The sequence below is a fragment of the Schistocerca gregaria genome, chromosome 6, assembly GCF_023897955.1.
Source record: "Schistocerca gregaria isolate iqSchGreg1 chromosome 6, iqSchGreg1.2, whole genome shotgun sequence".
Lineage (NCBI taxonomy): Eukaryota > Metazoa > Arthropoda > Insecta > Orthoptera > Acrididae > Schistocerca > Schistocerca gregaria.
In genome coordinates this window covers 546530261-546818618 of record NC_064925.1, presented here as the reverse complement: position 1 = coordinate 546818618, position 288358 = coordinate 546530261, and the positions used below count along the sequence as shown (strand labels likewise).

At 42.2% G+C, this 288358-nt stretch overlaps 1 protein-coding gene and 1 non-coding gene across 2 annotated transcripts; one reads left to right on the top strand and one right to left on the bottom strand.

Moving 5' to 3' along the window:
* Positions 1 to 131676: 131676 nt before the first annotated feature.
* On the top strand, positions 131677 to 285106 carry LOC126278935 (putative neural-cadherin 2). Its single transcript, XM_049979213.1, has 14 exons — positions 131677 to 131710; positions 133426 to 133541; positions 176222 to 176392; positions 181467 to 181604; positions 204599 to 204785; positions 218784 to 219017; positions 228012 to 228184; positions 228279 to 228428; positions 228571 to 228762; positions 228957 to 229230; positions 230228 to 230436; positions 254283 to 254446; positions 265347 to 265515; positions 284807 to 285106. Exons 1-14 carry the CDS (start codon positions 131677 to 131679, stop codon positions 285104 to 285106), a joined length of 2511 nt encoding a protein of 836 aa, XP_049835170.1.
* Positions 203998 to 204072, bottom strand: Trnas-cga (transfer RNA serine (anticodon CGA)). The gene has a single exon. It is a non-coding gene; the product is annotated as a tRNA-Ser (tRNA).
* Positions 285107 to 288358: the final 3252 nt, after the last annotated feature.

Below are 288358 nucleotides of genomic sequence, written 5' to 3'. Positions count from 1 at the left end.
TGGTACGAGGCCTTTGAGATCCAGCACGGGGTTCTGTACTACCCTCCTGATCACACCAATCCCATATTCTGCTAACAGTTATTGGATCTCGACCAACGCGAGCACCAATGACGCCATACGATAAACCGCAATCGCGATAGGCTACATCCGATCTTTATCAAAGTCGGAAACATGATGTTACGCATTTCTCCTTCTTGCACGAGGCATGACAACAACGTTTCACCAGGCAACGCCGGTCAACTGCTTTTTGTGTATGAGAAATCGGTTGGACACTTTCCTCATGTCAGCACGTTGTAGGTGTCGTCACCGGCGCCAACCTTGTGTGAATGCCCTGGAAAGCTAATCATTTGCATATCACAGCATCTTCTTCCTGTCGGTTAAATTTTGCGTCTGTTGCCCGTCATCTTAGTGATGTAGCAATTTTAATGGCCAGTAGTGTATTGTACGACACTGGAGATAAGAGCACGATGATCCTGATGCCAGTGAATTCCTGGCCAGAATGCCCAGTTACACACTACTTAAGATGAGAGAGATCACGGCTGCAGAGGCACAAAGACAGTAACTTATCCTTCGCTCAGTATGCGAGCAGAACGGGACAGAAAAGCTAGCATTTTGTGAAGAACTCTTCATCATGTAGATTATAGCGGGTTATGAAGTACACACGAAGTCGATCACGAAGTGTACTTAAATTTGTAGTTGTGAAAGAAACAAATCCATCCTCCTGTAGACATAATAGCTGCTCCATATAAGAAGGCAGCCACATTCGAGGCCAGACCAAATATAGTTGAGTTCCTCTTCCCTGCTCTTATTTCAGCGTAATGGACGCTTGTCTGTGGGCCCCAGCACAGCTTTCTGAACCAAAGAGCTGACACAATTATGGCCAGAGAACGCTCCCCCGCCTCCACTGTCAGAGTAGCTCCATCTCCCCTTTCCACTTCGAAGCGACCTCATCTAAGTGGTCCTCTCAGACTTTCTGCGGAAAGCCGCTGAATTCCCCGGTCAAGCAGCCAATTTATCGAGTTATAAGGAAAAGAAAGCACCGTCTTCTGTAAGAGTCACTTCTTTCCATCCGGGGTATTCCATAATTACCTGTTTCAGACCTCCCTTCCAAATCATTCTCCACCACTTCATCAGTTTATCGTTCGGAAATCCCGACACCATCAGTCCGTAATAACTGACGCAGTATTTCCGACTTCTTCGACGCATCCTTCCAGGGGGATACATGTTAGGAATCCGTTCTCAAAACTACAGCAGCAGATAGTAGTAAACTACCTCATTACATTTTTTTTGAGTCTATTTATCTCTGCCAGTGGAATGAAATTTGTGGCCTATATCCATCTCCAAACTGTGTGTACAAATGTTCTTCGCATCTTAGTGATGAAAAGTATGGTGCAGTCACTTATGAAGACTATTTTTTTCATACTCTACCTGATTAACAATGCCGGATACCTATTATTGGATATTAATGTGGGGTGTGTTCAAGTTGGCTTGGACTTTGCAGTGAACCCTGCCTGACATTCAGGTGTCTGAATGTACGTGGAAAACTCGCAGCCTGTTCTTACTCAAAAGTCGAAACCCGGCAAGGTAATGAGATTTGGTCGCTGATGTTTTCCGTGAAATCGACGTTCTAACTCATTCCAAATGTGTTCTATTGTGTTCAGGTCTGGACTGTAGTCAGGTCAGTCTATTTCACGAATGTAATTGCGCAACAAAGTTTGCCTAACAGCTGCTGCTTGGTGAAAGGTTGCACTATCGTTGTGATACAATCATCGTCTCCTGATTGGTTCTCTATTGATGCAGTACACAAAGCTGTAAAATGGTCTCATATCCTTCCACATTTAGTGTTTTAATGAGAGCAATAAGGGGACCACATCATAACCGTGAAAGTCGCCTTTTTTTACCGTAATATCAGCCCCTCCCTATTTCTTGTTGGCACTACACACGATAACAGGTAGTAGTCTGTCAGCTTATGTTACATATACGTCCAATAACGCCCGTATCCTGACACCCTACATTCACTTGGATATATGATCATTGAAATAAATTCAAAACGCGTCAAGTGAGCGATTTGGCTAATAAAGTCATTTTCACCTGTTGTATTACTTTTGTGAAGCACCTTGTTCAGCTCCATTACGATATTACAATATAATATAACGATGGTCGCCTGCCACGTACGAGACTTCGTGTCTCCACTATGCCGCAGGCAACTTTGTCCGAGCATTCGCCAAAGCCGAACCCTTCCATCGGTCTGCCACAGGATATAGCGAGATTCACCTTTCCAAGTCACCCGTTTCCAGTCATTCAGCGTCCAGCAGCGTCCTTCTGAACACCGCCTCGAACGTCGCTTAGCATTCACTGCACAAATATGTGGCTTATGAGGACCTGCTGGACTAATGGTGATTTCAAGCTATTTTTTACAATCAGCCACCGCAGTGCTCGAACATCCCTATCCATCAGTACACGGAAATCTGTCTGATCTTGCTTTTAGCTGTGGTTGTTCTTTCGCGTTTCCACTTCAGAATCATATCACAAACAATCGACTTGGACAGCTGTACAAGGGTTGATAAACCCATGATGGATTTGTTACTAGGTGACATACAACTGACCAGTCAACGTTAGAAGCCACTGAGCTTTCCTGACCAATCTACTCTGCTACTCCTGCTTGTCCACTGACAAAACAATGTTCTCCGCCTCATGTTGTAGTGCCGGGTCCGCTCCTCGTGACACCTGCTGGTCAATTCCGCAGTACATAGCGGTGTCCGGACACTTCTCTTCAGGTGTTGTAAGTCTCCTTGTGCGAGTCTATGAGATCCTAAAACCGTTATTCATTGAGTATCGGCAGGAAAGGTGAGGTAATGAGGTAATTGTTTATGTAAATTATTCAGTATGTGAACAATTTAATTTAACTAAGCCATTAGCCGTTACGTATTCACCACTCAGTACAACATGAAAAAAAACCGCCAGGACCAGCACCAGACATGTACACATCTGAACCCCGCCATCCCTGTCAAGTCCTCCAAGTACTGGTCAGCCTTCCACTGCCTTACTGGTAGCCACCCCACCCCACATTACCCTCCTCTCCACGACAACCGCCCCTTCCCTGACAACCTCAGTAAGGCTTACCATTTTGCATCCCACCTCTCCGAGGTCTTCTCCATTCCTGACGATCCCCATTTTGATTAATTTCTCTTCCCCACTGTCCTTTAATGCACTGATACATCTGCCCCATCACTCGCCCCTAGATTCCAGTACTTAGATCAGTTACCCCCGTGAGACATAAACACTCCCATTGCTGCACACGACATCAAACTTGTCTTCCACTCCAAACGCAACACCGGCCCTGGTCACGACGGTGTCATCTACCGCCACCTCAAGGAATCCTCCCCCCTCCTTCCTGGCTCCCCTTGATACCCTGTACAACATCCTCCTCTCCACCAGCTTTTACCCTGACCTGTAGAAGATTACCCATGTCCTGCTGTTCCCTAAACCCAACAAACCCTCATTTGTCACCTCTTCCTATCATCCCATCTGCCTTACCTCGAAGTTTAGTAAGGTCTTAAAGTCCTTCCTCTACTGACGTTTTCATCACCACACTAACCAGCACCACCTCCTTCCCCTTACCCAGTGTGCCTACCACACATCCATACCAATCTTCTTTCCTTCCAACTTGACTCCCGTCACTATCTCCATTTCCCTCAACCTCCAGAACGCCTACCTCTGTGTCTGGCGTCCTGGGCTCCTCTTTAAACTCCAGACCTACGCTACACCCATCAATTTCGTCTGTCTCATTGCTTCCCTCCTCTCACGTCGTCCCTCCTATGTCACTATCCACAATGCCAACTCCGTACTTTCTATCCGTGTGCCCAGTGTGCCCTAAGGTTCCATCCATTCCCCTCTCCTCTATCTCCTGTAGACTGCAGTTATGCCCAAACCTCTCCTGCCTCACCTCCTCCCATTTGCTGATGACACCGCCATCCTGGCTCTTTATCCTACCACTGAACAGTCCCAATGAACCCTTCAAACACACCTGGTGCAACCAGTAGCTCCTTTGCATCAACCATTCCACGACCCAGGCAATCATCATAGGTTGTACCACCTGCTCCTTCCAGATCCATGATTTTTACACCATTTATGGTTGCCCTATCTACCTCACTTCTACCCTGAAATACCTTCGCCTCACCCTCGACCCTCACCTCACCTAGACTCCTCATCTCCTTAACACATCCGCAGCAGCCTGTAGATTGCCTGTCAACTCGATCCCCCCATTCCCTGGTGTATTCTATCCTCTCTGGCCCAGCCTGTTGCCACATCTTTACTATTGTGTCCTGGCCCCTCTCCATCTCAGCACCCTCCATCACCTTTCCCAGTGCAACTTCCAGAACCTACCCCTCCCAGTTGATGAGCTTCACCCTGATCTCTACCCATCCTACCAACTCTAACCTCCCCCTTCCACTCTCCAACTTCTCAGGGCTCCATCTCCACTCCTCTTCCCTTCCTCTAGCAGTTGTCCTCCCTCCTATACTGCCACCCTTTCCTGTGCCCCCCTTCTATGTCTCTGCACTCCCTCCTGACTTGCCTTCCCTCTCCATCTCCCACCCCGCCCACCTCCTGCCACTTGATGTGCCCCTCAGTCCCCCTTTTTCTTTTCCTCCCACCCCATCCAGCCCCCCCTCCCCCACTGCACCTTCCTCTCCCACCTTTTTTCCCTCCTCTCACTATGCAGGTTTTTATTTCTTTGTCGTTTGTGCCCCATCTCTTACAGTGGTTTTAAACTGTATTTGTTCTGGAGTGTTTTAATTCTGTGGCCAACTTTTAACTTGCACATGTGACTTCAGTGTTTTTTTTTATGTGTTATGCTCTTCACCCACATTGTTTTTAACTTGTGTACCTTTTATAACTGTCCCACATAACAGTCGCTGTGTACGTGAATATTTTAACCCCCAATGTCTACCCTTACTATGTTCTCTTGTCCTAATTTATCACCTTTCATGTCTTGTGTTACCTCTCTTTTATCAATTGTATCTGTCGGTTGAAGAGCTGCGGATTGTGCTGCTACCAGCCTTCCCCTTCCCATATGGGGCAGGGGAGTGAAATGACAATAAAGGAAAAAACACTGAGTGCCATGTACACTCCATTTAATTTTTCCCTAACCACAACCTACAGCTATCTGCACCTGCATGGTGGCTTATCGTGTCTGGCTGGTGAAGAGAGCAAAGGACACTGGTATCATTACCCTCCCCCATACTCACATCCTCTGGAGATGGTATGAGGGAAGGAATCGGTACCATTCTACACAGGGTGTCACAGGAGGAAAGGTCAGTATTCAGGCATGTGACAGGAACGATCAATCGAAGCAAAAATATGTGCAGTAAAAAAATTGAGTGTTTATGCATACTTCAACAAGTGCTAGTACTTATTCATCTTCGATACTATGAAGCGAATCTCTTCCACTGCCAGCTCTTTGCTAGTTTTAATTGGAATGATTTTTGGAACTATGCCTTTTCCTCAAGAGGCTTCCAGTAGTACTTGTTCATTGTTATGCCCAGGCCAGGAGTCACAGAGCACAAGTGACTTCGCCAGAAAATGTGGATTCAAATCTGACAGAAATAACGTCTTATATGTTCTTACTTCATCTTCCCGCTCACATGTGCATGTACGAACACACCTGGCGGGCACCGTTTTCCTCACACGGACCCAAACTTTCCGTTTTGTTCTTAAAAGAATGGATAGAGTTTGTCTGGCAATCGTCAGTGCCTTGATGTAGCAAGATCGAACGTGTAGCTGTGTGTTGCAGTACTAACTAATAGCAACGTCAAGACAGTGTTTCTCTCCCCTTTCATGGATAGTATTCTTTCCGACGAAAGCTCATAATTGGATCCTGGTCATAGTGCCATACACCCTTTCATGGACAGGATTCTTTCCGAGGAAAGCTCATAATTGGACCCTGATCATAGTTCCATACAGGACATCTTTGGATGTGGTGACATGCGCATTGACTTAAGCTGCAAATGTTTGAACTGTTTCAATCTCTCTTCTTTGTCGTCCTTATCATTTCGTGTTTGGAACATAGTTATACTGCTTGATGTTATCCTAAATTCATTTTTCTAATTAGTAAATAATTCCAATGACGCTGTGAAGTCTGTTCACCCGAGATTTCTAGCTGCGTCAAAGCCTGATGTTGTAAATGCCAATAGTCAATGTAAGAACCGCATTTACATCTACATCTACATCTACCTGACTACTCTACAATTCACATTTAAGTGCTTGGCTGAGGGTTCATCGAACCACAATCATACTATCTCTCTACCATTCCACTCCCTAACAGCGAGCGGGAAAAACGAACACCTAAACATTTCTGTTCGAGCTCTGAATTCTCTTATTTTATTTTGATGATCATTCCTACCTATGTAGGTTGGGCTCAACGAAATATTTTCGCATTCGGAAGAGAAAGTTGGTGACTGAAATTTCGTAAAAAGATCTCGCCGCGACGAAAAACGTCTTTGCTGTAATGACTTCCATCCCAATTCGCGTATCATATCTGCCACACTCTCTCCCCTATTACGGGATAATACAAAACGAGCTGCCATTTTTTGCACCCTTTCGATGTCCTCCGTCAATCCCACACCGCGCAGCAATATTCTAACAGAGGACGAACGAGTGTAGTGTAAGATGTCTCTTTAGTGGACTTGTTGCATCTTCTAAGTGTCCTGCCAATGAAACGCAACCTTTGGCTCACCTTCCCCACAATATTATCTATGTGGTCTTTCTCGAGCTTCATCTAAATTTGCCAACACACGCTGTTTGATGACATTGAACTGCACCGTTTTCCTTTGAAAACTGTACTGCGTTTCCTTTTCCTTGTCACATAGTCCAATAATGTTGCTTTTAGCCTTCATTTTACGATATCTTCTCGGGGTCTTGTCATATGCGTTGAAAACATTGACGTGATAATGTATGATAATGTTCTCAAGCATGTTGTTATCAAACTCCGTGATGACACGACTTTAAACTTTCTATCAGGAGAAGATTGGAATTCACCTTCACTGCTTCCATCGCCTCTTCTCGAACTTGCCGTATCACTAACGCTTGCAGCATTGTGTTCGTCATTGTCATCACTAGAATCATAATTATGTGTTAGTGTTACAACAGTATGCGTTTCTAACGGGGGATAATACTTTTGAACAATAATATGTACCAGAAAACACGCGAATAATTCATCTACTACAGCAATACCAACTTTACGAAGAAGCGTTCGCCCTAACATCGTCTCAACCAACTGCCATACATAAGCAAGTATGATTACCAGTCTCCGAATCACACGAAGCTTCACTAAACAAATAAGTTCAAAATGCAACTTCGCAAAATGTAGCTTCAGATATACAATGCACTGTCTCCACTGGTCTCTAATGAGCCAACGGCATGCAGAGGTCGAATTCGTCACAGCATACTCAGTGGTCTCTGATGGACGACTGTAATGGTTTTCAGATAAAGGAATATCAGCGGTGCAGTGGTGGACAACTCCTGTAGAACTAGTATGTGCAGCGGGAAATTGTGGATTTCTTCCCTCGTGAGGACATCGATTTTTACCGAACGGATGACTTCAACCTAGTGCGTCGGTGTAGTGATTGCCTCAGTGCTCAAGATGATTTTGCCTGATTGACATACTGATTCTGGACTGTACGGCCTTTGAATGGAAACTTTTGATCGTCCCTTATAGTTCTTATTACCCTGTTCAGTTTACCAATAGCACTCGAGGGCATTTTCTTACTCTGCGGCTTGTGTGGTCTCCTGTCGGTCATCCTCTACTGCTCTACATATTTAAATTCAACATATATTTCCACGACTTCGTTAACAGTTGTGCTATTTACTTTTCGAGATGTTGGTTGTAGATTATTTCATTCTTACTCCAATTTATTACCAAGTCTATTTCCAAAATTTCTCACTCAAGTTCTTCCTTTCTTATTACGTTTCTCTGCACTAAAGGCAAATAGCACAATGTCATTATCAGATGCAATGTGGTATAAATATGTTCCATTTACACGTATTTCTTCCCAGTGTAGGGTATAAGTCTTCCCCTGTTGCTACTGATAATAGTCTAAGTTACGTGGAATCTCTTCCCTGACTCCTCTTTCAACGCTGAACGTTTCAAAGAAGTGTAATGGAAATCGTAGATTCTTCGGTACACCAATATAGGTTGAGTCAGTGCCTTACTTCTTAAAAGATATTAGTAAGCACTGTGTTTGAACTGAAGCAAAACATTTCTCCGAATCTGTTAATCCCGAGAAAAACGTAAATTCACCCTCCACGCTGTGTTCTAAAATTTCGGTCACCACGCTATACAGGGTGTTACAAAAAGGTACGGCCAAACTTTCATGAAACATTCCTCACACACGAAGAAAGAAAATATGTTATGTGGACATGTGTCCGGAAACGCTTACTTTCCATGTTAGAGCTCATTTTATTACTTCTCTTCAAATCACATTAATCATGGGATGGAAACACACAGCAACAGAACGTACCAGCGTGACTTCAAACACTTTGTTACAGGAAATGCTCAAAATGTCCTCCGTTAGCGAGGATACATGCATCCACCCTCCGTAGCATGGAATTCCTGATGCTCTGATGCAGCCCTGTAGAATTGCGTATTGTATCACAGCAGTCCACAATACGAGCACGAAGAGTCTCTACATTTGGTACCGGGGTTGCGTAGACAAAAGCTTTCAAATGCCCCCATAAATGAAAGTCAAGAGGGTTGAGGTCAGGAGAGCGTGGAGGCCATGGAATTGGTGCGCCTCTACCAATCCATCGGTCACCGAATCTGTTTGTTGAGAAGCGTACGAACACTTCGACTGAACTGTGCAGGAGCTCCATCGTGCATGAACCGCATGTTCTGTCGTACTTGTAAAGGCACATGTTCTAGCAGCACAGGTAGAGTATCCTGTATGAAATTATGATTACGTGCTCCATTGATCGTAGGTGGAAGAACATGGGGCCCAATCCAGACATCACCAAAAATGCCTGCCCAAACGTTCACACATAATATGTGTTGATGGCGTGATTGCACAATTGCGTGCGGATTCTCGTCAGGCCACACATGTTGATTGTGAAAATTTACAATTTGATCACGTTGGAATGAAGCCTCATCCGTAAAGAGAACATTTGCACTGAAATGAGGATTGACACATTGTTGAATGAACCATTCGCAGAAGTGTACACGTGGAGGCCAATCAGCTGCTGATAGTGCCTGCACACGCTGTACACGGTACCGAAACAACTGGTTCTCCCGTAGCACTCTCCATACAGTGACGTGGTCAACGTTACCTTGTACAGCAGCAACTTCTCTTACGCTGACATTAGGGATACCGTCAACTGCACGAAGAATTGCCTCGTCCGTTGCAGGTGTCCTCGTCGTTCTAGGTCTTCCCCAGTCGCGAATCATAGGCTGAAATATTCCGTGCTCCCTAAGACGCCGATCAATTGTTTCGAACGTCTTCCTGTCGGGACACCTTCGTTCTGGAAATTTGTCTCGGTACAAACGTATCGCGCCACGGATATTGCCCCGTCCTAATCCATACATCAAATGGGCATCTGCCAACTCCGCATTTGTAAACATTGCACTGACTGCAAAACCACGTTCGTGATGAACACTAAACGTAATGATGTGCTTGATACTAGTACTGTAGAGCAATGAGTAGCATGTCGACACAAGCACCGAAGTCAATATTACCTTCCTTCAATTGGGCCAACTGGCGGTGAATCGAGGAAGTACAGTACATACTGACGAAACTAAAATGAGCTCTAACATGGAAATTAAGAGTTTCCGGACACATGTCCACATAACAGCTTTTCTTTATTGGTGTGTAAGAAATGTTTCCTGAAAGTTTGGCCGTGCCTTTTTGTAACACCCTGTATATTGGCGGCTAATTCTCGTTGAATACAAGATGTATAAACGTGCTAGGGGAACATTTGGCTCTGCCTCAGCGGAGCTCATTGATTCGGATTTTATGTTGGGTCGTTTGCAAACAATCATTTCAGGTCGTCGATATGAAGTGCTGGTGGGCCACACCGAGTTTGGACACCGGCCAAGCTGCAGCCGCTCCGGCAAGCACCCAGCTAGTCGCCCGTAGCGACGCAGTTGTTTTGCTCCCGCAGAAAAGACTGTCCCGCAAATAAGCAATAAGCGCCATGTTTAGCCAGGGATCATTCTTTCCATAACGTCCAGAGACCGAAACTTTCTGGAAATATTGCCATTTAGAACGTTACATCTTTTTATTTTTTCTAAGATGGTCGTTGTCGAGACGTAATGCTATATTCATTCGAATAACTGAAGCCCCGAGCAACCTGGTGCATTAGTTATACAAATCAAAAAGACTTGCGTTCGGGAGGACTATGTTCGTATCCGTATTTGGTCATTCAGATTTAAGTTTCCTGGTCATTTCTTCAATCGCATAAAGTAAATGCCAAGGTTCTTCCTATTCCACCCTCATGTATTATGACTTGCCCCACCGTCCATGATGGTGTAATTACCAATGGTATGATAAACCTAAGTAATCGTTTTCGATTTTCACCACGTGAACAGAATGAGTAGTACACCTACACTAGCTAAAAATGTGATTCATCTCCCATGCCATTATTATATAATAAGGACATGTAGCTTAATCCACTATTATAAACTGTGAACCGTTAATTGCCGGCCGCAGTGGTCTAGCGGTTCTAGGCGCTCAGTCCGGAAGTGCGCGACTGCTACGGTCGCAGGTTCGAATCCTGCCTCGGGCATGATGTGTGTGATGACCTTAGGTTAGTTACGTTTAAGTAGTTCTAAGTTCTAGTGGACTGATGACCATATATGTTAAGTCCCATAGTGTTTAGAGCCATTTGAACCATTTGAATAGAAAAGGTTTCATCATCACTGTATGTCATCTTAACAATAAATTTTTTGTACTGTTAATTGTTTACAAACATGCAGTCTTCATTCGACCAAATGAATTTGCTACCAGTGCTGTTCTTACAGCACTTAGTCCAGTTGTTCTCAACAATTATGAAATTTAGTATGTATCTTCTGACAATTAGTCCAGCTTTCGAGCATCCTAGGATGGTTCTCTTGAATTACGTTCACTGAAATGAAATGAATGCAAAAAATGGGTATCACTTCTCTGAACATGCTAAGACTTGATATTATAGCAATTAAAATCGTTCATAAATGTAATTAACATATCCGTGGCAAATAAAACTTTGAGCCATACCGAAATTGTATCGAGGACAGACATCAACTACCAGGCTGATATACAGGGTAAATATCGTTGACAGTCAAATTCTGAGTGGAGCTCGCAGATGTTTTCACATAGCGTGATGCTCAAGGTGACTCTTTGCGAAAAGTGGAAAATACGATTTCTATTCCCAGGTTGGCACAGTTTTCATTTGTTCTGAGATAATGAAAGAAGATTAAATTTATTCATGTTATATAGAATATTTTGTTTGCTGCGGCTTTGAAATCATTTCTACTGTTTCAGTCACTTATTTATTGATTGGCGACTCCATGCAGTGTCGTGTGCACCACGAGAAGATAATGGATATACTTGGAAGGAGACACAGCGTTGGTCGTATTTTGTTGTTTTATTAACCGCAAAATCGATTTTCGGTCACTTAGCGACCATCCTCAGTGCTGTAATATACACTTTACATTGGTAGGCACTGCTGTCAACAAGCTTAGAGCGTGTTGACAGCAGTGCCTACCAATGTAAACAATTATAATACGAGTACATTAGCAATAGCCACAGCCATAAAGGACACTGGTCACCCTTTCCATAATATTGTGCATTATCTTCAAATATTAAATGAAATTGACATCGAAAGGACTTTGAAGAAGAATTAGAAGTTTTTATTCATTCCACAGTGCATGATAACACATTACTAAACTATAAGCTAGAAAGTAGGAATAGTAATTCCTTCAAAAAGTCTTCAATGTCCAGAGCTTATGTCAATGGAAGTATTGGCTTTAACAACAACAAATTGTATTTACCGAGTTATCATATTATCTCATTTGGTCATTATATAAATACATTTGAATAGAAAGCCAGCCAGAGTGGCCGAGCGGTTCTAGGCGCTACAGTCTGGAACCGCGCGACCGCTCCGGTCGCAGGTTCGAATCCTGCTTTGGGCATGGATGTGTGTGAGGTCCTTAGGTTAGTTAGGTTTAAGTAGTTCTAAGTTCTAGGGGACTGATGACCTCAGATGTTAAGTCCCATAGTGCTCAGAGCCACTTGAACCATTTGAATAGAAAAGGTTTCATCGTCACTGTATGTTAACAATAGAAGCTAGTTTATCTCAGCAGTTATGTCTTCGAAATTTTGTAAAAATCTGTACGTGGAAGTGTTAAGCGGTGACGTTTTTGTCATTTTGCTCTGTCTACCAGACAACAAAATTACTAACAAAAATATAAGTAAATGAACTAACGAAATTATATAAACATTCAAATTACTTAATATACACTCTAAAATATCTTTTCGTACAGAGTTCTATTTCAACACATAACCTTACTGCCGAAAAGCAGTATGGGAACTAAATTAGTAAAACAGTGACAGAAGCTGTAGAAATTATTTCATAAATTGTCTAAGACTGTTCCTTCGAAAAGATGTTTCTTCGTTTGTTGAGTCTTCCATGTCCTGTCGGAGCTTTTCGTACGCCTGCAGTGAGGTTTTCTATGAGATTCAGAATCTCCCTTACTTCTTCCATTAGCTGAAGGCTGGCGTTACAATTCACTGTTTCTGTATTGTATAACGTGATATGGATTTGTACATTGTTATTCATCATGTATTACACTTTAATTTGCACGCCTTCCTTACACATTTTTTTGGACGCGAAAAGGAGAGAAAGCAATACATGTGCAGTTTCCATTACGGGCTTCAGAAAGTAAGTTATATATTATCATGTAACTTTTATTTAATGCTGCACTATGCTTCAAAATGACCAGACACATGACACTGTTTTTCAACATAGTCACCAAATCTCTGTAAACAATTAATGGAACGTCCCACGAATTAAAGACTGGGACTGTATGACGGATAAGTTTAACCCACATCCGTGCCGCCTTGGTGAAATTGTTGGCACCGTTTCGCTACAACTGGAAGCGTCAGTGTATTAGGTCTATATATGTAACTCTTCAGGCTTTCCCGGCGATCTAATGACATCTTGGGTTGGCGGGTGTTCTGCCAGATATCAGCGTCGTACTTGCACGATATTTCGTTCACGTAGCTCGTTACCTTCATCAGGTGCGATCTGAGACTGCTCCTCGAGTGGACCTGGTCCAGCATTTATGCCTGTGGCCTTCCCCCTCCACCAAAGGCTGCAGGCGCTTCCTCTGTGGTCCACGCCCATTCCCTGCGACCTGCTGGAGCGTTGCTGCTCCGTTTTCCGTCCGCTGCGGTTCTAGGTGTTCCCTCTGCGGTCCGCGCCCACCAAACCCGCTCCTGGGGGTTTCATCTAGGGTCTGGGGTACGAAGCGTTCCCCCTGCGGTCCGTGCCCGCTCACCACGACCTGTTGGAGCGTTGTCGCTCCGTTTTTCGTCAGCTGCGGCTCTGGATGTTCCCTCCGCGGTCCGCGCCCACCAGTCCCACTTCTGGGTGTTCCATCTTCGGTCTGGTGCGCCTGGCGGTCCGTCAAGGGCTCGTTTTCCATCTCCATGTCTCTGTTTCTTCTGTTTGTGTAGTGTTGCAGCTGGCCCCGTTGCTCCTTTAACAATTCCAGAGCCGGATCCCAGGCTCTGCTTAGCTGGTAACCTGTGTCACGGTTCATAAGATCGTCAGCTATTTTTATTTCTATCGATTCTCTTATAACACTGTCCCAAAATCTAGGTGTTTCTGCTAGAATCTTGGTATCCTCATACTTCATGGCATATTCTAGTACTAGACAGTGTTCAGCAATGGCTGACGTAGTCACCTGTCTTAATCTAGCGTGCCTCTGATGTTCTTTGCACCTGATCTCCACAGTTCTTGTCGTCTGGCCAATGTAGGACATGCCACATTGACAAGGTATATTGTAAACAGGTCTGGTGAGCGGGCACGGACCGCAGGGGGAACGCTTGATACCCCAGACCGTAGATGAAACCCCCAGGAGTGGGTTTGGTGGGCGCGGACCGCAGAGGGAACATCTAGAACCGCAGCGGACGGAAAACGGAGCAGCAACGCTCCATCAGGTCGCAGGGAATGGGCGCGGACCACAGAGGAAGCGCCTGCAGCCGTTGGTGGAGGGGAAGGCCAGAGGCATAAATACTGGACCAGGTCCACCCGAGGAGCAGTCTCAGGTCGCACCTGATGAATGTAACGAGCTACGTGACCGAAATATCGTGCAAGTACGACGCTGATATCCGGCAGAACACCCGACAACCCAAGATGTCAGGTCTATATATATTGTCAGAATCCATATGTCGGTGAATCTGTGTGCTGTTTAAACATTTTGCCCACAGTTTCTCCAGCGTACTTCAGGTTTGGAGGATCTTCACAGTTGTCGCGTGACTGTGATGCACCCATACCGTAGAAGGTCTCTGGAGAAAGCCCAGAACATGTTCTCTCTTCTGACAATGTCCCATTCTTGTTGCATAATTGTCTTAGCAGGGCATCACAAGTGTAACTTACTTTCTGAAGTCCTTTCTACGTATTATAAATGTACGAAATAGTCATACTGCATAAGCGATCGAATTTGTTGTTGTGGCACGATCGAAACTATTGCAGTGAAAAGAAAGAAATATCACACAAGCTTTAGAGAAGATGCTGCTGCAGCAAGACAAAAAGCAATCATCGGCCCTACTAGGTGGTCAAACTCAACCTGCTACTCGCCAATAAATGCTGGGAGGGAAATAGGGTAGCCTGGTAGCTGCCCTGGGCAAAATCCACTTGAAGTTGTGTATTCTTGTTAATTCACTCAGACCCGTTATAGACGATAGTGGTAAGTTCTAGTGATGCTACGGATGAAGTTGAAGAGACCCAAGAAAATTTTCGACAGACTCAGAAGTAATCGAGGTGGCCCCAAGATAACGAAATAGGACCACTAATTTTCTCAGTGTGTATAAACGATTTATGACATCGTGCATCAGTAATCACTGTGATGAAACTCACCAGCACCTTAAGCAAATTCAAGGAAAACCAGGATGGAAGCATTGGGTTCCATGTTCATCTTTATTTGCAACAGCATTCAAGGTTTTCAGTTTCTCAAATCAATTAATTTAGTAAAACAATCTTGAGACTTAAACAACCACAGATGTATAAATTAGGCCGGTTAACATAACACCAAGAACTCTCTGAAATGGGAATTTACGCAGCAAGAAGTTCTTTAAGTGATTCAAAATTTGTTGAATCCAATTTTACAAATTTCTAAAATCATAAATAATCAGCCCAAGTAAAACTCAAACTGTTTAAAGAATAAAATTTTTTTTAAGTTCAATTTTACTAGCAATTTTAAACTTATGTGTAATCAGCCCGATTACTATTAAGTTGTAAGAATTGACAGGATGAGCATTTAATTTAAATTTTCAAAAATATACATCTAGAGTTTACAACATTTTCAGACCTGAGTAATCAAGCGCCTGGGATCAACCCTGAACTGAGAATATCCTCTATATAAAATGGGGACTCCATTGAAATCATATAAATAAAGTTAAACTCAGACCCCTGAAGCGAGACAACTCTAAAACATAAATAACGTTTAGTTACTGCACCCAAGTGCCGAGAATGGTCTCAACAAGCAAAAGACTAATTAGGCTCTAATTTTAAGAAAACAGGCAATATGTTTTACTGTAATAAATGTAGCTTAAGGAACACAAGATGAGTTAGGTACAAACGCGGCGAGCAGGAAAGGGAAGCGTAATGGGGAAAAGCCTAACGTGCCATGCACCACGCCCCCTAGGCTGGACTGCCAAGCCGAAACCGCACAGGCCAAATACGGGCCAAGGGCCGTTCAGACGACTCAGAACGTACTTAGCACTGGACAAACTAAGGTAAGCACCTGCAACCTGCCCTTGGTACCGGCTGTTACAACAGTCCTTAAAAACTGAGGTAGGAGACAGCTGAAATTCTAGTCATTACAACAGTATCTAGACACCGGCAAGGTCACAGCTAATAATGACAACTAAGGTGACCAAGATGCCTTGGAAAATGACGCTTAAGTACAAGAAAATAAGAATGAAACAAGATAAGGATCTGCTAAGGCCAAGGACGCAGATCACCAAATATTGTACAGTTTTAAACATGATAGTGTCTCAATAAACTTATACAATTTTCAAACATAGGAAATATACAACCAACCGGTTACAAATAATTGTTTGGTACAGCTGACCTAGGTTTCGACACTTGCTAAGGGTGTCTTCATCAGAATGAAATTTTGAGAAATCGTAAAATTACACTGCAGCTATGCTCAAGTCAAAAATAAAATTAAGAGCGTTCCAGCCTTGTCACGCATGCCTAGCTAGATGAAGACATACTTCGTAGGTGTCAAAACCTAGCTCAGTTGTACGAAACAGTTGTTCTAAACTGTTTGGCTGTAAAATTTCTATGTTTGAAGACCAAAAATTTTAGTCGCTACTTGTAGATTGCCATGCATGAACAGATTGTTATTCCCAACTCGCATGTGCCACGCCCATTATACAGGCCGGCTGTATCCCACATCTGAAGTCACACTATCCTTCTATGAGACCAAGGCTTGGTAATGACAAAAATAGTTTAAAACAAGACGTTACACAAGGTACAACAACACACCTCAAAATTTTTTTTGTAATTACGCTCATGGATTTTTCTTAATTAAATTCAGGGTTTGATTAATATTAAACGCAATTGTGATGTACAGACGGTAGCAGAGCCAGGATGGGGAAGGTGTAGGCACATATATTTGGTTCAAGCCTTGTTGACAGAAATTTATTATTGACAATAATTAGTTATACCTCCAGTTAATACAATTTACAGTTTAAAAGGAAATTTTAGCAATAAAATTTCTGTTTAAAACATTCTCTAGAAGAACATTCAGCCCCACTATGAAACATTACATAAAGGTACTGTTAGTATAGGGTATATTATATCGTACAGTTGTGCAACATATACAAATATTAACAATTACACCAGAAAATATTCAACTTGTGATTTGTACTACATGTAAATCAAACCTTAAAAAATCCAATTTGGCAGGAGTGATACAAATTCCCTGCTGCCTGCTTAAAAAAAGATGGCAATGATAATCAGTTTTTTTTCCTCCTGATTTCACTAAAGCTTACGTAAACCCTACACAAATGTCACTTATCTTTCTCTCATGTGACATCAGTTCAGCTTTCGTGACAAATACACAAAATTTCTAAATTATTTTATATCATTAAGTAAGCTACAAGACAGAAATAATATTAACGACTGGTGACATGAGTAACCACTGTCAAGTTTTCAATTTCACTAGGATTGTGTTATGTAGCAAATTTTTATTGTGTTCCAAAATCAATTCAGTCAGTCTCGAGAAGAGACACAACTTAATACACAAATATGGCAATATCAAGAAATAGATGGGTTTATCCCGAGCAATATTAGTAGAAACAAGAAATTTGCAATTTAAACGCACCAATTTTAACAAAGTCTAATGTAATAATAATTTGGACAGAACTTTCATAAAATGATCGATGATAGTGGATACTGTGCCATACACTATGAAAAAAATTAAGAATTATTCACAGTAGACACCTTGCACATGATGATGATCTCTGAAGTATTTCAAATCACAAAATTTTGGCTACAAGTACCAACCCAATAATAAAGTAACGATCATGAAATATAATAAAAGTATATGAAAATTTCGGCTTTATCCAGGTGACGAGAACGACACCAATGCAGTTTCCTGTTACACTCGAGTGCTAAACCCAACAAACAACAGCTGGTCATGGAGAACCACGCTAAGCAAGCAAGCATTCCGTTCTCCCCACATTCTCGCATATAGCCAGACTCATCGCAGTCCTTAATCGGTAGGCACCAGTTGCCTCCTCGCCGCTTCCGTCCTGTCGCGATATACAGACCGAGCCGTCCTCCCAAACTGTTGCTTCGGTCACCAGCGCCAACATCGCTCAGCGATCACGCCCCCTATCGCTGCGGCGAAAACAAGTGAAATAATCTCGCGGGTAAATCAAATGAGCTGAGCCGTGACACGGCTCAGTACGGTTTAAAATCTTATTTGCCAAACTAAATTTGGGGTCTAGTTTAGCAGGGGATACAACCCGTCAGCTTTGACCAATGACGTCAGAATTGGCCAGAGAGCATGTATTACAAAGATTAAAGAGCTGATAAGAATGTTCAGAAACAAAGGAATGCAAGAGATAAAAACTGTACTTCACATATAGGGCCCCGAAGTATTTTCTCGTTAACGATATCGCGTGTTTGTGTCTCAGTATTTCTCCGCAAAATACAATGGAAAGAAATGAATGAAATATATTACTAGCAAAGAACACGTAACGTTACATGTATGTCAGTTGTATCTCGAAACTCTTTAGAACTGTATTGCTTAAGTGCAGTACGGGATACAAGTTCAGCGTACATCGATTTCTTAGTTTCAACTAGCATTGCTGTCCTGTTGTTCACATGAACTATGTATCCCCTGCTTCACTAAACCGTAAATGAAACACCGGATACAAATTAAAAGCTCACTCTAAGTGTATTGCTTAAGTACAGTACGGAATACGAGTTTGTCGTAAGTCGATTTCTTCATTTTCAATAGCATGACTGTCCTGTTCTTCACTTGAACGATGTATCCTCCGCTTCAGTAAACCATAAGTGGAACACGGGATACAAATTGTAGATGTGTTGTTTATTTCGTTCCCGCTATTACTAACAATGGTCGAAGTAGAGAGGATATAAAATGTAGACTGGCAATGGCAAGGGAAGCTTTTCTGAAGAAGAGAAATTTGTTAACATCGAGCATAGATTAAAGTGTCAGGAAGTCGTTTCTGAAAGTATTTGTATGGAGTGTAGCCATGTATGGAAGTGAAACATGGACGATAAATAGTTTGGACAAAAAGAGAATAGAAGCTTTCGAAATGTGGTGCTACAGAAGAATGCTGATGGGTAGATCACATAACTAATGAGGAGGTATTGAATAGAATTGCGGAGAAGAGGAGTTTGTGGCACAAATTGGGTAGAAGAAGGGACCGGTTGGTAGGACATGTTCTGAGGCATCAAGGGATCACAAATTTAGTATTGGAGGGCAGCGTGGAGGGTAAAAATCGTAGAGGGAGACCAAGAGATGAATACATTAAGCAGATTCAGAAGGATGTAGGTTGCAGTAAGTACTGGGAGATGAAGAAGCTTGCACAGGATAGAGTAGCACGGAGAGCTGCATCACACCAGTCTCATGACTGAAGACAACAACAACAACAATAACAACAACAACATTACTGACAGTCCTTTCTTAAGTACAAATCAGTACTACTCATGGCAGAAGGACCTACGTATGTAGTATATGTATACCAGACTTCCGTTGACCTCTTTATATGTACACTGGCAACGAAAAGGTTGAAATAGACGTAAGTTACATTTGCAACCTGTACCACACCGAGCGACGTGGCGCTGTGTTAGCACACTGGACTCGCATTCGGGAGAACGACGGTTCAATCCCGTCTCCGGCCATCCTGATTTAGGTTTTCCGTGATTTCCCTAAATCGTTTCAGGCAAATGCCGGGATGGTTCGTTTCAAAGGGCACGGCCGATTTCCTTCCCAATCCTTCCCTAACCCGAGCTTGCGCTCCGTCTCTAATGACCTCATTGTCGACGAGACGTTAAACACTAACCACCACCACCACCTGTACCACAACTGAACTACAAGGAGACAAGAAGACGACACATGTAGAATTAGTGTCCCATATTTCACTATGAGGTACAGTTTCCTTGTTGACTTGGACGCTAATAGTATCCCATTCGTTACTTGAGCTATATAGCTATACGCAACATTTGTATCTTGCTCGCCAATTGACATATATAGTGTCGGTGTTAAGGCGAAGTGAAGGAGGGGATACAAATTTTAGATATGTCAGGGGTTTCGTCTGTGATATAGCAAGTACACATTCGAAAATGTCGTACTGATACTAATGCTGGGAAACTAAAGAAGATCGACAGCCGAGAAATTTCTATTACGTACTTCACAACACAAAAATACACATATTGGTGGAATAAAGTGAAATATGTCAAAATAGTGAAATACAGTGAAAAAAGCAAATGAAAAAGTAAACTGACCACACGGAATTATCGAGGAATAACCAAAGCTCGCCTAGACAGGCAGTAACGAAAATTACATACCCACAAACAGACAAATCCATTCCTATAAACGAAAATAAGACAGTATAAATTGTTCTACAATAACAAACTAATACTTCAAATTATCTCTATCATTGCGAATAATTATTTAAATGTACAATGATAGAACTTATCCGGAACACAGAACTGTTTTATTATCTATGCCTCGAAGTACAGACATTACTGTCTATGACTAATGTATGACGTAATTGGTCAAAGCCGACGGGTTGTATCCCCTGCTTCACTAGACCCTCATTTGCCAAACGAAATTTGTAAATGTCTTGCCCACATTTGCTTGAACGCACCACACGGCAACTCTACTCTTAACCCTTTAACTGCTCTGGACGTGTTAACTCGCGTGCCTTTTTACCTGTCCCTGTGTGTACTGAACGTGTCTACGCGCCAACACATTCACAGCACACACGTCCAGAGCAGTTAAAGGGTTAATTCTGCTGACTCTTACGTTAAAAGACCATTCAGAAGTCCATTGCAACTTGGCAGACAAACACTCATGTTCATTAAACGACACGAAAGGAAGCCTCCACTTTTGAGCCTTGAGCCTCATTTCCCCCCCCCCCCCCCTCCCCAACAAAGGCGACGTGAAGAATGAATTTCCCGCCATCAGTGAGGCCCTGCACCGCCGCTTCTCAGCCACGGCCGCATTCCACGAAGACAACAACAACAACAGAAGCTGCCGCACACGCCCAAGCGACCAATCACTTGCCGAGCAACCACACAATAGCTCGCCTTTCACTGAGCCGCACGCCTCTCTGCGTACCCCACAGGAACACCCTCTCGCCGTAGGCGCCACCTGCCCGCCGGACACTGAAAGTGGGCAAAGATAAAACTTTGCGGTCAACGATCGACCGTATCGAGACGCCGTGGCTCACACTGACTATTCTGATGGTGTCAACAGAAAACTACCGAACTACTGAAGCCACAACTGCCACTGACATATTATAAAGAATTGTTGTCTGGAATAACTCATTATAAAATTTCACATTATGAAGTATCCTATACCGCGGGACCAGCATAAAAGAAAACTTCAAAATTTTAATTTCATGTTTATCCACAGCATCAACAAGTTTTGAGAATGAAAACATAGTCCAGGGCGACTGTATTCTTTTTATTATCTATGCGATTGACCAGTTTCAACCTTTGATCATTTTCAAGCGCGTACCTTAAGCTTCCAGCTTCATTTTACATTTTACACTACTGGCCATTAAAATTGCTATACCAAGGAGAGATGCAGACGACAAACAGGTATTCATTGGATAAATATATTACACTGGAACTGACATGTGATTACATTTTCACGCAATTTGGGTGCATAGATCCTGAGAAATCAGTACCCAGAACACCACCTCTGGCCATAAAAACTGCCTTGATACGCCTGGGGATTGAATCAAACAGAGCATGGATGGCGTGTACAGGTACAGCTACCCATGCAGCTTCAACACGATACCACAGAGAGTAGTGACTGGTGTATTGTGACGAGCCAGTTGCTCGGTCACCATTGACCAGACGATTTCAGTTGGTGAGAGATCTGGAGAATGTGCTGGCCAGGGCAGCAGTCGAACATTTTCTGTATCCAGAGAGGCCCATCAAGGGCCTGCAACTTGCGGTCGTGCGTTATCCTGCTGAAATGCAAGGTTTCTCAGGGATCGAATGAGGGGTAGAGCCACAGGTCGTAACACATCAGAAATGTTACGTCCACTGTTCAAAGTACCGTCAGTGCGAACAAGAGGTGACCGAGACGTGTAACCAATGGCACCCCATACCATCACGCCGGGTGATACGCCAGTGTGGCGATGACGAATACACGCTTCCAATGTGCGTTCAACGCGATATCGGCAAACACGGATGCGACCATCATGATGCTGTAAACAGAACTTGGATTCATCCGAAAAAATGACGTTTTGCCATTCGTGCACCCAGGTTCGTCGTTGAGTACACCATCGCGGGCGCTCCTGTCTGTGATGCAGCGTCAAGAGTAACCGCAACCATGGTCTCTGAGTTGATAGTCCATGCTGCTACAAACGTCGTCTAACTGTTCGTGCAGATGGTTGTTGTCTTGTAAACGTCACCATCTGTTGACTCAGGGATTGAGACGTGGCTGCACGATACGTTACAGACATGCGGATAAGATGCCTTTCATCTCGACTGCTAGTAATACGAGGTCGTTGGGATCCAGCACGGCGTTCAGTATTACCCCCCTGAACCCACCGATTCCGTATTCTGCTAACAGTCACTGGATGTCGACCAACGCGAGCAGCAATGTCGCGATACGATAAACCGAAATTGCGATTAGTTGCAATTCGTCCTTTATCAAAGTCGGAAACGTGTTGGTGCGCATTTCACCCTCTTACACGAGGCATCACAACAACGTTTCAGCAGACTTCGCCGCTCAACTGCGGTTTGTGTATGAGAAATTGGTTGGAAACTTTCCTCATGTCAGCACGTTGTAGGTGTCGCCACCGGCGTCAACCTTGTGTGAATGGTGTGAAAAGCTAAACATTTGCATATAACAGCTTCTTCTTCCTGTCGGTTAAATTTAGCGTCTGTAGCACGTCATCTTCATGGTGTAGCAATTTTAATGGCCAGTAGTGTAATATATGGTGTCCACATGTACCAGCGATATATTATAATGTAAAGTAAAGGTGTTAGCATATGACACGTGGTTGAAATTGATCAGGGGTTCAAATTGGCCAATCGCATAGATGATGAAAAGAATACAACCTACTTGGACCATGTTTTCATTCTCGAAAAGAAAATATTTTCTTTTAAGTTATATGTTGTAAGGGCCTTATCGACCATACGCCTACTCTACGAGCCTCTTACATTTGTTTCTGACTAGTGTACTGCTTTTCTACTTGTGTTTAGTTTCATCCCAGCTGTGTCCTCTCGAATGTTACCTCACCTCCTAATTTTCGGTCTTCCTCTTGTTCTCGTTCCAGATATTGCCCTCCCTAATGCTGTCTACTCTCCGACAATCTTGCTGCATGGCCTGCCCAGTTGAAACTTCTTTTCTTCTCTTAATTCTTCATCTTTTTCTTATCCTCCTCTGTGCGTTACTTTTTTCACACATAGCTCCCAAAATTTTCCTTAGTATTTTTCATCCAAATATTACCCGTTTTCCTTCATCTATCTTTCTAAGTATTAACGCTTCACATCCGTATACATTACCTGTATAACAATCGACTGATATTTGTGCATTTTGAAGTCGGTATTTATCTATTCTTTAGAATTTTGATGTACCTGAAAACTGTTTTGTTCGTTGTTGTCAGCAGATATCTATTTCTACATCCATTCTGTTATTGTTATTAGAAAGACTCCCTATGTACTTGAAGCGGTCAACAGTCTCGAATGTGTGTCCATTACCAACCAAAGGTGGATCACTTTTGATTTTCTTACTTATGAACAGATATTCTGTCTTTGTTTCATTAACAAGTAAATCAGTGTACTCAGCGATTTTGCAGTAATTTTTCATCATTCTGATCAGTTCTTTTCTGGAACCACCGGTGAAATGCAGTCCACTTGTCTCGGTCCAGTATACGAGTACACCTTCAAGTTTTCAATTCCTTAAGCGGGTGTCTTTATATGGTATAAAGTTTCGTTTATAAACATTTCAACTAATCTGATTAACTTTGATGGTATTTCAAATTCCTTCATTATGCAGAATGTTACGGGTGTAAGGGCAAATATTTCTAATGGTATCTGAGGCTGGTGTACTAAATAACACTGAATCAGTATTTAAGTCATTTGCAGACTCATAATTACAGCTATTTTAAGTTGTATGTTTTCAGATTGAATAGAATCTCCAAGCACATGTGGCGTTAATCCTTATTTTCCACTGGTCAACAGGTCATGTGTTGAATTATGAAAGCAAGGACGCAAAATGGTTAGTCTATATTCCAACATAGTCCACTTAATGACCAGTTATGATAGTGCAATAAACAGCAGGTAGTAAATTTTGTAACGTGTTTGTGGGAGAAACAACTAACACACTGAAGTGGTTACATATTGAGGTACCCATATAAAAATATATGCCCTTGTACTCTTTACACCCTGTATTTAGAAGTATCTGTCGTGTATTGTATCACAGGGCTCAACGACATCTCTGGATAAAAAACAGATAATGCCCGTGACAAAGAGACAGAACCCGCCAGAACACGATTACAGAATTGTTGGTCTTATGAAGCCGTCAAATGATTTACAATTCTAGAGTTAATACTATGAGGTGATACGGCATCACGGCATGGAACGAACACGTTAAGCCAGTACGTTAATTGGGAAGTAACATGTGCTGGTGCTGGGGGAGGGGGAGGCTGGAGGCAATCATTCTGGAACAGTTCAGTACTCTCTAAAAGAGATCCCATAAAAGCAGCTGGTACGAGTAACTCTACAGTACTGCTACATTGTTTGGAATCTGCATTGCACAGACTTCAAACGACTTCAGAAACGCTCGGCGGGTGTGGCCTATAGGTAAATGTAAAAAGAAGTTCAGCAAAATTACTTTGCAATAACCAGAAGCAAGAATTCGACGTCCTCTCGAAGTGCTAATCGAAATTTATAGAACCGCTACAGAACTAAAAGAACAATAGAGATTGTTGGTTGGAGATTCCGAGGCGTAGTTAAGCGGCCTAACAGGAAAGAGCTAGGAACACAATGGCTCGTTTCGATGCAGTGTACCATTGGGCCTTGCGAGACCTGTTCGGACGGAATTCTGTTTGGCCCTTGTGGACAGTGTGTTGTCACATTTGTATTGTGGAAGGACGGAAGTGAGAGGATGAATCCCGGTGCCGGCTTACAGCCTACTCCTTCCAAAAGAGGCCGTCGGATTTAGGCTGTTGTCACAGTGGCACCGAGATCGGCTGATTCCTCCGACGGCACACACCGGCGAAAGACGACAGATCTTTTCAAATCTGAAGACCACTACTCTCGCGGCCACAACGCAGCCGATCTCGTCACTCGAACGTAAAGAATTCGGACGACAATAAGTGGAATTCAATTCAGTTTGTTTTCTTCGGTCGTATCGGCCAACAGACACTGATACGAAAAGTACAAGATAGGAGTTTGTGGCATCCTGAAAATAAATAGTATCATACCCATCATGTAGCTCGGAATCTATGGTCTGTAATCGCAGCTCTATTGGAAACCAAAAGTATGTAAAATTTTAGGCATACATTATAACCTCAAAAAACAATTTGTTCAAATGAGAAGAGTGTCCTACTGTATGCTTCGTATTACTGTGGCGAACTACACTATTGGCCATTAAAATTGCTACACCACGAATATGACGTGCTACAGACGCGAAATTTAACTGACAGGAAGAAGATCCTGTGATGTGCAAATTATTAGCTTTGACGAGCATTCACACAAGGTTGGCGCCAGTGGCGACACCTACAACGTGCTGACGTGAGAAAAGTTCCAACCGATTTCTCATCCACAAACAGCAGTTCAGCGGCGTTGCCTGCTGAAACGTTGTTGTGACGCCTCGTGTAAGGAGGCGAAATGCGTACCATCACGTTTCCGACTTTGATAAAGGTCGGATTGTAGACTATCGCGATTGCGGTTTATCGTATCGTGACATTGCTGTTCTCGCTGGTCGAGTTCCAATGACTGTTACCAGAATGTGGAATCGGTGGGTTCAGGAGGGTAATACGGAATGCCATTCTGGATCCCAACAGCCTCGTATCATTAGCAGTCGAGATGACAGACATCTTATCCACATGGCTGTAACGGATCGTGCAGCCACGTCTCGATCCTTGAGTCAACAGGTGGGGACGTTTGCAAGGTACCAACCATCTACACGAACAGTTTGACGACGTTTGCAGCAGCATGGACTATCAGCTCGGAGACCATGGCTGCGGTTACCCTTGTCGCTGCACCACAGACAGGAGCGCCTGCGATGGCGTACTCAACGACGAACCTGGATGCACGAATGGCAAAATATCTTTTTTCGGATGAATCCAGGTTCTGTTTACACCATCATGATGGTCGCATCCGTGTTTGGCGACATCGCGGTGAACGCATATTGGAAGCGTGTATTCGTTATCGCCACACTAGCGTATCACCCGGCGTGATGGTATGGGGTGCTATTGGTTACACGTCTCGGTCACCTCTTGATCCCACTGACAGCACTTCGAACAGTGGACGTTTGATTTCAGATGTGTTACGACCCGTGGCTCTACCCTTCATTTGATCCCTGCGAAACCCTACATTTCAGCAGGACAATGCACGACCGCATGTTGCAGGTCCTGTACGAGCCTTTCTGGATACAGAAAATGGTCGACTGCTGCCCTGGCCAACACCTTCTCCAGATCTCTCACCAATTGAAAACATCTGGTCAATGGTGGCCGAGCAACTGGCTCGTCACAATGCGCCCGTCACTACTCTTGATGAACTGTGGTATCATATTGAAGCTGCATGGGCAGCTGTACCTGTACACGCCATCCAAGCTCTGTTTGACTCAATGCCCAGGCGTATGAGGGCCGTTATTACGGCCAGAGGTGGTATTCTGGGCACTGATCTCTCAGGATCTATGCACCCAAATTGCGTGAAAATGTAATCACATGTCAGTTCTAGCATAATATATTTGTCCAATGAATACCCGTTTATCATATGCATTTCTTCTTGGTGTAGCAGTTTTAATGACCAGTAGTGTATTTCTCATTGGTGGGAATTACTACCTACAAATTGTTAGTGCTTTCTGGCGTTTTTCTGCCAGTACACTGCTGATCATGGTATATGAGGTGGTTTGCAAATACGGTTGTTTCCACTTTTCAGCGCTTTATGTATTCGCAGTACATTATTCCGAAATTTATGTTGTCTGTCACACGTGCGCAGACGACATTCATTGAAGATTAATTTAAATATATCTGTTTTGCTGAAATTGTTTGAATTTTTGCAGAGTTTTTGTAGTTTTTGCTTTTCAATGTTATCACGAATCATCTATCGTATGTAACAGAACGTTTCTCTCTTCATCTCACAGTCGTAAGATCTGTCTGGTTAGTCCAATAACTCAGGAAAGTGTGCACAGTACTCGCTACTTTGTTAGATATAGCTCTCCCACATGCATTAAGCGTCTTTTTAGTAGGAGAAGCCGCAATGTAGCACTCGTCTCTATGCATAGAGGCGTCGTTCCATCCATCCAGGCCACGGAATTCAAAATAGATTCTAACCTCCTTGATACAACAGATTTTAACCTAAGCTAACTTAACGTAACCTCCTTGATCCCTCCAAAACTGACGAAGGAGAGAGGACGCACAGTGGCCAAACTGTCGGCCGATATTATCGGGCGACCTCTGGTGACGGCGTCTAGCGATTGTTTTAGGTAGCACTGTGAACGCAGCCGTAGCGTTACCTTCTGACGACCGGATCACCATAACAGCATCACCAGCTATCCTTTCACCAGACACTGCACAGTGGTTTGGAATTTAATCTAGGGCACTGGTTCGTTATCTGGTGATCAGCAACTTTACGCCACCACCCATCGTCTCCTTTCCAGACAGTTACTGGTAGTTGAAAATTATTCCACCCACAGGATTCGAACCAGCTACCACAGAGAACAAGACTACAACAGCGATCACAGCTACGGAGGCTGCTAGAAAAGCGTTATCCGAGTTCATCTATGAAAAACATTCCACATCTTCCATCGTACATTTCGCGTACAGCAATAATGGTAATATTGTAGAAGAGAGGTTAAGGCCGTATGGAGCTTACAGCTTTTTATCTGCCGCTTAATACGCTTTCGGAACAGAAATGGGAAGTTCTCACATACCCTTGAAGCTATCCTCCATTATACAGCATACTAAGGCTTGCACAGTATACGGAGTGTGACAGGTGTAAGTGCAACTGTGGAAGGTGTACTGAACAACATTACATCAGTGTTTACGACATTTGGAGACTAATAATTATAGCTATTGCCAGACGTTTGTTTTTAAGTTGGTTAGTACTCCATGAGTACACCGTTAATGCTAATATTCCCATGGCCAGCGCGTCAGTTGTTGAAGCATGCACGAATGGAGGCTAAATGATAAGTCTTTACGGACGGGTTCAAATGGTTCAAATGGCTCTGAGCACTATGGGACTCAACTGCTGTGGTCATTAGTCCCCTAGAACTTAGAACTACTTAAACCTAACTAACCTAAGCACATCACACACATCCATGCCCGAGGCAGGATTCGAACCTGCGACCGTAGCAGTCGCACGGTTCCGGACTGCGCGCCTAGAACAGCGAGACCACCGCGGCCGGCTTTTCGGACGGGTGTAGTCCACTTAGTGGTGTAGTTACGACCAAGCGTAAAACATCAGGTTGTAAAGTTTGTGATGTGTTTGTAGAAGATTTTTAGAAACAGAGAGAAAAACAATCGGCGCATGTTGTCTGTTCATATACAAATATCTGCACTTTTTCCCCTTACGCTCTGTGTAAAAGGTCGTAATGATTTCTCGAACAAATAATACTTAATTTCTATCCCTGATTGAACTGGAGACGCAGCTTTGACGAAAAGTTACTATACTGCCTTCGTTTTCTCCCGCTTTTGCGATACTGAAAATTTTCTCTCCCCTCAGGATTCGGACATAGCGTGTGTCCGTACTCTCACCTCCTGACAATAGTGTAATTCTTTCACCCATATCGAAATTCCATAAACGTCGTACTAGGGACTCAGTGTTGATTTTTCCAGAACAGGAGACATTGTTTTTAGTAGGATAAGGAAATTTTTCTTTGTAAAATAAAATACGGACCTGGCCTTGGATAGCCTCTCAGGGCTGTTTCCACACTTCCCGCAACCGCTGTATAAAGGAAGATTTCGTTTCCATATGCGCTGCGTTCGCAGGCAGAAAGAAGCGAGCAAATAAAATCTGCTCCAGTCCCCTGTTGCCTACATTACAGCAGTGGGGCTCTTGCAGTACATAAACAGCCAACATGTTTTTCTTTCGTCGTCTCATCGCTGGAAGAAGTAGCTACAGTCGTTTCATTTTTGTGAAACACTCGCGTAGGTGACTGCATAAATACTCCAGTTACGGAACTCTCCCTGTAACGCTTTCTTACGTCGAGAACATTCTACAGGTTTTACGCCGATTCCCTTGCTGCAAGGATTTTGTTCCGTTAAAACATTTCCAGAATGTAAAATAAAATCAATACTAATACATACAAATGACGTAAAATTACTTCAGGAGTCCGCAACCATTATCACTGGTCAATGTAACTGTCTGTCTTGATCGGTATTACACCTTTATTTTTTTTTAATACGCCTTAACGCGTTTCAGTCACAGCCATCGTCAGAATTAAATAAACAGAACAATTTCTGCAATAATTACAATAAGATATGGTATAGAAACCGAATGAACCAATAACATATTTTAAAAATCCTCGATACACTGTATCTCGTCAGTTCACACGTACACTTGTTCCATCATTATTGACATTCAGTGAAGCACCTGTCTTAAATGACACTCAATGGCCATTAGCTGTCATTAAAAGCAATACGACTTGTTAATGTTAAATTCTAGTTAACATCTACAAAAAAGCATTTCATAAAAGTAATTAAAGATAACTAACTGAAATTCTCACGCTAAAATTCTACAAATGGAGCATAGAGTCATTTCATAAAAAATGATCTATGAAAATAATGAATAGCTCTTGTCATGTTAAAAACTCAAGTTTACATCACATTAAGCACGCTGTCGTATCATAAAAAGTAACCTGTAAAAATTAAAACCTAGAATTGTGTCTGTACAACATTGTAACTTCGGGTGTATAACAATAAACAAGGCAGAGCTAAAAGTAACTTTACCCCTACTATAAGGTAGGTAAAGCTACATTGCAACATCTTTTTACTGTCGTAAGTTGAGGATATTAAACGTAATAACTTTATATTAAAACACAAAGCAAGGCATTAACCTATGAACATAGAAGAAATTGTTCTGGGTGGTTGTAATTAAAGTGCAACTATTTTAGCTCCAGTGTGGGCTGTAATTATGGTATAGCAGCGAAATTTGGTAAAGACGCCAATGCGTTAATCCGGGACACATTTACACTGGTTAAAATTTATTCAGATATTCCAATGTGTGTGAAATCTTATGGGACTGAACTACTAAGGTCATCAGTCCCTAAGATTACACAATACTTAACCTAAATTATGCTAAGGACAATCCCCCCCTCCCCCTCTCCCCCCCCCCCCCCCCTCCCCATGCCCGAGGACTCGAACCTCCGCCGGGACCAGAAAAATTAATTCCAATTTTGATCAACAAGTGCAAATCTGACGCTGTACACTGTCTGTACGACGCTGTGACATTCATCCTGTCATTTGGCAAGCCATAACGTGAGTGAGCTGTATGGCTACCGAGAAGAAAGAACGCGTGCTTAAGTGATTTTATTTGAACGGCAGCAATTACAGTGTTGCATTGCAAGGATGTCGCCGACTGAAATGTCTCTGAAGAGGCCCAGTGTCATTAAATGGTTTAAAGAAGATGACAATGGAATGGATTTCGAAACCACGGGTGAGATTGGTGTGGCACCTGGAAGAGGAAGGCGTCCTATCCGGTGGAAGTTAATCACGAGGTTGCTGTTACTGCAACTGATCGTGCAGCATTTTGTGATCGTGGTAGTGCTAGTGCACTGTCACGATAATTGTGCATCCCATGATCAACAGTACCCGGCAGTAGACAACATTCCATCAGAACTACTGATAGCCTTGCGAGAGCCAACCCTGACGAAACTCTACCATCTGGTGAGCAAGATATATCAGGCAGGCGAAATACCCTCAGACTTCAAGAAGAATGTAATAATTCCAATCCCAAAGAAAGCAGGTGTTGACACATGTGAAAATTACCAAACTATCAGTTTAATAAGCTACGGCTGCTAAATAATAACACGAATTCTTTACAGACGAATGGAAAAACTGGTAGAAGCGACCTTGGGGAAGATCAGTTTGGATTCCTTAGAAATGTTGGAACACGTGAGGCAATACTGACCCTACGACTTATCTTAGAAAATAGATTAAAGAAAGGCAAACCTACATTTCTAGTGTTGGTAGACTTAGAGAAAGCTTTTGAGAATGGTGAATGGAATACTCTCTTTCAAATTCTGAAGGTGGCACGGCTCAAATATAGAGAGTGAAATGTTATCTACAATTTATATAGAATCTAGATGGTAGTTATAAGAGTCGAGGGGCATGAAACGGAAGCAGTGGTTCAGAGGGAAGTGAGATACAGTTGAAATCTATCCCTGATGTTATTCGATCTGTATATTGAGCACGCGGTAAAGGAAACAAAAGAAAAATACGGAATAAGAATTAAAATCCATGGAGAAGAAATAAAAACTTTGAGGTTCACTGATGACATTGTAATTCTGTCAGAGACACCAAATGACCTGGAAGAGCAGTTGAACGGAATGGACAGTGTCTTGAAAGGAGGATATAAGATGAACGTCAACAAAAGCAAAACGAAGATAATGGAATGTAGTCGAATTAAATTGGGTGATGCTGAGGGTATTAGATTAGGAAATCAGACGCTTAAATTAGTAAATGAATTTTGCTATTTGGGACCCAAAATAACTGATGATGGTCGAAGTAGAGAGGATATAAAATGTAGACTGGCAATGGCAAGGAAAGCGTTTCTGAAGAAGAGGAAATTGTTAACATCAAGTATATATTTAAGGGTCAGGAAGTCGTTTTTGAAAGTATTTGTATGGAGTGTGGCCATGTATGGAAGCGAAACATGGACGATAAATAGTTTGGACAAGAAGAGAATAGAAGCTTTCGAAATGTGGTGCTACAGAAGAATGCTGAATATTAGATGGGTAGATCACATAATTAATGGGGAGGTGTTGAATAAAATTAGGGAGAAGATAAATTTGTGGCACACCTTGATTAGAAGAAGGGACCGGTTAGTACGACATGTTCTGAGGCATCAAGGTATCACAAATTTAGTATTGGAGGGCAGCATGGAGGGTAAAAATCGTACAGGGAGACCAAGAGATGAATACACTACGCAGATTCAGAAGGATGTAGGTTGCAGTAGCTACTGGGAGATGAAGAAGCTTGCACAGTATAGAGTAGCATGGAGAGCTACATCAAACCAGTCTCTGCACTGAAGACCACAGCAACAACAACGATCGATAGTACGAAAAGTTTTGCGGTTTATTTTGCACTGGTACTAGTAGAAGATCTAGATGGTGCGACTTCTGAAACCTCGGGATCTGCAGCAATGTTCTGAATTTTCGATTTCTGCCACAGATCGAAGTTGATGACATATGGCCAGGCAGTATTCTATGGAGTGACGAGGCACTTTTGACACAGGGTGCAGTGAATACACAGATCTGCCTAATTTTGGGTACTGCCAGACAGCGTATTGTGCACGAAGAGGAATTCGACTCATCATATGTGACTGTGTGCTGTGGATACAAAAGCACATTTTTCTCGGTCCGTTTCTCTTTGAAGAGCATACACCCGGAGGGCGTGTCAGATCTACCGTGACATCTGGACCTTATCGAGGCGCAGGCCGCTGTGGCTGAGCGGTTCTAGGCGTTTAAGTCTGGAACTACATGACCACTATGGGCGCAGGTTCGAATCCTGCCTCGTGCATGGATGTGTGTGATGTCCTTAGGGTAGTTAGGTTCACCTCTTACTTTAGCAACAGGCAGCAAAAGGTCATTATTCACAATGTTGATAACGGCTCGTGATGTGGGATCTGAGTGGGGTACTGTCAAGTGGGGGTGCCCCAGGGATCAGTGTTGGGGCCGCTCCTGTTCCTTATTTATATAAATGATATGCCCTCTAGTATTATGGGTAACTCTAAAATCTTTCTGTTAGCTGATGACACTAGCTTGGTAGTAAAGGATGTTGTGTGCAACATTGATTCAGTTTCAATTAGTGCAGTACATGAGCTCAGTTCATGGCTTGTAGAAAATAAACTAACGTTAAATCACAGTAAGACTCAGTTTTTACAGTTTCTAACAGAGAATTCAACAAAAACTGACGTTTTAATCTCACAGAACAGGCATATGATTAGTGAAACTGAACAGTTCAAATTCCTAGTTGTTCAGATAGATAGTAAGCTGTCGTGGAAAGCCCACTTTCAGGATCTTGTTCAAAGACTTAATACTGCCATTTTCACTATTCGAACGGTATCGAAAGTGGGTGATACTGCGGCAGGTAAATTAGTCTACTTTGCTTATTTTCATTCACTTATGTCGTATGGTATTATGTTTTGGGGTAACTCTTCCCATTCTAGAAGGATATTTTTGGCTCAGAAACGGGCGTTTCGGGCAATAAGTGGTGTGAGTTCACGAACCTCTTGTCGATCTCTGTTCACGAGTCTGGATATTTTGACATTGGCCTCTCAATATGTATATTCCTTATTGTCGTTTTTTGTTACCAATATTAGTTTATTTCCAACAATAAGCAGCTTTCACTCGGTTAATACTCGGCGGAAATCAAACCTCCATTTGGATCGGACTTCCTTAACTCTTGTGCAAAAAAGGTGTGCAGTATTCTGCTGCATCCATTTTCAGTAAGCTGCCACTCGAATTCAAAAATCTTAGCAGTAATCCCCGCGCTGTTGAAATCGAAACTGAAGAGTTTCCTCTTGGGTCACTCCTTCTATTCTGTTGAGGAGTTCCTTGAAAAATTAAGCTGATTCTCATTGTATTGCTGCTAGCGTTTGCTTAAACTTATGGACTGATTTTCTTTCACGTTCATGAACATTTATTTTTATTTTGCAAAAACAGACATAATGTCTTATGGGATAACAGCAATCAGTGATTTTATAATGTTACTTAAAAACCGTCTTGATGTGACGTAGCATTTGAAAATTGCTGGATTTGGACGGGTTACTCCTGTAACTGAAATAGCAGATCTGAAGATGGTTCTGAATGAACCGAAACCGGTCATATGAATAAAAAATTTGCAATCAAGACGGTTTTTAAGTAATATTATTTATTTTTATGTTGTAAGTTCATGTACTGACACGTTCCATGACCTCGGATATTTGCTCCTCAATTTGGTCTTACGGAACTTGACATGTAAATAAAAAAATAAAAAAATAAGTAGTTTTAAGTTCTAGGGGACTGATGACCTCAGATGTTAAGTCCCATAGTTCTCAGAGCCATTTGAACCATTTAGTTATCGAGGCCCCCTTGTACAGAATGTAATTCTTGCTCTGAAAGAGCATAGCAGTATGGAAACCACTCTTTTCACGCACCTGCAAGATCACCTGAATTCATGTCACATTTGGATCTGGGGATATCTGAAAGAATACGTTTATCAGGCACACATGCGCTCTCTGCCCCATCTGAAGACCAGTATACATGAACACGTTGCAAAGGCCACATCGGAGCTCCTGCGAGCAACTGTTCATACAGTTCAAATGGCTCTGAGCACTATGGGACTTAACAGGTATAGTCATCAGTTCCTTAGAACTTAGAGCTACTTAGACCCAACTAACCTAAGGACATCACAGAACACCCAGTCATCACGAGGCAGAGAAAATCCCTGACCCCGCCTGTAACTGAACCCGGGAACCCGGGCGCGGGAGCAACTGTTGATCACGTCATTTCACTGATGCAGCATCTCGTCGGCGTCGCCGGTATTCATACCGGACAAACTGTGACCTTTACTAACAGAAACACTGTGTCTTCCTCTCTTGACCTTCCCATTTCTAAACCACTACATGTGGAAACATTTCTATGTCTGTCTTGCACTTACAGCGCCAGCTTTGCACCTGGTGACCAAAGTTGGAACTATTTTTTCAGCGTAAATCTGTTCCTCGTTAACGCATTGGAGTATCTACAAAGTTTCGCTGCCATATGATAATTGCAGCCACGTTGGACCTCCATGGGTAGCTGCACTTCAACAATAAACACCTGCTACTATCGCTGTCAAGGGGCTGTTGTGTTTACTTCTGGCGTAGACGCTGCAGGCGTGCCCATATCTGCCGCGACACACAGCAGACGCACAAGCGATGTGCGACAGGCGAGCGTCCTGCAGCCCGCACGGCGTACCCGTTCCACTCGCCGCAGTGCTACACAAGCAAGTCTTGGAAATTTTCAATTTACCGATTCAAACAATGGATATTCCAGGTTGGAATATCAACGATATTAGGAAAAGGATAGATCGCTACTCGCCGTAAAGATGACCCGTTGAGTTACACACACGCACAACGAAAAGGCATTGCGGTCGCAGCTGCGATTGCGGTCTTGTGTACGTGGGGTCTGCTTGCTTGTGTTAATGTAGATGTATTTTCTTTGCCGAAGAAGGCTCTGGTTGAAGGCTACGATGTGCAACGGTCTTTTCGTCGTGCCTGCCTGGAGCTCAATGGATCATCTTTACGGTCAGTAGCAATCTGTCCTTTTCTTGTTGTTGTTGTTGTCTTCAGTCCTGAGACTGGTTTGATGCAGCTCTCCATGCTACTCTATCCTGTGCAAGCTGCTTCATCTCCCAGTACCTACTGCAACCTACATCCTTCTGAATCTGCTTAGTGTACTCATCTCTCGGTCTCCCTCTACGATTTTTACCCTCCACGCTGCCCTCCAATGCTAAATTTGTGATCCGTTGATGCCTCAAAACATGTCCTACCAACCGATCCCTTCTTCTAGTCAAGTTGTGCCACAAACTTCTCCCCAATCCTATTCAATACCTCCTCATTAGTTACGTGATCTATCCACCTTATCTTCAGTATTCTTCTGTAGCACCACATTTCGAAAGCTTCTATTCTCTTCTTGTCCAAACTAGTTATCGTCCATGTTTCACTTCCATACATGGCTACACTCCAAACAAATACTTTCAGAAACGACTTCCTGATACATAAATCTATATTCGATGTTAACAAATTTCTCTTCTTCAGAAACGCTTTCCTTGCTATTGCCAGTCTACATTTTATATCCTCTCTACTTCGACCATCATCAGTTATTTTACTTCCTAAATAGCAAAACTCCTTTACTACTTTAAGTGTCTCATTTCCTAATCTAATTCCCTCAGCATCACCCGATTTAATTTGACTACATTCCATTATCCTCGTTTTGCTTTTGTTAATGTTCAACTTATATCCTCCTTTCAAGACACTGTCCATTCCGTTCAACTGCTCTTCCAAGTCCTTTGCTGTCTCTGACAGAATTACAATGTCATCGGCGAACCTCAAAGTTTTTATTTCGTCTCCATGAATTTTAATACCTACTCCAAATTTTTCTTTTGTTTCCTTTACTGCTTGCTCAATATACAGATTGAATAACATCGGGGAGAGGCAACAACCCTGTCTCACTCCTTTCCCAACCACTGCTTCCCTTTCATGCCCCTCGACTCTTATGACTGCCATCTGGTTTCTGTACAAATTATAAATAGCCTTTCGCTCCCTGTATTTTACCCCTGCCACCTTTAGAATTTGAAAAAGGGTATTCCAGTCAACATTGTCAAAAGCTTTCTCTAAGTCTACAAATGCTAGAAACGTAGGTTTGCCTTTTCTTAATCTTTCTTCTAAGATAAGTCGTAAGGTCAGTATTGCCTCACGTGTTCCAACATTTCGACGGAATCCAAACTGATCCTCCCCGAGGTCTGCATCTACCAGTTTCTCCATTCGTCTGTAAAGAATTCGCGTTAGTATTTTGCAGCCGTGGCTTATTAAACTGATAGTTCGGTAATTTTCACATCTGTCAGCACCTGCTTTCTTTGGGATTGGAATTATTATATTCTTCTTGAAGTCTGAGGGTATTTCGCCTGTCTCATACATCTTTCTCACCAGCTGGTAGAGTTTTGTCAGGACTGGTTCTCCCAAGGCCGTCAGTAGTTCTAATGGAATGTTGTCTACTCCGGGGGCCTTGTTTCGACTGAGGTCTTTCAGTGCTCTGTCAAACTCTTCATGCAGTATCGTATCTCCCATTTCGTCTTCATCTACATCCTCTTCCATTTCCATAATATTGTCCTCAAGTTCATCGCCCTTGTATAAACCTTCTATATACTCCTTCCACCTTTCTGCCTTCCCTTCTTTGCTTAGAACTGGGCTGCCATCTGAGCTCTTGATATTCATACACGTGGTTGTCTTCTCTCCAAAGGTTAAAATACTAAGTTCGTTAAGCAGGCCTTGAGCTTCGCTTTTGCCCTGATCAGGAATCCTGAAAAGGGTGACCTACTCAACATCAACCAGCATGTATTTCGAAGACTCGCACTTTTCTCACATGACATACTGAAAGCTGTGGATCAAGGCTAAAAGATAGATGCTGTATTTCTTGATTTCCGAAAATCATTTGACCCAGTACCACAAATACGCTTATTGTCAAAAGTACGATCATATGGGGTATCAAGTGCAATTTGTGACTGGGTTGATGACTTTTTGGTAGAGAGGATACAGCATACTGTCTTGGGTGGAGAGCCATCACCAGAGGTAGAAGTAACTTCGGGAGTGCCCAAGGGAAGGGTGGTGGGACCCGTGCTGTTCTTGTTGTATATTAATGACCTTGCGGACAATATAAATAAGAAAATCAGGCTTTTTCCAGATGACGCCGTTGTCTATAATGACGTACTATTCCAAAAAGCTGCATAAATACTCAGTCAGACATTGATAAAGTTTCATCATTGGCAACTTCTTCTGAATGTTCAGAAATGTAAAATTTTGCACTTTACAAAACGAAAAAATGTAGTATCCTATGACTATAACATTCTTGAATCACTGTTAGAATCGGTCAATTCATACAAATACCTGGGCGTATGAAGTGGAATGATCACACAAATTCGTCGTGGATAAAGCAGGTGGTAAACTTTGATTTATCGGTAGAATACTGGAGTATTGGAATCAATCTAAGGAGGAGATTTCTAACAAACCGCTCGTGCGACCGGTTCTGGAATATTGTCCGAGTATGTGGGACCCGTACCAGATGTGAATAACAGGAGATAATGAACGTACACAGAGAAGGGCAGAGTGAAGGGTCACAGATTTGTTTCATCCGTGAGACAGTGTCACAGGGATACTGAAGGAAGTGAGCTGGAAGACTGTTGAAGATAGACGTAAACTATCTCGAAAAAGTCTGTTAACAAAGTTTCAAGACCGGTTTTAAATGATTACTCTACGAATACACTACAACTACCTACGTATGGTTCAGATACGGATCGTGAATAGAATAATTACAGCACGCAAAGAGGTATTCAAACAATAACTCTTCCCGCATTGTATACGTTAATGGAACAGGAAGAAACGCTGATAATTGGTACAATGGGACGTGCCCTCAGCCATGCACCTTACGATCGTTTGCATAGTATGGTTGTGGACGTAGATCAAAGATCCCTATATCTCCCAGTATGTCGAGGGTGTAGCTTTTAGGTGCCTTGTGCAAAATTTCTAAGTTATCTTGCATGTGACCTTTTTATCATTATCGGTCTTCAAAAGGGTACACAGGGCACTTCCGTTTTTATCATATGTATGCTCTTTAGATATAACAGCAAAGTTCCTGCCAGTTTAACGAACAGAAAATTTATTACAGTATTGGCAGTTCATTTTGAAAACACCAGGATCCGTGAATTTATGACCTTTTTTCGCAAATTCTATTGCGTAGCCTTGCTTCCAATACCTCTCTGGTGACAAAGCCAACATTCAACTTTTTTTCTTTTTTTTACACTACGCGATTAGTTCGGAGAGTGCACCGCCCTATGTCACTGCTACAAGCTTTTTGTTGCGAAAATCCTTCTCTCAGTCATTAGTTTACTTTCGTTCCTTCAACTTAAAAGCTTCTTAGATATTTAAACTCGTGTTCGTAAGTGTCAAGCTGGTTTCTGAGAAATGTGTAAAACTTATTTTTGAAATCGAAATATCTCGGTCCAGTTCAACATTGGAAGAATGGAGCCTCACCAGCCCTGTACTCTCCGACGATGTTCACCCAGATTAGTGGTGAACTTCCATTCATCGCTGAACACAATGCGACGCCATCCACCAGCTGCCCAGGCTTCCCCAAAGCACATTATATGTTCTCGGACGACAGTGACAAATGTGTAGGAGTCGCGATCTGCTTGGTGCACAATAAACAAATCATCCCTTGTGGTGGTAAAAAGTGCTCGACCGGGACTTTACGAATATATCTGTCGTCAACTCCTCATCCAATCCAACACAGGACCATATTCATATTCGAATCTTCCTTAAATATGGACCCTGCCACAATTGGACACCTATTAAATCCTGCCATGTGCTGTCTCACACGATATTGATCTCAGTGGCCAATACCAGTTTCTTACAGCACTATAACAACAACAAAAAACTAATTCGTAGAGGGAGGCCAAGAGATGTGTACACTAAGTAGATACAGAATAATGTGGGATGCAATGGCTGCTTGGATGTGAAGCAGATCGCACAGGATATAGGAACATGAAGAGCTGCATCAAACCAGTCTCTGGACTGAAGTCCACAACAACAACGTCCATGAACATAAATTTAAAGTTGACAGACGTTCAAAATGCCTTATTGTGAAATAAAAATGCTGTGTTGTTGTGGTCTTCAACCACGAGAGTGATCTAAATCATCTATGCACGCTAGTTCGCGCTATCGTCCCAAACTGTTAATTATGTCGTTTTATGCTCACAAAATGCTTTTTCTTCATGCATTTCAGTATTTAAAAAATTTAAATGAAATTAGAATTGTTTAAAAGCCCATTAATCCGTTCCATTTAAGTCATGTGATGTCTCTAGCTAGCTTGCTGTCCCTACTATCACAAAGTCCTTCATAGTGATATCTTGTTTTGGAATTCACGCTTTGGACAATGGTTTGCCAATTGTGTATGTTACCATGTTGTACAAATACATTTATAAAACCTCATGAAAAATTGTTTTCGACTGTCCCAAAGAATGACAAGATGTGCAGAATGTGGTTTCATGGCGCTCGTAGACATCTAAATGAGATAGTGGTCACCGTTTGTGTGAGGATCATTTTGATGTAAGTTGATGTTGTTGTGGTCCTCAGTCCAGAGACTGGTTTGATGCAGCTCTCCATGCTACTCTATCCTGTGCAAGCTTCTTCATCTCCCAGTACCTACTGCAACCTACATCCTTCTGAATCTGCTACGTGTATTCATCTCTTGGTCTCCCTCTACGATTTTTACCCTCCAAGGTGCCCTCCAATTCTAAATTGGTGATCCCTTGATGCCTCAGAACATGTCCTGCCAACTGATCCCTTTTTCTACTCAAGTTGTGCCACAAATTCCTCTTCTCCCCAAATCTATTCAGTACCTCCTCATTAGTTACATGATCTTCCCATGTAATCTTAATCATTCTTCTGTAGCACCACATTTCGTGAGCGTCTATTCTCGTCTTGTCTAAACTATTTATCGTCCATGTTTCACTTCCATACATGGCTGCACTCCATACAAATACTTTCAGAAAAGACTTCCTGAGATTTAAATCTACACTCGATGTTGACAAATTTCTCTTCTTCAGAAACGCTTTCCTTGTCATTCCCAGTCTACATTTTATATCCGCTCTACTTCGAACATCATCAGTTATTTTCCTCTCCAAATAGCAGAACTCATCTAAAACTTAAAGTGTCTCATTTCCTAACGTAATTCCCTCAGCATAACCTGATTTCATTCGACTACATTCCAATATCCTCGTTTTGTTTTTGTTGATGTTCATATTATATCCTCCTTTCAAGACACTGTGCATTCCGTTCAACTGCTCTCCCAGGTCTATTGCTGTCTCTGCCAGAATTACAATATCGTCGGCAAAGCTCAAGGTTTTTATTTTCTTCGACATGGATTTTAATTCCTACTCTATATTTGTCTTTTGTTTCCTTTACTGTTCGCTCAATATATAGAATGAATAATTTGATGTAAGTAAAAACTCTAAATAAATAAGTTGTCGGTTGTAGTGTTAAAGCTAGCAAGCCGGATTTCTGATGCAATGTTCGCAAGATCGAGTCTCATTTCTTTCTTTCTCCTTCCTCTTCTCTTTGCTTAATACTGCTGTCTTCTTAAGTTTACTCTATTTGTAACACAGATGTGTCAGAGCATCAATTTCTATATCGTACTACATTATAATATATGTTTTCACTTACTAGTTTTATTTTAAACCTAATAAATTTGAGATGAATCACAAGGATGGAACTGTATTTCATGCTTGATGTAGACTTTACTTTTAAGAATCCGAGAAATTATTTAGTAATTACCGATCACATTATTCTACCCAAACAAGTGGAAGACAATAATTAGCTACTTCCTTTGTACTCGCCACTGCGACATTTGTAAAGCTCTATGATTGACAAAGAGAAAAATTGAGCATGCTTGGAACCTACATCAAAATGTATTAAGAGCAGGACATCGCGATAAAATGAAAGTTGGTCTTGCGTAAGTACTTTTCAATTATTGTATCCTAACGACCGTGAAGTATGCACTAGAACAACAGATATCCCATTATTTATAGACATAATTTTCCAATGGTTTAAATTAATGACGTGGAGGAAGAGAAACAATGCAATGTGTAAAGCTGTTGAAGGAAAACTCGATGATGATTTGCAGTGTTATTACGCTGCCTGAAAATTTTAATACTGAGAAAATAGGTACCTGGAAATCAATACTCGCTCTGGCACAAATCACAGAAATTAATATTTATAATTACCTCTTGAATGGAAATGTGTTTTATTGTGCACGTTTTGAAAAGCTGTCCTAGAATACCTTTTCAGCTTAGTCCAAACAAATAATCCATTTCCAAATTCCCTCGGTTTCTAAGCCAGGTCAGCGACTTATAGCTGTACCCCAATTGCCATGCAATCCAGTCTTCGCGTTTCTTATTTCTGAGACATAAAAATCTGGGGTGTTCTGGAAGAACGAAGAGACCATAAACGCATCATTTTTTGGGAAGGTTTCTACCATCATCCTTCACAAAATTCCTTTCCATACTTACTTTAAAGTTGTAAATATTTTTCGATCAGTAAATAACGAAAGTTTCTACAGAAAAGCTACGGCAAAACACCAACGCCTTCGACTGTCACTTCTATGACACACGTACCATGTGATGAAAAAGTCAGTATAAATTTGAAAACTGAATAAATCACGGAATAATGTAGATAGAGAGGTGCAAATTGACACACATGCTTGGAATGACATGAGGTTTTATTAGAACCAAAAAAAGACAAAAGTTCAAAAAATGTCCGATCAGAATAGCAATAATTAGCGTAACAAAGTAAGACAAAGCAAAGATGATGATCTTTACAGGAAATGCTCAATATGTCCACCATGATTCCTCAACAATAACTGTAGTCGAGGAATAATGTTACTAACAATACTGTAAAACATGCCCGGAGTTATGGTGAGGCATTGGCCTCGGAAGTTGTCTTTCAGCATCCCTAGAGATGTCGTTAAATCACGGTACACTTGCGACTTCAGATAACCCCAAAGCCAATAACCGCACGGACTGAGGTCTGGGGACCTGAGAGGCCAAGCATGACGAAAGTGGCGGCTGAGCACACGATCATCACCAACCGACGCGAGCAAGACATCTTTCACGCGTCTAGCAATATGGGGTGTTTTTTTTTTTTGTTCTATTAAAATCCAAGCATGTGTGTCAATTTTTACCTTGTAAGTAGGCTGTTCAGGTTTTTATATTGGTAACGCCACGTAGTGCTCTGTATGAAAATCACTGGCTGTGCTGTGTGCATCCTGTGTCTGATGTCATTGTTGGAATAGTCACTATTGTAGTGTTGGGCAGGTGGCTGTTAACAGCGCGTAGCGTTGCGCAGTAGGAGGTGAGCAGTCAGCAGTGGTGAATGTGGGGAGAGAGATGGCGGAGTTTTGAGAGCGGATGATCTAGACGTGTGTCCATCAGAGACAGTAAATTTGTAACACTGGATGCCATGAACTGACATATATGTTATGACTTTTGAATACTATTAAGGTAAATACATTGTTTGTTCTTTATCAAAATCTTTCATTTGCTAACTACGCCTATCAGTAGTTAGTGACTTCAGTAGTTTGAATCTTTTATTTAGCTGGCAGAAGTGGCGCTCGCTGTATTCCAGTAGTTCGAGCAACTAAGATTTTTGTGAAGTAAGTGATTCATGAAAGGTATAGGTTATTGTTAGTCAGGGCCATTCTTTTGTAGGGATTTTTGAAAGACAAATCAGAATCAGTAAAGAGAGTAATGTCTGAGTACGTTCAGCTTTGCCCAGCTGTTTGAAAAGCAAATAATGTAAGAGTTATATCAGCATAGTAATTCATTAATTTTTCTAAGGGGCGTTTCAACCTCTCTATCTACATTACTCCGTGGTTTATTAAGTTTTAAATTTATACTGACTTTTTGATCGCCCGGTATATCTTCGTCCTGAATCCTAGCCATGACTTCAACAAAGAAGCAGCCAGTAACAGAACGTATTCGACTACGTGACCAAATCTGAAATTTAATGGTTCAAATGGCTCTGAGCAGTATGGGACTTAACTTCTGTGGTCATCAGTCCCCTAGAACTTAGAACTACTTAAACCTAACTAACCTAAGGACATTACACACATCCATGCCCCAGGCAGCATTCTAACCTGCGACCGTAGCGGTCGCGCGGTTCCAGACTGAAGTGCCTAGAACCGCTCGGCCACTCGGGCCGGCGAAATTTAATGAGTTTTAATCTTTAATTACATAAGAAAACAAATATTTTGTGAGAATATAAACCAAATATTATTTGAATGTTGCACTCATTCAGAATAACAAATCGAACCATATTTTTATCGTAGGATAAAAACTTCTCTAACGAATTATCCTTTTCTGATAGTTAATGTACAAGAAATTCTAAATCTGGCATTAAAAGTGCGACTGGAGCGTGAAAGTCCATAGCAGAGCAAAGGGAGACCGCACTTGTTTCCCTAATAGCTTCGCTGCCTCACTGGTGCTAGAGACATCACTTATTCAGGTTCACACCAGTGAATAGAGTCGGTATTGAGAGCTGGCCATTGCAGTTTCAGATAGATGGCACCTCTGGCGACGCCACCCGGTCTCTAAAATGAAGTGAACGTCGCTGTTTTTCAGAGCCAAGAATTTCTCGCCCCATAATGAACGAGTCGCAACGTTCCCAGAAACTTTGCGAAAGAGCGGCGCCAGCTATTGTGTGCCGGCGTCTGCCAGGCGGCCCAGAGAAAGGAGGGCAGGGCAAGACTCGCTCGCTCCTTCTTTCTCTCTTTGCTTCCTTCCACGGCGCCTTCCTTCCCTTTGCCGTTTCCGCGGAATGCGGCTCGGCTGCGCCCGGTGGAACTCCGGTTTGCCGGCGCTGAAATCCGGAAAGGTGCCAGCCGGGACACCGATGTCCTGGTGGTGTCGAGTGCGGGGTTTGGTGCAGGGTGGAGGGAAACGGCCCACGAAGGAGTTAAAGGGCGGCGGAAATGTCTCCGGCCCTCGTCGCCCCGGCGTGAAATGTCAGCCTAATTATTCTAATTGCGCCAGTCTGCTTGCTCGGTACAGAGCAGGCGGGAGGCGTCTGTAGGGCTAACAAATGTCGCACAGGCGCCATGCTGAAGTCGTTAACAATACGGGCAATACCCACCCCGTGACAGGTACGCACTGCACGCTGCCGGAGTGTGTGTTTGTTTTTGTGTGTGTGTGGGGGCGGGGGCGAGGGGGGAGGAGCGGGGGACTCCTGAGAAGTGAAGCACCAGCCGGAATTTCAGCTCGTGTTCGCCAACTTAACTACGAACTCGGCGTCCGAACAGACTCGTATATTCACGTAGCATAAAAATTGCATACTGAGTGCACGCACGCACTACGCCCAAACGTGTTCGTCATTTCCCTTCCTCTTCGTCTCTCATTCCACCGCTCCCTCTTGAGGCGTAGCGCCTTCGCATCGCTCCTGTCACTTGTTAGGACGATATCGTTATAGGCATGAGTCATCGACAGATGTCACCAGCTGACATGGACCTGAGCTACAGAGTTGTACTAGTAGACGGCAGAGGTCAGCAGTTGACGGTCAGTGCTAGCAGTCGTAGTCAAAACAATGTTGTAAAGTTATGTTTGCTTAATATTTAATGTATTTGCATAGTTATAATTGTTTTATATGTGTAGTTCTTAGCAGTTTGAGTGTTGTATGAGTGAAGAAGAACAGAAGTAAATGAAAATTGTTTTGTTTATTAAACTATACAAGGGATTTACTATAGTTAAATGTGCAGTCAGTTTATGGTACTAATAAATCGTGAGTACAACACAAATTAATCGGTAATTTCGGAAGGAGTAATTTTATATTTGATGCTTTTATAAATTTATTTATTTAGCAATTGCCATAGAAAGGAATGTTTTACTATGATTGGTCATTGCAGTAAAGTGCGGGTTAGTGCGGGATAATACTGCAACCGTATTTGCTGTTTGAGATATCAGCCAATCAGAAAAATGCAAGCTCGCTCCAATCTATGCTGGGAACAAAGCCTTTGGTGTGCTCTAAGTCAGTCGGGGCTGAGGGTTCGAACTAGTAACATCTCATAGAAAGCAGCTCCGACGAAAGTACTGTAAAACCGCGGAAAAATGCTAATTACGAGTTCGCGAAGTAGTACAAAGTGTATTTAAGTGAACTGTACAGTGGAAGTCGTGTGGAATTTCGGACGGAATATCAAAGTTAGTGCATTTTACTGTTAGTTAAAACCGCGTGGCGTGTTGTGCGATCTAAGACTGGAACAGGTATTACGTGTAGAGCAGAGTGCACAACATTTGAGCGAGCATTTTCATAACTAAACGATCCGGTGAACTATATTAACTTCGGTAACGGGTGTAAATACCATAAACTGGCTACACTTGTGATTGTGGTGTGTGCGTGTGAACTTTACATTGTGTTTCCACTTAGTACGGACTTGGCAGTATTGACTGTGATCTTTATCGTAAAAATACACCTGAAAATTTACATTGCCGAGTTAAAACTTTTAATTCGGTATCTGGCTGCATTCCGTTTATCGGACAATTCTATGTGTGTTGAAAGCTGCAGTAGACAGTAGTGGTCTAGTATTTTCTACTACAGCTTTTAGCTAGACAGATGAACATTGCTGAACACTGGCAGGGCGGTAGAAAGAAACGTGCCTCGCCGCATTCTTACTTTCTCCTTTCGGCTACCTTTCTACCTACATCGCCGTCGGCATGTCGTTGAGCTCTACTCTTACTTTCTTGGCCCCTCCTTACTATCCCCTCTCTCATATCACCGTTCCACTAATCGTCCTCCCCGCCTCCTCCCTCCTCCTTCCCCCGCCCCATCCCCCTCCCCCCCCCCCCCCCCACACACACACCGTCTCCTTATGCCTCCACCTTTCCATAAGGTCACATTGCACCATTTTTATGCAAAATTTTGATATAAACATTAATTACAACGCAGTCGCGTGTAGAAATGAAAGTCCTTATCATGGAACAGATAGCCAGCACAGCAGGTCTAACCATCCCTGCACAGAAAACCAAATGTATCACTAACACAAAATACAGTAGAATTTTTACAGATAGAATTTGGTCACACAGAAAAGTTCAGAAGTTTCTAGGAAACAAAATACAAGAAAATGCTTGGAAAATTTTTCGTATATAAAAGTAGACACAAAATGGAAACGACACCAAGAATAACAGAAAATATTTTCAATAAAAAGTGGCACGAAGAAGCCAAAAATAAAGCATTACAACACGCTAGTGAAGCCAGAATGGCTAAACACAAGTGAATGCCCAACACAGAACTACAATTTAGACAAACTATAAATATTAGAGGCAAGAACCACGTGGTCCAATAAGAAGCTAATATTCTTTGAAATTAAGATGCATTGATGAAATAAATCAAAATATACAAAAAATAACAACAACACTAAGAAAAATAAGACTAATATTATTTTGAAATTTATACAAGATGACTCAAAATAGGCATTCACAACACATCTTCAAATCTCTCTGCGAAAAGAAATCAACGAACTAGATTCCAGATATTTAAAAATACATACACGGATATAAACAGAAAAAGCAGTAGAAAAAGTCTCCGTAATTGCCAAAAAATATCTTTGTTACTGCATTTTGACATATTCAGAGATTAATAATAACATTTAAAGCAAAATATAACACTTTTATTACATTAACTGTTACTATCCGGTACATACACAATACCTTATTCACGTTGACATTTATATCTAGAAACATACTATTGACGTTTTCCCTTAGTAAAAAGTACGATAGTGGTAAAGTTTTTACAAATGCAACGTCTTTCGTAGAGAAAAATAAGGTTGGTGGAGGGGAACATTTCTGAAGACAATTGAGGAATTGTCTAGAAAGATAACTTCTGTTCGAAGTCGTTAACTGTTGCTGTTGTTGTGGTCTTCAGTCCTGAGATTGGTTTGATGCAGTTCTCCATGCTGCTCCATCCCGTGCAAGCGCCTTCATTTCTGAGTAACAGTTGCGCGGTGTAGCCGCCTGGTCTGGGCCGCCTTGTCACGGTCCGCGCGGCTCCCACCGTCGGAGGTTCAGTCCACCCTGGGGCATGCACGTGTGTGTCTCGTCATTAGCGTAAGTTATTTTAAGTAGTGTGTAAGCTTAGTGATCGATGATCTCAGCAGTCTGGGCCCATGGAACTTACCACGAATTTCCAATTTCCGAGTAACTGCTGCAACCTACATCCTTCTGAATCTGCTTACTGTATTCATCTCTTGTTTTCCCTCTACGATTTTTACCCTAAACGTTTCCCTCCAATACTGAATGGACGATCCCTTGATGTTTTGGGATGTGTCCCACCAGTCGACCCCTTGTTTTGGTCAGGTTGCACCACAAATTTCTCTACTCCCCAATTCTATTCAGTGCCTCCTGATTAGTAATGTGATCTACCTATCTAATCTTCAGCATTCTTCTGTAGCACTACATTTCAAATGCATCTATTCTCTTGTTTGTGAAACTATTTATCGGCCATGTTTCACTTCGATACATGGCCATACAAATACTTTCAGAAGACTTACTTGCACTTAAATCTGTACTTGATGTTAACAATTTCTCTTCTTCAGAAACGCTTTCGTTGTCAGTGCTCTGGCTCTGAGCCCTATGGGACTTAACGTCTGAGGTCATCAGTCCCCTAGAACGTAGAACTACTTAAACCTAACTAAGGACATCACACACATCCATGCTGGAGGCAGGATTCGAACCTGCGACTGTACCGGTCGAGCGGTTCCAGACTGTAGAGCCTAGAACCGCTCGGCCACCCCGGCCGGATTGTCATTGCAAGTCTACATTTTATATCCTCTCTATTTCGAACATAGTCCGTTATTTTGCTCCTCAAATAGCAAACCTCATCTGCTGCTAATCTAATTCCCTCAGCGTCACCTCATTTAATTCGACTACATTCCATTATCGTCATTTTGCTTTCGTTGACGTTCATCTTATATCGTCCTTTCAAGATACTGTCCATTCCGTTGAACCGCTGTTCCAAGTCTTTTGCTGTCATCGGCAAACCTCGCAGTTTCTATTTCTTCTCCCTGGACTTTAATTCCTACTCCAAATTTTTCTTTTGTTTCCTTTGCTGCTTGCTCAATATACAGATTGAATGGCATCGGGGTAGGCTACAACCCTGTCTCTCTTCTCAACCATTGCTTCCCTCTCGTGCCCATTGACACTTATAACTGCCCTCTTGTTTCTGTACAAATTATAAATAGCCTTTTGCTCCCAGTATTTTACCGCTGCCACCTTTAGATACACTATAACACAGAATACTGACAACGAGGGACATTTTGTGCACCGATTTTATACAGAAAAGCAATTATATATAGATGAATACTAGCTGAAGAGCCAATCAAGTCAGTAGTTAGTGTGTCTGAGCGTTCTCAGACACGCTTTGTGAAGCCGAAACCTTTTTTTTTTTTTTTTGAGCAAAATGATTACTCCAATGGATCATATGTACGTGAGTGGTGTAGGTGTTAATCGCAGTGAACACACCTTGCTGCGGCACTGGCGCTCGTAAATGCATATTCATGGCTGCCCAGATAATGTACGGCGAGCGTTGTTTACGGCTCGTGCTACAGCAGGACCGGCTGCTGCCTGCGACCCGCCAGACACATAAACACCGCTCTCGCCAGACCCATAGGCGGCTGCTGCCTGCAGACCCGCACTACAGGACACAGCGGCCTGCCCGTCCTCACCCACTGCTAATATAGTGGCCAAGAGCGGGCCGAGGTGGGTGACCGCAGGTGTTGGTTAAAGTAATCAGTAATAAGCACTAGGCACTAATTAAACACGAAACTCAACGGAGGGGGAGGGGGGGGGGGAAAGCATGACAAATTAGGCAGCACCGAAAAGAATTTACGAATGCCGATTGCGATTGCGCAGTAAAGAGAGATGCGATTTCTAGGTACATATTTCGATTGAAAAAGAATTTTGCATCTAACGGTGGAACCTTCCCCTCTCCTCTATTTCTCTTTTGCTACGCACCCTTCCCTTTTACAATAACCTATGAAACCTTTCCTTAGGATTTCTATCTCTTGCTTAATAATAACAAATGAAATCTTCCCTTTGAAATTTATTCTCTTTCTCAATCTTCGCATACAAATTTAAATGCTGCATATTAAAAGTGATTTTCTGATTATTTCGACGAAACATAGAATGTGTCGTCGTCGTGTCCCTCGGTCGTTATCTGCTATAACCCAAAACTGTTCCTTACCCTTTTTACTGTTACTGGATCGCCATCTGACTGCTACATCGAACCGCGACATGAATATACTTACTCTGGTTTACTATACTCTATTAGCTGCTGGTGGGCTTTCATAGTAAGTGGCTGTATTTATTACCAAAGCTGACGTTATTCTTTAATAGCAAAGCTGACGTTATTCTTTAATAAATTTGACTGAAGTAACGTAATTCACAGTTAAACTTTTTCTTGACAACAATAAAATTTTCCAAATTTTTTAGGTTGGTGGTTTTTGGGATGGATTATTATCAGTAATGCAATACTGGTGGCAGAAATTAATTATATTCTGAAAACATTTCTTCAAATATTAACTGCTCGTAATGAAATGATTTTACAAACGTTTAAATGGGACTTACTTTTTACAATAATCTTACAACTAGCATTGCGCAAACACACCTTCAGTAGTCTCGAGTTTCGCAAAGAAAATAATTCAATAATATTAGTTCCTCTTATGATAATAGTTAGCTGATGTCTCTGTACATCCGTTTACAATCTCTTGTAAATCATAGCTGGTGGCTGGCAGGCAAACCGCTCCTCTCAACCTCTCGCTTCAGACCTGCTACGGACTCGCTTCACTTCTCGCTTACTACTGACTTCCTACGAACGCTAAAGTGCGGTCTCTCGTGCCACAATGCTTTCTGGTGCAGACAACCCCTGCTACCATTACAAAATGTATCAATGCGCGGTCTTTCCCGCTCTTTTCTTAAAATGTATCCACACGCGGTCACTCCCGCCCTTTTTTAAAATTATAGCAATTTGCGGTCCCTCTTGCCAACAATACTTTGGTGAGACATTCCCTGCTATCACAATTATTTCCAGCATGACAAATATTAATTATTCCTACTTAATCCCTTTGATAAAATATAAACATATTTCATAATTGTGGTTTGACAGTAGACAATAGAACTGTACACGTCTTACAACGGGATCAAAATCTTACTTGAATGCAGTCAGCTGGTGTGCCCCAGGTTCACGTTGCACTTTACATTTCTTTTTATGACAGATGTATTACATGTCCAGTTACTGTTCCGTCCATTTTCGATTTTATATGGGTCAATGACGGGTGGGTTACATATCCAGCTACATTTGCACACACTAATGATGCCACAGCAGGGTGAAACACGTCACTGGTTTTTTCGCAACCAATACTATTTTAATAGTGAAATAATTCAAACCAACAATCAGGTCCCGCAGACCAATTTTTTTCGGCTTTCTTGCTCGCCTTGACGTCCAGTTCTAAGCGACAAACGCTGTGAACCTTTTGCAAAGCTGGTATTCCTTTGTATTGTTCATAATACAGGAATTGTTGCCCAGTAACAAGTATTTCCATTTAGTCAATTAGAATTTCATCTTGCCCACTTTTACTCTTTTAGTTCTTCTTACACTATTTTTTCTTCTTTACGTAAATACTTGAATTCAAATCCGACACCATCACGTTTCTCCCGCCATAATTTACACACCACTGACTTGGGAAAAAGTGTTCGATGGCGCTGAACCGCATACAGTATTTTTGGAAGGAATACACTGCCATATAACTGTATATTTCTATACATTTCCTCTGTACAATCAAGATTTCGGCTTTCAGGCCATTACCGTGTACAGTGTTCTTAGACTATTAACATCATTTTGCTATGTACAGCGCAGGATGACATACATGTGGTTCAAGTGTCTCTAAGTACTATGGGACTCAACATCTGAGGTCATCAGTCGTCTAGACTTAGAACTACTTAAACCTGACTAACCTGAGGACACCACACACATCCATGCCCCAGGCAGGGAATTACATGTGGTGAACTAAGTGTACGTCGTCTTGCTTAATGATAGAAGAACATTGTACTCGATAATGGCATGAAAGCCGAAATATAGGTTGTACACAAGAAATGTACAAAAATATAGTCAAATAGTCAACTGGCTGTATAGTCCTAGAAAAAAAAGTAGGTCAACTTAACCCTTTTGTTGCACTGTCACTCCTTTCCCCTTCTCTTCATTAATAGATTTACTTACATTACTCGCCGTGTGCAGAACTTTGTGACTGACAATGATTTGCACGTACGCGCACCGCCTTGTCTAGCATGATTAGCTGAATGCTGCAACACTGTTCCTCCCCCCTCCCCCTCCCCCCCGGTCCACACTGCAATCTACCAATCTCAAAGTCCTTTGACTCAAGCTGTAACGACAAGTCGTCACTGATGCCCACAAAGGTATCTTCCCTGCTCACTTTCCATGCTTGCACTGCAAGATAACAACGTGCAACAACTTGAACTGGAACATGGCTGTACCTAGTCACCTGACCATGTTAATCACTGCTACGACCGGGTCTACGGTTCGCTTTGGCGAGCAAAAACTTTAGAATCCGTTGACCGAATCCGCATATCGAAGGAAGTACAGAAATGTTCAGGGGAATTCAGGAGTACAGAAATACATATCACTTACGAATGAAATAAATAGGAACTCCAGGGATGCTAAGGTGAAATGGTTGCATGAAAAATATGAAGAAATTGAAAAAGAAATGATTGTCGGAATGGCTGACTCACCATATAGAAAAGCCAAAACAACCATCGGTGAAATTTGAAAAAAAAAAGCGAAGGTAGTAGCTTTAAGAGGGCAAAGGAAATTCCGCTGTTAAATGCAGAAGAGACAGCGGATAGTTGAAAAGAGTGTATCGAAGGCTCTATGAGGGGAAAACTTTGTTTGATGGCGTGATAGAAGAAGAAACCGGAGTCGATGCAGAAGAGATAGAATCAGAATTTAAATGAGCTTTCTAAGACTTAAGATCAAATGCGGTAAAAGCGATAGATATCAGTCCATCAGAATGTCTAAAACCATTGAAGAAAGTGAAAAAAAAGACTGTTCACGATGGTGTGTAGAATGTTTGAGACTGGAAATATACCATCTGATTTTCGGAAAAAACATCATCCACGCAATTCCCAAAATTGCAAGATCTGACAAGTCCGAGAATTATCGCACGGTCAGTTTAACAGCTCATGCATCCAAGCTGCTGACAAGAATAATAAACGGAAGAATGGAAAAGAATATTAAGGGTCTGTGCATAACGTTCAGTTTGGCTTTAGGAAAGGTAAAGGCACCAGAGAGGCAGTTCTGACGTTGCGGTTGACAATGGAAGCAAGAAGACATTCATACAATTAGTTGACCTGCAAAGTGCTTTCGACAGTGTCAAACAGCGTAAGGTGTCAAACAGTGTAAAATGTTTCAAATTCTTGGAAGAAGAGAGGTAATCTAGAGGTAAAGACAGTTAATACACGATATGTGCAGGAGCCAAGAGAGGATAATAAGAGTGGGAGACCAAGAACAGTGTGCTCGGATTAAAAATGGTGTAAGACGGGGATGCAATCTTTCACCCCTACTGCTCGATCTACACGTCGAAGACGCAATGACGAAAATAAAGGGAAGGTCAAGAGTGGAATTAAAATTCAAGATGAATGGATATGAATGGTAAGACATTGCTATCCTCAGTGAAAGTGAAGAATAATCACAGGATCTGCTGAATGGAATGAACAGTCTAATGAACACGGAAATTGGATTGAGAGGAAATCGGAGATGAGAACAGCGAGAAACTTAACACCAGGACTGGTGGTCACGAAGTAGGTAAAGTTAAGGAATTGTGCTACCTACGCTACAAAATAACTCACGATGGACGGACCAAGGAGGCCATGAAAAGCAAACCAGGACTGGTAAAAAGGGAATATCTGGCAAAGACAGTTCTACTAGTATCAAACATAACCCTTCATTTGAGGAAGATATTTCTGAAAATGTACGTTTGGAGCACAGCATTTTTCGGCGGTGAACCATGGACTGTGGAAAAACAGGAACATAAGAGAATCGAAGCATTTGAGGTTAAGTGTTACAGAAGAATGTTGAAAGTTAGGTAGAATGATAAAGTAAGTAATGAGAAGGTTCTCCGTAGATTCCGCGAGGAAATGGATAAGAAGAAAGGACAGGATGACAGAATATCTGTTAATAAATCAGGGAATACCGAAAATATGTCGTAACATATGCGAGCATAAGCAGCGGACATGATGATTCCGAAAGCTAGACCGTTCATTACACTTCTGAATACACTACTAACTATTGTTGAAGCTATTGGTACGTTCCTCGACTCTGCATGGGCTCACTTTTGCAGTGACAGTCAGTGAAAGTCAATTCTCTCCATGCGGCAAGCTCTAGAGCAAAGATACAATGTTATACATCGATTGTTGGATAAATGGATACTACATTAAATACTTATTGCATAACATATCTCTGTATCTATTGCCGTATTTCAGATTCGAATTTAACGAACAGGTTCGGTGCGCATAGTGTCTTAAAACAGTAAATGTGCACAGTCAGGTGCACCTGAAAGAACCGAGAAGGAAGTTCTTTATTACACTGGATACGAATAATTAAGTTAACTATTATCTGATCCATAACAATAACAGTACGTAACAAGCGACCAAATACATAAATATGACAAATGTCGTTTACAACAGCAAGGAGGCGACGAGGCGCAGGACTTACATGTCGATACAGTGTACAATAGACAATGAGCTTTTTATCCTCTAAACACCATCGCCTTAAGTATTTTATCAGTGGCCAAAGGACTAAGCGCCCTAATCATCGTATGGCGGTTAACCGAAAGAAACATACCTAAAATCTGCTGTGGCTGAACATGTTTCCAACTCAGAGGAAACCAATAAATAAATATAAATGTCGCATTTTTCTAAGGAAACCAATGAGCGTTGCAAACAGAATGACAAAATGGCAGTTACACAGTGGCAGTGCAGGACTCCATCAATGTAAGGTAATTTCCGGGTGCCCTATCACAAGGAAGTCTCCATCCAGCGGAAATATAAAATGCCCCTTTTTCGACTCGTCAGATTATCATGGCCGTGGTAACAGCTTTGTGAAGAGGCTTTTTTTTAATCCTCTTTTCTAGTCACGCAGCACACATTATCCGCCTTAATTCCTGGACAATGCATCCAAACAGCGAAAAATGTTGTGCGTCGGAACGTAAAGTGCAACTTGGCTTCGAAATTGCTCAGTTATTCAGTCCTGAAATGCCACATTTAGAACAACTGTGGAATGTACAAAAATCTTCGTGAAATATATTTTAGCGAGGAATCGGGAGACTCTTCGACTGCGCCTATTGCACTAATTATCAAGGCATTATGGTTTATTGTGAAGCATTATCTAGCTCTTATCTAGTATTTTAACTGGTTCTTTCTTTTTAAGAGTTTGTCCGGGTGAGTTTCATTCGCCATTTTTAGTATTCCCAACCAGAGCAGAGTATTGATAGAGACAGTGACACAGTTCAAATTTACGTCTAATGGTCTTGATGTAATTTTTTATTGATATTTGGCAAACCCCTTAAAGTATTACGATTTCGTCATCAAAATGTCCATCACCGTTCTCCAACTGTTCGAGTGTTCCACCTCAAAAAACCGCGCCAGCGATGACATATCTTACTGCCAGTTAACCCCCCCCCCCCCCCTGATTCTTTACAGAGTCAAATTACCATGCGTAAAACAACTTAAAACGTCTGATTATTTTACATACGAGTTAATGTGTTAAATATTTGTCGTTAAACACGTCGACGAAAGATAGTTTAGAAACTGTTTGAAATTATCTTTAAAGTAAATGTAACTGAGCGGCCTCATTGTCAAGCACTGGAAGAGTATAGTCAGGACAGTTCACACTATCTTTTAAGCAAAAGCTACTTTTTCGTGCATCTCAATGCGTATGACGTCATAACTCCTGGAGTATGTGTACTACAGTGATATAATGTTGCAAGTAGATTCCGTGGTATGTACGGATACTGTCTGCAAACTGTGTTGTCTTAGTAGTAAAGTAAATAAATTAAAATGCCATACCTTATGCAGAGATTTACAGCAAGAACAGCGAAAATATATTTAGCAATAAACTCTATACTCTTGGCTACTTTATGGGACGTGCCACGGGGAAAAACTTTCGATATGGTTGAAATTGTGTGTAACCTTTGTTGGAAGTTGCTAAGTGCTCTCAATCTGGAATACTGGATGAATAAAGTCCGGGTAATTTGCGCGCATTGAGTTATACTGTTCCGGAACATAAACATAGTTTCTTGCTGTAAACTTGTCTTACTGTGATGAACCTTTACCATGATATTATACATCTTAACGAGTATATTGTAACACCTTTAAATTTTTAAATTCGGTCAATAATTAAATAAAATACTGAAAATCAGTTTTTTGTTGCCTCTGAAAGTTGATGGATAAGCAACTGTGCAATTGGGACATTGCACCATGAACTGCATTAGCCTGAAAATAATATAGATTTATTTCGTTTGGACGGATTTGTAGTGCTGTGGAGCGAATCCTCTTATAAAAAACGTAGACGTAATTCCTTTGTATGGGCTTATTTGGCTGATGTTCTCAGCTGATATCAATAAAGTAAATATTCACCACTCAAACACAGCTTGAAATCTCCAGCGTGGTCCAGTCGAAAGAATGGTACTTCGTGATAAATTGAAGGCTTTGAAGACCGGGAGACAGTGCCGCTGGTAAATTTTTCGGGGTACATTTCGTGGTCCACGGAACTCTTCTGTTCGTAACGTTTCGTCCAGAACTGCGCTGGACATCTTTGAGAGACGTTGCTCTTCCTTTGAGTCTTGCCGACTGACGGTCGGATGTCTGACACCTATATATACACCACAGAAAAAGGGCGTGGCCGGAGTTACGGTCCTTGTCAAAGACAAAAAACTGTTTAGCGATTCTGCAGAGCAGCTACCCAATAAGTTTTATCTTTGACCAGGATCATCCCTGCTCATCACGTGTAACTTCGGCTACGCCCTTTCTCTACAGTATATATATGTCGCCCTCAGGTATCCTACACGTCAGTCAGCAAGATTTATCGGAGGAGCAACGCTTCTGAAGATGTCCAGTCCGTTTCTGGATGTAACGTCAGTAACAGAAGAGTTTAGTAGACCATGACATTGTACTCTGAATAGTTTATCAGCAGCATGACACTACAATTGGCAAATCTGCTATAAGTTTTGCAAGAATTGTTTGCACAGTTTTGGTGGTGTCAAGTGTGTGCCATACTGCGCGAAAGCCAGTTATTTCATACCTCATTTTATTCAATCTGCCACCCATAAAACGTCAAAGATTGTTTTCTTACTATAGACGTTAATGGAGAAATGAGTCTCTCAGATAAGATCACAAACGGTAGAGGAAGATCAAAAACAGGCTTCCATACGGCTAAACATTTTGGCCTCGATCAATATTGAATGTCATATATTAAGACAATGAAGCTATAAAGATGTTATGAGTGGCTTGCTTAATATTAAGTGTGGGTGCAATGGATATATCCAGTACAATTACTTGAAACACTCTTTTTAAGAGTGATTGTTTTTGGAAAATATTGTGTGTAAATTAAATAAATGATTATAGATAAAATTTGTTTGGTTGATACATTTTTCTTGTTACTTTGTATTTGCCTAACCAATATCTTATTATTTTTGAAAGAGAAACACTGATTTTCACGTGGACAAAATCTTAACATTTCTTTCTTTTTGTACTTTCGAACCACAATCGGTAAAAAAAGAACCATCTGTCTATCTGTCTGTCTGCCCGACTGTTAAGAACCCTTTTTCTCGGTAACGGGTAGACGTACGTACGATGTTGAAATTTGTCTCACATACTAAGGCTTATGGTCTTTTTGCGACGTAAAAAGCTTCTACGTCAATACAATGAAAAGACACTGCAATTTATGTCACATATTTTGATACTCGTTATTACACACGTCAAAACCTAAACAAGGTTCCACAGTAAAAGTAGGGGAAAAATCTGAAAAATATTAATTTTTACTGACAGCACACAATTTTTTTATCCGACTGTCTATCCCTCTGTTATGATCCATTTTCCTCAGAAACCGGTAAACGTATCAAACTGAAATCGTGTGGCATACTAAAGTCTACGTATCGTACCTTTAAAGTTGTAAGTCAATGCACTCAAGAAACTCTGCAATTTATGTGACATATTTTGATGTCTTGCTAGTATCGATATCGATAACAGGCAAAACTCGTCGAAATGCTCGATTTCCTGATGGATGAACTACCCACATGCGTAAGTAACTTCGTGTGGATTCCTCGGTGCGCGAGTCCTATTCACACTTCTCCAAATTTTTTTTAAATATACCTATTCAAAGCGATATTAGTAACTCCTGTCGAATCCATTGATTTCAGTTTATTTCATTTCCTTAAACTAATAGTCCACTAAATCATAAACTGCACAGTAAAATTTTATAAATTCAGATAATAAACTTTAGCCCTTTCATTACTAATTGTTCTCAGCGTGAAAGACATTAATGTAGGAGTATTTTAATTAACGTAGTCAACAAAATGAAAAATTATTTCCCTCTGTTTCGTTCTCTAACTCGGTGTGGTATCATTACGAAGCACTAGATGAATGTATTCTGGTTAATTTAAGCCCCATTTAAGAAAAAGCTAGTTTTTGTTGTATCTCCATGTAATGACGTCACATCTTCTGAACTATGTGTCGTACAATAATATAATTTCCCAGGGAAATTCAGTGATCTAAGTATATGCTGTCTACAAAGTGTCTTCCTAAAAAAAAATGTTATACAGAAATAATAAACTAGATCGTCATGCCTGATGAAATTACAGTGCGCGCTATTTTATAGTTTTTGACGCATCTAAACGTTTATGACGTCATACTTCATGAACTATACGTCGTACGATGATATAATTCTGTAGCTGCATTTAGTGACGTCTGTAGATACTGTTCGCAAAGTGTGTTACGAATATAGCCGGTAGTAAAGAAGTAATAAATTAAAACGTCTGCTTGATGCTTAACTTTGACTAGATGAAGAGCAAATCGAGTAAGCGATAGACATTTTTCCTTTCATCATTTTGTGAGTGGCGTCAGCGATAAAAAGTTTCACAACATTTGAAATTGTGTGTAAAGTTTGTTAGAAGTCGCTATATTTTCTAACTGTAATATTTGTTTTATTGTGTTAAACTTTTAAAATAAGATTGTAGCTCATAATGAGTAGATTATAACAGCAGTTTACAATTTTTAATTCGGTCAATAATCACTCGAAATATTGAAAATAAATTTTTTGTGTGGCCCTGGAAGCCGTCAGTTAGGCAACCTGCAAATATTCTTGGGTTCCAGGATAGCGGTCTAGTAAAATAGACTTTCTTCTCGTTGATACGTAGCAATAATTCTTCATTTCAATCTATCTGAGGCGAAATTTAAATCTTATCCGGAAAACAGATTGTTCCATAAAACCTGTTCTCTGAAAATTTTCTGCCAACTTACTGACATCAGACCGTTCACCCGAAATTTCATGCAACGATCCATTTGACGTTCGACAGTCTCCGGTAATAGTCTTTTTTATTTCCGCCTTCCCAATATGCACGTTTCCCACCAATACAGGATTGTACTTCAAACATAGCTTTTTATGAATATGTTCCTCTCTCACGGTTAATATTCTTTCGTAGTTTCATTTTTTACGAAATTCTTTTGCATTCTAAATCCGTGTAAGTACAGTATGCTTGCATCTGCAGCCTTTATTTACACTTACGAGATACTGAAATTAGAGCAACCCTTCAAACGTCTGTTGTATGCTTACACATTTTATCATACAGCATGTTCACATACGGCACATTAATAGTTTAATTTTTTAAACAAAAGTCTGTGATGCAAAATATAACTGCTGTAGTACCTTTCCATTCCAAAGGTGACGAGAACTTGCAACAATGTCAACCAAAATGCAGTGTCACAATAATCTTCTCTTCCCTATTGTAATCCTATTTTATCCTCCATCAAACGGCGAGTCATAAGTCTGAATTTTGATAGATGTAATAATTTTACTTTTAATTAGTGTTGTAGAATTTTTGGCAGTATGGCATGACGATGAGGTCCGTGAAGGCTGTGAGTTGGCATTGTCAGTGATGGGTATCAGCTTCATGTATGTTATCTCGCTTGTTACACTAATTGCAGCAACCGAACACGCAGAATTTCCTGGAAATACCTGCATGCCACGGGTTTCGAGAAATTCTTCCACGCCGCAGTTTTGTACTCACCCAAAAATCCTAAATTCAGTATCGAATATCCTGTATGAAACAGTAATTGATATAACAACATTCCATGATAAAAAACATGGACGCGTACATATCTCGTAAATGCTGCCCACAAACTGTTACTTAACCGCAACTCACACAAAACTCATGCCCAGCTCGATCAATCACAATAAACCACACACATGTTCAGCAGGCAAAGATTAATTTTTGCCACTATCAGGTTGTTGTTGTTGTGGTCTTCAGTCCTGACTCTGGTTTGATGCACCTCTCCAAGTTACTCTATCCTGTGCAAGCTTCTTCATCTCCCAGTACCCGCTGCAAGCTACATCCTACTGAATCTGCGTAGTATAGTCATCTCTTGGTCTCCCTCTACGATTATTACCCTCCACGCTGCCCTCCATTATTAAATTGGTGATCCCTTGATGCCTCAGAACATGTCCTAATAACCGATCCCTTCTTCTGGTGAAGTTGTGCCACAAACTTCTCTTCTCCCCAATCCTATTCAATACTTCCTCATTAGTTGTGTGATCTACCCATGTAATAGTCAGCATTCTTCTGTAGCACCACATTTCGTAAGCTTCTATTCTCTACTTGTCCAAACTATTTATTGTCCATGTTTCACTTCCATACATGGCTACACTCCACACAAATACTTTCAGAAATATCTTCCTGACACTTAAATCTATACTCGATGTTAACAAATTTCTCTTCTTCAGAAACGCTTTCCTTGCCATTGCCAGTCTACATTTTATATCCTCTCTACTTCGACCATCATCAGTTATTTTGCTCCCCAAATAGCAAAACTCCTTTACTACTTTAAGTGTCTCATTTCCTAATCTAATACCCTCAACATCACCCCACTTAATTCGACTACATTCCGTTATCATCGTTTCGCTTTTGTTGATGATCATCTTATATCCTCCTTTCAAGACACTGTCCATTCCGTTCAACTGCTCTTCCAAGTCCTTTGCTGTCTCTGACAGAATTACAATGTCATCGGCGAACCTCAAAGTTTTTTTTTCTTCTCCATGTATTTTAATACCTACTTCGAACTATTCTTTTGTTTCCTTCACTGCTTGCTCAATATACAGATTGAACAACATCGGGGAGAGGCTACAACCCTGTCTCACTCCCTTCCCAACCACTGCTTCCCTTTCACGTCTCTCGACTCTTATAACTGCCATCTGGTTTCTGTACAAATTGTAAATAGCCTTTCGCTCCCTGTATTTTACCCCTGCCACCTTCAGAATTTGAAAGAGAGTATTACAGTAAACATTGTCAAAAGCTTTCTCTAAGTCTACAAGTGCTAGAAACGTAGGTTTGCCCTTCCTTCATCTAGCTTCTAAGATACGTCGTAAGTCAGTATTGCCTCACGTGTTCCAACATTTCTACGGAATCCAAACTGATCTGCCCCGAAGTCGGATTCTACTAGTTTTTCCATTCGTCTGTAAAGAATTCCCGTTAGTATTTTGCAGCTGTGACTTATTAAACTGATAGTTCGGTAATTTTCACATCTGTCACCACCTGCTTTTTTTTTAATTGGAATTATTATATTCTTCTTGAAGTATGAGAGTATTTCACCTGTCTCATACATCTTGCTCACCAGATGGTAGAGTTTTGTCAGTACTGGCTCTCCCAAGGCCGTCAGTAGTTCCAATGGAATGTTGTCTACTCCGGGGGCCTTGTTTCGATTCAGGTCTTTCAGTGCTCTGTCAAACTCTTCACGCAGTATCGTATCTCCCATTTCATCTTCATCTACATCCTCTTCCATTTCCATAATATTGTCCTCAAGTACATCGCCCTCTATATACTCCTTCCATCTTTCTTCTTTCCCTACTCTGCTTAGAACTGGGTTTCCATCTGAGCTCTTGATGTTCATACAAGTGGTTCTCTTATCTCCAAAGGTCTCTTTAATTATCCTGTAGGCAGTATCTATCTTACCCCTAGTGAGATAAGCCTCTACATCCATACATTTGTCCTCTAGACATCCCTGCTTAGCCATTTTGCACTTCCTGTCGATCTCATTTTTGAGACGTTTGTACTCCTTTTTGCCTGCTTCATTTACTGCATTTTTATATTTTCTCCTTTCATCAATTAAATTCAATATTTCTTCTGTTACCCAAGGATTTCTACTAGCCCTCGTCTTTTTACCTACTCGATCCTCTGCTGCCTTCGCTACTTCATCCCTCAAAGCTACCCATTCTTCTTCTACTGTATTTCTTTCCCCTATTCCTGTCAATTGCTCCCTTATGCTCTCCCTGAAACTCTGTACAAACTCTGGTCCTTTCAGTTTATCCAGGTCCCATCTCCTTAAATTTCCACCTTTTTGCAGTTTCTTCAGTTTTAATCTACAGGTCATAACCAATAGATTGTGGTCAGTGTCCACATCTGCCCCTGCAAATACACTCCTGGAAATTGAAATAAGAACACCGTGAATTCATTGTCCCAGGAAGGGGAAACTTTATTGATACATTCCTGGGGTCAGATACATCACATGATCACACTGACAGAACCACAGGCACATAGACACAGGCAACAGAGCATGCACAATGTCGGCACTAGTACAGTGTATATCCACCTTTCGCAGCAATGCAGGCTGCTATTCTCCCATGGAGACACATCGTAGAGATGCTGGATGTAGTCCTGTGGAACGGCTTGCCATGTCATTTCCACCTGGCGCCTCAGTTGGACCAGCGTTCGTGCTGGACGTGCAGACCGCGTGAGACTACGCTTCATCCAGTCCCAAACATGCTCAATGGGGGACAGATCCGGAGATCTTGCTGGCCAGGGTAGTTGACTTACACCTTCTAGAGCACATTGGGTGGCACGGGATACATGCGGACGTGCATTGGCCTGTTGGAACAGCAAGTTCCCTTGCCGGTCTAGGAATTGGATTGGATGTACCGTGCACTATTCAGTGTCCCCTCAACGATCACCAGAGGTGTACGGCCAGTGTAGGAGATCGCTCCCCACACCATGATGCCGGGTGTTGGCCCTGTGTTGCCTCGGTCGTATGCAGTCCTGATTGTGGCGCTCACCTGCACGGCGCCAAACACGCATACGACCATCATTGGCACCAAGGCAGAAGCGACTCTCATCGCTGAAGACGACACGTCTCCATTCGTCCCTCCATTCAAGCCTGTCGCGACACCACTAGAGGCGGGCTGCACGATGTTAGGGCGTGAGCGGAAGACGCCTAACGGTGTGCGGGACCGTAGCCCAGCTTCATGGAGACGGTTGCGAATGGTCCTCGCCGATACCCTAGGAGCAACAGTGTCCCTAATTTGCTGGGAAGTGGCGGTGCGGTCCCCTACGGCACTGCGTAGGATCCTACGGTCTTGGCGTGCATCCGTGCGTCGCTGCGGTCCGGTCCCAGGTCGACGGGCACGTGCACCTTCCGCCGACCACTGGCGACAACATCGATGTACTGTGGAGACCTCACGCCCCACGTGTTGAGCAATTCGGCGGTACGTCCACCCGGCCTCCCGCATGCCCACTATACGCCCTCGCTCAAAGTCCGTCAACTGCACATACGGTTCACGTCCACGCTGTCGCGGCATGTTACCAGTGTTAAAGACTGCGATGGAGCTCCGTATGCCAATGCAAACTGGCTGACACTGACGGCGGCGGTGCACACATGCTGCGCAGCTAGCGCCATTCGACGGCCAACACCGCGGTTCCTGGTGTGTCCGGTGTGCCGTGCGTGTGATCATTGCTTGTACAGCCCTCTCGCAGTGTCCGGAGCAAGTGTGGTGGGTCTGACACACCGGTGTCAATGTGTTCTTTTTTCCATTTCCAGGAGTGTATCTTATAATTTTAAATCTGGTTCCTAAATCTCTGTCTTACCATTATATAATCTATCTGAAACCTGTCAGTATCTCCAGGCTATCAGGTATTGTTGCATAGCTGCGATACTTAACGATACATACCGCCAGAGGAAAGAATGAACTATGAAATATGAAGGTAATAAATATCTAAAACTTGTGAGGATATAAGATTCTCACAAACTGCTGAATCGGTCACCCCTCTTTGGAAGTAAATGGCTCGATCACCGCTGTACGTACATTTTCCGTAACAGCTTGGCACCATGTGCTGCGGAGTCCCGGCGCCTTATCTCGCTCTAGTTCGCCCTACCCTGCCCTGCGCTGACCCTGCCGTGAATCTGCACGCCTCCAGCGCTGGAGACGGCTCGCAGCATTTTTCCAGAACACCTCCCCCCCCCCCCCCCACCCCCCTGCCGACGTACGCTTTCAGTAGTATATTCGGCGGTGCCGCCTTCGCTATTGCGAGCGACACCGAGTTATGGAACCTGCCTGCCTCCCGATATCGCTGCTGTCGCGGCGGGTACTTTACTGTTATTGTCACACCAGACGATTGTCAAGAGGACGAAATACAAGCGGCCGCGCGGAGAAATGGGTGCGAGAATTTCCGCCGCTTGCAGCACCTGTTACTCCAGGAAAATAGAAAGGAACTTCACATTCTCGTGCAGCTGTCACACTGCTAAATTAAACACAATATTCCACAAAAATGCACTGACAAACTTCGGTGACGGGTCTCTCATATCGAAAAACGAGAAAGAATATCAAATAAAAATGCATGTAGAAATGCTTTCTCGTTCAGTTACCAATCAAAGAACATTGTATCAAGACATATAACAAGTTTTCAGATCGAAGTTCGTAGACATTGTTTACATCGCCATCAGTAAAATCAGGATAAAAAAAAGACGTGTGACCAAACATGATACATTCCTCAGACATCGAAGTGTAAAATACACAGATTCGTCTAAACGATACAACTACCATAGATTTTCAGTTTTATTTTTTAACTCACAATGCATATCAATCCCATTACTGGCATATAAAACAAAAAAAATTAGTGGCATTCTTACAGCAATAATAAATGTTTGATTATACATACACACATCAAAAAAAGTTTTGCATCATCCCCGTTCCCAGAACTGATAGACGTTGACTGTGGATATTGTATCACAGACACAGTCCTTTTGACTGTTCAGAAATGTCACTAAACCGACCAAAGATGTAAACAACCATGCATGAGAAGCGCCTATCGGATTGAGGGGGTCCGACAGCCGATCAGTTCCAGTCATTCCACCAGGAAGGAGGTACACGGCTCGTGTTGTGTGTAGTTCAACCATGACTAGACGGTCAATACCGCGGTTTGATCGCGTCCACATTGTTACTTTGAGCCAGGAAGGGCTCTCGACAAGAGAAGCGTCCAGGCGTCTCTGAGGGAAACAGAGCGATGTTGTTCGCACATGGAGGAGATACAGAGAGACAGGCACTGTCGATGATATGCCTTGCTCAGGCCCCCCAAGGGCTACTAGAGCATTGGATGACGCTACCTATAGATTATAGCTCGGAGGAACCCTGACAGCAACACCACCATGTTGAATAATGCTTTTCGTGCAGCCACAGGACGTCGTTTTACCACTCAAACTGTGCGCAATAGGCTGCATGATGCGCAACTTCACTTCTGAGGTCCGCCTTTGCAATCACGACACCACGCAGTTCGTTACAGATGGAGCCACCAACATGCCGAGTCTACCGCTCAGGATTGGCATAAAGTTCTATTCACCGATGAGTGTCACATATGCCTTCAACCAGACAATCGTCGGAGAAGTGTTTACAGGCAACCGGGTCAGGCTGAACGCCTAAGACACACTGTCCAGCGAATGCAGCAAGGTGAATGTTCCCTGTTGTTTTGGGGTGGCATTATGTGGGGTCGACGTACGCCGCTGGTGGTCATGGAATGCACCGTAAAAGCAGTGCGATACGTGAATGCCATCCTCTGACCGACAGTGCAACCCCATCGGCAACATATTGGCGAGGAATTCGTCTTCATTGACGACAGTTTGCATCCCGGTTGTGCGCAACTTGCAAATAACTTCCTTCAGGATAACAACATCCCTAGACTAGAGTGGCCAGCATGTTCTCCAGACATGGACCCTATCGAACATGCCAAGGATAGATTGAAAAGTGCTGTTAATGGACGACGTGACCCACCAACCACTCTCAGGGATTTACGCCCAATCGCCGTTGAGGAGTGCGACAATCTGGACCGATAATGCCTTGATGAACTTGTGGATAGCATGCCACGACGAATACAGGCATGCATCAATGCAAGAGGACGTGCTACTGGGTATTAGAGGTACCGGTGTGTACAGCAATCTGGACTATCACCTCTAATGGTCTCGCTGTGTGGTGGGAGAACATGCAATGTGTGGTTTTCATGGGCAATAAAAAGGGTGGTAATGATGTTTATCTAGAACTCTATTCTAATTTTCTGTAGATGTATCCTGGCAGGGTCGCCATATGAAACGTCACCTTAGAAAAATTGTACAAGACTGTGCTTAAACTGACACTCAATATTTTTAGCGCAACGCAATCTGACTTTTAAAAATCCCTACGAAAGAATGGCCTTGACTAACATTAACCTCACAAAAATCTTGGTTACTCAAACTACTGCAATACAGCGAGCGCCACTACTGCCAGCTAAATAAAAGATTCAAACTACGGAAGGCACTAACTACTGATAGGCACAGTTAGCGAATGAAAGATTTTAATAGAGAACAAACAATGTATTTACCTTAATAGTCATAATATATATATATATATCAGTTCATGCATCCATTCTTACAATTTACAAAACTCCGCCATCTCTCTCCCCACGTCCACCATTGCTAGCGGCTCACCTCCAACTGCGCAACGCTACGCGCTGTTAGCATCCAGCTGCCGCTGCCCAACACTAGAATGGCAGACAACAATGCAAACCAGCCACAGACTGCACATGGCACAGCCAGTGATTTTTATACAGAGCGCTAAGTGGCGGCGGCGTTACAATTAAAAAACCTAAACAGCCTATTTACACATTCAATGTGTGCTTTTCATGGGCAATCAAAAGGACGGAAATGATGTTTATCTAAAACTCTATTCTAATTTTCTGTACATGTTCCGGGACTCTCGGAACTGAGGTGATGCAAAACTTTTTTTGATATGTGTATAATGGTTGTAAGTAACATCAAAATCCATTACGTAAGAATTTTAATAAGGACTGACGACATGTACCCAAAACTGTAATCATATAACTACAGCTTCTTGTGATGATAACTCTGACGATAACTTTGTCTACACAAAACGGCAACTCTTATCACAATCTTGGAATGGTGCACACATCCTGAGATTTGTTCACATGTTCAAATGTGTGTGAATTCCTAATGGACCAACCTGCCGAGGTCATCAGTCCCTAGACTTACACACTACTTAAACTAACCTATGCTAAGAACAACACAAACACCCATGCCCATGGGAGGACTCGAACCTCCGGCGGGAGTGGCCACGCAGTCCGTGCATGGCGACTAAAACCCGTGAGGCCACTCCCCTCTGCACCCGAGATTTGTAACAGTTATGTTTACGTATTAGTGGGTAAAAGTAAACGATACGCTGCTGAACAAGTATGCGAGAACTAGTAAGCTAGCTGTCAGATTTTTGGCTACAAGAACTGTTTGCAAGTTGTGCTTATAAGCTGACTGGTGTGTGCAGACTGTTTGAAGGTGTTTCACTGAACTCTGTGCCAGGCACTTTACTGTGAATAGCAGAGTAATCACGTAGATGTAGAAGTAGATGTAGATACTGTATAGTATGGAAGAGTCCTTGATTCAGCAGTGAGCAGACGACAGCTGCAGGAGAAGAACTCACTTCGCCACTGCTAGAAGAGGCTTAGGTGGGTAGCTGGGTTTGCTAACAGTTACTTCTTAGGTACGGATCCAGTGCTGCCTATCCACGGGCGTCCGCAGAAATTTTGCCAATAGGCAGCAATATTCTAAAATTGCTAGTTTTGACATGACTTATTCTGTCAGCCTGAAAATTTATTTCGGCCCCAGTATTAAACTTAATAAGATGTAGACATCACTTATTGTATGCCAAACGGGTATATCCGTTTAGTATTTTTAATGTACACATGGGCGTCCGCAGAAATTTATCCAGGATGTGGGAGGGATGCCTCAAGATACCAAAAATTCCATTTGTGATACGAGTTGCAACCATTCACTTTGGTACTTGATAATTCTTTTGGCTATCAGACAAATGAGAGAAAAGGATTAGCGATTCCAATCAGATAGGTAGGCACTTATTGGATGCTACTGTGTGCCTGAAACCGTCCTAGACACTGTTTCCTAAACTCATGTTGTTGTTGTTGTGGTCTTCAGTCCTGAGACTGGTTTGATGCAGCTCTCCATACTAATCTATCCTGTGCAAGCTCCTTCATCTCCCAGTACCTACCGCAACCTACATCCTTCTGAATCTGCTTAGTGTATTCATCTCTTGCTCTCCCTCTACGATTTTTACCCTCCACGCTGCCCTCCAATGCTAAATTTGTGATCCCTTAATGCCTCAGGACATGTCCTACCAACCGATCCATTCTTCTAGTCAATTTGTGCCATAAACTTCTCTTCTCCCCAATCCTATTCAATACCTCCTCATTAGTTACGTGATCTCCCCAACTAATCTTCAACATTCATCTGTAGCACCACATTTCAAAAGCTTCTATTCTCTTCTTGTCCAAACCATTTATTGTCCATGTTTCACTTCCATACATGGTTACACTCCATACAAATACTTTCAGAAACGACTTCCTGACACTTAAATCTATACTCGATGTTAACAAATTTCTCTTCTTCAGAAACGTTTTCCTTGTCATTGCCAGTCTGCATTTTATATCCTCTCTACTTAAACCATCATCAGTTATTTTGCTCCCCAAATAGCAAAACTCATCTACTGCTTTAAGTATCTCATTTCCTAAACTGATTTCCTCAGCATCACCTGATTTATTTCGACTACATTCCATTCTCCTCGTTTTGCTTTTGTTGATGTTAATCTCATATCCTCCTTTCAAGACCCTGTCCGCTTCGTTCAACTGCTCTTCTGAGTCGTATACTGTCTCTGACAAAATAACAATTTCATCGGCAAACCTCAAAGTCCTTATTTCTTCACCATGGGTTTTAATTCCTACTCCAAATTCCTAGGTGGTACTAACCGATTATTTAGGGGTATCGGTAACGGTATCCCTACGAGCTGATTTGCTGTTTGAGAACGTGTCCTGCCCCTAGAAATAAATTTGACACAAAGTACACAAAGCCTATTATATCCAGTTAATATTTTTATGAAAGTAGACTGTGCTATATCTTAAAGATAGGCGTACTTCATTGACGAACACAGAGTACATCTCATTTTAATTATTGATATGAGTATCGGTGGAGAAAACTTTCGAAAACAACCATCAACTTGGTCGGTGGAACCAACATCTTAAAAGCCTAGGACTCATCCCCAATGGTCTTTGTTTCCCTGGTTTGACACGTTGTTGTGTAGACATGGCACCTATATTTCGCACAGGGTTCATACTACACAGTTTAAGAACTGTATGGTTTAGGAAGATTCAAACACCTTTTCGATGATATCTCACCATTCTTTCCTTTCTTCGAGAGGAGATGTATTTTCACTGTATTTAGAATGGCAGATAAATACAGGTGATTGCACCCTTTGTATAGCATGACCGTATTCTTCATGCTTTCCTACAATCGCTCGCTCATGTAAAGCAGAATAAAATTTCAGCAAGCCTTGACGGTAAAAAAGCAAATTCACTGCTTATACGAGGGTTGTCCAGAAAGTAAGTTCCGATCGGCCACGAAATGGACACCACAGTAAAAACTCGATGAAGCTCTGCACAGATGTGTTGGGTAGTGTCTCTAGTATTACCGTCGATCGCATCAAGACGCTCTTTTCGGTTGTGAGCGCACAGTGAGCGAGTAAAGGTACCTAGATCAACGATGTCCCCCGCCAAGTACACTGCTGACCATTAAAACTGCTACACCAAGAAGAAATGCAGATGATAACGGATATTCATTGGGCAAATAAATTATACTAGAACTGACATGTGATTGCATTTTCACGCAATTTGGGTGCATAGATCCTGAGAAATCAGTACCCAGAACAACCACCTCTGGCCGCAATAACGGTCTTGATACGTCTGGCCATTGAATCAAACAGAGCTTCGACGACGTGTACAGGTACAGCTGCCCATGCAGCTTCAACACGATACCACACTTCATCAAGAGTAGTGACTGCCGTATTGTGACGAGCCAGTTAATCGGCCACCATTGACCAGACGTTTTCAACTGGTGAGAGATCTGGAGAATGTGCTGGCCGGGGCAGCAGTCGAACATTTTCCGTATCCATAGAGACCCGTACAGGACCTCCAACATGCGGTCGTGTATTACCCTGCTGAAATGTAGGGTTTCGCAGGGATCGAATCAAGGGTAGAGCCACAGATCGTAACACATCTGAAATATAACGTCCACTGTTCAAAGTGCCGTCAATGCGAACAAGAGGTGACGGAGCCGTGTAACCAATGGTACCCCATACCATCAGGCCGGGTGATACGCCAGTATGGCGATGACGAAAACACGCTTCCAATGTACGTTCACCACGATGTCGCCAAACACGTCTGCGATCCTCATGATGCTGCAAACAGAACCTGGATTCATCCGAAAACGTGACGTTTTGCCATTCGTGCACCCAGGTTCGTCATTGAGTACACCATCGCAGTCGCTTCTGTCTGTGATGCAGCGTCAAGGGTAACCGCAGCCATGGTCCTCGAGCTGATAGTCCATGCTGCTGCAAACGTCGTCGAACTGTTCGTGCAGATGGTTGTTGTCTTGCAAACGTCCCCATCTGTTGACTCAGGGATCGAGACGTGGTTGCACGATCCGCTACAGCCATGCAAGTCATCTCGACTGATAGCCGTTGGGATCCAGCACGGCGTTCCGTATTACCCTCCTGAACCCTCCGATTCCGTATTCTGTTAAAAGTCATGGGATCTCGACCAACGCGAGCAGCAATGTCGCGATACGATAAACCGCAATCGCGATAGGCTACAATCCGACGTTTATCAAAGTCGGAAACGTGATGGTACGCATTTCCTTACACGAGATATCACAACAACGTTTCACCAGGCAACACCGGTCAACTGCTGTTTATGTATGAGAAATCGGGTGGAAACTTTCCTCATGTCAGCACGTTGTAAGTGTCGCCCCGGCGCACACCTTGTGTGGATGCTCTGAAAAGCCAATCATTTGCATATCACATCTTCTTCCTGTCAGAAAAATTCGCGTCTGTAGCACGTCCTCTTCGTGGTGTAGCAATTTCAATGCCCAGTTGTGAAGAAGTTGCTAAAGCTATTGTCTTGCCCCATACATGCAGCTGAGGACAATCAGAGATAATCATCTATAGAAATACGTGAGAATTTTGAAATTAATAAGAAGTCTGCTTACAAATTCGACGAGGAGGAGGTCCCCACTTGCAACCCCCTCCACCGTCCCTCGCAGGCACCTGCGCGTCTGCTGTACGATTGAACGCTCCATCAAGGGCGTCCTTAATTCGCCCGGGAGGTGTCGGCCAGTTCTGGCGGGGCAGCTGGAGAACTGGGCTCTTGCGGGGAACCACGCTTGGCGGCCGCCGGCTCCTGGCAACGCTCCACGCGGGCTGCGGGCCCTGCCAGGCCGCTAATGGCCCGGCTTTCTCTGCTCTCCGCCTCATTACTCTGAGCGAGCTACTCTGTCCGCCACTTCACCAGCCACGTGCCCTGGAGTGATCAATCGCTGGAAGCAGGATAAAAGATATGACGCGTGTCTGACAATACAGCGTGGGTCAGTGCCTCAGAGGGCAAGTGCTACACTACAAACCAAAAGCTTTCAGATCGAGCCCCGGCCAGCCCTGTCATTTCATTTCTGCTGATTACCATCTCGTGAGCAATATGTATGAGACAGGCGAAATTCCCTCAGACTTCAAGAAGAATATAATAATTCCAATCCCGAAGAAAGCAGGTGTTGACAGATATGAAAATTACCGAACTATCAGTTTAATTAGACACAGCTACAAAATACTAGCGCGAGTTCTTTACAGACGAATGAAGAAACTGGTAGAAGCCGACCTCGGAGAAGATCAGTCCGTAGAAATATTGGAACACGTGAGGCAACACCGACCCTACGAATTGTCTTAGAAGCTAGATTAACGAAAGGCAAACCTACTTTTCTAGCATTTGTATACTTAGAGAAAGCTTTTGACAATGTTGACTGGAATACTCTCTTTCAAATTCTGAAGGTGGCAGGGGTAAGATACAGGGAGCAAAAGGCTATTTACAATTTGTACAGAAAGCAGAAGGCAGTTATAAGAGTCTAGGGACATGAAAGCGAAGCAGTGGTTGGGAAGGGAGTGAGACAGGGTTGTAGCCTCTCCCCGATGGTATTCAATCTGTATATTGAGCAAGCAATAAAGTAAACAAAAGAATAGTTCGGAGTACGTATTAAAATCCATGGAGAAGAAATAAAAACTTTGAAGTTCGCCGACGACAGCAAAGGACTTGGAAGAGCGGTTGAACGGAATGGACAGTGTCTTGAAAGGAGGATATAAGATGAACACCAACAAAAGCAACACGATGATAATGGAATGTAGTCGAATTAAGTGGGGTGATGTTGAGGCTATTAGATTAGGAAATGAGACACTTAATGTAGTAAAGGAGTTTTGCTATTTGGGGAGCAAAATAACTGATGATGGTCGAAGTAGAGAGGATATAAAATATAGACTGGCAATGGCAAGGAAAGCGTTTCTGAAGAAGAAAAATTTGTTAACATCGAACATAGATGTAAGTGTCAGGAAGACATTTCTGAAAGTATTTGTATGGAGTGTAGCCATGTATGGAAGTGAAACATGGACGATAAATAGTTTGGACAAGAATATAATAGAAGCTTTCGAAATGTAGTGCTACAGAAGAATGCTGAAGATTAGATTGGTAAATAACATAGCTAATGAGGAGGTATTGAATAGAATTGGGGAGAACAGGAGTTTGTGGCACGACTTGACTAGAAGAAGGGATCGATTGGTAGGACATATTCTGAGGCATCAAGGAATCACCAGTTTGGTACTAGAGGGCAGCGTGGAGGGTAAAAATTGTAGAGGGAGACCAAGAGATGAATACACTAAGCACATTCAGAAGGATGGAGGCTGCAGTAGGTAATGGGTGATGAAGAAGCTTGCACAGGATAGAGTAGCATGGAGAGCTGCATCAAACCAGTCTCAGGACTGAAGACCGCAACAACAACAACTGGTTACCAAACCTTTCAGTCCTGAAAATTAGTTCTTGATGAGAAACACTTAATTTTCACCGTGGCTCGCAGTCCACGTTAAACAGTAAGTCCCCCTATACCTGGCAGGATAAATCAGTTCAAAGGTAATAGGAAAACCAGACAATATCACCTTCAATAGCATCGTGCCTAGTTAAACAATGTGGTGCTCGAACCAACCACGGGGCTATAGACAGCTCTGTTTACTTACGTCTAAAAACTAAATACACAGTTCACAATCATTCCACACTGGGGACAATTTTCAAATAAAATGAGGCTTACACTTCAGAAAACCAACAAAAGAATAGGCTTCAGAATATACAACACACTGCAAACACAAATTTGTCGTAACATGAACTGCGGTGCAAAATTTGCGCATAGCGTTATTTACAAGTTAAAATGCAATAACTGTAAAAAAATTACATAGGAAAAACTGAACGAAATTTCAGAACACGATCTGAAGAGTTCCTTAATCTGACTGGCACGAACCTGTCTTCATTTATTAAACATTTAAAAGAACAAATCCACACAACCAGTGACATGACGCATTGGCTCTCAGCCCTACATATGGCCGAAATAGTCTCCCTGATAAATACGTAGGAAAAAATAGGAACAGCCAAACACTATTTTAAACGAACGGGCCAATTTCTCAAAAATCTAAAATTTAATTAGTATTCCTTAATGACAACACATACACTACTGGCCATTAAAATTGCTACACCACGAAGATGACGTGCTACAGACGCGAAATTTAATCGACAGGATGAAGATGCTGTGATATGCAAATGATTAGCTTTTCAGAGCATTCACACAAGGTTGGCGCCGGTGCCGACACCTACAACGTGCTGACATGAGGAAAGTTTCCAACCGATTTCCCATACACAAATAGCAGTTGACCGGCGTTGCCTGGTGAAACGTTGTCGTGATGCCTCGTGTAAGGAGGAGAAATGCGTACCATCACGTCCGACTTTGATAGAGGTCGGATTGTTGCCTATCGAAATTGCGATTTATCGTATCGCATCATTGCTGCTCGCGTTGTCGAGATCCAATGACTGTTAGCAGAATGTGGAGTCGGTGGGTTCAGGGGGGTAATACGGAACGCTGTGCTGGATGCCAACAGCTTCGTTTCACTAGCAGTCGAGATGACAGGCATCTTATCCGTATGGCTGTAACGGATCGTCCTGCCACCTCTCAATCCCTGAATCAACAGATGGGGACGTTTGCAAGACAACAACCATCTGCACGAACAGTTGGACGACGTTTCCAGCAGCATGGACTATCAGCTCGGAGACCATGGTTGAGGTTACGCTTGACGCTGCATCACAGACAGGATCGCCCGCGATGGTGTACTCAACGACGAACCTGGGTGCACAAATGGCAACACGTCATTTTTTAGGATGAATCCAGTTTCTGTATACAGCATCATGATGATCACATCCGTGTTTGGCGACATCGCGGTGAACGTACATTGGAAACTTGTATTCGTCATCGCCAAACTGGTGTATCACCCTGTGTGATGGTATGGGGTGCCATTTGTTACACGTTTCTGTCACTTCTTAGTTCGCCTTGACGGCACTTTGAACAGTCGACGTTACATTTCAGATGTGTTACTACCCGTGTCTCTACCCTTCATTCGATCCCTGCGAAACCCTACATTTCCGCAGGATAATGCACGACCGCATGTTGCAGGTCCTGTACGGACCTTACTGGATACTGAAAATGTTCGACTCCTGCCCTGGCCAGCACATTCTCCATATCTATCACCAACTGAAAACGTCTGGTCAATAGTGGCCGAGCAACTGGCTCGTCACAATACGCCAGTCACTACTCTTGATGAACTGTGGTATCGTGTTGAAGCTGCATGGGCAGCTGTACCTGTACACGTCATCCAAGCTCTGTTTGACTCAACGCCCAGTCGTATCAAGGCCGTTATTACGGCCAGATGTGGCTGTTCTGGGTACTGATTTCTCAGGATCTATGCACTCAAATTGCGTGAAAATGTAATCACATATCAGTTGTAGTATAGTACATTTATCCAATGAATACCCGTTTATCATCTGCATTTCTTCTTGTTGCAGCAATTTTAATGGCCAGTAGGGTATTTTTTTTATTCAATTAGAAATAATTCAAATTTGAAGAAGCATTGCACAAATTCTCTTACATACTAAAATAATTGTCTGCACTTGTACAGCAATTGCAGTTGAGGAAATAACTATATTTCCTTAAGAAACATACCTTTATGTTGATTGCATATACGTACATGTGAAAACCTCTTAATGGTATCATTACACGATTATTACGAAACATCCCACTAGCTTACGCTAGAAAACATTAAGCACAAGGCAAGCCACATTATAATCATATTAAAAATCATAGACATACAAAACACTACTATCCATACAGTTGTAAGTATCGTATCATGATAATTATGCGTCTTTTATAATGTAAATACCTCCAATCAATACCAGCTACCGAAATTAGTGCGGTGAAATAAACTACTGCAAAAAAGCAGCGTCAGTCAAAACATTAGTTGAAGTTGATGGAATTTTCCGTCGGTAGTTTGAGACACATAGACATATTAATAACTCTAATTCACGGTATTGATACTACAGGCGTACCAAAAATGCACTTGAATATTAAAGCTTTTAATAAGTAATTAATTATTGATACGTCATCTGCACTGAAAATTACGCTGTTTCTGTCGTTAATGTGCGTGTTTTGACCCAACTGGACGGTACGATATAGAAAAAAGTACATTTCTGTTTTTTACTTCAGTCTTTTCTGGTGCTCACGTCACTGGCACGGCCTCCTTTCCTATCCTTCAGTCAAGTGATTCCGCTCTTTTTCAATTTCTCTGCCTCGTCAGGTGTCCAGTCGTGAATTCTCCTCTCCAGTTATTTTACTAAGGCTTATTTCATGTCTTGTCTTACTGCTGCTATACGATTTTCAGGGACAGACGTGCACTATGTCAATACTTTATTGATTATGAAGTCCAGATTACAACTAATACATTACAGACGGTAGGAAATTTAGGGTGCTATATCGAGCGCGCATTAAATATGATACTTGAGTATTACTATGTAAAGTATACGCAGTGCTCTACTCAGTTCTGAAGAGCGCTAACGCTATACACACAATTTAATTAGTAATAATTTTCTATCAAGGTCCTAAGCAGATTAAGTACCCTTCCAAGAAGTTCTAAGTCCATTCACTTAGCAGCGGTCGTTGAAGTCGTGCGGCAAGACGTCAGCCCCGGCAGTAGACTCACAACTCAAGTTGACTCTCCACTTCGCTCTGCTGTCCTCGGCTGTGCAAGCCCTAAAATATTGGGCGTGCCGAAGGATTTTGAGGAGTACAGATCTGATTCCGCTCAGGTGACCGTCAGAGCAAAATAATGCGGCAAGGGCGGAGCCCTCTGTTCGCCAACCAAAACTATGGTATCGTCTCACAGTGTACGCCTGCTGCGCAGGCAACCCGGCTGACTCCGCTGTACCGCGTGAAGTCTCTTCGCGCCTTGGATACAGCAAATGGAGTAGGATCAGCGTAAATTGAAAGAATCAGAAGTTTGTTGAGGTTACAAAGGCAGCATCAGACAGCGATTGAAACATGAGACTGGAATACAGTAAAAGACGGGTGGGTCGATTTGAGATATAGAATAGTGAAGGCAGCAGAGGAGCAACTAAGCAAAAGACGAAGCCCAGGAGCCGTCGATAACATGGAAGTTCTTGAACTTTATTTACAAAAAGGAGAAAATATATCAATGCAGAAAATGAAGCAGATGAAAGGGAACGCTGACATATGAAAAACGAGACTGTTGGATACTGTTAAATAGTACAGCAGGATAATCTGGAGGAGGAGCAGTAATGAAAGTCTGTAGAAGCATTTATGACAGTGGGAAATATGGATTTTGCCTGTAAGAATGTTACAGACATCTTTATACAAAGAGGGAGCACCTGCATGAACATTAACAGCTCAGATGGCAAGCTTGTACTAAGCAGAGATATGAAGGCTGAAAGATGGAAGCAATATATAGAAGGGCTATTCAGAGGAAAGGAACTTTCAGGCAATATTATAGAAAAGGAAGATGAAATATATGAAAATGAGAGATAGCGAGTGTACTGAAAGACACCGCTCGAAGCAAAGCAGTTGGAACAGACGAAATTCCCTCTGAATTACTGAGATCCTTGGAAGCCCATACCGTGAGAAAACAAGTCCAATTCCAAAGAACTATTAGTTTAAAAAGAGCTAGTTTTCAATATACTGACATGAATTATTTACAAAAGAATGGAATGTCGGGTAAAAGCTGGCTTAGCAGAACATCAGTTTGGGTTCTGGAGAAATGTAGGAATGAACTTAGCAATACCTATCCCACAACTTACCTTAGAACACTGGTTAAAGGAAGAGAAAACTACGTTTATAGCATTTGCAAATTTAAAGAAAGCGTTTGACAATGATGAATGAAAAATACTCTTTCAAATTCTGAATTCTGAAAAACCTACGTTTATAGCATTTGCAAGCTTAGAGACAGCGTTGGGCAATGGTCAATGGAATATTCTGAAGATATCAGAAATAAAATGGGAGCTAACGGTTATCTACAACTTGCACAGAAACATGACTGTGGTTATTGAGTTGAAGAATATGAATGGTAAACAGTTATTCAGTCCTTAATGTGGGGAAGCTGTGAACGCAACGAAGGAGTATTGCAAGAGCCCAGAGAAGGAAAAGGACATAGAAAAGTAGTTTAACGGAAGGGATAGAGTCTTGAAAAGAAGTTACATGCTGAACATTAAAAAACGTAAAATAAGAAAATGTAATATAGTCAAATTACGGCAGCTGATGCTGAGGAAATTACATTAGGATATGAGACACTAAAATTATTAGACGTGTTTTGCTACATGGGCAGATAAAAACTGATGTTGGTCGAAGTAAAGAGGATGTAAATTGAATTCTGGCAACAGAAACTAAATTATTTCTGAAGAAAAGAAATTTGTTAACATTAAACATGAATTTAAGTGTTATGAAGTCCTTTCTGTAAATATTTGACTGGAGTGTGGCCTTGAACAGAAGTGCAATGTGGATGATAAACAGTTAAGACAAGTTGAGAATAGAATCATCTGAAACGTGGTACTAGAGGAGAATGTTGAAGATTAGATGGGTAGATCAGACAACTGCTTCCTTTGTTTTAATTGGTCCATACGGTTGAAATCTGATTTTTATATCTGATTAAATTCCGTTATGCTTTAGAATTTCATTATTTTCTCTTAAACAGTGTATTCCATGTTCTGTATACTTTCCAAATTTGCCTGCCAAACAACCGAATACAAAATTAAGAAAACATGAGACAGGATTAAATTACTTCGAATATATAACAGTGAACATATTGATATTTTTTATTCTTTATACCTGTACACATAATTAGCACAAGTATAAAGAAGTTTAGAATTGTTATTCAAAGTTAAACTCTTACCATAAATTAATCAAGTGATAGAACCAAGCAGATAAGAAATAAAATCTTATATTGACAACAATGATGGCTTGTATAAACTAAGACGAACTTATAAATACATTGAAAGGCATGATTATTAAAAGATTTTCGAAGCAACTGGAGTGAAACGTAATCGACAATTTTCTGCACGTTTTTGGTGTTTTTATTCGATGTTTGTTGTACCTTATACGCTCCTCTAAAATGGTCCATGCCACCTTAAACTGCACTATAATTGCAATTCGGAAATATTGTATTCAAGTCGTACACTGCAGCCGTTCCACAAATTCCATGAGGTTAGTGAGTTAGGTAATGGACAGGAATTCCAAAGCTAATGTGTAAGAAGTCTACTGAACTCGACTTATAAAATACGTCAAAGTAGTGACAAAAGGTTTAAACATAATTAATGCAGCCCAAGTGATATAACAATAGTTTTCTTTTAAGAGTAGTAGTTACAGCTTCTATTGTTGATTCAAAACAAAACCAAAAGACCAAAACTCTTGTTGTTCGTGGATTTTGAAATGGCATATAAGTGTAACCAGCAATAAATTGTGAGAAATAATGTAAATTAAGGATATACCAAACACTGGTTAAAAAGACTGAAAATCCGAACACAAATGAATCAGTAAAATTTCAGAATTGGAAAGCTGGCAGTAAATGCAAAGTGGCTGTGTATCAGTGAGTAAAAGAGGGATCGACCAGTGTATCATAATTGTTTAACATACCCGTACACGCATTCACACAGGATGATAAAGTACTCTGACAATGTGATTTTAAATAACCATTTTTTTCATACTGCAGGGTTATTTTTAGCTAGTCAGAAGACGCTCTACAATTTGCAGGGCATTAGACGGAAACAGCCAAAATCTTAACCCGAATATTTTCTTAATAAAAACTAACCTATGGTGCGTCCAAGAAAAACAACATTTGGGGAATAAAACATTAAACCTGTTCTGAACCCAAAGACAGAAAACCGCAGTGATTTACGAGTGATCTACCAGTCTCGTTATGGTGTTTCGTGTGTGTTTACTACCTTCGTCTCCCCCCAGTTCAAGTACTCCATCACAATATATCCTAATGTGTTGATGTCTAGGTACAACATCCTCCACATTTCCAACAAACATTGCCAAGAAGAGGACATGTGATCATCTAAATACATTATGTACGTTATTTCCCTTTGCATGTAATCTACTTAATTATTTTTAATAAATACCATTCTTCATTAGATTGTCTACAAAGGCAGTTGTTGGTAAGCACTGGCGGAGCCTCTGTTGAAGTTATACCTGCCTTCCCAATTGCTGTAGGATATGTACTTGGCAACTTGTTTTATTATTACTCTTTCACAGTTCTGTTATCGCCAGATTTGCCAAATATTTATTACGTTTCCTAGTAAACAGTGATCATTATTTAATTTAAAATCCATACAACACGAATATTTCCACTTTTCAAGTGGTTTTTTAATGCGAACTGTGTAATCGATGATTTTTTAAATATTTGTGGTCTAAAAATGGTTCAAATGGCTCTGAGCACTATGGGACTGAACATCTACGGTCATCAGTCCCCTAGAACTTAGAGCTTCTTAAACCTAACAAACCTAAGGACAGCACACAACACCCAGTTATCACGAGGCAGAGAAAATCCCTGACCCCGCCGGGAATCGAACCCGGGCGCTGGAAGCGAGAACGCTACCGCACTTCCACGGGCTGCGGACATTTGGGGTCTCGTATGTTGACTTGTTAACAACCTTCTACCTAAAGGAAAGATTCACTATGTTTAGATCATTCAGCACCATCATCAGTTATCTGCTATATTAGCAGGGCCTTTGCCTCTCCATTTTCTGCGATCCATTGCTTCCTTCTTACGGCTGCTGTGTGTTGTACTGTCCATCATGCCATCCAGTATCTGGAATCTCTTCCTTCCTCGCTTCCTTTTCCCTTCTCCATAAACTTCTAAAACTGTTTTTATCAGTCCGTCATTCTTTCTTAATAAATGTCTAATCGAATTTCTTTTTCTTCTCTTTATTACATCTAGTAACTGTCTTTTCTCTCCCACTCTTCTCAGTACCTCTTCATTTTTTACTCTGTCCATCCAATTTATTCTCTCCTTCTACCTAAAGGAAAGATTCATTATGTTTAGACCATTATAAGAGGCAAAATTCATCAGAAGGTCTGTATTTTGAGTTCCTTGGTTTTCTCTCAGTGCCAACAACTTTTGGTTTTGATTGCTTGCCTACCGAAACATTTAAAAAACCTGCAGTTGATCCGGTTTGTTTCATTTAGTTGTCTCCCCTTAATAATTGTTCATAACATTTCCGTTTAAATCAAATTTAAGAGATTAGGAATACAGCTTAAGTATATTTACAGAGACTGAGAGAGAAAAACTAACTTACATACCTTGCATTCCCCTATATAACCGAAGCAAACATATGCAATTCGACGTCTGTTTGTCTTGTTTACTGCTCCGTATCACAGTGCCGTACATGGTAGGAACTTTCTAGTATACCTCCTATCTGCACTGCAAATCAAAATTTCTCTCTCTGCAAAGGTTCTGCATATTTGGAAACTGGAATCTCGCTTTAAGTGTCATAAACACAGTCTGCTTAATTTTAACGTGTTCATAATAGCAAGTTTTGCCTAGAATACAAATTTTAATTTCATTCAGTGAAAGGAAACTGTTTTGAAAATTTTTAAATTCTCTATTGTAATACTAATGCTCGAATAATGTGTAATGCGTAATTATTTGCGAGAGCAGAACGACGGTGGCTGTTTATCTATTGACAATGAGCACACGTATAACAATCCTGTCCTGGACGCAATTTGTGGCACAACTGGAGCAGCGTAACCGTGGATAATTATTCACATGCAGGCAATTAGTGGGAGTTGCCAATTACTAATTTCACAAATTAATCCCATGTTTGATACAGTGGTATATATTTTAAACACGGAGGCAACGTTTATTTACTCATAAACAGCAGTGATTACTTACGTCTCTATATTTTCCATAAATTTTATAAGTCAACGTCGCATGAGTGAGTCGTCTAGTTTAATCACAAACTGCGGTCTCACCGATCGAGAATAGATCACAGTTTCACCATAAGACATTTAAAAAAAACGCTGTTAATATGATAAATATATCTACAGTCTGTTCGTTTACTTTCAACGTGCATGCTTCAACATCCATAGGAATAACCTACACACTGAATTGCGTCACATCAGAATCGTAGAAAAGCTAGTGAGAATGGAGCAGACTCGTATGGATGGGTCAACGGCAGTAGTACGTTTCCGAGCTGTCACATCTGACATGTTCAAGATTGAGACAAGTCTGAGACGAGGGGATGCTCTCTCATGTATTCTGTTCAATGTCATATTAGAGAAATTAATTATGGAATGTAGATAACAGGGTGGGTTGGACTGCAGATGGATAGTAATTTCAATTGTCTCGCATATGCATATGACGCCGTACCTCTAAGTGAATCAAACCATGAACTGAAAGAAATGTCCCAGAAAATAGACAACTGTGCATAAATGGTTACGCTAAGGGTAAACCAAGACAAAACGGAGTTTATGGTATTAGGAAGAAAGAGCAAGAAGTTTCTTGAAACAAATGACATGAGTTTCAAGACATACTCGGGATGTTGGTTTAACAGTGACAACAGCAAAGAAATGGACATCAAGGAAAGAAGAGCAGTGAGCATGAAATGCATGAGGTGAGATTCTACAACACAGTGATACGCACAGCAGCCATATACGTTTCGAAAACCTGGAACATGGCTAAACGAGAAAAAGAAAACTATTAATATTTGAAAGAAGCGTAATGAAAAAGATACGGAGTGGACGATCATAGATAAAGAAGAATAGCGTAGGAGGAAGAACGAGGAAATCTATCTCTTGATGCAACATCCAACACTCCTGCGGAGGCCGAAGAGCAAAAGAGTCCAGTGGGTGGACCATCTAGCCCGAATTACACAAGAAAGACGGGTGAAAGAAAGCACTTGAGAGAAAACATAAAACCAGACGGCCCATAGGACAACCAAGGCAGCTCTGGATGTACGACGTGCCGAAGGACCCGGCAGCCCTGGTGACTGTAGACAACTGGAGGAAGCGAGCACTGAACATAAAGGAATGGAGGCAGCGTGTGGAAGCAACGCGTGGATTTTCAGGGTCTGCGATCGCTGGATATGTCCACTAAAGCGTCAAAGGAACTCGCATAGGCATGAGTATTCAAATACAGAGACATGTAAACAGGCAGAATACGGCGATGCGGTTGGCAACGCCTATATATCACAAGTGTCTGGCGCACTTCTTGGATCGGATACTGCAGCTACAATAGCAGGTTACCAAGATTTAAGTGAATCTGAACGTGGTGTTATACTCGGAGCACGAGCGATGGGACACAGCATCTCCGAGGTAGCGATGAAGTGGGGATTTTCCCGTACGGCCGTTTCGCGAGTGTACCGTGAATAGCAGGAATACGGCAAAACATCAAATCTCTGACATTGCTGCGGTCGGAAAAAGAGAAACCAAGAATAGGACCAAAGACAACTGAAGAGAATCGTTCAAATTGCTGCAGACTTCAATGCTGGGCCATCAAAAAGTGTCAACGTACGAACCATTCAACGAAACATCGTCGTTATTGCCTTTCGGTGCCGATGGACCACTCGTGTACTCTTGATGACTACAAGACACAAAGCTTTACGCCTCGCCTGGGCCTGTCAACACCGACATTGGATTGTTGATATTTTAAACATGTTGCCTGTTCGGACGAGTCTCGTTTCAAATTGTATTGAGAGGGTGGACATGTACGGGTATGGAGACAACGTCACGAATCCATGGACTCTGCATCTCAGCACGGGACTGTTCAAGTTGTTGCAGGCTCTATAATGGTGTGGGCCATGTGAAGTTGGAGTGATATGGGACTTATGATAAGTCTAGATGTACTTAAGCATCCTATCTCGTCATCTGCGTCCGTTCATGTCCATTGCGTATTCCGATGAACTTGGGCAAATATAGCAGGACAATGCGGCACCCGATACGTCCAGAATAGCTATAGAATCGCTCCAGGAAAAGTCTTCTGAGTTTAAACAGTTCCGCTGGCCACCAAACTCCCCAGACATGAACATCATTGAGCATATCTGCGATGGCTTGCAACGTGCTGTTCACACCTCCACCCCCTCTTACTCTTACGGATTTATGGACAGCCCTCCAGGATTCGTTGTGTCAGTGCTTACCATCATTACTTCAGACATTAGTCGATCCATGCCACGTCGTGTTGCGGCACTCCTGCGTGCTCGCGGTGGCCCTACACGATATTTGGCAGATGTACCAGTTTCTTTGGCTCTTCAATGTACGTAATGTTTAGTATCTTTTAAATGGTAGGCTTATTGCTTCTCATGCCACATTCTATTTTTATGGCATCGTGTGTTACTAATCAGTAATAAAAATTTGTGGCAGACCAGATTCTAATCTGGTTTCTTGTGTTTTGTAAGCAGTCGTCTTTAACATTAGACACTCTGAGGCCGCCTCTAAGCGTAACTCACAAACCAGTGTCTGTGGGTTTCTTGACATCTGTCTTGTGAACCTGAGGCGTAGCGCCGTATACCGATCCTGCCTTGGAGGCGATTAAGTGGAAGAAGTGTCTCAGAGCTGGACAGTGACAGCTGGTGACGCGAGACTGGACGCGTACGTAGTTTATGTATCAGCCGATAGAGGGCAATATTGGATAGGGGGACTGTAATTTTAGTTTCGATTGTGCCCAGTAGAGTGCACTAAAGTAATAGAATGTTTTTCATAAACTGTTCTAGTATTTTCATAAAGTGTTATTATGTCTTTTTGTGTAGGTAAAATGTTATAAATGTGTTTAGCAGTATGAATGATGCGTGAGTGTGGTTTAAGGTTAATATGAAGATAATTCTTTAACGAGTTATGTAGTAGGATTTAGTTTGGGAACATTTCGAAGAAGTATGGATATGGACAAGGGGGGTTTTTGTAGACTCTCTTCTCTTCAGATTTCCCCGAAGTCCACGATTTCCTTTCATAGAATGCTATACTCCAGAAGCATATTGTCAAATATTTCTTACTTGTGTTTGATAGCACGAGGACACGCTGAAAACCAATGCCTTCGAATTTTTATGTGAAAATTCTTAAAGCTTTTTACATAAAACAAGCTTTTTGAACATTCTACATCTTTATTCTTCTTATCTACGTATTTGTTTCTCAATACAGTCAACAGTGCCAACGAGAGACCAATTTGTTGACAACGTCACTGTATAATGTTTGGTTTTGTTGATGGAGCCACAACCCTACCTACGCTTGCACCCCTCCATCAATGTCAGACTGAAGTCCTCGAAGATTTAAGTTTTGGAGACAGATGAAAATCAGATGAGGTGATCGATGACAGTGAACCCAAGGCGTTGGACTGCTGCAGATGTAGTATGGTCTGGCATTGTCATGCTGAAGGAGAGCACATTCGACGTGTGGACGGCTACAGACTCGACTTCAGCACGCTGTTTCCCACGCACTGGCATACTTACGTTACTCACCACCATGTTACACGTTACAATTTGGAGCCCTCTAGTGGCAGAGGGTTAAAGCTTTGCTTCAATGAAGCGGGAAAGTCGACCAAGTAATATGCATGACACACAATGCCTCAACCGATATTGAGAACGAATAAACAATTCGGTGACCTTGGTTTTCAGCATGCCCTCGCAGAATTCTTTTAGCGAGGGAAGCTTTCTTTGCCTGTGCCAGGCTACCTCTTATATGCTACTAGCTGCGTCCTTCATGCATCATTTTGCTTCCAATGTAGAATTCTTTCATTTCTATTACTTCTCGTTACTTTTGTATTTCTTTGGTTTTTTTCTGTCAGTATATACTCAGAAAACCCTTGAACCCATTCAACAGGTTCCGTATGTCTTCCTCACTTTCGCTGATGGTAGCAATATGATCACCGAATCTTATCACTGATATCCTGTTTTAAACCACTTGCTTAATCGGAAGTTATGACTTCTTAGGTATAATTTTTGAGCATAGAAGCACCACTTTTGGTTACAAATAGTGGCACTACCTTCTTCCAATGGTGCGAGCTGTGGTGCGTGTGGTGTGGCGTGATGGTCTGTTGTTATTTAGTATGTATCATTTCTAGAAAGGTCTTAAATTATATGTTTGTGACATTTGTTTATTCACTAATATTCTGTTGGTATAAAGAGTTGCAATCTCCACATAGGACGTCAGTACTGTTCTGGATGATACTCTAGAAACATCCTTTCAGTGCTGAGCGTTGTATTTCATTGATGAACCTGCTTTCGGATTTAGACTTGAATGTGATTACGACGTGACAATATCGGTGATTTGTCGGTTTAACGGGTTAAATTTCCGTTGCCACCAATGTATCCGAATTACTCGTACAACGTGATTTTAACAGTACAACAAATTGCGTTTCAACTGGTATGGCTCAATAACACAGAAATAGTATCTAGTAGGAAACGTCAGTAGCCACCACTTAACCAATCACGTTTAGCTTAATACAGTTCGAATCATAATACTGTATGCATAGTGTTACACTATGTTATACAGCTCTCAGTATTTCAGTCACTTGCACACTATTTCTAGACATCCCTCAGACGTTACCCCGTGGTGGTCTATTAATCTTGAAAGCAACAAAAAAAACCTAGCAGACCAAATTAGGTATGTGCGATTTTCTCCATTGTAATTAAATCGGTATAGTTCGGTATATTTTAGTATTTGTGTGATATGAAGTCGTAATGCCAGGGCAATGTTTTATCACGGGTGTTAGACTAACATTAATCCGCGGGAATTACATCAATAAATCTTAACGTTAGCGCTGGAATGGGAGATGCCTCCATTTCAAGAGGAGAATTATGCCCCATCTTCTGCTAACGGTGATACCCGTAACCAAGAATTACTTCGTTTCGTATGGGCTATGAAACTACACTCCTGGAAATTGAAATAAGAACACCGTGAATTCATTGTCCCAGGAAGGGGAAACTTTATTGACACATTCCTGGGGTCAAATACATCACATAATCACACTGACAGAATCACAGGCACATAGACACAGCCAACAGAGCATGCACAATGTCGCCACTAGTACAGTGTATATCCACCTTTCGCAGCAATGCAGGCTCCTATTCTCCCATGGAGACGATCCTGGAGATGCTGGATGTAGTCCTGTGGAACGGCTTGCCATGCCATTTCCACCTGGCGACTCAGTTGGACCAGCGTTCGTGCTGGACGTGCAGACCGCGTGAGACGACGCTTCATCCAGTCCGAAACATGCTCAATGGGGGACAGATCCGGAGATCTTGCTGGCCAGGGTAGTTGACTTACACCTTATAGAGCAGGTTGGGTGGCACAGGATACATACGGACGTGCATTTTCCTGTTGGAACAGCAAGTTCCCTTGCCGGTCTAGGAATGGTAGAACGATGGGTTCGATGACGGTTTGGATGGACCGTGCACTATTCAGTGTCCCCTCGACGATCACCAGAGGTGTACGGCAAGTGTAGGAGATCGCTCCCCACACCATGATGCCGGGTGTTGGCCCTGTGTGCCTCGGTCGTGTGCAGTCCTGATTGTGGCGCTCACCTGCACGGCGCCAAACATGCATACGACCATCATTGGCACCAAGGCAGAAGCGACTCTCATCGCTGAAGACGACACGTCTCCATTCGTCCCTCCATTCACGCCTGTCGCGACACCACTGGAGGCGGGCTGCACGATGTTGGGGCGTGATCGGAAGACGGCCTAACGGTGTGCGAGACTGTAGCCCAGCTTCATGGAGACGGTTGCGAATGGTCCTCGCCGATACCCCAGGAGCAACAGTGTCCCTAATTTGCTGGGAAGTGGCGGTGCGGTCGCCTACGGCACTGCGTAGTATCCTACGGTCTTGGCGTGCATCCGTGCGTCGCTGCGGTCCGGTCCCAGGTCGACGGGCACGTGCACCTTCCGCCGACCACTGGCGACAACATCGATGTACTGTGGAGACCTCACGCCCCACGTGTTGAGCAATTCGGCGGTACGTCCACCCGGCCTCCCGCATGCCCACTATACGCCCTCGCTCAAAGTCCGTCAACTGCACATACGGTTCACGTCCACGCTGTCGCGGCATGCTACCAGTGTTAAAGACTGCGATGGAGCTCCGTATGCCACAGGAAACTGGCTGACACTGACGGCGGCGGTGCACAAATGCTGCGCAGCTAGCGCCATTCGACGGCCAACACCGCGGTTCCTGGTGTGTCCGCTGTGCCGTGGGTGTGATCATTGCTTTTACAGCCCTCTCGCAGTGTCCAGAGCAAGTATGGTGGGTCTGACACACCGGTGTCAATGTGTTCTTTTTTCCATTTCCAGGAGTGTACTTAACCGTCAACTCGCTCCTTACTCGAAGTTTAGATTCAACACATTTTAAAACCAGAAGCAAGTATATTTCGCTTCAGTAATCATCTTTCCCTCACGGGTTTACTACATAGTAATAAGTAAGCAGATGAAGAAGCGTAAAGTCTTTACTACGTGAGTCCTAAAAATACCATAACACCACCTAAACATTTAATAAGATTCCACAGTTTGCAGCCAACTAAGAAATTTTCCCCAAAGGTTTTGCGGCAAAACATGGCAATAACTGTCTATGGAGAAACAAGCTTCCTTGCACCAGTACGTAGACTATTTCAAGTTTTGATCAGAGAACTTTCAAATATAGCGGTATTAATCATTTTATTCGTTTTTGCATTTACCCACGTATTTAGCTCTAAGTGTGAACGGAGTTGTGAAAGGTAGTAGGTCTACAGGCCATACAAAATATTATCAAATAAGAATTTTGAAGAATGATATCGTCATGCATGTTTGATTTAGGGACAATTAACCTGGAATTAGTTTTCGTCTGGGCAACATATATGAAAGTCATAAAATAATCTATTTTTATATGTCGATGCTTTAATTAGTGCGTATAACTTAATACGAGGTCTTGTGAGGGAAACTCGAAATCTGATTGATTTTGATCTCCCACTTCGATTTAGGTAGGTCAATTATTTCACAAGGCTGTCTGAAAACCTTATCATAAAATTAAGTACGAGAGTATTTTCGTTCTGTCGTTGCAACCACAAAAAATTCGTGTTTTTTCCACCAGAAGCGTTTCGCTTTATTGGTGCAAAGCATCACCATTGGTCTGTAGTTAAGTTATTTACATTTTGGTCGCTTTAAGATCGAAAAACAGTTCGTTAACAATATGTTTACTTACGGTGATTTCCACTTGATTTTTCGCCTACATCGGGAAATGCAGTCTGCAAAACATTATGACCACCTACTTAAACGTGTATTGGTCCACTTCTGGGACGCAATTCAACAGTGATTTTGCATGCCTGGATTCGACAAGTACTTCTACGTCTACATCTACATCCATAGTCCGCAAGCCACCCGACGGTGTGTGGCGCAGGGTACCCTGAGTACCTCTATCGATTCTCCCTTCTATTCCAGTCTCGTATTGTACGTGGAAATAAGGATTGTCGGTATGATTTTATCCTCATGGTCTCTTCGCGAGATATACGTAGCAGGGAGCAATATATTGTTTGACTACTCAGTCAAGGTATGTTCTCAAAACTTACTGAGCGTCTCTCGTGCAAAGTCTTCCACTGGAGTTCATCTATCATCTCCGTAACGCTTTCGCGATTACTAAATGATCCTGTAACGAAGCGCGCTGCTCTCCGTTGGATCTTCTCTATCTCTTCTATCAACCCTATCTGGTACGGATCCCACACTGGTGAGCAGTATTCAAGCAGTTGCATCTGCTTTACCGACGATCAGCTTTATATGATCATTCCATTTTAAATCACTCCTAATGCCTACTCCTAGATAATTTATGGAATTAACTGCTTCCCATTGCTGACCTGCTATATTGTAGCTAAATGATAAAGGATATTTCTTTCTATGTGTTCGCAGCACACTTGTCTACGTTGAGATTCAATTGCCATTCCCTGCACCATGCGTCAATTCGCTGTAGAGCGTTCTGAATTTCAGTAAAATTTTCCATTGTTACAACCTTTCGATATACCACAGCATCATCCGCAAAAAGCCTCAGTGAACTTCCGATGTTATCCACAAGGCCATTTATGTATATTGTGAATAGCAACGGTCCTACGACACTCCCTTGTGGCACAGCTGAAATCACTCTTACTTCGGAAGGAACTCTCCAATCCGATCAGACAATTGGTCTGATAGTCCGTACGCTCTTACTTTGTTCATTAAACGACTGTGGGGAACTGTATCGAACGCCTTGCGGAAGTCAAGGTACGAAATCTAGGAGTGTGCCCCCCATACCATAACATTGTTCCCACCGATCTGCGTCTGTGGCGCGCTGCACGTTTCGAGAAGCCGCTCACCTGGCTGCCGGCGAATATGGACACGACCATCAACCTGGTTTAACAACAAACGAGTTTCATTCGACCAGGCGATACGATTTTATTGATCCGCAGCCCAATCTCGATGATCCCGTGGCCATTGTAATCTTTAATGACGATGTTTTTGGGTCAATATGGGAACACGTAGGGTTCCTCTGCCGCGGAACGCCATATTCAACACTGTGCTCCACAACACTTGTGCCTAAGTCACTACTGTACTCTGTCGTCAGATCTGACACAGATCGCCGCCTGTCCTGCTTTAGATAGCGGACAGTCCTCCAGTCCCTATGTTCTGTGATAAGTTGTGGAGGTCCAGCTTGTTGTCGTGCTTTCAGCATTCTTCAACCACGTTCTATAGACGTTCACGACAGTAGCACGCGACCAGTCGACAAGCTTCGCAGTTTCTGATGTGCTCGCTCCCAGGCACTGGGCCACAACAACCTGGCTTTTGTCAAAGTCGCTTAAGTCGGCCGATTTCCGCATTCCCCATTCGTCTCTGCTCCGCTTATATAGTTGCCTGAGCACGTTACGTCTCCTCAGCGCCATCTGGCGGCATACCACCTCGCTATGGGCAGTAATCAAATCTTTTGGCTCATCAGTTTATTAGAAGAGTAAAAGAATGGACGTGCAGAGTTGTAGACAAATATCTGCATGATCCTTTTTTTAACGCAATATAGCCTGTCTATGATGTATATACTCGAAACATGTCGCACAATAAATAAATAATACATCAGTTAGCAAATTTTGTGACTGGTTGCGGTAGTTAAAAACTTTTACATATGTTTTGAGGCAGTCACAGTCGAAAAATAGTCAAAATGGCTTCAAATAGCGACCACATTAGTTGGCTGCAGAATCTCTGAACATATTCTCAGTTTGAATACAATATACACTCCTGGAAATTGAAATAAGAACACCGTGAATTCATTGTCCCCGAAGGGGAAACTTTATTGACACATTCCTGGGTCAGATACATCACATGATCACACTGACAGAACCACAGGCACATAGACACAGGCAACAGAGCATGCACAATGTCGGCACTAGTACAGTGTATATCCACCTTTCGCAGCAATGCAGGCTGCTATTCTCCCATGGAGACGATCGTAGAGGTGCTGGATGTAGTCCTGTGGAACGGCTTGCCATGCCATTTCCACCTGGCGCCTCAGTTGGACCAGCGTTCGTGCTGGACGTGCAGACCGCGTGAGACGACGCTTCATCCAGTCCCAAACATGCTCAATGGGGGACAGATCCGGAGATCTTGCTGGCCAGGGTAGTTGACTTACACCTTCTAGGGAACGTTGGGTGGCACGGGATACATGCGGACGTGCATTGTCCTGTTGGAACAGCAAGTTCCCTTGCCGGTGTATGAATGGTTGAACGATGGGTTCGATGACGGTTTGGATGTACCGTGCACTATTCAGTGTCCCCTCGACGATCACCAGAGGTGTACGGCCAGTGTAGGAGATCGCTCCCCACACCATGATGCCAGGTGTTGGCCTGTGTGCCTCGGTCGTATGCAGTCCTGATTGTGGCGCTCACCTGCACGGCGCCAAACACGCATACGACCATCATTGGCACCAAGGCAGGAGCGACTCTCATCGCTGAAGACGACACGTCTCCATTCGTCCCTCCATTCACGCCTGTCGCGACACCACTGGAGGCGGGCTGCACGATGTTGGGCCGTGAGCTGAAGACGGCCTAACGGTGTGCGGGACCGTAGCCCAGCTTCATGGAGACGGTTGCGAATGGTCCTCGCCGATACCCCAGGAGTAACAGTGTCCCTAATTTGCTGGGAAGTGGCGGTGCGGTCCCCTACGGCACTGCGTAGGATCCTACGGTCTTGGCGTGCATCTGTGCGTCGCTGCGGTCCGGTCCCAGGTCGACGGGCACGTGCACCTTCCGCCGACCACTGGCGACAACATTGATGTACTGTGGAGACCTCACGCCCCACGTGTTGAGCAATTCGGCGGTACGTCCACCCGGCCTCCCGCATGCCCGCTATACACCCTCGCTCAATGTCCGTCAACTGCACATACGGTTCACGTCCACGCTGTCGCGGTATGCTACCAGTGTTCAAGACTGCGATGGAGCTCCGTATGCCACGGCAAACTGGCTGACACTGACGGCGGCGGTGCACAAATGCTGCGCAGCTAGCGCCATTCGACGGCCAACACCGCGGTTCCTGGTGTGTCCTCTGTGCCGTGCGTGTGATCATTGCTTGTACAGCCCTCTCGCAGTGTCCGGAGCAAGTATGGTGGGTCTGACGCACCGGTGTCAATGTGTTCTTTTTTCCATTTCCAGGAGTGTATTTGCTTGAGAGGGGAAAGCTTATGTCCATAAATCAGCACGGTTTTAGAAAGCTTCGCTCTCGCGAGACTAAATTTCCCCCTTTTCTCACAAGAGATCCTGCGAGCCATGGATAAAGAGCAACAGGTGGATTCCGTATCCTTAGATTTTCGTAAAGCATTTGCCACGGTGCCACACTGCCACTGATAACGAAGGTACAAGCACACGGAATAGGTTCCCAGGCATGTGAGTGGCTCGAATACTTCCAATAAACAGAACCCAGCATATTGTCCTGGACGGCGGGTGTTCATCAGAGACAAGCGTATTATCAGGAGTGCCCCAGGGCAGTGTGACAGGACCGCTGTTATTTTCTGTGTACATAACTGATCTGGGAGACAAGGTGAGCAGTTGTCTGTCGCTGTTTGCTGATGATGAAGCTGTGGTGTACGGGGAGGTGTCGTCGCCGAGCGACTGTAGGAGGATACAAGGTGACATAGACAAAATTTCTACTTGATGTGACGAATTGGAGCTTGATTTAAATATGGAAAAACTTAAATTAATGCAGATGAATAGCAAAAACTGATCGACACAGTCACTTCGATTACACATCTAGGCGTAACTTTGTAGAGCAGTGTGACATGGAATGAGCATATAAGGGTTGCAGTAAGGAAGGCGAATGGTCGTTTATTGGGATAATTTTAGGTAAGTATGGTTCACCTGTAAAGGAGATCGCATGTCGGACACTAGTGCGACCCATTGCTGAGTACTGTTGGAGTGTTTGGGACCTGCACGAGGTCGGATTAAAGGAAGGCAACGAAGCAATTCAGAGGCGGGCTGCTAGATTTGTTACCCGTACGTTCGAACAACACACGTGTTTCACGGACATGCTTCAAGAACTCAAATGGGAATCCTTGAAGTGAAGGCAGGGTCGCTTTCGAGGGGCACTGTTGGGAAAATTTGGATATCCAGTATTTGAAGCTGACTGTAGAACGATTCCGCTGCTGCCAACTTACGTTGATCGTAAGGATCATGAAGACTGGGTAGGTTAGGGCTCGTACGGAGGCATATGGGCAGCCATTTTCCCTCTCTCTCTTTCAAGTGAAATAGGAAAGGACATGACTAGCAGTGGTACGGGATACCAGTCACCATGCACCACACGGTGGCGTGCGGACTGTGTGTAGATATAGATATTACTTCACTGCCGATCAAAGGTTGTTCTGAATGTCAGCAAGTTAGGCATAAGTTCTGGAAGAGGTACAGCAAAATCGAAAATTGGAGTCATGATATGAAACCTCATTTCGTAAATACACGCTGCCGGTCCAAAGCGAGCGAACTACACAAAAGTGAAAAGGAAAACTAAATGAAATATCCTGGCTTGCTAGGGTATGTGACCTTATTTCAGTCAAATATACAAAGAATTTGGCTGTTTGAACCCACATACGTTGCTGTCCCTCCAACCTGGAGGTGGGCTCTAAGAGATTCCGTTGGAAAGGGTGTGGTAAAGCCGTTGTAAACTCTCCTTTGGCCCACAACTGATGTGACTGTTCGTTGATATCCTGGACAATGGCACTGGGTCGGAATCCACGTCCGAACTGGCCCCACACATATGTTCCATTGGGGAGACATATGGGGGTATCGCCGGCTACGGGGGTACCCCGATAAAATGTCGATTAGTGGGTGCTCGGATACTTATGATCAGATAGTGCACATTTATTAACGCTGTTCAGAAAAAGTATGAAAACTGAGCGTTAATTGAGACAAACGTTTACAGTTGTAGGTTAAAGTAATAACAGATTACCACCCTACGAAATGACTGATACACTACAGGCCATTAAAATTGCTACACCATGAGGATGACGTGCTACAGCCGCGAAATTCAATCGACAGGAAGGAGATGCTGTAATATGCAAATGATTAGCTTTTCAAAGCATTCACACAAGGTTGGCGCCGGTGGCGACACCTACAACGTGCTGGCATGAGGAAAGTTTCCAATCGATTTCTCATACACAGTTGACCAGCGTTGCCTGGTGAAACGTTCTTGTGATGCCTCGTGTAAGGAGGAGAAATGCGTACCATCACCTTTCCGACTTTCATAGAGGTCGGATTGTAGCCTATCGCGATTGCGATTTATCGTATCGCGACACTGCTGCTCGCGTTGATCGAGATCCAATGACCGTTAGCAGAATATGGAACCGGTGGGTTCAGGAGGGTAATACGGAACGAAGTGCTGGATTCCAACGGCCTCGTATCTCTAACAGTCGAAATGACAGGCAGTTTATCCGCATGACTGTAACGGATCGTGCAGCCACGTCTCGATCCCTGAGTCAACATATGGGCACATTTACTAGACAACAAACATCTGCACGGACAGTTCGACGACGTTTGCAGCAGCGTGGACTATCAGCTCGGAGACCATGGCTGCAATTACCCTTGACGCTGCATCACAGACAGGAGCGCCTGCGATGGTGTACTCATCGACTAACCTGGGTGCACGAATGGCAAAACGTCATGTTTTCGGATGAATCCAGGTTCTGTTTACAGCATCATTATGGTTGCATACGTGTTTGGCGACATCGTGGTGAACGCACATTGGAAGCGTGTATTCGTCATCGCCATACTGGCGTATCACCCGGCGTGATGGTATGGGGTGCAACTGGTTACACATCTCCGTCACCTCTTGTTCGCAATGACGGCACTTTGATCAGTGGACGTTACATTTCAGATGTGTAACGACCCTTGGCTCTACCCTTCATTCGATACCTGCGAAACCCTACATTTCAGCAGGATAATGCACGACCGCATGTTGGCGGTCCTGTACGGGTATTTCTGGATACGGAAAATGTTCGACTGCTGCCCGGCCAGCACATTCTCCAGATCTCTCACCAGTTGAAAACGTCTGGTCAATGGTGGCCGAGCAAATGGCTGGTCACAACACGCCAATCACTACTCTTGATGAACTGTGGTAGCGTGTTGAAGCTGCAAGGGCAGCTGTACCTGTACACGCCAACCAAGCTCTGTTTGACTCAATGCCCAGGCGTATCAAGGTCGTTATTAGGGCCAGAGGTGGTTGTTCTGGGTACTGATTTCTCAGGATCTTTGCACCCAAATTGCGTGAAAATGTAGTCATATGTCAGTTCTAGTATAATACATCTGTCCAATGAATATCCGTTTATCGTCTGCATTTCTTCTTGGTGTAGCAATTTTTACGGCCAGTAGTGTATTTCTGATCAGATTTCAGTTATCTGGCTACATACATGGCGAACACCACTTATAAATTTTTTTAGTGTGTTTAAGTATTCTTTCAGAGTAGATGATATCTACATGTACATCTTTATACTTCGCTAGCTACCAAGCGATATTTGGCGGAGGGCACAATTCGCGCCAAAGTCATATTTCTCCCCTTGTGTTCCACTCGCGGATCGGACGAGGGAAAAATGCCTGTCTGGACGCCTTAGGGCGAGCTCTAATTTCCTTTATCTTTGAATGGTGATCATTGCGCGATTTGAAAGCTGGTGGTAATAATATATGCTCTACATCCTCGGCGAAGATCGGATTTCGGAATTTAGTGAGCAGCCCCTTCCGTTTAGCGTGTCGCTTATCTGGAAGTGTGCCCCTCTTCAAAATTTGTATGAGATTTGTAACGGTCTCGCGATGGCTAAATATACAAGTCACTAATCTTGCCGCTCTTCTTTGGACCTTGTCAATCTCTTGAATCAGATTCAACTGGTAAGGGGCCCATACAGACGAGCAGTACTCTAAGACTGGACGAACTAACGTATTGTAAGCAATTTCCTTTCTTGAAGGACTGCATCTCTTCAGGATTCTACCAATAAACTGCAATCTAGAGTTTGCCTTGCCCGTTACTTGTGTAATCTGATCATTCCACCAATTCAGTCTATGTCACCAGTGGACCGTTAGAGAGTAAATGCACTTAATTTGAGTTCTTGCCTCCATTTATCTTTGGATCAGTATTCCACTGGTATCTGCACAATAGTGCAAATGTTAACAGTATGCGTTGTGGACCTTGTTTGCAAATTTCCATTCACTCATTGTACGCTCTCCAGACAAACATACAAACCATTACAGGCACTAATACGGTGTAATTCCGTCCCCGAACTTGATAGCCACCTGGTTTCACTTAGGGCATGAGTTCACGTAGTTGTGCAGGTTCGTTGCATCTAGCCTCTCGCTGAGGATTTAACCGCGCAATTCCACAAAATTGTGGAATTGCTGATGTTGGCGTTTTACCCAGTGTTTCAACATGTCCCACAGATTTTCTGTAATGTTGAATACAGGTTATTTTGCAGGCCTGTCTAGATGTAATAGGTTTCGTTTGAGTGTTCAGAAAACCAGTCACATACACTTCCAGCCCGGTAAATTCTTTTATTATCGTCTTGGAAAATAGGGATATCAATAGCTTACTCATCATGCAGGTGTTATCTGGAAGACAACACCTGGTCATTCAGAATGTCTAAATAAACACCCTTGTTCATGTTAGTGTTGTTGTTGTTGTTGTGGTCTTCAGTCCTGAGACTGGTTTGATGCAGCTCTCCCTGCTACTCTACCCTGTGCAAGCTTCTTCATCTCCCAGTCCCTACTGCAACCTACATCCTTCTGAATCTGTTTAGTGTATTCATCTCTCGGTCTCTCTCTACGATTTCTACCCTCCACGATGCCCTCCAATACCAAACTGGTGATCCCTTGATGCCTCCGAATATGCCCTACCAACCGATCCCTTCTTCTAGTCAAGTTGTGCAACAAATTTCTCTTCTCTCCAATTCTGTTCAATACCTCCTCATTAGTTATGTGATCTACCCATCTAATCTTCAGCATTATTCTGTAGCACCACATTTCGAAAGCTTCTATTCTCATCTTGTCTAAATTATTTATCGTCCATGTTTCACTTCCATACATGGCTACACTCCATACAAATACTTTCAGAAAGGACTTCCTGACACTTAAATCTATACTCTATGTTAACAAATTTCTCTTCTTTAGAAATGCTTTCCTTACCATTGTCAGTCTACATTTTATATCCTCTCTACTTCGACATCAGTGAGTTGATCTAACTCATAATAAGGACAATACCCCAGAACATCACAGATCCACTTCCGGCTTGAACCTGACCATGCACACGTTCAGGAGGAAATGCTTCAGTTGGCCTTCGGTGCACTCGACGGCGTGTGCCATTTGACTGTAGGCAAAATCGCGATTCATCAGGTCACATCAGCTAATGTCCACATACGATGATTTGCACAAAATTGAAAAACGCGCAACTTTATTTGCCTGTGTGATCAGTGGCCTGTTGCGAAGTGACTACACACTAACACCAAAGGTTCACTGCATGCAGTTACCGTCGCAATGTTCTCTTGCTAATAAGTACGTTTAGAGTTCCACTCGCTGCTGCAGCAATTCTTGTCTGGTTTGGAAGCAATTTTAGTTCACAAGCCATCACGATATTTTTCCGACCATATTTCTGACGTCGTTGTTCGTGGTCAATTGCGTTACTACATCACTTGTTGTAGGCACGTGGAACACCCCGCCGAGGACCAACAACAAACCCAGCAACGTCACTCACCGTATGGCCACGAGCACAGCCAGACACTATTGCTCCACTTTGCCACTCTGTCACGTCTTCACATTTACCCACCTTGACGTACAACGTCCGCTTGAAACATAAATGTCTCACTGTTAGCTACTTTCTTATGCTCACATAGACATAATGCGCGCGCGGATGAGCTCGTGACGCGATCGCTGCGCCATCTGTAAAGGCTTGACGACTTATGCGCGAGTGCGCACTGGAGTAATTATTTTTTTGTCCAGCGACCTCACTTACTATTAACAGCAGTAACGCCCATTTCACTCTACGACCTCAGTCTTGCATTCAGTACTATTCGGTCATGCCGTTGGTATACTTTTCCGACAGCATCGACTGTACTTCAACCGTGATATACAACAGTATGGGTTGGTGAACTGATGAAGAGTTGGTCGACATGCGCCAGTGTATGGGGCTACAGAACGCAATGGAAGACCTGTGCAATGATGCAATGCCAAGCTGTTCCGGCAGCGATGGCAACCACAACACAGTGTTTTTTTTTGCATCGGTCAGTGTGAGGGCTGGTGCTTTACTCTGGGTCTTGCGTTGTAAGTTTTGGTGGTAGCATATAACAGCCTATTTCACTATAGGCCTATTTTCACAAAAACTGTGCAAACTGGGATAACAACGGAATAAATCATAATTACTCTATTATTTTGCAACAAGCCGCAGAAGGTCGTGGATGCCTTACGCGAAAATACACAGAAAATGTAAATGAACAGCCACCGAATTTTTGTTGGTGGGGCTCGGTTTCGCTCGTGTACAGGCCGTCCCAGGAAGAGCGGCCAGCGTTCAGCGATATTACAGGAACAATCATTCGAAGCAAAAAAGTTTAGTAAACACGGGCTCTAAGATATATACCTTAAGAGCTGTGAACATGTCTTTCTCTTCCATACTTTGAAGCTAATCTCTTTACTGTAACTCTTTACTTTTCATGTCTCGAGAGGTGGAAGTATGGACCTAAACAAGAAAAAAAAATGTTCAGTATACATCGGCTCTAAAGTCGATACCCGAAAATCTGTGAGCACTTATTTATCTTCGCTACTGCTGAACAAGTGCTCACACTTATTAATTTTTGCATTTTAGAGCCGACGTTTAGCTGACAGTTTTTCTTGTTTTAGTCCATATTACCTCGTCGAACAACATGAAAAGCAAAGAGCTTGCAGTAGAAGAGACTTGTGTCACTGTGTGAACAAGAGGAAACTCTCATAACTCTCTCTGTTTCAGAGCTCACTTTTACTGGACATTTTGCTTCGAGTTATCATTCCTGTCATATCCTTGACTGCTGACCACTCCTCCTGGGATAACCAGTGTGGACACGAATGTGTGTGTTCCGACAGAGCTCTAGAAAACTTGGAAATATTTAAACCAAACAGGGTACACATATGACTGATCACCAATATAAAAAAATGGTTCAAATGGATCTCAACACTATGGGACTTAACATCTGAGGTCATCAGTCCCCTAGGACTTAGAACTACTTAAACCTAACTAGCCTAAGGACATCACACACATCCATGCCCGAGGCAGGATTCAAACCTGCGACCGTAGCGGTCGCGCTTTTACAGACTGAAGCGCCTAGAACCATTCGGCCACACGGCCGGCCATAGCCAATTATGGCGAAGGGAAGGCACCCGTAGCACAGCAACTTGCAAGGTGGGGTTGGGCAGCAGATGATACATAACCATAACACTGGAATGCCTGTGTCAGATTCAACCAAACGCGTTAAAGATATAGCTTACTATCTAGGAAAATATACTGTTCGGGTTGACACATTCTCTGAAATAGCCCTGTTGTTGTTTGTAGAATGAGACTTGCGTCTATGGCTGTACCAACCAGTCCCATTTTCTACTGAGAATCATACCTCATGTCAACACACTGAATTGTATTGTAAAATCTCGATGGTTGGTACAGTGGATTCTTGTGTACCACCTATCAACGACCCACTTTAAAAATGGTTCAAATGGCTCTGAGCACTATGGGACTCAACTGCTGTGGTCATTAGTCCCCTAGAACTTAGAACTACTTAAACCTAACTAACCTAAGGACATCACACACATCCATGCCCGAGGCAGGATTCGAACCTGCGACCGTAGCAATCGCACGGTTCCGGACTGCGCGCCTAGAACCGCGAGACCACCGCGGCCGGCACGACCCACTTTACCACGTTGTGTTGATATTCGTCGATAGGTGATGATTTAAGATCGCAACTAGTCGAAAATAATAATAAAAATATTAATGCAACATTATAAGAAATCTTTTCTCAAATCTTGATAGTATGTTAATGAGGGGAAACACACAGGTACAGAACGTACCTACATACTCCACTTAACTTTTTCCTATATGAAGCGTTCAAAATGCCCTTCCCCCGTTAATACTGACACATGCTTCAACTCACAGTCGCACTGAACCCCGGATGAGCTTATGTACCCCTAGGATATTGTATATGGTTTCGTAGCCTTACACAATTCGCTCACGAAGATTCTCTGTACATACAACTGTTTATTACGTCTAAGATCACTTAGAAATTACAATATTCGCATTAGCGCATTCAGCACTTTATTGCCATCTTCAGATGTGATAATTCGCTAACAGTTCCGTCGAGATGTACAAAAATTTCAGTCTAGCTTATGTGATTACGTATATGAAGAATTCGTTAACATATATTGTAACACTTCATGATGTTCACAACGCGTAAATGAATTTGTTGTGCATCTTGAAAAAACTGTTAGCGAGCTAATAACGTCTGAAAATGACCACCAAGTGTTGAACATTGTAATCTTTAAGGGACCTTGGTCGTAATAAATTTTGACATAAACATTTAAAATGTCGCAAACTTCCGTTTGGCAATATGTCAACTTTTAAAATTTGTGTATCTTGGCCCGTTGTTCGAGACACAAGAGCTTCCACACGCTCCTACAAATCAAGTCTAGGCAGTTTAGGTCCAGAGAACGTGCAGTCCAAGAAATAGACGCACCTCCTCCTGTCCACGGATCGAAGAAGGTGTGAAGAACATTTCGTGGAAGGAAGCGTTTCATGTGGTATGCTTGTTCCTCTGTGATTTCGGCAGTTAACCCACTTTCAAGAGATGTACAAAACGTGTTCTATCATCGAAATGAAATGTGTACCGAACCCACGACAGCAACTTTCTTCCTTTATATGTGAACAAAATGCTGTGAAACTTTCGCCGCGTCTTTTTCTACCCACTGTGTAAACGAATTTAGAGATATCTAAGGATTAAGTATAAGTGGAAAACAGTAATGGGCAGTGTTGTACTTTGGCGCACTTTACAAACTTTCACCTCTACTTAGCCATATAATGGAAATTTAATATACTTTTCTATTCCATATTTAGGCTATGACGTTCAGGTTTTACGTGCTGCAGTCTTTTTCTGAAATTAGATAAATTACTCCGGAAAAGCAGGGTTTTTTACAAATTTGCAAACATGTTCCACGGCACAAAATGGTCATGTACCTTCGAAGAGTATTCTTTTGAAATGTAAAAGCGTTGAAATGGAGAAAATCTTATCAATAATCAGTCGTCCACCTGTTACACGGCGGCCAGAGTGGCCGTGCGGTCCTGGGCGCTGCAGTCTGGAACCGAGAGACTGCTGCGGTCGCAGGTTCGAATCCTGCCTCGAGCATGGATGTGTGTGATGTCCTTAAATTAGTTAGGTTTAATTAGTTCTAAGTTCTAGGCGACTGATGACCTCAGAAGTTAAGTCGCATAGTGCTCAGAGCCATTTGAACCATTTTTGAACCTGTTACAATATTGTCCTAATACACACCAGTAATCAGTAAGTGAACTCATACCAATCAGAAGTATTATCAAAAATCAGTAACGAGTTAAATATATTTTGAAAGAGAAGCTATTGGAAACTAAAATCAATTTCCATTTTCAAGACAGGTAAAATTATTAGGACGTTAAGGAAACTTTTTTCATTTGCAAGTATCACAACGTCACTTTGTACAAGAAATCAGTCACTATAACACTCCTGTCTGTCTGCTGTTGTACCATAACCTTAAAGTTATGGTGAAATAAAACAATCTTATTAAAGCAATAATGGTATAACGCAACAGAGCAGTGTTACCCTCTGAGAGGAATTTTGTTGTGTTGACCGTGTTGTACCTAACGGAGGTGGCTTATCGGAAGTGAAAGTCAGAATTACGGAAATATTTGAACAGTAACAAACAAAATTTTGCCTGTCTGTACGGGTAAAGAAAACGGTCGCCAGCCTAACTAGGCAAGAGAATGATTAACATTCTCGTTCAAGAAAATAGTTATTAGTAACTTTAATGGATAAACACAACCTATACTTTGTCACACGTGAGTTCAGTGAACTCTTGACACATACGTATGTTTTAAGATTGAAGCTAACAACTGGAGCAGCACAAACTATTTGCAAAATTGTATCAGATACCGGAACACACTATTACTTTCAGGGCTTACACCAACTGAATGGTCTTTATAACGTTATTATTACTATTCACTGCAGAATCATTAATTGGATATAGGTTAAGTCTCTCTCAGTTAAATACTTTACTATTTAAAATGAAAGTTAATTGGAATCCAATAACAGGTTGCTTCTCACTATCATTTCAATAAAGAAATTATGGTTTTCATAATTAATGGTCTTTCCGTTACTTGTTACCGAGCATTAACACAATAGACAAACTGTGGATCCTGGTATACTATTCATATGCACTTCTAATACACAAGAGAGACAAACACTTAGCAAACATGAGTATATAACGTTTCATACTGCAGTTTTCCACTCTGTGATATACCTTTTGCATTTCTTACTTTTATGTTTTCATCCTCTTTAAAAGCAAAGAGAAAAGATGAGGTGGTAGTAGCCCAGCGTAGAGCCTGTGCCTACCGCCAGGTATTTTTGACTTTCAGATGTTACAAAGACAGAGCAGTTTTTGTTCTTGTACGAGTTGTCGGAACGAAGTTTTCGCTCAGTGAGTGAACGAGTGAGAACCGCCATTTTTTAGCGAGTAATTGCAGACCGCCATTGTGTGTATTTTCTATGTGCATCGAACAGAAATATAGTAGTGTTTATTAACAGAATATTTGTGAGAGTTATTATTATTTCAAGTAGTAATGCAATAAGAAGAACGGAAGCCCACCTGTGTACTTCGGAAAATTTACAAAGATCCGAATAAAACAACACGGCCACAGTCAAGGAGACGGCGATCGGACATAATATTAATAATTGGTACGCATAAAATACTATGAAGACGATTTATTTATATAAATATAAACTAAAATGATTCCTTTCCCGTTACAGGCAATGCCTAGCTTATTGTGCTTGTCCTTCATGCCAAAGAATTAATCTCTTTAATTCATCCATTTTAAAAAAGCCACACATTCCAACATTTTATTATCATTCATTCCCTATCCTATTACATTATCATTTTATTATATTATAACTCTTATACATTGAGAGACAAAACTAACATATATGTAAGATACTGACTCACCTTCTGTGATTTACAACAGGCAGTAATGAGATCATTTACTAAGCAAAACTTTATAAACCACAACACCTTTTACGTACAAACTAACTAAGAACCCTAAGTGAGGATCAGCAGTTTACATAACAGCAACCAAATTCATTCAATAAAACAGAATATTTGCACATATTGACATTGCTACAAAAATTATTCACAGAAAGTTACAATTATATACAGTAAGTTTTGTTCCCTCCAAATGGAACAAAGAATTTAAATGACAGATACACTACTTTGCATAGAACCAAACCATGACATCAAAGATTGTACAAAGAAAGGAGTATACAATTTAATGTTATCGATTCAAACAAACACATTTACAGAAGCTCAGTGATGTAACATTAAATGAAACAAAAACCAAAATAAATCATTGGAGTATTAGAGCTATGGTGTTACATCACTAGATTGATATACCGAGTAACAAGCATCATGTGTTCCTAGGCACACACCCTGTAAATACAAGACTCTCCCACAATCTAAAATAGTTACGGATCGGCTAGGGAGCTCGAGAAAATCGTAGTGTGGTTTGTGTGAATGAATATAACACGTATTTCTGTTTTTATTGTGTATCTGAAGTTTCCTACTACCACAAACCCAACTCCGCGATTCAGCTTCCCGATTTACGATGTTAACTCCACGACAAACCAAACAACAATGCTAATAGTTAAGCGTACAACCTCTGTCCTCTTTAGTTTTTTAAAAGAATAAACCTGCTAGATGAGGTGGAATTTACAGGATTAATACAACCTGCATTGTAGGCGCAAACCGTCAATTCTGACATGACACGAAGGAAAAAAGTAATTTACATGTAATTGGTCACTGGTAGTACGTTATTTGATCTACTGCAACGAGGCGGAAATCCCATGAGCCGAGAATTGATGTCAAGCGGAACAACCCGTAATGACAGAACTAATTTAATTTTCGCGCAGATTGGAATTTAAGTGCTCAGATAATGAATGCGTGAATTGCGTGGAATTTCGCGAACCGCAGTTAGGGGATGGCGGGAATCTACTACGAGTAAGGCAAATGAATAACGATGTACAGAGGAGTTTTTTCTCTGAAAATAACAGAAATAGGATATTCATTGCCATACGAATAACGTTAAACTAATTGGAATATCTAAGTGAGTGTAATTGTTTCTCTGTTCTTGGGAATAGCGAGAATTAGATGAAAAAATTATTCTTGGCTCAGCAGCTCTGGGGATTGGTACGGGAAGGTTCTCAAACCGTTCGTCCATTTTTCCCCAGTTTCAGTGTGATGAACATGCTTCAAGCGAGGTGATCACCTCCAGTGATCCATATTGTAGTTTGGGTAGTGTCTTTGATTCATAATCAAAACGTCTTCGGTCCCGGGTTCGATCCTCGCCACTGCCTAAATTTTGATAAATAATCAGCATTGGTGGCCGAATGACTTCCGGCATAAGAAGTCAGCCTCATTCTGCCAACGGCCTCGTTAAAGAGGGCGGTGGAGCGGATAGAGGTTCAGGGCACTCTCTTGTCCTAGGGGTGGGAAATTGCCCCTAAAGGCGGAAGAATCAGCAATGATCAACGACATGAGGATGCAGAAGGCAATGGAAACCACTGCATTAAAGACACGTAACGTGTATCCACAGGACATGTGGCCTGTAGTTGAAGAAATGTCATGATGATCTCTCCATTGGCAAAAGATTCCGGAATAGTCCCAAATTCGGATTTCCGGCAGGGGACTGCCAAGGGGAGGTTACCATGAGAAAAAGATTGAATAATCAACGAAAGGATAATGTTCTACGAGACGGGGCGTGGAATGTCAGAAGCTTAAACGTGGTAGGGAAACTAGAAAATCTGAAAACGGAAATGGAAAGGCTCAATCTAGATATAGTAGGGGTCAGTGAAGTGAAGTGGAAGGAAGACAAGGATTTCTGGTCAGATGAGTATCGGGTAATATCAACAGCAGCAGAAAATGGTATAACAGGTGTAGGATTCGTTATGAATAGGAAGGTAGGGCAGAGGGTGTGTTACTGTGAACAGTTCAGTGACCGGGTTGTTCTAAGCAGAATCGACAGCAGACCAACACCGACAACTATAGTTCAGGTATACATGCCGACGTCGCAAGTTGAAGATGAACAGATAGAGAAAGTGTATGAGGATATTGAAAGGGTAATGCAGTACGTAAAGGGGGACGAAAATCTAATAGTCATGGACGACTGGAATGCAGTTGTAGGGGATGGAGTAGAACAAAAGGTTACAGGAAAATATGGGCTTGGGACAAGGAATGAAAGAGGAGAAAGAGTAATTGAATTCTGTAACAAGTTTCAGCTAGTAATAGTGAATACCATGTTCAAGAATCACAAGAGGAGGAGGTATACTTGGAAAAGGCCAGGAGATACGGGAAGATTTCAATTAGATTACATCACGGTCAGACATAGATTCCGAAGTCAGATACTGGATTGTAAGGCGTACCCAGGATCAGATATAGATTCAGATCACAATATACACTCCTGGAAATGGAAAAAAGAACACATTGACAGCGGTGTGTCAGACCCACCATACACGCTCCGGACACTGCGAGAGGGCTGTACAAGCAATGATCACACGCACGGCACAGCGGACACACCAGGAACCGCGGTGTTGGCCGTCGAATGGCGCTAGCTGCGCAGCATTTGTGCCCCACCGCCGTCAGTGTCAGCCAGTTTGCCGTGGCATACGGAGCTCCATCGCAGTCTTTAACACTGGTAGCATGCCGCGACAGCGTGGACGTGAACCGTATGTGCAGTTGACGGACTTTGAGCGAGGGTGTATAGTGGGCATGTGGGAGGCCGGGTGGACGTACCGCCGAATTGCTCAACACGTAGGGCGTGAGGTCTCCACAGTACATCGATGTTGTCGCCAGTGGTCGGCGGAAGGTGGACGTGCCCGTCGACCAGGGACCGGACCGCAGCGACGCACAGATGCACGCCAAGACCATAGGATCCTACGCAGTGCTGTAGGGGACCGCACCGCCACTGCCCAGTAAATTAGGGACACTGTTGCTCCTGGGGTATCGGCGAGGACCATTCGCAACCGTCTCCATGAAGCTGGGCTACGGTCCCGCACACAGTTAGGCCGTCTTCCGCTCACGCCCCAACATCGTGCAGCCCGCCTCCAGTGGTGTCGCGACAGGCGTGAATGGAGGGACGAATGGAGACGTGTCGTCTTCAGCGATGACAGTCGCTTCTGCCTTGGTGCCAATGATGGTCGTATGCGTGTTTGGCGCCGTGCAGGTGAGCGCCACAATCAGGACTGCATACGACCGAGGCACACAGGGCCAACACCCGGCATCATGGTGTGGGGAGCGATCTTCTACACTGGCCGTACACCTCTGGTGATCGTCGAGGGGACACTGAATAGTGCACGGTACATCCAAACCGTCATCGAACCCATCGTTCTACCATTCCTATACCGGCAAGGGAACTTGCTGTTCCAACAGGACAATGCACGTCCACATGTATCCCGTGCCACCCAACGTGCTCTAGAATGTGTAAGTCAACTACCCTGGCAGCAAGATCTCCGGATCTGTCCCCCATTGAGCATGTTTGGGACTGGATGAAGCATCGTCTCACGCGGTCTGCACGTCCAGCACGAACGCTGGTCCAACTGAGGCGCCAGGTGGAAATGGCATGGCAAGCCGTTCCACAGGACTACATCCAGCATCTCTACGATCGTCTCCATGGGAGAATAGCAGCCTGCATTGCTGCGAAAGGTGGATATACACTGTACTAGTGCCGACATTGTGCATGCTCTGTTGCCTGTGTCTATGTGCCTGTGGTTCTGTCAGTGTGATCATGTGATGTATCTGACCCCAGGAATGTGTCAATAAAGTTTCCCCTTCCTAGGACAATGAATTCATGGTGTTCTCATTTCAATTTCCAGGAGTGTAGTACTGATGAAGATTAGGCTGAAGTTCAAGACATTAGTCAGGAAGAATGAATACGCAAAGAAGTCGGATATGGAAATTCTAAGGAAAGACGAGATACGTTTGAAGTTCTCTAACGCTATAGATACAGCAATAAGGAATAGCGCAGTAGGCAGCACAGTTGAAGAGGAATGGACATCTCTAAAAAGGGCCATCACAGAAGTTGGGAAGGAAAACGTAGGTACAAAGAAGGTAGCTGCGAAGAAACCACGGGTAACAGAAGAAATACTTCAGTTGATTGATGAAAGGAGGAAGTACAAAAATGTTCCGGGAAAATCAGAAATACAGAAATACAAGTCGCTGAGGAATGAAATAAATAGGAAGTGCAGGGAAGCTAAGACGAAATGGTTGCAGGAAAAATGTGAAGACATCGAAAAAGATATGATTGTCGTAAGGACAGATTCAGCATGCAGGAAAGTCAAAACAACCCTTGGTGACATTAAAAGCAACGGTGGTAACATTAAGAGGGCAACGGGAATTCCACTGTTAAATGCAGAGGAGTGAGCAGATAGGTGGAAAGAATAGATTGAAAGCCTCTATGCGGGTGAAGATTTGTCTGATGTTATAGAGGAAGAAACAGGAGTCGATTTAGAAGAGATAGGGGATCCAGTATAAGGCAGAAGGGATAGATAACATTCCATCAGAATTTCTAAAATCATTAGGGGAAGTGGCAACAAAACGACTATTCACGTTGGTGTGTAGAATATATGAGTCTGGCGACATACCATCTGACTTTCGGAAAAGCATCATCCACACAATTCCGAAGACGGCAAGAGCTGACAAGTGCGAGAATTATCGCACAATCAGCTTAACAGCTCATGCATCGAAGCTGCTTACAAGAATAATATACAGAAGAATGGAAAAGAAAATTGAGAATGCGCTAGGTGACGATCAGTTCGGCTTTAGGAAAAGTAAAGGCACGAGAGAGGCAATTCTGACGTTACGGCTAATAATGGAAGCAAGGCTAAAGAAAAATCAAGACACGTTCATAGGATTTGTCGACCTGGAAAAAGCGTTCGACAATATAAAATGGTGCAAGATGTTCGAGATTCTGAAAAAAGTTGGGGTAAGCTATAGGGAGAGACGGGTCTTATACAATATGTACAACAACCAAGAAGGAATAATAAGAGTGGACGATCAAGAACGAAGTGCTCGTATTAGGAAGGGAATAAGACAAGGCTGCAGGCTTTTGCCCCTACTCTTCAATCTGTACATCGAGGAAGCAATGACGGAAATAAAAGAAAGGTTCAGGAGTGGAAGTAAAATACAAGGTGAAAGGATATCAATGATACGGTTCGCTGATGACATTGCTATCCTGAGTGAAAGTGAAGAAGAATTAAATGATCTGCTGAATGGAATGAACAGTCTAATGAGTACACAGTATGATTTGAGAGTAAATCGGAGAAAGACGAAGGTAACGAGAAGTAGTAGAAATGAGAACAGCGAGAAACTTAACATCAGGATTGATGGTCACGAAGTCAATGAAGTTAAGGAATTCTGCTACCTAGGCAGTAAAATAACCAACGACGGACGGAGCAAGGAGGACATCAAAAGCAGACTCGCTATGGCAAAAAAGGCATTTCTGGCCAAGAGAAATCTACTAATATCAAATACCGGCCTTAATTTGAGGAAGAAATTTCTGAGGATGTACGTCCGGAGTACAGCAGTGTATGATAGTGAAACATGGACTGTGGGAAAACCGGAACAGAAGAGGATCGAAGCATTTGAGATGTGGTGCTATAGACGAATGTTGAAAATTAGGTGGACTGATAAGGTCAGGAATGAGGAGGTTCTACGCAGAATCGGAGAGGAAAGGAATATGTGGAAAATACTGGTAAGGAGAAGGGACAGGATGATAGGACATCTGCTAAGAAATGAGGGAATGACTTCCATGGTACCAGAGGGAGCTGGAGAGGGCAAAAACTGTAGAGGAAGACAGAGATTGGAATATATCCATGAAATAATTGAGGACGTAGGTTGCAAGTGCTACTCTGAGATGAAGAGGTTAGCACAGGAAAGGAATTCGTGGCGGGCCGCATCAAACCAGTCAGTAGACTGATGACTAAAAAAACAAATGAAAGAGTAGGCACATGTTAAGTGTGTCATCCTCCTGGAGTGTAGCATCTTTGTGTTTGAAAACAGTGAATTGAGCCACTATTGGAGTGCTCTTAGGCTACGATGTTTTTTTATGTCGGTATGTATTAACAGGGGTAGTAAAACGAAGAAAAACTCCAGTAGCGACAGGGCTGCCTTGCCCCGTGCTGACTGCTAATGCCAAGCATGCAGTGCTACTGACTCGCCACTGGACTTCTGCTTGTTCTTCGTGTTTCTCTGTCCCTGGTAATACATATCGACAAAACAAATACCGCACTAGACTTATCTGGGACCGCTCTGTCGAATGGACACGTAAAATTATGCTTTCAAATTCGTTTTCTTTGTGACGGGGAACAAACCGGCGCTTTCTGTCGACAGTCGTCAACGCATGAAAGAGGCGATGAGCGGTATTTGCTTTGGCTGACTACAGTCACACAATGAAAAAACGAAATTGCAAATATCTGCGGAAACTCCACGGAAAATGCACCCGATAATTCTTAAAAAAAAAACACCACGATATAGATGTACTACCATATATATACAGCGTGGTCTGTTGATAGTGACCGGACCAAATATCTCACGGAATAAGCATCAAACGAAAAAACTGCAAAGAACGAAACTCATCCAGCTTGAAGGGGGAAACCAGATGGTGCTATGGTTGGCCAGCTAGATGGCGCTGTCATAGGTCAAGCGGATATCAACTGAGTTTTTTTTTTAAATAGGAACCCCCACTTTTATTACATATTCGTGTAGTACGTAAAGAAATATGAATGTTTTAAATGGACCACTTTTTTCGCTTTATGATAGATGGCGCTGTAATAGTCACAAACGTATAAGTATATGGTATCACGTAACATTCCGCCAGTTCGGGCGGTATTTGCTTCTTGATACATTACCCGTGTTAAAATGGACCGTTTACAATTCCGGAACAGGTCGATATCGTGTTGATGTATGGCTATTGTGATCAAAATGCCCAACAGGCGTGTGCTATGTGTGCTGCTCGATATCCTGGACGACATCATCCAAGTGTCCGGACCGTTCGCCGGATAGTTACGTTATTTAAGGAAACAGGAAGTGTTCAGCCATATGTGAAACGCCAACCACGACCTGCAACAAATAATGTCCAAGTAGGTGTTTTAGCTGCTGTCGCGGCTAATCCGCACATCAGTAGCAGACAAATTGCGCGAGAATCGGGAATCTGAAAACGTCGGTGTTGAGAATGCTACATCAACGTCGATTGCACCCGTACCATATTTATATGCATCAGGAATTGCATGGCGACGAATTTGAACGTCGTGTACAGTTCTGCCACTGCGGACAAGAGAAATTTCGGGACGATGACAGATTTTTTGCACGCGTTCTATTTAGCGACGAAGCGTCATTCACCAACAGCGGTAACGTAAACCGGCACAATATGCACTATTGGGCATCGGAAAATCCACGATGGCTGCGACAAGTGGAACATCAGCGACCTTGGAGGTTTAATGAATGGTGCAGCATTATGGGAAGAAGGATAATTGGCCCCCATTTTATCGATGGCAATCTAAATGGTGCAATGTATGCTGATTACCTACATAATGTTCTACCGATGTTACTACAAGATGTTTCAAGGCATGACAGAACGGCGATGTACTTCCAACATGATCGATGTCCGGCACATAGCTCGCGTGCGGTTGAAACGGTATTGAATAGCATATTTCATGACAGGTGGACTGGTCGTCCGGATATGACGTCCGGATCTCTTTCTGAGGGGAAGATTGAAGGATATTTGCTATCGTGATCCAGCGGCAAATCCTGACAACATGTGTCAGCGCATTGTCAATGCATGTGCGAACATTACGGAAGGCGAACTATTCGCTGTTGAGACGAATGTCGTTACATGTATTGCCAAATGCATTGAGGTTGACGGACATCATTTATAGCATTTATTGCATTAATCTGGTATTTACAGGTAATCACGCTGTAACAACATGCGTTTTCAGAAATGATAAGTTCACAAAGGTACATGTATCACATTGGAAGAACCAAAATAAAATGTTCAAATGTACCTACGTTCTGTATTTTAATTTAAAAAGTCTACCTATTACCAACTGTTCGTCTAAAATTGTGAACCAAATGTTTGTGACTATTACAGCGACATCTATGGCAAAGCGAAAAAAGTGGTCCAACTGAAACACTCATATTTCTTTACATACTAGACGAATATGTAATAAAAAATGAGGGTTCCTCTTTGACCTATGGCAGCGCCATCTAGTGGGCCAATCATAGCACCATCTCGTTTCCCCTTTCAAGCTAGACGCTTTCGTTCTTTGTCGTTTTTTTGTTTGATCCTTATTTAGTGAGATATTTGGCCTGGTCAATATCAATGGAGCACCCTGTATATATAGGTGAGTGTGTGTGTGTGTGTGTGTGTGTGTGTGTGTGTGTGTGTGCGTGTGTGTGCGTGCGTGTGTATACATACTACCAGCAATGGCAGGTAAAAAACAAGAGTATGTGATGTTATTTCACTGATAAGAAAAGGCTAATTCACAAAGAACAGTATGGACACCCCCTCTGTCCTGGATGCATACACCGATACGGTTGGCAGGTGGGTGTCGTAAGGACGTCGTGTACTATCCTGAGGCAGCCTGGCAAACAACTCTTGTAACTGGTGCTAGATATATTATACACTGGTACCGGGGTGGAACCCGAGATGGTTCCAAACATCTTGTGTCACGCAGCGATCTGGGGATGTTTCTGGCCATGGGAATACCTCAACATCAAGCAGACAGTCCACATAGACAATTGCCGTATCAGGACGAGCATTGTCTACGTCTTTATCTACATCTACGTGATTATTCTGCTATTCAAAATAAAGTGTCTGGCGGAGGGTTCAATGAACCACCTTCAAGCTGTCTCTTTACTGTTCCACTCTGTAACAGCGCACGGGAAAAAAGAGGATTTAAAATTTTATGCGCGAGCCCTGATTTCTCTTGTTTTTCCCTGATGGTCATTCCTCCCTATGTAGATGGGCGCCAAGTGTTTTCGCAATCGGAGGAGAAAATTGGCGATTGAAATTTCATGAGAAAATCCCGTCGCAACGAAAAAATCTTTGTTTTAGTGATTGCCGCTTCAGTTCACGTATCATGCCTGTGGAACCATCTCCCCTGTCTCGCAAAAATACAAAACGAGCTGCCCTTCTCTGAACTTTTCCGATGCCATCCGTCAGTTCCACCTGATGCAGATCCAACACCGTACAGCAATACACCAGAATAGGGCGGACAAGCGTGATCTAAACAGTCCCTTTAGTACAGTGGAACCCCTCTAATCCCTCACCTTCGGGACCGGGACCAAGGTCGGAATGAAAAAAAGGTCGGATTATCAGAAAAATCTAATATTTATTGCAAAAAATATAAAAAGACATTTAGTACCAAAAATTAAACGATTTAAGAACTAAAAGACGTCTATAGTAATATAAAAAGACGTTTTTTTACATCTACATCTACATCTACACGACTACTCTGCAATTCACATTTAAGTGCTTGGTAGAGGGTTCATCGAACCACAATCATACTATCTCTCTACTATTCCACTCCCGAACAGCAAGCGGGAAAAACGAACACCTAAACCTTTCTGTTCGAGCCCTGATTTCTCTTATTGTATTTTGATGATCATTCCTACCTATGTAGGTTGGGCTCAACAAAATATTTTCGCATTCGGAAGAGAAAGTTGGTGACTGAAATTTCGTAAAAAGGTCTCGCCGCGACGAAAAACGTCTATGCTGTAATGACTTCCATCCCAACTCGTGTATCATATCTGCCACACTCTCTCCCCTATAACGTGATAATACAAAACGAGCTGCCCTTTTTTGCACCCTTTCGATGTCCTCCGTCAATCCCACCTGGTAAGGATCCCACACCGCGCAGCAATATTCTAACAGAGGACGAACGAGTGTAGTGTAAGCTGTCTCTTTAGTGGACTTGTTGCATCTTCTAACTGTCCTGCCAATGAAACGCAACCTTTGGCTCGCCTTCCCGACAATATTATCTATGTGGTCCTTCCAACTGAAGTTGTTCGTAATTTTAACACCCAGGTACTTAGTTGAATTGACAGCCTTGAGAATTGTACTATTTATCGAGCAATCGAATTCCAACGGATTTCTTTTGGAACTCATGTGGATCATCTCACACTTTTCGTTATTTAGCGTCAACTGCCACCTGACACACCATACAGCAATCTTTTCTAAATCGCTTTGCAACTGATACTGGCCTTCGGATGACCTTACTAGACGGTAAATTACAGCATCATCTGCGAACAGTCTAAGAGAACTGCTCAGATTGTCACCCAGGTCATTTATATAGATCAGGAACAGTAGAGGTCCCAGGACTCTTCCCTGGGGAACACCTGATATCACTTCAGTTTTACTCGATGATTTGCCGTCTATTACTACGATCTACGACCTTCCTGACAGGAAATCACGAATCCAGTCGCACAACTGAGACGATACCCCATAGCTCCGCAGCTTGATTAGAAGTCGCTTGTGAGGAACGGTGTCAAAAGCTTTCCGGAAATCTAGAAATACGGAATCAACTTGAGATCCCATGTCGATAGCGGCCATTACTTCGTGCGAATAAAGAGCTAGCTGCGTTGCACAAGAGCGATGTTTTCTGAAGCCATGCTGATTACGTGTTAATAGATCGTTCCCTTCGAGGTGATTCATAATGTTTGAATACAGTATATGCTCCAAAACCCTACTGCAAACCGACGTCAATGATATAGGTCTGTAGCTAAATGGATTACTCCTACTACCCTTCTTGAACACTGGTGCGACCTCTCAATTTTCCAATCTGTAGGTACAGATCTATCGGTGAGCGAGCGGTTGTATATGAGTGCTAAGTAGGGAGCTATAGTATCAGCGTAATCTGAAAGGAACCTAATCAGTATACAATTTGGACCTGAAGACTTGCCCGTATCAAGCGATTTGAGTTGCTTCGCAACCCCTAAGGGATCTACTTCTAAGAAACTCATGCTAGCAGATGTTCGTGTTTCAAATTCTGGAATATTCGATTCGTCTTCCCTGGTGAAGGAATTTCGGAAAACTGCGTTCAATAACTCCGCTTTAGCGGCACAGTCGTCGATAACAGTACCATCGGCACTGCGCAGCGAAGGTATTGACTGCGTCTTGCCGCTTGTGTACTTTACATACGACCAGAATTTCTTCGGATTTTCTACCAAATTTCGAGACAATGTTTCGTTGTGGAACCTATTAAAGGCATCTCCAATCGAAGTACGTGCCAAATTTCGCGCGTCTGTAAATTTTAGCCCATCTTCGGGATTTCGCGTTCTTCTGAACTTCGCATGCTTTTTCCGTTGCCTCTGCAATAGCGTTCGGACCTTTTTCGTGTACCACGGGGGATCCGTTCCATCTCTTACCAATTTATGAGGTATTAATATCTCAATTGTTGTTGTTACTATATCTTTGAATTTGAGCCACATCTCGTCTACATTCGCATAGTCAGTTCGGAAGGAATGGAAATTGTCTTTTAGGAAGGCTTCTAGTGGCACTTTATCCGCTTTTTTAAATAAAATTATTTTGCGTTTGTTTCTGATGGATTTGGAAGAAGTGGTATTGAGCCTAGCTACAATGACCTTGTGATCACTAATCCCTGTATCAGTCATGATGCTCTCTATCAGCTCTGGATTGTTTGTGGCTAAGAGGTCAAGTGTGTTTTCGCAACCATTTACAATTCGCGTGGGTTCGTGGACTAACTGCTCGAAATAATTTTCGGAGAAAGCATTTAGGACAATCTCGGAAGACGTTTTCTGCCTACCACCGGTTTTGAACAAGTATTTTTGCCAACATACCGAGGGTAGGTTGAAGTCCCCACCAACTATAACCGTATGAGTGGGGTATTTATTTGTTACGAGACTCAAACTTTCTCTGAACTGTTCCGCAACTGTATCATCGGAGTCTGGGGGTCGGTAGAAGGAGCCAATTATTAACTTAATTCGGCTGTTAAGTATAACCTCCACCCATACCAATTCGCACGGAGTATCTACTTCGACTTCACTACAAGATAAACCACTACTGACAGACACAAACACTCCACCACCAATTCTGCCTAATCTATCTTTCCTGAACACCGTCTGAGACTTCGTAAAAATTTCTGCAGAACTTATTTCAGGCTTTAGACAGATTTCTGTACCTATAACGATATCAGCTTCTGTGCTTTCTATTAGCGCTTGAAGCTCAGGGACTTTTCCAGCGCAACTACAACAATTTACAACTATAATTCCGACTGTTCCTTGATCCAAGCACGTCCTGTAATTGCCAAGCACCCTTGACATTGCAGCCCATCCCGCACTTTCCCGAGGCCTTCTAACCTAAAAAACCGCCCAGTCCACGCCACACAGCCTCCGCTACCCGTGTAGCCGCGAGTTGAGTGTAGTGAACTCCTGACCTATTCAGCGGAACCCGAAACCCCACCACCCTATGGCGCAAGTCAAGGAATCTGCAGCCAATACGGTCGCAAAACCGTCTGAGTGATTCAGACCCTCCACCCGGCTCTGCACCAAAGGTCCGCAGTCGGTTCTGTCAACGATGCAGCAGATGGTGAGCTCTGCCTTCATCTCGTAAGCAAGACCGGCAGCCTTCACCAAATCAGATAGCCACTGGAATCCAGAGAGAATTTCCTCAGATCCAAAGCGACACACGTCATTAGTGCCGACATGTGCCACCACCTGCAGCTGGCTGCACCCTGTGCTCTTCATGGCATCCGGAAGGACCCTTTCCACATCAAGAATGACTCCTCCCGGAATGCACACGGAGTGCACACTGGATTTCTTCCCCTCCTTAGCCGCCGTATCCCTAAGGGGGCCCATTACGCGCCTAACATTGGAGCCCCCAACTACCAGTAAGCCCACCCTCTGCGATTGCCCGGACCTTGAAGGCTGAGAATGATCCTCTGAAACAGGGCAGGCAGCTGCATCTGGCTCAGCCAGAGACAGTGCCTGAAACCGGTTTGTCAGACGCACCAGGGAGGCTTTCTGATCAGCCTCCGGGGACGCCTTTCGCTGCCTGCCACGCCTTGGAACGACCTCCCAATCAACCACAGGCGAGGGCTCAGCCCCACTGCGGGCAGCAACCGGGGCAACCACAGCGGCAGACCGATCTGGGGACAGACGGGACGAGGTTGATATCCCCGTGATACCCAAGTCCGGCTCCCCACAGTGGTACCCATTGGCAACAGCCTCAAGCTGCGCGACCGAAGTCAGCGCCGATTGCAGCTGTTAGCGAAGGGATGCCAAGTCAGCCCTCATCCGAACACAGCAATCGCAGTCCCTGTCCATTCTAATCGATGTTGAACAACAGTTACTGAAACACGAGTCCGTGCCTAGATAACGCAAGCGAAACACGCAAAGAATGTATCAACTAACCTGTACAAATGCCTAACGACTGCGCTACAATCTGCTGAATTTACGATTACAGTAACTAAAACTCGAAATTGCACCTCCTATACGAAACTCACACGCAATTTAAATAAGAATCTACGAAGTAAACACTAAAGTGCGATGCTACAACTGTCAAATACTATAATACGCCCGAAATATATGAATTAAACAATGCAAGTACCCAAAAACACGCAAAGAAATTAATTAAACTATCTAACAAACAAGTAAGCTAGGGTTATACGACTTGCTGCTGCAGCTGCTTATCCAACGGCGGCAGGGAGCACACTGACTGACCAACCGACACTGGCCGTTCACAACAAAAACAGAAGACAGACGACTACGCGAATTTACACTATTCAGGTACTAAGGCGCGATGCTACAACTGTCAAATACTATAATACGCCCGAAATATATGAATTAAACAATGCAAGTACCCAAAAACACGCAAAGAAATTAATTGAACTATCTAACAAACAAGTAAGCTAGGGTTATACGACTTGCTGCTGCAGCTGCTTATCCAACAATACATTAACTAAAAAACGTCTACACACACTATAACATGTATTGGTTTTAAAAGGAAAAACGACAAACAAATTACAGTACTGTACTGTACTTAATAACGTTTTAACGACATATACAGTAAACTAAGAAATGTTTATAGCACTGTATATAAAAAAGAAATTTTTTACAAAGAAATAAACTACTGTATGTATAAACTAAGAAATGATTATACTGTATGCATTGTTTTTACAGTAAAAATGAAAACAAATTACTTGGAAAAAAAGTCAGTGATACATTTTTGTTTAGCAGATGTCCATTGGAGTTGGATTCTGCTCGACGTACTGAAGGATGAGGTCAAACGCGTTTTTTACATCGTTGTGTGAAATCGCCGTCCGAGTCCTCGTTCAGAGTTTCCCGGCTAACAGCGGCGACAATCTGGTCGTCACTGAGCTCTTCAAAAGTGTCAGTCTCTGTCACATTCGTTGATCCACTCTTCAACTTCATTCGCAGGGACGTTCGGCTCCAGAGTTTGTAGATCTGTAACGATTTCTAGAGCGTCGTTGCTTTGCTCATTTTCAGTCATAACTTGTGGCCAAAGCTTATGCCACGATTTCCGCAGTGTGTCAGGTTTCAGTTCATCCCATGCAGCAGCTATTGTGTAGATAGCATCTTTGATGTTCAGGTACTTCTTTGCCTCAAATAAGTTATGACCTCCTTCAGATTTTTCCAAGATTGAGCTGATATACTTTCTGCGATAACAATTCGATAACGCCCTGATCCATTGTTTTGATGAGTGAGGTCACATTAGGAGGCAGAAAGAGAGCTTCCATGTCCCCTTTCACCAAATCTTCCTCAGATGTATGTTATGGTGCGTTATCCAACAGTAGTAGAGCACGAACAGGCAGATTTTTTTGCTTCAAGTCTTTAGGTTGCAGTCCAACCAAACAGATTTTTGATTGTGGTAATAAACCGGCAAGGAAGCTTATATTTTTAAATGTCCTTGGCTTCTTAGATTTGCCAATGACGAACAAGTGGAGATTGTGGGTACCAGCTGAGTTGCTACAAGGAATGATTGTTATTCTAAGTTTCGTGCCTACCACAGATTCGTTTGAGGCTGCGAACGATTTTGTTGGCAACATTTTTAAGTTCCCGTCGATGTTATACACTTGGCAGGGTAACAGTTCATTTTATTCTATAATTTCTTGAAACTTAACAGAAAACTCCTTAGCAGCTGCGGCATAGTTTGTCACCGGAAGTAGAAACAAATCGGACAGCATGATGGGTTTTCCAACGATCAATCGAGCCCTCACTGGCAGCAAATTTACTTCCGGCGTCCAGTTTTTTGTGCAAGACTATCGCTTTTTCTTGGAGAATTGGCACGGATATTGGCATTCCTTTCCTTCTTTCTTGACAAGACTACATACACAATGCGTTATCAAGCAGTTAGAGTTTAGGCTTTTTTAATGTTTTGCAATTCTTCAGAGTCTTCTCACCGTCAATCGTGACTGTATAGGATTCAATGTCTTTCCGATTCTTCCACCAATACTTAATTGTCGTAACACCTACATTCAGTTCCTTTGCAAATTTTTGGAGCGATTCTCCTTCGTCCAGTCTTTGTAGCACTGCTAATTTTTTACGTTTGAATCCAGACATGTCGAGAAACAGACAACTGTACACACAATAAATCTACAGTAAGAAGTATTGAAGAGAACACGGAATAAAGCAAACAACGACGTTTTTTAATCGCAACAAAGGATAAAACAGCACAAAAACGTAGAGTATAGCAATATGCACAACGATAGACACCGCAACAATGGCCCGAAAGGCGTCCAGTCAGTGACAAGTCGGCAGAGGCTCGCGAGCCTCAGCATGCTCGCACTAACCGGAGTGACGGACCATCCAAGGTCGGATTAGAGGGGTTCTACTGTAGACCTGTTGCGCCTTCTAAGTGTTCTGCCAATGAATCGCAGTCTTTGGTTTGCTCTACCCATAACATTATCTATGTGATCGTTCCAATTTAGGTTATTTGTAATTTTAATCGCTAAGTATTTAATTGAATTTACAGCCTTCACGTTTGTGCGACTTATAGCGTAATAGAAGTTTAGCGGACTTCTTTTAGTACTCATGTGAATAACTTCACACTTTTCTTTATTCAGGGTCAATTGCCACTTTTCGCACCATACAGATATCTTATCTAAATCATTTTGCAATTCGTTTTGGTCATTTGGTAACTTGACAAAAGGGTAAATGACAGCATCACGTTTAAACAGTCTCAGACGCCTACTCAGATTCTCTCCTATGTCGTTAATATACACTCCTGGAAATTGAAATAAGAACACCGTGAATTCATTGTCCCAGGAAGGGGAAACTTTATTGGCACATTCCTGGGGTCAGATACTTCACATGATCACACTGACAGAACCACAGGCACATAGACACAGGCAACAGAGCATGCACAATGTCGGCACTAGTGCAGTGTATATCCACCTTTCGCAGCAATGCAGGCTGCTATTCTCCCATGGAGACGATCGTAGAGATGCGGGGTGTAGTCCTGTGGAACGGCTTGCCATGACATTTCCACCTGGCGGCTCAGTTGGACCAGCGTTCGTGCTGGACGTGCAGACCGCGTGAGACGACGCTTCATCCAGTCCCAAACATGCTCAATGGGGGACAGATCCGGAGATCTTGCTGGCCAGGGTAGTTGACTTAAACCTTCTAGAGCACGTTGGGTGGCACGGGATACATGTGGATGTGCATTGTCCTGTTGGAACAGCAAGTTCCCTTTCCGGTCTAGGAATGGTAGAACGATGGGTTCGATGACGGTTTGGATGTACCGTGCACTATTCAGTGTCCCCTCGACAATCACCAGAGGTGTACGGCCAGTGTAGGAGATCGCTCCCCACACTATGATGCCGGGTGTTGGCCCTGTGTGCCTCGGTCGTATGCACTCCTGATTGTGGCGCTCACCTGCACGGCGCCAAACACGCATACGACCATCATTGGCACCAAGTCAGAAGCGACTCTCATCGCTGAAGACGACACGTCTCCATTCGTCCCTCCATTCACGCCTGTCGCGACACCACTGGAGGCGGGCTGCACGATGTTGGGGCGTGAGCGGAAGACGGCCTAACGGTGTGTGGGACCGTAGCCCAGCTTCATGGAGACGGTTGCGAATGGTCCTTGCCGGTACCCCAGGAGCAACAGTGTCCCTAATTTGCTGGGAAGTGGCGGTGCGGTCGCCTACGGCACTGCGTAGTATCCTATGGTCTTGGCGTGCATCTGTGCGTCGCTACGGTCCGGTCCCTGGTCGACGGGCACGTCCACCTTCCGCCGACCACTGGCGACAACATCGATGTACTGTGGAGACCTCACGCCCCACGTGTTGAGCAATTCGGCGGTACGTCCACCCGGCCTCCCGCATGCCCACTATACACCCTCGCTCAAAGTCCGTCAACTGCACATACGGTTCACGTCCACGCTGTCGCGGCATGCTACCAGTGTTAAAGACTGCGATGGAGCTCCGTATGCCACGGCAAACTGGCTGACACTGACGGCGGCGGTGCACAAATGCTGCGCAGCTAGTAGCGCCATTCGACGGCCAACACCGCGGTTCCTGGTGTGTCCGCTGTGCCGTGCGTGTGATCATTGCTTGTACAGCCCTCTCGCAGTGTCCGGGGCAAGTATGGTGGGTCTGACACACCGCTGTCAATGTGTTCTTTTTTCCATTTCCAGGAGTGTAGATCAGGAACAATAGAGCACCTATAACACTTGCTATGGGAAAGCCGGATATTACCTCTGTTTTACTCGCTGACTTTCCATCTATTACTACGAACTGTGACCTTTCTGACAGGAAATCACGAATCCAGTCGCACAACTGAGGCGATACTTCATAGGCATGCAATTAGTGACAAGGTCGGGTGTGCCGGCCATCCGGTGGGTGGTTTTTAAGGCGGTTTTCCATCTGCCTCGGCGAATAGGGGTTGCTGGTACCGCATATTCCGCCTCGGCTACACTATGTCGGCGATTTGCTGCACGAACACTGTCTCCGCGTACGCGTTCACTATAATTTCTCTAGCAAACATTTGAGGCTACACTCGTCTGATATGGGACGTTCCCAGAAGGGGTCCAATGGGGACCGATCCACACAATAACTCTGGGTTCGGTGTGGGGCAGCAGTGGGGTGAGTGGATCGCTGTATCCTGTTGTGGGGTCGTGAACCACTTAGGGCTACAGCGAGACGAAGCCTCTCCGTCGTTTCTTGGTACCCGGTTCACTAAACAATGTACAATACATTTCCTTAAGATTCTTCCTATGAATCTGAGTCTGGCATCTCCTTTTGCCACTATTTGTTTTATGTGGTCATTCCACTTACGGTCGCCCTGGATAGTTACTCCTAGATATTTTACGCAGATACTGTTTCCAGCAGCTTGTCGTCAATAGTGTAGCTACACACAGTAGTCGAGTTTTTTCCCATGTATGAGCAATATGTTACATTTATTTACGTTCAGCGTCAACTGTCAGAGCCTGCACCATGCATCAACCCTCTGGAAGTCATTCTGCGAATCTTTACTATCTTCTGGCGTTACTACTTTGTTATAGACAGACGCATCATCATCAAACAGCCTTAGAGAGCAACCGACACTTTCTACTAGATCATTTGTTTACAGTTCCTGTTGTAAACAGTAACGGTTCTATCACTTTTCCTTGGGGTACTACGGAAATTACCCTTACATCTGTAGATTTTGTTCCATTAAAACTAACTTGTTGAGTTCTGTATGTAAGGAAGTCTTGAATCTAGTCGCAAATCTGCTTCGATACTCTATAAGCTCGTCCTTTTTCACCAAACGACAGTACGGAACGGTGTCAAATTTCTTCCTGAAGTCAAGGAACACAGCAGCAATCTCAGCACCATTGTCTACGGCGATGTGGATCTCATGGAGGAACAGAGGCCGAATCCTTGTTGATGTCTATAGAGGAAATTTTCCTTCTCCAAGAACTTTACAGTTCTTAATCAGGTGCGTGTCCACCTGTAGTGTGTGCTCGCAATATATACATGTAGTCTTTAGGATGCACAGATTGTTTGCTGAGTTATGCTTGTGGCCTATCTACGTGGAATACAAATTAGTTTGCACCCCGAATTCAATCAAGTGTCTGGCAACTTGCCAAGAGGTCAGTGGAGTAATGTATGGTCCCTGCGATTAGCTGTGGCTCGCTGAATGTCGACGGTTAACCACACACCGCCACTGTGCGTTCCTGGAACTTGTTATCTGCAGTTTCCTAAGTTGTAAATTAAAATTATAGAAATAAAGGATCATTTTTTAATTTTATGCGAGACATGCCGAATTAATCTCCAACGATAAAATTTATTTCCACAAACAATACCGCAAACTGCTACTGGTGAATGAACACAGCGACTGATTATTACAGCGTTCCAGACCTCGGCTTAGTACTTCACAAGTTTCAAGTTAATCTTCAGCCTGATAAAATTTTCAGCCAAATGCAGCGCAAGTGAATCCAAAAATTATTCGCTGAAACGTTTCTAAGTCTGCAGTGCTTTCACTAGACCAACATTCTAACTTTAGAGCGCCACGAAAAAATATAGTCCCTTTTACACGTTAGACTCATCACTGAACCTGGAAGTCAGTCACGCCAAATTCTATAGGTCCTTCGAGCTATACCTAGATAGTGACCGAGAACAGAAGTCTGCCTTCGTGAAAAATTGTCTAATAAGGGAATCACACGACTATCGGAGTGCTGTAATTTTTTTGCAGTTCAGAGCTCAAATACCAATCCCCCAAAATGCTTCCATGCAATTCTAAAGAATTCTCGACAAAACCGACTTTGAGGTTCTTCGACCTACTTTGATGCACTAAAGGCAGGCTCTATCGGCAGTGCTCAAGACTGGTACTCGTAGGATAGCGGGCTCGAGTCTCGGTTTTTTTTTCGTTCAATTCGAATACCGATGGCGTTTAAATATAAAATTATAAAATTAGTTAAATACCTTTCCATTCTTAATTGTGTCTTTAAAGCATAGATTAAAAACTCTTTAAGCAGCTATACAGTTAACTTTCCTGATTTTGCTGACGTGACTTTCATGTTTCGGTCGACCCCAAGTCCAAATGGTTCTGTTCAACTTAAACGAAGACCAGAGGCAACAATTCCGTTGATTGGGTGTCAGAGTACTGTGTAGTATAGGAACAGGGTGACTTTCTTCATATTCGGTTTCGTCACTAACACCACCTTCGGTAGTTTAGTCATCAGAGTTCTGCCAAAAACTGACTGGTACAGGCGCTCTGAAAAGAAATATAAGTGAATAAACAAAACCCTACAACAAAAATAAAATAAAATGGAGCTTCCACTGCTTTCCTACTAGTAGGTACAGTCATTTGTGGTGCCAGTCACTAAAAATTACAATTTTCAAAGCCGATTTAATATAAAAGACATCATTAGTGCCCTGAGTGTTTAGATGTAAAACAATGAAATGAAATAATATTTTCAGTTTTTCGCAGAATTAATCACTTACCTTAACTTTTACAAACATGATCACACAAAAAAGTTGGAAATTTGTGGTAAGTTCTATGGGACTAAACTGCTGAGGTCATCGGTCTCTAGGCTTACACACTACTTAATCTAACTTCACTTACTCTAAGGACAATACAAACACCCACGCCCAAAGGACTCGAACCACCGACGCAGGCAGCCGCGCGAACCGTGACAAGGCGCCTCAGACCGCAAGGCTACCACGCCTCGGCGATCAGAAAAATACATTTTAAATTCGTCTGGAGCTAACAAAACATTATTGTCTTGCTCCGTTCGCTACTTAAACACCAAATTGGGATAATCGTATTAACAGAAACGTAACTGCGCATGGTCATACATATACGGAAAGAAAAGGATGAAAGGACAAGGATGCCCTAGATTCATACTGTGGCGTTGTTGTTATTTGTTTGTTAATATTAGTTAGTGATTGCGACTACTGGATTTATATGGTTTGCTTGCCCTCGTGGTTAAATAAATATGTTTATCAAGAATACCGTACCATCTCTAGAGAGCGCTTCCGAAGTGCCATCTAAAGTTGATTTAGCGTTAATAGTTTCATCTGTGTGCTTCATTACTCAAACAATAATATCAATCCTTATTTTTATGAGTAAATTAGGCACGGCCTTGTTCAACATTTTTTATTAGTCTGCATGAAAATATCTATAAAACAATGTTTCTAGCGTCTTCATATTTCCTTTGGAAAATATTATGCACTCATGTTCCCGTGTTATGTTGTTGTTCAGGCAATAAGGGCGTGATAAACTAAACTTTAGAGACAGTTTGACAGTTTATTGTCACTCGGAGAACAGTCAGGCGTCTACCCGAGCAAGAGAGAGCACCTCTTCGGTTTGCCAATCTGCGGGTTTCGCCATCGCCCTCCACTCAGTCCCTTTAAGAGCATGTAAGGTCTTAAGGGCCCGATAAGCTCTGCAGCCGAATCTTCCCATCTTTTCATCTTTCAGAATATAAGAGCGATCGCCTTGTTTCAAGGGCATTTAACCGAAAGCCTACCACAGTAAGGTAAAGTGGAATGTTGCACACATTATATGTTTAACAAAAAAACAAAGCAACTGAACGTGTCACAGAAAAACATGTCGAAATTAAAAATATAAGTTATTCCAGAAATTATTACGCGAGAACAAAATGTCTCTGAGCACTATGGGACTTAACAGCTTAGGTCATAAGTCCCCTAGAACTTAGAACTACTTAAACCTAACTAAACTAATGACATCACACACATCCATGCCCAAGGCAGGATTCGAACCTGCGACCGTAGCAGTCCCGAGGTTCCGGACTGGAGCGCTAGAACCGCACGACCACCGCGGCCGGCTACGCGAGAACAAATGAATATTTGTTAACCGTGAATAGGCAGAGGTGAAGTTCTTTCGTCAACAAAGACGTGCATTTTAGATCCTCATAGTACTTTCACCACGTGAGAAATCACACTACTACTGTCTGTCTTTCGTGTGATATTACAGCTTCTGTCATGAGTTACCATGTTTTGTAATCGAAGATGTTGCAAGTAATAGAATTTTCAAGTAGCTTTATTAATTCCTGAGATCATCAAGTGATGGCGATAAGCGATCTAAATATTTTGAAAAAGGCTTTTTCCTTAATTGATCTAAAGATGGTTGTATGAAGAGCCGAAACTTATCACCATTTTATATGGTTTTATTTGCGTCTTCACTTTTAAAAAATTTTCTGAAAAATCTTTTTACATTTTCTGATGTTTTTACTTCCAAGCATGATCCTGAACAGGCTACAACAGCATTAGCCTTCAGTATCAGTAATTTAATGTATCAAGTCAGGGTTTACCCCATGTATCATATTTCCTCTTATCTCTTTTACGCATCATTACCGCATAGCTGACCAAAAACACCCAGTCGTTATCCTAGTTCCACATATTCGAAGAACAAACTTATGTCTGTACAAGCATGCTTCAACTGAATAAACGCGAAGGAGTTTTATGCACGCTTGCTCGAAACACTCGATCATGCAAGTCTGCCGGTCTTGCAAGTACGTGTGTGGCCGTCTTAACACTGACGAACAGCTTATTGCTGGTTACGCCCACTCTGTACTACTGGAAATGGAGCTAGCAGAATAGTGCGCACCTATCACACAGTGTTTAAGGAAGGCGGGATGTTTCCTGGTCTCATCGGTCACACATACCTTCAGTCATTTATGTTACCTTCCGGAACACGTACACTATCTTATCATAACTATCCAGACATCTATTAGTGGACATTAATGTACACTGAGTCTGCCCTTCACACTTACAGTGGCTTTGCTGGGGACATGTCTGAATGTGTGCGGAAGAATAGTAGCCTGTTCTTCTTCAAAAGCCGAAATTAGAGAACCTGGGACTCGGCGCAGGTCAGTCCATTACAGGAATGGTATTGTCCATGAACCATTGCCTCACAGATGGTGCTTAATGGCAAAGTACACTGTCATGCTGATAGAATCTGTTGCTCTACTGTACACAGTACACAATCCTTGCTCATTTAGCATTCCCTTAAGTGCAGTATGGGAACCACACCCTAACCACTACAAACACCCCCTACCATAGAACCATCTCCTTTATACTTACTGCTGGCACTACACATGGTGACGGCAGGTAACGTTCTGCAGCCATTCGCCAAATCGAAGCCCTTCCGTCAGAGTGCAGCTAAATATAGCGTGATTCATCACTCCGAATCACTCGTTTCCAGTCGTTCACTGTCCAGTGCCATCGCTGTTTGCACCACCTCAGGCGTCGCTCGGAACTGAATACAGAAATACGAGGGTTGTCCAGAACGTAAGTTCCGATCGGTGGCGAAATGGACACCACAGTGAAAATCCGATGAAGCTCTGCACGAATGTGTTGGGTAGTGTCTCTAGTATGACCGACGATCGCATCAAGACGCTCTTATCAAGTGTGAGCCCATTATGAGTTAGTAAAGGTGCCTGGAACAACGATGCCTCCCACCAAATAGGAAGGCCTGCTCAGAGGCTTCGCCTTAATGAATGCAGCCCACCTAACACAACTGCCACGTACTTCCTTCTTCACGGCAATTCTCAGCCACACTCTGCAGGGGCAGTGAAGACATTCCTGCAATCTTTTCGATGAGAAGTGTTCGATCACCCACAACACAGCCCTAATTGGCTCGTCCTGAGTATCATCTCTGTTCACATGAAACGCTGGACACGAAGACAACACTTAGGCGCAGACTACGCGCTATAGACCAGCGTAGAGAATTATCGGAAAGTACAGGCGGCTGCCTTCTATGACCATGGTGTTCGAAAATTGGTATAACCCTCAGACAGATGTCTAAGTGGTATCGGTAACCATGTATAGAAGTATCTGGAAAGTGTAGCTAAATCTTGCAAATGAAATGCTTCCGATTTTCGTTGTGGTTTTTTAGCGACCGATCGCAACTTACTTTCTCGACAACCCTCGAATTTGGCTTGTGAGGAGCTGCTGGACCACCTTACATCCTTTTTAACTCCCCACCCACAGTAATTTTGCTATCTGGAATACTGGAAGCACTTTGAAAGTCACGAGTGACTTCTTCATCTGATATCATGCAGTTTTTAAAACTGTTAACCTCAATGCCTCAAATATTACTGTCTGTCAGTATATGAGATCTGCCCGCTCTCGGTTTAGTTGTGCTTGTTCCTTTGCATTTCCACTTCACTGTCACATCAACCAGAGTCGACATGGGGACAGCTTTAGAAGTACTTAAATGTTCCTGATGGATTTGTTACTCAGGTGAAGTGCAAAGAACAGTCGACATTCGAAGTCGCTGATTTCAGTCCGGTATAGCCTCTTCTCTACTGACAACACAATACTCCCCACGTCCTTTTCTGCCAACAGGTCCGTCTCTTTTGATATCTAACGGTCGATTCCGCATTAGGGGACAGTCGTGCAGTATCGTCCAGCTTACACCACCGGCCACCACTGTGATTCTCCTTACCGCCTCCAAATGACGGAAGCGTACAGTAAGCAGGAGCAAGCTTGTGTATCAACGTACACTGGAATGGGTTACCTTCTTCCCCTCTTCAGTGCTTTTTCTTCTCTGAGTGCTTGATGGTGTTACCGGCGCTCTTAGTTTAGTTTAGTTTAGTTATGTCATGTTCCGTAGATCATTTTCACGATTATTTTACCGATTTGATGTGGAACAAGTAAGAATACAAGATATATATACACACATCAATAGCGCTAATATGAATATTACTGAAATTTTTAGTTCTGCACATGCAACTACATTTAGAGGTAAGATTTTTTCTTTTCTTTCTTTCTTTTTTTTTTTTTTTTTTTTTTTGGTTTTGCCAGTTCTGAAACAGAAACTCGTCCATGGAATAGAAGGAATTGTCCGAAAAAAAAAAAAAATTAAGCTACATTTAAAACTTGATTTGCTACCTGCCAGACACTTTATGTTGTTGGGCATATAATCAAAGATTTTTGTTGCTGAATAATGTACTCCCTTTTTTAGGAAAGATCATTTTTCCATCTAGTGTTGTACGTATGCACATCACTGTTCTTCGCGTATTGAGATGGATTATTTATAACGAATTTCATTGGCGAATATATGAACTCTGATGGTGCAGTTAAAATACCTGACTCCTCAAAAAGGTGCCTACATGACGTCCTCGGGTGAAAACCACTAATTATTCTCACTGCTCTCTTTTGTAGAATCAGTACTTTATTTCTAAGCGTACAGAAGATATTTTAAGGCCTGTTGTACCCGTTTTAAAGGTAAGTGATTAATGTCGTGGCTATACACTCCTGGAAATTGAAATAAGAACACCGTGAATTCATTGTCCCAGGAAGGGGAAACTTTATTGACACATTCCTGGGGTCAGATACATCACATGATCACACTGACAGAACCACAGGCACATAGACACAGGCAACAGAGCATGCACAATGTCGGCACTAGTACAGTGTATATCCACCTTTCGCAGCAATGCAGGCTGCTATTCTCCCATGGAGACGATCGTAGAGATGCTGGATGTAGTCCTGTGGAACGGCTTGCCATGACATTTCCACCTGGCGCCTCAGTTGGACCAGCGTTCGTGCTGGACGTGCAGACCACGTGAGACGACGCTTCATCCAGTCCCAAACATGCTCAATGGGGGACAGATCCGGAGATCTTGCTGGCCAGGGTAGTTGACTTACACCTTCTAGAGCACGTTGGGTGGCACGGGATACATGCGGACGTGCATTGTCCTGTTGGAACAGCAAGTTCCCTTGCCGGTCTAGGAATGGTAGAACGATGGGTGTCCCCTCGACGATCACCAGAGGTGTACGGCCAGTGTAGGAGATCGCTCCCCACACCATGATGCCGGGTGTTGGCCCTGTGTGCCTCGGTCGTATGCAGTCCTGATTGTGGCGCTCACCTGCACGGCGCCAAACACGCATACGACCATCATTGGCACCAAGGCAGAAGCGACTCTCATAGCTGAAGACGACACGTCTCCATTCATCCCTCCATTCACGCCTGTCGCGACACCACTGGAGGCGGGCTGCACGATGTTGGGGCGTGAGCGGAAGACGGCCTAACGGTGTGCGGGACCGTAGCCCAGCTTCATGGAGACGGTTGCGAATGGTCCTCGCCGATACCCCAGGAACAACAGTGTCCCTAATTTGCTGGGAAGTGGCGGTGCGGTCCCCTACGGCACTGCGTAGGATCCTACTGTCTTGGGGTGCATCCGTGCGTCGCTGCAGTCTGGTTCCAGGTCGACAGGCACGTGCACCATCCGCCGACCACTGGCGACAACATCGATATACTGTGGAGACCTCACGCCCCACGTGTTGAGCAATTCGGCGGTACGTCCACCCGGCCTCCCGCATGCCCACTATACGTCCTCGCTCAAAGTCCGTCAACTGCACATACGGTTCACGTCCACGCTGTCGCGGCATGCTACCAGTGTTAAAGACTGCGATGGAGCTCCGTATGCCACGGCAAACTGGCTGACACTGACGGCGGCAGTGCACAAATGCTGCGCAGCTAGGGCCATTCGACGGCTAACACCGCGGTTCCTGGTGTGTCCGCTGTGCCGTGCGTGTGATCATTGCTTGTACAGCCCTCTCGCAGTGTCCGGAGCAAGTATGGTAGGTCTGACACACCGGTGTCAATGTGTTCCGTTTTCCATTTCCAGGAGTGTATTTCGTTTATCTATGTTATGTGAGAAACAACGTCTAACAAACATATTATGGTAATTTCTATTAAAGAGCGTATATTACTAGACCATACTGAGTCTTTGTCGAACAGTACTAGCTGCCCGCTTGTCTTTCAGTACTGGCCAGAAGTAATTTCAGTGTTTAAATTATACGGACTGTTCAAAAAGTCTCTCCGCAGTGCCGTATAATTGTTAGTGGCGCGTGCCGTATGCAGCAGTGAATATACCGAAATGAAACTCAGTGAAATACAAGTTATTAATTTATTGAATTTTTTGTATTTATTGAATTTTTACTTACAAATTTTCACATTAAATGTTGAAAGTGTCCCCCCTTTCAATGAATACACAATTCAATTCGTCTAATCATGTTTCCAAACACAAGCTGTAACATTTCTTCTGTAACAGAAGCAGTGAAAGTGTATGTTGCAGTTTTCAGTTCATCGATGGATTTTGGACAGTTTTTATAGACAGTTGCTTTCGCTGTACTCCAGAAGAAAAAGTCAGGTGGTGTTATGTCAGCCTATCGTGGAGGTCAAAGTCCCTGTGAAATTATGCGATCACCTTAAATATCAGCAAGCAGTGACATTGAAACGCGAGCTGCATGCACGGTTCCACTATCTTGTTGAAAATAACCGTTCAGTATTTCACTTAACACAATTTCTCCTATGAATTGGTACAGAGCATCACGGCAGTATCGTTGTGCGTTTGTCGTTTCGTTGAAAAATATGGGACCCACAATCCGACGTCTAGAAATTGCAATCGAACCTCCTATTTTCACACAATGAAGTGGTCCCTCATGAATACACAATGAATTTGAAGTACTCCACATGCGAGAATTTTGCGAGTTCGTGTTCATTAAGAATGTCCCTTCCATTTTGTTGAACGAAATGTTTTAACCATTGACAATAACGCACACTTTTGCCACAATCAGTATTTTTCAGTTCTTGCACGACCGTCACTTTGTATGGGACAAGTTCTAATTATTTCCCCACAGCTGTGTGGGCCGTTCCGACACTAACATCTACTTCCTGGGCGAGTTTTCCTACTGACTTGATCGGACTCATCGACGTTTTATCATAAATATCGAATGGTTTGTCCTCAGACAAAACGCTAGGACGACCACTTCTCGGTGCATCTGTCACTGAACCCGTACTTTGAAATATGTTAATCAAAACTCGCACAGTATCGCGATGTGAGATTGTTGTCTCCGAGAAAACTGAATTAAATGTTTGACGAACAGAAACTGTGTATTTACCGCTAGCTTTGAACACTTGTTCTACTTAAAACGCGCGTTCTTCAATGGGTAGCATTTTAACACTGGCAAAAACGAAACAAACGAACAAAGGAACTAAACTTAGACGTTCACGTCAACACGTAACGACACACACCAACGATACGACTGGAGCTGGCTGAGATAAACGAAACGGTGGAATGTTGGGAGAGTCCACTTGAAGGGAAGTAACTCAGACAGGCGAACAATCATACGGCACTGCGGAGAGACGTTTTGAACACACCGTATATCTGCTTCTTACTTCTTTACAGATTGAAATGGCGGAATGTGTAAATAAAGAAGAGGAAGATGGTATGAAGAGCGCATGAAAATGCCTGTCATCAAGATTACGTCTAACAAAATGATCGCGAGGGAGGCAGCTGAAGCGTTTTCAACAATTATAAAAGAAAAAATCGCCGACGAATGGAAGAAAATAAAACCAGAAGGAAATAGTCGAAAAGAGTGTTGAAGAAATAATGAGGCAAAAGGTGGCCATGGAAAGCCAGTTACAGAGCGGCGAAGAAAATTGGAATTTGCTGGAAATAATGGGTCAACTTAAGAGACTGAAAACTGTATTCTGTGTCTGGAGTTTTTTTGAAGAAGACTGAGTGCCACGTACCAAGTGTATAGAGGACATATTGGACGTACGAATCAGGAGAATATTTCGTATTTTATTTGTGATCTCTGCAAAAAAAATGTTCTAAACTTTGGAGAATTTAGCTGAAATAGGAACAATGCTCTCATGCTCGTGTGTTCTATTATTATTCAATAAGCGTCAGTGCAGTGTATCATTAACAACCGATATTACCGCAGGACAATGGCCGATACTGCAAGACACTTTTTACATGCCTTTTAATCGTAGCACGAATGGCAAATCGTCATTTTTACGGATGAATCCAGGTTCTGTTCACAGCACCATGATGGTCGTATCCGTGTTTGGCGACATCGCGGTGAGCGCACATTATTGGAAGCGTGTATTCGTCATCGCGATACTGGCGTATCACCCGGCGTGATGGTATGGGGTGCCATTGGTTACACGTCTCGGTCACCTCTTTTCGCATTGATGGCACTTTGAACAGTGGACGTTACATTTCAGATGTGTTACGAGCCGCGGCTCTATCCTTCATTCGATCCCTGCGAAACCCTACGTTTCAGCAGGATAATGCACGACAGCATGTTGCAGCTCGTGTACGGGCCTTTCTGGATACAGAAAATGTTCGACTGCTGCCCTGGCCAGCACGTTCTCCAGATCTCTCACCAACTGAAAACGTCTGGTCAATGGTGGCCGAGCAATTGGCACATCACAATACGCCAGTATTAACTGTGATTAACTCTTGATTAACTGTGGTATCGTGTTGAAGCTGCATGGGCAGCTGTACCTGTACACGCCATCCAAGCTCTGTTGACTCAATGCCCAGGCGTATGAAGGCCGTTACTACGGCCAGAGGTGGTTGTTCTGGGTACTAATGTCTCAGAATCTATGCACCCAAATTGCGTGAAAATGTAATCACATGTCGGATCTAGTATAATATATTTGTCCAATGAATACCCGTTTATCATCTCTATTTCTTCTTGGTGTAGCAATTTTAATGGCCAGTAGTGTATACAGTGCAGAAGCTGTTACAGAAACGTTTCAGTTTTTCAATTCGTGTCTTTGTATGTGAATTATTCGTCGATTAAATGCTGTACAAAAAGGTTGACCATCCTGAAGATGTTAGTCTCTGGATAGGCTTTAAGATGCTGCATCTCAATAATATTTTTTTTAACTTCAATGATGTAATGATCTGAATGTTTACTTTGTACGAAGTGTCCCACCAGTGTCCGTACACTATACCTGGCTGAGAATTCTCAGCTCGCTGAACGCACGGTGTAGTGGCGAGCCCCTATTTCTAATGGCACTTGCTCGCTCTTCGATCCAGACACGACAACGTGCGTCATTTTTCACGTACTTAGACAGTAAGTGCCGTTCTGAGACGCGTTAACTCGCACACTAGTGACTCAGGCGTGTGTGGACGTGTGTGTTGCAGACCCGGATGTTCGCTACGGCATCGCAGCCGGCAACGTGGGCGGCGCCTTCTCGGTGGACCCGGAGACGGGCGACGTGCGGGTCGCCAGGACGCTAGACTTCGAAACCCGCAGCAGGGTGAGTCCTCCACGGCCTGCTTCTCCGTCTCTCACTTCCAGCACAACCGGCAAGTCGCCAGGTGGCCGCTGCCGTAACTCTCTGAAGTATTCTCAAGAACGCTGCTTCCCTGTTAACAACACGGCTGAACTGACCTGCTTTTTGAACAAAATCATTTTGCTCGTTGGGCCACGTCAATAAAAAAACACCTTGAAAGTGTTGTTAATAAAAATTATCTATTTAAACTAGACTGAACTGCATGTGACTGCTTTAGTCTTTAATAAAACTTGCATCTGACTGCTTATTTAACTGAACTGAACCTTATCTGACAGCATGAATATATTGTTGGAAAATTAATACTGAAAATACACAACTGACTGCATGAAAGTTTAGTGGTAAAAATAAATGAAAGTCACCAACCTGCATCTGACTGCGTCTGTGGACTTAGCTTGTGCACTCCTGCCCGTTTAGCCGATAATAAAACATATATTCAACTCAGCCGTAGTGCAATGGCATAAATTTGTCATTCTAGATAACTTTACTCATTTTGGTCCTGTTTGTTACTTAATAAAAATTCTGTCCTGATCTGAATAATTTGCCAACTGTGCAATGGCATATAGATTATTTTGCTCTGATAAATGAAATTATTAGCTTTACTCATGGGAACTTTACTTTAATGTACCTTTTGGTTCAATGCAAACACAGGATACGGAGAACGACATAAGGTGTGAGATGAAACTCTAATTTTATCTAAAAAATATTTATTGTTCAAACTTTTAAGGCACATGTGAAAAACTAAAAAAAAAACTTCTATAGCATGGATTTACGAGAATGTTTCACAAAACGCTTATTGCATCAACAATGGGATTTCTATCTAGCTTTTAGACACTAATTAACCAAAGAAAACATATTTTATTAATTATTCTTTCTAGTTTCCCCAGGTATGTGCCGAGTTTCGCTCAATATATAGCTTATTATGTGCGTAGCGCCAATTCTTACTTTGATGCTGTCACGACCCGGCTGCCTCCTGCAGGCATCTAGCTCCGACTCGAAACACGTCAGCTGTCTCTGCGCATCTCCTCACCACTACTCAAACTTTTACCGCCTCCACCTAGCTCTGTTAGCTGTCAAAGATCTTACTACTCGAAGATGTACTACTCGTCCCACCTTGCGGTTGGGAACAATCGACATTTTTCACTGGCTCTCTCCTGATCGAATCTCAGCACGTACCTTTCAACCAAAACAACTGAAACGCCTACGTTTTGAGCCATTTTGTAGCAGACCTTGCGGCGGCGCGGTTCTTTCCGTCTCTTTACGACGGACCTGCACCTACCTGTGAACATTGTCTCGGCAGATCATCAGTAGGGAAGCCGAGCGAAACCCACTGTTCTTCGACGTGAACCAGGCTGCAATTTAAGTCACTAATCTACGTTTCGGGAGAGAGTTTTCACACGAAATGAAAGGTTGAAGATTTTGTCCTCAATTAATATATTCTGAAAAGGTGAACAAGTATCACTGCCACCCCCGTGCTAGTCTTAACACAGTCACTCACAATCCCTTTCACTCTCGTTAGTAAGTTTATGGTGTTGCATTTCTCGAAAACGTAATAGCTACAGAAATACTGGTTGTTTTTTATTGATAATGCTCGCCAAATATTAAGTCTGTCGGTACCTAATGCAGTCACATTTTTTGGCCACCGACCTGCTCAATACGCGACAAGGAATATATGTCTTTTGTCGTCACAAAATTCACTTAAAAATTCCGAAATTTCTACACACACATTAGAATAATTATGCCGTCACTTTCCAACACTTTTGATGTATGAAACATTGCTAGATCCGACAACTTATCGTTTCCATCGGAACTGCTACTACACACGTCCGAACTGTTTCATGGCTAGGCTCCTACTCCTCTCTAGAATACTCTAAGTCTTCTCTACCAGCAGAGAAAGGCGCCTGAAGCATATTGCTGTACCATTGGTCAGTTTACTCAACAGCCAATAGCAAAACAACATTCTCCCGCATCAGTCCGCGCTTTTCATCAATAACTAATCACAAAATAGTAAACCTAACGACTGCACTTTTTACCGACGTAATTATCTAATATTCTGAAGTTTTGTTTATGCATAAAGTTATTTACTATTGTTATTTATACCTGAATTAACTTTCCCTTCACCATAAACTTACTTTACAAATCTGCTCTACAAAAATCCCCTTTGTCCACATCCATACTTCTTCGAAATGTTCCCACACTAAATTCTACTACATAACTCGTTAAACAATTATCTTCATATTAACTTTAAACCACACTCACGCATCATTCACACTGCTAAAACACATTTATAACATTGTACATACACAAAAAGACATAACACTTTATGAAAGTACTAGAACATTCTATTACTTTAGTGGACTCTAGTGGGCACAATCGAAGCTAAATCAGTCCCCTATCCAATATTGTCCTCTATCGGCTGATACATAAACTACGTGCGCACCCAGTCTCGCGTCACCATCTGTCATTATCCAGCTCTGAAACACATCTCTCACTTAACCACCTCCAAGGCATGATCGATATACGGCGCTACGCCTCAACCTCTCAGTCTGCCGGGAGAGAATCACAGCAAAGGCGGTCGAAACGTCGTCGGCCTTTCACTTGTTTTAGTGTTTTATAAAGATGCATCTAATAGTCAAAATCATTTTATTCAAGCTGACCCTTACTGTAGAAGCCTACGAACTTACAATTTGTTTTTATTTCACTATGCCTGAGAACCATGACGTATTTCACAGTTTGGAATACCAGTAGTGACAAAACGCCACCTGTTGTATACAAATGATGAGCAGAAATACAGGATGATTAAAAAAGAAACAACAGATTTCAATTGTTTATTACTGTGAAAGATAGAAACACATTGCGCATGCCACTACATAGAGTTTTATATTCACACAGACTCTGTACCATATACTCAACACGAGCAACGTGCGTTGTTCGAGAAACATCGAATCGGTATTCCAAATAACGTCCGGGAATTCAGCCAGGTAACACTTACGGCGACCGCCGATATTTCGGCGGGCGAACACCCCGCTATTTTCAAGGCAAACTGCAGCGGACAGGAGACGTACATGCAAATTTAAAACCTCGGTTCTCGGACTGAAGCAGGAAAGATAACACACACTGAACACTAGTGTCACCAACGATGACCAAAGTCAAAGCTATCGATAGTGAGACTATGAATTCGCAGGTGAGGTAGCATTGACTCTGTCCCTCTGTTTTTGACAAGGGAGAGAGCCGGATTCGAAACAGAGTTTAAACAGAAACCTCCATCCCTGTTAACGAGGTTGCTCGCTAATTTAATCTCAACTGCCTCCTTGATAACACTGTCCCAATAGCTGGACGTGCATGCCAATATCTCGTGTTATTATATAACATGGGGTGACCAGTATCCAAACAAATGTTCTGCAATAGCAGATCTACTTGGCTGCTGTAATCATGTGTCCTGTTTATGCTCAGTACGTCGGTCCTCCACGGTCCTGATAGTTTGACCAATATATGCCATGCCGCAGCTACAAGGAATACGATATACACCCGCTTTACTCAGACCAAGATCATCCTTAACAGAACTCAGAAGTGCTCTAGTTTTAGATGGAGATCGAAAAACACATTTCACATCGTATTTCCGTAAAATACGACCGATCTTGCTGGACGTGTTTCCTACGTAAGTCAAAAAGGCAGTAGACGTAGATGTTGACTCAGAATTATCATCAATCACCCGATGTACAGTTGGTCGATAGCGCAACGCACGTTCAATCAGTCTATCACTATAACCATTTTGACGAAATGTACAAGATGGGACAGCTCAGCTGGCAAAGTCTCAGCGTCATAAACGACATGTGCCCTGTGTACCAAGGTACGAAGTACCCCTTCACGCTGAGCCGGATGATGAGAACTATTAGCCTGTTAGTACAAGTCGGTGTGAGTCCGTTTCCTGTAGACTGCATGACCCAATGATCCATCATCCTTCCTCCTAACCAACACGTCAAGAAAGGGAAGGCAACCATCCTCTTCCACCTACATCGTAAAACGAATGTTATGGTGGATCGAGTTCAGATGTTCTGGAAAGACATTCAAATTCTCCCTACCATGAGGCCAAACAACAAAGATGTCAACATATCTAAAGAAACAGGCGGGTTTCAAAGGCGCCGACTCCAATGCACGTTCCTCGAAGTCTTCCATAAACAAATTTGCGATCACAGGAGACAACGTACTACCCATCGCAACTCCATCTGTCTGCTCGTAATACTGGTCATTGAATAAAAAGTAAGTGGATGTCAACACATGTCGAAAGAGGTTAGTTAAATCAGCACCAAACCTGGCCTCAATTAACCGCAACGAATCAGACAGCGGAACAGGAGTGAAGAGGGAGACCACCTCGAAACTCACTAAAATATCAGAGTCATTCAACCGCAGTCCCTCCAAATGACGTAAAAATCACACGAATCAACAGGTCCCTGTTTATTGAATTGACAATCTCAACAATTCGATTTTTCAGCTCTTGGAGAGCAGCTGCCACAGGTGGGACAAAGACACTTTTATGTGCCCCCACAGAAAGAAATTCGTAAACTGTGAGGTCCTGTGACCTGGGAGTCCAGAAACAATTTACTAGATCTTGTTGTCCATCTGTTCTGATCCAATTTTGTGGGACTGTGGTATGAAGATAACGCCACACGTCAAGATGAAAGTGAGGCTTGGCTCCGTCATGCATAACTACTTACTACACTCCTGGAAATTGAAATAAGAACACCGTGAATTCATTGTCCCAGGAAGGGGAAACTTTATTGACACATTCCTGGGGTCAGATACATCACATGATCACACTGACAGAACCACAGGCACATAGACACAGGCAACAGAGCATGCACAATGTCGGCACTAGTACAGTGTATATCCACCTTTCGCAGCAATGCAGGCTGCTATTCTCCCATGGAGACGATCGTAGAGATGCTGAATGTAGTCCTGTGGAACGGCTTGCCATGCCATTTCCACCTGGCGCCTCAGTTGGACCAGCGTTCGTGCTGGACTTGCAGACCGCGTGAGACGACGCTTCATCCAGTCCCAAACATGCTCAATGGGGGACAGATCCGGAGATCTTGCTGGCCAGGGTAGCTGACTTACACCTTCTACAGCACGTTGGGTGGCACGGGATACATGCGGACGTGCATTGTCCTGTTGGAACAGCAAGTTCCCTTGCCGGTCTAGGAATGGTAGAACGATGGGTTCGATGACGGTTTGGATGTACCGTGCACTATTCAGTGTCCCCTCGACGATCACCAGAGGTGTACGGCCAGTGTAGGAGATCGCTCCCCACACCATGATGCCGGGTGTTGGCCATGTGTGCCTCGGTCGTATGCAGTCCTGATTGTGGCGCTCACCTGCACGGCGCCAAACACGCATACGACCATCATTGGCACCAAGGCAGAAGCGACTCTCATCGCTGAAGACGACACGTCTCCATTCGTCCCTCCATTCACGCCTGTCGCGACACCACTGGAGGCGGGCTGCACGATGTTAGGGCGTGAGCGGAAGACGGCCTAACGGTGTGCGGGACCGTAGCCCAGCTTCATGGAGACGGTTGCGAATGATCCTCGCCGATACCCCAGGAGCAACAGCGTCCCTAATTTGCTGGGAAGTGGCGGTGCGGTCCCCTACGGCATTGCGTAGGATCCTACGGTCTTGGCGTGCATCCGTGCGTCGCTGCGGTCCGGTCCCAGGTCGACGGGCACGTGCACCTTCCGCCGACCACTGGCGACAACATCGATGTACTGTGGAGACCTCACGCCCCACGTGTTGAGCAATTCGGCGGTACGTCCACCCGGCCTCCCGCATGCCCACTATACGCCCTCGCTCAAAGTCCGTCAACTGCACATACGGTTCACGTCCACGCTGTCGCGGCATGCTACCAGTGTTAAAAGACTGCGATGGAGCTCCTTATGCCACTGCAAACTGGCTAACACTGACGGCGGCGGTGCACAAATGCAGCGCAGCTAGCGCCATTCGACGGCCAACACCGCGGTTCCTGGTGTGTCCGCTGTGCCGTGTGTGTGATCATTGCTTGTACAGCCCTCTCGCAGTGTCCGGAGCAAGTATGGTGGGTCTGACACACCGGTGTCAATGTGTTCTTTTTTCCATTTCCAGGAGTGTAGTTGATGGTTGCAGACACAACATTACTTTACAGTTTTCTACCAAAGCCAGATCATGGATATTGGCCACTGATGGAACCGTGTATACGATTGGAGTTCAACCCCTCAACTTTAGTTAAGGTTGTCGAAACTGTTTGAGATATAATAAAATAACATCAAAACGGCGGTTGGAAGTGTTTCAGTTTATTAGGTAAGGGAACGGCCGAAGTCCCGTTGACCATCATTCGCAAGAATGTACATAGATGTTGTGTTCCGGTGAGTCTCTTTCATGTTCGACGACGACACCGTGGTTCTGCGACTCCAAATTCTTACATTATGGCGGTTTATTTTACCGGAAAGTTGAAATGTTGTTTCGTCCGAAAAGTTGGATCCTTCGAAAAAACTGTCTTCTATCATATCCTGGAAAACTAACACGCAAAATTCTGTTACGGTCGCCGGGACAGAACTGCTCAGTAAGTGCAAAATGTGAGGCTTCACATGTAGGCATCGTTTCAGAACACGCCACACTGTTGAGGAAGTTGAAGTTCCTCACCTTCCCGTCTTGTGGACTTCAGAGAGCTCCGTGTAAACGCACCTCGGATAGCCTCGACATTTTCATCAGACGTGCGTAGCCAACCAGTGTTCTTCCCTTTGCATATCGAACCAACTTCCAACAATTTTGTAAGGCAGTCACAAATCTGTTTACGCTGAAGCGGCTTCCTCCTGAATCGACGGCGGAATGATGAACGTTGCACTTAAACAATGGATTGACTTCGAACAAATTCAATAGCACAAAATGGTTTCTCGTTGCTACAAACAAACACAGAGCAGATTGAGTGAAACTTTGGACCTTCATCTATTCAACGACGTGCGCAATGTGTTTCTATCTTTTATTGTTTGTCGATAATGTACAACAGAAGTCTGTTCTTTCATTCTGAATCACCCTTGAGGCAGTAGGGAACTAGGTTGGAGCGGTAAGGTGCTAGTGCCCGAATGAAACATCTAGTACACAATATGAATTTATCAAACTGTATATCTTGAAATTACAGATGTCTGTGATTAAACAATTTCGCATGTCACACGACTCGCAGTCAATTAAAGTTTTGTAACTGCGCTTATTACTCTAAAGTCATCAAGCAAAGATTATTCAAACTTCGGAGATCAACAGTGCTGCCTGCTTTAAACTTTACTCAAGAAAGGCACTCTATCAAATTCAACTAGGATGAAATAATTTGTCAAATAGATGAAAGAGTCATTAAGCGAAATTAAATCAAGCTAGATTATTTAAAAGGATTCAGAAACACACACTTGACGGCTGCTCCAAAATCTATTCCAGGCTTGTAGTAAGAGAAATTCACTACTTAGTAACCAATAGCAAAAGATTTACTAGCTGAATAAACAACGAAATCAAAATGTATTACTGAACATTATGCAGGAGGTCATACAAGCACGTTTTGGCAGCAACAACTGCCTCACACCTAACAGCTCACAACAAGAGCTTATACTCATTCGGTTTTTCAGGTACCTTAGCCAAGACACTTCAAAGAATCTGAAATCACCCAAACTTTACAGTGATCGGTCCGTGAGTCAGTTTCAAATTACAGTTCCGAAGCCAAAATCATGACAAGCCACTCAATTCTAACTGGCAAGTTAACGACTCACTTTATTATTTAACAGGCACACGCTTAACTGGTGGAAGGCTCCACCAAAATATATCAAATGGGCATGCCAAAATGCTCCAAGTCTCAACAGTATTTAATGTTTCGCCCAGAAGACAACGAAATAGTTTGCTGACATAGAGATTAAAATAGTGGACCAACAAATACACTTTTTCTCACACAGGCTAGCAAGCGGTGGAACTAATTTTGAGCTCTCTCGGATTCACGCCACTTAGGTAACCAAACATCAGCCCCAAGGCAGTGGTTCTACTTCAGTGTATTTAGAAGAAGTTGGCCGTAACTGAAACATACGACACATCAATTACTAAACCATCCATAATACAACGGTGCACATATGTAAAATCAAAAGGAACAATTTAACACCAAATTGTCTAACACCTAAGTCTTTCTTTCGAGTACAGGAACTTAACAAATTTTTACACTGCTACCTTGTTTGGTCATGACTCGTACCAAAACCTTTGACTAACAGACATAATACTGGAAGTCAGATTCAATGGCGCGACCCACGCCCCGTTACATAATATAACATAGAAACCTTAACCGGAACACAGATTCCCTACAACGCAAATATACAGCACATTAAATTTCGAGTATACAATATACAACTCTGAATGCACACGGTAAGAAGAATTATGTGTGAACTACCACTGACATGAATCATCCCACCTGAACTCAAAGTAACGTCACCGCAAGACAAAAAGACAACTCTAAGCGTTAACTACTCTCTACATTTAACAATAAATTTATGTATCACAATAATTACAAAATACAAGTCCGAAGAGGACCACAAAACGCGCGACCTGCAGATACATTAATTCCAATCACACTGTACAGGGTAGTCCATTGATAGTGACTGGGCCAAATAACTCACGAAATTAGCGTCAAACGAAAAATCCACAAAGAACGAAACTTGTCTAGCTTGAAGGGGAAAACCAGATGGCGCTATGGTTTGCCAGCTAGATGGTGCTGCCGTAGGTCAAACGGATATTAAGTGCATTTTTAAAAAAATAGGAACCCCCCTTTTTTATTACATATTCGTGTAGCACCTAAAGAAATACGAATGTTTTAGTTGGACCAATTTTTCCGCTTTGTGATAGATGGCGCTGTAATAGTCACAAACACATGGGACACAATTTTAGACGAACAGTTGTTAACAGGTAGGTTTTTTAAATGAAAATACAGAACGTAGGTACGTTTGAACATTTTATTTCGGTTGTTCCAATGCGATACATGTACCTTTGTGAACTTATCATTTCTGAGAACACATGCTGTTACAGCGTGACTGATTACCTGTAAATACCAGATTAATGCAATAAATGCTCAAAATGATGTCCGTCAACCTCAATGCATTTGGCAATACATGTAACGACATTCCTCTCAACAGCGAGTAGTTCGTCTTCCGTATTGTTCGCACATGCATTGACAATGCGCTGACGCATGTTGTCAGGCGTTGTCGGTCGATCACGATAGCGAATATTCTTCAACTTTCCCCATAGAAAGAAATCCGGGGACTTCAGACCCGGTGAACTTGCGGGCCATGGTATGGTACTCCGACGACCAATCCACCTGTCATAAAACATGCTATTCAATACCGCTTCAACCGCATGCGAGCTATGTGCCGGACATCCATCATGTTGGAAGTACATCGCCATTCTGTCATGCAGTGAAACATCTTGTAATAACATCGGTAGAACATTACGTAAGAAATCAGCATACATTGCACCATTTAAATTGCCATCGATAAAATGGGGGCCAATTATCCATCCTCCCGCAATGCCCCACCATAAATTAACACCCCAAGTTCGCTGATGTTCCACATGTCGCAGCCATAGTGTATTTTCCGATGCCCAATAGTGCATATTATGCCGGTTTACGTCACCGCTGCTGGTGAATGACGCTTCGTCGCTAAACAGAACGAGTGCAAAATAATCTGTCACCGTCCCGTAATTTCTCTTGTGCTCAGTGGCAGAACTGTACACGACGTTCATAGTCGTTGGCATGCAATTCCTGGTGCATAGAAATATGGTACGTGTGCAATCGACGTTGATGTAGCATTCTCAACACCGACGTTTTTTAAATTCCCGATTCTCGCGCAGTTTGTCTGATACTGATGTGCGGATTAGCCGCGACAGCAGCTAAAACATCTACTTGGACATCATCATTTGTTGCAGGTGTGGCTGACGTTTCACATGTGGCTGAACACTTCCTGCAATTGGTAAACGGTCCGTTTTAACACGGGTAATGTATCACGAAACAAATACCGTCCGCACTGGCGGAATGTTACGTGATACCACGTACTTATACGTTTATGACTATTAAAGCGCCGTATATCACAAAGCGAAAAAAGTCGTCCAACTAATACATTCATATTTCTTTACGTACTACACGAATATGTAATAAAAAAATAGGGGTTCCTATTTTTTTAAAAAAACAATTGATATCCGTTTGACCTATGGCAGCGCCATCTAGGGGGCCAACCATAGCGCCATCTGGTTTCCCCCTTCCAGCTAGACGAGTTTCATTCTTTGTAGTTTTTTGTTTGATGCTTATTTCGTGTGATTAGGCCCGGACACTATCAATGGACCACCCTGTATACGAGATCAGTACGCTTGTGGTAATTTAAGAGGTACGGTCAGTGGCCTAAATGCACTCAGCCTAACTCACAGCCAAATGAACGCAACTCAACACCAGTGCCTCAGCAGCACAAATATCAAAATGTGCTTAATGACCAGGCGCTGTAGTGCTAACCATAGGGTCCAGTCTGTAATGTGATCGGCAAATTAACGTTCAGTCGCTACCTGTCCAATTTCAAACAGCTGACCACCGCTTGTTCAAGTACCTGCTACCTCCTTACGACCTTGCTCGGCCTGTATCACCAGCGCCGCGCCCTGGCCAACACGGGCCTCCGTACCGTCTCCAAATGTAAAGGCAACTCCCCTCTGCTCATGCCATGTGAGCTTCCATATCCGCGTTTCGGCAGCTCGCGTTGCCTTCTCAACTCGGCAAACCCGAGGCCAAAACCAGGAAGTGGCACTCTATCGACAGATCGCCGGTGCCTTGCCCAAAAAGCGTTTTGAGTCACCTTTGGAGGGCACTACTGCAACGATATTGCGTGGCGCAGATTCGACAAGTGGTTGGTAGGTTTCCGAAGGTATGTTGCACCATGCGACTGTACACATTTTACGCAACTCCCGTAAATTACGGACCGGTGATATGTGGGCGTGGAGCACGCGCTATATAGCATCCCAGATGTGTTCTGCCAGGTTCAGATCAGGATAATTTGGTGGACAAGACTTCACAATTTCATTATCACATTCCTCGAAACACTGCAGCATGATTCTGGCCTTGTGAGACGAACGGTTACGCTGTTCGAAGATGGCATCGCCGTCGCTGAAGGCATCGAACACGAGGATTCCGGGTGGTTCGCAATAGTGTTCGCATAACTGAAATTTTAAATTTAGCATTTGAGAAATCTTTCACGCAGGACGATCGTACAAACATACCGCCGTTCGAGTCTCGTACAGATTTCCGTATGGAGGACATAGTGATAGACATCCCTGGGGTTGTGAAACAGCTGAATGGGTTGAAAATAAATAAATCGCCAGGTCCTGCTGGGTTCCAATTCGGTTTTACAGAGACTACTCTACTGCATTGGCTCCTTACTTAGCCTTCATTTATAGCGAATCTCTCGCCCAACGTAAAGTCCCGAGCGACTGGAAAAAAGCGCAGCTGACGCCTGTATATAAGAATGGTAGAAGGACGTATCCTCAAAATTACAGACAATATCATTAACATCGGTTTGTTGCAGTAATCTCTATGATATTGTGAGTTCGAATATAATGAATTTCCTTGAGATAGAGAAGTTGCTGTCCATGCATCAGCACGGCTTTAGAAAGCGTTGCTTCTACGAAACGCAACTCGCCCTTTTTCCACATATCTTGCGAACCATGGATGAAGGTTATCAGACGGATGATATATTCCTTGACTTCCAAAAAGCGTTTGACTCGGTGCCCCATTGCAGACTCCTAACTAAGGTACGAGCATATGGGATTGGTTCCCAAGTATGTGAGTGGCTCGAAGACTTCTTAAGTAATAGAACCCAGTACGTTGACCTTGATGGTGAGTGTTCATCGGAGGTGAGGGTATCATCTGGAGTGCCCCAGGGAAGTGTGGTAGGTCAGCTATTGTTTTCTATCTACAAAAAAATGGCTCAAATGGCTCTGAGCACTATGGGACTTAGCTTCTAAGGTCATCACTCCCCTAGAACTTAGAACTACTTAAACCTAACTAACCTAAGGACATCACACACATCCATGCCCGTGGAAGGATTCGAACCTGCGACCGTAGTGGTCGCGCGGTTCCAGACTGTAGCGCCTAAAACCGCTCGACCACCTCGGCCGGCTTTCTGTCTACATAAATGATCTTTTGGATAGGGTGGATAGCAATGTGCGGTTGTTTGCTGATGATGTTGTGGTGTACGGGAAGGTGTCATCGTTGAGTGACTGTAGGAGGATACAAGTTGAAATGGACAGGATTTGCGATTGGTGTAAAGAATGGCAGCTAACTCTAAATATAGATAAATGTAAATTAATGCAGAAGAATAGGAAAAAGAATCCTGTAATGTTTGAATACTCCATTAGTATTGTAGCGCTTGACACAGTCACGTCGATTAAATATTCGGGCGTAGCATTGCAGAGTGGTATTAAGTGGGAAAAGCATGTAATGGCAGTTGTGGGGAGGGCAGATAGTCGTCTTCGGTTCATTTGTAGAATTTTGGGAAGATTTGGTTCCTCTGTAAAGAAGACCGCTTATAAAACACTAATACGACCTATTCTCGAGTACTGCTCGAGAGTTTGGGATCCCTATCAGGTCGGATTGAGGGAGGACATAGAAGTAATTCAGAGGCGGGCTGCTAGATTTGTTACTGGTAGGTTTGATCATCACACGAGTGTTACGGAAATGCTTCAAGTACTCGGGTGGGAGTCTCTAGAGGAAATGAGGCGTTATTTTCGTGAATCGCTACTGAGGAAATTTAGAGAACCAGCATTTGAGGCTGACTGCAGTACAATTTTACTGCCGAAAACTTACATTTCACGGAAAGACCACAAAGGTAAGATAAGAGAGATTAGGGCTCGTACAGAGGCATGTAGGCAGTCATTTTACTCTCGTTCTGTTTGGGAGTGGAACAGGGAGAGAAGATGCTAGTTGGGGTACGAGGTACCATCCTCCACGCACCGTATGGTGGATTGCGGAGTACAGATGTAGATCCAGATGTAGTGCACTGTTTTGATTACTGGCATAGGTCTAATGGAAGCCTAGATGAACGTTCCCCATAGCATAACACTGCCCTTAGGGTACTACGTCCGTGGAGCGGTTCACTTTTCGACCAACAGTTCGCCTGACGACTGTATATTTGCCAGGCGAGACGGATCCATTGACCCTCAGTCCACTCTACACGTGACAGATGATGTCGTTGACTTAACATTTAGTCTGAAGCTCAGTATTCACTAACGCACACTCTACGGCGTGATCCGAAACACTGGCGCCTGTACCAGCAATGTACTCTATCGTCAGATGTACTCCAGTTAAGGTTCAAATGGTTCAAATGGCTTTGAGCACTATGGGACTTAATATCTGAGGTCGTCAGTCCCCTGGAACTTAGAGCTACCTAATGACATCACACACATCTATACCCGAGGCAGGATTCGAACCTGCGACAGTAGCGCTCGCACGGTTCCAGATTGAAGCGTCTAGAACCGCTCGGCCACATCGGGCGGCTCCAATTAAGGCCTCGCTGTTGAGAAGCTCTAGCTTATTTAGCGTTACCCAGAGTGCACGTGCAGTGTTTCACTGCGAACGCGAGCTGTATTTACGCCCCAGTGCAAAGAGGTGTCCTATGTTTTCCGAGTACTGTTGCGCTTCGGGTCCTCTGTGAGGAGTTCCATGTGTTGAACCAGATGAGTGGCTAATAGCTATAAAAATACCGTTGTGCTTCGATTACAGAAATAAACTCTCATTCTGTTCTGATTTGCTAGTTTCTGAACAGGGTGACCTGGTTTCTCAACTGCCTTTAATCTGTCTCGTGTAAACTAAACTACAGCATGACTCAACTAAGACGACATTCTCAGGGACGACATTACGCAACGAAAGTGTTTTGTTTCCCCCTATGCTGCCGGTCGCAACTACAGGATGAGCCAAACAGGACTTTACAGCTTTGGAATGATATTGAAATTTATTGAGAAAACTTACAAAATCGGTAGATGCTTCATTTTGTAGCAAACAACCTTAAGTTTCGCATAAAAATGTCAAGTTTCATTTTGATTTGGTGTGACTACCGTCTTTGATGTGGCAAACATTCCACCGTTAATGAGTTTCTTCCCACATTCGTTGAAGCAAATCGGACATACTTTGGGCAACGGCAGTGTAGATTCGATTTTTCAGGTCGTCTAAATTGTGTAGTAGGAGAGGAACACGCACACGTTCTTTAATGAAACCCCAGAAAGAGAAACTCAGTGTTAAGTCCGAGGGGCGAGGTGGCCATGCGATTGGTCCTTCACGGCCAATCCACCGACCTCGAACTTCCGCGAGGAAATGAGATGATGTACCGTCTTGCTAGTGATAAACCATCCCACCTGAGTCGTCCTCATCGATCTGTGGAATTAACTGGTATACATAACACCAGTGACGGTTTTCTCCACGAACAAGAAGGGGCCATACACCTCTCGTTTGCTAAGGGCACAAAACTCATTAACGTGTTCTAGGGTTGCATATGGATTTTCGTTGCCCCATATTCTGCAGTTGCGGCTGTTAAGCATAGCACGGATACGAACTCATCGCTGAAGATTATTGTGTTCAGGAATGTCTCGTCGTCCTCTATCCGATGCAACATTTATGCACATGATTCCCTACAAGCAACCTTACCTGCGACACTAATGTGCTGTACCATTGTGAATCTGTATGGTTTTGAATGTAAACGTCTACGCAGTACTCGCCAGTCCTTTGGGAGACGCCAGTTGGTTTTTGTGCGCTGTGGGCAAGGCTTTCCCTGATCTGTTCAACACAATCATCAACACACGTGCGACCTTCTGATTTATCATGCCGCGGTGAGTAACCTGTCTCAACAAAGTTCTTGTGACAAGTGTAAATTTTAGGACTGCTTCGAGGTTCTTTATTCGGTGCGAAATTTACGCCAAACAGTTGTTGCAGAGTTCGCTTCATGAAACCAAAACACACAGCGAGCACGCTCCGCATTTTAAGTGTGCTCTACACTGCTGCTCCTGGTGGCGGAATGGGGTACTGATGCACTACGTGAATCCTGCTTGAGGTTGTTTACTACCAACTGGCACATTTATCGGTTCTGTAAGTTACATCAATAAATTTCTATGACATTCTAAAGTTGTAAACTCCTTTTTGACTCATTGTCGTTGATCACAGCTGACTGCAAATCTATTGCGTCATTAGCACAGACGGGAAGAAATAAGAGGAGAAATGAGGTGGTCCTCGTAAACATGGCCGATAATTAGTTCTCCTCAGTACGCGCCGTGCCGACAATGTTCACACTCCTCGCCTGATGAGTCATCTATATGCAAATTATATTTTATTGCATATGTAAATTAGGCTTCATCCCTTGAGAAACTTTCAAAAAGACTCCACTGACGAAGTTCGTGTACAACAAATGATGAATTTGTCGGTTAACTGCAGAAATATCACAATTGCATCGTTTCACAGCTAATGCGCGACACTTAGTACCACAAAGCGAGATAGTCGTTTCATTGATTCAGCAAGAGGTAACCCTTCTCTGTAAAACTACGATGGATGAAATAATAAACAAAATTCTATTTTTGTGGCGTTCCTCAAGAAAATCTAGTACTGTATAGTTCCACCATGAAACTTTGTATGAGAGAGAATGCTCTAGTATTTGCGAACTTACGATGCCATGTATCATTTTACAAGCACTTAATGAAGATAGTCTTACTTAAAGTTTTCGAAGTTTAATTATGTAATTAGCCTACCATTTTTTTAAGCACTGGCTCTTACTCGAAATTTGTTTCGTTGCAATGAATGGTGTGCTGCAATTGATCTGACTAGCGCTTCGTTTCAGGACTGAAAAACAACATCCATGTCTTACGCTCTGCCTCAGTCGATGAGAAGAGAGACCCATTCAAGCTGTGTTCACGCGTCAACATTGCCGGTCAACATGTCATGCGCGTAGCCATTTGGTCGTACGCCAGCATTCGTGATAGCCACCTAGAGGACACTTATCTCATTTTCAGGTCTTCACACAGGAATGTGTTCACAAATCACACGGATAAGCCAGCTTAGAAGGCGATGTGTCCCACACTCATTCGGAGATCCTCCAAAATAAGTTTTTCCACTCGGTAGATCATGTCGTCAGACCAGCTAGTGCGAGAGTGTGTTTGTTCTTGGTTTGTTACGACTTTCTACCTTCTGTGAGGTGTCGCACTTGCAAACTCACATTAGACATATCCATGGCATCATCATCATCACATATCTCACTCAACTGATGATAAGTTTCAATGGGTGTCACACCATGCAAACAGAGAAAACGAATAATTGTACGCTGTTCTTGCAATGAAAACGTCGCCGTTTTGAGTGTCAAACACAAGTTCTTATTCTCGCCATTTCCGCAAGAGTTATTTGTGTGCGTGTGTGTGTGAAATCTTATGGGACTTGACTGCTAAGGTCATCAGTCCCTAAGCTTACACACTACTTAACCTAAATTATAGTAAGAACAAACACACACAGCCCTGCCCGAGGAAGGACTCGAACCTCCGCCGGTACCAGCCGCACAGTCCATGACTGCAGCGCCTACGACCGCTCGGCTAATCCCGCGCCGCAGTTATTTGTGCCATACAATGTTGCCATCTCCGCCACAAATTCACATCGACTGCATGCCGATTTTAAAATAAACTGCATGTTTCTATCTGTTCCGAGAATAAAACCAGAGGTGTTATAACTTGAATGCGTCTCGCACAATAATCAACATGTTTCTTCTTCTTTGTGGTTTCATTCCCTGTCCAACAGGTCGAACCTTCTCAAACCACCGGTTCTTTCACCCGAATCCAGAAAGGTGGGAGGCGTCCGACAGTTGAGAATATTTTTGAGGAAAACCATACTGCAAGCATTCACCTGATAACAGAGGGAAACCTCCCACAAGTCTCTGATGAAATGGGAAATTGAACATAATTTTAAGCAGTTTCTGTGACCCTATTGTCCCAGAAGAAAATATGAGAGAGAGAGAGAGAGTTCGTGTGTGTGCACTTGCACTCGCGCAAACCGATTTCATTCCATGAAAACAATGGTGAATCAAACTTGTTGACAGCTAATCAAACAAACTTGTTGACAGCTATGCCTGCCATAGTCGACATTTGTCCAGGAATCAGAATTTAGTTTCCTTTTTGACAGTAACAGCTTACGTTCAAAAAAATGGTTCACATCGCTCTGAGCACTATTGCACTGAAATGCTGAGGTCATCAGTCCCCTAGAACTTAGAACTACTTAAACCTAACTAACCTAAGGACATCACACACATCCATGCCCCAGGCAGGATTCGAACCTGCGACCGTAGCGGTCGCGCGGTTCCAGACTGTAGCGCCTAGAACAGCTTACGTCTTTTAGTAACAACCTAAGCTCTTAGAAACTGTTCAAAGTGGTGACCACTGGACTCACTGCATTCTTGTGACACAGACCTCTCACGTAACTGAATTTGGATTCAATATAATTTGGCCGTGCGACGTAGACACGTTTTTTACGCCGTGGTTGTAACTGTTGCTCCACTAGCATTCTGTGTGCTTTCACGGGCAAGGTTGCTATACTGAGCACGCAAAAAATGTTATATCAGTTCTACCAAGGTGGCCAATACAACTGCTGGGCGACGGTTCTGAGTAACACTTGACAACATTTATTACTGATTAAACCATATACAGTATTTAACTCTCGTTGTGAAAGCTCTGATATTAGACACAACCGTTGACTCGATATCTCTTTGTATCAAACTCCTAGACAGGTTAGTTCACGCACTCAAGAAGATCTAATTCCACTCACGTAGTGATGAACTGTTGGACGAGCGGCAGCTGTCGAAAACTTGTGATCCGATGGCCCTCGTAGAATTAGCTGGCAAGAGGTCGCCACTGAAAGTCGACACACCAACTCTCCAGTTGAACTACAGTTGGCTCTCCATTTTGCTATACTGCTATCGGGACGTGCAGACCCTAGAGACGAAAAGATACTGAGAAACGCTCCAATTCAGCTCACTTGACAGGTGTAGTAACAGGCATTGACCTGCTTACGCCAGAATGGAACGTCGGGATCCTCTCGTCGCTTAACGCCTGCTGCTCAGGCAACCCTGCTGACTCTGCTGTACCGCTTGAAACCCGAGAGCCCCGTGGATACAGCGAGGATGAAAAATTTTTTCTGATGGATCTTTCACGAGTTACACAGCTATAAATTTTTTCCCATTAAGTCCTCCTGCTTATCTGGGTGGTAACGTGCTTGCCTCCAACACAAGAGGGCCCGGTTTCATTCCCGGCCGGGTTGCAGATTTTCTCCGCTCAGGAACTAGATGTTGTGTTGTCCTCGTTATCATTTCATCCTCGTCACCGGCGAGCAAGTCGGCCAATGTGGCGTCAGATGAAATAAGACTTGCCCTTGGCGGCCGAACTTTCCCGGATGGAGCCTCCCGGCCAACGATGCCATACGCTCATTTCATTTTTATTTTTGTTCCTATTATGATGACGCCAGTTGCAAAACTTGGCATCCTACATTCGTTCGGCATCCCGGGCACTGTATCCTTTAGAACTACACGCTAGATGCTTGTCTAACGGTTGTTTTAAAGGATAATGCTCCATCTTCGAAATCCAACCATGATGTGTATGTTCCACTGCGGACACATAACAGACGACTGTGTATTCTCCTTCGATGTAACGACACCAATGGTGATGCAACAGGCAGTTCTCTGTTATGAAACATGACCAACTTACAAGCACATGCCTCTTACACTTCGGCCCCTTTCATGACAGCGTACCTACAGACAATATTTATTTCCAGCTGTATGTCCCTCGTTTCGAAATGCTCCGTATCAACGTATCTACATTTACATAGATACTCGGCAAGCCATCATACGGTGCATGGCTGAGGGTACCCTATACCAATATTACACATGGATCAGAATAATAAAGTGATCGACAGCTGAGCAGGGAAGGAGGAACGTTGTCGGTTCGCAGTTTCGCGCGAGGGCAATATCGCTCCGGTAACATACGCTGTGAGGTTTCGTACTGAGTTTCTTCATACGTTCCCCATTAAAGTACAATAGTGAGTCCGCTTTGCAGGATAATAATGGTTCTATCACTTTCCTACGCAATTTTACGTCTGTCTTCAAACACTCGCAAAAAAACCATATCGCACAGACTAAGGAGCATATAAGGAGTCGCAACAATATTTAAAAACAGTAATTCTCCTCAGCTGATTAGAAACCGACAACTGAGGTAGGGATATGTCAGAAGTGAGCAGGATAAAAGCTGTGTCCAGGATCGAGCTCTGATTGCTTGTTGCTGTGACAGCTTTTCTGTAAACAAGTAGCAGTGAGTAACTTTCTTATTTCGATCCAAGTATAGTCACATTTCCTGGTCCACTAGCAAATGAAGCGAGGGGAATACGATGCCACCGTATGAGCCCCAGTATTTGTCATCGCGGTCCTTGAGTGAAGTACACGTTGGCAGCAAACGGCTCGTTTTGCAGTCAGCTGTAAATACTGGTCCTCTAAATTTCCTCAATAGAGTTGTCTTTCCTCCGGTGATCCCCATTTGAGTTCACGAAACGTCTTGCGGTACTCGCATGTTGAACGAAGCTGCCGGTGACAAACCTAACAGCACACCTCTGAATTGCTTCTAAGTCTTCCTTTAATCCTACCTGATAGGGATCCCAAACACTCAAGCACTACCCAAGAATGGGTCTCACTCGTGTTCTACGTGCGGTCTCCTTTACAGATGAACCCCCAATAAACCAAAGTTGACCATTCGCCTTCCCCCTACAATCATTATATGATCTTCCCATTTCACATCGCTTTACAACGTTATACGTAAATATTCATTGGACCTGAGTGTGTCAAGTAGCACACTACTAATGGTGTATTCGAATGTTACTGCAATGGTTTTTACACTCTTTGCATTAACTTATATTTTACTACATTTAGAGCCAGCTGCCGTTCATCACACCAATTAGACATTTTGCCTAAGTCACCTCTGTGTCCTCCAACAGCTACTCAAAGACGACACCTTCCCATACACGACAGCAGCATTAGCAAACAGCTGCAGATTGCTCCTCATCCTTACAGTCGGATCGTTTATGTAGGTAGAGGATAACAGCGGTCCTATGACACTTCCCTGGGTTTCTCCCGACCATAGTCTTGTCTCTGAAGAACACTCCACCCTCCAGGACAACGTACTGGATCCTTTTCTTAAGAAGTCTTCGAGTCAGTCGCTGTCGGAACCTACTCCGTCTTCTCAAACCTGTGCCGAAAGCTTTCCGGAAATCGGAAATCTAGGAATACGGATTCTACCTGTTGCCCCTCATCCACGGTTCGCAGAATACCATGCGAGAAAAGAGCAAGATGAGTTTCGCACGAGCGATTTTTTCTAAACCCGTGCTGACTTGTAGACAGAAGCATTTTATCTCAAGGAAATTCTTTATACTCGAACTCAGAATATGCTCGAGAATTCTACAGCAAATCAATATTACGGACACGGGACTCTCAACTACTATCTGTATAATTTTGAGTGTACTAATCTTGGCTACCCTGCAGATGTACATGTAGAGTTTAATATCATCAGCATTACCGTCATTTCACCCTGCCAGTAGTAGGTGTGAATAGGTAATAACACTCCTGGTTGGAGTTTGCTATTAGAACGTCCGGTTGCGAGGGATGCGATCGTAATAGTAACTCTGTTGTGTTTATTCACAACTTTACTAAGCCAATTTCACTGAGGTTATTATATTTGTAACTGTGGAATTATTATCTAGATTTAGGGAAATTTATCAGATTACCTTTATAAGGGGCTGAAATAACTAGATACCAACTTCTGAATTCATTAGTGAAACCAAGTCCCATAATAACGTGTAACACTGTACTTCATTAATATTTTAGTGATATACTATCTAACATAACTATGGATGCGAAGTACAATACGACAGTAACGCTGATAAAACCACAGACGATTAAAACATCAACAAAGTCGCAAGTACAACAGATAATTAAATAGTTTCATTATCAAAACTAAAGCAGTTCATAAAATTACTGCAAATTTCTACAGTCTGTTAGGGATAAAAATTGTCCTTTTGACTCGCAAAACCTTCGGTTGCAAAAACGTTCCGGTGAAAATCTACCATCAGTGGCTAATACATATAGCGTTGCCACCAATACTCATGAAACTTCAGTAAACGTTTATGGAGGAAACGAAACAGGAAAACTGAATTTGCTGAAGGTAAAAGCCTTTTCCAAAACATGTGTATTTGAAAGAAAAAAAATGCAGACACAAAAGTGAGATTTAACCTTAAATGAACGTTTCAGAAGACTTTGACCGAAGGCCCACGAAGATATACACCATAAGGTGACCCGTCGTTTACGTGACAGAAACAGCTGGACTGCGAAAAGATTATGTTTGTCTGACGCAAGTGTGCGGTTCTCGCCAGTCTTAAAAAGTTCTCCACTATACGCAAAATTGCTCCGGCTTTGCGTGGACCATCTGAAGTACAGTGACAATAGAAGGCACGCAGATGGCCTTTACTTCGATCCAAATATTACAAATCTCCTCCCCCGACCCTCCACGTTGCAAACCGCCATTCAAATTAATCCGGTCTTTTTCCCTCGTAAAATGCAAATTCTGTATCCCAGGGCGCCGTTTGTCGGAGAGGAAGGGATGAAAGCGGAGTGCAAATCGGTAACGCGATCTACAATTCTAATGGGCGTTATTCAGAGCGCCCATCTCTCTCGCAGATGCGATCCCTCACTGGACACGCTGGCGCAATAACGGTCGCGAAATATTTTAGTAATTGTCCAGCCGGCATCTGTCACGCCGTCCACGTACTGCCCGTGTCTATGGAGAATGTTGGAGGGGGGAGGAGTGGAGGGAGGAGAATGTGGGGTATGGGGCTCGTGCATGAACCTTGGGCTGTAAGAGTTCGCACGGAGTGATGACTGTGGACGGCGTGGGGCACTGGTTCTGTCGTATCACATCAAACAATACGACTGACGAGGTGACCGTGCCTACGCGTCCTCACCGTTTTGTCCAAATTTGTAGTATACGCACGGCTTGGCCAGAAATTGAAGTCACAGAACTGCGATCTCCAGACTGACAAGTGTTCAGAAAAAAAACTGCAATTTTGGCATGCGTCCGTTTCCAGACGGCGAATGGCGCAGCCGAAAGAATACAGAACGAAGATCCAGATGTCATGGGTTCGAGTCCCTATGCGAATAATTTTATTTATTTTCAATTCTTATGTTATTTATACTGCAAATAAACCAAAATTATGGTCGATGTATTATTTTTATTGATAAGTGTTTCTAGAAAAATAATGAGTAAATGATCAAAATATCCACGGGTGTACTGCCGGTCTATAGTGCCCAACGGGCACAATATTTCGGCGATCAAACATGTCGCCATCATCAGGTGAACTGACGGACTGAGCTACTATGAACGCGCCGGCACGGAGATCCGTACGCTATGGATGCTCAGGGGGAACTGGGTTCGGTCGCCGCGGCGGCCGATTTAAATACCCTCCGCCCGCGGCGCGCTCCCTCCGCCGTCCGCGCCCCGCGCCACGGTCTCGCGGTGGAACAGATTGCGACGACGTCTGAGATGACGTCGGTGTGATGGCTCTGTTCGCCGTGGTCGTCACAACTATGCGTTTGCTCGATTTACTCTTGATTAACCCAATCGCTGGTTCCCAAGCCTTGATAAGATTATAGCCACAGTCACGGTTTATGAGGTCGTCATTGGTGCGAATTTCGATGGCCTCTCTAACAACGCTGTCCCAGTATGTCGACGTCTGTACCAGAATCCTCGTGCGGTCATTCTCCATAGCGTGATTTTCCGACAAACAATGTTCAGCGACCGCCGACTTGCTCCGATACATCAGTCGAGTGTGCCTCTGGTGTTCACGGCATCGATCCTCGACGGTACGCATCGTCTGACCAATATACGACTTGCCACATTGACACGGAATCTGGTACACGCCGGCCTTCCTCAAACCGAGGTCATCTTTGGCGCTCCCCACCAGTGCACGAGTTTTATTCGGAGGACAAAACACAGTTCCGACCCGGTGTTTCTTCAGAATGCGGGCGATTTTCCCCGAGAGTGCGCCTGTGTATGGAATAAATGCAGTGCCTACCTCCTCCCTCGTGACTTCATCCATCTCAACAGGTTTTGATGCAGTGGTTGGGCGGAGAGCACGTGGGATCTGCCACTCTGAGTACCCATTTTTTCGAAACACAGTTCTCAGATGTTCCAATTCCTGGGGTAGACTCTCTGTGTCAGAGATAGTGCGCGCCCTATCTACTAGAGTTTTAAGTACCCCATTCCTCTGTGAAGAGTGGTGGCAGCTGTCTGCGTGCAAATACAGATCAGTGTGTGCCGTGAACACCAGAGGCACACTCGACTGATGTATCCGAGCAAGTCGGCGGTCGCTGAACATTGTTTGTCGGAAAATCACGCTATGGAGAATGACCGCACGAGGATTCTGGTACAGACGTCGACATACTGGGACAGCGTTGTTAGAGAGGCCATCGAAATTCGCACCAATGACGACCTCATAAACCGTGACTGTGGCTATAATCTTATCAAGGCTTGGGAACCAGCGATTGGGTTAATCAAGAGTAAATCGAGCAAACGCATAGTTGTGACGACCACGGCGGACAGAGCCATCACACCGACGTCATCTCAGACGCCGTCGCAATCTGTTCCACCGCTCTACCGTGGCGCGGGGCGCGGACGGCGGAGGGAGCGCGCCGCGGGCGGAGGGTATTTAAATCGGCCGCCGCCGCGACCGCAGGCTGCACGACGCCGCTGGAGTCCAGATGTTGGAGCGCCGCTTCCGCGCGCTCGCTACACCATTTTATGAGTTGACGAGGACCTCCGAAAACCCGCTGGTCAGGGGGCTGGGAAACCAACGCCACTGGCGCCCAGCGACCAGATGGCCAGACCTGCTGCTGGAGTAATCCAAGCAGCAAGAGAAGAAAAATTACGAAGCGTGAAGACGTGAAGACGAACAAAACGTGAGGACCACAACGACAAATTGCGATCTCTGACGCAGGAACAGCAGGCCCTGCTTAACCTGCCCAAAACGTGCAGTGAATGCACGAGATGTCACGCACGACGACGACGACGACGACGACCGAACCCAGTTCCCCCTGAGCAGCCATAGCGTACGGATCTCCGTACCGGCGCGTTCATAGGAGCTCTGTCAGTCAGTTCACCTGATGATGGCGACATGTTTGATCGCCGAAATATTGTGCCCGTTGGACACTATAGACCGGCAGTACACCCGTGGATATTTTGATTATCACATACGCCGGGAGAAACTCAAGAATCACAATGAATAAATGTTTTATTTATTAATATTTCTACAAAAGACGTGACAAGAAAAGGTAAAGGAAAATTTGGGATATCAAATATATTTCAGGAAGGAATTGTAAGAAATACAAAACAGATTAATATACAAAATTAGATGATTTTATTATTTTACAATTGATGATTTATATGTGCTGGGGTAACAGTAGTTTTCCCGGCATCTAGCACGTGTTGCTTTAAATGCGCTATACAGAAACAACCGTGGTTTACATTCATATTGACATTAATACACGCATGACGGATCATTTCACCAAATATAAGCGACGACAGCTTCTGATGTACAGTGGAGTGTACTTTGATGCAGTCTTCTCTACATACCATTTCTTTTTGTCTGTCGGTGAGATAAGAGCAATTTTGAAGCTTTTTTAATTAAATTCTTTAGCTGATGATAAAAAAACAGACATCGCAGTGTTGCACTAACGCTATGCATTTGGGGGCAATCACTTTAATACTGCACGCTGGCAATTCTCATCTGTCTTGCAAAGCCACATAAAATTATGGATTTGTTTGTCCTGCTCGTTGACAATCGCCCTCCATCTTGAAAACTCTCATAAATTTATGGATTTGTTTGTGTTCACCATAAATCAATTAACAGAAGAAATTTATTCTCCTGCATCTGGGATTTCATCATATCAAATACACACATTGAAAAAAAGTTTGTCCGCATCTCGTGGTCGTGCGGTAGCGTTCTCGCTTCCCACGCCCGGGTTCGATTCCCGGTGGGGTCAGGGATTTTCTCTGCATCGTGATGACTGGGTGTTGTGTGATGTACTTAGCTTTAAGTAGTTATAAGTTCTAGGCGACTGATGACCATAGATGTTAAGTCCCATAGTGCTCAGAGCCATTTGAACCATTTTTTTTTTAAGTTTTACATCACATTGGTTCCAAGAATTCCGGAACCTGTACAGAAAATTGAAATAGAGATCAATATAAACATCATTTGTGCCCTTTTTATTGCTCATGAAAACCACACATTTCAAGATGTACCACTATATAGCAAGACCTTCAGAGGTGGTAGTCCAGATTGCTATAAATACCGGTACCTCTAATACCCAGTAACACGTCCTCTTGCATTGATGCATGCCTGTATTCGTCGTGGCATACTATCCACAAGTTCATCAAGGCACTGTTGGTCCAGATTGTCTCAATGCTCAGCGACGATTCGGCGTAGATCCCTCACAGTGGTTGGTGGGTCATGTGGATCAAAATAGCACTTTTGAATCTATCAGAGGTATGTTCGATAGGGTCCATGTCTGGAGAACATGCTGGACACTCTAGTCAAGCGATGTCGTTATCCTGAAGGAAGTCATTCACAAGATGCGCACGATGGAGGCGCGAATTGTCGTCTACGAAGACGAGTGCCTCGCCAATATGCTGCCGATATGGTTTCACTATCGGTCGGAGGATGGCATTCACATATTGTACAGCCGTTGCGGCGCCTTCCATGACCACCAGCGGCGTACGTCGGCCCCACATAATGCCACTCCAAAACAGCAGGGAACCTTCACCTTGCTGCAGTCGCTGGACAGCGTGTCTAAGACGTTCAGCATGACAGGGTTGCCTCCAAACACGACTCCAACAATTGTCCGGTTGAAGGCACATGCGACACACATCGGTGAAGAGAATGCGATGCCAACCCTGAGCGGCCCATTCGGCATGTTGTTGGGCCCATCTGTACCGCGCTGCATGGTGTCTGCAAAGATGGACCTCGCCATGGACGTCGGGAGTGAAGTTCCTCATCATTCAGCCAACTGCGCGCAGTCGTGACACCACGTCCTGCGGCTGCACAAAAAGCACTTTTCAACATGGTAGCTTTGCTGTCAGGGTTACTCCGAGCCATAATCCGTAGGTAGTGGTCATCCACTGCAGTAGCAGCCCTTGGGCGGCGTGAGCGAGGCACGTCAAGGCGGTCCCCGTCTCTCTTTGTCTCCTCCATATCCGAACAACATCGCTTTGGTTCACTCCGAGACGCCTGGACGCTTCTCTTGTTGAGAGCCCTTCCTGGCTCAAAGTAACAGTGCGGACGCGATCGAACCGCGGAACTGACCGACCGTCAAGGCATGGTTGAACTACAGACAACACGCGCCGTGTACTTCGTTCCTGGTGGGATGACTGGAACTGTTCGGCTGTCGGACCCCCTCCGTCTAATACAGGTAGGCGCAGCTCGTGCATGGTTGTTTACATCTTTGTGCTGTTTTAGTGACATCTCTGAACAGTCAAAGGGACTGTGTTTGTGATACAATATCCACAGTCAACGTCTATCTTCGTGAATTCTGGGAACCGGGTGATGCAAAACTTTTTTTTGATGTGTATACTATATACATCCCAGGAACGATGGACCTTGCCGTCGGTGGAGAGGCTTGCGTGCCGTAGGTGCAACCTCAACCGAGGGGTATCTGTTGAGAGGCCAGACAAACGTATGGCTCCTGAAGAGGGGCAACAGCCTTTTCAGTACTTGCAGGGGCAACAATCTGGATGATTGACTGATCTGGCCTTGTAACATTAACCAAAACGGCCTTGCTGTGCTGGTACTGCGAACGGCTGAAAGCAAGAGGAAACTACAGCCTTAATTTTTCCCGAGGGCATGCAGCTTAACTGTATGGTTAAATGATGATGGCGTCCTCTTGGGTAAAATATTCCGGAGGTAAAATAGTCCCCCATTCGGATCTCCGGGCGAGGACTACTCAAGAGGATGTCATAACTAGGAGAAAGGAAACTGGCATTCTGCGGATCGGAGCGTGGAATGTCAGATCCCTCAATCGGGCAGGTTGGTTAGAAAACTTAAAAAGAGAAATGGATAGGTTGAAGTTAGATATAGTGCGAATTAGTGAACTTCGGTAGCAGGAGGAGCAAGACTTTTGGTCAGGTGAATACTGGGTTAAAAATACAAAATCAAACAGGGGTAATGCAGGAGTAGGTTTAATAATGAATAAAAAATAGGAGTGCGGCTAAGCTACTACAAACAGCATAGTGAACGCACTATTGTGGCCAAGATAGATACGAAGCCCACACCTACTACAGTAGTACAAGTTTATATGCCAACTAGCTCTGCAGATGATGAAGAAATTGATGAAATGTATGATGAGATAAAAGAAATTATTCAAGTAGTGAAGGGACACGAAAATTTAATAGTCATGGGTGACTGGAATTAGAGAGTAGGGAAAGGGTGAGAAGGAAACATAGTAGGCGAATATGGATTGGGGGAAAGAAATGAAAGAGGAAGCCGTGCGGCAGAATTCTGCACAGAGCATAACTTAGTCATAGCTAACACTTGGTTCAAGAATCATAAAAGGTGGCTGTACACATGGAAGAATCCTGGAAATACTAGAAAGTATCATATAGATTATATAATGGTAAGACAGAGATTTAGGAACCAGGTATAAAATTGTAAGACATTTCCAGGGGCAGATGTGGACTCTAACCACAATCTATTGGTTATGAACTGTAGATTAAAACTGAAGAAACTGCAAAAAGGTAGGAATTTAAGGAGGTGGGACCTGGATAAAGTGACTAAGCCAGAGGTTGTACAGAGTTTCAGGGAGAGCATAAAGGAACAATTGTCACAAATGGGGGAAACAAATACAGTAGGAGAAGAACGGGTAGCTCTGAGGGATGAAGTAGTAAAGGCAGCAGAGGATCAAGTAAGTAAAAAGACGAGGGCTAGTAGAAATCCTTAGGTAACAGAAGAAATATTGAATTTAGTTGATGAAAGGAGAAAATATTAAAATACAGTAAATGAAGCAGGCAAAAACGAATACAAACGTCTCAAAAATGAGATCCATAGGAAGTGCAAAATGGCTAAGCATAGATGTCTAGAGGACAAATGTAAGGATGTAGAGGCTTATCTCACTAGGGGTATAATAGATACTGCCTAGAGGAAAATTAAAGAGACCTTTGGAGAAAAGAAACCCACTTGTATGAATATCAAGGACTCAGGTGGAAACACAGTTCTAAGCAAAGAAGGGAAAGCACAAAGGTGGAAGGAGTATATAGAGGCAGGGGTAAAATAGAGGGAGCGAAAGGCTATTTACAATTTGTACAGAAAACAGATGACAGTTATAAGAGTCGAGGGGCATGAAAGGGAAGCAGTGGTCGGGAAGGGAGTGAGACAGGGTTGTAAATTCGGAATAGGTATTAAAATCCATGGAGAAGAAATAAAAACTTTGAGGTTCGCTAATGAGACAGCAAAGGACTTGGAAGAGCAGTTGAACGGAATGGACAGTGTCTTGAAAGGAGGATATGAGATGAACATCAACAAAAGCAAAACGAGGATAATGGAATGTAGTCGAATTAAGTCGGGTGATGCTGAGGGAATTAGATTAGGAAATGAGACACTTAAAGTAGTAATGGAGTTTTTCTATTTGGGTATCAAAATAACTGATGATGGTCGAAGTAGAGAGGATATAAAATGTAGACTGCCAATGGCAAGGAAAGCGTTTCTGAAGAAGAGAAATTTGTTAACATCGAGTATAGATTTAAGTGTCAGGAAGCCGTTTCTGAAAGTATTTGTATGGAATGTAGCCATGTACGAAAGTGAAACATGGATGATGAATAGTTTGGACAAGAAGAGAAGATAAGCTTTCGAAATGTGGTGCTACAGAAGAATGCTAAAGATTAGATGGGCAGATCACATAACTAATGAGAAGGTATTGAACAGAATTGGGGAGAAGAGGAGTTTGTGGCACAACTTGGCAAGAAGAAGGGACCGGTTGTTAGGACATGTTTGGGGCATCAAGGGATCATAAATTTAGCATTGGAGAGCAGCGTGGAGGGTAAACATCGTAGAGGGAGACCAAGAAATGAATACACTTAATAGATTCAGAAGAATGTAGGTTGCAGTAAGTACTGGGAGATGAAGAAGCTTGCACAGGATAGAGTAGCGTGGAGAGCTGCACCAAACCAGTCACAGGACTGAAGACCACAACAACAACAACAACTATATACATGAGACCGAGAGCGAAAAGGAACCTCTTGTCGGGAATTTCGGATTCTGAGCTTTTGTAATTTTTACTTTCAGAATTAAATTTTGAACAGTTTGTTAAAAGACTAGATTTGTTTCTAGATGTGAGTTATGGCAGGTTGAATATTGATCATGGAATATAGCTGTTTTGAGCTCAAGTTTCGCTTTATTTGCATCATTTGATCTGACATATTTAAGAAACACATTCTGCATATACACTCCTGGAAATGGAAAAAAGAACACATTGACACCGGTGTGTCAGACCCACCATACTTGCTCCGGACACTGCGAGAGGGCTGTACAAGCAATGATCACACGCACGGCACAGCGGACACACCAGGAACCGCGGTGTTGGCCGTCGAATGGCGCTAGCTGCGCAGCATTTGTGCACCGCCGCCGTCAGTGTCAGCCAGTTTGCCGTGGCATACGGAGCTCCACCGCAGTCTTTAATACTGGTAGCATGCCGCGACAGCGTGGACGTGAACCGTATGTGCAGTTGACGGACTTTGAGCGAGGGCGTATAGTGGGCATGCGGGAGGCCGGGTGGACGTACCGCCGAATTGCTCAACACGTGGGGCGTGAGGTCTCCACAGTACATCGATGTTGTCGCCAGTGGTCGGCGGAAGGTGCACGTGCCCGTCGACCTGGGACCGGACCGCAGCGACGCACGGATGCACGCCAAGACCGTAGGATCCTACGCAGTGCCGTAGGGGACCGCACCGCCACTTCCCAGCAAGTTAGGGACACTGTTGCTCGTGGGGTATCGGCGAGGACCATTCGCAACCGTCTCCATGAAGCTGGGCTACGGTCCCGCACACCGTTAGGCCGTCTTCCGCTCACGCCCCAACATTGTGCAGCCCGCCTCCAGTGGTGTCGCGACAGGCGTGAATGGAGGGACGAATGGAGACGTGTCGTCTTCAGCGATGAGAGTCGCTTCTGCCTTGGTGCCAATGATGGTCGTATGAGTGTTTGGCGCCGTGCAGGAGAGCGCCACAATCAGGACTGCATACGACCGAGGCACACAGGGCCAACACCCGGCATCATGTTGTGGGGAGCGATCTCCTACACTGGCCGTACACCTCTGGTGATCGTCGAGGGGACACTGAATAGTGCACGGTACATCCAAACCGTCATCGAACCCATCGTTCTACCATTCCTAGACCGGCGAGGGAACTTGCTGTTCCAACAGGACAATGCACGTCCGCATGTATCCCGTGCCACCCAACGTGCTGTAGAAGGTGTAAGTCAACTACCCTGGCCAGCAAGATCTCCGGATCTGTCCCTCATTGAGCATGTTTGGGACTGGATGAAGCGTCGTCTCACGCTGTCTGCACGTCCAGCACGAACGCTGGTCCAACTGAGGCGCCAGGTGGAAATGGCATGGCAAGCCGTTCCACAGGACTACATCCAGCATCTCTACGATCGTCTCCATGGGAGAATAGCAGCCTGCGTTGCTGCGAAAGGTGGATATACACTGTACTAGTGCCGACATTGTGTATGCTCTGTTTCCTGTGTCTATGTGCCTGTGGTTATGTCAGTGTGATCATGTGATGTATCTGACCCCAGGAATGTGTCAATAAAGTTTCCCCTTCCTGGGACAATGAATTCACGGTGTTCTTATTTCAATTTCCAGGAGTGTATATTACCCTTAAAATGTCCTTCGTCAAATGGTACAGACTTTTTTAAATTAACATTGAACATTACGTAGTCAACCCCTTCGGAGCTGTGGTACTCAGAATGTGCAAAAATTTAAAACCAAATAAAGTAGAGAAAAATTAGCATACCCCACACAGATTTTTTTTCACAATGTGGATATTTTCGCTCTTTGTTATTGCATGTTGTACATCAAATTTTGATTTTAATTTTTTCATTCGCAAAACCCCAAAAAATAGATTACCGAGGTGAAACATTTTGTATTGCCCACAGGATTTTATTTTCTGGTTCTTAAATACTTGTTTCTGAAGGCCTTCAAGATCATTCACAAACAGTTTGGCAGGTAGGAGACGAGATAGTGGCAGACGTAAAGCTGAGAGTACCGGGCGTGAGTCGTGTTTCGGTAGTTTTGATGGTAGAGTACCTGCCCGCGAAAGGCAAAGGTCCCGAGTTCGAGTCTCGGTCGGGCACACAGTTTTAATCTGCCAGGAAATTTTCATTCAAAAACAGTGTTGTCACCTCTCCTTCTATGGTTCTGGAATATCTGGCTGGTCAGTTCTTCTTCACGATCCTTACTGTCACTGACATGATGGTCTAGTCCAGGTTCTGGCTCTGTTTCATAACACAGAATGTCTTTTTGTCTTCTTTGCAATAGGTCCTGATGTTTTCAGAAAGATAATGTTTTCATTGTCTTATTCTCCCTGCTGGAATTACTGCACCAGGAAACCCAACAGATCCATTTCCTTTGGAGGAGATACGATGTGCAAATTCATTTCCATCACTGTCCATTTTGCAATGTACACTACCTTTGTAGCTAATGGTGAAATTAGGGCGGATATAATGTATTTAGTTATATGAGGTACTTTACTAGCATCACTAGTCTTCAAAACATTTATCCACTAGTATAAATTCACAACTACTTCACCTTTTTCATTTGTAGCAACAACACCAGAATTAGCATGTGTTGTAGGTGTAGGTTTTTGAAGCTATAGTAACGTCAGCTGTCAGCTGGCATTTTAGGGCTGCCAACTGCAAATTGGTGACACCTATAGGCATTTATGACTGTCGCATAAAAGGGACCACTTCTCTTGTATGGCACTATTGTATCCATAAAACATGCTCTTTGATGCAAAGCTGTTCTGAGCTCCTTAAAATCCCTATAAAATTTAGGAGATACTATTGTGTGAAGCATTGCATACACAGCTGCGACATTTAGATAAGGGCCCTTTTACCGGGCCCATGTTATTTCCCCCATAAAGACAAGAGGTCCTTTTCGAGAAGACAGACATCAATTGCTTTTACTGATATTATTGATACGAGTGTGTCCAGAACGAAGTAAATTACTACAATGTACAAAAAACGCAAATACATATTTTAGATATTATCAAAAGTTTTTACTTGTATTGAAAATTATACTTCTCTGACAAGAGATCTCTTTTCGGTTTCCGCCTCAGATATTGAGCGTTTTGTCGCTTTATTTTCAGTGTACGTAACGTAAAAGTTGAAGATAAAAAAGTTTATACGTAGTAATTCGAATCCACGGCTACAGGATTACCTTTCTGTACTGTTTTCGCTGGACCAATCGCTGTCTGAGAACTAAGCTATCGTAAATGGCTCACACTTTACCCGATGCTTGCCAGAAATGCTGTTTCTTCTAAACGCTTGGCCGGAGCTGCCACTTCTGTCACTTTCATTTCTGGCCAAGCCCTGGATGTTGTTGTTGTTGTTGTTGTTGTTGTGGTCTTCAGTCCTGAGACTGGTTTGATGCAGCTCTCCATCCTAATCTATCCTGTGCAAGCTCCTTCATCTCCCAGTACCTACTGCAACCTGCATCCTTCTGAATCTGCTTAGTGTATTCATCTCTTGGTCTCCCTCTACGATTTTTACCCTCCACGCTGCCCTCCAATGCCAAATTTGTGATCCCTTCATCCCTCAGGACATGTCCTACCAGCCGATCCCTTCTTCTAGTCAAGTTGTGCCACAAACTTCTCTTCTCCCCAATCCTATTCCATAGTTCTTCATTAGTTATGTGATCTACCCAACTAATCTTCAGCATCTTCTGTAGCACCACATTTCGAAAGCTTCTATCCTCTTCTTGTCCAAACTAGTTATCGTCCATGTTTCACTTCCATACATGGCTACACTCCAAACAAATACTTTCAGAAATGACTTCCTGACACTTAAATCTATACTCGACGTTAACAAATTTCTGTTCTTCAGAAACGCTTTCTTTGCCTTTGCTAGTCTACATTTTATATCCTCTCTACTTCGACCATCATCAGTTATTTTGCTCCCCAAATAGCAAAACTACTTTACTACTTTAAGTGTCTCATTTCCTAATCTAATTCCCTCAGCATCACTCGACATAATTCGACTACATTCCATTATCCTTGTTTTGCTTTTGTTGATGTTCATCCTATATCCTCCTTTCAAGACACTGTCCATTCCGTTCAACTGCTCTTCTAAGTCCTTTGCTGTCTCTGACAGAATTACAATGTCATCGGCGAACCTCAAAGTTTTTAAGTCAGAATTTTGGTTTTGTTTTCTTTACTGCTTGCTCAATATACAGATTGAATAACATCGGGAAGGCCTGGATATATTATTGATGAAATGGGTGATGACAAGCAGGCGCGGTCCCTTTGCAAACTGTACTAGTAGAATACTGAACAGCTTTTCGAGCTGTTTCAACTTCTCAGTCATTTTACAGTGGACGAGTAGAATGAACACTTAGGTTGTGCTGATAACACTGTCACAAAGATTGGCTTCGTATTACACAGCGCTGCCTACGTCCCCATCATAAACAATTAACTCTACAAATTAAGGTAGATCTTAGGTGAAGAGATATTTTTCACTTATTTGAGACACAGTTAAATAACATGATGATAATAATACGCAATTTGCGTCATATTTTTGACGCCAATACCGTATCAGAAACAGCGAAAGACTTGGGTGTAACTTACCCTGATTAGGGAGAAGATACTGTCGCCCCCCCTTGCAGATTTATTTTCACTTTGTCCCTATGCGCTACAGAAGTCTCGGAACATATTTCCTCAGGTTGTGGAACGGAGACTTCTGTAGTCTCTCATTTGTCCACTATTTCGATGAAACCATGCATGGTATGAGTACTGAAAACACCAAATGCTTAGACCTAACCAGGTGTGCTTGTATACATCACGACTGCATCACCTACCTGTTTCATCGTGTCAGTGCTTCATAGACTCAGTTTGAACGGTTGCTGTCAGACAACTTAGGGGATTGTGTCTACTTCATCCCTTGCACATTGTCCTAGCACCCCAGGATCTTGAATCACACTACAGGTACTCATTATCTTATTGTGTTTGCTACAAAAGGTCTAAAATATTTCTGTTGTCCGACTCTGGAACAAACCATTCTGCACGCTACACACAACTGCAGATCCTGCTGTATTTGAGAAAAAGTTGAAGCTTTTTTTTTTGTCCTGAAAACATTTCCTTTAAAAATTTCACACATGATCTTTTCGCTCTGTCCAACAGTGAAACAGATGCTCACTTCCCCTAGTTACTATCGCTCTCTTCATTTCTCATTGCGTTCTACCACGCTCATTTTTCTGTCCCTCTCCCATCCATTACATCCAAGGTCCAAAATCTAAATCTACCTGCCAATTTTTACGACTCCCCACAACTTCTAGAACTTCATTCTCTCCACTTCACATTCTACATCTGCCAAACCTTCCCTACACGCATTCTTCGCCAGAAAATAATGTTTCCATCCTTCCTACAGCTCCTAAAACACCTTCATAGATACCACATAACTCATAAACTTGCTTATCAAAACCCCATAAGGTCTCCTCTCACCATCTGTCTTGGGTTACTGTCAAGTTCCTGTCCTTCTCTTCATCTTCAGGTACTCCATATTATTTCCTGAAGCAGCTTAGCTTCTGCTTGCTCATCCAGAAATCTGTCTTTCTGGCAACTACAGTCCTACCTTTTCTTTCCCCAGCAGAAGCTCTGTCACATTTCACATCTTCAACTCCCACTTTACATTCAAGGCTCATAATACCCGCATATGACTCCCCTTTCCAAGCACCCAACAAACTCCACACTAAGATTTTGCTATCCATATTATCTCAGAAGCTTGCACGCAATCATCCACCCATCCATACTACTGGCCTTCAACCAAAGTCGTCAGAGAAGAAACAGTTACAGCCAGCCATAGAGCTATTGTTGTTAGTCAAATGTCGAATTGCTCTGTAGAATGATTCAACGGGAATTTTTGGATATCGGAACCTCATCCAAAACACTGGAAGTTCAGTCTCGAGTCAGTGACTAGGATCACTTCACTCTGAAACATTACTCTTTCTGTTCTTCTCGTTGGCATAGATTGTCAGGAGATGTTTGTATGCTGAGTGAGCAGTTCGCAAACGACCGACGCTGGTATGGTGCAGAAGTCGGGCGTCCTTACACTTATCGCTGCTAGATCGCATCGACTTCACAGAAGCAAGGGGCTTCACGTCATCGCAACTTAGCCAGTTACCAAGTAATATTTGTAAAGTAGACAGACAAACCTTCCTCGTGAATCACTCTATTACTGAAAACCAGGTCAAAATACTTACAGTAGTTTCTGAGATTTTTGCCACATTACTTGTACTTGTACTGTGAAACCTTGCTTCTTGACAAACTCCATGATTTTACGTCAACGGGAAGTACCCCATAGGTTTTGATGAGTGAGTTTGCGAGTATCAAAATATGTGACAAAAATGGCCATATCTTTTGACTGAATTGACTTAGAAGCTTCCATTCTTTACACCTTCAAGGGATTATACGCTAAAGTATGTGATATGAACTTCAATTTGATACGTCAGTCCTTTCCTGAGAAAAACGGCTTTTAACAATCGGACAGACAGACGGAAAGTGATCCTGTAAGGATTCCATTTTTACCGAATGAGGTACGAGCCCTAAAAATGGCCAGCATACACGCTGAGGAGGGAACAACTGCCGCAAGCTGGGGACACAATTCCAGAGTGTTAACTGTGTTACTAAAATTGGGCAGACGAACCACATAACTGTGTATAATAATTTTCTATGTTATTATTACTACTAATAGTTAATAGAAATACGAAAAGCTAATATTGTAACATCTAGCAGAAGGAAAGAGGAAATATAGAAATATAGTTTCCATTTTGTCTGTATCGTTTACGAGTGTCAAGAGCTGGTTATTCTAAAAAAATAAATGCTTTTCATAAACCAATAATATTTAGATATACTGCTACTTCACAGAGAATGCAGAAGCAACATTTATTGTAGAATCTTAGAACATTTGTTCAGGCTCAAATGTGATGATGTACTTCGAACAGAATGACTTGCTCCATGACAACCAGCATGGATTCCGAAAATATCGATTATCGATCGTATCAAACCTATCTCGCGATTTTTCGCCCACAAAGAAGGACAGCAAGAATGGTCACAGGTTTGTGTGAACCACGGGACAGTGTCACAAAGATGTTGAAATAACTGAACTGAAATTGTAGGAACACAGAAACTATCACTTGAAAATTTTCTAGAACTAACTTGAATGAATGTAGGAATATACTATAGCCCCCTACGTATTGCTTCTGTACGTAACACTAAGACAATATCAGATTAATTGTAGCAAGCTTAGAGGCATTTAAACAATCATTCTTTCCGCGCTCTAAGTGAATGGAATTGGAAAAGCCCTATAAATGGTACAATGGCCGTACCTTCTGGCATGAACTAAAGAATAGTAACAGAATATAGAGGTCGACTTTGACGTTACACCTTCTGTCCCTCGATGAGGTATTCACTGGGAAGATTTCTCAAAGGGGAGAAATTAATTAGTAGCTAATAAGGTATTTGATTTTTACATATCTCAACAGTCAGACGTGAAGACAATGCACATTGATGATGGACAATCTCTTCACAAAGCACCATACCTGGCGGCTCATTAAAACTTTTCTTACTTTAACTGACACATTACTTTATTAAGATCCGTCATCAGAACGTTATCTCTTAATTGGGCTTGCATCACCCATGAGCAGACTGCCAAGATTCATTATTCGAAAGCGGGAACCGATCAAACACACGCAATTCTCACTGTAGAATGTTGTGTACGGCAATGGAAATAGTTGGTTAAAATATCTCACCATGGGTGGGGGGGGGGGGGGGGGGCAAAGCAATTAACGAAAGATCACGGATAGTATACAGGGTGTTACCGTAAAAGTGTACAAAAACAGGACCCAGAGGATGCCTCCACTGAACAATCTGAGGTAGGGAACTTGACGTCGGAGAAACCAGCTCAAGGAGATAACAGGAATGAAATCGCATTACTGTGTGCCTTTTTATTTACGCTACTTACAGTTTACTGCAAATACCATAACTGATACAGTGAAGGCACCTTTTGTACTGTATCTTACTAAACGTGCTGAAACTGGCTGCCATGAACCTCAGTTCAAGCACGACATCGGCGTAAAGTATTCTGACGCAGCCTGACGAATATCCTTGGTGTGTTTCGAGTCACATCACAGGAAGCTAAAATTCTGGCAACGACACTACAGGCCATTAAAACTGCTAGACCACTAACATGACGTTCTACAGATAGGAAATTTAATCGACAGGACGAAGTTGCTGTGATATGCAAATGATTAGCTTTTCAGAGCATTCACACAAGTTAGCGCCGGTGGCGACACCTACAACATGCTGACATGAGCAAAGTTTCCAACCGATTTTTCATACACAAACAGCAACTGACCGGCGTTGCCTGGTGAAACGTTGTTGTGATGCCTCGTGTAAGGAGAAGAAATGTGTACCACCACACTTCCGACTTTGATAAAGGACGCATTTTAGCCTATAGCGATTGCGGTTTGACGTATCGCGCCATAGCTACACGCGTTCGTCGGGATCCAACGACTGTTAGCAGAATATGGAATCGGTGAGTTCAGCAGGGTAATACGGAACGCCGTGCTGGATCCCAACTTCCTCGTATCACTAGCAGTGGAGATGACAGGCATCTTATCCGCATCGTGCAGCCACGTCTGAATCCCTGAGTCCGCAGATGGGAACGTTTGCAAGACAACAACCATCTGCACGAACAGTTCGACGAGGTTTGCAGCAGCTTGGACTATTAGCTCGGAGACCATGGCTGCGGTTACCCTTGAAGCTGCATGACAGACAGGAGCGCCTGCGATGGTGTACTCAACGACGAACCTGGGTGCACGAATGGTAAAACGTCATTTTGTCGGATGAATTCAGATTCTCTTTACAGCATCATGCAGGTGTTTGGCGACATCGCGGTGAACGCACATTGGAAGCATGTATTCGTCATCGCCATACTGGCATATCACCCAGCGTGATGGTATGGGGTACCATTGGTTACACGTCTCCGTCACCTCTTGTTCGCATTGACGGCACTTTGAACAGTGGACGTTAGATTTCAGACGTGTTACGACCCGCGGCTCTACCCTTCATTCGATCCCTGCGAAACCCTACATTTCAGCAGGATAATGCACGACCGCATGTTGCAGATCCTGTACGGGCCCTTCTGGATACAGAAAATGTTCGACTGCTGCCCTGGCCAGCACATTCTCCAGATCTCTCACCAATTGAAAACGTCTGGTCAACGGTGGCCGAGCAACAGGCTCGTCATAATTCGCCAGTCACTCTTCTTGATGAACTGTGATATCGTCATGAAGCTGCATGGGCACCTGTACCTGTACACGCCATCCAAGCTCTGTTTGACTCAATGCCCAGGCGTAACAAGGACGTTATTACGGCCAGAGGTGGTTGTTCTCGGCACTGATTTCTTAGGACCTAACACCCAAATTGCGTGAAAATGTAATCACATGTCAATTCTAGTATAATATATTTGTCCAATGAATAACCGTTTATCATCTGCATTTGTGTAGCAATTTTAATGGCCAGTAGTGTAATTCCATCTCCTTATCCACTGATGTCTCATACACAAGTGACTTTAGATATATGCTTAGGAAATAATCAACGAAATTCAGGTGTGGTGACCTCGCAGGCCGTGGAATAGGACCCCCCCCCCCCCTCCTCCTTCCAATCCAGCGACCAGAAAATACAGATTTTAGATGGTTACTCACATCCACACTGAAGTGAGGTGGTGCACCATCATGTTGTGTCCACATCCTCTCACTAACAGCCAATGGTACGTTCTACAACAACTCAGGTAGAGCTCTTTGCACGAACCTCAAGTACAGGTGGCCATTTAGACGCCCAGGTAGGAGACATGGCCCAATGCGATTGTGGCCTTCAATGCCGGCCCAGATATTAACAGCGAAACTACTTGATGATGTAACTCTATTACAGCGTGAAGGTTTCCCTCATCTCACACATGGCTATTCCTGCTCTTCGAAATACCACAAGGGCCAAATGAGACCTCGTCAGTAAACAGCACGATTTGGAGCTTATCTGGTCGATCAATCGATTGTTGGAGCAACCACTGACACAATGCGACCGTTGGTGCAAAGTCAGTCACAAGCATTGCATGGACTCGTTGTGAGTGATATGGGTGTAATTGTTGTTGTGTAATTATTGTTCACGGAGTTCTCGCCACACGCTGGTACGTGCGGCGCACATTTCACGTGCAGTGCGAAGAGTACTTGCACTGTTGCCCACTGCAACACGTTCCAGCACCATCTCTTCGAAACCGGGCTTGTGAGTGCTCCTCTTGTTGCCATGTCCCCTCTTTTCGACTTTACAATGGACCAGTCTCCCTCATTCGTCGATCAAGAGAAATAAACACTCGTCGTGACGGACGGTACCTGTTAGGAAATCGTTCCCTGTACAACCTTTCAGCAGTGACAGTAATGCAACGTAGTTCCCTATACAGAAAGTGCATGTCAGTGAGTTCTGCGAAACTGTACCCGTACCTGTCCATCGTACTGTACTGTACGTCTCTGAACAGCACTGAATAATGAAAGGGTCTGTCGTTCATAGCGCGTACTGTCATGGAACATAGTAAATACGATACAACAGAGCCACCTTATGGACCAGCAATGTAAACAAAACCTGCATCATGAGTTTCCAGTAATCAGACACGTCCTCCCTGCTTCTTTGCAGGAAATAAAGAACGTACATGTAGATAAACAGCACAGTACTTGGAAGCTTGTATGCATGTTAGTTGCAAATAAGCTAAGAAATAGTAATGCTAGACAAAACGGTAGACAAGTTTACTTCCATGACTCCTTAAGCTCGCTTCTCCAACCCCAGGTTCCCTGCCTCAAACTGTTCAATGGAGCATTCTCTATGTTCTGTCACATTTCTGCCCTCTCTTCTGGAAACACCCTGTATGTGCAGACTGAAACGACGAATGAAAATTTGTACCAAGGCTCGGATTCGAACCTGGATCTCGTGCTCACTAAGCAATTGTGCTAATCACTACGTCAACTAGGCACAGTGGGTTTGCATAACTGCACAGACTACCCTAGCATGCCTCCCTCAATCCCAATGCCCATTGACGTCTCAGCCCAATTGAGACTCTGAGTCTTAAAAAGTTGTTTGTAACCATATAGTTTCATTTGAACACAAGACAGTGTTCGAAAATCTGCCCCCCCCCCCCCCACCCCAAAATTCGCCACCAGCCTCTCCTACTATCTTCCTGAAACACATTTTAAACACACAATATATGCTAAGTAAATTATCTGGAAACAGGATGGTATTCCCTGTGAAATAATGAACTCGACTAATGATGGTGACGTAGATAATTATTCAGCCAGTAAAATTACGCTCAATTCAACTTACATCTGTTCTGTAGAAGCTAACAGCAAGAAAAGACAAAATGAAATTATCAAGAGAGGTCGTCGCTTTAACTTATGATTCAGTTCTGGAAGACTTCCGTGGTATAAATGGTCACTGGAATTACGAAAGTCTTCACTGATTTATACATAATGACACATTTTATCAGTTAATTTTAGTGGTATTTTACCCATCTTTTAGAGTAGATTACTATGCACATCGATCAGATAATAGGAAGATTGTAAGGTGTCAGGCAAATCCAACACGTTCCATGAAAACCCTGACATGATAGCAAATCCGGCAATATGTCACATAGCTCCAAATAAATCCTGACATTAAATTCATTAAATTAAGCAAAGTAATACAATCAATGAGTGAGCAAATGGAATACCACAGACTAACACAAGAATGTCTAAATGCATGTCATACCTTCCCACCGTGAAACAGACGCAGTTCCAGGGGAGAAACGAGAACAGAAGCCGAGAGCAGAGCTGTGTAGGCTAGAAGGCCCTACGATAAGAGCGCCAGCCGACCGCCGGGAGGTCCATCCCCCAGCCCATGTTAAAAGATAGAGCCCTCCAGAAGGACAGTATATGTCTTACGATAACACTAAAAGGGCCACACCAGCTTCAAGTTTTAGAGTGAGACTATATGCGTCTCTGTTACGTAGAAAACATTAAAAACATTGCCCCACCACGAAAAATATAACGTTTCTCAATGGATAGACAGAATTTTTGTAGGCGGAGCTTAAGGTTAACACTGAGACCCTGAGTGGTCAGTTGAAAACACAGCCAGATACCTTTTTCTTAAACTAACCTCGGTAAACAGTAGTAACGATAAGTTCGAGAGAGTTGTTACTGAGACGGCGAGGTGTGTGGAGCTGCGCCGTCTGCCGCCCCTGATGCTGCCCAACCACCGACAAGGTAATGAACGCACACGATGCCACATTAGAGCGCATAACGCTTCACTCACAACTGCAGAAGTCTCATCTGTTACACCCTCTTTTTACGTAATATTAGTGTCGATCGTCAATTAAACTTCGTGGTATTCACATTCGCTACTTGAAGTTACAATCTGAAACGCGATGATTTTTCTCTTATATAATTATTGAGAAGCCACATCAGCCACTGTAATTTACGACAAGTGAAATAAGTAATTAAAGATAATTGAGGGTCACTGTAGACCATTTTTGATAGTTTTCTCTCTTGTGAAACTTAATTTAAACCTAGATTATAGATGTGATATGGCATAGGTCATCCATTATAGAACTTGGAAACCCACTCAGGGAATATTCGTTCACATTTTTCTTGAACGCAGTTGGTTTTTATCATCCTGTATTAAAACATTTCCTTTTATCAATAGTGCAATTTATAAACAACGTTTTGTGAGTAGAATAGAATTTCCAATGGTAAACGTAACTGCTTTTTCGACGTTATTTTACCAGCTAACCAAAAATAGGAAAGCCTTGAACCCCTTCCACTAAATTTAGTTAGTATTAAGATTCGTTTACAGGTAGTGCAGTGGAGGTGACGTTGAAATCATTAAGTATTTGATTATATCATCGCTAGTCTCACTGAACTCTTCTGAACTCTACACGTCATGCGTGGTCTGGCGTCTCCTTAGCAGCAACAGGTCCCAGCTTCAAACTAGTTGCACGAAAGTGGTAGCGAGACACGACTTAGAACTAACAGAAACCACGGAGAATGTTTGAAGATAATAAGAGTGAAAGGAAATAGTTGGAGATCTAGATTCAGAAAGTATTTTTGGGCAGTTTCCACAGTGTTGAGGGTGAAGCTGGGGCTTTGTTTCGGTGTTGCACGGCGGCTTGTCGCTGTGTGTTGCAGTACGAGCTGGTGCTGGCGGCGGTGTCCTCGGAGGGCCGCGTGGTGGGGCAGGCGACGCTGCTCGTGCGGGTTCGCGACGCCAACGACCTGGCGCCAGCGTTCGAGCAGCCCGTGTACCGCGCCACCGTCCAGGAGGAGAACTCCGCACACCTGCCGCGCAGGATTCTCACGGTCTGTGCGCCGGCCTGCCGCTCGGCCGACTTACCCGCGTCCTGAGCTTACCGCAACAGGCAACCGAACACCCGCACAGCCTCACTGCGGAAACGTTCCATTCAAAAGTAATCACCAAACGCGTCACGCTTTCAGTCGGGCGAGAAAGTCAAAATGGGTGCGGTTGTGGATACTTTAGCGGCAGACCGCGTTCTATGAAACAGGAATTGATTGTCTCCCAGTGGAACTAATGTCTTAACACACCTGCTGATTACTTTTGGATGGATCCATTCCATGGCCCGGTTGTGTAGTGTGTTCGTTTTTCGTTTGACTGCCCCTCATAGTTCTGAACTGGTACAAGACTTCGGAACACTATAATGTGTGTCACGTTCGAGGAATCGATGAAGGACCATTTCTGAAGTGCCTGAGAATCCAAGGGTGAAGCAACGTGTTGTAACTCCTCTGTGAGAAAGGCAGTAGACGGAAGCCCACCACTTATAGAGGGGCAGCTCTGCTGTCACACTATTTGAATACGCACCCCTGTACCAGTTTCCACGGCGCTTCATTGCATATTGTTGTAAGTTGAAGGTCTATAGCAATCTCAATTTTTCTCTAGGTAAATCTATACTCTGTTTATACTGTATAAATTTCTCAACCCGATAACATCTGAATTTTAAGTTCAAGAATTTTTAAAACGGAACCGTGGGTGGACAGTGCCCTCTGAAAAGTCTCTTCCTAAGTTCTATCCTTGTTTAATTACAATATCATAGTGAAATACGGTACATTTTCATTATTACTTATATCAAATGCAGTGCTGTGATTTTAGCTTTGTATCTTATATGCCAAGGTAAGTTAATTTACTCGTTTTCTAGTTTTTAGCACCAATATCGGTTTTTACTTAATCATTCAAAAAGTAAAGGAGATACTTTCATCTGATCTGCCATTTGTTTTTGTCAAAAACTGAATATAATTCCAGATTGGCCTAATGATAAAATCTGGCCTAACAGGCGAATACTGGAGCGCCACCGTCCACGTGATTCTGTGGTACTGCTACTACAGAGATGGCCTCTGGAGCTGCGAAAAGTGAAAGCGATCTACATACAACCAGTGTATGTATCGGCCTCATGCACTTTGTACTGAGACCAGTGCGAGCGTGATAGTGGTGGGCCGGTCAACAATGGCTGGGTGGAGGTGCATGACTTCATGCGCAGCTGGTCGGATACATGGAGGGTGTGTCCTTGCATGGCCTGCTTGCGACAGCAGTTACAGGCAACGCTGTCTGGGAGCTGATTGGGCGATGTGTAGTTGAAAATGTTGAATGCAGAAATGTCGCCTCAGAGGACACTGGCACATGATAAAAATCTGGTTAAACACGAAGAAAGACACGAAATGTTCACCCAGATAATTTCTTCATAAGTAAAGTTACAAAAACCCGAAGAGCAAAAGCCGGACGGATTAATAGACGACGATATGGCACGGATCTTGTACATCGAATGGTTAAAAAGTTGAAAACTGATCTTCGAATTGATACCTGGAATGTTCGATCTTTATATAGCCCAGGTTCTCTAAAGAAGTTATTAGACCAGCACGGGAGGCTCAAGGAGAGCATTATTGCCATCCAAGAAATTCGATGGACAGGGAGTGGGATATTGGAAAAGAAAGAGGGCACTATGTTCTATAGCTGTGATGATAACAGACATGAGTTTGGTACAGGCTTTCTTGTTCATAAAGGTCTGATACATTTGGGGATGAATTTTACACCCATTAACCCAAGGCTGTCAGTAATTAAGAATTACGGAAGATTCTTTAATTATACTATAATTAATGGACATGCACCAACAGAAGAATCTATTGAAGACCTAAAAGAGGATTTCTATGATGACCTTGAAAAAGCTTATGATAAGTGTCTGAGGAATGACATCAAGATCGTGCTTGGTGATTTTAACGCACAGCTTGGAAGAGAAGACATTTTCCAGCCCATAGTAAACAGGGATCCACTAATGATAATGGAATAAGATTGATCCTCTTTGCAGCCTCTCTCGGAATGTAATAGTGTAATCTACTAGTTTCCACATAAGGACACATGGAAGTCACCTGATGGTGGAACCATTAATGAAATTGATCATGTACTGACAGACCAGAAGCATAAATCTAACTTGTTGGATGTTCGAAACTTTCGTGGCCCTAATGTGGACTCAGATCATTTTCTTGTAATGGCCAAGATAAGAGCAAGGATATCAAATGCTCAGAAAGAAAGACATACTAGGAAAGAACGGCACAATATTTGCAGCACTGCAATTAACAGAAACTTACTAATCATACTGTCAGAAAGTTTCTCAGGCCCTGGAACAAGAACAAGAACAACGAACAATGCAAGATAGTAATGACATAGAACAAAAACGGCTGACTATATAAATAAAAAAAGAGCTGCCGGCCAGAGTGGCCGAGCGGTTCTAGGCGCTACAGTCTGGAACCGCGAGATCGCTACGGTCGCAGGTTCAAATCCTGCCTCGGGCATGGATGTGTGTGATGTCCTTAGGTTAGTTAGGTATAAGCAGCTCTAAATCTAGGGGACTGATGACCTCAGTTGTTCCATAGTGCTCAGAGCCATTTGAACCATTTTTTGATACAATGAGTGGGAGTAATATATGAAAATTTAAGACGGCTCTGAAGAATACTGTCCCGAAGTTCTGCGTCGTTATTCCCTGGCCAGCTTTTTTGTGCGGTAGGAAGACATGGCTTCATAGGAACAATGATAGGAGAACTGATGCTGCGGACTGCTGTTTTTGACAGCAGTCTAATACTGCACGCCTACAAGGGAATTTGAAGAGCTAAAACTGACATTAAAATAAAATTAAAACAGAGATGTGTCTGTTTTACCACCCTGCAGAATACCGCATCTGTGTCCTATCGATATTCGAAGGTTAAAACATAGCGGAATGAAGCAGCTCATGGCATCTGGACATGCGGCCGCTGTGGCTTTTGATATTTGAATGCAGTGTCATGGATTGTTGGTTTTGGTTCAAATGGCTCTGAGCACTATGGGACTTAACATCTGAGGTCATCAGTCCCCTAGAACTTAGAACTACTTAAACCTAACTAACCTAAGGACATCACGTACACCCTTGCCCAAGGCAGGATTCGAACCTGCGACCTTAGCGGTCGCGCAGTTCCAGACTGTAGCGCCTAGAACCGCTCGGTCACAACGGCCTGCCCCACAATGACATACTGCGTAGTGTTTAAAGCATACTGCACACAAGCAGTAATGTATTGCTCGTCTTAATGTGTGCAGACAGAAGGATATTCCCTTCTCTATTCAAAGCTACAATCAATGAATTTTATACATCAGTAATGTACGAGTATTAAGTTACTTAAGGAATAATGCATTCAAGTATCAATGAACTATATTCTATTTCTACTAACAAGTTACAAAGGTAAGTGTATTTCTCATATAAAGCTAAAATTCACGCATTCCGTGTATGAAGTGATCAAACAGTATTTAATCGGTCTAATCTGTGTAAACATACATTAGCACAAACCATTTCAGATGAGAATAGCTCGAGGCTGAACCGAGACCTTCTCATCTGAGATAGATAGAAGTAGATCATTATCAACTAACATGCCACTTAGACTATATTACACATCCAAATACAGGATATCACTTCCCTCTACATACTGCCAATTATTTTTACCACACTCATTGTAGTAGTTTTCTTTTTTTCTTTTTCTTTGACAGTTGCATTATGTAAATTATATTCTCATCAACTAGGTAGTAACAAATTATAAGGAATCATTTTAACAATTGTTAAGCATTCAATTCGCTGCAACCTCAGAGAATTTTTTTTATTTATTTTATTTTTTATTTTTATTTATATTACTTTTAAAAAGCATTAACAACTGTATACCAATAAGATTGGCACAATGAGAAGTCTCTGCTGTTAGATTCAGAAGCATCCGACCCATCTTACGTTTCAAGGCGGTGGGTTACTCTGTACTGTTCACGAAATAAATAAATGAATAACTGTCCAGCGACTATAAAGGAACACTTGAAGAAATGCATGATACAAACTGCGCTGTCTTGCATTATATTTATTCACAATCGATTTCGATCACGGATCATCTTCACAGTAGAAAAATATCCATTGTGACAACTTATCATGTCATACATGCTATTTAACTGAAAAGTATACGACTTTGCTGGCATTAAAATGCCAGAACATTTTATTTAACGCCATAATACCGCCTTAAGCAAGCAGAAAACATTGAAAACATGTAACAGCAGTGAATGCACAGCACCATTGTTGAGGGCTGCATGTTGTAAGACGGCACAGTGTGTATCATGCGTTTCTCCAAGAAATCGATGTTGTTGAAAGTCGCCTGAAACAAAATTTCATATATAGGAACAAATTATACATTAACTCGACAGTTCGCGTGGAGAGGAGGGCTACCAAACTTATCGAAACGTTGTCAGAACACAACTCCATGAGTCGGCTGATAACCCAAGATGACTTCACAGATGAAATTCGCAGAAAAAATCCTGCATCCCGGTGCAAGACAACACTATCTACCAGAAAAACCCAATATGGGAGGAAGGGCAGCATCAGTCATAAAATTTTAATCTGTTTGTTTCAGGGCGATATCAGCTATTGTGTAGCTGTCTTAAGGGCAATTATTAGATTGGTGCACAATTCCGTAGCGTTGCTGTTTTGTTTGTTGATATCCCGGTTGTTATGGGTTTGTTTATCGACTGTCATTTTTTATTTGTAGCTCACTGTTGCTACTTGAGTTTAAATATTGTTATTTTGCCATCCCCAGTAGCTGAGTGATCAGCGCAACAGACTGTCAATCCTAAGGGTCCGGGTTCGATTACCAGCTGGGTCGCTGAGGGACTGGGTGTTGTGTTGTCCTAATCATCATCCTTTCATCCCCATCGACGCTCAAGTCGCCGAAGTGGCGTCAAATCGAAAGACTTGCACCAGGCGAGCGGTCTACCCGACGGGAGGCCCTCGTCGCACGACATTACTATTATTTTGCCATTTGGAGATAATGAGTGGAGCTGTGTGCACTAGAAAATGGAGGAGTGTCTTCGTTACAGGTGAAGGCGGTGGACGGAGACACGGAGAGGCCACAGGAAGTGGTCTACTTCATCACCGGGCCCGGCGTTAACCCCGACAACCCATCGGCTGGCAACTTCCGCATCGACCCAAACACAGGGGACATATTTCTTCTCAGGGTAAACATTCTTTATGAGTAGCTTAAAATAATAGCTTAGTATGTTCTTTGTGCCTTAGGTACAACTAGACGACGCATCTAAAAACTTACCTGCCATAGGAAACGAAACACAACACTACGAAGGCAGGAAGCACAAAACCTCAAACTGACATGAAACGTAGAAATGATTATCCTCTCTACGAATGAAGTATCTGGGCACTCCTGTGAAATGAATAGATCATGGGCGTGTACAGATGTCGATAGTATCGCGAAACGAGGTATGAGAGGGCAGTGTCATTTGTACTCAAGTGATTCAGGTGAAAAGGGACCCATGGCGGGTATTAGCAGGCACTAAATGAGGAATAGGACTTGTAGCTACATCTTGGGACATTCCATTTTGGAAAACTCTAGGGAATTCAGTATGTCCAGATCCACAGTGTCGAGAATGTGCCAAGAATATCAAATTTCGGACATTACCACCCACCACGGACAATGTAGTGTCTGACGGCGTGCATGCCTTCACTTAACGACCGAGAGTAGCGGCATTTGCGTAGAGTTGTCAGTGCTGCGAGACAAGCAGCACCGTGTGAAATAGCCACAGAAATCAGTGTGGGACGTACGACGAACGTATCCGCTAGAACAGTGCGGCGTAATTTGGCGTTAATAGGCTGCTGCAGCAGACGACCGACGAGAGTGACTTTCCAACAGCACAACATCGCGTGCATCGTCTCTCCTGGCCTCGTGATCGCACCGTTTGCGCTCCAGGCGAATGGAAAACCGTGGCTGGTCAGATGAGTCCTGATTTCAGTTGATAAGAGACGAGCTGGGGTTCGAGTGTGGCGCAGACCAACAAGGTACGGTCCAACATGATGGTGGTTCTATAACAGTGTGGTGTCAACCAGTCATTGACTGGAAATGGTCATGTTCGGCTACTTGGATACCATTTGCACCTTTAGCCGGCCGAGTGGTTCTAGGCACTTCAGTGTGGAACCGCGCGACCGCTACAGCCGCAAATCAAATGGCTCTGAGCACTATGGGACTTAACTTCCAAGGTCATCAGTCCCCTAGAACTTAGGACTTCTTAAACCTAACTAACCTAAGGACATCACACACATCCATGCCCGAGGCAGGATTCGAACCTGCGAAGCTACAGTCACAGGTTCGAATCCTGCCTCGGGCATGGATGTTGTGTGATGTCCGTAGGTTAGTTAGGTTTATGTTGTTCTAAGTTCTGGCTCAGAGCCATTTGAACGATTTTCAGCCATTAATGGACTTCATGTTCCCAGACAACAATGGAATTTTTATGTATGATGACGCATCATGTCACCAGGCCACAATTGTTCGCGGTTACTTTGAGGAACATCCTGGAAAATTCGAGCGACTGATTAGACCACGCAGGTCGTCAGACATTAATCCCATCTAACAATCATGGGATGTAATGGAGAGGTCAGCACATGCACAGAACCTCCCCTGGCAACACTTTCGCAGCTATACACGGCTATAGAGGCATCGTGGCTCAGTATCTCTGCAGAGACTTCTAACGATTTGTGAGTCTCTGTCACGTCAAGTTTCTGCACTTTCTTTCTTTTCTTTCGCTTGTGCCTTAGTCCCACAGGTACATCGCGTCAGCATGGTTAATCGGATTTGGCAATGTTAGATTAAGGGTTGGCCGGATGCCCTTACTGCCGCCACCCCGTACCCCTGAGGACGGAATTATAGTGTACCCCAACTGTCTGCGACAAGTGTAACCCATGGAATAGTTCAAAAGTGTTCAGATATCTGCCGGCCATGTAACTGAGGCGAGACATGGGGACCAGCCCAGTATTCACCTAGGGGATGTGGAAAACCTGCTAAAAACCACATGCAAGCTGCCTGGCACACCGACCGTCGTCGTTAGTCCGCCGGGCGGATTCAATCCAGGGCCGGCGCACCCACCCGAGTCCACGAAGCAGCCCATTAGTGCTCTCGGCTGACGTGACGGGTACGGCCAGTTGCTGCACCATGCCTGTCAAAAGGAGATCAGAGGCGATATTAGGAGGCGCCCCGCAATTTTTTGTCACCTCAGTGTACTTCATCAGTCAACACGAAGCGATGGTTGAGGAGATGTACAGAGTGACACGACTGTGCAGTGGATGACAGCCTATGAATGTTTTGGAGCTATGGATCACACTATCGTTCTCCAATCCGGTGGAAGGGTTTGTGTAATCCACTTCCTGAACTTTACCTCCCATTATGCGTATTGCCCATAGTGAAGTATGGAGGAGATGTTGTTGTTCTTGTTGTGGTCTTCAGTCCTGATACTGGTTTGATGCAGCCCTCCATGCTACTCTATCCTGTGCAAGCTTCTTCATCTCCCAGTACCTACTGCAACCTACATCCTTCTGAATCTCCTTAGTGTATTCATCTCTTGGTCTCTCTCTACGATTTTTACCCTCCACGCTGCCCTCCAATGCTAAATTTGTGATCCCTTGATGCCTCAGAACATGTCCTACCAACCGGTCCCTTCTTCTTGTCAAGTTGTCCCACAAACTCCTCTTCTCCCCAATTCTGTTCAATACCTCCTCATTAGTTATATGATCTACCCATCGAATCTTCAGCATTCTTCTGTAGCACCACATTTCGAAAGCTTCTATTCTCTTCTTGTCCAAACTATTTATCGTCCATGTTTCACTTCCATACATGGCTACACTCCATACAAATACTTTCAGAAACGACTTCCTGACACTTAAATCTATACTCGATGTTAACAAATTTCTCTTCTTCAGAAACACTTTCCTTGCTATTGCCAGTCTACATTTTATATCCTCTCTACTTCGACCATCATCGATTATTTTGCTCCCCAAATAGCAAAACTACTTTACTACTTTAAGTGTCTCATTTCCTAATCTAATTCCCTCAGCATCACCCGACTTAATTCGACTACATTCCATTATCCTCGTTTTGCTTTTGTTGATGTTCATCTTATATCCTCCTTTCAAGACACTGTCCATTCCGTTGAACTGCTCTTCCAAGTCCTTTGCTGTCTGTGACAGAACTACAATGTCATTGGCGAACCTCAAAGTTTTTATTTCTTCTCCATGGATTTTAATACCTACTCCGAACTTTTCTTTTGTTTCCTTTACTGCTTGCTCAATATACCGATTTAATAACATCGGGGAGAGGCTGCAACCCTGTGTCACTACCTTCCCAACCGCTGCTTCCCTTTCATGTACCTCAACTCTTATTACTGCCATCTGTTTTCTGTATAAATTGTAAATAGCCTTTCGGTCCCTGTATTTTACCCGTGCCACCTTTAGAATTTGAAAGAGAGTATTGCACTCAACATTGTCAAAAGCTTTCTCTAAGTCTACAAATTCTAGAAACGTAGGTTTACCTTTCCTTAATCATTCTTCTAAGATAAGTCGTAAGGTCAGTATTGCCTCACGTGTTCTAACATTCCTACGGAATCCAGGCTGATCTTCCCAGAGGTCGGCCTCTACCAGTTTTTCCATTCGTCTGTAAAGAATTCGTGTTAGAGTTTTTTAGTTGTGACTTATTAAACTGATAGTTCGATAATTTTCACATGTTTCAACACCTGCTTTCTTTGGGATTGGAATTATTATATTCTTCTTGAAGTCTGAGGGTATTTCGCCTTTCTCATCCATCTTGGTCACCAGATCGTAGAGTTACGATATGGAGTCGATTTTCGAGCTTAGAGTGTGGTACACTTACTACGGCCCGAAGAAAACACTAATTGCGGAAGGCTAGGAACACATTTTATAGCATTGTGTACTTTGCACAGAAAAAGAACGTTTCAGACATGACGACTGTATCAGTATAGCAATGCACCCTGTCATAAAGCAGCATCTGCGAGGCGATGGCTTGCGCACAGTAACATAATTGGAGGGGGATACCTGGAGGCTCTACCTGAACCCAATGGAGCAACTTTGAGATGAGTTAGACTGTCGTTCCAGACACCTGCGTCGAACATCTCTACCTCCTGTCGGTTCGACTCTCGAGGAAGAATGGACTGCCATATTAATGTCCACTAATACATGAATACAGACGAATACATGAATACAGACGAATGGAAAAACTGGAAGAAGCCGACCTCGAAGAAGATCAGTTTGGATTCCGTAGAAATGTTGGAACACGTGAGGCAATACTGACCCTACGATTTATCTTAGAAAATAGTTTAAGAAAATGCAAACCTACGTTTCTAGCATTTGTAGACTTAGAGAAAGCTTTTGACAATGTTGATTGGAATGCTCTCTTTCAAATTCTGGAGGTTGCAGGGGTAAAATACAGGGAGCAAAAAGCTATTCACAATTTGTACAGAAACCAGATGACAGTTATAAGAGTCGAGGGGCATGAAAGGGAAGCAGTGGTTGGGAAGGGAGTGAGACAGGGTTGTAGCCTATCCCCGATGTAATTCAATCTGTATATTGAGCAAGCAATAGAGGAAACAAAAGAAAAATTCGGAGTAGGAATTAAAATCCATGGAGAAGAATTAAAAACTTTGAGGTTCGCCGATGACATTGTAATTCTGTCAGAGACAGCAAAGGACTTAGAAGAGCAGCTTAACGGAATAGACAGTGTCTTGAAAGGAGGATATAAGATGAACATAAACAGAAGCAAAACGAGGATAGTGGAACGTAGTCGAATTAAATCGGGTGATGCTGCGGGAATTAGATTAGGAAATGAGAGGCTTAAAGAAATAAATAAGTTTTACTATTTGGGGAGCAAAATACTGATGATGGTCGAAGTAGAGAGGATATAAAATGTAGACTATCAATGGCAAAGAAAGCGTTTCTGAGGAAGAGAAATTTGTTAACACCAAGTATAGATTTAAGTGTCAGGGAGTCGTTTCTGAAAGTATTTGTTTGGAGTGCAGCTATGTATGGAAGTGGAACATGGACGATAAATAGTTTAGACAAGGAGAGAATAGAGTGGTGCTACAGAATAATGCTGAAGATCAGATGGGTAGAGCACATAACTAATGAGGAGGTATTGAATAGAATTGGAGAGAAGAGAAATTTGTGGCACAACTTGACTAGGAGAAGGGATCGTTTGGTAGGGCATATCATGAGGCATCAAGGGATCACCAATTTAGTTTTTGAGGGCAGCGTGGAGGGTAAAAATCGTAGAGGGAGACCAAGAGATGAATACACTAAACAGATCCAGAAGCATGTAGGTTGCAGTAGGTACTGGGAGATGAAGAAGCTTGCACAGTATAGAGTAGCATGGAGAGCTGCATCAAACCAGTCTCTGGACTGAAGACCACATCAACAACAACATGAAAAGTTTACGTAGCAGGTTTCATTCAGAAGTTGCATTTAAATGTTTTTTGACCGCCATTAAGGTACAGTTATGTCTCATGTAAGAGGGAGGAACATCTATCAGCACGTGTCGGAATTCTGTAAAAGCGCGATCGTGGCCTATCCAGGCAGGTTTATCATTCCTCTGTATCGCTACTCGCGTTGTTCGGGATCCCACAGCGGACATACGAATACGGAAATCATTTGTTCATGAGGACCACACTCAACTTCATGGTCACCCGTGGCTAGCGCCTGAGAGGGCCGCTGAAGATAGTTGAAAAAAAAAAAAAGAAGCGAAATGCGTATGTTCTAAACAAGAGTTTTATTACAGTCGCAGAAGACGCCGTATAACCTATAACCGTGCGAGGTCGTGCATTGGTCAGCACACCAGACTCATATCCGGAAGGATAACAGTTCAAACACGCGTCCGGCCATCCAGAATTAGGTTTTCCGTGATTTCTTTAAACCGCTTCAGGCATATGCCAAGATGGTTCATTTGAAAGGGCACGGCCGATTTCCTTCCCTATCCTTTCTTAATCTGTGCTTGTGCATCGTGTCTAATGACCTCGTTTCTCCCAGGACGTTAAAGACTAAGCTCATTAAGAAATCGAGAAGCTTTTGTGTTCTGACAGAAATAAGATTAAAACTATATGGGATATATAAATTTACTGGAAAACAAGAGTTCATATGATGTTGATGGAGTCCCTAACAGAATTTTGAACTGTTGTTCTAATTAAATAAGTGGAGTCCCTACTGATATATGTAATGCTTCGCTGGCACAGGGAAGTTTTCCAGACAGACTGAAATACGCAGATGTCAAACCTCTTCATAAGAAAGGGGACAAGAGTGACTTAAATAATTATAGACCAATCTCATTGCTGACTTCATTTTATAAAATCTTGAAAGTTATGTATTCAAGACTAGTCTCACATTTAAGTGAAAATAATTTACTCAGCATGTCACAGTTCGGATCCGGAATGGTTAATCAACTAAGAAAGCTATCTACACATTTACCCATCAAATAGTACAAGCCCTAAATAAGAAATTATCGATAGTTGGTATTTTTTGTGATCTTTCCAAGGCATTTGACTGTGTGGATCATGTCACACTCTTAGAAAAACACAGCTTTGAAGGCTATACACACAGCTGGTTTGAATCATACTTAACGAACAGAAAGCGAAAAGTTGTGCTGAATAACACAAATAATGTTGGGAGGGTGGTCAAGTCTAATGAATAGGGAGTTATCACAAAGGGAGCCCCTCACAGGGTTCAATTTTGGGTCCTCTGCTGTGCCTTATTGATATGAATGACCTCTCACTTCACGTTTCGCAAGCAGAACTAGTACTTTTTGCAGATGACACAAGTGTTATAATAAATCCCATTCGGGAAAAAGCAGCTGAAGATATTGTTAAGGATGTCTTTCAGGGAATTACTAAGTGGTTCTCAGAAAATGGACTCTCCCTTAATTTTGAAAAAAACTCACTATATCGAGTTCTGTACACCGAACGGAGTCACACTGACAATTGATGTAGCACATCAACAGGGCTCAGTTATCAGGGTAGATTTCTCCAAATTCTTGGGTATTCACATTGATGACAACTTGAACTGAAAATAGCATATTGCTGAACTTCTCAAACAAGTTCAGCTTCTTTCACTCTTTGTATAATCGCTAGTCTTGGTAATAAACAGATCAGCCTCCTAACATACTTTGCATATTTCCACTCAATAATATCTTATGGTATAGTTTTCTTGTGTAATTCACCACATAGACATAAATTGTTGATTGCACAAAAGAGAGCAGTGAGAATAATTATTGGTGTTTACCCTAGGACGTTAGGACGTCGTTTAGGCGTTAGGTATTAGGTAGGAGTTAGGTGTTTTAACTGCACCATCGGAGTACATATATTCGCTAATGATTTCGTTATAAATAATCAATCTCAATAAGCGAAGAACAGTGATGTTCATACGTACAACACTAGAGGGAAAAATGGCTTTTCCTATCCGTTATTGAAGCTGTCAGTTGCTCGAAAAGGAGTACATTATTGAGCAACAAAACTCTTTGATCATTTGCCTAACAACATACAATATCTGGCAGGTATGAGACCAGGTTTCAAATGTAGCTTAAAATCATTTCTTTTGGACATCTCCTTCTATTCCATGGACGAGTTTCTGTTTCAGAACTGGTAAAAAGTAAAATTGTACCTCTAGATGTGGTTGCATGTGTGGAAACTAAAAATTTCAGTAATATTAATATTAGCACTATTCATGTGTGTGTATATATATCTTGTAATCCGACTTGTTCCACATCATATCGATAAAATAATCGTATAAATGATCTACGGAACATGACATAACTAACCTAAATCTCCTCTTATATCCTAGTTTACTTGTAATTCTGCAATTAATCAGGTTGCGCGTTTATAAAGGATCACCAGCTTGCTTCCTCATTTCATTATGAGCTTTTTACGCGCTATTGTACACAGTGACACAACATATAGCATCCTGAAAAACACATGTCTGGCTCCAAGTGAGGAAAGAAGCAGACGTTGCACCATGTAGGTACAATACCTATGGTTAAATCAGCAGACGCCTTTGATCTTATCACATCCTAAACGTGCTTAATATTCATTATAACAGACACATATCTTGAACTTCAACTAGTTTGCGAAAGAGAGTAATCAAAATTAACTTTCTCATTAAACTTCCTGGCAAATTAAAACTGTGTGCCTTGACCGAGACCCGAACTCGGGACCCGCGGGCAAGTGCTCTACCGACTGAGCTACCCATACACCACTCAGGACCCATCCTCACAGCTGCAATTCTGCCAGTGTTCTGGGACTTCCTCACTGTCAGTATTTGTGGACAGACGAAAAAGGTCGTCGCCTACATCCACAGTTCCGTACATACACCGCATGGTGCCTGGTGGAGTGGGAGGGAGGGAGGGGTGGGGGGGGGGGGGGCGTGACCTGTACCGCTACTAGTCACTTCCTTTCCAGTTCCACTCACAAACAGAGCGAAATAAAAAGGACTGTCTGTATGCCTCCGTATGAGCCTACGCAAAATGTGTGCTGGCGGCAGTAGAATCGTTCTGCAGTCAGCTCCAAATGCCTATTCTCTAATTATTTTTTTTGCAATATTTTTCGTCAGTAAGAATGTAGCCTTTCCTCCAGTATTCCTAGTTCAACTCTCGTAGCGTCCCCGTAATACTGGCATGTTGTTCGAACCTACCGGTGACATATCTAGCAGCCCTCGTCTGAACTGTATCGACGTCTTCCTTTAATTCGACTTGGAACCCCAAACACTCGAGCAGTAGTCAAGAACAGTTCGCACTAGTATCTTATATTCCGACTCCTTTACATATGAAACACATTTCCCCAAAATTCTCCACAATTCTCACATGCTCGTCCTATTTCATATCACTTTGCAACATCGCGTCCGAAGATTTCAACTACGTGACTGTGACAAGCAGAACATTGTTGTATTCTAACATTACGGGTTAGTTTTTCCCAGTCATATGCGTTAACTTACATTTTTCTACATTTAGAATGATCTGTCATTCGTCACACCAGCTAGAAATTCAGTTTAAGTCATATGTGTATCCTCCTACAGTCAATCAACGGTGGCACCTTCCCTTAAACCACAGCGTCACCAATAGACAGCTGCAGACTGCTAACCACCCTGCCGCCAGATCATTTCCGTATACAAACAATAACATTGGTTCTGTCACACTTCCCTGGGGCACTCCTAATGATACCCTTGACTCTGATGAGCATTCGCCATCGAGGACAACGTACTGGGTTCTTTTAAGAAGTCTGCCACTCACATATCTGGGAAGCTATTCCATGTGCTCGTACCTTTGTTAACAGGCTCAAATGGTTCTCGCAAATCTAGGAAGATGGAACCTGTGTGTTGCCCTTCATGCATAGTTCGTGGCATATCGTGTGAGAAAAGGGCGAGTTTCGCATGAGCGATCCTTTTTAAAACCGTGCTGATTCTTGGACCTAAGCTTTTCGGTCTAAAGTAAATTTATTATATTTGAACTCAGAATATGTTCAACAAACCGATGTTAAGGTGTTGTTGTTGTTGTGGTCTTCAGTCCTAAGACTGGCTTGATCCAGCTCTCCATGCTACTCTAGCCTGTGCAAGCTTCTTCATCTCCCAGTACCTACTGCAACCTACATCCTTCTGCATCTGTTTAGTGTATTCATGTCTTGATCTCCCTCTACCATTTTTACCATTTTTACCCTCCACGCTGCCCTCCAATACCAAATTGGTGATCCCTTGATGCCTCAGAACGTGTCCCACCAACCGATTTCTTCTTCTAGTCAAGTTGTGCCACAAACTTCTCTTCTCCCCAATCCTATTCAATACCTCCTCATTGGTTATATGATCTACCCATCTAATCTTCAACATTCTTTTGTAGCACCACATTTTGAAAGATTCTATACTCTTCTTGTCCAAACTAGTTGTCGTCCATGTTTCACTTCCATACATGGCTACACTCCATACAAATACTTTCAGAAACGACTTCCTTTCACTTAAATCTATACTCGATGTTAACAAATTTCTCTTCTTCAGTAACGCTTTTGTTGGTATTGGTCTGTAATTTTGCGGGTCCGTTCTTTTACCCTTCTTATATACAGGAGCTATCTTGGCTTTTTTCCAGTTACCTATAGATGCAACATAAATTAATTGCTCGGAAAAAACTCCCTTCAGCCTATCTACAAACGACGGATGTATTAATGGGTCTCTTAATTTGCGAGACCAGACTTCCTTATTTGTTTCTAACAGTAAATATAATGAAAACTATTGGTAGTGATAGATGCGTTTAACAATCTCCAGAGATTGCAATCGACTGGCGGCAAGTAATAATACCGGCCTGTGCATCAGGTACTCAAGGACACTTTAAAGTTTTGCAGTAATCATTGCACGCTTTGAACGTCATCCTTGATAGGAACTGTTCCTTTAGGAATGAAAGATGAACAATACCACGCACATTACTCAGGGACGGTATTGTCAACGATACCACTGCTGACTTTCATCGCACTCTGACATTATGAATTTCAAGAAAATTAATTAAAATGTATCTGTTAGTTTAACAAAATGCGTGATTCGTCCGGATTACTATTGTTCAAAATCAAATCTATTTAGCATAACCTAAGTGGATCCGTGGAGTTTTGACCACAGTCAGATGAAACAGACAGAAATTGCAACGTTCTCCTGGATCCACTTAGGAGAAACACATGCTTGTTTAATAATCGTATTAGCTGAGAATGCGGCCCCCGTTCAGTGCTGGTTCCAAACAAATTCCAGGGAACAGTGCGGGATGTTGTCTTTCCAGCAGTCGCTTTTCTGGGCAGTCACGTAATCTTTCGATGCACTAAACAACGGATCCACCGGAGAAGCCAAATATCTGCAAACTGAAGGGATCTGTCATAGTTTTGGTAGGGCTGTTTAAGCATAGACCTTTAGTTTAGGTCCAGTAGCCTTGTTTTCATTGCTGTCTCAAATGCAGGGCACACTGCTCAATTGTTTTTAAGGGGATTTTATTTTGGTGCGTTACTCGTCCGTCGCAGCGACCTGTTTGCCTTGGAACATTCCCCGTTGCATCTGATTATTTCTTTTGTTTTTCTGTTGTGTTACATGCTGTACCTTTCTATTTATTAACGACCGCATGCGTCCGCGGTAATTTATCCAGCAGGAAGCAAGATTGTGAAATTGCCTTGTTTTATGTCACTGATAGAGTGAGTTTGAGTACACGTCGTGCCCCGTGAACTAAATTTGAGAAAAAGTACGAGAATACTTATCGTATCTCAAACGTGTGACAGCCATCCATTCAATACGTTTTGAAGGTAAATTACGCATAGGGGAGAATGTTGAACAAGAAGGATAATGAACATAGGGCCACACAATGGTCGGTTTTTCAGCTTAATGACACATTCACAATAACATGTAGGGGGCAGACACTAGTACGACATTTTGCCACTAGAGGCCACCATATACAGTTTCCGACATTTCTACTGTTTTTACTATTGTGTCACATGAGACTGTGTTTTGTTCAGTGTCTTTAAATACTGCGAGTTTACATGTGCTGTATAATATATTAAAGTTGTTTTGAGGATATTGTTAATTCTTCAGTTACAGAGTTTTATGGCGATATTTCTAAAACTATAGCGCGCGACAAAACTAAAGCATCACTTTTTCGAAAGCAAGTAATTGTCTTCCATTGCGAAGCTTAAGTTTTAAATTTCTCTCAAAGGCGCCTACAAACTTCATCTGTAATGGCGCAAAAACGTAACGCCTTGTGACCTCACCCACGAGTTCAGCGAAGCTTCAAACAGGAAAATTGTCGACACAGACAAAAAACAAACAGAAAAGGCCACAGCTCAATTGTTCACGAGAGCTGTAAGGTTGGTTGATGATGTTACGTTGGTACCAAATTTCAGCGCAATTCTGTCCAGCGCCCTCATGGACGTGTCGTTACAGCCTCTGTTACCCACATTTCACCCCTTCTTTTGATGCCTCTGCAATGAGAAGGTCGTTACAGCGTCTGTTAACCACATTGCACACCTTCTTTTGATGCTGCTGCAATGCCGCTCAGAACCACGACACACTGCCCTGAAACCACGCGGTCTGCTTATGGGTGGCCTAGGAAAACATTTCAGACATACCAGCGCTCAAAGTCGACACAAGAAGGCCTCAAGGTGTGAATGGAAGCGCCCCTTTCCCTGGTTCATTGACTCCCACATATTTCGCGCTCGAAAACGACAGTTCGCAGTGCGCTGAGCGAAAGGAAGATATTCTTCAAATGGTTCAAATGGCTCTGAGCACTATGGGACTCAACAGCTGTGGTCATCAGTCCCCTAGAACTTAGAACTACAAACCTAACTAACCTAAGGACATCACACACATCCATGCCCGAGGCAGGATTCGAACCTAAGACCGCAGCGGTTACGCGGTTCCAGACTGAAGCGCCTATAGCCGCACAGCCACACCGGCCGGCAAGATATTCTTGACAACCCTTGAAGCTGCTGATATCTCCAGATGTTTCAACCCTTCTCTAAGAACATTGTGGCGCTATAGCCCTATTGAACATGATCGCACGCCTTAGGAGTTTAGCGCAACCTTTAATGCTGCTGACACCCCGTATGTTTCAATCCTTCTTTAAGAACATTGTGGGGCTACATCCCTATTGAACATGATTTCACGCCTTTGGAGTGCAGCGCAACGTTTGACTCTTCTGACACCCCCGGATGTTTCAAATGCCTCTGAGCACTATGGGACTTAACATCTGAAGTCATCAGTCCCCTAGAACTTAGAACTACTGAAACCTCACTAACCTAAGGACATCACACACATCCATGCCCCTTCCAGGATTCGAACCTACGACCGCCATTTCTGCTGTTGTGTACAGGTTGGAACTACTAAGAACCGTTTAGAACCATTCAATGAAATTTGAAGGTGATCTGCAAATTCAAAGATTTTTTCTGTTTCGTAATCTCTCGATAGCTAAGCATCAGCGTAGACATAAATAGAACAGTAGAGGCTCCCTCTAAGACCCCCCCCCCCCCCCCCCAACCTCCAGTTCGGCAACACCCTCGTAGACCCTAGCATCTTTTTTGAGCACGTTACAAATGTACCTGTCACTAACTTCGACACCATTTCGGCGTGATGGTTGTTCTATCGCCTGAAGAAAGGCAAACCGCACCAATAAGATGTCGAAGGGGTTGCCTAGCCCTCAGGTGTTAGAGCAGCCGCCATGTAGATTTGGTGTCGAAATTTCTGAAGTGCACTTCTAACGCGCTCAACAAAGTTTCGTGAGAGGTACTGTTTTATTCAAGCACACGTTAAGGTTGCATTACCGGGATATCACCCCACTGGATGGCGGAAAACAGGAGGACTAAACAAACATAAGTACCCTTTGAGGGCACGGATCACGTTCAAATTTTGTCGAATAGCTTTGAACGGTGCCTGGTGGTTCCAGCCTATACACGACAGCAAAAACTGCGGTCGAGCTCCACTCCAAGGGGCTGCAACGACGTTCAGTGGGAATGCAGCTCCACAATGTTCTTAGAGAACGCTTGAAAGTCTGAGGACGACGAAACGCCAAAGGTTGTCAAGAACATCTTTGCCTTCCTCATTGCACTGGGAACTGTCATTTTCCACTGCGGAATATGTCGCAATCACCGCCCCAAAAGAAGGGGTGATTTCAATGACGCTCTTCTCGTTACCTCCTGAGGCCTTTTCGTGGGTATTCTGAGCGTTTATGTGTCTGAAATATTTTCCTCCGCCACCCGTAAACAAACCGTGTGATTTCAACTCTTGGTGTCGCGGTTCTGCCCTCCATCGCAGAGGCGTCGAAAGGAGGAGTGAAATTTGGATGAGAGGGGCTGTGACGGCCTTCCCATCGTGTGACACGTCCATGGTGGCGTTGAGCAGAATGCTAGTGAAATTTCTTGCCAATGTGACATCATTAACCCACACTACAGCTTATATGAACTCCTGAGCTCTGGCCTTTCTTTCCGCATGTGCCGACACCTTGCTGTTTGAAGTGTTGCCGAGCCCGAGGCTGACGTCACAGGGCGCCACGCTTTTGCGCCTTTACAGAAGAATGTTGTAGGCACGTTAGAGCCAAATTTCAGACTTACGCCCCGCAATGGGAGGCAATTACGGGGTTTCGAAAAGTGACCCTTAAATTTTGTCGCGCAGTGTAGCTACAAAATATGTTAATGTTTAAGCCATACTTCGTCATCATGCACCATCCTGTACCTTGCAACAGAAGGTCTCTTTACCATGGAAGACGTGATATTTACTAATGACATGACTTTCTTTAATGTCTTAATAGTTTTCTCTGTCTCGCAAATGGATATTTCTGTCAGTTTCCAATAACTTCTGTTTCAAAATATTTTTAACATGTGACTAGTTTTTGATATATCTTTTTCTTAATTTGATTTCTGTTACAGATTGCTTGTACGTAGTAGAGTAGTAATATAACACAAACACTATTACACTGAGTTGACAAAAGTCATGGGTTACCTATTAATGTCGTCTCGGTTCTAACAACCCTACCACAACAAAGGTCAACATTTAATAATAATTGTGGTGTTGCTCACGCTGCTAAATACTGCATTTTCGGCAACAACATAGTTGTTATGTGGCAGGTGTCATTAGAGCACAGTTAATAAAGTCATTTCATGTAATAATGAATAAACTAGGCACTCATCTTTTCGTGTTTCCAACGCTGGTCTCGTTGTAAAATCATGGCTCAATCGTCGAAAATCTAGGTGGTGATGATTCCAAGCTCGGATGCAAAAAAGCCTAGGTTTTATTCTGCTATATTCAGAAGTTTTGTAGATGCGCTTCACAAACCATTCTTGAAGATTAAACTTTAAGTTACACTTCCTTGTAATTTCTTTTATTGCAATATCACGTAACACAAAAAACATCACTTCACAATACAAAACATACTTGAAAACATCTTCCTCACAGTCACTGTTAAAGTTCACATTTTACAAGCTGACTACAATATGCGTCTTTCCAACATGACGTCCAAGACTTGACCTTCTCAAGGTCCTACTCTCTAACAACTAATAATCGCTTACGCGCCCAAAAATCAGAGTTACAAGTACGTCAAAGATCATAGTGACAAAAGAAAGAACACACATAAGAATTATATCATTGCAATATAAACATATCGATGTATCACAAATTAAATCAAATCTGAATGTTGTCCCAGAAATAAGTTAAGTAGTTAACAGATACACGTAGAATATCGCTGGTATCGAGCGGTTGAGTTGAGGTGCCGTAATCGTTACTTAATTCAAGTCCACCATTTGCTTAAAGTAGTGGAGCAGCTAGATGTGGCTTGGACTTAATATTTGGCTGGAAGTCCCCAACCGAAATACTGAGCCGTGTTGCTTCTTAGCTATCCATAATTGCTAAAGTACTGCCGGTGAAGGTTTTTGTGCACGTACTGACTTCTCGATTATGTCCCGTAAATGATCGATGGGATTCATGTCAGGTGATATGGATGACCAAACCAGTTGTCCAGAATGTTCTTCAAACTAATCGAGAACAATTGTGGCCCGGTGACGTGATGCACTGTCGTCCATAAAAATTCCATCGTTGTTTGGGAACATGAAGTCCATGAATGGCTGCAAATGGTCTGCAAGTAGCCGTACATCCAGAAGACCCAGTTCATTCCATGCAAGCACAGCCCACACCATTATGGAGCCACTACAAGATTGTATAGTGCCTTGTTGCATACTTGAGTCCATGGCTTTGCTTGAGCCACATTAAAACCCTACCATCATCTTTTGCCATCTGAAATCGGAACTCATCTGACCATGCTTCGGTTTCCCAGCCGTCTAGGGTCCAACCGATCTGGGTCACGAGCCCAGGTGAGGCGCTGCAGGCTATGTCGTGCTGTTAGCATTGCCACTTGCTTCGGTCGTCTGCTGCCATAGCCCTCTAACGTCAAATTTCGCAACACTGTCCTAACAGATAAGTTCGTCGCACGTTCCACATTGATTTCTGCGATTATTTTGGGCAGTCTTTGTTTTATTTTAGCTCTGATAACTCTGATCAAACGCCGCTGCTATCATTAAGTCAAGGCCGTCGGCCACTGCCTTGTTCGGGGTGAGGGGTAATACTTGAAATATGGTACCACCGGCACGCTCATGACGCTGTGTACGCCAGTATACGGAACTGCCTAACGATTTTCGAAATGAAATGTCCCGTACGTCTACAATTACAATATCTCAAAAGAGGAGAGGCCGCTGGACCTGATGGGATACCAGTTCGATTTTACACAGAGTACGAGAAGGAACGTGCCCCCCTTCTTGCAGCGGTGTACCGTAGGTCTCTAGAAGAGCGTAGCGTTCCAAAACATTGGAAAAGAGCACAGGTCATCCCCGTTTTCAACAAGGGACGTCGAACAGATGTGCAGAGCTATAGACCTCTATCTCTAACGCCGATCAGTTGTAGAAGTTTGGAACACGTATTATGTTCGAGTATGATGACTTTTCTGAAGACTAGAAATCTACTCTGTAGGAATCCTGTGAAACCCAGCTCGTGCTATTCGTCCACGAGACTCACAGGGCCATAGACACGCTTTCCCAGGTGGATGCCGTGTTACTTGACTTCCGCAAGGCGTTCGATACAGTTTCCCACAGTCGTTCAATGAACAAAGTGAGAGCATACGGACTATCAGACCAGTTGTATGATTGGATTGAAGAGTTCCTAGATAACAGAACGCAGCATGTCATTCTCAATGGAGAGAAGTCTTCCGAAGTAAGAGTGATTCCAGGTGTGCCGCTGGTGAGTTTCGTAAAACCTTTGCTATTCACAATATATTTAATTGACCTCGTGGATAACATCGGAAACTCACTGAGGCTTTTTGCGGATGATGGAAAATTGAACTGAAATGCAGGAGAATGTGCAACTAATTGACGCATGGTGCAGGGAATGGCAATTGAATCTCAATGTAGACAAGTGTAATGTGCTGCGAATACATAGAAAGAAAGATTCTTTATCCCTTTATCACTAATCGTCGGTAAAGCAGATGCCAGACTGAGATTCATTGGAAGAAACCTAAGGAAATGCAGTGCGAAAACAAAGGAAGTAGGTTACTGTACACTTGTTCGCCCACTGCTTGAATACTGCTCAACAGTGTGGGATCCGTATCAGATAGGGTTGCTAGAAGAGATAGAGAAGATCCAACGGGGAGCAGCGCGCTTCGTTACAGGATCATTTAGTAATCTCGAAAGCGTTACGGAGATGATAGATAAACTCTAGTGTAAGACTCTGCAAGAGATACGCTCAGTAGCTCGGTACGGGCTTTTGTTGAAGTTTCGAGAACATACCAGCACCGAGGAGTCAAGCAGTATATTGCTCCCCCCTACGTATATCTCGCGAAGAGACCATGAGGATAAAATCAGAGAGATTAAAGCCCACACAGAGGCGTACCGACAATCTTTCTTTCCACGAACAATGCAAGACTGAAATAGAAGGGAGAACCGATAGAGGTACTCAAGGTACCCTCCGCCACACACCGTCAGGTGGCTTGCGGAGTACGGATGTAGATGTAGATGTAGTTCCAATTATCATTCCTCGTTCAGGGTCTGTTAGTTCCCGTCGTGCGGACATAATGACGTCGCAAACCTTTTCACATGAATGACCGCTCCAACAGTGCACTGTTCTTTTATACGTTGTGTCCGCGACCGCCACCTGTATGTGTACATATGCTATCCCATGACTTTTCTTATTTCATTGTAAATGCAGTATTGACAGTATTTTCTCGACTGCAACACTTTCAAAATTTGGATAGAATATTTGTTCCTAGCTACCTGACCATTTTGTTCATTGGAGTAGTTTTTCACATTTGGAAAAATCTTACTTTTGCAGAGTAATTTTAATAATTTCATAAAAAAATCGGCACCACACTTAAAGTGAATGCTGTCATTTCGAAATGGAAAAAGAAAATATACTACACTTCTATCATAGAGGCGAATGTCTGAAAAAGTGTTCCGATCTCTCTTCCTTACTAACAAAATACCTTTCTGGTATGAACGTAAAGTTCGTCTTTGTATGTTATTAATACATGTATGGTTGTCATTTTTTTCTAAAGATCTGAAATCGCAAGCCCATAAGATCAGATCTATTGTATCCAGTTACAGAACATAAAGCTAGAAAATATTCACAAAATATATTTTCATTTGTGTACCACTGATGTCATGACATTTAAAATGATAAATCTGCATAAAAATAGTATAGTCTATCGAGTGAGTAAATCCTTTTGGATGTCAACAAAAATAAGCAGTTAATACGTCACTAAGACACAGCTGGCCTCCCTTCCCCTTGCAAAATATGCCCTCGCCCATGACCAAAGAGTTTACTGGCCCATTTGCATCAGTCGGCGGTAGCATACACAACGTGATCAAAAGTATCCGGACACCGCCAAAAGCCGGCGCTACTGTAGGCGCTACAGTCTGGAACCGCACGACCGCTACGGTCGCAGATTCGAATCCTACCTTGGGCATGGATGTGTGTGATGTCCTTAGGTTAGTTAGGTTTAAGTATTTCTAAGTTCTAGGTGACTGATGACCACAGCAGTTACGTCCCATAGTGCTCAGAGCCATTTGAACCATATTGAACACCCCCAAAAACATACGTTTTTCATATTAGGTGCATTGTGCTGCCACCTATTGCCAGGTACTCCATATCAGAGACCTCAGTAGTTATTAGACATCGTCAGAGAGCAGGATGAAGCACTTCGAACGTGGTCAGGTGATTGGGTGTCACTTGTGTCATATATCTGTACGCGAGACTTCCACACTCCTAAACATCCCAAGGTCCAATGTTTCAGATGTGATAGTGAAGTGGAAGCGTGAAGGAACACGTACAGCACAAAAGCGTACAGAACGGCCTCGTCTGTTGGCTTACAGAGGCCGACGACAATCGAAGAGGGAATTTGATTCCATGATACACACACGGCAGGACAGATGAGAAAACATAACCGACACTTTTCGCATTTATTTTGTGTGTCTTTCCTTTCTTTTTTTTATTTCTTTTTTTTTTTTTTTTTTTCCAAAACATCTACATCTACATCCATACTCCGCAAGACACCTGTTGGCGTGTGGCGGAGGGTAACTTGACTACCTATATCGGTGTCCCTTCTATTCCAGTCTCGTATTGTTCGTGGAAAGAAATATTGTCGGTATGCCTCTGTGTGGACTCTAATCTCTCTCATTTTATCCTCATGGTCTCTTCGCGAGATATACGTAGGAGGGACCAATATACTGCTTGACTCCTCGGTGAAGGTATGTTCTCGAAACTTCAACAAAAGCCCGTACCGAGCTACTGAGCGTCTCTCCTGCAGAGTCTTCCACTGGATTTTATCATCTCCGCAACGCTCTCGCGATCACCAAATGATCCTGTAACGAAGCGCGCTGCTCTCCTTTGAAGTCCGCAGCTCGTGGTCGTGCGGTAGCGTTGTCGCTTCCCGCGCCCGGGTTCCCGGGTTCGATTCCCGGTGGGGTCAGGGATTTTCTCTGCCTCGTGATGACTGGGTGTTCTGTGATGTCTTTAGGTTAGTTAGGTTTAAGTAGTTCTAAGTTATAGGGGACTGATGACCATAGATGTTAAGTCCCATAGTACTCCGAGCCATTCACGGTTGAATCTTCTCTATCTCTTCTATCAACCCTGTCTGGTACGGATCCCACACGGTTGAACAAGAAGTGTTATTACTGAAGGATATTTATCAATAAAGTGAGTTGCTACCATGGTAGAATTCAAGATTCGTGAGTTATTATTTATTCATAAAATTTCCAATGTTAATTAATGATACTTGTGTCATTCCACGGTTCCATTCGGCAATTCGCCTGAAGTTGTTAAAAACGCTGCATTTCCGACAGACGTAATATACCTTATAAACAAGTTCAGAAACATACGTGTGCGTATCTTAAGAAATAATGGTTAAATAAAGCAATACGAGAGAGTAAATAGTTATGGCAACATATTAATTACCCTTTGCTAAAATTATCACTGATTGCTTTTGTAATACATATTCTATAAAGGAATCACTTTCAAACTGCGGTAGTTAAGCTTCAAAAAATACTACAAAGTTGTGTCATTTATTAAAATCTTTCCGTAAAAGAAATGTAACAAACACTCGTGATATGTGCCGAAATAAGTTTTCTCAAATTCTTACTTTACATAAGAATGCAGCTCACGTTTCTACACGAGAATATTAAACAAGAATAACTGAATTGTGAACTCGCCATGTACTGCGTCAATCCGATAAAGAAGACACGCCAAGATTCTCGTAGTCGGAGTAGGATCTGGAAATCTTACGATCAACTGAAACCTCGTCCTCAGAGCTGCTGCTGGCACTCGTATTATCATCTACTTCACCAAGGTTAATAATAATGTTTTCCAATGGGTCTCCACGAATCCTCTCTCCCAAGCGTCTTCAATGATTTTTTTTTCGTGAGTAGAACCGCGGATCGCCACATATCTGCTATAACTTCATTCAAAGCTTGATGAAGCAATTTTAACTCCTTGCTTTGTGAGAAAGGTGGACGTGTGTTATTTCTCGCCACATTTCCTTTCACTTGAGCCCAAATAAGATCAATGGCATTGTACGTGCAATGGTATGGTGGCAAAGGAATAGTTCTGTGACCAGCGACTCCAGCGATTTCGTCGACTGTGTGTACAAGAGCTTGTGGCTTGTTAAGCTAAACAAGCTTTTCTATTTGACATAGTCGAAGCTTTCTCCACTGAGTAGAATGGTAAGGTGGATTAATTTATCTATCATTACAATAGACTCGGGAGGAATATTCGGAAGAAGTTTATCTGGAAGCCATGAGATGCAACTCGCGGCATTCATTTCTTCACGGAAAGTTCCCAACTTATTCGAATTGAAAGCCCACAAAACACCATTTATGAACCCTGCACTTGTTCCAGCATGGCAAACAATTAATTTTCCACCTTTCCCGGTTGGTTGTCTTAGAACTGAAGAACTCGTGTCGTCAGTCCAAATGTGTGAAACACTGTGGTTTGTATTAATCCAAGTCTCATCCGTAAATATGACTTTGTCAAAGACAATATTGCACATTTTTCTCGGGAAACTGCAGAGCAGTATTACTATGTCCGTCCTCTCCATTACAAATTTACGATTGTTGCATGTTTTATACCTGAAGCCTAAAAGAATCAGAACCGAAGAAAGCGACGTCTTACCGCCGGAAAACAGCCCTGCCTCACAAAGAGAAACTATACTTTTTTCCTAGTTGGCAATTCACCTTTACATCAATAATTGTAAATGTGGTGTCGAATTGCAGACTGATTAAAACTGTCGATAGCTGTCACTCGCTTCGTACCCTTTCTGCGTTTACCTCGCGTGCTTAGCTTGAAGGCTTTGTCACCATTGTCAAGGTCTATATGTTTTGCCTTAGTCACGCGTTTTACTGTAACAGTTCCAATACCAAGCGCATCGGCTGTTCGTTGCACTGTGTTTGATACAGGGAGAATAGGTCCTTCATTACACCCCTCACTTTCAAATTAATCCCGCACACGAACAACAAATTGCCTCACTTGTGAATGCAGGAATTGCCGTCCACCGCTAGCATTCGCGACCGTTAACTACACTGCTCAGCACCAAACTACGAGATCGTGTTTCTGCCCGACAATACGGCTACGTATCGACGTCTTGCAGTGTGGTGATCCTTCTGCGACCAGCGACATGCTGTCACGTAGCATTTCAGCGGCCTTTTTTTAATCGCGAGATGACACTTTTGGACACACCCATTATTGCGGCCACATTAGTGACACTTTTACCGGCCTTGAGCCATTCAACTGCTCGTTCACGATCGTAAGCGCTCAAATGATGTCTTACGGGCTTATTGCTTTTACCACCCGGAGCACTATACTACTCGGTTACCAAAACAACCTTCGTCGAATACCGTACTGCATGAACGGTCGAATGCATACAGAGTGCACAAACTTCGCTCTAGTTAACACGTTCCACCCTCTACATTTCCTTTGGTTTGGCGTTCCGTAGCAGTTGTCTGTTGTCCTGTATTAACTGACAGTTGATCCTTAGCCAGTGTCGTTGTTACTTTTCAGTTGTCAAACAGTATATATTTTAATATTAAATCATTTATATTGACATTAATCTAGGAGACTAGCGTTACGTCTACGAATCTTTCCGTCGTGACTTCTTTTCGCCACGTAACAACCAAAGCAACATTCCAGAATGAGATTTTCACTCTGCAGCGGAGTGTGCGCTGATATGAAACTTCCTGGCAGATTAAAACTGTGTGTCGGACCGAGACTCGAACTCGGGACCTTTGCCTTTTGCGGGCAAGTGCTCTACCAACTGAGCTACCGAAGCACGACTAACGCCCCGTCCTCACAGCTTTACTTATGCCAGTTTCTCGTCTCCTACCTTCCAAACATTACAGAAGCTCTCCTGCGAACCCTGCAGAACTAGCACTCCTGAAAGAAAGGATATTGCGGAGACATGGCTTAGCCACAGCCTGGGGGATGTTTCCAGAATGAGATTTTCACTCTGCAGCGGAGTGTGCGCTGATATGAAACTTCCTGACAGATTAAAACTGTGTGCCGGACTGAGACTCGAACTCGGGACCTTTGCCTTTCGAGGGCAAGTGCTCTACCAACTGAGCTACCCAAGCACAACTCACGCCCCGTACTCACAGCTTTACTTCTGCCAAGAGAGCTTCTGTAAAGTTTGGAAGGTAGGAGACGAGATACCGGGAGAAGTAAAGCTGTGACGACGGGGCGTGAGTCGTGCTTGGGTAGCTCAGTTGGTAGAGCACTTGTCTGCGAAAGGCACAGGTCCCGAGTTCGAGTCTCGGTCCAGAACACAGTTTTAATCTGCCAGGAGGTTTCAAAGCAACACTAATTTGTATACGAATCGGTGTGAAACACAACGATTCAGTAGTTGCGAAAAGAGACCTTAACAATCGTCCTCTAATTGTACTCAACAATGAATCAAACACTACTTTGTCAACTGTGCTGCTAGCTTGCCTTCCATGTTTTGAAATTGCATGCAGTTCTCTCTCTCTCTCTCTCTCTCTCTCTCTCTCTCTCTCTCTCTCTCTCTGTGTGTGTGTGTGTGTGTGTGTGTGTGTGTGTAAATGACCAACAGTACTGAGCTTCGTTACTGCTGTAGAGGTGAGATTATTGTTGCACGTATCAGGCGCTGGACCGCGATCCACCGGATGGGAGACCGCACTGGCGCTTCACGGCTTTCGCTCAGGACGAGGCGGGCCAGGGACTGGTGGGGTATGCCGACGTCCACATCGCCGTCACAGACGTCAACGACAACGCTCCCGTCTTCCCGCAGGCGCTCTACTGGGGCTCCGTGACTGAGAACAGCTCATCCGGTGAGATGTAATCTACAATGCAGCAGAGGCGACATAGCCTTAATCACTATCAGTTTGTTGATGTAATAAGTGGAAACACAAGAGCGATGCATTCAGCAAATTAGTTTACTCATTTGTGACTCGCCTTTGACAGTTTTTTTAATTATAGTAAATTAAATTCACCCCTGCCTTTCTTAACCCTTTCATGGTTGATGGGTCATATATGTCCCACTAACTTTGAGCGCCAGTTCGAGTGTCGGGATATATGTTACCCAGCTCTGCACGGTGCTGCCATCTAGGGACGACTGTACTGAACCTAAGAAAAAAATCGGGACTGCACTGCAAAGGCAATAGGGAAGCGGTGACTACTTTTGTTGACTGGCGTGTATATATGGCTGCTGCGACGCCACTTATTTATGTCATTCTTCAGTTTTCATCATCTCTCACTTTCCAGCGACGTCTGAAGTACGTAATTCATCTTATTATTAACTTAATAATCATTTTTAGTACAAATACTTCTCAGCGACTGTACTATCTTATAATCGAAATAAAATTAGTGGGACACATGTATCCCAGCAGACATTATTTGCAAAGATTAGCAAGACAATTGATTAATGGGTATTCATCCAGGAAAAAGAGGGGATCAATGCCCACTTTCTTCCCAGCAAAGAGAGGAGTCTGTAGTGCACCAGATGATGACCGGCTCGTGAACGTAGGCAAATATGTACCGAAAGACAGTGGCACTAGGAAGCGATGCAGATTCTGCAGCACAAACTCCAAAGAGAAGAGAACAAAAGTTGTTTGCACTGCTTGTGGTGTACCACTCTGTGCCACACCATGTTTTAACAAGTTTCATGACATGAAAAGTTTTGGAAGTATTGATCATGTATCATGAAAACTGAATTGTAATGAATATTTTTTACACTGGCTCTTCACAAATAAAAAGATTACATGCATGTATAATCTGTAGTTATTTTATTCTCTGCAAAATCCTGTTTCTTGCTAAAAAAAAATTACAAAATCAGTCAGTCAGCAGAAAAGGTATCTTGTATTGGTTCATGGGACATGTATGTCCCCCTTCCTGTTGTGAAAAAACGGAGAATTTAAAAAAATATTTTGGTGGCGCAAATATAATAATAGGACTGAAAAGAAACTGTTATCACCTTAGTATTTTAAAAATTTGTAAAAAATGAATTTTGGGAGACTTAAGTCGTTTCACACTAGAAAATGAAACGACACGGGAAAACGTCTACGTCATGAAATAGCGGAAAGGGAAAAGTGGCGTCGCTTGTCAACATCGGAAGTTAACCAACCTATTCTTGTCGCTCTCGCACGCGTTAAAACACTGTAGTGTATTTTGTGCTTTTGTGTATTCTTCTTCATTTATTGGCAGCTATACAATACGCTGGAGAAAAAAAAAACTATGCAGTGCGTGGGTAACAACGTAACCTGATGAAACAATTTTCTCTGAAAACAATTTTTGGTAGTTAAAAGGACAGCTCTATTGAGGGAGAAAAATGCAGTTCTTTAGAAATAATTTGTCATTAAGTTTGGGAACAAAATACAATAGATATGGTAAAAACGTTCACTGTATCGTCTTTCAATTTCAGTTCGAGCGATTTCAAAACTTCTAGAAAATAAATGTCAATTTTTTTCGGAATGTTTGGACGCCTGTTTTCCTATTTTTTCGCATCTCAGCACCGTTTAATATTTACCGTACAACCTTTGTCATTAACATAATAGTCGGTTTTGAAATCTGTTTTTGCCTTCAATAGACTCAATACCATTGCTGCTTTCTTAATTCTGACAGGTTCTATTATCCGAACATTTTGCATCACGGATGTTGTCTCATAACTTCGCTTTAGACCGTTCTTCACTAGGCTAAGAAAAGTGATGTTCCATGCTATGTCGTTATGATTCTCCGCAGTGAAAAGCCTGAAAAGGGAAGGTTAACATTGTAAAATCTTTAGTAAAGGACACTGTGAAAGAGGCAATGCTTATTTACTGTAAAATGGAGTAACTATGGGATAAGGAGATAACATTGGGGACAACGCATAATTATCGGCTTTTGAAATAACATTCGGAAGCTGCCACTGCCGTCTGAGTAAATAGTTTTTGCTTTTCGTGCCGATTTTTCAAGGTGGATTGTTTACTGGAAACTGTCATACATCAAGAGAAAACTGCGCATTTTACATTACTGACAGGTATTTACTTTGAGAATTAAATCTTCTAACACCTCTTTTCTTATAACCTCAAAACTGTAAAAAGTCAACACAGAGTGGCGCAACTTAGGGACAAACCCAAAGACAATCCATTTGCTGTAACAAGTACGACCACTTTTTCTTAGTATCATAATTGACCAGCCATGCCCACCAACCCAAAACATGCACTTGTAACTCGACCAGGCAAGAATTATACAGAGAAAGGATGTATGAAACCTTGAAAGCCATGAGAATCAAAACTTCATCGATTCATCAAGCAGCACCAAAAATTTGTAATCGCAAAAACACATTACGCTGCAAGCTCCAACAGAAACATTTCCATGCTGTTGGTAGAGCTCACGTTTTTACATATGAGGAGCTGCAACGTGTGGCGCACATCATTGGTCTATCGAATTATGGATTTCCTGCCAATTCGGTCAGTCTTCAGTGTATTGTCAAGCCCTTCTAGTACTTGGACCACGGTGGGAAGAAGGAAGTGAGATTCAAAAATAACCAACCTGGAAAGGATTGGACAGGAGGATTCATGCAAAGACACAAATCAGTGTTGACCCAGAGAACTGTGGAAAAAATTTGACGTTCAAGAGCAGTAATAGATGAAGATGTTGACTGCAAGAAGTGAAGCTAAGCACCCTGAGAGGATACAAAATTCATCTAAGGCATGCATGCCAATAATGCTTGTGTGCAGCAGGGGATATTGCACCACCTTATGTCAACTGAAAAACAGAGAAAATATGGACAACTTGTACTGAAAATGATCTCTCCAGTACACGTTGCAATCAAACCAAGTTACGGTGGTTTGGTGGACACACTTTTGACAACTGGTTCACACCATTCATGTTGCCTATTTTGAAGAGCCAGGAAAAATCAAAGGGCATTATTGGTAACAACCTTTGTTCCCACATTAATTTAAATGTACTAAAATTGTTTCAGAAAGGCAACATAAAATTCCTAGCACTTTCGCCTAATTCTGTGGGTGGGCCGGGCAACAGTATTGACAGAGATCCGGGGTACAGCATAAAGTGTGACCTGGCAAAGATTGCATAGGCATCGAATCATACCAGTGTTGGGTTTGTGTCGGTTCTGGAGCGCCACGACCGACCTCATTTGGCCTCTTCTGTCAGGAGAGTTAATTTGGAGTTGGAACGGCTACTTGGATCTGGTGCAGGGTCACACATTGGTGTGGTTCCTGTTGATTCACTCTGTAGGTGGGACTACACTAGACATGGCCTACACCTCAACAGGAAAGGGAAGGGTAAACTGGCTGGGCTGATAGCAGGAAATTTAAAGGGGGGAGGAACTACATCTCATGGTGGAAACTCTTTTTTAATGTAAGATCAGTGTCCAGTAGGAAACTCAGCCAGGCAAGTACTAAAGATGTTAAAAAAGTTCAAGATACTCACAAAAGTAAAGTGAAAAATAATGTTAGTATATTTCATCAAAATATTGGGGGATTGAAGAATAAAAGTACTAAAGATGTTAAAAAAGTTCAAGATACTCACAAAAGTAAAGTGAAAAATACTGTTAGTATATTTCATCAAAATATTGGTGGATTGAAGAATAAAATTGATGAGCTTCTGCTTTGTTTAGAAGATATAGAAACCAAGAATGTAACAGATATACTATGCCTGTCTGAGCATCACATTGTCACTGATATGCAAAAGGTTGGCATCAATGGGTACAAATTAGCTGCACATGTAAGTAGAGATAATATGATGAGAGGAGGAGTTGCCATATATGTCAAAAGCTTCCACAGTGCAAAAAATTTAGAAACTAAAAAATTTTGTGTAGAGCAACATATGGAAGCATGTGCCACTGAACTTAAACTAAATGATGGCACTTTCATAATTGTAACAGTGTATAGGTCCCCCTCAGGGAATTTCCAGCTATTTCTAGAAAACTTGGATGCTTTGTTGTGCTATCTGTCAGACAGGGGGAAGCAAATTATCATTTGTGGGGATTTCAATGTTGATTCCCTGAAAGAGTGTAATAGGAAGAATGACCTTTTAGTATTACTCAGTTCTTTCAATTTGAGCTCCGTCATTGATTTTCCTACTCGGATAACAAAGAACAGCAGTACATTGATAGATAACTTTTTTATAGACCAAGATAAGTTTAAGGACATAAATGCTTATCCTGTTGAGAATGGTCTTTCAGATCATAGTGCACAGCTTGTTACAGTACATGACATAGCTCCATGCAGTATAATAAATCAGACTTTCAAAGCAGTGCGTTCAATTAACAATATAAATATTGCAAACTTTAAGGAAAGCCTACAGCAGCTAGACTGGGATGAAGTGTATAAGGAACCCGATGCAAACTTGAAATATAACTTATTTCACAATACATTTTTAAGGGTATTTGAAAATTGTTTTCCCAAGAAAATAGTTAAACATAATTCCAAGAAAACATATAAAAAACCTTGGCTAACTAAAGGAATAAGAATATCTTGCAACCGTAAAAGAGAACTGTATCTAACAGCAAGAGGGAGTACTGACCCCAAAATTGTTCAATATTATAAAAACTATTGTGAGGTACTAAGAAAAGTTATTAAAAAGTCCAGAAGCATGTGTATCATGTCTGAGATCAGTAACTCTGATAATAAAATTAAAGCAATTTGGAATATTATTGAAAGGGAAACAGACCAACCAAGAGCACAGGAAGACTTTAGTGCAATAAAACTGAATGACAAGTGCACTAACAAACAATCAGAAATTAAAAATATTTTGAATAATCATTTTTTAAATGTTGTGGAGAAAATAGGATCTAGATCTTCACTAGAAGAGGCAAGGCTATTAATAGAAGAGGCCATACCTGCGCAGTTTGAAACAACTGTAATTCCACCAACCTCTCCCTCTGAAATCAGTAAAATAATAAACTCACTGAAAAGTAAAAGCTCTTACAGAATTGATGGCATTTCCAGCAAAGTACTTAAAGCTTGTTCCCCACAGATAAGTAGGATTCTCAGCCACGTATGTAATAGCTCTTTGGAGCAGGGTGTTTTCCCTGATAGACTGAAATATGCCATTGTAAAACCATTGCATAAAAAGGGGGATACGTCGGATGTCAACAACTACCGCCCAATCTCTCTTCTGACAGCTCTATCAAAAATTTTTGAGAAAGTAATGTATTCAAGAGTAGCCTCCCATATTTGTAAAAATAAAGTACTAACAAAATGTCAGTTTGGTTTTCAGAAAGGCTTTTCAACAGAAAATGCTATATATGCTTTCACTGATCAAATATTAAATGCTCTGAATAACCGGACATCACCCATTGGTATTTTTTGTGATCTCTCAAAGGCCTTTGATTGTGTAAATCATGGAATTCTTTTAGATAAGCTAAATCATTATGGTTTGAGTGGGGCAGTGCACAAATGGTTTAATTCATACTTAACTGGAAGAATGCAGAAAGTTGAAATAAGTGGTTCGTGTAATGTTAAAACAACAGCTGATTCCTCAAACTGGGATGCTATCAAGCACGGGGTCCCACAGGGTTCGGTCTTAGGTCCTTTACTGTTCTTGATATACATTAATGACTTACCATTCCACATTGATGAAGATGCAAAGTTAGTTCTTTTTGCTGATGATACAAGTATAGTAATAACATCCAAAAACCAAGAACTAAGTGATGTAATTGTAAATGATGTTTTTCACAAAATTATTAAGTGGTTCTCAGCAAACGGACTCTCTTTAAATTTTGATAAAACACAGTATATACAGTTCCGTACAGTAAATGGCACAACTCCAGTAATAAATATAGAATTTGAACAGAAGTCTGTAGCTAAGGTAGAATTTTCAAAATTTTTAGGTGTGTCCATTGATGAGAGGTTAAACTGGAAGCAACACATTGATGGTCTGCTGAAATGTCTGAGTTCAGCTACGTATGCTATTAGGGTTATTGCAAATTTTGGTGATAAGAATCTCAGTAAATTAGCTTACTATGCCTACTTTCATTCACTGCTTTCGTATGGCATCATATTCTGGGGTAATTCATCGTTGAGTAGAAAAGTATTCATTGCACAAAAACGTGTAATCAGAATAATTGCTGGAGCCCACCCACGGTCATCCTGCAGACATCTATTTAAGGATCTAGGGATCCTCACAGTAACCTCACAGTATATATATTCCCTTATGAAATTTGTTGATAATAATCCAACCCAATTCAAAAGTAATAGCAGTGTGCATACCTATAACACCAGGATAAAGGATGATCTTCACTATGCAGGGTTAAATCTGACTTTGGCACAGAAAGGGGTAAATTATGCTGCCACAAACGTCTTTGGGCACCTACCAAACACAAACAGCATCAAAAGCCTGACAGATAGCCAACTAACATTTAAAAATAAATTAAATGAATTTCTAGATGACAACTCCTCCTACTCATTGGCTGAATTTTTAGATATAAACTAAGTAAAAAAAAAAACTTAATCATTAGTGTCATGCAATATTTTGTGTAATGTAATTTCTTGTACAGACATCTTTTATTAACCTGACATGTTCCACATCATTACGAAGTGTCGTATTCATGATCTATGGAAGAAGTATTAATCTAATCTAATCTAATCTAATCTAATGATGCTGTAAATAAAATAGAAAGAAACTTCCACATGGGAAAAATATATTAAAAACAAAGATTCCAAGACTTACCAAGCGGGAAAGCGCCGGCAGACAGGCACATTAACAAAACACACAAACACACACACAGAATTGCTAGCTTTCGCAACCGATGGTTGCTTCTTCAGGAAGGAGAGGGAAAGACAAAAGGATGTGGGTTTTAAGGGAGAGGGTAAGGAGTCATTCCAATCCCGGGAGCGGAAAGACTTCCCTTAGGGGAAAAAAAAAGGACAGGTGTACACTCGCACACGCATACACACACATATCCATCCGCACATACACAGACACAAGCAGGCATATTTAAAGGCAAAGAGAATTTGGGGTATAAATCTCATTATTATCAAAATTAAACTCACTTTTGTATTGTTGTAAGATGTTTATGTATACATTTTGTGCTGATTAGCCACAATAAATAGTTGTAATAAATTTACCATAGCACAAACTTAATTTTTCTTCGGGTATTCATGAGTCAATGATTAATGACTAACAATGTGAAAAACTGATTTGTTTTAGTATTTCAAAGAGAAGATATGTGTTCTCAATGTTACCTCACATGATGGGGTAAAATAGGGACATTGATCATTAGCAGTTATAAAAATATCAATGCCCATTAAGTAGAATGACGTCCATGTTTGGAAAAAGGAAGGTCAACTTTATATGGAAACAAAGTCTTCATGTATTCACTGGTAAATATAGACAAAAAAACTGCAAAACATTTCCATAGTTACTCCATTTTACAGTACCCTACTTCAGTTAATATTGTTTATTATTTAGTCACAGGGAAATGTAGTGATCAAATTACTGCAATGCAATAGTGACCATTTGCAAATAAATATCACTATTCTGCTTGTTAAAGTATGCTAAAATTTCAATTTCAATTACATGAAACATTAAGCACTGTTTACCTCTGTCTCTGTAGATGTTGTGCAAAAGATAAATCCCATTTAACTTAGTGCCGTGTTATTGAAGGCAGGTACAACTTACTCCCTGTGCACTAGTATTTTCCGTGCAAGAACCTATGCTATGTAGAAATTCCTTCGTCTAGTCTCTTCATACCCTTCTAGAAACACGAAAGAAGAATTGCACGCAGTGTAGCCTATGTGCTCGTACATTGGTCAACAAAATTAATACTGACAATTATGTGGTCTGGAGGCAGATAGTGTGGCACTATCATTTTTTTCTTTGCTCCTCCCATATATGTGCATGAAGGATGGCTAAGGTCTAGAATAGGGATGGTACTAGCCAGGGCACTTTCCCTTCACAATACATATGACATTGAAATCATATCAGTTTCATAAAGCCAATGAGATAAAACATATTTTCAGTGCTGAAATTGAAACCACTTGAAATTCCTTACAGAATAATAGTCAATATGTTGTACATTTATACTTTAAGAATCACTGTTTAATGCTTGGCAGAGGGCAATTTTTATTGTACAATATTAGGTATTATTCCCATTTCATTCATAGATGCAATCTGAGAAGAATGGTATCTGATACACCTCTGTGAAAGCTGTTATTAGCCTATTTCCATCCTCACAATCGCTTTGTAACTAATTAATAGGAGAACAAAGAATATTCAGAGTTTCTACATTGAAATGCAATATTTGGAGTTTTCTGATCAGGTTGATGTGAAATATTTCTTACAGTATAAACATTTCTATTACTTAATTTTTACCAATGAAACAAGCCTCTGTTTTCCTTTTCACACTTCTTGGCATACACTCTTCATTTATTATTAGTGCAATTTGCAATTAATCAATACTGAGATATGTGATGCGCAAGTTTTCTGCAAGGTGTTTCTTGTGTAAACTACATGCAGTTTCCCAGTACTCCACCAATGAATGGAAGCCTACCATTTGCTTTATCTACAACCAAGCAAATGTTATCATTCCAATTCAAATCTGTACACATTGTAGCTCCAAAGTGATTGTATGACACAACAGTCTAGTTGTGGTTTATTAATGCTTCAGTCAAAAATACATTATACATTTATGCTTTTTTTAAAAAAAAATTCTACAGTTTTACATTTTTACCAGTCTTTACACCATACTGCTATGCTGTCAATATCTAACTGGAATTTACTGTAGTATTTTCCATGTCAAATATCCTCAGAGATAATGACTTTATCTGTGAAAAGTCTGAGATAGCAATCACTACCATCCATTACCTCATTTGTGTGTAACATGTTCAGTACTAGTTCTATAGGCACATGAACAAAACACACAAACACACACACAGAATTACTAGCTTTCGCAACCGATGGTTGCTTCTTCAGGAAAGAAGCAACCATCGGTTGCGAAAGCTAGTAATTCTGTGTGTGTGTTTGTGTGTTTTGTTCATGTGCCTGTCTGCCGGCGCTTTCCCGCTTGGTAAGTCTTGGAATCTTTGTTTTTAATATATTTTTCCCATGTGGGAGTTTCTTTCTATTTTATTTACATCAGTACTAGTTCTGTTACACTTCCTAAGCACACAAGGGAGTGTAGGAAATTTTTCATACAGGATGATACGTTATATCCTGGCTGACAATACGTTTTCAGTCTAGTCACAACTTGTGTTACACCATAGGAATATATTTTCTTTGGTGGCCATTAATGAATCAGAAGTTTAGAAACAATTTGCTTATCTATATCCATGGCAAAAAGTATATCATGTAAGAAGAGGGCAAGTTAAGTTTTGTGTGATCATGCTGATTTATGTCTAGAAGGCTATTTTATTCCTGACAATTTGTTAAAAGTATGTCATATTATTCAGCTACAGATAGATGAGCTTCATATAGGGCTGTAGTTCTGGGGACCATTTAGACTGGAAGGGGTTGAAACTTTAACATATACTACCATGTAAAGCACACTTTGCAGTGCACTTCACAGTACCTTGTAGAGTAAATATGTGCTTTGATGTACTTCCTTTTTTGTAGATGGGTATGATCCATCCCCATTTTCATTGCTTTGTAACTACTGTATAGTAGACACTGATTCCAACTAAGTTTCTTCATGTTGTCTGTATACTAAGGGGACTCCCTGCCATCTTTCATTATTCTGTTAGAGCTGGAATGACTATTTTTCTGGACTTTAGCTGATGTTCTTGTTGTGATAGTGCCACGACATTTAACAGTGCCGCCACGACAGTACACACAAACGGCGATAGAGGCGCTCCGCAAATCAGATGAGCGCGGGAGCGCCACCTAGCTACGAACGGCACCGGCCGCATGTCACGGCACAGCAGTCGAATACGAGAGACTGAGTTGTAATCATGTGATCAGCTATTGTTTCTAAGAGAGTGTGAAATTCCACGCAATTATTGTGATTAAAGGTTATAACACTTTTTGGCGACGAGGTCGGGATATTTTCACCGCGTTGTGGATTTGCGTGTTCGTGACGGGGCAAACATGGAACAGCTTATGCAAGCGCTCATTGAACAACAAACACAGCTGACGGCAGCGATTCAGGCGTTGTCGACGTCGCTTACTCATCGTCTGTCTTCCTCTTCTCCGCCTCCATTCCCTCCTTACGACGAGGCCGCTGAAGACTGGGAGAATTATGAGAAGCGTTTGCGGCAACACTTCTTGGCTTTCGGCGTTGTCGACGCTCCTATGTGTAAGTCGTTATTTCTATCTTGGATTTCCCCTCGGGTCTATCAGCTGCTATCTCAGTTAGCCCCTCTGCGGGAACCAGCCTCCCTGTCCTTCCAAGAAATGTGTGACTTATTGTCTGCCTATTATCGAACAAACACCCACGTCGTTGCCGCCCGCGTGGCGTTCTACCGGTGTCGTAAACAGCCCCATCAATCTTACCGGGCTTGGGCGGCGGAACTACATGGCCTGAGTAGGAAATGTCAGTTTGTCACGGACACTCATCACGAGTCTTATGCGGATTCAATGGTTAGGGATGCTATTCTACGGCTTGCTCCTGATAAAGAAGTTCGGCAACGTGCCCTACAACTGCCAAACCCGTCGTTGTCGGAAGTTCTAAGCATCGCTCAATCCTTTGAAGTGTCTCACGCTGCTGGCGCGCAAATAGACGCGTGGTGTGATGTAGGCGCTGTACAGTCAACTCTCGACAAGGACAATTTGCCTGTTGCACAGGAGAACGAAGAGGTGGCGGCGGTTCACTCGCGTAAACAACGTCGCGTTGGGCCGCAACGCTCGCAGCGAAACCAGCAACCACAGAAGCCGGTTCGTTCCGCGCTTCCTTCTTGCCCCCGTTGTTTCGTACAGCACGACAGGGCAGCGTGTCCAAAACGTTGGGCCACGTGTAATTCATGTAGGAAAAAAGGCCACATTGCTTCTGTGTGTCAGTCCCAAAAAGTTCCTGTCGACGAGGACGAGGCGTCGGACATGGATGTTCACTGTGTGCTTTCTCAAACAAATAAGTTGTTTGTTACTGTTCGTGTTCTGAATAAAGACATCCGCATGCAAGTGGACACTGGCTCTGCAGTAACTCCTCTGTTTCCACATTGATGAGGAAGAACGTCGTGCAGTCGAGGGTTTTCCACTTACAGGTTCGCAGGTCGCGTCAGCTACTGCGCGGGACCCGGTCCTGCGTCGGGTGATCGGTTTTGTTCAACGAGGTTGGCCAGACAGGACCGGGGGCCGGGCATCGGATCCCCTTCGCAACTACCATGCCTTGCGCCTTCGTCTGTCTGTTCGTGATGGTGTTGTTCTTCTGGCCACGGATGGCGCATCTCCACGGGTCGTGGTGCCAGCCTCTCTTCGCAAAGATGTTCTCAAACTGTTGCACGGAGGCCATTGGGGTATTTCTCGGACTAAGTCCCTGGCCCGCAGGCACGTTTATTGGCCCGGCATTGATTCGGACATCGCCCATATGGTTGCTGCGTGTGGCCAGTGTGCTCAACAACTGGCGGCACCTCGTACAATGCCCTCTCCGTGGCCTGATCCAGCTCAGCCATGGGAACGGGTGCACGCCGACTTTGCTGGCCCCTTCCTCGGTACTTATTGGCCACTGTTGATTGACGCCTTCTCGAAGTTTCCATTTGTTGTTAGATGTCCGTCGCCCACCACTGCGGCGACGACGCTGGCTTTGTCCAAAATCTTTGCGCTAGAAGGTCTTCCATCCACGATCGTCACGGACAATGGCCCTCAGTTCTCTTCGCAGGCCTTCCGTGATTTTTGTACTGGACAAGGGATTCATCATGTTACCGCACCTCCCTTCCATCCGCAATCGAATGGGGAGGTCGAGCGCCTTGTCCGCACTTTCAAATGCCAGATGAAAAAATTCCTTAGTGATTTTTCCACAGATGACGCCCTGCTGCAATTTCTGAGTTCTTATCGCTTCACGCCTCTGGGTGATCGCAGCCCTGCTGAACTCTTGCATGGCCGCCAACCGCGCACTCTACTGCACCTGCTTCACCCTGTCAGGCCTTGTACTGTGTCCCCTAGTGCGGGAAAATACTCGGTGGGCGCCGACGTGTGGGCACGAGGGTATGGATCTCGCCCTAAATGGATTCCAGGGGTGGTCAAGGCTCTTCGTGGCCGCCGGCTTTGTGAAATCCGTACGGGCGACGGCACGGTTGTTCGCCATTACGACCAGATGCGCCCACGAGTGGTGGCCACGCCTGTGCCACCGCCCCATCCTTCGCCTCCACCAGCTCGAGACGCCAGTCCTGTCGCTGCTGCCGATCTACCGTCCGTGTTGATGCAGCCGCCGTCGCTGCCGCTTCCAAGTACTCCGGAACCGGCCCCAGTCGCGACGCCGCCTTCTCCGGGACCCATCTCGCTGGAGCACACTCCCAGGTCAATGACACCTATGGATGCTGCTCCGGAGTTTTCACCCATCATCTCATCCAGGAGGCACGTTCCTCGCACGAGCTTCCGTCCTGGACATTTTCGACCATACTCCCGTGTCTCTGCGCGGGATCTCCTCGGGGCCTCACAAGAGGCCATGGATGTCTCTGCGCTGTCCATGTCTCCAAGGAAGTGAGTGTTTATTTTTTTCAAGGGGGGAAAAGTGTTGTGATAGTGCCACGACATTTAACAGTGCCGCCACGACAGTACACACAAACGGCGATAGAGGCGCTCCGCAAATCAGATGAGCGCGGGAGCGCCACCTAGCTACGAACGGCACCGGCCGCATGTCACGGCACAGCAGTCGAATACGAGAGACTGAGTTGTAATCATGTGATCAGCTATTGTTTCTAAGAGAGTGTGAAATTCCACGCAATTATTGTGATTAAAGGTTATAACAGTTCTCCTTTATGTTCAGTGTAGTAATTAAATTAATCTACCACATTTATGGAAAATGATATAATATGATACTTATCCATTATACTAGACATGTTGACTTTTCTGCTTATTTTCCTTGTCTTTTGTACCTTCATGTCCATTGTTGTTGCAACTGTGTAGTGATCACTGATATCTGTCTCTTGGTGAAGATGTCTTGTCTGTATGTTGTCAACAAGTCTAGTGAAAGCTTTCATAAATGTTTTGCAATAATGTTATTGTCAACTACCATTTGCAAAGTTGAATTGCTAATTACTACTTTCGAAGTTGTTATTTCAACTGAGTCATTAGAAATTGATAAATCATTGTATAATAGGAACCAACAGGCAGTGCAGTTTTTAATACACTGACTCCATATTGGGAGCAAGGAGTTTGCTATTCCCAGCCATCAAGATTTGGGTTTTTCTGTGGTTTTCCTAAATCCCTTTAGGCAGCTATCAGCATGGTTCCTTAAGCAGGGCTGCAGCCAACCACCTGTTCTATCCTCATGAAACTTGTATATTGTGTGTGTATGTTTATTTGAGCTATTTGTTTTCATTGTGTTACGATGCCAAGTACTATGCCATTGTGAGAAGATCCATGGATGAATGAATAAATAAATAAATTGCTATCACTACAACTTTGGTATTTTTTCAGTACTTTTTGGAATGAAGTTTATGGTGACAGAATAAATTGGAGTGTAGCCCAAGCTCTAGCTTCACTAGAAGATGATACCTTGGTGCACTCTCATAGAGTGCTTACAAACAGCCAGGGAGGGATGTTCTTTTGTTCTCATCACACTTCATGGTGATCACTAGCAATGTTACTCCACACAACACGCAAAAGAAATGGCTGTGCCCATGTTCCAGACTCTTAAGTTTTAAGGCTTCTCCATATCAGTCTTCACTATCTCTTCATAAACTTTGTGAACAATTAATGTAGGCCTAATACTATATAATTTTGGTGTGCAGGGGAGATAGTAGCCAACTTGACAGCTACTGATAATGATGATCCAGATGAAGGAACTAATGCAAAGATAACATACACTATTGAGAAGAATGTCATTGAAGAAGACAGTGGAAAACCAATATTTGAGATTGATCCTGACACTGGTTTCATCAGGACAGCCATTTGCTGCCTTGATCGTGAACGCACTGCTGAGTACTCGATTCAGGTTGTCGCTGTGGATGGTGGAGGACTGAAAGGTAAGGGTCCCTCTCCCGCTAAGGGTCACTCCCCCGGCTTTCACTAACTGCCCTCGTCCATCTTTTTTTTTTTTTCATACCCTACCCTAAGAGTAACAACCCAATGACATTCACTCTCCTTTATCCCTGTCTTCTCCCACCTTTTACCTTCATGTCTTTTAGCAGCATTGTTATAAGTCTTTGGCACTTGTTCCCTCCTAGTAAAAATCTGCTCTTATGTCAGTTCATAAAAATTGAAGCACATAATGTAAAAAGAAATCAGCCTGTGAGTACTGAAGTGTATTTACATATGTAATCATCTAGCATAACTAAACTTTAGAAGCCAATTATTGAAATAGTTTATTGTTCACCATTTCATGCCAGACAGAGTCACAGGCTGTCCAGTAAATAAAATGTGCCAACAGTCAATTTAAATTAACTCTCTTTATATGGAGACATAATCCCCCATAACATGTGGCAGGAGGATGAATAAAAGCAGCTTGTTACAGTTATTTGTATATTTCAATTTATAGTATGAAATCTGACTAAGTGGGAAAGTGCCAGACTATAAATCCAAAGGTCTGGTGTTTGAACCCTGATCAGGCCTAGGGTTTTTTGTCACTTACTTCTTTTTCCACTGCCAGCAATGACTTGTTATTGTCAAAAATGTCAAGTGCCAATGTCCACACTAAACCGTGGGTCTCCCTGTAACTTGATGGACATCCGTTCATAGGCAAGGACATACCACATACAGTAGGATCACGCATAGCAAAGCACTGCTGTTGTCAAATCAACATTTGGCTTTATCACTGCTGTGGATGAACTAATTTGCCATGCTCCACTGCTATCTAAGTGCTGAGGATGTGTTTCAGTGTGGGTCCTGGGTTTTCCCTAAACACTATTTATGTGTTTATGCATCCCTTTCTGCCAACCTCTCACTGCTGCAAATGAGTTACTACCATATCTTGGTTAATAAAAAAGTTTTGAGTATTTATCATGGTCATGAAACAGATGTGTCCCTTCGTATGCTATCATTTGCAAAAAAACATCATTTTGATACCTTGAACCATTTATGAAATATGATGGTTGCTTCTGACCAACTGATTCCCATGGTGCAGGGATCCAAACGGGCACATCACATGCAACCATCTCTCAAATATAAAAAAATCAGTAACTGAAGAATGAAATGAGATATTGTTCTGCTCTCAGCTTTAAATAAAATGTATATATTTTTTAATCACATATTTTTCGTAGCAATTTATGAGCTAAAATCAACCATACACAAAGTTTATGCAATGCATTTTTACCTCTGAAAACTCTTGAAAACTTCATTCTATGTTTAATTAATTTGGTGCAGCATAGTAACTATGAAGAATAATGGAAAGAAATTCAGTCCTTTGTTGAGAAAGATATCAGATTGTTAGAAGTGCAAAAATAAGATGCTTCCTCCAAATACTTTGCTTCAGATTTGTTGATAAGTATTTCATAGCACCTACAAAGTCCACCTTAACACAATTCGGCACACCGTGCATGACTATCTGTCAAGTATAAAAAATCAATAACTCAATAACAAAGTGATGTATTGTTCGACTCTCAGTTTTAAATAAAATTTTGATACCTTATCTACATTTTTTTTTACCTCTGAAAAATCTATACAATCTCATGCTATGTATTACTTAATTGGATGCCGCACAGCATCTGTGATGAATAACAGAAAGAAGTTTAGTCCTTTTTTGAGCAAAGATCTCAGCTGTAATGTGTGCAAAAATAAAATTTTTCGCCAAATAGTTTTCTTAAGTCCACAGCTCATGGTCTCGCATTCACGTTCTCGCTTCCTGAGCACAGGGTCTCAGGTTCGATTCCTGGCAGGGTCAGGGATTTTCACCTGCCTCGAAATGACTGGATGTTTGTGTTGTCCTCATCATTTCATCATCATTCATGAAAGTGGCGAGATTGGACTGAGCAAAGGTTGGGAATTTGTACAGACACTGATAACCACATATTTGAGCACCCCCAAACCAAACATCATCAGTTCTTTTAAAACTGGCTGATAAGTAGTTCATAGCACCCACCAAGTCCACATTGACAGAACTGGGCACACTGTGTATGACCATCTGTCAAATGTGTAAAAAAAACCAATAACTCAAGGACGAAATGATACATTGTTCTACTCTCAATTTTAAATAAAATTTGGATACCTTATCTACATTTTGTCCATTCCAATGTATGAGCTAAAATCAACCGCATGTGAAGTTTTTGCAGTGTGTTTATCCTTCTGCAAAATCTATAGAATACTGTGCTATATATTACTTACTTTGATGCAGCAAAGCAACTATTTATGAATAACAGAAAGAAAATCAGTCCTTTATTGAGTTAAAATGTGCAGAAATCAAATTTTTTCACTAAATAGTTTTCTTAAATTTGGGTGTGAGTATTTGATAAGAAACAGAGCCTGGCTCTCAGCACAGATAGCAGCGTTTGGTGAATGAGGAGCAGGGGTGATGTTTCTAATGAACGTCATTGGAAGTAAGAGAGTTGGTGTGGAATGGAAGCTAAAGTAGACTGAATGCATGATAGGGGGAGGATATGTTGAAGGATGGTTTCCTACCTTGGAATTCAGGACAATTAATGCTTTGAGAGAGGTTCCAGATGGCCCAATTGATATAGCAGACACTCACATCTCTTTAGTCATGTTGTAGAATGTCCTTAACTGGTGACTGCTAGATATGCCCAACACAGATTGTTCATCTGTGTCCACTCATATGCTCTGTTGGTTTGGTGGTGCTCATTAATGAATGAATCAGTGGGTCAATTCATAGGTAGAAAGTTATGCACAGCCCCAGACAAACTGCCTGGATATCCATTAACCACTTCCTGACAGATTCTACAGCATGACTCAAGAGATCTGATGGTATAGTATATATTTTTGGATCCTCTGTCCATCACCACTTTCTCTGAATTCTGGTAGTAGGAGACTCCTCTCTACCTTATTCTCCAGTCTGACCACACTCAACCTAAATCACTCTCCCTTGCACATCCCCTTCTTATCACTCAGACATTTCGTAAAAGTCATACTGACTAAACATGGAAACTGGAAATTTGTTAGCAGCACAGCACTCATTTTAAATAGGCTCCAATCTTATACTATGTATATAACTACAATCCTTAGGCAGTTATTAAAGTATGTAACTGTTAAATAAGCATAGTTGATAAAGAGCACTTGAGCAGTCACTTTTACATTCATTCAATAAACTAGTCATTTTTATTATCCATAAGCACAGAGTTTAGCAGACACATTTAACAAATATAGAAAAAACAGTTGGGAGTTTTGCATCCCGCCTGGAAGGCGGCGCATGGGTCTGCTCCTGTAAACTGAAGTGTAGGCCGAATGTAGGAAGTGAGTAGGAGCAGGCGAGGTAAAAATCTCGGTACTGCGTATAGGTTAAAGTGGTTTTACTATACCACAATAATATTATCTTGAACACATAAACTGTTACCTAACTTTGGCTAAGATGTACTTAGGTGCAAAGCCAGATGTATCAAAGCTAACAAGTTACACAGGCAAAATCTGTAGTGGCTCGCCCTCTATGAAAATGAACAATGTTGCTAGGTTGTCTCCTCGGGAACAAATGAGCAGAATTTGGAGCGGTGCTCATGGATCTGCACAGTGCTGGCTAGAGGGCGCTGTCATCGGTATTGGTGTCGTAGTGCCAACCTAAGAACTTTTACACTTATGCCGTGGCATTGTAGCTTTCGATACCACATCCCACGCCCCTGAAATGGCGCACCGTCATTGAGTAGGGGTCCTAACAGCAGGTGGAGGGATGCCGTGGGGGCGCAACTGAGGGGGCGGACAGCAGAACTGCCAAGGCGTGTGGCCCACGTGCGACCCCAAATTGCTCGTTAGGGGAGAGGAAAATGCCCCGTGGAAAACCTGCCCAGGCCGCGCACCACCACTGGGTATGCTCAGATGAGGAGGCGGAGCAAAAACCTCCATGGGCGACAGCAGAGGCGGCATGACGGTAGCCTCAGCGTCCATCATTTCCGGCACCGCAGTGGAACATGACAGCAACGGCGGCGGCCAGAGGTGGGGCCGTGGCAGTGGTGAGAGGTGCCCCTCCTACGCAGGAGACCGGACCAGCAGTGGCGGCAATTGGAGGAGCGCCCGCGGTGGAGGTGTGAGCGGCAGAGGCACCGTCGGTGGAGTTGTGGACTGAATCGGAGGAAGCCGCGAAGCCTCCAATTCGTCCGGAAAACAACCAGCGGCAGAAAACCGAGGACGGCACAAACGGATCTGGTTCTGGTATTGCTTAATAGTGCCAGAGGGACCAAAAATGACAAATAAGGCGTGACCAAGCTGGCGAAGAATGCGCCCCTGCTCCCAGCACTGCCTGCCAGAGAAAATGCGGTGCCAAGCCAGAACGAGACGAAGCAGTGGGAGCTCACCATGGCAGGTGCAATAGCTGCAGGAGTGACCACTGGACATAGCCATGTAGCAGTTCCACTGGGGAACAGGTGTGGCATGGCTGGGAGCGATATGAAGCAAGGAAAGTCCATTGAGTGTGCTTGTGAAAGTGCATGGTGCAACTTGCTTATCTGCAACTTAAATGTACACACAAAGCATTCAGCCTCACCGTTCGACTGGGCGTGGAATGGGGCTGAGGTCAGATGGCGAATGCCATTAGCAGCACTGAATACTTCAGACTCGGAGTTCACAAATTGGGGGTCATTGTCGGAGACAGTAACTTCAAGAAGGCCTTCAATGCAAAAAATAGACATCAAAACCCGAATAGTACTGGCAGATGTAGTAGAAGATATAGTTACAACAAAAGGAAAGTTGCTGTACACATCAATAACTATCAACCAGTGGGTGTCCCAGAAAGGACCTGCAAAATTAATATGAACACGCTGCCAAGGTGCAGTAGGAGTCAGCCACGCAAAGAAGCGCTGGCAGGGAGCAGATTGTTGCTCCACACAGGAGCGCCAATTAGCAAGCAAATTCTCAATTTGTTTATCAATGCCAACCCAAGTGCAGTGATGACATGATAATTGCTTCATGTGCACTATATCCCAATGACCAGTGTGCAACAATCAGAGGATTTCCCATTGCAACAAATGAGGTACAACCACACAAGACTGTTCTTTGTCAGTTCACAACAAGATAACATCATGGTGTACAGACAAGTGGTGACGTTGTGCAAAGTAACGTTGAACAAGTAGATGACAAATCTGTGTAGCAGATGGAGGCCATTGACTATGAATATACTGCAAAAGAATCTGCAAAGAAACATCGGCGGCTGTCGCAGAAACAATGTGACGAAAATCCACCAGGAAATCATCATCTAATTCCTTATCTTGCGAATCAACAAACATGCAGGACAATTCGGAAGAATCAAACACTTCATCAGGACCGATAGGCAGACAGGACAAAGCATCAGTATTGCCATGCTGGGCCATAGGCCGAAACAAAATTTCGTAATTGTAGTTAGACAAAAACAAAGACCAACATTGCAACTTTTGTGCAGTATGGGCCACAACTGGCTTTGATGGGTGAAACAGCGACATCAAAGGCTTATGGTTGGTGACCAAATAGAACTCGTAACCGTACAAAAAATTGTGATACTTTGTCACTCCATATAAAATAGCTAAAGCTTCTTTCTCGATTTGAGAATAGTTTTGTTGGGCAGAATTGAGCAACTTAAACACAAAAGCGACCAGGCGATTGACAGAATTAATGCAGTGCGACAGAACCGCTCTGATACCGTGAGAAGATGCATCGACAGACAAAACAACTGGTTTAGAGGGGTTGAACAGAGTCAAACAGCAATCACTCAACAAAGCAGATTTGAGCTTGTGGAAAGCAGCATCACATTCCAAAGACCAAACAAAAGGAACATTCTTGCACCAAAGACGATGCGAAGGTGCTGAAATCTGTGCTCCATTTGGGATAAACCAAATATAATATGTAATTTTTCCCAAGACAGACTGAAGTTCTTTCAAGTTCCTGGGTGCTGGCAAGTCTCTCTCTAATCACACAGAGATGTGATAAGGGTTTCGACCCAACACAACTATATTGGCCAGATAATTTGAGCAACCAGGAACAGTGGCACACAACTGCTGCCAGTAAGACTGTAAAATAGCAGGAGTTGAAGCACAACCGAACAGAAGGCGGCAAAACTTGAACAAGCCAAGGTGGGTGTTGATCACAAAATAGCGTTGCGACTGTTCATCGAGTGGAATTTGAAAATATGCGTCCCGCAAGTCAACCATGGAAAAGAATTTTCCCATACCCAGCTTATCAAAAATGTCTTCAGGATGCGGTAAGGGTAAAGTAGCTACCACTGTCTGGGATTTACTGTAGATTTAAAGTCAGCACAAATACGGAGACAACCATCTGGTTTCTTAACACACATGATAGGCAAAGCCCATGGCAAAGCAGAAACAGGTTCAATGATACCACTGTCTTGCAAATGCTTAAGTTCAGCAGCTACAGTGTCGTGCAGTGTGTGCACTCCGGAAAATAGGTATGGCACTGTCTTTGACTACAGCATGCGCTCAAAGGCTGCGGCACAACCATGGCCATCAGGAAAGATTTCAGCAAAATCATCACATAGTGCAGCAACACTGTCTGCATGGTCACTAACATTGGTGCAAAGTACATTGCCATGAATTGTGAGGTCAAAAAGTTCAAATGTGCCCATGCCAAAAATGTTCGGAGCGTCACTAGAGCTGAGCACATGAAAAGACACAGTTTTTGTCGCTTGCAAACTACACACACCGATCACCAAGATTCCTCATCCACAAATGTTCAAAGTCACAAAAAGTTTCCTCGCATCACACTGAATGCGAGAGGAAGTGGTTGGCAAAACTTTATTCCACAATGAGCTGTAGAAGCAGAAGGCTTTGAATAAATGGCATTAACGTCCATAGGCTGATGTGAATCATGACCACGGCGGTTTCCGTTGTGGTGACGCCCATGTGAGTTACGCGAATGGGAGACAAGTTGTGAATTAGAGTTTCTCTTACTACATACAGCTTGCACATGTCCTTTCTTATTACACAAATAACACTGTGCTTGATGGGATGGGCAACTGTCCCATGGGTGGGCACGAAAGCAGTTCGGACATGATTTCAGTTTCCTAGTGGGTGCCTGGTTTGAAACATGTTTACTTGCATGTGAATAGTGTGGTGTGGCTCGCTGTGCCCAGGCAGGGCGGAAGGGCACGTGTCATGCTGCACTAACAGCACACACACCCGGAGTAACGTCAAACACGGAAGTAGCCATGTCTAATGTATCTTGTCTGTCTAGCAAGTCCACTACTTCCTGCAAAGACAGGGTTTTAAATTTTAGGATTTGTTCATGGATGCAGTGATCCCCCACATTTTGTGCAATAGCGTCTCTAATCATTATATCCGCAAGTCAGTGTCCGCATGAGCAATTAAAGTCACAATCAGATGTTAGTCCCTGAAGGTCCACTAACCAAGGTTTTTTGGACTGAGTAGGGACACACCGAAGGCGAAAGAATTTGTAGTGTGCAGCTACCACATTTACACTGTCACTGAAGTGGGAGTTCAAAGCATCAATCACTTTGTCGTAAGTTTTAGTTTCTGGCCAGGTGGTGGGAAACAATTTTACATGCACATAGGATAACACAACACCCGCGTTGGCAATGAGAAAAGCAAGCCACACTGTACCTGGAATGTTGTATGCTGTGAAGTGTGCCTCGAGCTGGGCGATGTGTTCTGGTCAGCGTTCAATTTCTGGACTGAAGGCACGAAATGGCAGTGTCGGAGGTGTCGTTGGTGGTGCTACAGGCAGAGATGTCAGAGGCACTGAAGCCTTATGTATCAAAGCTAACAAGTTACAGAGGGAAAATCTGTAGTGGCTCGCGCACTGTGAAAATGAACAACATTGCTGGGTCGTTTCCTCGGGATCAAATGGGCAGAATCTGGAGCGATGCTCATAGAGCTACACAGTCCTGGCTAGAGGGCACTGTCGTTGGTGTTGGTGCCATAGTGCCAACCTAAGAACTTTTACCTATGCCGTGGCATCGTAGCTATCGATACCACAGGGAGCATTATAAAAACCAAACATATATACTGTGATGCAAATTTCATAAATATCTCCGATAAGAGCCACGGTAAAATAATGAAATGACATGTAATCATTGACCACCAATTTCACTATTTTCTACCTTACATTGGTACCAAGTGCTGTACCTACTAAACAAGCAAATGCAGTTGCACTAGAATGGTTTAAATAATAACTGCATTGTGGTTTACACAACCACAATAAAAGATGTTAAAGTAGGCTTTATTTTCTTGTGGCTTTGTTTTCTGTTACAGAGGTCATTAACAAACTGAAGCAAGACATTAAACAAGGAATTAATAATCCCTATAAATTTTAAAGAAAATTAAATAAGCATCAAACTATTCAGCCCCCCCCCCCCCCTCTCCCCTCACCCTCACCCCTAAATTAACTGATTATCTGGATGCAAGGACTGAAGATTCTTTTAGTCATATAACAAGTGGTAATGCTTATTGTGAATGAATTAAATGTGCTGAAATGATTGAGTGAGTCACTTTCTGCAGCAGCTTCATTCCCCCAGAGATGCTGCCCCAATGATAATTTGGGAATATGGAGCAAATCAACAGACCTATAATAACAAAATTAATTTAACATAATTTAGCTTATGTCTCATGTGGAACTAAAATTTTATTAACTTTGAGTCTAGTGGTCTAAAACATCTTGCTGGGACAATTGGATAAATGTTTTATCCCTAGAACCATCAGTTTTATCTGTAGAAATCAAATAGTGTGAAGCATATTATACAACAAAGCAACCACTTGTTTTTGTAATACCCCATGCTTATCAGAATCAAATGAATTCACCTGCACAATAATGTTAAGTGATATTAAGTTTTCATATAATATTGACAAATATCACATTTCAATTTCAGTATGATTGTCACTGTCAATGTAGCCGCCAGTAATTAATATGATATTTTCCAACAGGCACAGGTACAGTTTCCATCTTGGTGAAAGATGTCAATGACATGCCACCAGAGTTTACAAAGGCAGAATGGATTACTGAAGTTGATGAAACAGATGGATTAACTGTGCCAGAAGACACAATTCTAACTGTTACTGTTCATGATCAGGATGAAGTAAGCTCTTTGCAATACAAGGTATTAATCACTACATGTGTTCTCTGTCATACTATTCATAACATACAGATATAGACACCAGACATTAAAGTCATGGTAGTGAATCATTTCTCAGGTTGTTGAGAATAGTGGCTATGGCTCTGATAAATTTGTACTGATTCCAAATTTTGATGGGAGCGCAGCACTGAAAGCCATTAAGCCATTAGACTATGAAGAAGGGAAACATAATAATTATTTTAGGTTCAAAATACAAGTTACTGACAAGGTATGTATTTAAACTGTACATGAAGAAATTTATTATTTCCCTTTTCCTCTCTTGAGTTTTGTAGCTTAGTATAAGGTACATAACTTTGGTATTACATAACAAGTTTGTTCTTTCTATAAGCACCTTGTTTTTTTTTTTTAAGGACACAAATAATGACACTGATGAGTATCATACCAGATATTCGTGGGTTGTGATAAAATTACGAGATATAAATGACAATCAACCAATTTTTGAGAACAGTATATGCGAAGTTTCTGTTGAAGAGAACACAGAAGTTAATACATCTTTAGTTACATTTAGGGCAACAGATGCAGATAAAGGTGGGAAAAGTAAAGTTAGTTACCAGATTCAGCGCTCCTCTGATACCAGGAAACATTTCCGGATAGACCAACATGGGACAGTCTATCTACAACGTAACCTTGATAGAGAAACAGTGCCTAGACATGAGGTAAAATATTAACTATAATTTTCCTACATATTTTTGTTATGCCTTGTGAACCTAAATAAAACTGCACTTTAACTGTACAGGTACAAATTTTGGCAGTTGATGATGGATTTCCACCAAAAACTTCAACAGCAACTTTGATTCTACTAGTTAAAGATATAAATGATAATGCCCCCGTATTCCAGCACAATTATCAGCCTGTCGTACAAGAAAATGCTTCTCCAGGAATCATTTTAGAAATTTTTGCAAGTGATGAAGATGACAGTCATATTGGAAATGGGCCACCTTTCACTTTTCAAATGGCAGATGATGCAGATGATGCTATAAAATCCTCATTTCTCATTGAAAATATTCACAGTAAGTTAACACAGTTTTTTTCTTTTTACAAATGTATTCCAACTAAAAATTTAGTTCATTCATAAGTAGGTTAATAATATTACAAAATCTGGATATTTTTAGCAGTTCTAAGATGAGCAAAAGAAATAAAACAAAATGAATGCATGTGGTATTCGAAAATATTTTACTAACACTCTCATCAAATATGACAAGTTCAGTAGATAAGTAGAACATTGAAACATGCATACTTAAGATTAGAAAATTATGAACATCGCTTTAAGACTGCAAAGAAACAAAGAGAATCTCTTTGGATACCTCTTAATCATATAGAAATGCTGAAATGCTATTTTGTTATTGTTTATTTTAAGATGTAGGTCCCTTAATTTGCCTGTTAAAGTTGACAACAGTGAAGTTGATAAGAACTTATTAAAATCCAGTGCAAAGAATTGCGTAATATTTAGTGTGGGACATGAAATGTGATGAAACATGAAAATAATCATAAGAAGAATGAGAAAATGTATGTGCAAAATAAGCAATTCGGATATACAGAGCGAGAATGAAAAACTGTCTGCAGTAAAAAGGCATCCCCATCAAAAGTATTTGATACTGAACTTGACAAATAAACTGATTCATTCAGCATGCTGAAAAATATTCATAGTACAACAAGAGAACTTGTTAAAAACATATCCAGATTGAGTCAATTTGTGTATCTTTTGTGTAATTTGTACAACTATTGGTACCACCTTCATATAAAATGCACAAAGATGGAAATAAGTATTCAACTGACATGAATTATTTTTCATTATGCTTCCACATGTCTTCTATTTTAGAATAGTTTGTTCTCATAGCATCTTTCTTTTCTTTTTATACATTCCTGTACATTGTTGTATCACCAGTATATTCAATGAAAGTTTAACTGCATGCAATATCCATCGAATTCTGTGCCAGGTTTATAGTAGCTTTTTTTTTTTTTTTTTTTTTTTTTTTTTTTTTTTTTTTTTTTTTTTTTTTTTTTCAGGTGGTGCTAATGGAAATGGCTCAGCTGTTGTGTCATCTCTGCTGTCATTTGATAGAGAATCACAAAAGAAATATCTAATTCCTATAGTCATTAAGGACTCTGGTAATCCTGTAATGTCTGGAACATCGACTCTCACTATCACAGTTGGTGATGAGAATGATAATTCTATGGCTCCTGGAAACAAAGAGATAGTTGTTTATAATTATATGGTAAGCTTCCTCTTATTTTATTTTATTTTTTTATTAGTTCTTTAGCTCATAGCATGAAGTATGAAGTAAATTTGTATTGATGTGTTAATAAACACCTTTTTTTATTAATTATCTGAATAACACATATAAAGCTACAATATGATGCTAAGAAACACATACACACACACTGACAGCTTCACATGAACAGCTACATTATCCTGGTGTGGCAGCTCAGATTTGGAGTTGTGCTGAATGGAGTAGATACAAGTGAAGAGAGAAGAGAAGGAAGGAGTGGAGGTGTGAGGGAGGAGGGGACCAGGGAGGGGGGGGGGGGGGGAGGTGACCATTTTGAGGGAGAAGCAGAAATTATGAGTAGAATAAAAACAGTAGATGGAGTAAAAGTAACCTCATATCGTATATTTTAAGTGTTGTGTAGCAAAAAGGCACATTAACAAGACTAAACTGCAGCTAAGTTAGATTAAGGTTAGTTTATTCCCTCCAAGAATTGACACTGTCTCAAGCTCCTAGCTGAGTAAGTCACCATGTGAATGACAGTATGAAACAGAGAAAGAGGAAGACCACAGAAAGACAGTCTAAAAAAATATAAAAAAAACACACACTGTACATGCATCCACTACCCTCCACCCACATACTTTCCTCTTGTTCTTGTCTCTCTCTGTCCCTCTCTTAACCATAACTCCTATTTCATCATGTAACTCATGCAGCTTTCCCTGTCCATACCAGGGTGAGCTCAGAAATGTCACATTATTATGCCATTCCCTTTATGCCTCACCCTTCTTAGCCGAGATCCTCACTTCACTCCATTCATCCATTCCACTTCCCTCCTTGTTTTAATTTCATCTCCTTCACAGGCACAACCCCTTACTCTAGATGGGCCTCAGTGCTGGGATGGAAACAAAGCTACAGTTCAATCTTATTTAAGTGCCTGTTTGTCACTAGACATCTTATGTGTATGGTGACTGGGTACCTTTACTCTTTAAAATTAAAAATCCTGTTTATCTGCACAAACATTTGAGCTTTGTCTTATTATTTATTTAGCACAAAGTGGAAAATCAACAGCCTGAGGGGTGTTTCTTCCCCCTGGTGGTAGCCGGGCAGTGGCGGCACTGGTGGGGAGAGTGAAAGGATTTTGAATAGTATGCATGACAGAAAATGACCTTCACCTAAGTTTTTTTGTGAATGAATCACAGTTCCACCTAAGTGGATACATTACTTCATATAATAATCATTGTTGGAGTTCTGAAAAGCCAAATGTAACACATGAGGCACCCCTGCATGATCAAAAAATAGGCTTTTAGTGTACTTTCAGTGGAGAAAACAATAGGCCCTATTCTCTTTCAGGAAACAATTAACAGTGAGAGATATATGGAAAATATATTGTGGCCTTTTTTTTGGGCAATTAACTGAGAGAGAAAGTGTTTTGGTGACCTTTCAGCAGGACTCTGCAATGGCACATACAGACAGCTTCTAATTACAGAAAATTCATGATGTATTTCAAGATAGAGTTTAATATGTGACCCCTTGTCCCCCCCACCCACCCCCCCAATTTAAGCCCCTGAAATTTTTATATGTGTGGGGATATTAAAAGAGAAAGTGTACAAATGAAATCCATCCACTTTAGATGAACTTAAAACTAACATCAGTCAAGAAATTGCTGCCATTTCTCAGAGTGAAGTACAGAGTGTAATGAGCAATTTGCTAAGTAAGTGCTTAAACAATGAAGGGAAGCAATTCCAGCATCTCCTTGCTTAATATACAAGGTGATTATAATTAAACTTTCAAAGCACCATAGAAATAACACCACTTGTCAGAATGACGTCAAATTGCAACAGAATATTATCAGAGACGGCAGAAAACATATGGCAGAAGAAAAAACATAGTGTGAAAACTGACAAATAGATGGTTCTGTATGTTTCAGAATATGTAACTGAAAACACCTGTCATGTGCATAACCCATTGAAGTGGGTATAAACAAGCCAGGTTCAAGGCTTTTCCTCATTTGCTGTCAGCAACATTTGCCATGACTGTCTCAATGTAGGATTGCACTCTGCTTGTAAAGTGGTATTACAAGAAAGATGACTGTGCATGCATTGCTCTGCAGAAATTCCAGATACTGAAGGGTTTGAGAAAAAGGCAGTGGTCTGATGTCTGCCATGGGTCTGGACTAAATGATTCTGAAATTCAAAACGTCTGGTTCTTTTTGTGTGCAACCTGGTAGAGAAGGAATTGAATTAGTTTGATGTCAGTGGAAGCAGTGGCCATAGCAATGCAGGATGAGATGAGTGATGGTGTGCAACCATGTAATGCTCGGAGAATTGCCTGGATATTGGACATACCCATGAGCATGGTGCATAAAATCCTATGAAACATCCTTCTTTGTATCCATTCAAAATTACTCATGTGCACAAGTTGCTTCCTGTTGAACTGCCAGCAAGAGAGACCTTTGCTTTAGAATTTCTTGCTTGCATTAAAGTGGACAATGATTGGCCATGGAAGATTTTGTGAACAGACAAAGCCCACTTCCATCTGACAGGATATGTCAATAGACAGAATTGTTAGCAATGGAAAATCCACAGGTAAATCACCCAGCACCACTTCAGCCTGGAAAGGCCACTTTGTGATGTGGGTTTATAGCATCATTTATCATAGGGCCATATTTTTACAAAGAGACAGGTGTTTCTGGTCCTGTTACCTGTACCATCACTGGTAAGTGCTATGAGTGTCTTTTTCACAACCATGTCATTCCAGGTCTCGAATGATGTTGATGTGTGGATGGGATCATTTTTATGCAATATGGTGCACATCCGTACATTGCAAATTCAGTTAAGCAGCTGCTGAAGTGCAATTTCAGAAATACTAAAATTATCAGCCGCCGTTTCCCTAAAGCCTGGCCGTCCTGATCACCTAATCTTAATCTGTGTGACATCTGGCTGTGGAGCTATCTGAAAGATGCTGTGTTTAATGTTCTTATTGCAAACATAACTGCATTGAAGGCAAGTATTGCGCAAAACATTCTGAATGTGACCCCAGAAACACTTCGATCAGTTGTGAGGCATGCTGTTTCTTGATTTCAACTTGCTGCAGAAAATGTGGACAGCATATTAAACATGTTTTGCACCATTCACATTGAAATTAATAACTCAATTTGATTTTTATTGATGTTTTTTATGCAGCTTTTGGCCTCAGGACAATTTAAACTGATTTTTCCCATCTGATGTGATATGACCTTGCCATGGTGGATGTTCTTATGTAACTAATAGTATCACACCTGTACACCCGTGCGTAGTGACCTTGCCATGGTGGATGTTCTTATGTAACTAATAGTGTCACACCTGTACACCTGTGTATAGTGAGTAGCACAGTTTGTTTAGCATCAAACTTACATCTTAGGCATTGTTGTATGATTCATTTACCATTTGTAGTCAACCACTATTAAATTATAATGCTTACAGCACCATTTATTGCTACATTTTGTAACTATTTATTTTTCTTCTGCCATACATTTTCCCCCTTCTCCAATAATATTCCATTGAAATTTGATGTCATTCTGACCAGTGGTGTTATTTCTACAGCAGTTTGAAAGTTTAACTCTAATTATAATCATAATGTACATTCATAATTTAATGTGTTTATGTTATGTATGTTAGAAATAATAATAATAAATTGCCTTTAGGAGGCATATAGAAAAATATTAAAGTAGATAATAATGCTTCCAATTTACAGGACTGGAGAGAATTGGTTTAGTGTGTTTAAATAGGAGGAACAGCCAAATCACTAATAAAGCAAGTTAAGAGAGACCCATCTTGTACAAGAAGTAAGAGATCCAAAGCAGAGGGAAAATACATTGTAGTGACTAAAAGCTAAAAGACAGCATTTTAGCAAGTGATGTTGTAACAGGCTTACGGGGATACCCAAAATCAGTGTTGGAGGGAGCCTAAATGATTACCAACTAGTTAGGATGGGGAACACAAGGTTAGGTTCAATTGCAATCAGTTGTGATCAAGTAGATGTAGTGGATCATTAGACAACATTATTTAGAAGACAAATAACATGCCCCAGTCATCTTCAGTTTAGTTGCTACTTTCTCTGGTAAGGCCAAGAGAGACATACACCATCAAGTTGTTGTTGCCCCTGCCAGAAACAGACTGATTCTTTTCCAAAGCATCACTGTCCACACCTGCAGCACCCTCTTACCAACTTGCGAGCACTGCCTAACTGGAGGCACAACTCATCAGATGATTTAAAATCAGTGGGCTTGCTGAATAATGCCACATCCTCCCTGCTGCAAAACTCTTTGTGTTCAAACAAAAATGATAACAATTTGTCATTAAAATAGGTCTTAGCTTGGGACAGATAGATTCTGAACTTCAGGATTCCTGACCAAGATGGTCAACATGGTAAAAGTTAACAGCTGTACAGCAGTGGACTCACCAGTTCCTGTCAGAACACCGAAGTCAAGCAGCATTGAGTGTGGCCAGTATTTGGATGGGTGACCATATAGGTGCACCATGCATTGCTGACAATCCTCTATTTGCCTTTAAGGTATGGGAGACAGGAGGGTGTAACATAATGTACCTGATCACCGGTGGACGTCAAGCTTGGCAGACTGTTTGATGCTATTCGAGAGGACCAGGCTATGTGCCAGTGCTTTGTTTTACCCTCTCCCTTCTCTCATTATCATTATCATCCAATACCTACATGACTCCATACCACACACACATTACAGTTACACTTAAACAACACATATTGCTCACAGTTCCTGAAGGAAAAGTGCCTGTGAATGCAAAGGATAGAAAACATGTTTCTAATTCAGGAGGTGTAGCCTGCCTCTTGGAGTCTTCCAGCCAGTCATACCAAACAACTTTAATTTTACCAGCATAACAAATTTCATGACCTCCACATGTCACCTAAACTGGAGCAGCAACTTTTCCACAACTCTGTCAGTAGGTGTACTAGCAACACCAGAATTGGGAATCCAAAATGTATCCCCTGGAGGTTAACCATCTCCCAACATCGTACCTTCTCTGCTTAAGAGCACAAGAGGATCTCAAATTGGCCATGGCTCCTCTCGAGTTCTCCTAGATTTACATCACACTGGTGCAGGAAGAAATCAGTAATATTCCACAAGTTGGCCTTTGGACATAAGAGCAACAGGAGCTTACTTTTGGACCTCATGGACCAGGGTAATAAAGGCTATGGAAATCCACTGCAAGGACTAATCCCAGAGAGAATAAACATGATGGTGGCAACCTATAAATGCCAGTCTTAAGGTGTGACTAACCCAGACCATGAAAGATGGATTGGGAAAATATGGCGTAGTGATTATATGTGCTTTACCCATCCCAAACTGGAAACTGAGCAACATGTTGGATTTAAATGCCTTAGCAATGTCAGAAACCAGATACTGTGGAGGACCAGAAGTACTAAATATGGACTGCAAGCAATAAATAGTACCACTCACCATGGCCTCCCATGTCAGGGCTAATCAACAGAAATGCATCATCACAAACCTGTGTAAATTGGTTACCATGTATGGAAACCAAGAAGAGCCCACAAAATCAACGTAAATCTTCTCCCTTGTGAAATCCACTACATTAGATGCCAGTAAACCATGACAAGTATTCATCACTGGCCTACTTATCCCATGAAGTGTACATGCTTAGATCAACATTCTGATGTCTTTGACCCTCCCCTTCCAGAGAAAATATTCTCCTGAACTTCATCCTACCCGTAAACACTCCCAGATTACTGCCAACAGGGCACTCATGATAACATTTAAATGGGAGCCAAATTTAGGTATCAAATTGTGGGGCATCATAATTCTGCAGTCTCGGTACCCATGAGTAGTCCAACACAACACATTATTAATATATCTAAAAACAAAGATGATGTGACTTACCAAACAAAAGCGCTGGCAGGTCGATAGACACACAAACATACACACAGAATTCAAGCTTTCGCAACCAACAGTTGCTTCTTCAGGAAAGAGGGAAGGAGAGGGAAAGACGAAAGGATGTGGGTTTTAAGGGAGAGGGTAAGGAGTCATTCCAATCCCGGGAGCGGAAAGACTTACCTTAGGAGGGGAAAAGGACAGGTATACACTCGCACACACACACATATCCATCTGCACATACACAGACACAAGCAGACATTTTCAGCTTTTGTCAATGTATGTGCGGATGGATATGTGTGTGTGCGTGCGAGCGTATACCTGTCCTTTTTTCCCCCTATGGCAAGTCTTTCCATTCCCGGGATTGGAATGACTCCTTACCCTCTCCCTTAAAACCCACATCCTTTCGTCTTTCCCTCTCCTTCCCTCTTTCCTGAAGAAGCAACCATTGGTTGCGAAAGCTTTAATTTTGTGTGTATGTTTGTGTTTATTTGTGTGTCTATCGACCTGCCAGTGCTTTTGTTTGGTAAGTCACATCATCTTTGTTTTTAGATATATTTTTCCCATGTGGAATGTTTCCCTCTATTATATACAACACATTATTCTTTTTTTATACCAAACCATATAATCACCCACCTCAACTTAATCAGACTAAGCTTAGAATATGCATATTTACATATCATCAAACACTTAAATAAGAGGGGCAAGTCTGCCAATATAAGGTGGATTCAGTCAACCAGGAGTTCTGAACAATCTTCACTAACATGGGGCTGTTCCTCTCCACCACAAAGGTGCATGTCAAGGTGTCCACCACAATATTCTCTAATAGCATGATAAGCTGAACCTTAAATTGGAAAGTCAAGTTACTATTGGCTCTTGTAGCAATATGCTCAGTATGCCTTGGTCTCCCAAGTACCAAACTAATGATCTGATTGTCAGTTTCAGGATGGAAAGGACAGTCTTCTAAAAACATCTAGAACTTTACCCACTGAAGAGACCCCAAACACCTCCTACTCATGAAAAGAATACTTGCTCTCTAAGTCAGATAAGGTTTGTGATGCACACAAGACACCTAACTATGTGCTATTCCTGCAACAATAGCCCAGCAACACCAGACATAGATATTTCAGTCTCCAGTACATTCTCTTTGGAGAAACCTGAAACTGCGAGGACTGTTACACTGGGAAAGGCATTTTTAAACCCTGAAATGCTGAAGGATTCACTTCATTGGAATTTTTTCCCTTGTCCCTTATTTCATTCATGGGGCTTGCCAGCTTGTCAAAATTTGCTATAAAATTGGTAAAAAAATATTATTCCAATAAATCAGGCTATATCCTTAGTATTTCTAGGTAAATCAGAAGCATAAATACCTTGAGTACATTATTAGTCAATGCTAACACCATCAGGTGACACAAGATGCCCTAAAAATGATCTAGTCCAAGGTCAGTATGCTGAATAAAATCAGCCTCGAAGATACCTGGTAATCCATTTGTCACCCTAAACATAAACTTCCAAGTGAAATCGTCAATCCACAATTTAAAATATAATTAATGTAATAACTGTATCTGGGGTCATTGGCAACTTTTCAAAAATCTTGAGAACAGGACCAAATGCAGGGAATTTACAATAACATGACTGGCAAAGTAGATGTGGGGAACCTCCTCATTCCTTACCTTACCAGGTCTCCTGATTTTCAACGTTCTTCTGTAGGACCACATTGCAAATGTTTCACTTCTCTTCTGTTCCAGTTTTCCCACTGTCCATGATTCACTACCATACAATGCTGTGCTCCAAACGTACATTCTCAGAGATTTCTTCATTGAATTCAGGCCAATGTTTGTTACTAATATAGAACTCTAGTTCTGAGTGTTGATCGAATCTTAAAAAAGCTCAGGTTTCAAAGCTTTCTTACCAATATCTGTACTCCTGTCTTCCAAATAATGTGGGAGAAGATATTGTAGTGCAGATGCAATTTCATTTGCACCTCTCCTAGCTTCTCTTTCACACCAAGTATGTCGAAAAATTTCACCAGCATCTTGCTTTGGTTTGTGTATCACCACAGTCAGGTTATAGAACCATACCTGTTGTGTGTAAAAGACTTTTTCCATAGGGAGGTTCCACAGGGGTTCATTTTGTTGTATGTCAAAGACAGTTCGTATAGTATCTTCAGAGTACTTATTCACGATGCTGTGGAACTTCTTTGCACAGGCTTCACCCAAGCACAGGTTAGTTTTACACACTTCCTGGCATTCTTCAGTTTTCTGCAACCTTTATTTTAAGTTGGAGCTCCTTACATATTGAACAGATCTCTCTGTGAAGGTTGTCACACCAGAGATTAGAATTCTTATAAAACACCATCTTAAATTTTGACACGCAACAGCTTGTCTTTATTCTTTGCAAAAATTTTCCAACATTTCATTTACTTTTAATGTTGGGGGCAAATGTGACCTACTCATTTTCTCTCTGTTGAAATGACTTTGAGTCATGACTATGTCATCCTGAGTTCCTCTTCAGCCACCTCTTCATTCCTGTAGTGCACTCCCATGTTCTCAATGGTGCTAAGCAATCCAGGCTAAGTGACCCCACAATACACTTGCTGTTTTCTGAAATGTAGCAGCACAAACTGGTACTTTGAATCCATCTCAAAGGTTTATCTTATACTTGATACACACTTATTTAGAAGCCTTAACTTCAGTTGGATCTCCAACGTATCTGGCTGGTGCATGTATGACAGCAGGAGCATATTACTCACTCTTATCTCCTGAATAATATAATAAATTACTGAAATATGATAAATCAGGATAAGAGAATTTGACTGTACAGCAGTCTTTTCCTCCATGACTGCTTGCCTCTCTCCTTTCAGAATGCTGGCAGTCAATACCAGGCACAGCATTTTGCTTTGAATATTGAGACGACTTTGTTTTGGAGATATTTGAATACTGCTTTTCTCATCTTTTACAGTCACCACTTGTTTCACTCACAGGAATATTATATTCACCATCACTTTCCATAGTCACTGTTTAACACAAGTCTAGTCTTCTACACTTAATTTCCACAAAATGGTGGAAACTGGTAACCAACTCACATAACAGCTATCATCAACAAACATAGTTTAATACTGTCCATGCAAACTAAATAGACATCCTTCATGGTGGCTAATGGTAGATTCCATTAGCTACAGCACCAAATGTCAGCTTAGATTGCACCAAGAAAAACATTTATACCAGGAATGCCATAACACAGAAAAATCCTTGCTCTGACATCTATCACATCACACATTAAACAAATTATGAGAAAACCCAACAATATCTCTAACACCTTTGGCAAATTAAGTAGCATAAAGTGATTTTTTAAAAGACTCCTACATTCACGTGACATGGATTTTGCAAAAACAGGCTGTGTGCTCTGTTGTACAAGGATGAAATAAAGCAGATTTTGATAAAGCTGAGTGCTTAGGCTTGTAAAGGAAGCCGAATAGTATGTGTTAAGAAAAAAACCTAATTTCCAAAAAAAAGGGGGGGGGGCATTCAAATGTGATGTTAAATATCATGCTGTTCTCAATTCTGCTACTTCTCATTATTTTTATCTTTCTTTAATTTACTCTCAATTCATATTTTGTACTCATTAGACTATTCATTCCATCCAACAGATCCTGTAATTCTTCTTCAGTGTGACAGAATAGCAATGTCATCAGCAAATATTACCACTGATATCCTTTCAACCTGAATTTTAATTCCTTTCTTTTATTTCCATCATTGCTTCTTTGCTGTACAGATTTAACAGTAGGTGTGAAAGACTAGAGCTTTGCCTTACACCCTTTTTCATCCAAGTACTTCATTCTTGGTCTTCCATTCTTATTGTTCCCTCTTGGTTCTTGTACATATTGTATATTAACATCTTTCCATGTAGTTTATACCTACTTTTATCAGAATTTTGAACATCTTGCACCATTTTACATTTTTAAGCACTTTTTCCAGGTCAATAGATCCTATGAATGTGCCTTGATTTTTCTTCAGTTTTTCTTCCATTATCAACCACAAAGTCAGAATTGCCTCTTGTATGTATACCTTTCTTAAAGACAAACTGATAGTCACCTAACCAAAAACAGTTTTGTTTTGCATTTTTTCAGCAACTTGGGTGAGTTGTTAAACTGACTGTGCAATAATTTTCACAGTTGTTGACTCTTGCTGTCTTTGGGATTGTGTGAATGATGTTTTTCAGAGAGTCTTATGGTGTATCACCAGACTTGTACACACTGCACACCAACATTAATAGTCATTTTATTGCCACTTCTCCCAAATATTTTAGAAATTCTGATGGAATATTATCTATCCCTCCTGCCTTATTTGATATTAAGTTGAGGGGGTATAGATGCTACGTACAGTAATCTTGAACTCAACATTAAGTATTCGCTTGTTTATAATGAATTTACTTTATTTTGATCACTCCGGAACAAACACATCCGCTCAAATACAGAGTTCAGAACACACTGAGATCACCAGTTTTCAAAGAAGTTTGTTCTCAAAAATGAGGCAGTTGACTCTAGCAGTAGTTAACCACCACAGAGCCCCCACCAGTAATGTGGAGCATGGTAAGGATGATGAGAGGCGTGTGTGCACCCGGCCGGCTGATGGCACAGGTGCGCGTGACCAATCGTGTCGTGGCAGGTGCGAGTGTGAGACGCGATCGGACCGTTTCTCAATGTATTGGAAGGCGCGCCCAGCAGAGGGAAGGAGGTGGGGAAAGCGTACACAGGTTGACTGTGCCATGCTGCTGATGGCACGGTGGAAACAAAAGGTAATGGCATGTCGGTGGGGAGAACATCTCCGTGCCGAAGCCATGCAGCGCAGCAGGGTTTTGATCCGATCAAAGGCGCGGAGTGCGTCGAAGATGCGATGCGATGTAAATAACGGAGTTATAGAGGCGCTTGATGTCACAGCAGGGGGGAAAACAGCAAGCTGCACATGACTGACCTTGGCGGCAGATGACTTCGGTGTAGACGGAAGCGTCACCTCAGAGTCTGTGGATGGTGAGTGTGTTACAGCGGTAGATGGCAGGATGTTCAAACGGAGTTGACAGTGTCAGTATTTTGATGTGCGAAACAGCCACGATCGTAAGGTTGGGGGGCATGGCCAGGAGCCCTGTGCATGAGGCATGGCGACAGCGAGAGGTGGTGGGAGGCGGACGTGGTCGGCGAAACCATGGTCGGAGCAGGAAGGCGATGAGACTTAATGTGAATGCGAAGAAGCCGAATTGGCGGATGAACTACTGGTCCATGGCGGAGAGGCGACACTGTTTGATGGAACTGGAGCTGCATATGTGCTGTCCCTGTCAGCGTTGCAGTCGAGTTGTAAGGCTGCAAGCTGCTTGCGCAAAACTGCTGCACGGTCGTGTGTCAGAGCGGAAAGATGCTCCCTCATCGAAGCAGAAACAGCAGATGTGTTGGTCGTACATTGCGGAGGTAGTGAAGAGGATGGCAAAGTAAGCAGCACTGGTAGTGTCTGGAACTACCAATGAAAGGTGGCAGCGGTGTAAATAAGTTGCTTGTATCGCATCAGTAACGTAGAATTTCCACTTGAGGCGGCGTGATGATGACAGTTGTGACACCTGGGATATAGATCCATGTCGTGTGACCATCAGGGTATTAGTTGTAGCTGGTAGTAAAGGTGAAGGATTATCAGCAAACGGAGGCGGAACAATGACAGGAGCACCTTGTTGCATGTCATGCTCGGTCAGTGTCAGCTGCAGCATGTGTAACTAATCTTGTACCACCAAGTTGTATGTCGCAATTTGCTCACGTAGCTGTCGCAGTTGTTCAGGCGAAAATGTATGTCATGAAGCAGTCAGCTGTGTATCACTGAGTAAGATGGGGTCAAAATCAGAATCTGTCTCTATCAAAGGATAACCTGGCGTACAAGAAAAGGTCAGCGGCACAGTATTGACGTAACAGTTCGAGTAGAAGAGATCGTGTGTGCGATCGCGAATGTAGATTAGATTAGATTAGATTAGATTAGATTAATACTTGTTCCATAGATCATAAATACGACACTTCGTAATGATGTGGAACGTGTCAGGTTAATAAAAGATGTCTGTACAAGAAATTACATTACACAAAATATTGCATGACACTAATGATTCAGTTTTTTTTTTTTTTTTTTTACTTAGTTTATATCTAAAAATTCAGCCAATGAGTAGAAGGAGTTTTCATCTAGAAATTCTTTTAATTTATTTTTAAATGTTAGTTGGCTATCTGTCAGGCTTTTGATGCTGTTTCTGTTTGGTAGGTGCCCAAAGACTTTTGTGGCAGCATAATTTACCCCTTTCTGTGCCAAAGTCAGATTTAACCCTGCATAGTGAAGATCATCCTTTCTCCTGGTGTTATAGGTATGCACACTGCTATTACTTTTGAATTGGGTTGGATTATTGTCAACAAATTTCATAAGGGAATATATATACTATGAGGTTACTGTGAGGATCCCTAGATCCTTAAATAGATGTCTGCAGGATGACCGTGGGTGGGCTCCAGCAATTATTCTGATTACACGTTTTTGTGCAATGAATACTTTTCTACTCAACGATGAATTACCCCAGAATATGATGCCATACGAAAGCAGTGAATGAAAGTAGGCATAGTAAGCTAATTTACTGAGATTCTTATCACCAAAATTTGCAATAACCCTAATAGCATACGTAGCTGAACTCAGACGTTTCAGCAGACCATCAATGTGTTGCTTCCAGTTTAACCTCTCATCAATGGACACACCTAAAAATTTTGAAAATTCTACCTTAGCTACAGACTTCTGTTCAAATTCTATATTTATTACTGGAGTTGTGCCATTTACTGTACGGAACTGTATATACTGTGTTTTATCAAAATTTAAAGAGAGTCCGTTTGCTGAGAACCACTTAATAATTTTGTGAAAAACATCATTTACAATTACATCACTTAGTTCTTGGTTTTTGGATGTTATTACTATACTTGTATCATCAGCAAAAAGAACTAACTTTGCATCTTCATCAATGTGGAATGGTAAGTCATTAATGTATATCAAGAACAGTAAAGGACCTAAGACTGAACCCTGTGGGACCCCGTGCTTGATAGCACCCCAGTTTGAGGAATCAGCTGTTGTTTTAACATTACACGAACCACTTATTTCAACTTTCTGCATTCTTCCAGTTAAGTATGAATTAAACCATTTGTGCACTGCCCCACTCAAACCATAATGATTTAGCTTATCTAAAAGAATTCCATGATTTACACAATCAAAGGCCTTTGAGAGATCACAAAAAATACCAATGGGTGATGTCCGGTTATTCAGAGCATTTAATATTTGATCAGTGAAAGCATATATAGCATTTTCTGTTGAAAAGCCTTTCTGAAAACCAAACTGACATTTTGTTAGTACTTTATTTTTACAAATATGGGAGGCTACTCTTGAATACATTACTTTCTCAAAAATTTTTGATAGAGCTGTCAGAAGAGAGATTGGGCGGTAGTTGTTGACATCCGACATATCCCCCTTTTTATGCAATGGTTTTACAATGGCATATTTCAGTCTATCAGGGAAAACACCCTGCTCCAAAGAGCTATTACATACGTGGCTGAGAATCCTACTTATCTGTGGGGAACAAGCTTTAAGTACTTTGCTGGAAATGCCATCAATTCCGTAAGAGCTTTTACTTTTTGGTGAGTTTATTATTTTACTGATTTCAGAGGGAGAGGTTGGTGGAATTACAGTTGTTTCAAACTGCGCAGGTATGGCCTCTTCTATTAATAGCCTTGCCTCTTCTAGTGAAGATCTAGATCCTATTTTCTCCACAACATTTAAAAAATGATTATTCAAAATATTTTCAATTTCTGATTGTTTGTTAGTGCACTTGTCATTCAGTTTTATTGCACTAAAGTCTTCCTGTGCTCTTGGTTGCCCTGTTTCCCTTTCAATAATATTCCAAATAACTCAGTACTCGGCGGCAGTGGAGAGAGAACACGTTCACTGCCGTATGAAGCACTGATATGGCTGAAATTGTCTTGTGCTGTGGGTGAACAAGTTGCGGGCACGATCCAGTAGTGAACTGTCGGGCGGTAAGCGTGCATTGTGTCGGCGACTTGTTGACAAGATGTGGATGTGGTAGCTGTGGCGGGATCATATGTCACGCAGTTGTTTGTTTTCACTGGGTCGAGGTCAGTGAGCCAGCAGGTGGTGGCTGTGACGTCACTGTCGGTAACGGTTGAGCCGAGTCAGTACAGCTCAGGTGCTGTGTAGAGGGAGGCGTGGCATGTCCAGTGTTGCACTGAGAAACATCCGGCATTGTCATAGGTTCATTGGTGCATTGTGGTTGATCGGTAGGATGTCCTTGATGAAATTTTTCCTGTGAATTCGACGAGGCATGCGATTTAGCCATAGTTCGAAGTTTGTGCAAACTGGGATTTGCAACATAGTCCCCATTTGTTGCAGTCCATTGTTTGGCATGATTGTCCGATGTTCAAGCACTGCACAAAGTTAATGCATTACACCCTCAATGTACTCTTTCCACCTATCTGTTCTCTCCTCTACATGTAACAGTGAAATTTCCATTACACTCTTAGTGTTATTGCCCTTGCTTTTCTGTATGCCAAGTCAGTCCTTCCAACAATCAAGTTTCTGTAGTTCCATCTTATGTAAATGCAGTGGGACTGCAGCTGGTGAAAGGCCTGAAGACGGTAAATACCAACAGCTGTACTTCTATTATACATATGTTTTTGGATCCCCCCCATGAACCATGGACCTTGCTGTTGGTGGGGAGGCTTGCGTGCCTCAACGATACAGATAGCCATACCGTAGGTGAAACCACAACAGAGGGGTATCTGTTGAGAAGCCAGAAAAATGTGTGGTTCCTGAAGAGGGGCAGCAGCCTTTTCAGTAGTTGCAGGGGCAACAGTCTGGATGATTGACTGACCTGGCCTTGCAACACTAACCAAAATGGCCTTGCTGTTCTGGTACTGCGAACAGCTGAAAGCAAGGAGAAACCACAGCTGTAATTTTTCCCGAGGGTATGCAGCTTTCCTGTATGATTAAATGATGATGGCATCCTCTTGGGTAAAATATTCCGGAGATAAAATCATCCCCCCTTCAGATCTCTGGGTGGGGACTACTCAAGAGGAAGTTGTTATCAGGAGAAATAAAACTGGCATTCTACGCATCAAGGCGTGGAATGTCAGATCCCTTAATTGGGAAGGAAGGTTAGAAAATTTAAAAAGGGAAATGGATAGGTTAAAGTTAGATATAGTGGGAATTAGTGAAGTTTAGTGGCAGGAGGAAAAAGACTTGTGGTCAGGTGAATACAGGGTTATAAATACAAAATCAAATAGGGGTAAGGCAGGAGTAGGTTTAATAATGAATAGCAAAATAGGTATGCTAGTAAGCTACTACAAACAGCATAGTGAATGCATTATTGTGGCCAAGATAGACACAAAGCTCAGGTCTACTACAGCAGTACAAGTTTATATGCCAACTAGCTCTGCAGATGATGAAGAAACTGATGAAATGTATGATGAGATAAAAGAAATTAATCAGGTAGTGAAGGGAGACGAAAATTTAATAGTCATGGGTGACTGCAATTCAAGAGTAGGAAAAGGGAGAGAAGGAAACATAGTAGGTGAATATGAATTGGGGCTAAGAAATGAAAGAGGAAGCCGCCTGGTAGAATTTTGCACAGTGCATAACTTAATCATAGCTAACACTTGGTTTAAGAATCATGAAAGAATGTTGTATACATGGAAGAACCCTGGAGATACTAAAAGGTATCATATAGATTATATAATGCTAAGAAGGAGATTTAGGAACCAGGTTTTAAATTGTAAGACATTTCCAGGGGCAGATGTGGACTCTGAGCACAATCTATTGGTTATGTACTGTAGAATAAAACTGAAGAAACTTCAAAACGGTGGGAATATAAGGAGATGGGACCTGGATAAACTGAAAGAACCAGAGGTTGTTCAGAGTTTCTGGGAGAGCATAAGGGAACGATTGACAGGAATGGGGGAAAGAAATACAGTAGAAGAAGAATGGGTAGCTTTGTGGGATGAAATAGTGAAGGCAGCAGAGGATCAAATAGGTAAAAAAACGAGGGCTGGTAGAAATACTTGGGTAACAGAAGAAAACCTGAATTTAATTGATGAAAGGAGAAAATACAAAATTGCAGCAAGTGAAGCAGGCAAAAAGGAATACAAACGTCTCAGAAATGAGATCAACAGGAAGTGCAAAATGGCTAAGCAGGGATGGCTAGAGGACAAGTGTAAGGATGTAGAGGCTTATCTCACTAGGGGAAGATAGATACTGCCTACAGGAAAATTAGAGAGACCTTTGGAGAAAGGAGAACCATTTGCATGAATATCAAGAGCTCAGATGGAAACCCAGTTCTAAGCAAAGAAGGGAAAGCAGAAAGGTGGAAGGAGTATATAGAGGGTCTATATAAGGGTAATGTTCTTGAGGACAATATTATGGAAATGGAAGAGGATGTAGATGAAGATGAAATGGGAGATATGATACTGCGTGAAGAGTTTGACAGAGCACTTAAAGACCGGAGTCGAAACAAGGCCCCCGGAGTAGATAACATTCCATTAGAACTACTGACAGCCTTGGGAGAGCCAGTCCTGACAAAACTCTACCATCTGGTGAGCAATATGTATGAGACAAGCGAAATACCCTCAGACTTCAAGAAGAATATAATAATTCCAATCCAAAAGAAAGCAGGTTCCTGCAGATGTGAAAATTACCGAACTATCAGTTTAATAAGTCACAGCTGCAAAATACTAACGTGAATTCTTTACAGACGAATGGAAAAACTGGTAGAAGCCAACATCGGGGAAGATCAGTTTGGATTCCGCGGAAATGTTGGAATACGTGAGGCAACACTGACCCTACAACTTATCTTATAAAATAGATTAAGGAAAGGCAAACCTACATTTCTAGCATTTGTAAACTTAGAGAAAGCTTTTGACAATGTTGAATGGAATACTCTTTTTCAAATTCTAAAGGTGGCAGGGGAAAATACAGGGAGCGAAAGGCTATTTACAATTTGCACAGAAAGCAGATGGCAGTTATAAGGGTCGAGGGGTATGAAAGGGAAGCAATGGTTGGGAATGGGGTGAGACAGCGTTGTAGCCTGTCCCCGATATTATTCAATTTGTATATTGAGCAAGCAATAAAGGAAACAAAAGAAAAGTTCAGAGTAGGTATTAAATTCCACGGAGAAGAAATAAAAACTTTGAGGTTCGCCGATGAAATTGTAATTCTGTCAGAGACAGTCAAGGACATGGAAGAGCAGTTGAATGGAATGGAAAGTGTCTTGAAAGGAGGGTATAAGATGAACATCAACAAAAGCAAAACAAGGATAATGGAATGTAGTCGAATTAAGTTGGGTGATGCTGAGGGAATTAGATTAGGAAATGAGACACTTAAAGTAGTAAAGAAGTTTTGCTATTTGGGGAGCAAAATAACTGATGATGGTGGAAGTAGAGAGGATATAAAATGTAGACTGGCAATGGCAAGGAAAGCGTTTCTGAAGAAGAAAAATTTGTTTACATGGAGTATAGATTTAAATGTCAGGAAGTCATATCTGAAAGTATTTGTATGGAGTGTAGCCATGTATGGAAGTGAAACGTGGACGATAAATAGTTTAGACAAGAAGAGAATAGAAGCTTGCAAGATGTGGTGCTACAGAAGAATGCTGAATATTAGATGGGTAGATCACATAACTAATGAGGAGGTATTGAATAGAATTGGGGAGAAGAGGAGCTTGTGGCACAACTTGACTAGAAGAAGGGATCGGTTGGTAGGACATGTTCTGAGACATCGAGGGATCACCAATTTAGTATTGGAGGGCAGCGTGGAGGGTAAAAATCGTAGAGGGAGACCAAGAGATGAATACACTAAGCAGATTCAGAAGGATGAAGGCGCAGTAGGTACTGGGAGATGAAGAAGATTGAACAGGATAGAGTGGCATGGAGAGCTGCATCAAACCAGTCTCAGGACTGAAGACCACAATAACAACAATAATGTTTTTAGATAGGGTCCACCTTTAGCAAAACACAATTTTGTTTTTTAACCCAAACATGTTTCACTGCAGTTGCATCATCTTCAGTGGGCTTTTATTTTTCATATTTTTACCACATGGTGTGGTTTCTTGTAGAGCTTGCTCAGAAATGCCTGGCATGACATCAAAATAATTATCTTGGGGTTGAAGATCTTTTTTCCATGTTTGCTTTAATAATAAGTATGTTTTTGGATAGGGTCCACCTTAAGCAAAACACAATTTTCTTTTGTAACCCAAACATGTTTCACTACAGTTGCAGCATCTTCAGTGGGCTTTTATTTTTAAAACTAATCCCTGTGATCCAATGAAAATCCTTCAGATGGTTGCAATTTAGATGCAGTGTGCTTAAGTTGCAAATGCAAAGGGTGATCCATTTCAAGGAAATAAACTACAAGGACTGTTTCTTATAACATGGCTTCACTATGGGGATATGATTGTTCTCACCTCTTTCACTGAAAGATCAGAAGAAACTACCAGCTGATTCAGCACCTCCCACAGTGCATTGATGTAATCTGTGGCACTGCCAGTGAGCTGCTGCCTGTGTACTGTAAGTTCATAGACTTACTGCTTCTGTCAGGGACCATCCATGCTGCCATTCTAGAAAAGAGCACATCTTACAGCAGTAAATCAACTGACAAACTATTAATGACAAACTCTTCAATTAAGTCTAAGCTGCAGTTGAAAATTACCAAAAATTTGAGCAAAACTGATACAACTGCACTCTGCTGCCAACATGCAACTGGCCTATAGAGTGATTAAATGCTTATAAGAATTTAACAGGCCAACTAGTTAGGATGGGGTATGGAAAGCTCGGTCCCGTTGTCATCAAACAGATTTGGTGAACCACTAGATAAATAGAAAATAAAAACTACAAACAATTTCAAATTTATTTCATAAAAACTAGTAAATTAGACTTTAACTATCTTGGAATAGATGGTTGTCAGTAAGATCAAGAGAGACATCTGCTGCCAAGTTTTTGTTGCTTCTGTCAGAAAGGGAGTGATCCTTTTCAAGCACAGCACCAGTTTCCACTCCTGTAACTGGAGGAGCAGCACAGCACGCTTTTTAAAATCAAGGACTGTGACTCATAATGAGCAAGCTGAATAACAGCACAAATGTGTCAAAATCAGTTCACACTTTATAGAGCAATAATGTGAGTGGTGAATATAAATATATAAGATGAAGAGAAAATGGCAAAAAAGATAAGAAAAATACAAAAAGTTTACAGTAAACAGAGGCAATCTGTTGGATATGTGGGAGGGGAGGCTAATAATATTTTTTTTTTTTAAATAGATTGTCTACTTATGATAAAATGTCCCATGTAATATACCAGACACTCAGATCGCTTGAGTCGTGCAGTAGACCATGTTCAACAACTGTGTAATGGACATCCCCAAAGTGGATAACTTACCTTTGTCCATTCATGTCAGCATTGATACAGTTACGCCTATGTGAAATGTTGTGCTCTGTGCTGAAATGCTGTGCTGGAAAATAATGAGAACTTTCCAATGTGGCCCTGCCTTTAATGTTGAGTTTTTGCCTGTGATGAGCCTGGAGTATATATTGTTATGGATGAGTAATAGAGGCTGGATTAAGTAGTCATAGAACACATTTTAAAGTGTTGCTGTTTTCTCACTTCACTCCTGTCTGTATGTCGCCTACCTCACTTATATTATACTCACAGTCTCTTCATCTGTTCTGTCTCCCCCTCGTTGTCCACTCTTCCATGTCATTGGGCACCAAAGACAACTCCCCCTGCTTGCACCAAAGTGATTGCACCAATGCCACATTCCAATACTGTGCACTTGCTGTTTCTCCTTCCCAACCATCAGCAACACTTTTCCCTCCAACCTTCCCTTCCCATTCCCCACTTTTCTTCCCTCACACACTTGACTGTGTATGACCTCTCACTCAATCAAGCTGCAGTACCAGCACAATGTAGCTGGATGGTAAAATATAGCCATTCTTCTCATTACATGCTTGTACATCATTAGTTGAAGGCCCATTCAAAAGCTTAGCAACATTTTTGTCTTCTTTATGTTCCTATCAGTCACTCTGCACCTCAATTATATGGTGAGTTAAACATACAGCTTCCTCTACTTATATTATGTCAACAACTTTCCATTCCCATATTTACATCTAACTTATCTTATAGGCCAAACTATAAACACATCAGATTGACAGTTTTGGGAAACAGGATGACACTGTCAGCTTTTGCCTGGGCCACATGGAAAAGGCATTTTCCAAACGGTGTGCCCAATACCTTGATACAGATCTATTGATATCTTTGTGGTCTGGACTCATGATGAAGAATGACTTTTCTACTTTCTTCTACAGCTTAACTCTTTTTCCAGACTGAAACTCACATAATCCCCAAAATACCAACTCGTCTTCATGCGTACTGATCTCCAAAACTCCAAGACTTGCATTCAAAATTAAGCCCAGCTCATGGTAAACATATCTGCCCCAAGACCAATAACAATTCCGAGGCATTTCTCTCCCTTTTCTACATCATTGGCCATGTCCACAAACAATATCATTGACAGTCTCCTCCACTGTCTCCAAACAAACCACCACTCAGAAGCATCTACTCATCACTCAGTAACATCCACGCCTTGAATGATTCAGTGCAACACTACTATCTCAAGAGAAGTCTCATCTGATAGGAATTGTTGACAGATCAAAGGTGAAATAATTGCTTGAGGAGAGATTAGAACTGTAGATGCTCAAGTGCCTCATAATTAAGATGGCTTAACTTCTGTGTTACGACACTTTCAATATGGGAACATGTGTTATCATGAAGCAGCAGCACCCCTTGTTGCAGTTCTTCTGAATGTTTTGCCTTAATTGCAACGCCATAATTTCTCCAACATTGCACAGTACCATTCACCAGTGATGGAGACACCAGGTTCCTTGTAATCAATAATCAAGGGGTCCGGTAATCAAGAAACAGAGTGGGCATTACCTTTCCAGCAGAGTGCTGGCTCTCGAACTTTGTTGGGTGCAGAGGATGATGGATAACAGCTATGCTTTTGACTCCAGTCCCCAGCAGTGGTACCAGCTTTCATTACCTGCAGCAATGTGTTCAAGGAATATGTTGCCTTCAACATTGAAATACACCAGGTGCTTCAGACAAACAGCCATCCGGTTTGCAGTTTGAGCGGCATTCAGTACTCAGGTATTCACTGGCCACAGACTGTATGGTACCCTAATTCCAGCCAGATAATTTATTGCATGCTACTGAAGCTGATGTTGAGATCCTTTACTATCATAGGAAAGGTTTTGCACCCGTCCACCCTACCGTATTTACTCGAATCTAAGCCGCACTTTTTTCCCGGTTTTTGTAATCCAGAAAACTGCTTGTGGCTTAGAATTGAGTGCAAAGTAAGTGGAAGTTCTGAAAAATGTTGGTAGGTGCCGTCACAACTAACTTCTGCTGTCGAATATGTGTAGCGCTACACAGGCATGCTTTGCAGGCAGAAAGATGAATACTGGTGCTAAAACCTCTGCATCAGTAAATAAGTTAAAGGAAAAGGTAGAAGAATGTAAACATTATGGCATGTATTCTTTCATTTTTGTTGCTGTCTCATTTAAATCCTGTCTGCCTAATAAACTACGAAACTAAAAGTGAGACAACAGCAAACGTGGAAGAATATACATATCATGTCGTGTTTAAATTCATATTATTCTTATGCTGATAAGTGATACAGTCAGAAATGAAGTACGGCAACTGACTAGATTTTTAATTCTAAGATGACTCTTATTTCTGTGCAGAATGTAATGTACTAAAGAGGCGTCTGCAAAGATTTTCAAATGGAGAAAAATGTTCGCTGAATTCTCATTCATAACATCTTCTATCAGTCTTATCAGTCTTTTATTTGGTTCATGTTGATCATTAGCAAAGAAAGAAGCAGTGTAAGTAACAACGAATAGCAATCTCTTGTCATTGTTTTGCTAATGAGACAATTCCTCTCTTTTTTTTTTATTGTGAGTGTGCACAAAAGCAAGCCATGCCACGGGCTGCGACAGGTCATAAACACACATTATCAGAATGCGACAAACAATGAATGACACATTAAAAAAATGCAGTTTCAGCTTAGAGTGACGTAAACACCTATAGCAAAGAGAACAGTACTTATCAGCTAAAAGCAAAATAAGCAATCTATTCAAACCAGATGAATCACGTGAAAAAGGAAGGGTACCCGTACAAATAAGGACGGAGTGTCTGACACATAGCAATGGCTACTTGGTAAAGCTTACCTGTTAAGCTTATGACTTGAACCAAACTACTGTAGCTGTATCTTCATCCATTCAACCTAAATTGTGTCTCATGTTACAATGGACCAACTTTGTTTCGATTTGGAGATGCAGTCTAAAACTTTTCTCTCTCCTTGAATTTCGAGTCTCAAATTTCAGGTGTGGCTTAGATTCGGGAATTTTTTTTTTTTTTCCTTGATTTTCAGTCTCATTTTTCAGGTGAGGCTTAGATTTAAGTGCGGCTTAGATTCAAGTAAATATGGTAATTGCATCACCAACTGTCTACTTGTTTTTGTCCATAATGGTGAGGCAAGCCTCCCAAATTGATCGCCATCTTTTATCAGGTCAAACCAGCAAGGAACTGTCATGACTTCCTTGCATGCTAAGTCATTCTTTAGTGGATTCAGAACCAAAGAACAGATGCTGTTCATGAACAGAGTATTCAGATATTAATTTATTCTATATGTAATATCAAACAGTAAAAATAATTCATAATTTTGTTGCTGTATTTGCACTGGCAGTTGCTAACAGTAGATGCGAGTCTAGGAGTGTATACAGATACAAAAGATTTATAAATCTGTCAGTCTTCAATATAATGTTTGTTCAGAAGATGTTATTCAGCTGGCAAACACTCAAAATGGGGTCAGTGCATGAATGTTTGAACTTAAATACATTCCCACTGGAGCTCTGGAGAGGGGATGTTTGAATCTTATTGGCAGTGGTGTAATTGTTCATGGCAGCACCTTCATGCTGCAGTGGCAGCTGTAGCAAATGCAGCAGAGTAACTAGTAGCATGTGTGTTTGAAAATGTGGGTGACTAGATAGCAGCAAATACTGCAGGAACTTGGTGCACCATTCCACAGTGGTCATTTTCAACAGACATTCTGCCCTTTACACATTCTTTGTTCTCCAATGGATGTCTGCTGGTGTTTATCCTCCAGCAGTCAAGAAAAGAATAATAGCACATTGGTCCTATTTGGTTGAATTTTGTAATAACATCACCATAGTTCACATTTATGAATTTACCACACACATGTTGGAAAGACACAAATAGCACATTAATCTGTTGCCTACATGTCAGTATATGTATACTGACATCAGAGTTATGCTGTGTTGCATATATGCTGCAGCAGTGCCCTCAAACAGAAAGTTTTTGATCACCCCTTATAAGTCCTGGTTGGTGCGTATTTCTCCTGAGCATTTAACATTCATACAGTTCATAATTGATCTCTCTTGGAACCAATCCAAGATTTTTATACAAAAATGAAATACAAAACCCCATGAGGAAATAACATGATAGAAATGAAGTGTTTCTGTTAACTTTCTCTGTTTTATGTCAGTCGGGTGTGTTACAGTCCAGTCAAAACAATGTCATTTGTTGTTATTGTTGCGAAGTCATTAAAAAGTGCACATTGAGCATGTGTGAGTAGAAACTACTGTGATGGATAAAAGTAGCTTCAGTGCATTTAAGTATTAACCCTGCATTCTATTCTTGTATACATAATTTCACAAATTGAAACTGTAAACCATTTTAGTTAGAGTATAATGGAACATTGATGCAACAGACAATGAAGAATACTAAAAGTTACTAGTTGCTTGCACCTTTTTTCTCTTATGTTAATAGGTGCATACTTCAGAAGCTGAAATTGGCAGAGTCTTTGTTGATGATGCAGATGATTGGGACTTTCCTGATAAAAGGTTCTTTTGGCATGGACATCAGCCTGATAAATTTATACTTGATGAGAAATCAGGAATGATAAAAATCAAGAAAGGTATAGAAGCAGGAAGGTGAGGATGTACTTTTCACTATTTTTGAATATTTTAACTATGGAGATTAATCACAAGGAAAAGTGTTTGTCAGAGAGATCTTTTGTAGCCATTGCGTCGACTGATTTTTTTTTTACTTCTTAGCTCAAAGGGCAACAGCCTTCAGCTTCGTATCTCAGTAGTAATACTAGTTAATGTTTATGTCCAGAAAAAAGACAGTGTCAGATAAAATTAATACCAAACAAGCAATTTTGTCACTGTCTAGTATCAGACATAATACTTCATAAAGGAAGGAAAAGAAAGGAAACCCCATGATCAGGCCCTGAGGACTATGCACTACTTGACTGATCACTGTATCATTCTCAGCCATTCATCATTGCATGTGAACGGAAGAGTGTGGGATCAGCACACCACACTCTGACATTGTCAACGTTCTGATCTCGGAGTCACTACCTCTGAATCAGTTAGCTCCTCAACTGGCATTACGAGGTTGAGTGCACCTTGGTCCAGTCTTCCCACCACGGAAAACTCCCTGGCAGTACTGGAAATCGACCCCAGGTTCCCTGCTTGAGTGTCTGTCATGTTGACTGCTTGGCTACTGAGGCAAATATTCTAGGAAATGTCTTGTTGTTCTGTTTAATCTTAAACTCTTCCATGAGTTGTTAATCTGCCCATGTAAGCAGTAAGGTAAAGCAGCCACACTCCTGCATGTGACAATATGTAAAAGGACATTAAGCAGAAGTATATAGTATTGTATTATGAATCAATAATTGTAACCTGTTTTTGTACATATGCAATAATCATTCAATGTTGAGTAAATTATTATTATTATTATTATTATTATTATTATTATTATTATTACTAATACATGTTGACAGAGGCAGCTTTTATATTTTCAACTGCAATTTTGAAGAATCAGGCAGCTTGTAGGGAAAATGATGACATTAATTTATTTTAAATGCACAAATTTACCTTTTTACCTTATCGTGGTGACAGACTGTTAAAATTTGTTACAGCAGTGTTATATTAGTCTCATGTCTGTACTTGTATCATCAAAACAAGATTTTGATTATCTTGTCATTTGGTTACAAGCCACACGATTACTTTACCCACTTTTCATGCCTAAATCACACTTTGAAATGTTGTACAAAATATATAGTATTGTTGTCTGTTCTTCCAAAGCATTTCTTCCAGGCATGCTGAAACACTATTTCATTTCATGTCCAGTTGATGAACTGAGAGGTGCTTAAACAATTTTAAATAATGAATATGATACTTTGAAAGTATGGAAAAGCCAGAATAGAATATGGCAATAATATGAGAAGGGTAGTTGTGACTCACCATATAGTGGAGATACTGAGACTCAGATAGGCACAACAAAAAAGACTGTTAGAAAGTAAGCTTTAGGCCAAAAAGGTCATCATCAGAAAAAGATAACACACACACACACACACACACACACACACACACACAGCCAGAGACTGTGGTCATGTGTATGTGAGTTCCTTTTGTGTGTGTGTGTGTGTGTGTGTGTGTGTGTGTGTGTGTGTGTGTGTGTGTGTGTGCGCGTGCGTGCGTGTGTGTGTGTGTGTGTGTAGTCTATTTCCAATGAAGGCCTTGCTGGCCAAAAGCTTACTTTCTAACAGTCTTTTTGTTCTGCATACCTGCGACTCGGCATCTCCACTGTATGGAGAGTAATAGTAGTTTTTTTTTCATCAGTTGGCAGCCTGCCATGAATTCATTTGTCATCACCTGTTGTCTTAACAGATGTCCTGTCATCCTGTACCTTCTCCTCGTCAGTGTTTTCCAGATATTCCTTTCCTCTCCAATTCTGTACAGAACCTCCTCATTCCTTACCTTATAAGTCCACCTAATCTTCAACATTCATCTATAGCACCACATCTCAAATGCTTCAATTTTCTTCTGTTTGGTTTTCCCACAGTGTTAAGTTTCTGCTGTTCTCATTTCTGCTACTTCTCATTACTTTTATCTTCCTTCGATTTACTCTCAATTCATATTCTGTACTTATTAGACTGTTCAATCCATTCAACATATCATGTAATTCTTCTTCACTTTCAGTCAACATAGCAGTGTCATCAGTGAATCGTATCATTGATATTCTTCCAACTTGAATTTTAATTGCACTCTTGAACCTTTCTTTTATTTCCATCATTGCTTCTTCGATGTATAGACTGAACAACAGGGATGTAAGATTGCATCCTTGTCTTGCACCATTTTTAATCAAAGCACTTCATTCTTGGTCATCCACTCATATTATCCCCTCTTTGTTCTTGTACATATTGTATATTATCCATCTCTCCCTATAGCTTACTCATATTTTTTCATAATTTCAAACATCTTGCACCATTTGACATTGTCGAATGCTTTTTGCAGGTCAACAAATCCCATGAATGTCTCTTGATTTTTCTTTAGTCTTGCTTCCATTATCAGCCTCTCTGGTGCCTTTATCTTTCATAAAGCCAAACTGATCATCGTCTACCACATCCTCGATTTTCTTTTCCATTCTACTGTACATTATTCTTGTCTGCAACTTGGATGCATGAGCTGTTAAGCTGATTTTGCGATAATTCTCACTCTTCTTAGCTCTTGCAGTCTTCAGAGTTGTGTAGATGATTTTTTTCAAAAGTCAGATGGTATGTCGCTAGACTCATACATGCTACATACCAATGTGAATAGTCATTTTGTTTCCACTTCCTCCAATGATTTTAGAAATTCTGATTGAATGTTATCTATCCCTTCTGCCTTACTTGATCTTAAGTCCTCCAAAGCTGTTTTAAATTCTGATTATAATACTGGATCCCCTGTCTCTTCTAAATCAATTCTTGTTTCTTCTTCTATCAAATCAGACAAATCTTCCTTGTCATAGAGGCCTTTGATGTCCTCTTTCCACCTACCCACTCTCTCTTCTGCATTTAACACTGGAATTACCATTGCACTCTTAACATTACCACCCACACTTTTAATTTTGCTGAAGGTCATTTCTATTTTCCTATATGCTGAATCAGTTCTTCCAACAGTCATTTTTTTTTTATATATATTTTCACATTTTTCATGCAGCCATTTCATCTTAGCTTCCCAGACCGTCCTATTTCTTTCACTTCTCAACAACTTATATTTCAGTATTCCTGAATTTCCATAAACATTTTTGTACTTCTTTCTTTCATCGATCAACTGAAGTATTTCTTCTGTTGGCCGTGGTTTCTTTGCAGTTATCTTCTTTGTACTTATGGTTTCCTTTCCAGCTTCTATTGCTGTCCTTTTTATAGATGTCCATTCCTCTTCTACTGTACTGCTTACTGCGGTGTTCCTTATTCCTGTATCAATAGCCTTAGAGAATTTCAAGCATATCTTGTCTTTCCTGAGTAATTCTGTATCCCACTTCTTTTCTTATTGATTATTCCTGACTAATCTCTTAAACTTCAGCCTGCTCTTCATCACTACTACATTGTGATCTGAGTCTATATCTGCTCCTAGGTCAGTCTTACAACCCAGTATCTGCTTACGGAATCTCTGTCTGACCATGATGTAATCTAATTGAAGTCTTCCCATATTTCCCGGCCTTTTCCAAGTATATCTCCTCCTCTTGTGATTCTTGAAGAGAGTATTCACTATTACTAACTGAAATTTATTACAGAACTCAATTAGTCTTTCTCGTCTCTCATTCCTTGTCCCAAGCCCATATTCTCCTGTAACCTTTTCTTCTACTCCTTCCCCTACAACTGCATTCCAGTCCTCCATGACTATTAGATTTTCCTCTCCCTTTACATACTGCATAACCCTTTCAATATCTTCATATACTTTCTCTATCTCTTCTCCTCAGCTTGCGACATCAGCATGTATACTTGAACTATCATTGTCGGTGTTGGTTTGCTGCCGATTCTGATAAGAACAAACCTGTCACTGAACTGTTCACAGTAACACACTCTCTGCCCTACCTTGCTATTCATTATGGATCCTGCTCTTGTTATACCATTTTCTGCTGCTGTTGATATTACCATGTACCCATCTGACCAGAAATCCCTGTCTTCTTTCCATTTGCAGGATGTTAAAATACAGAGCAATTACAGTTTAAATAAAACATAAAAGAGAAGAATTATATGTAATATGTGACAGATTGGGTTAGGAAGTTATTTTGACTAACCAATAAAACTGTATTATTTAATTGACTTTGACGCAAGGTACTGTTTTTCTGAATGGATTTTTATGTGTGCACTGCTCTTCCCTTGTTCTAACAAACCCTACCAAGATTTTGCTAAAAACTTGAATTTTATATTTGGAATATTGTAGTAACTAAAATATATTCCTAGAATAAGTACCAATTTTTTGAAGCAAAGACATTAAGTCTACAAGAAAGTAACAATGGAGTTTTAGTTATACCACGAAATTTTTGAACAGTAATACTTCCTGTAGTGCAAAATTCTTAAAATATATAGATGTTCTTTACATAGTATAAAAATAGAGTTTTTAAATGAGGTGAATCAATCCTGAAACAAACTATTGTAAGTGGGGTCAGATTTCTGAGTGCACGTGGTTCCCACAAGGCCTAGTTTTGAATATTTCCTCAAAGAAAATGTTTTTAGACAAAATTCGTATCCTGTTCAAGTCACAAAGGGTGTGTGGGAAGAGAAATTGTAGGTAAGCCTCCACACAAGCCAAAATCTCTCTGATGTGCCTTCATGGTCTTTTCATAAAATATATGTATACACAGTGAAGTAATATATTGGTTGGCTCTTCTAGGGACATATAATTCCAGAATTTTAACTGTAAACCACTCTGTGGTGCATAATACTTCTCTTGCAGTCTATCCTACCAGAGATGGATGTGCATTGCATGACATTTTTGCACTTACTGAATGAATCTGCAATGAAATGCACTGTTACCCTTTGAGTTTTCTCAATATCATCTGTCACTCTTATCTGTTAAGAGTTGCAGACTGATAAGCAATATCAAATTATTGATCAAACAAGTATTTTGAATTCTACTTCTTTTGTGGGTGAATTACACTTCACATGCACATCTTCATGGCTACTCTGCAATTCGCACTTAAATGCCTATTTTCTAACATTTCACTTTTGAATAGTGAAGGAAAAATGAACACTTGAATCTCTCCATGGAAGTTCTGATTTCTCTTATTTTATTGTGATGATCATTGCTACTTATGTCAGTGTGTGCCAACAAAATAGTTTCACATTCAGAGGAGAAAGCTGGTGACTGAAACTTCATGAAAAGTGCAATGAAAAACACCTTTGTTTTAGTGACTGCCACTGCAACTCACGTATCACATCCAAGGTGCTCTTTCCCCCTGCTTCATAGTAATACAAAATGAGCTGCCCTTCTTTGAACTTTTTTAGTGTCCTCCATCAATCCTCTCTGGTAAAGATGTCATACCATACAACAGTACCGTAGCAGAGGATGAACAAGCATAATGTACACAGTACCTTTAATCGATTTGTCTTTTATGTGTTCTGCCAATAAAACACAGCCTTTGGTTTGCCTTCCCCACACACATTATCAACTAATCATTTCAGTTTAAGTTGTTTGTATTTGTAATCCCTCGATATCCTTTAAATTTGTGTGATTTATCATGTAACATAAATTTAAATGGTCCCTTTTAGTACTCATGTGGATGGCCTCACACTATTCATTATGTAGGATCATTTGCCAATTTTGCTTGCCATATATCTTGTGTAGATCATTTTGCAATTTGTTTTGATCTCCCAATGACTTTACTAAACAGTAACTGACATTATCATCCTCAGACAATCTAAAATGACTGCTCAGATTACCTCCTAAATCATTTATGTTGATTAGGAACAGCACAAAGCCTATAACACTTACCAGGTGTAGAAGTATGAAACTGGTATTTCCCTATAGATGGTGCAAGCCATCAGTGTAAGCCCCATGAGACTGCATCTGCAGTGCCATCGGCTTCCTTTAATGACTAACAATGAATGTCAACACACAGTAACCCAAGTTACATTCATTGATATCTGTTCCAAACCCCAAACATGTCAACTTTTGTGGCTATGAAATACGATTTGTGGACTGCATTGGTTTTCTGTTATCATTCGAAGAAAACTGCTGCAGAATCACATCAAATTGCTTGCCAAAACTTTCTGTGAACGTGCTCTTGGGAAAACATAGTGTTTCAAGTGGCTCAAAAAATTCGAATGTGGTGGTCTTGATGTGAGAAATGACAAGCACAGGAAACCATCAAATAAGTTCAAAGCCAACAAATTGCAGGCCTTGTTGGATGAAGATTATACTCAAACTCAACAGGAACTCGTGGAAGAATTGAATGTGACATAGAAAGCCGTTTGTCTTTGGTTGAAAGCTATGGGAAAGGTGCAGAAAGCAGAAAATGGGTTCTGCATGAACTGAATGAAAGAAGCAAGCAAATTGAAAGACCACTTATGAAATGCTACTCATCGGTTACAAAATAAAGTTGTTTCTCCATAAAATAGTGACAGATGATGAAAAATGGATATATTTTGAGAATCCTAAGCATTGTATATCACTGGTGAATCAAGGCGAGCCATCAACAGTCACCATAAGAGCAAATTGCTTTAGAAAGAATATAATGCTCCATGTTTGGTAGGATCAGAAGGGAGTCATCTATTATGAGCTGCTAAACCTTGGTGAAACCATTGACACTGATTGCTACCAACAGCAAATGATTGATTTAAATCAAATATTACGTGAAAAAGGACCAGAATATGGAAAACGGCAACACAAAGCTATATTGTTCATGATAACACCTCATCAGCACAGCAAAATGGATCAGGGAAACAATCAGGGTGTTCAGTTGGGAAATACTAGGGCATGTGGCTTTTCTCCAGATTTGAATACATCTGATTATGACATATTTGCGTCACTGGGACACGCCATCACTGAACAATCCTTCAGTTCGTATGAAAATGTACAAAAATGGCTGCCTCAATAAAAGAACTGGTTGTTTGGCGTGCCATTCATAGCCCGCCGGAGAGGTGGGAGAAATGTGTCAATAGCAATGGAAATTGTTGTGAGTAAAATGTTGTTAATCAATTCCAAACAACATATGTGTAATTATTGCAACCAAATCTCGATTTCATACTTCTACACCTGGTACCTGGGGAATTCTAGATATCACTTCTCTTTTATTGTATGACTCTCCATCAGTTATTTTCTGATGGAAAACATGAATCCAGTTGCGGAACTGAGGCAGTATGCCATAGGCAAGCAGTCTTACTAGACTCCACTTGTGAGGAATGGTATTGAAACCTAGAAATATACACTGCGGGAAATGGAAAAAAGAACACATTGACACCGGTGTGTCAGACCCACCATACTTGCTCCGGACACTGCGAGAGGGCTGTAAAAGCAATGATCACACGCACGGCACAGCGGACACAGCAGGAACCGCGGTGTTGGCCGTCGAATGGCGCTAGCTGCGCAGCATTTGTGCACCGCCGCCGTCAGTGTCAGCCAGTTTGCCGTGGCTCCATCGCAGTCTTTAACACTGGTAGCATGCCGCGACAGCGTGGACGTGAACCGTATGTGCAGTTGACGGACTTTGAGCGAGGGCGTATAGTGGGCACGCGGGAGGCCGGGTGGACGTACCGCCGAATTGCTCAACACGTGGGGCATGAGGTCTCCACAGTACATCGATGTTGTCACCAGTGGTCGGCCGAAGGTGCTCGTGCCCGGCGACCTGGGACCGGACCGCAGTGATGCACGGATGCACGCCAAGACCGTAGGATCCTACGCAGTGCCGTAGGGGACTGCACCGCCACTTCCCAACAAATTAGGGACACTGTTGCTCCTGGGGTATCGGCGAGGACCATTCGCAACCGTCTCCATGAAGCTGGGCTACGGTCCCGCACACCGTTAGGCCGTCTTCCGCTCACGCCCCAACATCGTGCAGCCCACCTCCAGTGGTGTCGCGACAGGCGTGAATGGAGGGACGAATGGAGACGTGTGGTCTTCAGCGATGAGAGTCGCTTCTGCCTTGGTGCCAATGATGGTCGTATGCGTGTTTGGTGCCGTGCAGGTGAGCGCCACAATCAGGACTGCATACGACCGAGGCACACAGGGCCAACACCTGGCATCATGGTGTGGGGAGCGATCTCCTACACTGGCCATACACCTCTGGTGATCGTCGAGGGGACACTGAATATTGCACGGTACATCCAAACCGTCATCGAACCCACCGTTCTACCATTCCTAGACCGGCAAGGGAACTTGCTGTTCCAACAGGACAATGCACGTCCGCATGTATCCCGTGCCACCCAACGTGCTCTAGAAGGTGTAAGTCAACTACCCTGGCCAGCAAGATCTCCGGATCTGTCCCCCATTGAGCATGTTTGGGACTGGATGAAGCGTCGTCTCACGCGGTCTGCACGTCCAGCATGAACGCTGGTCCAACTGAGGCGCCAGGTGGAAATGGCATGGCAAGCCGTTCCACAGGACTACATCCAGCATCTCTACGATCGTCTCCATGGGAGAATAGCAGTCTGCTTTGCTGCGAAAGGTGGATATACACTGTACTAGTGCCGACATTGTGCATGCTCTGTTGCCTGTGTCTATGTGCCTGTGGTTCTGTCAATGTGATCATGTGATGTATCTGACCCCAGGAATGTGTCAATAAAGTTTCCCCTTCCTGGGACAATGAATTCACGGTGTTCTTATTTCAATTTCGAGGAGTGTATATAGAAAGGGTAATGCTAGAAAAGATGTCCCATTACAAGCTTCAGTGCTCTCTATTAACACTTGCAGCTCTGGTTCTTTCCCAATGCTGCTTTGACAGTTTGCAGCTAGAATAACTAAGGTTTCTAGGTATACCGTTATACTGTGTTTGTTTTGCATCCTTTGACATTGTTATTTCTCAAGATTCTCTAACCTAAAAAACTGCCCAGTCCACTCCACACAGCCTCCAGTATCTGCAATCTGTCTCCTGTGTGTAATGGAGCACTGAAACATTAAGCGGAATCTGATTAATATTACACTACCCTATGTCCCAAGTCAAGGAGTCTGGAGCCTGCACTGTCACAGAACCACTGAGTCTCTAACTCATGTGGCTCTATACCAAAGATCCACAATCAGTCTTGTTGACAGTGCTACAGATGGTGAGCTCTGCCATCATCTTGCAACCAAAACTGACAATCTTTATCATTTCAGATAGCCACCAGAAACCAGAGACATTCTCTTATAGTACAATGCAATACACATCATTAGCACCAACATGAGCCACCACCTGCAATTGGCTATCCCCTGTGCTCTTCATGGCATCCAGAAAGAGCCACTTCACGTATGGAATGACTTTCCATGGTATGAACAAAAAATACACACATCCTCCTTCCCCTCTTTGGAAGCCATATCCCTAAGGGGTGGCATTATACACCTAACATTGGAGCTCCCAACTACTAGTAATCCTGCCCTATAAGAATGCCTAGATCTTCCTGAGGATTCTTCCAGTTAATCAGTCTGGTGTCTACCACAATTAGTTTTATGCAAGTGTTCCATTTTGAATCACTCTATTCACATACGCCCAAGTACTTGCATTCGACTGCTTCCAGTGACTATTTGGCAGTTGTGTTATCATATAACAACAGGCCTCTCCACCTATTTACGCAGAACATGATACATTTTTATGTTAAGGATCAACTGCCAACCCCCGCACCAAGGGTCAGTTCTCTGCAGATCTTCCTACATTTTGCTTCACTTTTCTGATGTTGTAGCTTCTTTATATACAATGGGACCAACTTGCAAACAGCCACATGTTTCTTCCGATGTTGGTATTATCTGCTTTCTCATTTATGTATATTGTGAACAGTTATGGTGCTACAATTATTTCCTGAGATATGCCCAAAGTTACTTTTACATCTGACGGTTTCTCTGTGTTAGAAGTGACATACTGCATCCTATTTGCTGGGCGCTCTTCAACCCTACCACAAAGATAGTCTGATGTTCTGAAAGCACATATATTGTTCATTAGACAACATTGTTCAGAAGTCAAAAAACCTGGCAGCAACTCGGGCACTGGTAATTACCATGTTCAAGATCTCATGAACAAACTAAGTGACATGAGTTTCATTCAATCATTGTTCATGAGATTCATACTGACTCTTACAGAGGAGATTTTCAGTCTTCAAGAAGGTCATAATACACAGACATAGACTGTGTTTCAAAGTTTTATAACAAACTGACACCAGCAATGTAGACCTATAGCTTTGTATGTCTGTTCTATGGCCCTTCTTGAAAATGCGAATAATCTGTACATTTTTCTTAACTACATGGAACTCTTTGCTGCTGCAGTGATCTGCATTACATGACTGTTAGATCGCTGTTTGAACAGATGCAAATTTCTTTCACTTGCTCTATGTAGAGTCATGTTGGTATACTATCAGGCCCCCTTGCCTGTCCTCTGTTAAGTGCTTTCAGTTGATTTGTATCTTTTTTCAACAGTAACACTAATAATAATTATTATAAAATAATAAAGTAGTAATAATAATTCTTTCTTGCAAACGAGTATTGTTTGCTAAATTTTCCTACATTATGCTCTACAGGCTGTCTTAAATTGAGAGCAAAAATGTATTATTTAATGTTATAATGTTTGATTATATATACTTTTTACATGCTACATTTTTCTAAAGATGTGGGACATCATCCAGCTCAAACATTTTCACTGCCTCTTAATGTGTAATATGAAAAATGTGCTCAATTTCTTTTCAACCACTCTCTCTCAGTCACTTTTTCTGTGAACATGAACTTCAGAGCTCCATCAATCTGTAAATTTTCTGTACTAAGTTTTCAAGTTTCACTTGCACATGTATTAAATTTTTCTAGACAATTGAAAGCTGAAAGTGTAATATTGTTTTAAAAATAATTATTCCCTAGATATAACCTTTTATCTGTTCCACAGATACACCTTGCAATTCAATGTGTATGATCATCAACATGGTCAAGTTGACATATTGGCGAATGTCTCAGTTATTGTAAAAGATATTTCTTATAATGTAATTGCCAATTCTGGTTCAATCAGAATATTACATTTGTCAGATGAAAACTTCATCAGGAAAATCTTCAACAAGGTATGTACAGTCTAACAGGACCAGGTGAATTTTTGTATAATCAAACCTTATGAAATTTAAAAACTTCTTTCTAGAAAACTCCTTTTTACCAAAATGACATAAAAGCATGGCACTTTGGATTTTCTCTTAGACCTCCAAATTTTTAGATCTTTGGCATTAAGAGGTATGGAGAGGAATGACAAAAAGAAAAAAATCTCAAAAGCATTTATTATTGTCTGTTAGCTTACTTAATAAATGTTAGGCCCTCTGCTTGCTACAACTGACAAATCAAGCTGTGGTAAAAATAATGGAAAGAGAGAAAGGTAATCCACAACACTGCAGTTGGCTGGAGATGAGGGATTACATCAAGTGTAATGTGTGAGAGGAGCAAGGAAGGGTGGAGGGAAGGAAGGACGGTGACAGGGAGACAAGGAGGCAGAGTCAGCAGGGGAATGGGATAGGAGTGTGGCAGCAGGAAGCTTGCTCTGACAACAGAGGCATGGAGAGTTGGGTGTGACACATGATGAAATGGAAGATTTGGTTAGGTGAGGGACAGGAAGAGGGGGATAGAACAGAGGAGTGGGAGACTACAAAGCAAACACTGCAGATGTATATTAATAAAGTGAAGTAGGAGGTATGAGGATGGGGATGGAGACTTGTGGGACAGGTACTGGCAGAGATTGAAGCCAGGATGTTTTGTAAGAAAGTCAGGGAAACTGGAACTGATAGGGGGAGGGGTGGGGGTTGTGAAGTAGCTATTTTAATTGAGCATATTGTAGTCAGCTGCACATTTTGGCACTGCTTAGTCTACATTACTTTTGTCCATATCTTAGTGGTGGACATTCACTCAGAAGGACAACTTGCTGATGATCATGCTCACATAAAAGTCTGTGGACAAGTTGGTATATGACACAAATGCTTTCGCAAGTGGTGCTGCATTTGACAGGGTGGGATATGACTGATTGTATATTGTATTTTATTGGTCCTGTTGTCTACATAGCAACTTATGCATTAGACATTGGACAAGTCAAGTTATAAATATACAGGCTGAAAGTAATTTCAAGGCATACATATGTAAGCTTACAATAATACACTTTACATGTAAGTAAGTATTTATATAACACATTTCATAAATTTAAATATTCTTCAATGGAGTAAAAGCAGTGATGCTGTAAATATGACTTTAGAGATTTTCCAAATGTATTGACCTCAGTGATAGCTTTTATGTTTTCAGGAAGTTTGTTATAAAGCTTAACTCCCATGTGAAAAGTACCTTTTTGGCACAGTGCTGTGCTGATTTGAGTCATATGTAAGTTTCTGTTTTGTCTGGTAAAGTGCTCATGTATATCACAGTTTTTTTGTATTCTCCAGTCCTTGCCTATTACATTTAATTTAAAGAACAAAAGGGTTTCCATAATGTATACACATGGTAATAGGGGAATACCAGATTTCTTAAACAGGTGTTTACAAGAGTCTCTAGGCTTGCACCCAAACAAGATTCTAATGGCCCTTTTTTGTAGTTTAAAAGTGCTATTAGCTGTGTTAGAGTTTCCCCAGAAGGTGACCCCATATCTAAGACGAGAATGAAAGTACGCATGATATGCATTCAGTACTGTTTTCTCATGATTTTAATGAACAAAGAAGATAACATGTTTTGCTCGGTTCAGCATTGAGATATTCAATATACTTGTTCCATCTTATGTTACTCTGCAGCCAAAGTCCTAAGAATTTGGTTCCAGTACTGTTACCAACTGGCTCATCATTGATAGAGACTGATGGAATAAACATGTCCTTGTTAGGAATACTGTGGAATTTTAGAGCAACGGTTTTCTTACTGTTTATTACAAGCTAATTACTCTGTGCCCAGTTACTAAGTTGTTTCGTGACTGTGTTTACTGTCTGCTGTAACTGTTCATTGTCACCTCCTTTTAGTAGAATCATGGTGTCATCTGCAAATATGATTGTTTTGTGTGCATCAATATTTAAGCTTAGATCATTTATGTACAGAAGAAACAGAAGGGGTCCCAATACGGATCCTTGGGGTACACCACATTTTATTTGTTTATAGTCAGATAAGTGATTAGATACAGTTTTTAGTTCAATATTTGTATGCTTGACGCACACTGCCTGCATACGATTTGTCAGGAAGGAACTGATCCACTTGTTGGACAGACCTTGAATACCATACCTTTCTAGCTTTGATAGCAGAATTTTATGGTCCACCGTGTCAAAAGCTTTTGACAAGCCAATAAAGACTCCTATTGTTTCCTGTTTTTTTGTCCATCAGGTTTAGGATGGAACTGATGCACTCATAGAGAGCAGTTTTTGTTGACCTCTTATTTCTGAATCCATGTTGTTCATTACATAGGATGCTGTTTTTATTAATAAATTTCATAAGTTTCTCATACATCACTTTTTCCAGTACTTTAGAGATGCAGGAGGAAATTGTGATGGGTCTGTAGTTATTTACATTGTCTTTAACCCCTTTTTATATACAGGAATAACTTTTGATGTTTTCAACACATCAGGGAAAGTGCCTGCCTGAAGTGAGCAGTTGTATAAATGTGTGAGTACTTCAATCAGGTTTGATGCGCTCTTCTTTAACATTGTTGCAGGTATACCATCAATACCTGCCGATTTGGAATTTTTTAGTCCTTTTATTGCTTTAGCTACTTCATCTTGTGAAACAGAACTGATGTACATTGATCCTCTACATGCACTTATTTTATATTCATTTGCCTGGGTGCTCTTAAAGTTTGATTGTAACATATTTTCAGCAACACCCGTGAAAAAGTTGTTAAATGTGTTGGCTACTTCTAAGGGGTTTGTTACTTTTTTATTTTTATGTGATAGTGTTATATTTTTCCAAGGTTGTCTGTATTCTCTGCATTCTTTTTTATAACACTCCACATAGCCTTTGATTTATTAGCTGAATTATAAATGATTTCATCATTATGCATTATTTTTGCTGCTTTTATTACATTTCTTAATATTGTGGAGTATTTTTTATAGTATGTGCATACTACAGGTGAGGAATTTTTTGAGTTACATATTTCATTAAGTAGTCTTTTCTTCTGGCATGAAACTCTTATTCCATTTGTGATCCAGCTGTTTGTTCTAGGGTTTCCCTGTATGGTTAATGTTTTCAGTGGGAATGCAAGTTCAAAGAAATGGGTTGAATTTTTCATTTATATCGTTCATTTTGTACACTCCTAGCCATTTTTCTTTCTGTAATAAGTTATTGAAGTAGTTCACATTATGCTGATTATAACTTCGATATGCTGTTCTGAAAGACATGTTGTTAATAATACTGCCTTGTACTTTTATGCTTAATATTTGAGCAAGATGATCACTAAAACCTGCATTGAAACTGACTAGAAACTGATCAAGAGCTGTTTGGCAAGTTTCTGATACTCGGGTAGCTGCTTTTACTTCAGCCTTTAAATTGTAGGACGTTGCAAGGTTCAAAATGGTCTCCCTATTTCCACTATTCGTGAGGAAGTCAATATTGAAGTCCCCACAGATTATCAATTCACAATCCATTTTATTTACTTTATTTAGCATTGACGCCACTTTGTTTAAGAAAAGTTCAAAATTCCCAGACTGTGATCGGTAAACTGTAGCAATAACCAGGTTGAACTGAGTAATTTTTATAGCTGCAATTTCATAATCCTTTTCGACATTTGCCCTAGTTAAGTCAGGTAGTGTAATAAAATCTACATTATCCTTTGTGTAAATTGCTACCCCACCCTGCTTGCTGTTTTTCCTGCAGTAGTAAGTAGCCAAGACAAATTTGTTTATTTTCGTATTCTGGATTAATTCTGGGTTAAGCCAGTGCTCAGAAATTCATAACACTGAGATATCATTAAGTTCGTATGTTAATAGAACATTAATTTCATCGATCTTATTACGCAGGGATTGCACATTATGGTGATAAATTTTTAGTTCGGGTGTATTCACGATTTGGTAATTGGGGATCATATTTACAGCATCACATACCTCTAGTTTAAATTAGGAACGTCAGCAGTGTTGTATTTTCGTTCTTCTTTCTTGTTTATTTTGTTTTCCTCGCTTTTGGAAGGAACTTCAGGAAGCTGATAAATTGTTCTATCCCTTACAAGTCTTTCTTTAATTATTTCACTAACACGATCACAAACAAATCTTTTCCCTTCATAGTTCAAATGCATTCCATGCTTCGTGTGCTGATTTCGATGCAGCTTGCTTATATCCAGTACATCGCACTTAGTGTGTTGAGAACACAATTTCCTTATTTTAATGTTTGTTTTCCGAATTTCTTTGTTTACACACGAACTATAAATCAGATCATGCCTAAGAGGAAGTGTGGCAACTACTGTGTTTCTGCATTTATTAGCTTGTAAAAAAATTCTGTAGCATTTTCACGCAAACCTCTGCTTCATTTTTTGCCACATCGTTTGAACCCATTATACAGACGATAAAGTCATTTTCTTGCATTAATTTCATCTGAGAGTTAATGTCTGCAACATTTTTACATCCCGCTCCCGGTTTCACTACACTAGTCACTGCTATGTCGCGATTTTTCTCACGGAGCATGCTGGATAGATTCCTGCCATGACTGTCTGTTAGTAATAGTACATTATTCTTTTTCCTTGATGACCTGTGTTTGTTGTTGACATTATTTGAAAAAACGCTATTCATTTTCAGTTCAGTGACTTTTTCAAGTTCATGAACATTTGGAGCGTCGTTATCACAGTCACTTGTTTGCAAAACATGATATTTGTTTTTTTCCGAAAATGTGACAGTTTTAGCAAACTTTGTTGTTCTTTTTGTAGTTGGAACACTATTTTTGTATGGCACTTTTACCCACTCGGACGATATATTACTTTTGTCTTGCATCATTTCACTTAGTGTTGGCTTCGATCGCAGATCCCGATTTTCTTTCTTCAGTGAGTCAATATCGCTTCTTAAGGAACTGACTATGAATTGTAAGCTAGCAATTCATTCTTTTAGCGTTGTTATTTCAGTGTTACAATTCTTACAAACTCCCTTTTTAACAGCATAACTATAACTATTTCTCAAGTTAGATTCACACACTTCTACACTCGCGGCCATCTTGAGATGGATGTTCTGAGGGTGTGCATATGAGGTGTTTTATCTGACTCTTCCACAGTAATATGACCCATGTAACAAAGGGTGGGAAGTAAGCATATCATACAAATGGGTAAGGATATTTTGTAGACTGGGGGGGGGGGGGAATACCACTTTTATAGATGCAGGAATGGCATTCCTCACTTCAGGGCATGATGAAAGGTTGTCAAAGCCCAGGTGAAAGGTATACTTTGCTGAGCTACTCCATCTTCACGTCCCCTAAAACTTCCTCCCAACATCCTTAAAAACTCAAAACACAAACAAATGCAGAACACCATTGAAATGTTTTAACTGAGAACCACAGTACCAGTTTCAGTCCTTTCTGAAGGCCAGACGTTTAGGTGCATGCTCAAATCAAATCATGCTGGACTGGTCAAAGTTCTATACTCCATTTACCAAATCTCTACAGTGAGAACACGTTTTTGCCATCAACCCCTGTGATTTAAAGTGATCAAATGCTAACATTGAACCTTATCTCTCTCAGATGATAGTTCTATCCAGCTGTGGCCCTCCTTCACATTTACTTCTACATTTTACATTTCAGTAATTCCTAACTTCAAACGTCCTCACCTTCCTTCCCTAGGTCTCTCCCAAAGAACACAAACCTGGGGGGAGAAGAAAGCAGCCACCCATCATCTTGGAACAGACCTGATTTGATCATTCTCGCTGCAGTCAAAGGCTCTACTATCATGCTGATGGCAGTGGTTCTGTGACAGAAAGTATATGCCCAATGTCAGATTATTCAACCTGCAAGTGCTGCCATAATGAATCCATCCCAGAAGTCCAGCACAATCTGTGATTGCTACTGAAATTCCTAGACCCATCCCAGAACTTCAACTCTACAGTCATCTCTTTTCTCATCTTAACTACTATTCATGCACCTGGAAAAGCCACAGCAGCTTTTAGGCACATCAACTGGCACCGACACTACAGCCTGAACTACCATCATTGCTCATTTATCTCTAACATGGAGATGATTGTGTTTACCAATATGTTTTTGTCACTCATGTTGCACTGTGAACGCAGAGCACTTTAACCTTAATATGCATCTTGTGTTTCTGACATCTTGTAGCATAAGCATAATATTTCTGCAGACCTACCATCCCACTGTAATTGCTCACTGTGTTCCCACCAAAAAAATCTTGGCCATAGTTGAAGAACACCTCCAACCCAATGCCTGTATTCTAACTTCCTATATCAAGGACATGAACCACTTCCTTTGTCACCTCTACACCACCCCCATTCCTTTACCACCTGGATCCTTGCTTCTCACTTCAACACCCCCCCCCCCCCCAATTCCAGCCATTCACCAACATCCCCCCCCCCCATGTCTATGAACTTGTCGTCATTAAACACTACCTCTCCCAATGCGCTGTCTCATTATTTGTACTGCTGGCCAATTCTATAACTAGCCAGAACCAGCTGTCCTTTGAGGGGAAAATAAACAAATAAATCCATGTCATACCCATGGACACTGGCATGCTCCCTAATATGTCAGTCTTTTTGTACAGCATCTAGAGGAAACTTCCTTCACTATGGAAGCCACCTTATTCAGTTTAACGGCATCTTCATGATGTGTACCCAAGAACACGATATTCTTTCCTTACGTTTGGCAGCCTTAATACCTCATTCCATCCTTTCACTTGATTTTCTTCAACTCAGTGTGTCACCTTCCTAGACACTCACTTCAACCTCTCTCATGACACCATAAAAATCCTCATCCATATAAAGTCCACCCAACATCATCTGTACCTCCACTTTAATATGTGCTATCCCTTCCACATGAAAAATATTCTCCCTTACAGTGTAGTAGTCATCACTGTATGGCACTTCTGCAGTCATAAGCAATCCCTTGTCCAGTAAACTGGAGGTCTTACTAAGGCCTTCACAGACAAGCACTACCCTTCAAAGTTAATGCACAAACTTACAGTGAATTCACAGTTGCAAATATGGATAACCATCTGTTGTATAACTGAATGACAGTAATGAAAATTTGTGCCTGACCAGGACTCAAACTAGGATTTCCTGCTTATTGTAACTGGCTGTCTTACTGTTAGGCTATTCCAGCACAACACATGGCCATATCCAGGCTTCACCATGTCATCAACAATGTGTCTACAACGTGCACTCGTACATTCATTATATATCTTCCCATACAGGGGAGTCATTTTAATTGAAATTCACTTGGTAGATAAACAATATTACAGTACCTATGTTGTTCAGATGTACTGTTTCATAATGGCTGTAGTCATCACTGTACTTGTGTGATATGGCTGGATGACACAGGCACCATAATATCATATAATGCATAAACAGATCTCATGAGCCATGTCCATACATGCATCTAATTCTCCAACCACCCCCATGAACCACCTGCAGAGGAGCATACCCATTGTTACACAATGTCATACATACATACATACATACATAACATAACATAATCATCCATCAGCACCTAAGTTACTTTTCATCAATATTATTGTTGTTTTGGTAGTGGTTCAAAGTAATAACTGTTCACTAGTAGCATGCATCACTTTCTTCTTCTGATTAGCCTACACTTACATGTGCTCACAACATAAATATATTGGCAGCTCCACCCACTTCATCCATGAAACATTCCAGTTATTTTCTTTGATAAGGTAACACAACTTTTAATTCATTACAGGATTACCTAATTTTTTATTTCAACATCTGAATAAATTTGTTTGTATCTTCTTTGGGGTATTACATCTGTCTTTTTCTTTCCATAACAACTTAATCACTCACTGTGGTCTTCAGTCTACAGACTGATTTAATGGATCTCTCCACATTAGTCTAGGTGGTGGAAGCCCCTTAATCCATTTGAATCTGCTTAATGTGGTAAAATATTGATCTCTCTCTCTCTCTCTCTCTCTCTCTCTCTCTCTCTCTCTCTCTCTCTCTCTCTCTTTCTCTAGTAGTTAACTCCCCTTCCCCTCCCCAGTTCCCAAAATTAGCAAGCTCACACTTTCTTGGTGCCTTCAGATATGTCCTTTCAATGAATTGCTGTTTTATTTATTTATTTTACATGTCTAGGACTAAATTGAGGGGCAAATCTCCAAGGTCATGGAATGTGTCAGTACATTAAATTACAACATGAAAGTAATAACAGATGAAATAAAATGCTTATGAACCTAAAAAAGACAAGATTTGTTCAAAGTACTTTCATTGGGAGGAATGCAGTGGGGGAGCCAGTGGGTTTTCTAGCAAGATCCTCTTCTGGAAGTGCAGAATCTGCAGCAGAAGTAATTTGATAGAGGATCAGGAGCATAAAATCTGTACCCTTCAGGTGCAGTTACAAGATGCAAAGGAAGAACTAGATAAGTTTAGGAGGGTGAAGGGCACTGGCGAATGGGAAACGGCAGTTGGTAAGAAGGCAGCTAGGAGAGGAGATACTCAGACAGTTGTACTTTGCATACAACCAATAGATTTGACCAACTGCCAGAGTTGAGTGGAGACGAGCTTCTTGTAGCTGTAGGTGTAGTACACCAGCAGCAGCACCAATAGCAGCAACAAACTCACCACAGCCCAATATACAGGTACGACCCAAGAGCTGCAGGAAACCTGTCCTTATCAAGGATTTTTGGTATTTCACTAGGACACGGGAACGAATATGACAGCACAGAATGTAAATAAAACTGTAACCAGTTCTTGTCCTAGTCACCTGCAGTTTTTAAGCCTAAATATCCAGTTCCTTAGAAATAAGTCCTCAAAACATGAGGTAGCAATGAATATTGTATATATTGACTGCATGTGCATCATGGAGCATTGGTGCAGAAGTTTTGAACTAAGTAGCATTAATATTCAACCATATAAGTTGACAAGTCAGTATTGTAGAAAAAAGGCCAAAAATGGAAGTGTATGTATCCTTACTAAATCAAGTATCAGGTACAAAAGAAAATCTGAAGCTGAATCATTGAGTGTGGAAAATAATTTTGAATTAGCAGCTATACAGTTGTATGAAATACAGAAAAAGTCATTGTCATAGCAATATACAGGCCACCTAGTGGGGATATAGACATATTCATTAATAAATTAGAAACACTGCTTAACATTCTTTTTACTGAAAGAGCCACTGCAGATGTCTGTGGGGATTTCAACATAAATCTTATGAATGAAAGTAGCCTAAAAAACCAGTTCCTAAATCTATTGTGTATTTTCAATCTATTTCTGCACATATATGAACCTACAATAATAACTTATAATAAAACAGTCTTATCGATTATATATTTTCAAATGTACAATCCACAGAAGTAGAAGTAACAAATACTGATTTGGGATTATCAGACCATAATGCTCTTATCCTCAAAATTCTTTCAATGCCACCGCAAGAAAAAAGTGTACTTCATGTATAAAAGAAAATTTTCCACTGAAAACTGGTTAGACTGTACAAATATCCTAACTAGTGATTCATGGGCAGAAGTGCTGTCCCTAACAAATATGAATGATGTGTATAACACTTTTTCTTCAATTTTCATGGGATATTTCGAAATGTGCTTTCCAAAGAAGCTGTCAAGAATCACATCTCAATATGAAGCCAAGTTCTTGGATCACAGCTGGCATTAAAACTTCTTGTCGAACTCTAAAGAGACTAAATTCAAAATGAAGACATCTACAGATCCACAGTTCATATAATATGTTAAGAATTACAAGAGGGTATATTGAAAAGTAATTGCCAAGTCAAAATTTATGAGTAATGACAGCTTAATAGGACAGTCTGATCACAATCAAAGGCCATTTGGGAGTATTGTGAAGACTGAAACAGGAAAGAGATGGGAAGACCAGGATATCATTCTCAAAAACACAGAAAATGTCAATATTATAAAACAAGATTCGCCAAATTACATCAATAATTATTTCATAACTGCAACAACTTCCTTAAGCTCAAAATTTACAAACCAAGAAAAACCAGAATTTGCAGAAGCTGCTTGTAGCATGAGGATAGATCCAAAAGATCAACATGAAGTGTTCAAAGCAATAAAAAATTTGAAACCTAAAATCTCAGCAGGAGTAGATGAGCTGCCTCTTTATATCATAACAATCACAGCCGTACAAATCACAAGGCCCTTGGCATACATAGCCAACTTTTCATTAAGTGAAGGAGTGTTTCCAGAAAATCTGAAAATGTCAAAAGTGTAGCCATTACTCAAAAACAGTGACAAACATAAGGTAGAAAACTATTGGCCAATATCTCTCCTTCTGGCATTTTCCAAAATAATAGAAAAATTAATGAAACACAGAATCAACAAGTATCTAAATGACAATAAGTTACTATATAGAAATCAGCATGGCTTCCAGGCAGGTAAAAACACAGAAGCAGCACTAATGTGTTACACTGAACAAATAATCAAAAATCTAGAAAAAGACAATTGTGTAGTAGAAATAAATTTAGATCTCTCCAAAGCATTTAACACTGTCATTCATGTCATTCTTTTAGAAAAACTGGAAGCATTGTGAATTCATGGGACAGGGAAAAAGTGGTTTGAATCATACCTACAAAACAGAACACGCATTGTTGGACTGATGTTAGATTACTCCAACCACAAAATAAATTTAGTATCAGATGCAAAAAAAGTGTAAACTGGAGTGCCACAAGGCAGTATTATAGGTGCCTTATTGTTCCTTGCCTACATAAATGAAATTCACACCTCAGACGGAGCAGTAAAGGCCGTAATATTCCCAGAAAACACTAGTGTGATACGAGGGTGGTTTGAAAAGATCTCAGAATCACCATGAGAGGTCAGCTGTAGTGCAACAAGTTGTTCACGTGATATTCATTGGACTGTTGTCTGCCAACAAGTGCCACATCAGTGCTCTTGGAAGAGAGCTGTGGCGGTGATTTGGCTGTGTTGTTGTTCCCGTGCAGCGATTTGCGAAGTTGGAAAAAAATCAAGATTCGAGCAGTGATTAAGTGCTTTGCAAAGAAATGTATGAAAGCAAAGGGTATTCATGCTGATTTCCAGAATACTCTGGGGAACTTTGCTCCTTCATATTCACCTGTTTTCAAGGGGACAAATGAATTTAAATTTGGTCAGGAGGGCTTAGATGATAATCTGCGCAGTGGTCCACCAAGATGTGTCACAACTCAGGAAATCATTGCAAAAGTGCACATAATGGTCATGGAGTATTGAAAGTGTGTGAAATTGCTCACAGTTGCCAGATGTCATCTGAAAGGATATATCACATTTTAACTGAAGAATTATAAATGAAAAAAAATATCCGCAAGTTGGATGCTATAACTCTTGACACGCGCCCGCACGCATGTGCCGGTGCCATGGCAAAATTACACGAACGAAGGTATGAACTGTTGCCACACCCACCTTGTTCACCTACAACATACTGCCAGCCAACAACAAAAAGTTATAAGATAAAACAGATTGAAAGTAGGATTTAAAGAATCTCTACTTACGCAATGTTTTTGCTCAGTAAATGACTATTTAGGCCAATAAATAATTGTGATAATGTTTGTATTAAGGCAAAACTGAAAACACTGTCTGTCATCCCCTAAAGTTTCTGTTGATTTTCTATATCTGATGGACAGCTGTTTAGTGTATAAAATATTTACTGGATTCTTGTAGTGAATATAAGGGCTTCCTGTTTAGGGAAGACAGATGCATAAATAAATAAAATAAATCATGCAGCAGCCCTCAGCAGTTAGGGAGCCTAAGTCAGCTGCAAATTGTAACAGAAAGAATAAGGTTCTGCTGCTAGGTAGTTTGCATGGTGGAGGTGTGGGCAAGCAGTTGTAAGAAGGTTTAATAAGTGAGCAACAGGTCACCAGCATTATGAAGCCTAGTGCAGGGTTGGCTCAGGTGCCTGTAAACATAGGGGAATTATGTAGGACTTTTTCAAAAGAGGATCAGGTAGTGATTGTGGGTAGGGCAGGAAATAGTCTTAATAGGGAAGGGGATATGGTGTAGATGGTGACCTGGTAAAAATAGCTTCTCAGATAGGTGGCACTAACGTGCACTTCCTGCAACTGTTTCAGTGTCGTGATCAGCCTCATCTTAATGCTGTGTGGAATTAATATTTAATTTAGGGGCAACTAGACACTTCAACAAGAACAACAAACAACAGGACTAGCATTGCCACAACTTAACAAATAGCCTCTAGTCCCCTATGTTACATCAATGTCCATTCTCAACCAGCCATGGTTGATTGGCTAATGGAGTCAGGTGCCTTCAGTAACTGCTTACACAACATTACTGATTTATGTAATTTATTAATAATAGTTCACTGAAAAACAAGTCTTAAAACACTTCATAGAAAGGCTGGTTAAATAACTGTTCCTTTAATTAAATGGGTATTAAACTCGCAACCAATAACAGTAGCAAACAACATCACTTCCAAATAAAAACTTACAGAATCATAATGGTTGAAAGGTACCTTAAAAACTTCAAAATTCACTTTCATTTAACACGCAGATATAAAAACATATCCAAAACTCACAGTTAGCATATTTGTCAAATTCCAGTATTTATAACCCACTGAACTACAGTGCAGAACTGACAATTTCAGATCTGTCCAATGAGTAATCCTGATAACAGAAAATTGTGTTCACAAATAAGAAATATAATAACTTTATGACAACATCCATCCAGCATGTCTACACCTTTACACATTTGTAAATTCCATTGAAAAGTAACAGTTACTGCTCGATCTCCACACAGTTAAGTAAACTAACCGCACGGGTCACTCAAGGTTAATACATGTACCGTATTCCACTGCTTTCTTCTCTAATATCATGATATCCTTATTGTGGGTGAACATGCTACAGAACAGTGTGCTCAGGTTGGGCCCACGTTGTCTTGTTTATGCCATGGCAAATCACCCACAAACAACATTGGCCACAGCTCGCCATAAATTGTGTCCATAGAATTGCAGGGCCCATGGCTTATTGTTCCACAGCAGCATTGAATTCCCAAAGACTTGGTTTCATCATCAGTTCATTACCACAGCGTGCCAAAATTATTAATGCACAGTTTGGACCATCTGGACCCCAACACTCTGTCATTCTGTCCTTCTCACTCCGTACTCTCTAACCCTCCACTCCTCATCACAAGAGGCCACTTGCGGTTAACTCAGTACCCCAATATCTCTGGCAAGGCCAATATCTACCTTAACACTTATGGAACACAGTTGAGCCAAAAATTGGCACAATGCTGCTGTTAGGCATGTTAACTTGGGGCTGGAGATGGCACTGATTGCAGAGGCCATGGCTTACATTGCAATGGTGCCCGTTGAGTCTGGCAACAGATTAGATTTCACTAGGCATGGCCTACACCTCAATAGGTATGGGAATAGGAGGCCAGCAAAACTTATGGGTGACAGTGTAGTGAGTGGTGGTGGGATCACTCATGGAAAAACTCCTTTAGTAGTTGGGGTTAGAGCTGTACCTTTATTGGATTGAAGTCAGCTGATAGGTATTGCTGCTTAAAGGAAGTCCCTCTAATGAATGAATCATCTTCAGAAGAGGTCAGATACCCAAGTAGAGAAGGAATTAGCATATTTCATAAAAATATAAGAGGTGTTAGAGATAAAGTTAGTGAACTGCTTATAGTGTTGACTGTGGCATCATTCATATATCAGAGCCCCACTTGAATAATTTGTTATTTCAGAGGCTTCCTTTACCAACATACAGATTAGCTGGCTGTTTTTCAAGGAGTTCTTTCGGAGTGGAGGAGTGGCCGTTTGCATAAAAAACAGTGTTCCATTTGAGTCCATAGACATATCATGGCACTGCACTGAATAGGTATTTGAGTGATGTGCAGGGGCAGTTCAATTTAGTGAAACTAAACTTCTAATTGTTGTTGTTTATAGGTCCCCTAACTCTGACTTCAGAGCATTTCTGCTCAAGCTAGAGAGGGTTGTTGGTTCACTTTATAGGAAGTATCACCCCCATGCTTAGCTGGGTGCTAACATGCTCGCTCCCCCTGCAAGCAGGCCCAGGTTTGATTCCCAGCCAGGTTGGGTGTTGTCTCCATTCAGGGACTGGGTGTTGTGTTGTCCTCATTGTCATTTCATCCTCATCACCGATGCGCAAGTTGCCCAATGTGGCGTCAAATTAAATAAGAATTGCACTTGGGGGCCAAACTTCCCTGAATAGCCCCCCCCCCCCCTCCCCCGGCCAATGATGCCATACATTCATTTCCATTTTTATTTCTTTTTATTTTTTTTATGGGAAGTGCCAAAAATTTGCTGTATGTGGTGACTTCAATATTAATGTTGTATGTGACTGTGCAAGAAAAGGTTGTTGGAAGATCTCCTAAATACATATAATCTGATGCAGCTGTGTGTTTTTCCAACCAGGGAGCAGGGGAACAGTACCACAGCAATAGACATTATTTTTATTCATTATTCAGTAATAGATGGGCATTCTGTTAGAAAAACTTTCCAAGTTTGATATCTCAATAACTGCTCTGTGATATTGATAAGGGGGAGATTGAGTCAATAATTAAATCACTGAAGACTAAGGATTCACACGGATATGGTGGAATGCCAAGCAGAATATTCAAGTCCATCAGCATTTGCTACAGTCATTGAAAAGGCTGTGTGTAAGGATAATTGATCATTTTATTTCACATAATATGGTTTCATATCTATGGTTTGGCTTTAGAAGTGGACTAACAACTGAAAATGCTATATTCTCTTTTCTCTGTGAGGTACTGAATGGATTAAACAAAAGTTTTGGTATGCTAGGCATCTTTTTTTGATTTGCCTAAGGCGCTGAATTGTGTTGATCACAAAATATTGTTCCAGAAGTTGCACCATTATGGAATACAGGCATAACTCACAATTGTCTCACCTCACACTTAAACAACAGACAACAAAAGGTCTTTATTCACAGTGTTGAGAATGGATGTGATGTGGAGTCTGAGTGAGACACGTTTAAATCAGGGGTGCCCCAGGGATCAGTGCTGGGGCCACTCCTGTTCCTTATTTATATAAATGATATGCCCTCTAGTATTACAGCTAATTCTAAGATATTTCTGTTTGCTGATGACACTAGCTTGGTGCTAAAGAATGTTTTCGGTAACATTGGCACTATTTCATGTAGAAAGTAAATTAACACTAAATCACAGTAAGACACAGTTTTTACAGTTTCTAGCACACAATTCAACAAAATCTAATGTTTTAATTTCACGGAATGGGCATATGATTAGTGAAACTGAACAGTTCAAATTTTTAGGTGTTTGGATAGATATAAACTGTCATGGAAAGCCCACATTCAGCATCTTGTTCAAAGACTTTAATGTTGCCATTTTTACTGTTTGAATCGTATCTGAAGTAAGTGTAGTTTGACATAAAAAGTAGTCTACTTTGCTTATTTTCATTTGCATATGTCATAAGTTATTATATTTTGGGGCAACTCTTCCCATTCTCAAAGAATATTTTTGTCTCAGAAACGGATAATTTGGGCAATAAGTGCTGTAAGTTCATGATTCCCTTCTCGACACCTGTTCATTAGTATGGGTATTCTGACATTAGCCTCTCAATGTATACAGTATATTTTTTACTGTCATACCTTGTTAACAATGTCAGCTTATTCCCAAGAATTAGCAGCTTTCACTCAGTTAATACCAGGAAGAAATCTAATCTACATTTGGATTGCACTTCCTTGACCCTTGTGCAGAAAGGTGTGCAACATACTGCTGCATCCATCTTCAATAAGCTACCACAAGAATTCAAAAACCTTGGCAGTAGGCCATGCACTTTCAAACCAAACCGAAGAGTTTCCTTATGGGTCACTCCTTTCATTCTGTTGAGAGTTCATGGAAAAATTAAGCTGATTACTATGTTATATTGTTAATTGTGGTTACATAAACCAGTTCCTTCATGTAGTCAGATTGTGTCATACACCTCTTTTCTCCCCAATTCAGCTTGGTAACTCCTTACAAGATTTGACCTACCCATCTAGTGTTCAGCAATTTTCTGTAGCATCACATTTCAGAAGCTTCTATTCTCTTCTTGCCTGAACTATTTACTGTTCACATCTCACTTCTCTACAATGCTACAATCCAGACAAATACTTCAGGAAAGACTTCCTAACATTTAAATTTGTATGTGGCCTCAGTTGCCTGAGACTGCAGTCATGTGTGTGAGTTGCATTTTCATGAGTGTGTATGTATGTGTTAGTCACTAATTTTGACAAATGCCTTACTGGCCGAAAGCTATTTGTGACAGTCTTTTTTTTCTCATCTGCAACTCAGCATCTCTGCTATATGATGAGTAGCAACTTTCCTTTTCACAATATTGTTATGAAAATTGTATTCTACACAACATTGTGCATTTATTTACTTATTTTTAACCAAGAAATGCTATAAATGTAGGTTTGTCTTTCTACATTTGTGCTAGAATTTTACAACCAAGACTTATTAAAATTATTATTTGGTAACATTCACATCTGTCAACACTTGCTTTCTTTTGAAATTCAATTATAACATTCTTCCTGAAGTATGAGGCAATGTTGCCTCTCTTATATCTTGCACACCAGGTACAATAATTTGTTCAAGGCTGGTTCTCCCAAAGATCTCAGTATTTCTGAGGGAATATAATTTTCTCTAGGAGCCTTGTTTCATCTTAGTCTTTTTAATGCTCTGTCACATCCTTCTTTCAGCATAATGTTTCCCATTTCCTCTTGTTAACTTTCTCTTCATTTTCTATAGCACTGTCTTGAAATTCATTTTGCATGTACAGTGCTTCTGTGTATTCGTCCTACCTCTAAGTTTTCTATTCTTTGTGTAGTACTGGCTGTCTGTCTGTGCTCTTGATACTCATACAGCTGCTTCTCTCTCTCTCGCTCTCTCTCTCTCTCTCTCTCTTTTCATAACTCATGTATGTTTCTAAAGCTTTTCACTTGTCCTATAGCCATTGCTGCTTAGCCAAATAAGCAATTTCTTTCAGTCTCACGTTTTAGACACCTCCATTCCCATTTGCCTGCTTCATTTTTACATTTTCTACTTTATCAGTTAATTTCAGTGTCTCATGTGTTTTCCAAGAATTTCTGGTGAGCCTCCTCTATCTGTCTATTTGATCCTCTGTTGCCTCCACTATTTCATGTCTCGAATATATCCATTCCTCTTGTATTGTATTTCTTTGCCCTGTTTCAGTCAGTTATTGTCTGAGGCTCCCTTTAAAATTCTAACATCTTATGATGTATTCAGGTCCCAACTCCTCAATTTTCTGTTTTGCTGGAATTGTTTTCATTTATAAGTTGCATTTCATAATCAATAAATTATGGTCAGAATCCACAACTACTCCTTGAAATGTTTTGCAGTTTACAATATGATTTCAAAATCTCTGTCTTAAGATTATACTATCAGTCGGAAATCTTCCAGTCTCTCCAAGTCTCTTCCATGTATACAACTTCCTATACCTACTGTTAGTGTTACTTCTTAGAATTCTCAATCACAATTTTAGTTAGGCTCATGCACCTTTCTCCATGGGCAAAAAGGAAAAAATAAATTTAAATTTTATCTTCAGAGTGAATGGATGAAACTTGCATGTTGTTTTTCAAGAGAAAGCAACAGTGTTAAATACTTGGAGGTATAGGCAACAACAGATCATCAGGAAAGCAAATCTCAAGATTGTCATAGGACTTCAAAACTTGTTTCCATATATTTGATGAATATGGACAATAACAAAACCATAGCCATTTGAAGGTGAAGTGTCCTTATATGGTGCCAAGGGCAGCTCATAAAATAAAGTCAGTTTCCAGGATACAGTGAAAGAAATGCAGTTATTGGTAAACCAACAACTGAACTAAACAAACAACTGAACAGTTCTCATCTCTGACATGAAGAAAAAAAAAAAGCAAAGCCACTTCTGACAGAACGTTAAAGTCTCAACTGGCATCCAGTTTGAGTGTGACATCATCAGTTTGCTGGCAGCTGATAGAAGCCTCATGGTCAAACCATAGTCGCTGCTGAGACATAAAGGTGCAGGTGGGCTTCACCACACAGTGACATACTGGGTGATAAGCAGTCAGCATAGGTTAGCTGGTGGGGCACCAGCAGTGCCAGCAGCTGATGGGAGACTAATATTTGAACCAACAGTGGATGATGGAATGCAAGAATGCTGACAGTTCAGTCAAATGATGATGTCCTAAGTGGTGCCGAGCCAGTGTCTAGGTTGGAAGTACAGTTGGAGTCCAAGGCTGCACTAGGTCAACATCCAGTCAGAATCCTGTGCTGCACTGGAAATGCTACTGGTGAATACTGTTGATAAATGAGCTACAGTGCATAGACAGTGTAGGGCTCAGAGCATGAGTGATTGCTGTTGAGTCGCAGTTCACTAGCATCTTAAATAATCCAGTGGAAAGTGAGGTGTCATGTGATGCATGGATGCACCATAATGCCATGCTCATAGTGCTCTGGTTGGCTGAGTGCATTGCTGATGCCTCTAGTGGAGCCCACTGGAACATTGTATGTATGCAGAGCAATATGTTGCTGCTGTTATCTGGCACATTCACAGATCAGCATGCTGTTGTTGGGGCTTGCCAATCTTAGTAATCACTCAGTGTGTTTGACCACCTGTGGCTGGCTTTGGCAAGTTCCAGCTGATCACTTGTGTATGCATTGGCAGAGACTGTGGCAACTGTCAGCTGACTGGCCCAGCCCCAATACTCCCTTCCCTTTAAATTTATGACAGAGGTGCTGAGGTACTGACTGGTTCAGTCAGAGCAGAAGGCCCACTGATACATTGGCAGCAGGTGGGCAGAAAGGTCAACTGATGGCAGCTCCCAGGAATGCCATGATACCAACAAGCATGGCCAAAGGGAAGAAGGAGATGACCAGTCGAGCATAGATGGGGCCCTCGGGCCGTGGGCATGCCTTAGGCACCAGAAGAATGGGCCCACGATGTGTATGCACCAGAAAAATAAGCTGTTGGAGGTGTCACAGAAGGAAGAATCAGACTGGGAAACTGCACAGAAAATAGCACCAAAAGAAGAGTGTAGGATCATTGCACAGTTTAGGCACAGAAAATGAACACAATGAACCATCCTGAAGGTGTTGTATCAGGTAAAGGTGCCATGCTGGCAGCTAAACAAATCAGAGGCACAAAAACTGAGTAGGCACAAAAATGGAAAACTGAAGACCTGTCAGGAAGGCAGCGTTGAACCAAGTAATGGACCATGCTGGTGAATAAAGAAGCCTTGCCATGGCAGAATGGAAAAGCTGTGCCAGAAATGGAATGGAAAATCTATGCCAGTGTTGGTGAGAGCCATGCTGGTAGCAGAGAGAGCCATGGCAGAAGAGCAGTTCCAAATGCTGAGAGTATGAGCCCAAAGTCCTGGGGCAAAGGCAGTGACAGGGTCATGTGTGAAGACAAGCAAACATGGCAACCAGGAAGTGCAGTGTGGGATCTAATTCTTTCAGCAGGGGCAGACACCGGCTTGTCAGCAGAACGTCAGCACAGTGCCAGCAGACAATGGGAGATGAGGGCTCAAACCATCAGCAGCCACTAGAGGTGCAATGATGCTGATGGTCTCAGCCAAGACAGCAACTTTTGAGGAGGACATGGCTGCAGCTAAGTCTGGAGATGACAATGCGTGATGAGAGAGCTAGGAATGCCAACGGAACCCTCGTCACCAGTGGCAGGTGAAGTCCAGGGTGCTGAGCATCCTCAGAAGAAAGGGTAGACATAGGTGCAGTCTTCCAGCCAAAAGCAGTAGCAGCATTTCTATGGACAGTGGATGGCAACCACCAGGCAGCACAGTGGGGGCTGAGTGAAGTGAGATGTGTGGGTTTGCTGTCAACAGCCCCACTGCCAACTGGTGCATTGCTGTGGAGCTAGGCTATCTTGTAACCAATTAAAGTGTCCATATTTACTGGCAAGGACTGAAAGTAATAATGTCAGCTCCCAGGGAACAGTGAAAGAAACACATTTATTGATGAACACATAAATCAGCAGTTCACAGTTCTGAAGTTAAATAGAAAATAACAGCCATTTGGTTGAATACTAAAGTCTCTCAACTGGAATCCAGCTCTAGGCATGGGGCTGGCATCCAATCTTCATCCAGCTCAAGGTATAGGGTCGGAAACCGACCGAGGTCCCAGGTGGCATCCAGATATGGTGGGTGCAGACTGGCAGGTGTAATGTTGGCAGTGCATTAGTGGTCGATGGGAGACTTGTGCCCGCAACAACAGCAGTTCACAGAACACAAGGGTGGCTTCGCCAAGTGATGATGTCCTAGGCAGCTCTGACCAGTGCCTAGGTTCAAGTCCAATTGGAATACTAGGCTACTCGGGGTTTATGTCTGGTCAGAATTCTCGGCTGTGCTGGAACTGCTGCTAGTAAATGGTACTGATAGATGAGATGCAGGGGGCAGTCAGAGTAGAGCCCGGAGCATGTGTGAATGCTGTCAAGGAGCAATCACACAGTGTCTTAAATAATCCAGTAGAAAGATTTCCGTGAGGTGTCATGTGATGTGATGATGCAATGTAGTGTCATACTCATAGTGCCATGCCCAGATTCATACACTATTGGCAGCTGCTGCTGATGCCTCTATTGGAGCCCACTAGAGTCTGGCATATACAAAGAGTGACATGCTGCTGTTGTCATCTGACATGCATACAAATTGGCATATTGCTGTTGGGGTTTACCAATCCTAGTAATCACATGGTATGTTCAACAGGAGATGCCAAGAGTAGGGCAACATGCTGGCCACAGGTATATGTACCTACCAGCAGCATCAGTGGCTAGGAGACTGGCCTGGCCATAGTACAAGGAATCACAGAGCACTGTAATATTTACTGACATGTGAATGGCACAAATTACGGCAAGCAACCATCGGTTGCGAAAGCTAGTAATTCTGTGTGTGTGTTTGTGTGTTTTGTTCATTTGCCTGTCTGCCGGCGCTTTCCCGCTTGGTAAGTCTTGGAATTTTTGTTTTTAATGTATTTTTCCCATCTGGATATATATATATATATATATATATATATATATATATATATATATATATATATATATATATATATATATATATATATATATATATATATATATATTAAAAACAAAGATTCCAAGACTTACCAAGCGGGAAAGCGCCGGCAGACAGGCACATGAACAAAACACACAAACACATACACAGAATTACAAGCTTTCGCAACTGGCAGTTGCTTCCTCTTTCCTGACGAAGCAACTGCCAGTTGCGAAAGCTTGTAATTCTGTGTATGTGTTTGTGTGTTTTGTTCATGTGCCTGTCTGCCGGCGCTTTCCCGCTTGGTAAGTCTTGGAATCTTTGTTTTTAATATATTTTTCCCATGTGGAAGTTTCTTTCTGTTTTATATATATATATATAGAAAGAAACTTCCACATGGGAAAAATATATTAAAAACAAAGATTCCAAGACTTACCAAGCGGGAAAGCGCCGGCAGACAGGCACATGAACAAAACACACACACAGAATTACGAGCTTTCGCAACTGGCAGTTGCTTCGTCAGGAAAGAGGGAAGGAGAGGGAAAAATGAAAGGATGTGGGTTTTAATATAAATCTGAATTTTGCAAAGTTTCACAGGACACGACTAGCAAAACATGTCTAATTGTAAGTTTTTGATGATGTAAACAACTAGTATTCTCTATATAAATATGAATTTTGGGAGAGTTTCACAGGTCACGACTAGCAAAGTATTTCAATGGCTATGTAGCAACTTAGCTACGAAGAAGTTCATTTGTATTATGTATATTGAATTTCATGTCTATAGTAGGTAATCATTTTATGTATATGTACATGTCCATTTTTTCTGTGTAATTTTGAACTTGCCTATTCAAAACTTAAATGTCCTCTTGTGAAGGCTACACACAAAACAGTCTTACTATGTGCACCTAATATAAAAGGAGAAAAGATGCAAGGTGTAATTTTGCTCAAAAGTGAAGTGTCTGTGAAAATGTGTTCTCAGAAGGAACAGGACGTCGAACCTCCGTTCTGAACAGTGTAAAAAAAATCAAATAGTGTTGATAAAGAGAAATCAACCAGTCAAGAGTAAAAATATGATAGAAAAGTGTTTTCCGTACAAAGTGATAAGTTTAATCTCAAATTCTACGATAAAGTGCAATGATGCGTATCACACTGATCCCTACCTTGGAAAGTGCTTGGAAGTCTGCGTTGTACGGTCTTCGGATGCGGCTACCAGTACTGTCGCGTGCGTCGTAAGGGGTGGCGCCGCCAGATGTGTCACCGCCTATTATACCTCAACAGCGGACCCGAGCGCGAGGCTGTACGCAGTGCCGCAGTGCGTGGTGGATGGACCACTTTATCAAAATTACTGCACTCGTGCACGCACAGCCACTCTTAAACACCAACAATACTGACATGAACTTTGTTGTCATCGACAACTTAAAACCAAATTGTATGACCTTTTGTGTTCTTTTGTCGTAAGCAGATTCATTACCTATTGTCCTGATGTGCAAACTGTAAAGTTGTCTTTCAACAACTTCTTTGCCTCTGTACTTCCGCCTCGACTGACATCTCTGCCCTTACTCTTTGCCTTTAAATATGTCTGCTTGTGTCTGTGTATGTGCGGATGGATATGTGTGTGTGTGTGTGTGTTTGTGTGCGAGTGTACACCTGTCCTTTTTTTCCCCTAAGGGAAGTGTTTCCGCTCCCGGGATTGGAATGACTCCTTACCCTCTCCCTCAAAACCCACATCCTTTCATTTTTCCCTCTCCTTCCCTCTTTCCTGACGAAGCAACTGCCAGTTGCGAAAGCTCGTAATTC

What these genes read in the sequence shown, in the direction of transcription:
- LOC126278935 (XM_049979213.1), top strand. Translation starts at nt 131,677, where the DNA reads ATGGCGGAATGTGTAAATAAAGAAGAGGAAGATG. An exon ending in ACTTCGAAACCCGCAGCAGG is followed by an intron (nt 133,542 to 176,221) that starts GTGAGTCCTCCA and finishes TGTGTGTTGCAG; the next exon opens with TACGAGCTGGTGCTGGCGGC. An exon ending in TCAGGAAAATCTTCAACAAG is followed by an intron (nt 265,516 to 284,806) that starts GTATGTACAGTC and finishes TTGCCATGGCAG; the next exon opens with AATGGAAAAGCTGTGCCAGA.